The 284,583-nt window shown below is 50.7% G+C and overlaps 6 protein-coding genes and 1 long non-coding RNA gene across 13 annotated transcripts; 1 reads left to right on the top strand and 6 right to left on the bottom strand.

Moving 5' to 3' along the window:
• Positions 1-51,268: 51,268 nt before the first annotated feature.
• Positions 51,269-87,638, bottom strand: KCNC4 (potassium voltage-gated channel subfamily C member 4). Of its 4 annotated transcripts, none has more exons than XM_033092655.1 (4): positions 85,746-87,638; positions 74,542-75,478; positions 72,344-72,550; positions 51,269-51,787 (listed from the first exon to the last, which is right to left on the bottom strand). In XM_033092655.1, the coding sequence occupies exons 1-4, from the start codon at positions 86,418-86,420 to the stop codon at positions 51,603-51,605; spliced, it is 2,004 nt and encodes a 667-aa protein (XP_032948546.1). In that variant the 5' UTR covers positions 86,421-87,638; the 3' UTR covers positions 51,269-51,602. The 4 variants fall into 4 exon arrangements, with proteins under 4 accessions (XP_032948546.1, XP_032948549.1, XP_032948548.1 ...); XM_033092658.1 differs by lacking the exon at positions 51,269-51,787 and adding an exon at positions 65,306-66,501; XM_033092657.1 differs by lacking the exon at positions 51,269-51,787 and adding an exon at positions 65,306-66,439.
• A 9,448-nt stretch (positions 87,639-97,086) lies between these two features.
• SLC6A17 (solute carrier family 6 member 17) lies at positions 97,087-143,054 on the bottom strand. 2 transcript variants are annotated; one of them, XM_033092843.1, is made up of 13 exons: positions 142,635-143,054; positions 134,950-135,081; positions 128,017-128,387; positions 124,958-125,115; positions 123,142-123,268; positions 122,217-122,398; positions 120,416-120,526; positions 106,150-106,391; positions 105,697-105,889; positions 103,749-103,941; positions 103,033-103,192; positions 101,273-101,435; positions 97,087-100,779 (listed from the first exon to the last, which is right to left on the bottom strand). In XM_033092843.1, exons 3-13 carry the CDS (start codon positions 128,300-128,302, stop codon positions 100,411-100,413), a joined length of 2,184 nt encoding a protein of 727 aa, XP_032948734.1. In that variant the 5' UTR covers positions 128,303-128,387; positions 134,950-135,081; positions 142,635-143,054; the 3' UTR covers positions 97,087-100,410. The 2 variants fall into 2 exon arrangements, with proteins under 2 accessions (XP_032948734.1, XP_032948733.1); XM_033092842.1 differs by lacking the exon at positions 134,950-135,081.
• An 8,204-nt stretch (positions 143,055-151,258) lies between these two features.
• On the bottom strand, positions 151,259-155,385 carry LOC117014717 (uncharacterized). Its single transcript, XR_004421592.1, has 4 exons — positions 155,350-155,385; positions 154,007-154,122; positions 152,869-152,978; positions 151,259-151,618 (listed from the first exon to the last, which is right to left on the bottom strand). It is a non-coding gene; the product is annotated as an uncharacterized LOC117014717 (long non-coding RNA).
• A 14,302-nt stretch (positions 155,386-169,687) lies between these two features.
• Positions 169,688-170,194, bottom strand: UBL4B (ubiquitin like 4B). The gene is given in 1 exon segment (XM_033093388.1): positions 169,688-170,194. A coding segment is annotated over 1 exon segment (507 nt).
• A 38,482-nt stretch (positions 170,195-208,676) lies between these two features.
• On the top strand, positions 208,677-219,184 carry ALX3 (ALX homeobox 3). The gene is given in 8 exon segments (XM_033093232.1): positions 208,677-208,956; positions 214,081-214,397; positions 217,566-217,598; positions 217,601-217,657; positions 217,659-217,697; positions 218,095-218,112; positions 218,114-218,188; positions 218,190-219,184. Coding segments are annotated over 8 exon segments (1,032 nt in total). The 5' UTR covers positions 208,677-208,679; the 3' UTR covers positions 218,406-219,184.
• Positions 219,185-224,751: 5,567 nt separating this feature from the next.
• STRIP1 (striatin interacting protein 1) lies at positions 224,752-242,013 on the bottom strand. The gene is given in 23 exon segments (XM_033093609.1): positions 224,752-225,701; positions 226,764-226,890; positions 226,892-226,929; positions 226,932-226,968; positions 227,592-227,696; positions 228,213-228,279; positions 228,977-229,077; positions 229,283-229,409; positions 230,658-230,755; positions 230,986-231,060; positions 231,503-231,574; positions 232,671-232,734; positions 232,859-232,924; positions 234,000-234,217; positions 234,533-234,715; positions 235,639-235,766; positions 235,876-235,982; positions 236,912-236,980; positions 237,766-237,886; positions 237,983-238,117; positions 238,491-238,565; positions 239,278-239,347; positions 241,792-242,013. Coding segments are annotated over 23 exon segments (2,511 nt in total). The 5' UTR covers positions 241,972-242,013; the 3' UTR covers positions 224,752-225,453.
• Positions 242,014-247,567: 5,554 nt separating this feature from the next.
• Positions 247,568-284,369, bottom strand: AHCYL1 (adenosylhomocysteinase like 1). Of its 3 annotated transcripts, none has more exons than XM_033092331.1 (17): positions 283,892-284,369; positions 261,590-261,701; positions 259,197-259,340; positions 257,968-258,068; positions 257,457-257,559; positions 256,191-256,285; positions 255,499-255,605; positions 254,575-254,691; positions 254,251-254,314; positions 253,374-253,462; positions 252,946-253,016; positions 252,479-252,573; positions 252,295-252,393; positions 251,832-251,900; positions 251,618-251,696; positions 250,155-250,275; positions 247,568-249,623 (listed from the first exon to the last, which is right to left on the bottom strand). In XM_033092331.1, exons 1-17 carry the CDS (start codon positions 284,009-284,011, stop codon positions 249,617-249,619), a joined length of 1,593 nt encoding a protein of 530 aa, XP_032948222.1. In that variant the 5' UTR covers positions 284,012-284,369; the 3' UTR covers positions 247,568-249,616. The 3 variants fall into 3 exon arrangements, with proteins under 3 accessions (XP_032948222.1, XP_032948223.1, XP_032948224.1); XM_033092332.1 differs by having other exon boundaries at positions 261,590-261,698; positions 283,892-284,093; XM_033092333.1 differs by lacking the exon at positions 283,892-284,369 and adding an exon at positions 263,817-263,962.
• Between the last annotated feature and the right edge of the window lie 214 nt (positions 284,370-284,583).

Below are 284,583 nucleotides of genomic sequence, written 5' to 3'. Positions count from 1 at the left end.
TACAAGGTTGCCGGTTCGACTCCCACAAGGGATGGTGGGCTGCGCCCCCTGCAACTAGCAACGGCAACTGGACCTGGAGCTGAGCTGCGCCCTCCACAACTAAGACTGAAAGGACAACAACTTGACTTGGAAGAAAGTCCTGGAACTACACACTGTTCCTCAATAAAATCCTGTTCCTCTTCCCCAATAAAATCTTTAAAAAAAGAAAAGCAAATTCCTGGGCTCCATCTGTGTGTATTAGTCAGGGTCCTCCAGAGAAATAGAACCAATAAGATACAGATACAGATAAACAGATATAACTATAGCTATATTTATGTAGTTATATATGCATATCTAGCTATATGTTTACAGCTAATGACCCCTGTTCCCCTTACCATGGCTACCTAACAAATGACCCGCTTGCTTAGCAGCTTGAAACAATCGTGCATCAGGAATTTGAGAACAGCTCCACTGGACAATTCAAGCTTGAGGCATCTCGTGTTGTTGCAGTCAGGTGTTGGCTGGGGCTTCAGGCATCTCATTTGGGCTGGTTATTCAACATGGGTCACTCATATGGTTGGCAGTTGACAATGGCTGTCATCTGTTACACACAGCCTCTCCAGGTGTGTCATCTGAGGGTCATCAGACGTCTACATAGCATCTGGCTTCATCCCAAGAGAAGCAGGCAGAAGATGCCTTTTCCGACCTTGCCTCCACTGGCCTCTATTAGTCGAAGCAGTCACAAGCCTGCCCAGACTCAAGGTGGGATGGGTGTGGAGGGATTAGATTCCACTTCTGATGGGGACAGTGCCCAGGTCACAATGTAAAAGAGCATATGGGATGGGAGATACTGTCGTGGCCATCTTTGGAAGATAGAGTCTGACATAGCTCCCAAATCGACCTCTTCCATCCTGATCTCTTATCTACTCTCCTGTTTTAGATACACAGCTGCCCACAAGGATATCTCCACTTGGAAGTCTTGTTGTCAATTCAAACTCAAGTCTAAAACAAAATTTACCACAACACTTTATTCCAATAATCTTATTATTTTGGTAATGTGATAACAAAAAAAAAAAAATCACACACACTAAATGTTTTATCTTTGAATTTTCCTTCTCTGAAAATAATCTACCAAGTCCTGTTTTTTCTTCCTTCTTCTTATTGGCTCTTGGATTCTCATCATCCCCTCCCATCACGCTGGTCCGACTTTTCTCACCTCTTGGCCCCCCAGCTGGTCTTCTCTCTTCCATCCTCTCCCTTGCTCCTACCCATTTTATATGCCCCAGCCTGGTAGTCTTTTCCAAATCCCACATCCCACTTTCCTACTAAGATTCTGGAGTGGTGCCCTAAGGAAGTTCATTTATCTAACTTTCTGGTAATAGGTTCCCTGGAAACTGAACTCTGAGACAGAGGTGGTTAGCATGCAGGGTGTTTCTTTGGAAGTAAAGAAACTTTGAGATTGACACCTGTGGAAGGGAAGGAAAGGGAAGGAACTAGGATGGGGAAGAAGAAAAAGTGGAGCTGAACTAGAATAGCCTCGGGCCACCCAACGGGAGCCCTGGAGTTAAAATGAACCACTAATAGTGGCTTTCAGCGTTGTGCCTATTTCTGTATTGTTTGGTCATTAGATTGCAACCGGCCCACAAGATATTTCCATTTGGAGGTCTTGCTGTCAATTCAAACTCAAGTCTAGAACAGAATTTTCTGCCACGAAAAGGATCATGACCTTGGGCAAAGCGGCTCTCTGCACTAGAGGAACCCCCTGAAGTGGCTGACAGCTGCTGGCGTCCACTCCCAGCACTCGCAGGAGCTGGGCCAGGTCCTTCACGGAAGGTGCCCATGGCAGCCTATCCCAGAGGCCCCACATTCACCAGTCCCCTTGCCTGTGCAATCACACCACCCACGGCACACCTCCTCGGTGCTCCCAGGGTCAACTTCAAGTCCCTCTTTCATTTGACCTTCAGCAAACCCCATTCCACATTGTCCTTCATTTGACTTACCGTCTGATCATCTCGTATACTTTCTTTTGCCTCACTTTAGCCCTCTTAAAGGCAAGGAATGGAGGCATGGCTTTTCTGCAGCAAGTTCAGCACAGGGATGGGCCCATCGACGTATCTATAGTCAGAGCTCAAGAGGTGCTTGGTGATCGGTTGTCAGAGCCTCTGGGTAAGGCAGAGACTGCTCAGAGAGTACTGGTCTCAATTTCTGTTAACATAGCGGAATGAATGGTTTAGAAAACCACCACCTCATCGTCTTTCTGAGGGAGAAGGAAGAGGAAACCCCTGCCACTGTTCAGAGCTTGCTGGGCCAGGTCTGCAGTGGGAGCAGAGCCTGGGAACCAGCACCGCTCTGACCTGACTGATGGCCGGAGGTCCTGCTCCCATCCCTTTATTCCCACCCACAAAACAGAACCCGAGGTCCTTCTTGACCTCACTGGGTGTTATGCACATTTAACTAATTAGTGGCTATAAAGTGTTGCTCAAACGCCAAGTGTAATTATGGTGAGCAATTTTTTTGCCCAGAGAGACAGCGTCCCAGCCACTGCCAAAGGAGGGACATAAGTGATAGTGCGTTCTCTTGGAATCTGAGGGAACAGGAGTGGTTTTCCTGCCCTCAGGGGAACAGAAACCTGGATATGCACTAGCTCTCTGACACCCAGGGCACACCTGGGCAGGAATCCCTGACGGATCCCCTTGCTGTTTGTAAATTCTTTACTGCTTTGGGGAGAGGGAAAGGCATTCCCAAAGTACACTGGCAGAAGCCCCTGCTGAGGCAGGCTTGGTGTGACTGCTGTCACCGGGTGGACAGGTCAGATTGCTGAACGACTCACCCAGGAGGTAAGAACTGGGTCTCTGTGCGAAAACGATAAAGGGCAGATTTAGTGTCAAAAAGGCGGCAAGACCATTCTTTTGATTATAGCTCTCAGAAAGTGGAAAAGGCTGCTCTGATAGATAGTGAGTGTCCTGTCATTGCAGGCATTCAAGCAGAGAGCTGAGAGCACTCACTGGGGATGTGATAGAGGAGACTATAATGAGGTAGGAGGGGAGAAACTGGTTGACCCAGGCCTGGGAAATTCTAGATCTTTCTAGGAAGGCTGCATGCCTTGGGGGGAGGGGAGGCACACAGGAAAGGAAAAAAGGGTTGGCAAAGGGGAGGCTGGAAGCAGCGGGGCTTAGCGGGGCCAAAGTCACTCTTTTGCCAAGGGCAGTCCCTGTCTTTTCAGTGGCTTTAGGCCCCAGAGCCTGTAACTGTACACAATCTACTCACTCATTCAGTTCATTCAGCAAACATTTACAGGCCTGAGAGGCAATTCCCCATGGTGGACCCTGTGTGGGATTGCCTGCGCTTTTGAGCCTCCTGCTCAGTGACCGGCAGAGAGCAGCAGAGACAAGCAGATGCCGAACTGCGCAGCCCGCTGGCTCAGCTTCCCCACTGGGGAAACTGGGTCACTCGGTCCTGCCAAGCGGTAAACATTCTGTGGGGGGTAGGCACGCTGGGCTTCCCAGCAAGGGCTGTGCGGCCCCAGATGCCACCTGACAGGGTCACTGGAGCCCTCAGGCCTCTGGACTGGCTGAAGTAGCCCCTGTTTGCAGAAGGAAGGATGAGATTTGATAACATGGGACGGCTCAGGGCTGCGGGGAGAGAAGGCTGGAAGGACATTATCCTAGCAAAGGGTTTCAAGAAGCTGGACACACCCACAGGCCACATATCAGAGGACGGGGCGGGGGGCAGGTCTGCCAAGGCTGGGTTGCATGGGGAGGGCTGCTCCTGAGAGAACCTAGGACCTCCCTAAGGAGTGTGAGGTTCTCTTTAGGGCTGGGTTGAAACCTCCCCTGGCGGTGGGGGAAGGGGAAGGGCAGGATATGTCAGTGAATGCGAGACCTGCTAGCTTAGTGGTTAGGAGACACCTAGGTTTAGAGTCCGATTTGCTTTCGTGTCCTGGTTTAGCCTGTGTGAGTCATTTTCAGACCTGTTTCCTTTTCCATAAACTGGTAGCTCGACTATAGAGATTAAATGGAAGGATGGTGGGAGTGTGAGAGTATTATTCTTTCCCCTCACCACCCCACCATCTGCAGGGGAGAACAATAGAAGCAGAGGCCTTTTGAGCCCTGCAGTGAGGAGGCGAAGTCCACGGTGCTATTAGTCTGGGCAGGGTGAACTCATCCTGCCAGGATGCCGTCCTGGGTGGGGTCCCTGGGGCTGCGTCTCCCCGCACCCCTCTCCACTGCACAGCACCCTGGTACCTTCAAGCCTGGTCATTGCAGGTCCTTGAGGGTCAAGAAATCCGGTACATGAACAGACCTGGAATGAGAGTGGACCTTGAGGATGGAATGGGGAAGGTACCACCCCTAAAACTCCAATTCCTCCCGTGGACTCTGTGATGGTTAGAAGGACCACTTGAACCCAAAGTCAAGACGCATTTATGCATTATTCCAGACTGTGTGTTTCCGCCACTCATCTGAGACCTTGAAGGCTGCTGCCCCTTCCTGGTCTAGTGGTGGGCATGGATGCTTCTGTATGAGGGCTCAGCTTAGTACTGGATGCTCGTGGGTTATTCATGAGGAAGGAACCTTGGAGAACTAATTTGAGCCCCCAGTTTTACTGATTTAAAAGAAAAATAAATCCCATATATTATATAACTGAGCTTCAGAGAACAGTGGGATCAGGGAAAGGCAAGTTCCTGCCCTTTTCAATTGTTTCTAGATTTTCCTCTGTGACTATTGAAGAAAGGATCCCTATAGTGGCTGTATCCCTATAGTGAGCTGCCCAAACCTTGGAGTCTCCCCCTCCCCTTGGGGATTTCCCTTTGCCCACATCCTCCCTGCTTTCCCTCTGGACTCCACTTACATTGCTCAACCTCGGGCATGAGACAAACTGAGTTTTTCCAGCCCAGCTTGGCCTCTGGGGCTGTAAGAAGCAGCCAGTGCTTCTGAGGTTGAGGGGGATTCGGCGGCATAATGTGATAGAGCCAATTGCTTTAGTTGGAACCTTACCACTGCGGCTTGCTAGCTGTGAGACCTTGGACAAGCTACTTCATATCTCTGAGCCTCAAGTTCCACATCTATACAATGGGGGCAATGATAGTATTTTCCTGAGAAATACTATTCTTCCCAGTCCCTCTTAATCTGAAATTAAAAGCAAGAATAAACTAAACAGCCTGCTTCTTCCCTAAGAAAGCCAAATAGCAGGACCCAGAAGGAAAGGGGTGGAAGACAGACCTTGAAATCTTCCTGTCCAGGCACTGGGAGCTTTTGGGTGACAAAAATTGCCCAGGGCTAGAGAACAGGGCTGCAGCCCAGCACATCTCTTGCCCCAGCTTGCAGTGACCGGATCCAGGTGGCTGGTTCTTTTCAGCCCTTAGTATCCTCCTCTGGACAATGGGGGACGTTGAACTTGGTGATCTGAAAGGTCCCTGCAGCCCTGCAACCCCTGAGATTCTCAGCCACAGAGCCGGGCCCTTGTTCTCTGGGATGCAGCCCAGGACTCCTGCAGCCACAGCAGCTAAAGAGGCAGCACTTGGCTGGGCTCTGGCCTGCAGCCCAGAGGAGGTCATTCAGCCCCAGGGAAGCCCCTGGTTTGCTGGTTTGGATGCTGTGAAGAGCCAGGCAACAGGAACTTTGGCCTATTGGCATCTGGTTCCAGTCAAAGCTTTCCAGGGAAAGACAAGGAGGAGCAGCAGGGCTGGCAGAAGCTGGGGACCAGTGGTGGAGGTGGGGGGATGAACTCTCACTCTGTGGCCTTGCTTTGAAACCCACAACGTCAGCCACCGGGGAAAAATGAGGGCCTGGAAAGAGACAATGGTCAGAGCGGGGAAGTTTGCCGTCTGAAGTGCCTGGGAAAGGGATGGAGTCCATGTGAGGGGGAGTGTTGGCAGGAGGAGGCTCTGCGAGGGCAGAAAGCAGGGCCCAAGCAGGTGCCCATCACTGACTCAGTCAGTCAATAAGCAGTGATTCAGCGTGTCCTCTGTGTGTGGCCCTGGGTGGCAGCCGCAAGAGTGTCATCAGAGGGGTCAGACAGGCCGGGCTTGGGGGACTTTATGATCCATGAAAAATGAATGTGGTGTGGACCAGTGGGGCAGGGCAGGGCAGTGGGGGTGCTCTCAGGAGATGACCACAGCTGGCTGCCCTCCTCTGTCAGGAGGTAGGTCAGTTTTCCTCCTCTGGGCTCTGAGCCATCCGGAACACCCACCTCATTCTTTCAACAATGATCGGGCATGCCTGACCTTGTGAAGGGTGCCCCATGGGTGACTCCTTGGCTCTAGGGACCATTCTCTGGAGTGACGGGAGGTCAGTGTGATTACGATCATCCTTGTGTGCAGACAAGCAAATCGAGGACCAGACAGAAGTGCCTCACCCGGTTGCCCAGCTTTCGAGGCTGGGAGCTGGGATTTGAATCCATGTCCACCCATCTTCAAATCCTGTGTCCGTTCCAATAAGATGCCAACCCCCACTGTCCTTCGTTTGCCTTATAGCAAGGATAAACAACAGCCCTCAACCCCCACCCTGCGCAGACTGGGAAGATTTTGCAGGAAACGTAGACATTTCCCGGGAAAATTGGCTGCTCTGCTTGCCTAGCCTCACTGTAATCAGGAAAACAGCTCAGTGTTTGCAGGGTCACCAGGAGAATGCCCGGTGGCCCTCTCCTTCCACAGATAATACAGCTGGGGACTCAATGTCCTCCAATGTCCCCCTGAATCTTGATGCTTCCACTCCCACTCGGTGACTCCACTCCAGGACTTCTTGGTGACTCATGCAGAGGAAAAAGCATGGCCTTGCAGAGCCAGGCAGAGCCCACTGGAGTCCTGGTGGAGGCCTCTCAGTGACCAGATGACCTTGAGCAAATTTCAAAACGCTCTGAGCCTGGGTTCCCTCATCTGTTCAGCCAGTGACAACCAACTGTGCCAGACAAAACTTACAGCTTGGTTCTGAGAATTGAATGAGTTAACCCGTGTGAAGCCACCTAACTGTAAGAAGATATTCGATAAATACTATTCTTCCTGGGGTGGGGTGGGGGGAACTTTGTGACAAGAAGGAAGTTTATGGGAATGATAATCAGAGAGCCTTAAAAACGTGCCAAGTACTATGCTCAACCCTTTGCTGGTACTGTATTATCTCAAGCCTCCCAACACTCCTAGGAGGCAGGTAGCAGGTGTCTCCCCATTTTGAAGATAAAGAAACTGAAGCTCCAAGATGTTAGGTTACTTGCCCAAGGTCAAAGGGGTCGAGAATCTGACCCAGAGCCCAAGAGCTAAACATCTAATCCGCTTTGCAACAATTCCCACTTTCCTGCAGTGTCTGGAGGGTCCTTCCCTGAAATATGTCCTCATTCCATCTTTAGATTTGTGTTTAGATAAGCAAGACCCTCCTGAAGGGGGCTTCACGTCCCCTGTGTTAATCGTTACTCCTTCTTCTAAGGGTTCAGAACACTGTGGTTATGTTTATCCCTTACACTTGCCATGTATTTATATATTTACACATTTGTCTTGACACTAGGTAGACTCTTTTCAAGGGCACAGACAGAATCTTGTTTTATTTCTCTTTGTTTTCTCTCCAAGTAAGTATTTCCCATACTGCTTTGCATGACCTAGGCTTTTGATAAATGTTGACTTCGGTGTGTGTGTTAGGCAGTGAATCGAGAGCGTGACAGACCTGGGTCAGAAGCCCTGCTCCCACTGACTGTGGGACCCTGGGCGAGTTACTCAACCTCTCTGGGCCTCCCTCAGTTTCCTCACCTCCAAAATGGGATGATAGTATCTACCCCCATGGGGTGTTGTGAGGATGAAATGAAGAAATGCAGGCAAAGCCTTTACACAATGCCTGGCACATGTGACACACTCAATAACACCTGAGTGGGAGAGACTGGACAAGGTGGACGGTGGTGACAAGGAATGAAAGAGGTAACCCCAGGAGACGTGCAGAAACCAGGACGCTGCTAAAGGCCAAGCTCGCCTCCTTCTTAGGGCCCCGTGGAGTAGAGATAGATAAAAACGAAGGAGATATTTTAAGGAAAGTTCAATAAAATGGAGGAGCCAGCAAAATGAGTGTCAGGCTGCTGGGACAAGAGGGGAAAGGAATTGGTTAGAAGTGAGAGAAGCCTGGAGCAGTGTCTCAGAGACTCTGTCTGGGAAGAAAGGAGGGGCCTGGAGAAGAGAGACATGCCCACCCAACCAAAGGAAGACAAAGGCTGGGAGTTGGGAAGTGGGGGTGTCTGGGAGGATGACATTACAAACTAAGGTGGCTGTGGAAGGAGCAGTTTCTGTCTGGATCCAAAAGGAGGATCTGAAAGCCAAAAAGAATGAATAATCCAGGCATCGGGCTCAAGGCGGGAGGCAGCTGTTCATTTATGGCTTGATGAACACTTGACTAAGCTGAAGAGCTAGTTTAAGTGACTCCTTTAACGCAGTTTGGACGGAGACGTCTCTAGCGGGAGCACGTGCCCCACAGAAGACCCCACCCAGGAGAGCACAGAGCAGCGGCAGTGAAAGGACCCCAGACCCATGGACACAGTCTGTGGAGACTGCCGCCCGCTCTTAGCCCTTGTGTGAGCAGCAAAGTGTTGACACAACACGAGGAAGGCCCTCTGATAGCAGCACGTTGGGCCTCTTTGTCAAATCAAGTGGGAGCTTCCTGTCCTTCAAATCTAATCTCTGCAACGTAAATCGAAATTTGCTGACATGGGGGCTTGTACCTGCAAAAGGTTAGGGAAAGGAGGAAGTTAGGGGCCTCTTTTCATAATCTAGAAACAGGGGACTGCTCTCAACTATAGTCTTTTCTCTCTCCTCTGACCCTCACTTGCCCATCTCTCCACAGCAAGGGAGGAAGAAGCTTGCCAAGCGGCGGGAGTCGAGTCATTAACCAGCCTGCAGGGGCAGAAATGGTCTTTCTGGCTGTAAGACCCGAGCGAGATTGTCCAAAGCAATTTGCAGACTAATTTGCAAGGTGACATGGGCAGGGAAGTATCAGGGGAAGGAAAGGTTGCTTCAACCACAGAGCTCCGAGGCAGACATCTCTGCCTGTTAACCAGTACCCAGTGCCAGGAGCCTGGGGCAGCACTTCCAGCCAGACGTGAAGAAACCCTGTGGACAGATGTGTGCGTGTGTGAGTCTCCCTCACACTGCAATGCAGGCCCAGGTTGGTGGGGGTGGGGTTCTGCTTTCCTCAGTGATTCAGGGACCCAGGTGGCCCTGCTTTTGCCATCTTCAACACTTCCCTGCATTCCAACATCCAGCTGATGGGGAGAAAACATGGAGACTGTCTCTGGGACGTCTTTATGGTCAGGCCTGGAAGTGGCGCACATCACCTCTCAGGCCATTGGCCGGAGCTCATTCCCAAGGACATAACTTAACCGCAAGGAGGCTGGGAAAGGAAGCGTAGCTGTGCACCCGGGAAGGAGATGGAATGGATTTGGTCATCTATCAGCAACATCTGCCGCAAACACACAGGACATTTGGTGATTGAAGCTTGGAAAGAGGCACCTGATAAAGAAACAGATTGCAGAGACATGGAGGGCGTGGAACAACATCCCACCTGGGGTAGCCTTAATAGGTGCTCCCTTCCTTCCCTGAGGACCAGGGGACCCTTCGGGGAAGACGTTTGGTGGGAGTCAGGGAAGCTTTGACTTGAAGTGCTAGAAGAACTGGGAAGCTGTTGGCCCAGGGAAGGGGTGCTTTGGAGGCCTAGAGAATGCTCTGAAGGCAGGCCCAGGGCGAGCTCTGGGTTCAGATGGAGCAGGGACCATAGGTCCAGCCCAAGTCACCAGGGTAGGAAAGACGGCCAGGCAGGGCCCAGGACACACACTCCACACGGCAATAACCGTGTGTCATTCACCTGTGCCAGGGAGCCAGGCCCTAGGAAGGGGAGGCAACCTGGAGGTCAGCTGGCAAGAAGGGTATCACTGATCAGGAAAGTCAGGCCAGAATGGGGGAGCAGGGAGCCCCGGGCATCTGAGAAGGAGGAGCGCAGAACGGAGAGAAAGGGCACTCCAGGAGAACAGGGAAATGGAGCCGAAGAACCCGCTTTTGGATGAGGTGTAAGAGGTGTGGCTCTTGATTTTAATGTCGATATTATTACTTTTGAATGCAGAGCTGTCCAAACAAACTTTCTGCAATGGTGAAAATATCCTCTGTCTGCTCTGTCCAATATGATATCCACTAGCCGCCTGTGGCTATGGAGCCCTCGAAGTGTGGCTAGTGTGACTGAGGAAGTAAATATTAAATTGTATTGAATTTTAATTAATTTAAATCTAAGCAGGCACATGTGGCTAGCAGCTATAAGACAGCACAGATATAGTTTCTGTGGAAGTTTCTACGGAAGCAGAGGGTGGGTTGTCAGTAACTTTAGCTGAATCTCCTCCTTCTTGCCCGGCTGCTATTCCTGGGCCCTCAGCAACACCCCAGCTTTGCCCTATAGCGGAGCCCTGGGTGGACTGCGGGTCTAGTTCTCCCCTCGGGTTTGGGCAGATTTGGGCCTCCGACATTCTCATTTGCTTTCATCCCTGTGGGTCTCTGAGACTGACCAGCAGGCAGTGGGGAAGAGAGATTAGTCAGAGTGCCAGGCAGCCAGGAAGCATTCCCGAATCTTCCCAGTGTTAGTTCTGCAGCTCCAGAAGGGCCATGGATCCTGCATTCTCTGCCCTTAGTTTCAAGGCCTTGGGCTTCAGTCACGGCTCCTCTGTCAGTAGAATGTTTGAGACATGGAGGTCTGGTCGATACACTTTGCAAGGTGCTCAGGGGAAGTGTCACAGTTTGAGGACGGGAAATGTAATGGCATCTGCTACTCCCCTGCTCCGTGCCCAGACTGTCTAAATGGTAAATGCTTTGATTCCCCGCTATTTCCCCACCCCACCCCAGTCACTTCCCCAACCATGCCCTGCCCCTCAGCTGCATTTTTTTTTTAAAGATTTTATTGGGGAAGGGGAACAGGACTTTATTGGGGAACAGTGTGTACTTCCAGGACTTTTTTTCCAAGTCAAGTTGTTGTCCTTTCAGTCTTAGTTGTGGAGGGCGCAGCTCAGCTCCAGGTCCAGTTGCTGTTGCTAGTTGTAGGGGGCGCAGCCCAGCATGCCTTGCGGGACTCGAGGAATTGAACTGGCAACCTTGTGGTTGAGAGCTCACTGGGCCATGTGGGAATCGAACCGGAAGCCTTGGGAGTTAGGAGCATGGAGCTCTAACCGCCTGAGCCACCGGGCTGGCCCCCCCAGCTGCATTTTGAATCATCAGCACTTTGTTCCTTTCTAGCACATCCCTCTTCTGGGTCCCAGGCCAATGGAAACAGCTCTGCTTCGAAGGCCATTATCATTGTCTGCCATCCTCTCATCACTGCAAAATACTGAAGGAGGACATTACAATAGACATGACTATGTGTCCCTGAGGGACCTCCACGCCCAGGGCTGCCCTGCCAGTGCTCAGAGCAACACCTGAGAGCCTGGAGTCCACTCTACCCTCAAGAATGGCCCTTGCTCACCTCTGGGCCCAGGCACCAAGCTGGGAGGGCAGGACCTACCTCAATTCTTTTCCCTCCTCTCTCAACACCATTCTTTGTCCTCTCTTCTTCTGCTCCATTCCCCTCCACTCTGGGGAGAACTTGTTTTTATCCTCTCTATTGGCTACAAGGTTGGAAGGTGGTGAGAAGGCATTTACAGGATAGAATGGAGCGCAGTGTGACTTCAGGGCCTGTGGAGCCCACGTGGGATCTGGTCTACTCCCTGCCCCCATGCCCAGGGTCAGCTTTTCCTCAAGCCCAAGCTTTTCTCCAGCCTTGGAGGCTGCCCCACTCCCCACAAACCTGAACTGAAGCCATCCTCCAACCTACCTGAGCCCCTGCCTCTCGTCTGACTAGGCCTCTCAGGTCTTCTTAGAATGGGCACCAGAAAGCTCTTTCTAAAGAGCAAAGCTAAGGCACCCTGCCCTGTGTGACATCTTCCAAGGGACTCTCGGTGGCTCCTCAATAAAGGCTGGACTCCTTATCATGACATAGAAGATATATCGGAACCCGTTCCTCTCCTCCAGCCCCACACTCTAACCCGGCCAGATGCTTACCTTCTTTTTCCCTCCAGTTCACACATGAAGCATGATTTGTGGAAGGCAGTCCTCTGGGGATAGGCAGAATTATCCCTAGTTCCCTGTGAGCTAGCTCTAAGTCCACTCATTTCTCTTCTGCTCAAGAAATGGCCTCCCTCGCCATCGCTCTGCAGATCTGCTCAGGCACACCCCCTCTGCAAGAGATTCCTGGTCTCCCTAACACCAGACAGCTGGCCGTGGTCTTTCTCGGTTCTGTCAAAGCACTTATGTGTGGTTTCGTCCTTTTAATTCCCTTATCTATCCCAGCACCTACCCCTAGCACCCAGCACCCAGTGGGCTCATTCATATCAGCTGGTTGGAAGGAATGAAGCACCCTGACCACCAGCCCACAGGGCTTTCTCCCAGGTTGCAGGTCCTGGCTCAGAACTGACAGGCGAAAGAATGAACGCAGACCCCAGCGTTGCTGTCATTTATCAAGTGCTCTCCACGCTTTGTCTGGTACTGAAAGCTGCCATTTCCCGTGTATGGCCTCTACCGGCAGCCCTCTTCTCTCTGAAGAATGGAGACTCCGTTGTGGCTGGAATAGTCCCTTTCACAGAGCAGATGCTCCATAAATATTTATTGGATGATTAACTCCCAGTGCTCAGTTCTCAGGATGATGCTGAGCTCAGATTCAGTTTTGTTGTTGTTGCTTTATTCTTTGTTGTTTTCTGGTCTACAGGGAAGTGCAAATGACGGTCTTAGGGACAACAGATGTAAGCGGCTTCTCTCTGCCCACTGTCCCCCTTATGGATCTAGGGTTGGAGATTTCAAAGCGGGGGCCAGCAAGCTCTCCCCGCTCTCTGGACTGCTCTCTTGGGACCAGCTTCCCACAGCCTCCCCCGTCTTTGGGAGCAGCCAAGACATCTTATTCATGGATGCTCCTTCTGTGCGGGGCTTTGACGGTGGCGGCTCCTCCGCCATGCTGCCACTCGCTCAGCCAGGGCCCTGCCAAGTTTCCTCCTCCACACCTGATGGTGCACCTGGCTGGCTTCTCAGCTCACTTGGGAGTGCTTTCTTTGGTTCCAAGTCAGGTTGCCTTTCCTCTTCTTCTTTGAAGGGATGTCCATGGTGCCTAGGCCACCACCAATTTACCACGCGACTCCTTTTCTCTCCCCGGGCCTCCTTCCCGGGTGTATGTCCTAGAGCACTGCCAGGCCCTCCTCACTCTCTTTTTTTAGCACCAAACCACTTTTGGCCTCCTTGAAGTCTCAATGGCGTGCTTTATCTCCCTCACGCTGGCTTTGGATTCCTTGAGAGCAGGTCGGGAACTAAGTACAGCTTTGCAGCCGCCCACGTTCTCCGTCTTCTCCCACAGGACCTTGCCCATGGTAAGCTTTAATGCCTCTTTATTGGTTCCTCAGAAGTGCAGGCTCACTAAGGGGTTTGTGAAACTTGGGATTTCTTCCACTAGGACAGTGTTTCCCAAGGTGTGTTCTGCGAGCTGCTGGGTATTAATAGGTGTTATAGAATAAGGAAATCTGTGATCAACTGAAACACACTTCTTAGAGCTCTTGATATGTTAATGTACATTGTGATTTTCCAAGAAAAAAAGATGTGGGAGCCTAAGACACACAACCACCCATGGATGATGGCCCACAGACAGAGGACCCTAGGACAGGTACTCAGGAGGACAAGGGATGGGAGGCAACTGGTTCAGGCAGAGACTAGGGTTAGGTCAGCAAGTAAAGCCAACCTCACAGAGGTACAGCCTGGATCACAGGGCTCACACAGCTAACACCAGATGGAGGTCCTGTTAGGCGAGGGGAACATGAATCTCCTCATTCTCAGGGTCTTACCTCCCCCAAATCCCAGTGGGTGGTGGTCTGTCATCAACAGTTTAACCTTCAAAGGTGTGTCCAGACCTTCAATCAAACCACCATATATACCTGGACCCAACCGCCAGATTCAGACACGGAATGTCTCACTGAGCAGTAGATGCAGGAATCTTCTAAGCCAGGACTTAAAAGCAAAACAGGGGACTTCCCATGATGCCTGAGATTGGCCACAGCCAAACAAATTTAGCCAAGAAACCAGCCGCCCCCTTTTTTAAAAACACCTCATAGGGTTGATATACCTAAGAATCCACCCCGGTAAAAGTGTCTCAGAGGCACTCATCTGTCTTCACCATCAGGAGGGAAGCACTAAAAGGTCATCACTGGTTTTCGTGGTCCTCTAGTTTGTAAAGCACCTCTGGGCATCTATGCCATTCTGTGAATGAATCTCTGACCCTTCCCCTGGACAGTGAGACTAACAAGGCCATCATCGCCATTGTATGGATGACAGAAGGCAGAGAGGATAATGGGATGGAGGGTCCTGGGACATGCATTTAGGATTCTGCTCTGTCGGTCACTATTTGTGGGCTAGCTATCTCCGAAATGGAAATATCTATCTCACAAGGTCACTGACAGGATGAAATGGACGTGTGTTAGAGTTCTGTGTGAAACCCATCACTTCAATATGCATTTATTGGGGCCACCCCGTGTGGCTCTCCATAAAGAACAGCTTCTGGTCAATGGGATCGTGTTGGGTGCCATGCACAGTTCTCAGCACTTTCTGGAGGCTGTTTCACATAATCCTCACAATAGCCTTGTGGGCTTGGTGGGTATCATCCCCACTGAATAAATGAGGAAACTGAGGGTCAGAGATTTGCGGAGAATTGCCCAAGTTTGGATACCTAAAGTGACATTGGAAAACTTGAACTCAGAGCCAAATCCAAAGCCCACATTTCATGCTCTTCCTCGTTAGGAGTTAAGATACTAGTTCAAAAAAAATAAAAAAAAAATTAGGCTTATCTTACATGCAAAAACAAACAAAAAATACTAGTTCTATACTAGGCTCTATATTGTGCTATAGAATCAAGATGAACAGCATTCATGTTAATCTTTAAAATTAAAAGCAGTAAGTTAGTGTTAAAAGCAGTGCGTCCAAAGCTTAGTTCCAGGAGTGGCTGGCATAGCAAGTCTCTTTCTTCTCTGTCTCCCTTTTTCCCCTCTCTGGAAAACAGGAGAAATCACCGCTATTTCCCAAGACTATTTGCAAGAAGGGATTGACCTAGAATATGCGAAAGCAGCAACAACAGTGTCTGGCTCTTGGCAGACACTCAGTAAGTTTTAGCTGAATGAGATTCTTTGTAGCTTATAATCTAGCAATGACACACACGAACATGCTGTAGATATACTGATTGTTAACACCGAACATAGTACCAGTGAAGACATCAGTGCTCATTTTTATATTTGAGTTTTAATCATCAGATACTAAGACATGAGGGCAGAGCGGGAGCAGAAGAAGTGCCCTAGGGGTTAAGAACAACCACATAACACTTACCAGCTTTGGGTTCTTGGGAAAGTGACTCAGCTTTTCTATGTCTGTTGCCTTGTCTCTAAAATTACAGGGTGGTGTGAGCATTACAAGAGCGAATATATGCAAAGCACTTAGAACCCTGACTGGGGCAGGGTAAGAGCTGTATCAGCACCCCCGCCCCCACCAGCTGGAACTCTAATACATTTCATGGTCAGGTTTGGATAACTTTCATGCTTTGGTTTTTTGTTTGTTTGTTTGTTTGTTTTGGTGTGGACATGTTTTATCATTCCTACTAGACCTAAGAATTTGAGGGCAGGATGCTGTCTGATTCAGCATGCATGGGGCTCACACAAAAGTAAGCTCTCAATAAACTGCTTGTGGAATCAGCGAAGAAACCAGTGGTCTAGAACACAGCCTCGGGGTCCATTTCTGAGGGGCACCTAGGGTGCTTCCTCCTCCCATGTAACTCTACGGCTGGGCCCCTCACCATGCTGATACACCTGGGTTTCTCTGCTTCTCTCCTCCTGTCCTGTCTTCAGAGGTCCCAGGAAGAGCACCTGTGCTCTGAAGGCCCTGGCTCTAGGGGTCCAGCTGCCCCTTCCCACAACCCTTTGGCCAGTCAGCCGGCACCTGAGAGCACAGACCTGCCTGACAGGCCGGCAGATTAAGTGCTCCAAAGCACCTGTATGTGTGATGTAAGAAAGTGAAAGTGCCCTCCGCCCCATTGTCTGAAAGTCCACTGCTGCTCTCCAGGCACCCTCTGGGACACACCTCCGAGAGGATGAGCACACCAAGTCGTTAGCTCCAAGGCCTTCTGCAGCTCAGGGTCAGAACAGCGCTCAAGGCCCCAAGGGACTAGGAGGAGGAGCAGGTAGAGGAGTAAAGAAAGGACATTTCAGGAGCCTGAGAAGTGGGACTGTTCTCTTTCCTCTACAGGACCTTGGTCACCAGGATCTGGTTCACAGGGTATGGGAGGGGCGGGGGTGAGACGTCCCAGAGGTCCTCAGTATCCAAACGTCCAGGGGAAATGACCAAAGATGGCAGACTATGCTGTTTGCACATGTGTTCTGGGCTCGGTCCTCACTCTGGACTTCCCCTTTTCTTCCCAACCCTCCCCACTGCTGTTCAACACACGGGCCATCCTTCCTGGAGGCCACCTGGCATGGGTGCCCAAGCCTAGGCTTTGGGAACAATCAGACCTGATTTCAAATGAGGACGCTGCCAATTACTGTCCATGGGATGCTGGCCAATTCCCCTAATCTCTCCCGCCCTCAGCTTCCAATATTACTAATGTTACTATTCCACATGACGATTTCAAATATGATTGACATCAATGAGAGCTAATTCCATTAAGTCCCCAGTGGTGCCTAGCACATAGTAAGTGCTCAGCAAATTATTACTGGGGGGTGTAGTCCCAGGTCTGGTCATATGGTACCATCCCCCTTTCCCTGTTTCTGTCCAACTGAAAGCCAGCCAGAGTCCTAACGAGGCATCAGGCAACCTGGGGGTGGGGATGGGAACACAGGACAGCCCTTCCTGTTGTCTGGGTGACCTGGTGGAGGAGGGCCAGGGAGGGTTACAGGAGGAAGTGTCCCTCCCTTCACTTCCTACTCACCCTTCCCAATAAAGACCTTGGGGTCGGAGTTGAGGGATTGATTCCTTGATTAGGTAAAGAAACACTGCAAGACTGATATTAGTATCAATAATGATAGCAAACTTTTGAGGGCCAACTCTGGTTGCCACAACCCTAAGAGAAAGGAGTTTTTATTATCCCCATTTTATAGATGAAACTGAGGTTCAGAGAGATCCAAAAACTTGTTCAAGGTCACGTAGTTAACAAGTGGGGATAGGGGACCTGAAGTAGTCTGACTCCAGGGCCCACCTTGCTAGATGCCTTAACTTAAATAATTTCTAATCCTCACAAACACCTCATGAGCTGGATATTCCCTTTTTACTATTAAGAAAACGAATTTAGAGAGAATAAGTGACTTGCCCAAGGTCATGCAGCTGGTACCTGTGGGGCCAGTGTCCAAATCCAAAGCCTGTGTGTTTTCTCCATTCCACTCTACCCCAGTGCCTCTGACTCAGCAGAGCTTTGCAGGGGAACTCTGGAGGGGAAGGGAAACTGACCTTGATAAGCACCTAGTATGTGCTTGTTACTTTCACATAAGGCACCTCATTTAATCCTCACATGCACTCCGTTAGAGGGTATAATTGGCCCCAAGAAGAAAACTAGGCTCAGGGAAGTGAAGTGACTTACCCAAGATCACACAGCAGTAAAGTCAGAATTTATATTCGCTGCTGGCTCCCCAGGACTTGCTTTTTCTACTGGGCCGTGCCATCTACATACAACACTCCTCCTGCTGGCTTTGTGGGTTTGCTCTGCTGCCAACCCAAGACCCATGTTCCACCTGCTCTGTGCTTCAGGAGAGTGACCTGTAGGGAGGGTATCACAGGACTCCTTCGCCCTCTGCCTTCCAGTTTGGGTTGGGGTCAGCAGATCAGAAGCCATCAGAAAGAGGTCGGGGTATTTGTTCCATCACTCTTTCCCTGCCTTGATTTGATTCTATGACTGTCGCTCCTTCTGGGTGTCCCCTTGCATGGCTCCAGCTTTTCCTGTCCTGAGAATACCCTTAATGGCTTCCTGCTGGTGCTTGTCTCTAGCTGCCTCTACATTCCTTGCTGATCCCCTTAACCTCGTCACCCCTGGCAAAGTGTTGGTTCCTTCGTTCACTTACCTTCATAATCTGAGCTGAGTGTCTTTCTGTTTCCTGCTGGGGCCGGAGCAAGCCTCCTAACGTCCATTCAAAAGGAAGGCCAATGGCTTCCTTGCTGGTCAGACCGGTGTGGGGCTTCCCCAAACTAATTAGTGATGAGCAGGATAGTGGCCAGAGACTGGAGGCTGGCTCCTGGTGATGTCTTTGCCTCTGTCCAGCTGGAACGTCAGACTCAGGGCAGCTCAGCCTCTCCACTTCCGCACTGTTGATATGTGGGGATCCAGCAAAGGTTCTCTCTGCCCTCCCCCCCCTGCCCCCAGCTCTGACACCCAGAGAGGGCAAAGGATTTGCTGACCCTGCACAGCAAGGCAATGAAGTGAGGACTGGCACTCCTGGATCTTAAATCAGCTGCTGGTGTTCTGCTTTACTCTGCAATGCTTCTCTTCACAGCTCGGTAACTATTTCATCAGTGGTGACTCAAAATGATCGCCCCCCCCATGCCATCCCAGACAGCTTATAAGCCAGAAACTGTCACCGCTCGTTGACACATCCTGCCACTTTGCCTGCCAGTCCCCATCCTCTCACCCACCTCTGGCTTTTCTCACAGGAGAGAGCCGGTGGAAAGCCACCACTCCCAGATATTATTGGGGAGAAGCTCGGGGTGAAAGGAAGAAAGCTGATATTCAGGTAGAAGTGGGCAAGCGAGCCACCTCGCCCCACCTGTGCAAGTACCAAGAGGAGAGGCATGCGGCACCCTGGGTGATCGGCTGGCTTCTGGGAGAGAAATACCTCTCTTGATTGAATACATCATCCATTCTGGAAAACACGGTGCCTGGGCTACGAAAGTTAAACAGCCTCTACTCCCAACCCACCCTTCCTGCTTGGTGGATTTGAAGAAAAAGCTGGGGGGAGGGGGAGGAAGAAGTGGGGCCCGGGAAGTGTTGGGGGAGGGAGCGGGGCTGGAGGTAGAGCAGGCTATACCCCTGACAGTCTTGGGGTGGGGGTGGGGGGGTGGGGGACTGTGCAGGGGCTAAAGCGTTGGGCACAGAGTCAGAACCGGCTCAGCCAGGCACCTTGCATGGAAAACATACAGCTTTGGCATTGCCTCTCCACTTTTCCCTCCAAACCGATGTTCTTTCTTGTTCACACCTTAGGAGGCCATGTCCTGAGGAGGTGGACAGGAGCCCCCAGCCGCTCAGCTAGGAAGCTCCTGGGAAGGAATGATAGGAAACAGCCTGGACCAGGGCCAGAGAGGAGCCAGAGAGGAGATGGGTACAGCCTGGGGGAGAAGCTGCGGGTACAGCCTGGGGGAGAAGCTGCGGGCAGAGGGCAAATGGGGTGAGGCAAATAGGGGGTACTGAGCTTCAGGTGTAAGAGGAGGAGGGACTGCTCCTCCATTTCCCTTTGGGCTTTTGCTATTTAATTGAGTAATTCCTGGCCCCAGGGCAACTCAGAGAGTTTCTCTCGCTGGCGTTAGAGATGTCACTTACTTGCCTTAAGACTCTGCTTAAGGTTTTTCCTTCTGAATTTGCTCAAATGGCCCAGCTTTACCCTGACTGCCATGTTAGTGTGTTTTGTTTTCTCTGCCACCTAATGTCCCTGAGGTCCCCAGAAGTACACACCTTTCTGAAAGCCCCCCAGGCAGGCCTCTCTCTGAAATTCTGGGCCAGGCCTGGGAAGACTGGTTCCATAGGCTATGATTTGGGCATCTTGTCCCCCACACCCCATCCACATGCCCCACTTCCTGTAACATAGAGCCTCTCTGGCAGTGTCTGATATGCCACCCAATTCCTACCTAGTAGTAATTTCTTGCAAGAATGGATAGGCTCCTCTTTAGAGCTTGGATTCAAAATGCAGACTCGAGGTAGAGTAAATTGTCTTGCTGGTTTAGGAATTTATCAGGTAGCTTTCATCCTCTAAGAGAGACTGAGCTAAGAGAGACCTGGAACGGCTCTGCCTCTGAAATCTTCGTTTCAAACCTGCCACTCTCTGGCTACAAATCTCCTGTCCTTTCGGCTTTTCCCTAAACCTGTCATTCTTCCGCAAGACCTTCAGCCCTAAGCGCCTCTGAATCTCTTATTCCCTCCTGACCTTACTTCTTTCCTGACTAGGTGTCACTACTTGTTGACCATTTGAGCCAAGTTTTACCAGCCTCCTGTGGTCTGGCTGTCTTGTACAAAGTATGTACAAAGTACCATAAGTAGAGGGGCTTAAAACAACGGGAAATTTATTGTCTCACAGTTCTGGAGGCCAGAAATCCAAAATTAAGGTGTTGGCAGCCCCGCTCGCTCTCTCTCTGAAGGCTCCAGGGGGAAATCCTTCCGTAACTCTCCCGCTCCTGGCGTCTCCTGGCATTCCTTGGCTTGTGGAAGCATAACTCCAGTCTCTGCCTCCATCCTCACACGGCCTTCTTCCCTAGGTGTCCTTTCTTATAACGACACCAGTCATTGGATGTAGGGTCCACCCTAATTCAGTATGTCTCATCTCAGTTTTTACCTAATTACATCCGCAAAGGCCCTATTTCCAAACTAGGTCACGTGCTGAGGTTCTAGGTGGACATGCATTTTGGGAAGACACTCTTCAACCCACTTCAGACTGCTTTTTTCCCTCCACTGCAGCTGCCTTCCAAGTCCCCAAGCTTGGCGCGTGACCACAGTCAGCCTCTCCTTTATGACCTTGGGACTGCTGAGCACAGTTTGTAGCTCCTCCCACTCTGGGAGGAGCTGTTCTCTCGAGGCTCCTTCACCAAAAGAGGTCCTCCCACAACCTCCGCTCTCCTTTCCCTTAGGAAGCCGGCTTCATCAAGGTCAGTGGGCAGGAACTCCCTCGACTCCCAACCCTAGGGCCCTGCAGGAGTACCCCTCTTTTCACCTTTCCCACCTTCCTTCCATCCCATCTAAGGCCCAGGTGTCCTCCTCTTCTTGCAGCCTTGTGCAGACCCTCACTACACACCTGGTCTACCGTAAATTATCCTGACGGTGTTTTTCTGCTTCCTCATTCATCCCACTCTTGTCTCTCCTCTCATACCACTCTGCTGCTTGAAAGCCATTCATTCATTCATTCATTCATTCATTCACATATTTATCAAGTGCCTACTATGTGCCAGGCATCATGCTAGCTCCTGCCTCGCACTCTGTCCTCATTTTTCATGTCCAGTGAGATCATTGTCTTTTCAGAGCTTACAGTGGGGAGTTCTCTCTGGCTGTGCTATAGGATAAGGTGCACATTTTTTAATTTTGTGAGTAACCCTCTTAATGACCAGCCCGAACCTGCTTTTGACCTCCGTCTCCCGCATCCTACTTCTCGAGCCAAGCCAAGCTGGACTCTTACACTTCTGTGCCACGATGCTTTTCCTCTGATTGAAATGCCTCTGCCTCCTGTCTGCCTGGAAATCTCCTAGTCCTCTTCAAAGATTCAGTTCTAATATTACTAGCTCCTAGGAGCATTTCTTTACAATCCTGCCCTGGGCCCCTCTTTTTTGCCACAGAAATCGTTTATTGCCCGAATCACACGGCCTTGTGATGATTTGTTTACACGGCTATCTTTCTTTTCCCTTGAAGTCAAGGACAATATTTTATTCATTTTTATATCATCTGTATCTGGAATATATAGGTGTTTAATAAATGTTTAAGTTTTTAATAAAAGAGGTAGTGGAAGACTCAGTCCAGCTGAGAGCTGAAACTGCCTGGAAGAGTTGAAACCCCCTCGCCCTCCCCGACCTTACTTCACCCCTGCACTTACCTCACTGTGCGTTCTCCTGGGCTACCCACTGCCAAGGAGAGTCAAATGACTTAATGGAGGTGTTAAGGGTTGAATTGTGTCCCCACCTCCAAATTCATATATTGAAGTCCTAACTCAGTACCTCAGAAATATGATCTTCTTTGGAACTAGGGTGGTGGCAGAGGTAATTAGGTAAGAGGAAGTCACACTGGAGCAGGGTGCACCCCTACTTCAATATGACGGGTGTATTAACAAAAAGGAGAAATTTGGACACAGACACACACAGGGAGAACGCCTCGCGAAGATGAAGGCTGAGATCAGGGTGATGCTTCCGCACGCCATGGAACACCAAAGATTGCCATCAAACCACCAGAAGCTCGGGGAGAGGCACGGAACAGATTCTCCCTCACAGCTTCAGAAAGAACCAACCCTGCTGAAGCCTCCTCTCAGACTTGTAGCCTCCAGAACTGTGAGACAACACATTTCTGTTGTTTAAGCCACTGGGTTTATGGCATTTTATTACGACAGCCCCAGGAAACTAACAGAGGAGAGAAAAGTGCTCAGAAAAGACAATAGCTTTCGCTTCCACAGCAAAGCCCTTCGTTGTTCAGACCCATGTGCCATTTGACCCCCAGATAAACCAGTGAGGTGGGGTCCTCAGTACTTATTACTCACCCCAATTCTAATGTTTAAAATTAAATTCATAGGCTTATAAAAAAAATCAATTCCCATGAAATAGCTATCAAAAATATTTTAAAATTTTGTGATATAATAATATATATGCTTCATTTCTGTTATATTAAATAGCATGATCAAACTTCAGATCTTATAACTATTGTAATTTTGAAGTAGTGGTGAAATACATGCTATTTCATGATATCTAGAAAAACTATTGGTGACAAAGGCAGAAAGTATTGCTAATACTTCTGTGACTTGATGCGTATATCCATAGTTAAGAAAGTGCTAAATTTTGGTTAGTGAAAATGAAGATATATTTTCCCCCCCATTCAAGTTCATGGATCCAGGTTAAGAGCCTCTGCCTTAGCTCTGTGCTTCTCAAACTTCCCTGTGCATATGCATCACCTGGGGATCTTGTTAAAAATGAAGATTCTGAGTCAGTAGGTCTGGGGTAGGCCTGAGGTTCTGCATTCTTTACAATCTCCCATGATGCTCGGCTCCCATGATGGTCCCTAGGACAGGGAGACATTCTGGGTAGTGAGGTGACAGACAATGGTTACCACTCAGAACCATTCTCGGGGATCTGAGAGCAGGAGCATCAGTTGCTCTGAGCCTGGGGGTGAGGTTAGGGCCTCAGAGCTGAGTGAACTACCACTTCTCGGTAGTCCTACGGTGACAAGGCTGTCCCAGCATATCTCCTAAGCAGAATGCAGACGACATTGCCTGGCAAAGCTTCAGGGAATCTGCAATCTGTTTAATACTCTAGCTGGTAGGACGGAGGCTTTAACCTGTGGGATCTGACGTTATCTCCAGGTAGATGGTGTAAGAATTTAATTAAATTGTAGAACACCCAGCTGGAGTCAGAGAATTGCTTGGCGGTGTGGGGAAAAATCCCACACATCGGAATTGGTGTCAGGATCATAAGGACCCACTCCACTCAGATACCTGATTGGGATACAACACTTCACAGTCTTTCTTGATTCTCACACCCTGTGAAATCATCATCAATATCACCATCTTGTCCAGAGAAAACCATGGCTTGTGGAGGTTTAGTGACTTGCCCAAAGTAACACAGCTAGCAAGTGGCTGAGCTAAGCCTCACACAGAGACCTAAATGCACCTTGAAACAGCATAAAAATCCTGAGATCAGGTGGCCTGAATTATAGTTCATTAAAAGGACTCTATGTACCTACAGGAAGATATTCCCAAAACCTGAATCTTAAGTCACTTTCAAGAAAGTAAACAGATAATAATTAACCCAAAAAAAGTGGATACATTTAGCCATTTATAGAAAAGATCTACTCTAAGCGATGCTTTGTAAATGTGTAATGAAGAGATTGGGAAATACCCAAACCCAAAAAAGGTGACCAGGACTAAAAATGTAGCTAAAGAGACTTGCAGCCCAATCAATAGTTCTTGAACTGACTGAAGAAAGGGTATGTTAACTGAAGGTCTGCGGTCTGCCTGGAGCCCAGAAAGGGGGCAGTCAAAGGAGAAAACCCGTCAGTGTGTCTCCAGCTCCCACAAGAGATACCCTGGCTCTGGAGACAGAGACTCTGCTGTGGGCCTGGCGTAATTCATCCCAATTTTCTCCTGCTTGACAACATGTCCCTTTGCTCTGTACTCACTAAGCAACCTTCTGACTGTTACTTTCCTTGGTTAGTTGGATACCAGAAAGGGGACACCTGGTAGGAATTGTCACCTCGTTTTACATCTGCCTTGCTTTTCTCAGTCTCTTAAGAGTTTAATGATTGTGAGTCGATCCCTCCTGAGTTCGGTCCCCAGGGTTTCTTTTCCTGGCTTCAGGTTCACCAGGGTCGGATGAATTTAGTGATTGTAAGTCAACGCCTCTTGAGCTTGAACAACTCTGAGCATGCCTAGAAATGCAATGTCTGGACCTGCAAAGCAGAGCAAGGGCCATCACCTGCTCCCCAGCAACCCTGCAAAGTTGCCTGCCTCTGCCTTGGGAGATCCCCCCACCCCCAACATGTACACAGGACCTCTGTAATGAGACACCCCGTCCTTCAGCCTCTGGCAACATATTTGCAGAGTTGAGTGAGGTTTACAGGTCACTTCAGTGATGCCCTGCTAGGTATGCCCCACCCGTGAGAGCACAGCGCCCCCTCCTCAGAACAAAGAGCTAAAGATGCAATAAAATAAGCCCAAATAACACAGGCTTAGTGGAAGACAACAGTGTCACAGGCACTCATGTACCTGAAGGTAAAGGGAAAACAAACAAAGAAAGGCTCTCATCTTTTTCCCCATGCATGGCCAGACATGCGTGCGCCCTGGTCCCCTCCCTAGGAAGACAAGGGGGCAGTGAGGCACTAGGTAGAGTTAGAGTTTGGGGGAGGCAGGAGGCTTTGTAAATACTACAGGCTGTCTGTCCCTGAGGGAGAAGTACATGGGCAGGCAGGGTCCTCCAGCTCCTCAAGGGATGACAGACATTTCACTTTTATCTCTTTCTCCCCTTTGGGATTCGGGGAGTGATTGAGATAATTTACCAGTTAATGTGGGCAGATGGCTTAATTAAGCAACATCGAAAGGCATTCTCAGCGGGCTCTGAGTGTGTGACTGACTCACGGGGTGGGACCCTGGGAGTTACCTGCCAGATGTGTCCTCGCTCTCTGCTGGTCTCCTGCTTGGTCCCCAGGCACCAGGGTACAATGTGCCCACAGGGTGACCTGCTTGGGAATTTAGGATCCTGACTTCAGAAGAAGGTTCCTCCTGCAGGTTCTGCCAGAGCAGCCTGGGCTGGTCCCTGCTCACGCTTTGAGAAAGGCCTCTGGTTTTGTGGGCAGTCTCTAGGTCTAGGGACAGCAGCTGCAGAAGGAGCTGGAATTGCTGGACCCTCGCGGAGGCTGGCTGGGTTCTGGGTGCTCAGTCACCCTGGCATGGAAGCCAAGTCCTGCCCTCAGGGAGTTTGTTGTCTGTGTGGATGCCAAACTCCTGGGCCTTTCCAGGCAAGGCCTGAGAGATTCTGTTCTGAATTTTACAGATGAACACACTAAGGCCTAGACAGGGGAAGCAGCTGGCTCACTCTGAGCAGCAGAAGAGGTGTGAGAACCAGCTTCCCAGCTCCTGTGCTGTGAGCGTGCGTGCGTGCGTGTGTGCGTGTGTGTGTGTGTGTGTGCATGCACTCATATGGGGGTGCGGAACAGAAAGAATGGCTCCACTCATTCCTCCTTCCTCCTCTGGGTCCTCCTTCCTGTCTTCCTCAAGGGACAGGGTTCTTGTCTGAAGGCCAAGCCCTTTCCTCCCTCTATGGCTCTGTCTGAAGGGAGCGGTGGGCGCACCCCAGCGGGCAGTGAGCTTCCAGTATCTACCCGCTCCAAGCCCAGAGCTTTACAGCCTTCGGGAACAGGCCCCAGTGGGCAGCCTGGCATCATTTCCTGGGTGAATTCTACTTCCACAGCTCATTAACCTATCCTGTCTGCAGTTGGCAAGTCTGGGGGGAAGACCCAACAACAAAACACCCTCCTTTCAATCCCCCTCACACCCACCCTCCGAACACCTTTAAATGATTGTTTGGCCCAGAGCCTGGGAAGTGAGGCTGGTTTCCACACCTCAAGGCAACGTTTCCTGGCTCATTAACTTCATGCTTTCCCCGCCAGAAGCCCCTTCATCACTCCTCCAGAGAGTGATGGGTAGGGATGCGTAGGGCCCTGTCTGTGCGCTGCAGCTGTTTGCTTCAAGGAGGGCTCCAGGAGAGGCTAAGCTGGGTGAAGATCACCAGGCAGCTCTGGGCAGGAAACATGGCACAGTCCCTCAGGGGCCTGGGCGGGCCAGGAGTGTCCCCTGGGGAAGAGGGCAGAGGAGCAGAGGGTGGATGGAGGATCCCTAAACCAGAAATGATGGATAGAATTGCTACATAAAATATAGGACAGCCAATTCAATTTGAATTTCAGATAAACAACACATAATTTCTTAGTGTAAGTATGTCCCAAACACGGCATGGGACATACTTATACTAAAATATTATTTCTTGTGATTTGAATTTCAGAGCTAAACGGGCATCCTGTATTTTTCATTGCTAACTCTGGCAGCCCTAATGGTGGGGGTTACAAGCCAGAGATGGGAAGGGCAGTGGACTAGAGAATGGTAGATCGTAGGTAGGGGATGACGGGACAGTAACTAGGGGCTCTTGGACCTCTAAGTTACCCCCCAACCCCCACCCCCGGGGGTTTCCAAGAGTTGGGTTCTGAGAACTGATTTCCTACCTAGGCTAATACCCTGGGGCTTTTTTTCTGCCTTCCTTAAGGTCTCATGCCCTCAGCTACAACTCTGTCACTTCTTTCTCAAACTTGGCAGACAAAGGGACCTCTGTCTCCTCTCACCCTGTAGCCACCAAGCACCGACACCCAGACCTGTTCTCTTTGAAGGGTTTGTCCATACCAGCTCTGGAAGCACACTGGCCTGGGTGGAATCTGAGCTGAGTCACCCACCAGCTGAGCATCTGGGCATGTAATTAACTACTCTGAGCCTTGGTGTCTGAGAAATGGGGGTAAAAGGAGCCGAGCTGTTGTGATCACCTAGTGGGTTAATGTTTATATGGCTGTTAGAACATAGCACTCAATAAACGATAGCTTCAAATGCCTAAAGTCCTCTCACCACCACAGGGTACCAGGAAAGGGATAATAAAAAACAATAAATGTGGGGAAGTTACACAAGTACCAGATTCTTTCAAAGCTCTCACTCAGTCATTATCCCTCTTCTCAAAACAATGGAAAGCATCCTTCCTGCAGTCCCTTATGTACCTTGGAAGTAGAGCTCACTAAATCACCTTTCCTCAGTCCTTCCCCAGCACAGCTCCACCAGCATTAGCCCAGAAGACGCGCTCTGGATCAGAGCCCATTCAGCCCCTGGAGCCCACCAGGCAGTGTGCATCGTAGGGAAACTACAAACTGGGAGACTCTTTGTTCACTCAACCAACTTGTATTGAGTTTTCCTCGTGTAACTGGGAATAGACCAGTGAATGAAACAAACCTTGTCCTTGCCCTCATGAAACCTATAATCTAGTTGAGGGTCTCACCTCCTGGCCTCTCCCAACCACTGCCATCTTCATTTGAATGGTTTAGAGACTGGGGTGGCAAATGGGTTAAAAGTAGAATTCCATCTCTGATCGATTGGAGGTGGCTAGGCTCTTTAGCCATGCTCTAGGGGGCAAAGATTTGTAGTTTATTAGTGATGTCTGCCACGGGTGCAGGAGGGAGAGGTAGTACCACAGGTTCCACTGATATGCACAGTGAACATTTCCTTGTATTCCAGATCCTGGGATAAAAGTTCACAGCTTGCCTGCCGCTCACCTCGTCGGGACTGTGAATCCAAGTCTCCAGGGGGAAGTGAAGAGCTTGAGTCCTCAGCTCAGAGGAAGGTGAGGCTTAGAGCTGGCAGACGTAAGTCCCAAAGGAGGAAAGAAATGGACAGTGAAGTAAGATCACAGCCCTGGGCGCCTGACAGGTAGAAACAGAGTTCACCAGCTAATGAGAGAAATCTGGCAGTGAGAAAAATCCAGTGACGACCTCGCCAAATGATGGAGTTATGCCATCATGGTCTCTGTCCCCACCCCCATCAAGCTTCTCTAACTGCAAATGCCTTCCTGGATGACAAATGTTCAGCTGATGTTGGGGATGACACATAGGTGGCAGCAGATGGCCCTGGATCTTGGCTTGGAAGGTGAGCCCCAGGAGGTAGAGACAAAAGTAGGGTTCCCTCCTGGTACCTGAGACAAGCACCTTGGGCCTTGCCATCAAAACTCAGGAGGTCCCAATAATACATGCTCATGTGGGGTTTTAATACTCATGCAAAAGGGTAGACATTCTTATAGATTGCAGGGAACTTAGAGATCATGAATTCCCGGCTGTCTCAGTCTAGGCACCATCGACATTTTAAGCCACATAATTTTTTTTTTACAAGAGGCTGTCCTGTGCATTGTAGGGTATTTAGCAACATCCATAGATACCAGTGGCACTGCACACGCCCCCATATTGTTACAACCAAAAATATCTCCAGATGCTGCCACATGTCCCCTGGGGAGCAAAGCAGCTTGGTTGAAAAACACTGACTCAAATCATCTCAATTTATGGGTAAAGAAATGGAGGTGCAGAGACGGGTCCTGCCCAAGGTAATTTTGGTTTGTTCTTTGGGGACTCTTTCTGGAGAATTCTTCTGTGACACCCTCCACACAAAGGAAGGGTCTTGTACATATGCACCTAATGTGATCGTATAACTTACAGTACAACTATGTAACAACTTTTAGAGTTAGCGTACATTTAATCAGAGGAGGGCCCTGTTCCTGTACCTTCTCCTTGTGGGGGTGGGGAGGGGGGTGGCTGGGCAGCTTGAGTTGGGGCCTTTCGCAATATTGCTTCCCATTCAGACCTTCCTGGAATCGGTTTAGAACAAAATGTACCAGGTTTTAGAGATGGGAACACTGTCACTCTCAGCTCCCAAAGCAGTCTTGCTGACTTGGATATCAGACTTTACAGGTCTTGGTACGGAAGGGAAACGAAAAACCTTGATTTCATCCGGAAGGGAAGATCTCCAAGGTGTTAGCAGAGGAGCTAGTTCAGGGGAGAGTAAGGTGACTGAGAAGAAATGGGCTGTCCATTTCACTAAGAAATTTTCTTTTCTTTTTCCGAAAGAACATCCCACTGTTAATTTGTGAGAGCCCAGAGTTGCCCATGGCCTTAAAAGTGGCACAGCGAATAAATAACATTACATTTCTATTACCTTCCTGTTGCTCCTGCTAGGTTATTTTACATTTCCAGCTAAAAAACAAGCAATTTTAAAGGCATTTTGCTGGTCCTGAACATTTTTAATGATGTGTTCTTTCTTGACGTCATTTATAATACCACCCCTATCAAGTGAGTATAAGCCCCTGTGATGGCTGAGATAGTGAAAAGGAGAATGCTAAATTTAGATTTTGCCAGGGTGTGAGGTGGCAGGTAACGCTGAAAGCAGAGGCTTCAGAAGAAAAGGACGGTTTACAGGTCCTTTTCAATTCATCTAAACTTGAGTCTCCAACTTATTAAAAATGTGTGAGCTCTACTAATAAATACACGACACACGTCTCAGCATTGTTGAGAACTTATTAGGAGAACTGCCTGTTACCAACTCACTTTTGTAAGCTTTCCCCCTGCAGTTCTCTGTTTGTCGATCTTTAGTTTGTTTTTGGCTTGGTGACAAGATGCCCTATTTCTGTACGAGATATTAAGCTGTTGGAGCTGTTAGGACACTTGTTTCTATGCTGTGTTGAATACAAAATGTCCTGCTCTCTCTGCCTAAAGATGATGCTTTTGCATTTAGATGCACTAGAGGCCTAACTCATACCAACAACCTCCTAAGAGACTGATGGTGAATCAGAATTCTCTTGAGAAATGTCACTCCAAACAGCCTAGAATCAAGAGTTGCTTGGATGGTATTGAGGCAGAATGTGGGGACACAAGTTTGGTTTATGCTTTTAATGGTCAATATATTGTACCACAGGAAGGAAACTGGTACCTACATCTCTGCACCAGAAGAATTTCTACCAAGGAGTCCAGGTACCCATGGGGGCTGCTCAGGGCTCCCTCACTTTCTGACAAAGATAGAGACGCTGATGTTCATTGGTCTTGTTCAGCACCCGCATTTCTACTAACTCATCCTTCATGTGTACAGATCACAAAGCACGCATTCAGTTCTTAATATCATTTTAGAGTATTCAGGTCCTCTCTACTACTGGTTAGACTCTCACTCAGGTCTGGGTGATGCCCTCAAAAAACTTAGAGCATTCAGTGAACTTGAGGACAACTGGCTTTGTTCCTGGCTGTACTCCCACAAGAGAGCCTTTATCTCTAAGTCCCAAGGCGCCTCTCTACAGACATCTCTCACTCACACCCTGAGGGCATGTACTTCGCGTCCTTTCCTCAACATGGATCTGAGTGGTTTTACCCACATTCCTCACCACTCTCTTTCGTGACCCAGGAGCACATATTTCCAAGATTTTCTGGTCATCAGGGCCAGGGTGGCCATCAGTGGACTTCAGGAAGAAATACAGTTCAAACCCACAGCCCAGACCCTCTAATCAATTATTCTCCAGTCACTTCCTGAGAGCCACGTTCAGCATGAGTCTCAATCGGGGGGAAGAGAGACGATAACCCAGAGTCCCTGTTCTTTCTGGACTCTTCATCGTGCAGAAGAAACCAATACAGAGATAAATAACTCATAAAAGGCAGACTATAAGAAAAGCTGAGTCGCACTACCAGCCATCCAAGTGCTCACGTGTTTGTCTCTCTCACTACACTGTGAGAGAAACTGAGTCTTATTTCTGTTTCCTCAGCACCAAACCCAGGGTCAGGCCACATTTGTGAACAATAAATGTTTATGGAATGAATGAAGGAACCAGTTGAAGAAACAGGGTGCTTTCTCTCTAGGGACCAAGCCAAGTCAATGAAAGTCACTTTCTCACTCTAACTCGATGCTCTCTTTCAGCTCCCGAGCTCATTTTCTCCAGGAAACTTCCTAGGCAGTTACAGAAATGGAGCTTTCCTCCTTCCTCTCTTCACTCAGCTTCTTAATGATCTTTCATTCTGCCAAGGTAATTGTCATGGGAACTGTGGAGACTAAGGCAGACACCACCACCAACTCCAGAGAGATTTGGGAGTGATCATTTTTATAATACATGAAATCAGATTATGTGGAGATAAAGGCCTTTTAGGATGGATTTACTGGATGCAAAGGACAGAAAGCACTCATGCAAGCCAAAATAAAAGAGATAATTATGGTAAAGTTACAATGCAGCTCGTGGAAATAAAGTGCAACCCATTCTCTTGGAAATTGGATCTGGGAAATCTGAACTAGTAGGGCTCAAAGCAGGTACTCTCTTTGATTCTCTTTCTCTGGGATCTCCAGGGTGTCTCATCTATTTACACGTGTGTGCCATTTTCCTCTCTTCAGTTTACTCAAGAAGCTTCTGTGCCTCCTGATAACTGGTGTGTGGCGATGTCCCCAACTCTCCATAACTTTTGGATTCTGATTGAGTTCTGTCTTTGTAGCATTTATTTAAAATTCTCTCAGGGTGAATCTGATTGGTTACTGACCAGCCTATAGATTGGTCAACACTCAGACAGGATCTAATTAGCTGTAGCTTGGGGTGTCACAGGAACACATATGGCAGCTTGGGCCTGTCCTTTCAGTAGGGTTTCAGTAGACTAAGATAGATCTGAGAGAGAGAGAGACAAAGAGAGAGATATCCAGGTACCCCAGAACAAAATTATTATGTTATGTGTGTTCTGAGGTCGTCAAAGGTCCGCAACTTTAGGAAAAAGTGTGGCAGGAAGAGGGGATCTGTCCTGGTCATTGTGTTGGTAAGTTAGAGAAATGTAGGGTAATTATGGATAATTGTGTGGTGTAAGTGCCAGGTCACTGTTAGCCTTTTATGTGTAAGCACAGCCTTCTTCCCCACCACCAGCTGCCTCCCTGAGTCACTGTAGTCAGCAAAAAGGAAGGTTCGCCGAGCATGTGGTGGGGATAGTCTCCCCTCCCACTCCATAGCCTACCCCCTTCTGCTGTACCCTAAACTAGAAACAGCCCCACGTGGCTGTGTGCTTCAGGGCAGAACGGGGCCTAAATGTTCCCAGGAGCAGCTAGCCCACTTTTTGTTGGAATGGTTTTTTAAAGAAGGATAAAGGAGTCCGTTTGCACCACACTTTCAGGTTTAAAGCCTTGTAGCCAGAGGCTACACCAGTGTGAGTATGCTAGATAGGAATGAACCGGTCCAAACAGATCTGGGCTCAAATGAGTCTGGCTTCAAATTTTTAGCTTTTTGCTCTTTAAGAGAAGTTTTTTGTTTGTTTGTTTTTTAATTTATTGGGGTGACAATTGTTAGTAAAATTACATAGATTTCAGGTGTACAATTCTGCATTACATCATCTATAAATCCCATTGTGTGTTCACCACCCGGAGTCAGTTCTTCTTCCATCACCATATATTTGATCCCCCTTACCCTCATCTACCACCTCCCTCCCCCCTTACCCTCTGGTAACCACTAAACTATTGTCTGTGTCTATGAGTTCTTATTTCTCGTTTGTTTGTCTTGTTCTTTTGTTGTTTTTGTTTTATATACCACATATCAGTGAAATCATATGGTTCTCTGCTTTTTCTGTCTGACTTATTTTGCTTAGCATTATACTCTCAAGATCCATCCATGTTGTCACAAAAGTTCCTATATCATCTTTTCTTACCGCCGAATAATATTCCATTGTGTATATATACCACATCTTCTTTATCCATTCATCTATCAAAGGATATTTTGGTTGTTTCCATGTCTTGGACACCGTAAACAAAGCTGCAATAAACACTGTAGCACACGTATCTTTATGTGTAGATGTTTTCAGATTTTTTGGGTACATACCCAGGAGAGGGATTGCTGGGTCATATGGTAATACTATGCGTAATTTTTTGAGGAACCTCCACACTGCCTTCCATAACAGCTGCACCAGTCTGCATTCCCACCAACAGTGTATGAGGGTTTCTTTTTCTACACAGCCTCTCCAACACTCGTTACTGTTTGTCTTGTTGATGATAGCCATTCTGACTGGGGTGAAAGAGAAGTTTTTTAAACCAGATTTTTCTGGTGAGCTGCCAGGATTCTGGATTCAAAATGGCTCTCAACAGAGTCCAGAGGCCTGGGTTCCAGTTTTATCTCTCCTCCTTTTTCTGTGACTATTGGCAAGCCCCTGGCCCACCCTAGGCCTGAGATTTCTCACCTGTAGGAAGAGGAAATTTGGAGCAGATGACTCTCTGGCTCTTTTCTTCTTGACCATCTCTTAACCAGCCATTACCCAGACCACACTTCGGCACTCAGCCGTCCTCACCTCAGCAGGAACACGCCCTGAACTCACGGCCACCCCACCTCTCAAGGTTTAACCTCTCTCTTCTCTTTGCTCAATGTCTCCAGTGCCTGGGTGGTGTCTGGCCCTTGCCAGGCTGCACAAGGGGAACAGAATGTCCTTGACTCTGGAGAGTCATTCATTGTTTTGCTCTTCTGCCTATTTTTACCCTCTTCCAGGATTCTAGTCCTCAGCATTCTTCCACATGCCCCCAAGCCCTCCTGAAAAGATCCTTCAGGAGAGTTCCAATCAGTTCCCCAGAGTCTAAGTCTACTAAATGCACCTCAAGAGACTCCTCTGTTATCCCAGGATGTGTAACTCTGAACTGAGGCTACCGTAGAGCCAGTCTGCAGGGAATGCAGAGGAACTCTGGCCACCAGGCCAGGCCAGGCATCCTGTGTCAGGCCCTCAGCCCTGACTGGCTGCTGCCCTCTGAGGCTGTGCGGCTGGGTTAAAGGACCCAGGCCTGCTGCTCTAACAGGCAATCCTCCCCGCCTTGCCACCTTGTGTCCCCTGTCACATAGTGCTTCTGCCTGTCTTCTTCATCCCGAGTCCCCCACGGGCCGAGGCCATGTCTGTTGGCGTTCACTTGTTCACCCTCTGGTTTTTGGTCACGTTTTTGGTCACCTTCTCCAGTGAGGCACTCATCTCCCTAAAGAAGAGCAGTAGTCACACTGCGGGGACAGCTCACAGGCCTCGCGACGAATGTGGATCGTCAGATTCCGCAGGCGCTGGGCCGCCTCTCTCTCAGTCCACCGAGGCATCAGTATATCCTCCCCCAGCTCCTTGGCTTTGCTTTGAACTTTCCAGGCAGAAGTAATAGTTTCCTCTTAATCCTGTACTCCTTACGTCTCTCTAATAGATTCTTCCCTCGGGGCTCCATTGGCCATAACCTGGAGGGGAAGGCCCTGTCTGCTCTCAGTATATTCCCAAAGGAATGAGGCAAATGCAGCAGGCAGCACCCTGAGAGGAAGGGATCAGAAAGGAGGCTCTGAGGGTGACATGACTTCAAGAAGGAGTGAGGACAGAGGTAGGCCAGGTACTGCGCATGGCTGGAAGGGAGTTGGTCGAATCACAGTGTTTTTCTAGGTGAGAATGATGGAACATCAATAGCTCTCTCTAGGGGAGGTCGGATGGCTCAGTTGGTTGGAGCGCAAGCTCCGAACAACAGGGTTGCAGGTTCGATTTCCACATGGGCCAGTGAGCTGCGCCCTCCACAACTAGGTTGATGACAACAAGCTGCCGCTGAGCTGCCAGAGGGGCGGCCGGATGGCTTGGTTGGTTAGAGCGCGAGCTCTCAACAACATGGTTGGTGGTTCAATTCCCACATGGAATCGTGGGCTGCAGCCCCTGCAACTAAAGATTGAAAATGGCGACTGGACTTGGAGCTGAGCTGTGCCCTCCACAACTAGATTGAAGGACAACAACTTGGAACTGCTGGGCCCTGCAGAAACACACTGTTCCCCAATATCCCTAATAAAAGAAATCTTAAAAAAAAAAAAAAAAAAAAAAAGCTCTCTCTAGAAACTGCCAAGCAACCTGGAAAGTATTCATTCATTCATTCATTCACTTATAAAGTGATGAAGATTTACTGAGCTCCTCCCCTTGATGTATTCTATGTAAATTATAGAAATAAATAAATTCCATTTCTTGCCACTTGCGGGAAAGAAACACAGAAATAGTTCATTCTAGTACCCTGTAGCACATCTGTAAAGTGGAAGGAGGGTGGGTTGAGGAAACTGACAACACCTAATACTGGGGAGGACGTGGAGCAACTGGACCTCCCACACTTTGCTGGAAGAAATGCAAAATAATACAGACCCTTTGGAAAACAGTTGAGCAGCTTCTTAAAAGTGAAATATATACTTACCTTACATCTCAGAAATCCCATTCCTAGGTATTTATCCAAGAGAAACGAAAACATATGTCCACAGAAAAACTTCTACATGAATGGTTTATAGCGGCTTTATTCATATTTGCCTAAAACTGGAAGCAACCCAAACATCCTTTAGCTGGTGACTGGATAAACTGTGATACATTCGTACTTGGGAACACTACCCAGCATGAAAAAGGAATGGATTACAGCCACATGCAACAACATAGACGAATCTCAAAAAGATGGGGCTGAGTGCAAGAAGCCAGGCTCCAGATTCCATCTATGTGACATTCGGGAAAAGGCAAAGCTGGACGGGAAAAATAAAATCCACCCAGACTGGTGGTTGCGAAAGGCTGGTTGACTACAAAGAGAGAACCTTTGAGAGAACCTTTGGGGGTGATGGAGCTGTTCTGGATCTTGATTGTGGTAGTGGTTCTATGACCGTATATGTTTGTCAAAAATCATAGAACTATACACTAAAAAGGGTGTATTTTACTTTGTGTAAATTATACCTCCATAAAACTGACTGGGGAAAAAAACATATGGTTTAGATACTATGTTACAGGAAGGCCTAGGGGGCATTTGCTTCCTTATAAGGTGGCGCTGTCCTGGGGGTGAGGTACACGGGAAGTGCCGCAAGGAGGATTGAAAATGGTGACTGAATGGAGATGGCCACGTCCTGCTAGCAGGAAGAGAATCAGACAGTGGCTAAGGGCATGCCTCCTCCTCTGACAGGCTGAAATGAAGTTTCACTGTTCAGGGAAGGAAACAGGAGCCAGATTCTAAATGCATTTAGGAGTGTGTTTATGTGGGGGCGTTGGGGGAGTGGTGGTATCTGAAATGTACAGATTCAGGAAGGAAGTGGAAGCAGTGGGGAAATAAGGACGGGCCTTGTGATCGGCTGAACCGACATGTGTGAGCACAGCTCTGAGCCAGAAATGTACTTATGTGCCTTAAAGCTTACCAGTTTGCTTCAAAGAAAACCCCAAGACAGCAACTGCAATATAAATAGCAAACAAGCAAACACGACGTTCTTCTGCATTGGAATGGAGCAAAGATGCTGGCCGAGAAGCAGCCTGAAGGCCTAACGGGGTCCGGCAGCAGCTCTACACACCGCGGGCTCCTCCCTGTAGCCCCCTCAGCTCCCAGAAAGCCAGCGCCCCTCTCCCCAGCAAAACCCACCCTGCACAGGCTCTTGAGCCCACTGCAGCCAAATGAGTGAGGAAGAGCAATCCTCCCCAAGGGCACGGACCAAAGGGGCTCACGGGCTGCTCGCTAGAGGGAAGCTACAGAACCCTCTGGGGCTGCTACAGTTTGTTTTGCTGCAGGCCCCTTGACAGATGATGTTTGCTCAGCCTGCCCAGCGGGCCAAGGAGACAGAGTGGGGTGCCCCAAGAGAACTAACTCAGAGATGGTAAGGGGGCCTCAAAAAAAGCAAACACCTCCGCGACAATGGTGCATCAAGGCCTGGGGTCCTCAGGCACCTAGGGACCCCCTGATTTCAGGGATTGCCTGGTATTGAGGTCCTTGGGGTTACAAATGCTAAGAACTTCAGGGGAAGAAAGGGGTCCCATCACCAGGAATGAAGTTTAGCAAAGGGGCCAATCAGGGCCAGGAATAGCAACAACAGCTGTGGCTGTCGTAGCCAAGAGCAGAGACAGGGGCTAGACTGCTTGGGTTCAAATCCCAGCCCTGCCACTTATGGGTTCTGTGGCCCTGGACAAATGGTTTAACTTGAGTCTCCATTTCCTCATTTGCAAAATGGGGGTACTCATAGCTCCCACCTCTCAGGGTTGGTGGGGAGATAAAGGAGTTGTCCCATGTAGAGTACTTAGAGTGAGCCTGGCTGAGAGCAAGGACTCAGGAAGGGTTACCAGCGATGAGTGATTGTGCTTCTGGAGGAGTTGCAAGGATTTCCAAGCCCGTTCCAGGGCTGGACGTATTTGTGGGACCTGGTTCGCTTTGCACTGCGGCCCCTTCCTCCTCACTCAGTCCTCCCGTGTGCAGTTTCCGCCCTGCGGACACGAACCTTTCAAGGTCTGTTCAGTTCAGTTCAGCCTTACCCCTGCAGCCACGTGAGAATCTGGACGGCCCAAACCTGACGGGCCACTTAACTTACTTTCTTGCTCATTATTTCTCCCCCTATTCCACAGGGCTGTTGGGGGGACTAAATGAATTGTACTGAAGCGTGACTGCCTGTGTCTAATAGGTGCTCCTTCTGTCCTCATGCAGAGCTCGGAAACCAGCCCCATGCTGTCCCTAGCTAATACCCCTGCACCACCAACCTAGTGTCTCTGTGTTTTTAGGAGGAGACGGTCTATCCACCTCTCAGGACCTCTTTCTTGGCTCTGAGTTCTTCTTGGGGGCCCAGAATAGGCTCCCTGGTGCTAAATGGACATGTCTATTTGAGCTATCTCCCCAAACCAGTGAGGATTAACACCTTGACATAAGTATTTGTAATCCGAGGAACTGAAGCAGCCAGGAGAACAGTGTGCGTTGACCATGCCCAGTGCTGCCCGGGAGAGGGGCCTGCATGAACCTGTTGGGCAGCCCTCCCTAAAAACCCCTTTGGCTTCTGGCTACACCTTCGGGCAGCCTATGTCTCTATGACTAGGAATTGACCTTCAGGTGGGGATGGCTTTCCTTTTTTCTTTTTTCTTTTTTTGCTGCTGCTGCTGGAGACCTAGGAAGACTGAGAATTCTCCTGTTCACTCATCAGCCATGTGCAAACCTATTTTCCAAGTCTTCCAGCCTAGCAAAAGCCTAAACACTATAAAGGAGAGATTTTTCTGGGGATTTTCAGTGTGAGAGTCAAAAAAAGTTCTAGTATAGCATCAATACATTATGTTTTGATATAGCAATTGTTTTTGTACTATTTTTTTCTCTCTTCCTTCTTTTATGTTGAGTCCCTTTTAGAATTCCAACCTCACTCAGTTGTACTAAGGGTAACACGAGAGATTTTTTCCCAACTCACTCTCTCAGGGAAAATGAAGGAGCTTTGTACTCAAAGGGGAGACAAAGCCCAGAAGTAATGTGATGCTTGTGAAGTGGCCCCCCACAAATGAAGACACCTTCCCCCATCTCCTCCTTACTTAAAGCTTGGAAGGGTTTGGTTTTGTTTTAGGACGGGAAACTGTTGCCTTACAGACCTTAATTTGTTTCCCAAAGTAGTCTCCCCACTGAAAGAGCTGTTTTTTATTCTATGTGTCAATTTTCACTTTTGAACTATGAGTCCTCTACATGAAATGTCCCCCTCTGACTGGGCTCCTTTACTGGGCCACTTTGAACCCCAGAAATAGCATGATGGCCCTGGAGTGGTCCACATATTTCTGGGCGTCTGTCTGTGCGCTCCTACTTACCCTTGGTTATCCTTTCTGGACCAAGGGTGCCAAAGTAAATACCAGTCATTCTATCTCCAGCAGCAGGAATCTTAGATGGCCGAGGAAATGTCAGCCATAGAAAATAAACAGCCCTAATATTAGCCCAGACGTGTGGACATGTTCCCCCAGCAGGTGTGGAAAAAGCTTAAATTCTTATGTATTTTTAAAGCATGCCTCATGCACCCAAACCTCCCAGGATGTCTAATATACTAAATGTATTTTGGCTCAGAACAGCAGTTGTTACCGTTAACTCTTACCCCAGGGACAAACCAGCACCCAGCCCTCATTCCCTGGACTCAGGTAGCCAGCTCTCCCCAGGACAGGCTGAGCAGCCCCACCTCGCCTGACCCCACATGTTCCTTCTGCCACCAGGTAGGCAACGATTCTAGGGTCAAAGCCCATGGTCAGTCCGTCCACCATAGAAAAATGTGCACATGACAGATGCAAACAAGTCACCACACAGACCCCAGATGTCACATTGCCACAAGTGAGCATTTACTGTGTACAGCAGTTATACTGTCCAGTAAGTCACGGGGTCTGAGTACAGCGTGTTCTGCTATTCAGGGGGCTCTATTCTCGGCGCTGGGGCCATGTGGGGGCCCACACAGTCTGTTACTTACAGGTCTGACAGTCTAGTTGGAGACACAGGACATCACCATGATAAGTGCTGCGAGTGCCTAGTTGTGCAGCTTTGTGCCGTAGGAAAGCTCTCAGAGGAGGGCCAGCCCGGAGAGAACCGGCGAGGCCACAGCCTCAGAGGTGCCAGGAAGAAACGGGATCTGAGCAGGGCCTGGGTGCAAACCTAGATCTCAGATAAGTAGGGAGGAGGAAGGCTCTCGTAGAAGAATTGAGGTGCGACCAGGTTGATAGAGACCAGGTCAGGCAAAAGCACAGCCGTACTGCATGCCTAGAAGGTAGAGTTTATCCTGTGGCCCTGAGGGAACCACAGCAGGATAAACATGTCTCAAAGTGTAGGCTACGGGACAGGGAAGTCCCTGCTGGCCTGAACTTGTTATTCCTAATAACAAATGTGGCACCTGCAGAGCAATGATAGGATTGGGTCAAGGTGGGTGAAGGGTGAGGGAGGCAGCAGAGAGGAGAGGCAGCGCGAGGAGAATAAGAAAGTCACCTCGCTTCCTGTTGGGGCAGGAGACCCTCCCACGGGATCCCACAACCAACAGTATAAGGCAGTATACAGTAAGCATCTCATATGCTGAGACACCCAAAGGCTGTTCTTTTAAGCAAAAAGAAACACTTTTATAATTATTCATTCTATATCATGTAATTATTATATGTGAATAATTTTAATAAAATGGAGTAAGAAACCTATGGCGATGTCTCATCTAAAAGATTTTAAAACAAGTTAGAAAATTCTGTGTCTAATTTTTTTTAAGTACAGATGTGAGAGATTTAAAGGTATGATAAGCTGAGCTTTGGGCAAAATTATGTAATAATGGAAACATCCAAACATCTGTTTTCAAGTGCTCTTTCTTTAGTACGAGTATATTTTTTAAGAGACAATAAAGCATTTATCCGGAAGGGGCAGATCAAGAGTACTTATTTAAAAAATCTGACATCACAGAGAAGGACAAATGGAACATTTGTCTTTATAAGAATATCATGTGATTTATCTTTCCGTTTGGTAACCCTTCTAAGTACTTGCCGTGAGAAAACTGGGGAACTCTATGTGACATGAGAGGTTTTCTTGGTCACTCCATATTCCATTACAAAGTGGTATAAAGACTCTATTATACTTTAAAGACCTTATTTTTTATAAAATTAACAACATCAATGACAATATTAATGTTTCGTGCACATCTGGCTTTAACTTCTTTGCTGATGGGTGAATGAGTAGCAAGTGGTTCTAGCTGTATAACCTCACCGCAGTTTCTTCCTCTTTTTATTCCAGTCAATAGTTTTCTACAAACGCATATTTTTAAGGAAGCCATTTACTCTTCTCCCACACATCTTTCCTTTAGTGGTTCAAAAATAGTTCTTTCTCCTGTATTTCTAGTATTTAGACAAACTCTAGCAACTCCCATTAACTAAGGTGCTAGAAATCTCTATATTTTTAATCAAATATAAAGCAAACTTCCTCTAAAGTATTCTTTGCCTTAATATTCATTTCTTAAAATTTTCAACAATGTTTTTTTTTTGTTTTTAATTAAAGTTTATTGGGGTGACAATTGTTAGTAAAGTTACATAGGTTTCAGGTGTACAATTCTGTAATACATCATCTATATATCACATTGTGTGTTCACCACCCAGAGTCAGTTCTCTTTCCATAGATTTGATCCCCTTTACCCTCATCTACCACCCTTACCCTGAGGGAACCACTAAACTATTATCTGTGTCTATGAGTTTTTGTTTCTTCGTTTGTTTGTCAACAATGTTTTCTATACATCTTTCAATAATGTCTCCTGAAAAAAGATTGCATTTTTGTTGTCATATTGTTTTTCATGTATGATTTCAGCCATTTTTCATGGTAGAAAGAGCAAGTGTTTCCCTAGCGACAGGAAGCTTTTTCCATTTTCCAATTACTAAGAGACACCAAAAGATTCTTGTATACGTTTATCACTGTATTTAATGAAATTTTGTTAAATACTAGGATAAATATTGAAATAATTTTAGGCATCAATAAAATAAGTGAGAAAATTTACATTCATGGTCTGGATGCGTAATTTTTAAATATCTGACTAATCGGGAAGCTTTCTGCTGTCACTAGCTAATATACTGAGACAAAAACTCTCAGGTCAGCAACCTTCATTGACAATAATAAATGTCAACTATACGTTAGGGAATTTCCTTGAAAGTGTTAAATTTTTTGTCAACTTCTTCTCAGATCCAATTAGATTGTCATTGCTTTTGCATAATATGGCTAATAAAACGCTTATCCAGAAGGAGCCAGTTCATTCCAGACATTTTCTTATTGTTTCTTATGTTTGAATTATTGATACTATCTCTAATCCAGATGTCTCCACGGGAATCTTTTAAAGCTATTTGCTCATTTTGTGAAGATTATATAGATACAGTGTTGGCACTCAAAAGATGTTGGGTGAATTGAGAAAAAACCTGACATGATAATCATGACTTCCTCCTTACAAAGCCTCGAAATCTTACAGATCTCAAAGGCCTGAGATCTGCCACCTACGGGGCTGTGAGCAGGCAGTGGTCTTATGCCCTCAATGGTTTGACATGGAGAGGGAGAAGATTCTATTCCTGGGTTTGGGAGGATCAAGTTCTTAGTTCCCAGAGATTCCTCAACCAAGAAGCATTTTCCTGTATGCTGTATTCTCCCATGGGAGGAGTACCAGCAGTGCATGGGACGTAATTCTTCACTTTCCCCAAGAGTGATCGATACAGATGAGCAAACAAGGAAGGACTCAGCTTGGTCTGAGATGCATGCCCAGGCCTGCTGGGAGTTCTGCTGGGAGAATTCAGCCAAGGCTTCTTTCCCTGATAAATGGGGTGGTCTGATCTGAGCTGTCCCGGTTCCAACCGCAGAGGAAGCAAGCCTGGCGACAGAACCAGGACAGATTCCATGTTGGATGGCAAGGCTTCCATCACACAAGAAGGCACAACTCTTTGGTAATCTTTGGGCATTGGTTAGGATTGCATTTGGCTTCCTGTAACAGAAACCCATGCTAGGTTACCCAAATCGGGCTTTTATTTTTGTCATGTAACAAGAAGTCAGGGAGTAGTATTGCAGGGATGTTGCCAAGAAAGTCATGGAGGACCTCAGATCCTTCTAGATTCCTGCTTGGCCACCTAGCATGAGGCTTTCCCTTCCAGGATCATGAAATGGCTGCTTCACTCCCAGGCATCTCCTTCTTACTCCAGGCAGGAAGAAGGGGATGGATGAGGCCAAAATGCTGTCTTCTCCTCTTGGGCCTTTGCCTGTATGTAGGAATGGACAGATGCTTATCTCTATTTTATTGTCCAGCCCTGTGGACATCTGCAAGTGAGCCTAAGAGAGAAGACATTTCAACTGAGCACATGACGGTTCCCAAATAAAATTGGTATTCATTTAGTAAAGATTAAGGGGGGAATGAATTCTGGGATACTAGGGGTGTCTGAGCTCATCTCATGAATGAACCACCTATGCTTCAATCCATAAGGAATGGACTGACCCTTGCTTTTTCATGACTCCCTCTCAAAAACACGTTCATCGTGCCTTGGACAACATACTACTTAAAAATATTGTCAAGAAGCACCACATGGGGAGAAAGTCTTGGAGGGAGTGGGTTCTCTGTGTGCCTAGTCATGCCCTGCGCTGGCCCACGATTCATTCCTGAAATATTTCCATGGGGGGGTGGCAGAAGTCAGGATGCCTGGGCCCTGGCTTTGGTTCACTGTGGAGCTCGTCCATGTCCTTGACCTACCTTACAGGCCCTTGAGGAGGACAGCTCCAATTCATAAACAAGCAAAGCCATCTGTGAGAGGCTGTGCAAAGGCTCAGCCTCCCTGGCAGACCCACGGAATCCACCTCTGCTGTTCAGCTTGACTTCAGGCGGGCGCTCCCACCCGGCGTTGGCTTTCAGCCAACATGGAGGAGTGGAGGAGACTGTGTGTGGGAGGCACTCCCAGACAACATGAGCTTGGAGGCTGGAGGCTGGTGGCGGGGGAGGCTTGAGGCTGGGGAACTGGCTTGGCATGAAGCTGTGATTTTCTCCAGCTCCTTGGTAGATTTGCCACTGCTGCTCCAAGCCTCTTCCAAAGATGACATCTACACAGTCTCTAGATTTCATTCAAAATGAATTCAATTAATATTCATTTTCTTCAAATACTGTTTTAAGAACGTTGTGCACTGTCCTCATGAAAGTGTCATAACATAGGTGACTCTAGGCAGGGCTAATAATCACCTACGTGGATGATTAGTAGGATGGATGGGTAGTTTGGGTTTTTGTTTTTTCTCATTGTCAGGTAAATAAACACACACTGCAGAAAGGTTAGAAAATACAGAAAAGTTTTAAGAAGCAGGAAATAAAAATCTTTCATAAATCTTAGGACTAATACAGTGCTAGCAAAGTGCCTAAGCAGAAATTGTTAGTTGCTCCCAAAATCATTCTCCCATTCTTTATTCCTACCATAGCCCCAATTTTATTTAGGGTTGCAATGTGCCCAGGTAAAAGATGATATTTCTTAATCTCCCTTGCAACAAGTACCCATGGGTTACAAGTGGAACTTAGATGGGCTTTCAGAAAGACTCCTAATGAGAAAGTGGGTGAGGCAGGGCAGACATTTCTCTTCCTTGTTTTCCTACCCGGGATGTGGATATGATGGCTAAAACTCCAGCAGCCATCTTGGGTGTTTTAGGACTGAACCTGTGTGCTACAGACAGCGATGCAGAAAGCTAAAAGGAACCTGCATCCCTGATGACTTTGTCAAGTTGTCATACAGTCCTGGGATACCTGTGTCTGGACTTCTCTTATGAGAGAGAACAAAGCCCTAGTTTGTTTAAGTCCCTGTGGTCATGTCTCTGTTATGTAACAACAACTAAAAGTAATTCTTAGCTGAATCAGTGCCTGACACAGAATAGTGTCCAGTAAAAGTTTGGGGCAGCACGTTTCTCTGGAAAGAGCTTTGGGTGACAAGAAGAAGAGCGGGCAAAAGAATCATGGCCCTGCTCTACTACGAGCTCCCTGAGTGACCAGATTTGGGGCTCCCCTAGGCCTGTTTATTTTCTGTGAATCGTGAGGGTCAGGCTAGATGCTAAGACCGCTTTGGGTCCTTATCCCGCTGAATCTATGGACGGGACAGAGCTGAGTACTCTTCTCGTTCCATATCTTACTAGCTTTGTAACTGTAGGTGGGTCACTGAGCCTCTTGGAGCCTCAGATTTTTCATCTCAGTTGCCTAGCATATCGGGCACACAGGAAATGTTTGTTGAATGAATGAGGAGAGTGGGAACCACGCCACCTGTCTTGGCTGCTCCTTGGATAGAAAGGATAAAAGCAGATAACCCTACACAGTGGCATCCAGAAGAATGAGTTACTGTAATTCAATGGCTGCAGGAGTAGAATGACCCATTCCCCACCGCCCCCCAGCCCCACGCAAAGCTTATGTTCTAGGCATGTGCCGGGACTGGCCTCTACTAGAAAATGGGCCTGACACCTTCCTTGCCAAGCAGCTTCCAGACTGCTTCTGGGATGGCCAAAGTACTTGGGCAAAGGAAAAGGGAGAGTCCAGTCCTATGGCAGGTATGAGGGAGACACAGAATCAGTCCCTCTTTGAACGAAGTTCCGGAGACAGCGTCTTCCGTCTCCTGGCTGACACTTTCTGAGGCTGCCAGGGACTTCTGCCATCATTTGCCTTCAGGAGAGGAAGCTGTGGCCATCCAAGGAACTTCTAAATTCCCATTGGCCCAGAGCGCTACCTGGGCCGCTGTTTCCCTACAGGAAGTTCGGTTGCCCTGGCACTCAATCTCCATGGCAACCCTTGCTTCTGAGACACCGAATGGAAACTGCTGGTGTGGGGAGGCCAATAGCAGAATACTGATTTGCCCTGGTGTCTGTAACAACGACTGCATCTCAATACCTTTCTAGATACCCAAAGAGCTAAAAATACACCCAGCTCTGTCTGGGGCTCTTCAGCCAGGCTAAGCATCTTTAAGTGCCTCTGGCTGACTCTGACCTGCTAATATTAGTTATCTTTGGGCACTTGGAATGGGGTGCTGCATGTCAAATTGCAGAGCACAGGTGTTGTGGTGGGGGATATGTTGGAGGAGAGAAGGTGAAGAAGTGGGGAGGATCTCTTGAGAGGAAACTCAGGGGGTCTGGAGGGACAGCCAGCAGTGAGAGCATTGAACCCCAAATCCCTGCAAGGCACCAGCGAGCGTGCTGGTCGAACTCACATGATCCGGGCTTTTGTTCATTTACTCATTCAACAAACATACATTGAGTCCTACTCTGTTCCAGACTCTGTGTCAGCAGTGGGATTGCTGACGTACATGAGAGCGCATGTATGTTCCTTGCTCTCACCAGACTGTACAGAATGTTTGAAATCAGGTTTATCCCTGAAAGCACAGACATACTACATGTATGCCTGGATGTCTTTGCTATACAGTGAGCTTCCCAACTTGAAGGGTGTTTTACTAATAACCGTGGCAGTGTAGGTGGTGAGCTGCCATGGAAATGGGCTGGAATGGGCTGGAACTGAATGGAGGTGCTGTTGCCGCTGTGGCCTCCGCTACTCCAAGGAAGCAGCCCTCTCAGGGGGCCTCCCAGAGGCTCCGGCCAGCTCTGCAAAGAGCGTGCTCAGGCTGTGAGGGACTGTGTTCAGGACAGAAGAGGTGACCACTCCACCGACACCTGCTCAGGGTCCTCAGTGTAAAGTGACAGGTTGAATTAATTCCTAGGCTCCTTGGCAGGATCGACAGACAGTCCTCCCCGCACCCCCTCTCCTTCCCGTAATCCCTGCACATGTCATTCAATTAAGTCTGCGTTTCCCAGAGCAGGAAGCTGTGCAGAGTTTAGAACAAGCAGCCTGTGCCAGGGCTGCTCTCAAAAAGCAGGTGTCACACATTCAGCCCCAGTCCCAGTTCCAACCCCAGTCTGGTCCACAGGCAGATGAGCCCAAGGTGGAGGGATGGAAAGTGACCACGACTCTTTGGGACTCTTCTAGGGTACACAGCCTGTGCCATGCAGGCACACGAGGATCCCACAGATGATGCATCAGGTCACATGAAGCTGCCACCATGACCCTGACTGCACTCCTGCGCCTCAGACGGTCAGATCCTGTGGCTGACTAGTTGGCTTGGAGCAGAGAAAGGGGTCTGGGCTCCTGGGTGGACCCCAAATCCTTTGGGCTATCTGGCTGAGATGAGAATGGTTCCATGCAACCTAATCCTCCTTTCTGGCAAAGCGGCTGTAGACATGCCCGATGGGGGTATCCGATGCCTAATGGAAGCAGCTCTGCCTCTGGTTCCTTCCTGCAACTCTGTGGGCAAAGCAATAGAGCCTCCTTCTGCCCTGATTGTTTCCTGTTTCCACAGAGGCAGGAGCAGGTCTCTGATGGTTTGCCTTTCCCTTCCTGCTGGAGGGAGGATCCTGTTGGTAACTGATCACCGGTCCCTGTTAGTGGCTCCCTCCATGGCCATGGGGTGGGACAGGGACCTGTAGGCCCCTAACTGGCATAAACCCTTTGGGGGGGGCTTTGGGGGGTTCCTCTCTTGGACCAGGACCTCACCTTGCCAGGTGGTGGACTCATAAAAGTCTTCACCTGACATGCTTCTTATCACCCCCACCCTCCGACTCCAGCTGCCCTCAGAACCAGTCTGACGACACCTTCAACAGAGCCCAGGAAGCCCCCTTCTCATGGCTCTGTGGCAGAAGAAACAGAGGAGAAAATCAGCTGATCAGGGACATCGGTCTGTGAAGCAGTCCAGGCAGAGGAAAGAGCCTTACACGCGGATCAGCATGTCGGAGATGCAGTCGTCCTGTCCCACTAACCAGCTAGTACCTTAGCTATGGCTAGCCCTCGGAGCCTGCACACCCCCTCGCCAGGTCCTCAGGAAGATTCATCAAGATCAGGGACAATGAAACGATTTGAACAGTAACCTACAAATACGTGGAATTTAATCAACACCTACTCTGTGGCTGGCACTGTGCTAGGTGATGTGGCAGATACAAAAGTGGTGGCCTCTACCTCAGGAAGCTTCCATAGGTCATCTAGAGTCGACATTCAGGGCGGTAAGCAATGTGACATCTCAGATGCTTGGTGGTGATTGTTTAGGGAAGGCAAGAGAGGGCAGGAACAAGGCCTCCACCATGAAACGAGCTGAGGACACACAACAGACCATAATTAAGTGCTCCGCTGTTTAGTATATGCAAGAGGAGATGGGAAGGAGAGAAAGGGCACAAAGTGTCTGCAAGGCTCTTTGGAGTAAGCGCATTTTAAACTGAATTGTAATGATGGAACGTGAAGATATTCAGAGTCAGCTTCAGAGAGCTGGCTGAGAGGACGGGGATAGGAGAAAGGGGTGAGGATGAAGGAGACCTAGTGAGGAAAGGCCTGGGGCCCCGCTCTGGGTGGTGTGAGCGAACACTGTCTGCCTGAGGCAGTGGGGAGCTAAGACCACAAACATAGGTCTGGGCCCCAATTTTACATCTATCACTTAGCAGTTGTTTGCTTTGGACGGCTCCATTGGACTGTCTGAGTCTCAGTTCCCTCACCTATGAAAAGCTGACAAAATGCCTGCCTGAAATGACCTGTATGAAGATTATATTTGATCCGGGCCATGGTTCTGCAACTCACTAGCTGCCTGAGCCACGCAAAATAACTGCTATGAACCTCAGATTAGTCCTCTTGAGAGAGGGGACTACACCTCCTCCAAAGGTGGTGCAGCACGGAACGAGCTAATGTAAATGAAATATTAGCAGAGCGAATTCCCAGTGAATGTGATGACGTGCCAGACCCACGCCAGGGAGGTGGGCATTGGGAAGTTTTCTGAGCAGAGGGGAAGGGTCTGAGCTGAACCTTCCACCCTCTCCCGCTGTGACTAAGGGACAGCATGTCTGAATGCTCCGGGTATCCTGGAGGGAAAGCCCAATAGGGAGCGCAGTCTCTCTCCATCCCCCGCCCAGGCTGGAGCTAACCAGGTAAACAGTTAACTTGAGTTAACCAAGGCAGACACAGCCACGCAGGGAGGACTTTCATCCCCTAAACCCAAATGACCAGTTTAAAGGCTATAACCAAGGCAGGGAAGGAATTCGGAGAGGCTGTCCTTTGTCATCCAAGAATGCATGGTCAGCCTCGTTTCTTTGTTAGAAAGAAAAAGAAATTACTTTAGTGGATTTATTTTCTTGCAGGCACACTGAGTCACAGAATCTGGGCGTCCTCCTCTAGCCACAAAACCTCTGAGTTCCCCAGGCCGCCTCTGCCAATGCCTGGTCAGGTACAGACATGCACTCAAGCTGCCAAAGCTGCTGGGGCCTGGTCACCTGGATGAAGAGTGAAGGTGGGATACGGTGGGCTACACAGGCCCCCGATGGCCCAGACCATGCCCCCACCCCTGCTCCTTCCTGTGGCTAGTCCTCAAAGAGCTACCTGGAGCAGCCCGACAGCTCACTATTGTGGGCTTGGTCTCAAAGTCTCCCTAATTTGGGACCCCCCCAAATATACATGTGGTCAGGAGATGCAGCATGGAGTGACAAGGACCCGGGACCAAGGACAGAAACACTGGCATCGAATGTTCTTTCACTGAGTGGCCAGTGAGGGCATTAACCTTTCTGTGCCCTGTTTTCTTTGCCTGCACAATGGGGTGGTGCACTGCCCTGCTGGTCTCACGGGAGTGATGTGAGAATTACCTGAAGTAATGTCATCATTAATCATGAATGACCGAGTCACTTAAGTACCTCCTTCTCTCTTAGGCAAATAGCCTCCCTCTTTTCCCTGCAATAGCATTGACATCTCCTCTCTTTCTGTTATACATTTTCAAATTCATGGCCTGTGGAGCTTGAAGCCCTCTAAATGGACAGGCAGCCCCTCCACCTCTGGGGGTAATTGGGATGACTGGGCAAAGGGAAGAATGAATGAGTCATTTTGCTGGAGGTCTCACAAATGGTTTGCCCCTTAGGATACAGTTGCCCTCCAGACATGAAATCTCTATTAACTTAAAAAAGCCCCTCCTCTCCTTCCTTGGGCCAACCATGTGGGTATATTTCTCCAAGAGGATAATTTCCATCATTTTTCCTGGGATTTTCCAGCTCCAAAATGGTGCAGGCTTGTGCAGTAGTGCCAAATGTGGCAAATAAATTATTGTGAGCAACGCACAGCCTGGTCTTACACAAATAGTGAAGTAGAGGATACTTCTGGTTTTCTCTTTCTTGGTTCCTGTTTTCCCTACTGTCATTGATTGAATGAGTCATTCCTTGATTCCAAGGGCTACAGAGCACCAGGCACTGGTAAGTACATAAAAAGTGACAATTGTGAACTGTGCCCTGCGGAGCTTGAGGTGAGGCGGAGGTTAGTGTGTAAACCAATAGTGCAGAGTGCAGGGAGGTCTGGAAGCCCAGGGAAGCAAGGAGGAGGGACCCCCCCCAACCCCTGCCCCTGGGGCTTCAGGAAGAGATGAGGCTTAAAGTGAGTGGAGTGAGCCTCAGCTAGAGAATAAGGGAGGAGGAAGGGTCAGAGGCTGGAAAAGAGGCACTGTGCCTGGGAACTCCCTAGAAGGCAGTGTTTGATTTGAGAAGAGGAAAGCGGGAGTGATGATGACCCTTTTCTCTCAGCAACTGATTCCTGTTAAGGTGTCACCGTGTTTCCCCGAAAATAAGACCTAGCTGGACAAGCAGTTCTAATGTGTCTTTTGGAGCAAAAATTAATATAAGACTCGGTCTTATTTTACTGTAATATAAGACCGAGTCTTATATAATATAATATAATATAATATAATATAATATAATATAATATAATATAATATAATACCCTGTCTTATTTTACTATAAGACCAGGTCTTGTATAATATAATGTAAGACCAGGTCTTATGTTAATTTTTGCTCCAAAAGACGCTTTAGGCTAGGTCTTATTTTCCGGGAAACTAGGCAATTGTTCATTAAGGAAAAGTGTTAGCTGCTAAGCTTTTAAGGTGTGGCCCCTCCTTTTGAGCACTTTTCATTGCTTGCTGCCTGGGAAGGGTGTGGCTTTGGAATAAGCTGACCTGAGTTCCAAACTTGACTGCCAGTCATTACCTATAACCTTGAGCCAGTGATTTAGTTTCTGGAACCTTCACTCTCTGTAAAGTGGAGACAATAATCTCCACCCCATAGGGTTGTTGCATGGATTTAAATGAGGTGTCACATGAAAGGGCCTAACTCAGAGCCAGCACAACATAGGTGCCCAGAAATGTTGCTTTTACCTCAAAAAATTAAACATAGAGTTACTATGTGATCCAGCAATTCTTCTAGTATACACCCAGAAGAACTGAAAGTAGTATCTCAAAAGAGATATCCATTATTTCTAAAGAGACAGCCAAAAAATGGAAGCAACCCAAGTGTTCATCAACGAATGAATGAATAAACAAAATGTGGTACACACACACACACACACACACACACACACACACGTCCCCCCTTATCCACTGATTTGCTTTCCCGGGTTTCAGTTACTCGTGGTCAACCATGATCTGAGTGTATTAAATGAAAAATTCCAGAAATAAAAAACTCATATGCGTAAGTTTTTAATTTCGCTCCTCTCTGAGTAGCATGACAAAATCTCGTGCCATCCAGCCCAGGACGTGAATGGTCCCTTTGCCCAGCGTGTCTGTGCTGTGCTATATGTGCTCCCTGCCCAGTAGTCACTTAGTAGTCATCTCGGTTATCAGATAAACTATCGAGGTATCACACTGGTATCACACTGCTTGTGGTCAAGTAACCCTATGTTACTTAATAATGCCCCAATACCATTCACATAACTTTTATTACGGCATATTGTTATAATTGTTTTATTTTATTATTGTTGTTGTTAATCTCTTACTGTGCCTAATTTATACATTGACTCTACCACAGGTAAGCATGTATAAGAAAAAACATAGTATATATAGGGTTTGGTACTATTCAAGGTTTCAGGCATCCACTGGGGGTCTTGGAATATATCCCCCACAGATAAAAGGGGACTACTGTATAAACAACGGAATATTTTTCAGTCTAAAAAGGAAGGAAATTCTGACACATGTTACACTATGGATGAACTTTGAGGATATGATGCAAATACAGTCTCAAAAGGACAAATACTGCATGGTCCCTCTTATAGGAGGTACCCACGGTAGTCTAAGTCATACAGACTGGAAGCGTAAGAGAGGTTGCCGGGGCTGGGGGAGGCGGAACGGGGAGTTGTTGTTTCACAGGCACTGAGTTTCAGTTTTATAAGATAAAAAGAGTTATGAGCATAAATGGTAGTGATGGTTACACAACAATGTGACTGTGCTTAATGCGACTGAATTCTACACCTAAAAATAGTAAATTTTATGTATATTTTACCACACACACAACATGTTGCTTTTATTCTCCGTCTCCAGCAGCAGTCTCTACGAACTTCTCTTTCCTTTAAAGGAAAGTGGACAAGGGCAGGCTTGGTGTGACACTTCTAAAAGGTCACCACCCCTGAGTGTGATGCCTGATGATCCAGCCCAGACTCCCAGAGGGGAGGTTGATGAATCCATGTTTTGTCGAGGCCGCAAAGTCTGTATGTGAGAAGGAAGCTGGCTGGAAGCTGGGCAGAGGGAAGAGAGTAGATTAGCACTCACTAAGCATCCCCTGTGCGCCTGGCAAAGTGCTCAGTAGGTGCCAGGCATATAAATGACATACTCTTCCCTCAAGGAATTCACTATCAACTTCTACCCTTATCTGCCAGCTGGCCATCCCCACTGTGGAGGCAGCAAGGAGGGTCAACGGGAAGAGACATGGTTTTGCAAATGCCTGGATTCAGGACCCAGAGATTTTCCCAGAGTCCCCAGAGGACCTGGCTCTGAGGTCAGCACTGCTACTGACCTCCAGCTCAAAGCTGCTTCTTTGTCCAGACCTTGAGGAGCAGTCAGTTATCTGGTGGGTTCTTCACAGCGCTGAGGTTGGCAAGAGCCCAGACCAGGGGGCCAGCAAAGGGAGGGAAACCTATCTGAGTGCCCTGCTTCCTGCAGCACCCTGGTGGGGGCGAGCTGGGAGGACCTCCCCTTGAGCTGACTGAAGGGACTTGCTTGGCCAGCATCCCCTTGGGATCTGGGGTCCTGAAGAGAGAGTCTCGTCTTTCCTACATCCCTTCACCCCCAGGCATATAGCAGAAAGGTATCCCACTGCAAAGTGGGCCGTTTAAACATAAGCTCCAAGGCCAAGCAAGTGTTTTTCATTCATTCATTCAACAAACATTTATTGAGCCCCTCTTTTATACAGGTATGTTAACAATACAGTTTCTACTCTTCAACTAGATAGGAGATACAGATCTGTCTATGTATAATTTCCAAAATGTCAAAAGTGTGAGTCTCATGCAGACCTAAAATGAACACGTGTCAAACATGTTATCGAACTCATTAATTAACGAGGGAACCAATAAAGGATAAAGCTAGTTCCGAGAGGGTTAAGGAACTAGGATTTAAAGGAAAGGCAGATCAAAATAATTTGTTTTGAGTTAGAGACAAATCTGGTATATGTCCTACAGGGCAATAAAACTGGGGAGATCTCTCCTGTTGGGCAAAAATCACTTGAGTCTCTATCAGACAAAAACTGACAAGTGCACATGTAACTTCACAGTCCGAGCCCATCGTTAATAACAGCAAATGACACAGTCAAACAATGAAATCGTCCCCTAGAGCAGTGCTGTCCAGTAGATATATAATATGAGCTCCATGTATAATTAAAAATATTCTAGTAGCCGCATTAAACAAGTAAAAACAAACAGGTGAAGTTTATTTTAATAATATCCTTTACCCCAATGTGTCCACATTATTGTCATTTTGACACGTGGCATTCGCCACATTTCAAGTGCTCAACAGCTGTATGTTGATAGCACAGTTCTAGAGAATTAAATAATCTTCGTGTCGGTCAGTTAAACAAAGCTTCTGTATGACATTGAAGAAACATATAGGCATGCTTACCTACATTTCAGATGTTTCCTAACACATTTACATAGATCCTAGTTGGCCTAGTTGGCAGGGGTACAGGAGAGGGGAGTCCAAGCGAAGGTAAAAGGTTTGTGCAAGGCAGTCAAGTAAACACCTACTACAACAAATGCTTTTGTACAGATGTATCAAGGGTCCTGACGGCACACAATTCTGCTAGTGGGATGGGGTGGATCAGAAAAGGCTTCGCAAAGGATGGGAAAAGGAAAAGGAAGAGTGTGACCCAAAGCAGGACAATGCATAAGTTCAAAGAACACTCCTGCTTGGGTGTGGGGAGGGAGGGGCACGGACAGGCTGGTACCAGATGGCCAAGGATCTTGGGAAGCTGCCTGGAGACATCTCACCGTTATCGAAGAAGGACATAGAAGGATTTTCAGAAAAGGAGGGATGGGACCAGACTTGTCTTTAAGAAGACCTTCAAGGAGCCGTTAGCCCTATGGCTGGAAGAGTCTTCCAGTTCCCTATCCTCTGGTCACCCTGGTGGAGAATGGGGATGAAGGTTGCGTCATGGTTGGTAGCTAAAAATATTTTCTAGGCATCAAGTTACAGATGGGATGCCCAAATGCAGAGTGAAGAAACCATTGGTAAAGGATGCAAGATGGCTTCTGAGGTCAGGACAAAGTGAAGATGGCTTCTGAGATCTGAGCAAGGCTGCAAGATGACATTGATGGGTTGGTGGTTTAGTAGCTGATGCCCTGGCAGTCTTTGGGACAGGTTAGTACAGGGTAAGAGAAGTCTTGGCCTGGCATGAACTCAGCTACTGGCCAAGTGAAGCAAGAAAGGACACAGGTTTAGACCATTTGATCCCTATCATCTGGATAGAGATACCCTCTTTCCCCGAAAATAAGACCTAGCCGGACCATCAGCTCTAATGCATCTTTTGGAGCAAAAATTAATATAGGACCGGATCTTATAGTAAAATAAGATCGGGTCTTATACGTATTAATTTTTGCTCCAGAAGACGCATTAGAGCTGATTGTCTGGCTGGGTCTTATTTTTGGGGAAACATGGAAAGACCCTGCTGTGATTTTGCTGGACCTTTACATCTGAGAAGCTCAGAATACTTTAGGGCATTCCCGAAGATGCTGGTCCCTCACTCCTGCAAGAGGTGGGTCAAACAAGGGCAGGTAATGCTGAAACAGCACAAATACATACTCTGTTTTCCCGAAAATAAGACCGGGTCTTATATTCATTTTTGCTCCAAAAGATGCATTAGGGCTTATGTTCAGGGGGTGTCATCCTGAAAAATCATGCTAAGGCTTATTTTCCGGTTAGGTCTTATTTTCGGGGAAACACAGTAGTACAAAGAACCAAGAACTCCTGGATTTTCTGAAATGTCCTCCATGGTCCCCCACCTCGTCACTGTCAGAGAGGAGGAAACTGACTTGCTTTACTTCTAGGTAGTTCTACCTGAAGAGCACAGAACAAGCTACTTTAGGCCGAGAGGAAGGGGAGAGGCATTGTGGAAGGCCGAGAGGAAGGAGAGGTTTCAGGATGGCTCTTCAATCAAGCGTCTCTCTTGGTGATGTGTGCACGCATGTGCAATGGGGGCAGGGACCAAAGGGGTCTCAGATCAGCTTCCTTTTGGCTGATATGTTTCTAAGCTGCCAGTTATTGAAGGCAGACAATTCTAAGGTCCTGTTTCTACTTGGGGTTATATAATCACCATGTGCAGGATTAACGGTCCATTTGAAACAGGAAAACTCTGATCTAATCTCCTTGGAGATAAGAGTTCCCCTTGATTCTTGCCATGAACCAATCACCAGCTGGGGCTTCGTGTGAACATCTTCTGATAAAAACTGAAGCCCAGAGCAGCAGAGGAACTGAGCTGGCACTTGAGGAACGGCCGGCCAGCCCCCAGCCTCATGTTTACAAATGAGCTCTACAAAATGTCAGATACTTGGTTAAAGCCAAAATCCAGTCTGATATCTAGCTGTGTCCCAGATATCAGATATGGGTACAGTCGCCTCTCTGCCACAGTTGAGACCTTCTGCTTATTCAGATCTTCCTCTTCCATCCTCCACCAGCTCTCACCCAGCCCCTTCTGGAATGGCTGTGGAGTGGCTTGTGCTCTTTCTGTCCCCATTTTAGGTTTCCTCAAAGGTCCTCTACGTACCTAGTGGAGCCTATCTATCAAATTTGGAAAGGGTCTTAAAGTTCCTCCAGGAAAGAAGGGAAATAGGAAAGAAAGAAGAAAATGAAGCTTTATGAAATGTCCGTTACTGAGCTAAGTGGGGCACACTTAGCTTATGAGAAGCTGCTAAGATGGGCAGTATTATCCCCAATTTTATAAATGAAGAACTGCAGTTCAGCCAAGACAAACACGTTGCCAAAAACTGCACAGCCAGTGGGGGATGCAGGCTAGTGTTCCAGCCCCCTGGTTTCCCTCCACATTCCTTCCCAAGTTAGAGCTGACCTGAACTCTAGCGAGTCCCATGATGGAACAAAAAAGCCCATAGTGGGGAGGACTCTTTGGGCTAAAAAGCAGCTGCCAGGGGCCACAGGGCTCCAGCTATCTTCACAGCCAATGATAGCCCAACCTCGAACGTCTAGACGATAGTTATTCCTATTGGAGTGGGGGTGGCGGTGGGCACAAAATCTTCTGAGAATCTGAGGAAAGCTCTGACTCCTGTCTCTAGAAAATGTACATTCACCCGCGCATACATACAATTTTGGCTGGGCCCTGAGAGTCGCAAATTCTCTTTGCAACCCAGGAGTCTCCGTGGGGCCTACGTGGGGAAAGAGAAAGTGTTTGGCAGAGCGGAGGAAGATACAGTGCTATGCTGCCGGAGGTGAGGGAGCACAAAGGTGGTGCCCCTGGTTGTCAGGGGAGGAGGCCAGCTGTGGCAGAGCCTCAGGGGGCCTGGGTGAAGTTTGCTGGTATCAAGTGAGGTTATCAAAAAGCATGGTAGAGCTCTGGCGGGGGGAGGGCTGAGAAAAGCAAGACCCCCCCGCCCCCTGCCATGCCAGTCCTGAGCCTTCCCAGAACTGGGTTTTGTTCTAATAAGGGAAGTGGTATTCCATCACACAGCTCAGATTCCTAAATCTCCATTTGGAAAGTGGATTAAAATCTCTTCTCCTGAAGTCAGCAGCATCCACAGTTAGAATAAAAACCCTGCGTGGTCTTGGTTTCAAAGTAACCCAAACCTTCCACCTGCCAAGAATGGGGTGGCATCAGGCTAATCCAGCCACCAAGCCAGCCTGTTAAAAATAATGATTACATAAAGAAAACATCCTCAGATACAGAACCCCAACTAATCTGGGCTGGGCTGAAATGAATGCCTCCTGTTCTGACCTACCTCTGAGGTGAAATGATCTATTCCTTCCTTGAGTTGCTCCCCCAGTTCTGTTCATTCATGGGCTTGCTCTGCAGACACCCAAACAGAGCGTTTTGGGTTCGCCCAGCTTTTCTATTTCCAGCCTGTTCGGTTCATTTTAGGATGCACAGTGGGGATTGGTCCCTCCTCCTTGCCCCTCCTTCCCTCTCGTCTTCCCATTCCCGCTTTTTCTCTCACTGCTCCTGCCTGTTTTCCCCTCCTACTCGTCTATTTTCCACTGTTCCTTTCTCCCTCATCCTCCCTCCTCCTCTCCACCTCCCCTCCTCTTCTTTCTCCTACTCTTCTGAGATCCCCACGCTCTCTCCCCTCTGGTGCTTTCTCTTACCTGTCTCCTTGGCAGTCATACCCAGTGGCTCACACGTGTGTGTGTGTGTGTGTGTGTGTGTGGAAAAGACTTGGGGGCAGCTACTGATCCCTGGGATTGGGGGAGAGAGGAGGGAAAGTGGGGCAGGGGTGCGCCCACACACAGGTGGTAGCCTCGGGAGCAGGCAGCTCCGCAGGCTTCCCTCTGTTCCAAGTGGACGCCAATGCCAGGCTCAAGCCATTAACACCAGGAAAGAAAGACCCAGCTTGTCAGAGCCAGGGGAGCTGTGGGGGGTGAGGGCTTGTGGTTGGAAGCACTGATGGCGGGGGAAGGGGAGGTAGACTTGGCTGGCACACACTGGCAGGGCGGTAGAAGGAGAGGTCCAGCAGCTCAGGGATTGTTCTGGATAAATTCTGAGACCCAGACACAGGCAGGGATGACAGGTGTGAGCGACCGAAATCAGTGGTGAGCAGTTAACTCATTCATTTTCTACTCATTCATTCCTTCCTTCATTCATTCGTTCATCGTTGAGTTTCTGAGCACTGAGCAGGAGCTAAAGAAAAAGTGTTAATAAGTGAAGCTTCATTAAATGAGTAAACAAGTAACAGGCTGTCACTGTGATAAGTACTACAATGCAAGGTGCTCTGGCAGCATAAAGGAAGAGTCCAGGAAGGCTTCTCAGAGGACATGGCAGTTAAGTGGGCCTTGGGCAATGAATAAGGGTTTGCTACGCGGAAGATTCAATACTGGAATGTAGGAGGGGAACACAAAGGAGAGAGGATCTTCTGTCTAGGGGTAACTCGTATTGCATATCACTTCTGATTTCTCTTTTGTGCTCTATATTCTTTTTTGTTAATCAGACCCAAACCAAAATTACTTGTAGACCCCTGCCTGTGAGGGATAGAGTGGGAGATAGAAGAGTGGCTTCTAGTTTGACTCATACAAGGAGGCCCCTGCTTTTTTCCTCCTCAGAACAAAAACGTTATCTACCCTGCTTGGAGCTCTCTGGTGCTAGGACTTCCTGTCACACAGAACAAAACTCGCATTCCGTAAGTTGAGAGAAGGTCTCGTAATCCCATGTCTTGGAAAATAAAATCTACAACCTACATGGGCCCTAATTTATACTAGAGTGCAGAGGACTGACACTAGATACTTCCCTCTGCATGGATTAGAAAACGGAGAGGTTGAAGAGGACAGAGGGACTCTGAAAATGTGTATGTGTGTTTAAGGGACAATAAGGAGATGGTAGTTAGTGAGAGCCCCTGGCAAGGGGAGAGAAAAACCCAAGAAGAGAGATGAAGAGTAGTAGAGACCAATTTTCTAGCCCTGTCCAGGGATGTCCAGCTTGTCACAGTCCAGCACACTGAGGCCCAGAGGGAGAGGGGTCCCACTGGAGCCTTCTTACCTACCCCCCTACCCACACCATTCCAGCCTCAGGGCCCCTGGGAGCTGGTTGCTACCTCTAGTGGGGTCCTGAGAGAACTGAGGTGTCTAATCGATTTGCCAGGAGTACAAACAGAGTTGGCCCTCAGGGGAGGAGGCAGTCCTGCAGCAGGAGACTGGATGCAGCTGAGGGATTGGGAAGGGGCTGGTTCTGATTCCTATCACTTGGTCATGTGGCCGCCTGGTCCGTAGAGAGGATGACACAGGCTGGCCACCAGGCTGACCAGCTAGTGGCCTAGGAAGTGTTAAGGATCGCGGGGCAGCTTCTCCAAGCTGGTAGTGGTGGCAGTGGCACAACTCTGCTCTCCATAGCAACTTGGGAGCCACCACCCCAGGGAGGGCCACCATGGCTACGGCTAGTCCTGAAGCAGCTTCTCTGGGCCTCCCGGGCTTACCTTGGTCTTCCCAAGGGGCAGCTGGCCCAGTCTGGGCAGTATGGATAGGCTGGGGCCAAAGGCTGAGGCTATGGAGGAAAATGTGTTTTTGTTTGTTTCCCTTTGTTTGTTTGCTCTGAACATTTGATCACTGATATTGAATTTGAAGTAATTGTCCTTGGACCTGGGGCCTAAATAAGAGGAATTCGGCGGACATGCTAAGGGGGAGTCTCTAAGGACACTAGGAATAGAGTTGTACTATGGGTTCAAGAATCCCAGCTCTGGTCCCAGCGGGGGTCCCCTCAGAGGCAATCACACTCCAGTGGCCCCAGGGTCTGTACTCTGAGAGGTCAGGATGCCACTGGAGGAGTCCCACAGTCCCACCCACAGGCCTGGGCCGCCTCAGAAGGCTCTGAGTTCAGGAAAGACTGTGGGGGTGAGTGGGGGGTCTGTCTTGAGGGCCATGCTGAGCTATGCAAGTCCTGGCTCCAGGTTTTCCTTTCCTCTTTTCCATGCCCCATGCTTCTCTCCTTCCCTGTATCTCTTCCTCACCCCCTTCATTTTCCCTCCCTCTCCCTCATCTCTTCCTTTTCTATCACTTTCTTCATGTCCTCAAACATTTCCCTGAACACCTACTATGCTTGGAGCCGCTGGGCCCTGAGGGGAGTGAGGATGAATCAGGGCCGCTGGAGATCTCACCATGGGGGAGGGAGGAATCTTATAAGTACCCAAACCACCAAGTACCAGGCAGAACGGCCAAGTTCCAAAGGAAGAGAAAGCTACGGGAACTCCTCTCTCTCATTATTCTGCTTTTCTTAGACAGGAAATGCATAATGTGAAGGGAAGAGCTTTCCCATTGTTCCCCAAGGAGTCCCAGGAATGTCCTAGAAGTGAGGTAGAAGAAGCCAGCTGGAGCCAGAGCTTGAGAGGGAGAAGGGAGGCTGGAGTTCAGCAGGGCCGTCTCTGCCCATTCATTTCATTCATTCATAAAAGATTGATGGAGCCCCTAGCACTATGCGAGGCCAGGTCCTTACAGGGAGGCAGGCAATAAACAAACATGCCGTTACAAGGGGGGTAAGTACCATGAAGAAAATGAGCCAGTGGCAGTGACGACAAAAAAGGGGTGCAGGGGGACCCTCACCAAGGAATTGATATTTAAAGCCAGAAGCCCTGAAGGGTGAGAAGTCAGGGGGAGTCAGGGGGAGATGGGGTTCAGTGGTCCGCATGAGGGAACGGCACACGCAAACCACTGAAGGTGAGAGTATGCAAGAGAAAGGCTCAGGCAGCTGAGGGAGGGGCGGGAGGGAGTGCTCTGCAGGGACCAGAAGGGGCCTGATGTAGCAGGCCTTGAGGGCCCCCCTTTACTTTGAAGGAGTTTGGGTTTTATTCCAAACGCAGGGAATCTGGCCAACGAGGGTTTCAGCAGGAGTAACTGGATATGGCTTCTGTTCTAAGAAGTGCTCTCTCCGGCTGGCTGCGAGGTGGGTACTGGGTGGTAGAAGGGCACCTGGGACCCAGCAAGGTCAGGTGAGAGTCAGTGGAGCCCAACTGTGGTACAGGAGTGAGGACTGGGAGGCGGAGAGCATGCGAAATACCTTTCAGAGCTAGGAATGACAGAGCTTGATTATGTGTTGGAATGTGGGTGGGAGATACACGTCCTTTTTATCCACTGGTCTTTTGGCCTATTTCTCCCATTAGAATGTAAGCTCCATGAGGGCAGAGATCCTGTTGGTCCTGGTGCACTACTGGTTCCCCAGGACACACTGCAGTCAGTTAATAAAGATTTAATACATGGTGAGTAAGTAAATTAAGGAATGAAAAGGCAGGGTTCATGATGATGCCCGTTTCTGGCTCCTCCGCCTTGGGGGGCATGAGCACACAGAGAGGGGAGGACCAGGGGGCAGAGGAGTGAAATCAAAGCCCAGCGTCAGGGAAGCAGTGGAGGTGCCCCGAGGGGCCGAGCAGTAGGTGTGAGTGGATGTGGAGAGCGGGAAGGGGAAGGGGGCAGCCATTTGGGTCGTCATCCGCTCAGCATGGAGAGCAGGGCCTGGACTAGACAAGAGGCTCAGTATGTGTTTGTTGATGAATGAATGAAATTGAGAGGAAAGTTTGGGGCTGGAACTATAAACGTGGCTGTCACCAGTGCCTGGAAGGTGTTTAAGGCAATGGAAGTGGATGAGGTCACTTAGGAAAGAGAAAGGAAGGCCCCCCCGCCCCCCCCCAACCACCTCCTTCGCCTCCCCAGGCCTCACCAGGCGTTGCTGATTTAGGAAGCAGGGTCCCTAACTCAGCCAAAAGCAGTTCCCGGGGACTCTTATGGAATAGCCCTACCCTGTTTCCCCAAAAATAAGACCTAGCTTGACAATCAGCTCTAATGCGTCTTTTGGAACAAAAATTAATATAAGACTCGGTATTTTATATTATATTACATTATATTATTATTATGTTATATTATATAAGATCTGGTCTTATAGTAAAATAAGACCGGGTCTTATATTAAGTTTTGCTCCAAAAGACCCATTAGATCTGATTGTCCAGCTAGGTCTTATTTTCGGAAAACACGGTAGAAGCAGGCAAATATGGCAGAGGGCCGGGGGCTGGCCCCATACCTCTGTGGGGAAAAAAGGAGAGGCTTCCAGCACCAACAGCAGAGGCTCCTGACTCCTCTGACCTGGAGCCACAGCCCTCCTCCTGGTTCCCTCCCCTAAGACCTTGATGCTGTAGTCAGGCCCACTAAGGTTGCCCAGGAGAGAGCAGGTCCTGGAGTCCCCAGCAGCCCTTGCTAGCCTCTGGAGCAACATTTGCTGTCCAGGGCACGGGTGTGGTTACCAGAGGCCCAGGTGACAGGGCCAGCTCACGTACTACCTGCCGTGTGGGTAGCAGAGTACACACACAAGGGCCTGGAGCTGGGAAAGGAAGGCAGTTGCTCACTGAGATAATGCTGGCAGGCCCCGGAAGGCTGCAGGGGAGGATGCTGGGTACGTGTTGTCAAGCCAGGCCCAGGGTATCCACCAGGTCACTCTGGACTAGATGCACCACCAATGCCAGCCTCTACTCTGGAGTACATCCAGGATTGGCCGGGAAGAGTCTTAGCAAGGGAATTCCACCTAGAGTTAAGGACTCAGGAAAATCATGCTGGGAAATACCTTACCGGAATCCTGTTCAGAAGTCCTGGGTTCTGGGCCTGCCTCCACCGTTAACTAGCGGGGCAAACCCATGCGAGTCAGAACATCTTAGAATTGGAAGAGGTCTTCTAACTCTACCTTCCACACTGAGCGGAAACTCTTCCCACAGACCTCGGGCACATGGTCATCCAGTGTCTCTACCCACAGCGCAGCCTGTTCCTACTTGGCAGTTTTGTTAAAAAGCATCTCTTTTTTCAAAGGCCTGACAGGACCCAAAACCAGATGTCAACAGTGTTACCTCCTGGGAGGAGAGTGGGATTGAGGGAGAATGATGGGAGCTGCCCTATTAATTGGGTATGAGATGATTTCAACACCGTGTGTTAAATTTGTGAGGGCAAGGAAAACAACAGAAAGTAAGGTTCTTTAACCCAATCTGCCTTCCTAACATTTCCACCTGTTGGGCCCAGGTTTGCTCTCTGGGACCAGAGAATAATCTAAACCCACTTCCCTCAGACGCCTTTCAAATACCTGAAGGTGGGTATTTCCACTGAGTCTTGTCCAGGCTGAGCGGCTCCTCCTGTAACTTGGTTTCCAGACCAGTCCCCACTGTTACCCTCTTCAGAGTGGAAGACAATAAAACTCAGGATTGAAGAAGGAAGAAACCAATCTCTCCGTGAACTGGGTGCTACCTCCTGCTACCATGTTTCTCCGAAAATAAGACCTAGCCAGACAATCAGCTCTAATGCATCTTTTGGAGCAAAAATTAATATAAGACCTGGTTTTATTTTACTATAAGACCAGGCCTAATATAATATAATATAATATAATATAATATAATATAATATAATATAATATAATATAATCAATATAATCAATATATTATATTATATAATGTAATATATAATATAATACCAGGTCTTATATTAATTTTTGTTCCAAAAGACGCATTAGAGCTGATTATCCGTCTAGGTCTTATTTTCGGGGAAACCGGGTAATTAATTAATGAAGCCTGAGAAGACATCCTTCTCCCTTTTATGGGGGGGGGTCATGATCAGATCACGTACTTCCTCAAGCCTTGGTTTCCTTATCTATAAAAAAGGAAAACTATACTTTTGCTATGAGAATCAATCGAGATTAAGGAAATAAAAACATTGTGACTTAGAAGTCCCGTTCTGGTTAGATAGCCGCTAAGTGTTGGGCCCATAGCGCCAGACAGCTTGGGTCCCATCCCAGCTTTGCCACTTATTGGCTGTGTGACCTTGGAACAGTGACCTGACATTGTTGCCCTGCAGTTTTCTCTCCTGGGAAACGAGGATGACGACACCACCAATCTTGGAATGTGTTTTTAGGAGCATTAGAGGTATTCCCCCAGCACTCAATACATGTTAGCTGTTTTGGTATTGTCACTCTGCCGAGTCTTACACCAGGAGAGGAGGGCGTTACGGAAATGAGGTGAATTCACAACACATATTTGAAAAGTGAAGCCATCACACCAAAGTGGTCATGTTTTGGGGGTGAATTGCTTCAAAGTCCCCCCCACCCCCCAATATTTGTGAGCAATGATGACGTGGTAAGTGGTGCTCAGAACTCCACAGGTCCCGCCTCACTGAAATCTCCCAGCAGCTCCAGGAGGCTGACGGCACCGTCACTCCCGTTTTACACAGGAGGAAACAGGTCACAGAGCTTCAGTAACTTGCCCAAGGTCACACAAGTGGAAGTGACGGAGCCAGGACTCGAGCCTGAGTCTTACTCCTGAAGTCAGTCTCGATCACCAGTGTCCTGCTCTTCTAACCAGCTCTTAGCTTGGGCTCCCCTCCAGCTTGGGGACCAGAGGAAGCCAGAGCCTGACCCTCCTGGACAGCACTGCCTGCAGTTTCTGGAAGGTGGGAGGAGGGACTCTCTCCTGCTCCTTACTGAACTCTCTGCCCTGTTGCACATCGGCCCTCTCCCTTCCAGGGGTGTGCGTGTATCAGCAGGACCCCAGCTGCATCTCCTTGGGCCCCCTCAGGACCCCCTGGCATTTGGTATCCCCGGCTGCTTGATGGGTTTTCGGCCCCTCATCATGAAACGGCTCCATACTGATCTACAAACAAACCAACAACAACAACAACCCCACAGCCGTTTTGGATGTGGGCCCTGATGCGTAATATCATTACGGAGCCAGCAGTGCATCCCATCCCATTATCGCCCGGCCAAGCTTCTCTGAGGCGAGCCTGGCTGCAAATGGCTTTCTCCCGTCTGGGGGACCGCAGCCCTGACTGCAGCCCTGACGATTTGTCCTCCTGCCGGAGGGGAGATTTTTATCTTTAATTGACAACTGGCTGCCTGCCATCATCCTACCTCTGTGGACCCAGGCTCCAAGCCCAATTTTCCCTTACGCTTCAGGAACAGGCTTCTCCTTGCATCTTCTCCCCTCGGCCCTGCTGTCCTCACCCCCTGCTCCCTAGGGTGCGCTTCTCCTCTTAGTGTGGCTGGACATGGAGACCTCAGAAATTTGTGGGGGGAAAGCCTGAGAGCTATTGGAAAAGGGTGAGGCCGGAACTAACACTTATGGTGCACCTGCTGTATGTTATAGGTCACTGCCAGGTCTTTACACTTCCTGTCTCTGAAATAGGGGCCACCTTTATCCCCATTCTACAGACAGGGAGACTGAGGTTCCGTGAGTTGTGCCAAATGACCCAGCTAGTAAGTGGCAGGTCAAGACTTCAAACGGAGGCCCCTATGACTCTATTATGCCTGGGGTAAGACAAGAGTGAAGAGAGCAAACATGCGCCCAGACCTGGCTACGTAATTCACAGGGCCCAGTGCAAAATGAAAACTCAGGGCCCCTTCTTCAATAATTATTAGTCCTTTCAAGACGGTGACAGCTGAGCATTAAGTCAAGCGTGGGGCCCTTTTGAGCAATTGCCCAGGCTCCGTGCCCGTGAATCCAGCCCTGCGTGTGCCCCTCTGTGAGTGTGTGTGTGTTGGGGGCGGGGGGGAAGCAACGACAGTGAGGGACCACACCTGACCATCACTTCCCACTAACCCATCCTCTCTGGGCCCTGGAGGCATTCATTCCCCAGCCCGAAGTGGTCCCAGTTGTGCCACCAGTCCCTGTTGGTCTCAGTTCGTCAGCCATCCAGTCATCGAAATGACTTGGGCATCCCCAGGGCCCTGGCCCACATAGAAATGGTGCGATTTCAGGAGGAGGGGAGGCCCCCCGCACAAACAAATAGGAATACAGGGAACTTCCTTAAAACAAACCACAGTCTTTTCTTCCATGTGATGGCCAGGGGGTCCGATAGCAGCACTGGACATCAGAACCTGCCTGGGAGTCAGGGGTCCCAGGTTAGTCCTCTTTATGGGACCTTCGGCAAATCTTTTCTTCTGAGCATTGGTGTCTAGCTCGAAGTGTGAGAGTTGGGCTGCACGGATGATTCCTGGTGGGGGCAGGGCTATGATAGGAGGATGTTGCATTTCTCAGGTGTTGGGATGGAAGCCCAGGGAAGTCCCCACAGACACAGAGCCAGAAAGGAGAGGCGGAAGCCATCACTCACACAGCAGGAGCAGCGGGATGCTCCAGACGTCTTTATTGGGGGTCGAGCACAGCATGACAGTCGAAGGCATGCAGACAGGGCAACAAGGCCCCAGCCTGGGCTTGCCTCAGACACACACAAGGGGACAGCTTTACAAAAGGACTGACCAACATCAGGGAGGGGCAGGGCAGGTCGGAAGTGGGGAGGGAGGGCCGAGGGAGGGGCAGAGGCCAAGGTCAAAGGGATCACCTGGCCTCTGCTATTGCACACATCCTCTGGCCACCAGCCAGGAAGTACAGTATTGCAACTGGTCTCCGCTCGCCCGAGGCTTCCCCTTCTCAGACCCCTGAGCCAGATGGGCAGACAGACCCCTTCCCTGCCTGTCTGCCCGCAGCATCTTTGAAAACAAACAGACGAAGGAGACAGAAAAAACAAAACAAAAGACAAACACCCCCTCAGTAAAGGACACAGGTAAGGTGTGGGGAGGAGTGGAAGAAGCTGCAGAGAAGCCCCTGGAAGTCCCCCCACAACTAGGGCGTGGGGTAGGAGGTAGAACCCCAATCTGGGGTGGGGTGGAGCTAGTGAAGCAATGACCCTGGGGGGCAACCTGGCCTTCCACAGGCCGCTGGGCCACAGGAGTAACACCCCCAACAGGGAGAGTCTGGCCTGGGACCACCCAGTTCGGCAGTTCCCAAGTGCACTTTTCCTGGGACTTTTCACACACATGTTCAGCAGAAACAAGGAATTAGCAAAGGGAAGGGAATGCGGACTTGGGGGAGGGGCAAGGGCTTGGGGAGACATAGCCTAACAAAGAAGACAGACCACCAATAGCACGTGCACTACACACAAGAGTATAGTATGTATGAATATAGATACTATATGTGCATATATATCTCTTCAATTTACAACAGAACAAAACATCAGACCCAGATGGCTCCGGGCCCCGAGGGTCACACAGGAGGTTTTCCATCAGTCTTGTGCACACAAGGATAGCTGAGTCTTTCCCAGTGATTCTTGCCTGGGTTCCAGAGTTTCCCTAAGCCTCTGGATTTCTGTCTGTCTGCCTGTCTCTCTCACGTTGGTGCCGCTTTAAGAGAGAGTGAGGACTTCAGCCTGGGCATAGTTGGACGAGAGGGCGTCTTGGCAGGTCTCTGTGTTTAAAGAGCACAGGTGTGAGACACTGGGACGCACGCTTTCGGCTCAACATTGCCTTCTGGCGGGGTAAGGAGTTCAGCAAAAGAAAGGGAGAAAAAAAGAATGAGATGTTAGAAGGAAGACAGCTGCCAACCCACAGGTGGTGGGCTAGAGAGTAGGCCAGGAGCAGAGGTGGAAGGCGTGGGGACCCAGGGCTAAGAAGCCAGGAGGAGCACGGGTGGGTCAGGGTATGGGGTGAGCCCCTTCCCTATCCCTCTGCTGACCCAGCTCTGGGACAAGGAGACTCACAAGGTGATGTTACAGCTCATCTGCCTATTTGCTCAGGTAACGAGCTGCAGGAACCACTAGTCCTCAATCTTCAAAGCTCCAGTTGCAGAGAGGGTTCTGCAGCCTGGCATGGAGGCAGTGGTTGACCTGGTTGGCCTGTAACACTCAGGCTGTCACCCAAGCTGCTGCCTGTCCAGGTTGGGCTCCCCCCAGCATAGCTCCACCTGCCACCACCAGCTGGGGCTCTTCCCCTGTTGCAGAGGGCTGAAGATGGCTGCTGAGTGCACTTCCATGGTGTCCCCAGGCCCCCTTCCTCAATCTGGCAGGAACAGAGTCCCAGGGGCTGCCGGGTGAATGCTGAAGGTGAAGGTCAGGGAGGACGAATGTGCCTATCTCAGGAGAGAAGGCTAGAAAATATCATCATATTGAAAAACCCAACCCATCCATGAGGGCTCCTGGGAATCCCACCTCAGCCTGGGATGCCAAGGGCCTGGGAAGGGAACTTCCCCTACCTTCCCAGTGCAGGCACAGGTTGGGCAGGCAGGGAGTCAGACATTTTGGAGGGTGATACTCTCTGGCCCGGGCAGAAGAGGCCCTCCTCTCTCAGGAAGCTCTGTGAAAGTGCAGCACCAGCCCTCAGGCTGGTATGCAGCCTCCCCTCCAACTCTCCTGCAGCCCAGGTTCTAGGCTGAAGAGGCACCTTCTCCTCTGGTTCCAGCTCACAGCCACTCTTCTCAGAAGCCCTGGGGGGCTGAGAAGTGGCCTCTGGGGTTGTCAGTGGCCCTGCTACCAACTGGAAGGTAAGGTTAATAACTCCTACTGGGCTGCTTTATTGCTCTGCCAGGAGAGGCTGGGCCCCAGCTAGAGAGAAAAGGCTTCCAGAAGCCAAAGTAACGGATATAGGTCCAAGTCAAGATCCAAGGGAAAGCAAACTGTGCTCTCAGATGGGATCGGGTAGCCTTCCCCGAGGAGGGAGGCCCAAGGCCTGGTGAGCCTGAAGCCCGTTCAGGCAGCCTCCTCCCTAGGCAGACCTCGGTGTATGGTGGGTCTTTGTAAGCTCCAGGACTTGCTCTGCCCTTTCTTAGGGCACTGGGAAGGCCCAGGTCCTGAGAGGTAGCAGGGCAGGCAGCCTACTCAGCTCTCCCATTAGCTAGGTCCTGTAGCAGCCAGAGAGCCGGGAGGGAGGGACATGTGGCAGCCCTTCTCCCAAGGCCCTAGGGGCTCCAGCCTGATACTCCTGCATCAGGTCGCCTAGGGACATCTGTGCCCACCACAGGGGTGCCCATCCCTGTGGGAGAGAAGAGAGGGAAGGAGGCGGTGGGTGCCGTGGAAACTTGGGCTCCTGACAACTTGAGGGCTGCCACAGAAATAACCGCCTCAGTTCCATGAACCAGAAAGACAAGTCAGAGGAGAAAATAGCTGTGGTGCCCGTGCTAAACTGGACACCTAGCTCATCGGGTCCCAGTCAGAGCCAGGACTCTGGTGCCAGGAAGCCCTGCCGAGGCAGAACTGAATCTGTCCTCACGAAGGAGCAGCTGGGCTCACACTTGGTCGTGAGGGAGAGGGTGCTTGGCGTCTCCATCCTGCTCCACAGGCCATTCCTGTTCCTGTCCCTTAAAGCCCCTTCTGAAGGGAGGTCACATGGACACCCCTGTATCTTCTCGATTCTTAGGGGAATACTTCATTCTGAGAGAAAGTGGGACGCAGGCCCTAGAGACCACAGGAGGGCTGGGCTATCCCAGCACCCACCTGGAACAGACCTTTCTGGAAGGGACTACCTTCCAGAAAGAAAGCCCTGAAATGGGGATTCTCTCAGCACCCCTGCAGTGATCTGACCTTGCTGCCCAGTTCCCTTTCTGGGGTGGCCCCCTGATTTCTCGGTCTCCTCCCGAATGCTGTCTTGTGTACCTCTCTTTGCCCACCCTGGAAGGAGCAGACATGGCCCTTACTTAGTCATTCCCTCTACAAAATTGCATAATCTGACTCTAAAAATTGCTAGGCGCACGGCTCTGCTGTCAGGTCTCATTCCCATCAGGTGAAACAGGAAATGACTTGGCTGAGGCGTCCCCAGGTCCCAGGACTGAGAAGGGCCTGGAGTGCCTCGTGCTGTGCACTGCTGGGGGAGGGGCCACTTGTGGCTTGGCCCTCCCTGAGAGTGGCAGGGTGCCTGTGCAAGAGTCGGTGAGGGCAGGATGGCTCTGTCCCCACACTTCCCCTCAGCTGCCCCTGCCCAGAGGGCACCCCTACTCACACAATGACTCACAAACCTGTTGTGCTCCCAGGCTCGTTAGGTAAATGAATACACTTAATTATAGAAATTAGATGAGTCTCCGGCTCTGGCAGCAATACAGAGCGCAGAGGCTGGGTGGGAGCGGCAGGTGACTCAGAGGCTGGGCTGCGAGTGTGAGAGAGCCGGAGAGGGAAGAAAAACTGGAGAGGGAAGCAGAACTGTCGTGGAAGCAGAGGAAGCAGCGTGGCGAGAGGTGCTGAGGCTCGGGGCGCAGATGGGCTGCTGGGCTCAGCTGCAGGGTGTCACCCTAGAGAGGACATCCCTGCACCCAGGAAGACAATCCTGGGGCTCAGACTTTATGGAACCCCCCACTTGCGCCCCAGGCCAGAGCTGGAGAACATCAGGCCTCTTCTCGCAGGGCGGCACAGCTCCCCTGAGGAGACAAGCCCCCTGGACACCAGCAGAGATGCCCCACAGGACAGCCTTATTTTCCTTGCTGGTCTGGGTGTGGGATGGACAGACAGACAGACAGACATTCGGTTGCAGGCTGTTTGGTCACTGGTTGAAGGCCACGAGAAATGGAAATGCATTTGCTGTGACTAAGAAGGGACCTTGAGGGGGAGGCAGGGCCCAGAGGGTCGTGAGAATGCCAGCACCTTCGGCTCAGGACGGGGGAGCCCTGAGAGTCATCTCCCCCTGCTCTCAGGCCCCAGACCTGAGCATTTTGGAGAGCTGGGTGCTGCGGAGAGGTCCAGGGGCCTGAATTCGCCTGCATCCTGCCCGGCTCCCTCAGACTCCGGGAGGAATGAGGGCTGGCGAGCATGAGTGTGCCTGGTCCTGCGTGTGCGTGCTTGTGTGCCCAGAGGCAAGAGAACCGAGGGTTCAGCTACGGGGCTGAGTGTCTGGGGGGTGGGCTGGTGAGGGGGTGGAAAGGGGGGGAGAGCAGGAGTTTTCTCGGAGGGTAGGGCGAGCTGTACCGCGATGCCAGTGGAGAGAGCCCCAGACTGATTCCAGCAGCTCCGGCTATGTTGTTTAGACTCCGGGACTTTGCACAGCCTTGGTGAAGAAAAGGCACAGGGGTCAGAGGGGCTTGCTGCTCGCCTGAGTGGTTCCATGGCATCCATGCTCCCGGGAACCCTGTAGAACAGGCGGCCCTGGGCTGGGTAGAGGGGTCAGGCCCACCTGGGAAAGGCTCCATGGTCTCTGGGTCACCTGGGGTCCTGAGGATGGACTCCAGGGCCCCACAGCCAGCTGACTTTTGTGCTTTCCCTAACCCCAGGCAAGTTCTCCCCCAACTCCCTGCAGCCTCCTTTCTTGGCCCTAAGAAGCCCCAATTAACACTTGCCACCTTCTTCCCAAGGAGTTCTCTGATGCCTGAGCAGCTACAGCCTAACGATGGGGTCCAGCCAGTGGCTGGAGGAAACCTGGGCCCACTCACTCGTGGTCCTAAATGCAGCCCAAGTGGAGAGAAGTGTAGCACGGTCTGGCACGGGAAAAAGTTGCCGAGTGCACACTGGGAGTTTGGCGACGCTAACTGTCATGCTAGCTGAGCAGAGCCTGTTTCCCGGCAACCCACCTGTTCCCTCTCGAAGGTCACTCTAATTGGCTGAGCTACATGCTTGTTGCCAAGAAGCAGTGTGGAGGCATCTTGAAAATAGAGCAGCCGGACCCCACAGGCACCCAGAGAGATACAGTGGTGGGACGCAGGCCCCATGCACACACACGTGCGACCCCGTCCCCAGTGGTCACCTGCTCCCCGTATGCCATGCTTCCTCCTCTGATGAGCTCCCTCACAGCTTCTTCCACTGAGCCCCTCACCATGCTGGGAAGAAAGCAGGGCTGGGGTCCCCTCCGCCTCACATTCTGGGCCGTCCACTTAGCCTGCTCCAGCCAGAGCAGGCCTCTGGGTCAGACTAGGACACAGTGGGAGCCACTGCATGTTTGGGGTGGGGAGCAGAAGAGGTAGATACTTCCCAAGCCGGAGGACAGGGACATGCAGAGGCCACGAGTGAACCAGAGGGACAGGAAAGGGTGTAGCGGTCTGAGCCCATCCATCCGCAGCCCGCTAGCTGGGGCCTCTGGGCCATCACCTTCCAGCTGCCAGATCATACATAGCTCCTGCTTCTGTCACCAAACAGGACAGATGCCCAGCAAAGCTGACACACACTTCCTGGGGTCTGATTAGAGTCAGGGCGCCCTGGGGATCCCATGGAAACAGTGGTGCTGAGCGGGCCAGGGAGAGGGCCTGGGTAGGTGGCTCTGGAGGCTGCATGGGCTGGGGAGGCCAGAAGCTACCTTTGTGGGGACAGAGGTACCACAGGCTATTCCTGCAGTAGCCATTGCCCTTGACTCACTCAACCCAGTCTTGGTCTGGGGTTTGGGAACAGTGGGAAGTAGAACAGGGTACTGGGCTGAAAAAGGGCTGGTGAAGAAGTGGCCTTAGAACCAAGGCAGAGCTTTGTTTGGGGAGTAGTCAGGATTAATCGTGGGACTAGGCAAGGTGTTTAGGGAGGTTAGGTCACAGGACAGGGAAAGAAAGACAAAACGCGATCAGGAACTGGGCAAAGGAGCATGTGGTCTGGAGGTCCCTGGTTCCCAGCCATCCTTGATCATTCCTGCCTCCCTTTCAGGCCAGGAAGCCTCACTCCACCGCCCACTTCTGCCCGGGCATGCGTGGGCTTGGGGCCTGCTGCTGCTGGGACTGCAGCCTTCCCTGACAGAAGGCAATGGGTTACACCCTCCAAATCCTTCAGAACACACCTCAGCAGGGACTCGCTCTCCCTGCCCACCCACCCCCTGGTCACCCTCTGGCTCTACTCAAGTCACATCCCAGGGTTTGGCAGAGCTGGGTCAGCCCCTCCTGGACTCTAGGACCACCAGGAGGATGCAGGAGGTGGTCCCGTGCCAGGTTCTCTGCAGACTTCACACCAGCACCCCATTTTTATCCTGACTCCTCAATGTTTTGGCATCTCCTGGGGCTACTTACTTGGAGAAGCCTCAGCTGTGTTTAAGGGAGGCTGAGGGAAAGGCAGGCAGTGGCCCTGGGGAGCCAGGCCTGAAGGTCAGGAGAAACCAGGGGACGAGAAGGTGACACAATGGAAGGGAGGGGCAGGGTCCCTGGTCCTGTGTCCCCTCACCCTCAGCACTTATCTTCCCTGTGGCACCTGGGTGGTGGGGGTGCGGTGGGGGGATTTCCGTGTACCCTTTCGGGATGTTTGCAGGTCTTTTAAAAAACATCCAAGGACTGGGAGATCAGGGTACCCATCCTAAAAGGGGGGGCACATCCAAGGCAGAGGAGATGGTGGCCACGGCCTCAGGGGAGGTGACCTCAAGCTTTGTGGGGGATAGTGGGGCGACTCAGCTCCGTGGGGGCTCCCCACCTGCCCAGCCTGGGGAGCCATACCTTTCCGGATACTACCGTCAGCGCAGGCATAGTCCCCAGTGCTGAGCAGGAAGCAGGCAGCTGCCTTCTTGTTTCTGTCTCGAGTGCCTGAGCGTCGCAGGGCCCTGCGCTCCTCAGGGTTCGGGGTGGAGGCCAGGGGCTGGGTCAGGGCAGCTCCCTCCTCCTCATCTGAGAGCACCGCGTTGGCATCGCCATTCTGCTTGGAATCTAAAGAGGGCAGACAGAAGGGAGGCTGCGTGAGGGCTGGCCGGGCCCTCCTCACAAGGAGGCCTGGGGTCTCTCAGATCCCAGACCTACCGTGTCACTTCTCCGAGGAGGGGGAGTGTCGCCTGAGCCAGGGAGGTCTGGGCCTGGAGGCAGGATGCTGGCTTCCCTCTCCAGGCCTTGGCCTAGTCTTTCCTGGGAGATGGGGCCACAAATGCCCTGAAGCAGGGACTCCCCAAGTCTGCTGCAGGCTGCCCTGTGAGATCAGCCTCAGGAAGGCGGCCGACTCTGCTTCTTCCTTGGGTCGAGCCCAGGCTGACACTCGATGAGTCCACTGCCTCAGAGAATGCCTGGCTTATTTGGGTGAGGGGTGGCACTGCTAGGGTTACACCAGGAGAGTGGCTTCCACGGCTGTCTGAATGGACCACCTGAAGGCAGTTATTCACGTTCACCAGGCATCCAAGCTGGAGTCAAGCACCCAAAGTATTTAGAGCCCTCTGCTCCTGGAGCTCACCTGTGTCTGAGAGGGGCCTGGGGGAAGAAGCTCCCACTGCTGTGGGCTGTCGGTCCCAAGCCCTTGCTCCAGCAGAGAGCACCCCAGGTGAAGCTGGGCCCTTGGAAGTGGGGGGTGGGGAGCTCACTTGGTCTGAAGGCAGTGGCCTTGGCATTGGCCAGTAATGCCCTTACCGTAGGCAAGCAGTGAGAGTTGGCCACGCAGGCTAAGGCATGGCTTACAGGGCCATAGGTTAAGTGTGCACTGAGAAGCCAGCCTAGGGACCCACACATTTGATGTTAGGTTTCCCTCTGAGCCCTGAATGGTCCTCGGGGTGCAGCTGAAATTCCCTGGGGCACTAGCTGGGAGATTTATATCTAGGGATTGGGGAAGCGAGTACCACTTCGGTAGGGCAGAGGAGGGGAGCCTGCTGGGCACTGTTTTGTCAAGGTCTTTGGCAGACCCAGGCCCCTGAACGACCCCAGGCAATGACTAGCTCCAGCATGTGTGATGGGCACCCACCAACAGGACACAGATGAATGTCTCAAGTCAGGTACCTCCCCTGGAGGACAAGTCCCATTTTGCCCCAGAGCCTAGCCAGGAGCTGCTACCTTAGTGTCCTGGCTACCCCCAGCTTCCCAATGTTCTGGCACCCAACAGCACCCCGATACTAGGAATCCTATACTTCCCTCAGGAGCCCATCCCATACCCAATAGTTAGGTTCCCACCTAAATCCACATTCCCGAGGGTTAAGCTAACTTCCTTTCCCGTCTCCTGGCTCAGGTGTGGGCAAGCTTTCCTGGGGTGGTCTTTCCCATCCTTGAAGAACAAGGTTCCGACCCTCAGGCCCTCCCTTCCAGGACACAGACAAGAGTTGCTGCCACCCCTCCGTTTCCCAGCACTGTCTGGGCCACCGCCTCTTGGTTCCCTTCCATTCCGTATTAAACCCCGAGCCCAGGCCTCAAACTAGAGTGCCGAACAGAAGGCAGCCTCCCGCTGCCGTGATGTTATCACATTTATTAGGCCAAGAGACAACAGACTAGAACGTTTGGAAAGTAATGATTCATGTGTTGATGCACCTTGGAAGAACAGCTGCCCTGTTCTGCATCTAATGACAGTGCCTGATATTTGTAAAGTGGTTTTAACTTGTCACAGGACTTTCATATCAAATGTTTGGGCCTCATCAAAGTCTGGGGCGTAGAATATTAATATCACTCCAATTTACAGGTGAGGACTCTATGCCGACAGAGGGTAAGTGACTGGCCTCGGGACACACAGCAGAGTAGCCCGGATGGGATTAGAAACCCAGGCTTCTAATCTACAGCCCCATGTCCTGCCACTCGTAGCCTAAGTTCGGGGGGATGCTCGCTCCACAGGCCCTGCCCTTCAGGAAGCTATCAGACAACCAAAAGAATACTTTGTCCCCATAAAGGCCCCCGTTTCACTTAGGGCCGTCCAGAGCAGTAAAGCATAACCCCCAGTGCCCAACCGCCAGCCTCACCTGCCCGTTTCCTCTCCACCATGGCCTCTTCCTGGGCAGCGGGGCTGGTATCACTGTAGGTGCTGTCCCGGGGGGATGTCTCCTCGGACTTGCAGTAAATGGGCGACTCGAGCTGGGGCGGCCGAGGCACGTGCTTCTTTCGTTTCCTGGGCAGCTTCTGCTTGGCCATGGCCAGGGAGTAGTACATGCCGAAGTTGTTGACGATGACAGGCACGGGCATGGCGATGGTGAGCACGCCGGCCAGCGCACACAGCGCCCCCACCAGCATGCCTGACCACGTCTTGGGGTACATGTCCCCGTAGCCCAGCGTCGTCATGGTGACCACGGCCCACCAGAAGCCGATGGGGATGTTCTTGAAGTCTGTGTGGTCGTTGCCCCGCGGGTCGGAGGGCCTGGCGCCAATGCGCTCGGCGTAGTAGATCATGGTGGCAAAGATGAGCACGCCCAGGGCCAGGAAGATGATGAGCAGCAGGAACTCGTTGGTGCTGGCGCGCAGGGTGTGGCCCAGCACGCGCAGCCCCACGAAGTGGCGCGTGAGCTTGAAGATACGCAGGATACGCACGAAGCGGACCACCCGCAGGAAGCCCAGCACGTCGCGGGCCGCCTTGGACGACAGGCCACTCAGCCCGACCTCCAGGTAGAAGGGCAGGATGGCCACGAAGTCGATGATGTTGAGCAGGTTCTTGACGAAGTCCAGCGTGTCTGGGCAGCACACGATGCGCACCAGGAACTCCAGTGTGAACCACAGCACACAGACGCCCTCGATGTAGGTGAGGATGGGCTCCGTCTCCACCTCGCGCCGGAAGCGCACACTGGTGGTGTTCCCCACTCGGTGGATCTCCGTCACGTTGCGATCGATGTTGAAGGCCTCGTGCGTCTCCAGGCAGAAGGTGGTGATGGACACCAGGATGAAGAAGAGAGAGGCGAAGGCTACCACCTGTGGGTGGGGTGGACAGTGGGGGCAGCCATCAGACAGGGAGGGGTGGGCCCAGCGGGGACAGGGACCTCTGCTTGCAGAGGGTGGGGACCTGAGGCAGTCCATTGGTGACAGGTACAATTAAAGTACCCAGTCAGCGGCTGCAATTCCCTCCTCACAGGGTCTTTATCCATCTCCTTAGGTGCTCTAAGGCAATACTTCCCAATCTTCCTCACGGTGCACAGAAGTCAGAGGCTGCAACTTAGCAATGGCTGTCCAGCCCTGCTTCCTGCCTCGCTCTGCCCATCTCTAACCCAGTCGTGCTTTAAGCCTTCTCAAACTGTCATGGGTGTATAAATCATTGGGGAATCTTGTTAAAATGCCATTGTGATTCAGGAGGTCGATGGCAGGACCTGGGATTCTGCATTTTGAACAAGCTCTCAGGTCAGCTGCTTGCTTGTCCACAGACCAAGCTTGGAGTAACTACACTTGAAGGGAGTGTTCCTCAAAGTGAGGTCCTGGACTAGCAAACTAGTTAGAAATGGAGATTCTTGGGCCCCACCTCAACCTACTGAATGAGAAATACTGAGGGAGGGCCCAGCAATCCGTTTTAATAAACTTTCCAGGTAATTCTGACGCACATTAAATTTTGAGGTCCATTGCATTAAGGGATATGCCCCAAGGCAGGGGGTTGGAGGGAATGGCCCTGGACCTCTTACTGCCAGCTGAGCCTATTAAGCTCCAGCTAGGAACCCCCTCCTCAAGCCCCAAGTCCCAGCCCCTCTTTCTGGCCTCTCACTTTAGGATGTCCCAGCCAACCGCCCAGACAGTGAAAAGTGCCTGAAGGAAGACAACATGCTCCATGGCAGGAAACAGGGTGGTCTGCCCAGAATAACCACCCCTCCCTTCCCCAAGAGCTGACATTTCCTGGGACACTGAGCTCTAAAGGAAAATAAACTGTACCCATTCGGATCAGAATGTGGCAGCGGCTGGTCCAGACAGCTGCTGAGATCCCGGCTAGAATGATGACAGCGGCACACGGCAGAGGGATGGCTGGGTTTAAGTGTCCAATCATTATGAATGGAAATGAAACGCATGTGCAATTACACCAATTATGGCTATTTCATCTGTTATTCATGTGCTGCCATTCACCACTGTCAAGGTACCCATTGCTGTGGTCCACACCCCATGCTGCTGCCCCTTGCTTGGTGGGTGGGGGCGGGCTTCCTCCCTGAGCAGAGGGCTGAGTCTAAATAGATGGGTGAGGGCCCATGGCCCTACGACCACTTGGCAATCCCCGTGCCCGCCCCATCCAGATTGCCACCTGGCTGTGGTATTGACTAACGATGCCTCCCAGAGACGCTTTCCTGCCTGGGAGTCTGCACTGGGAGGGGGAGGGGTACACCTTGTTCTCAGTACTGCAAAACACCAAGGGGCGTCTGGGAAAATGAAGCAAGCAGCAGCAGCTCCAGGGCTTCCAGAGCAGGAGCGAGTCTGAGGAGGGAACTTTGGGAAGGAACGTTCATCGGCTGCCTGTTCTGTACCTGCCACAACTGGGCACTCTGCATGTGTCATCACCTTCAGTCTTCCCAGTGACCCTGGGACGTATGCCCCATCATCCCATTTTAGGAAGGAAGAGCTGAGCATCAGAGAGCTTATATACTTGCCTAGGGTCACACAGCCTAGCAGGGGTGGAAACACTTGAACTCAGCACGGCTTAACTTCAGAGGCTGTACCTTCTCTTCACACCTCCCGGGCAGGGACGATTCACAGGCCCAGGAAAGCCTTCTCTGAATTATCAGTACTGCTCCCAGCCAGCTCCCTGATGACTGCTATTTCACCCCATGGCTTAGGACAGACACCCATCTGTCCTAATAAGGACCTAAGTAAGACTTATCTTATTTACCCTTAAACATAGACAGGTTGATCAGATAGAACACAGAAGGGGGTAGCAGACCAGACACACTTTCCCCACCTGACAACTTTGCCTGGAGCTTCTCCTGCCTGCTTCTCCCCCGTGAAGGTAAATTTCAAGTTCCTTTTCTGGCCTCATTTTTCGTCCCCTGAGAAATGGGCTGTCATGGCAATACAGGCTGCGATGGGCATTAGGCAAATGGCTCCAGCCTATGGTTTCTCCTTGGCAATCCAGAGATGAGCTGGTAGAGGTACCTATCCAGTGACTGCGGTGATGCTGGGAACCCAGAGTCCTGGTGCAGCCCCCCATCCCCCCAAAGCAGAGGGGGTTGGGGTAAGGGCTGGGGACAGCATGTCCTAGCTTTGCCAGTTAGCATGGGAAGCAGGAGCTTGCTCTCTCCAAGGAAAGGTTAGCCAGGAGAGTTGGCCCACCTGGGAACTGAGAGTGAAGTTAATTAGTGACTTGGAAAAACAAGTTCAGAAAGAGCTGCCAAGGGGCTAAGCAGAGGGCACAGAAAGGGGGAAGGGAAGGGAGGACCGTGTGGTCTGGGCCACTCGCACCCGCAGGGCTGAGGAGCCTGCCTTGGTGCCTTCATCACCTGCCACCCCACGGGTCCTTCTGCCACAGACCTAGTGGGTACAAAGCATCGCTCCTTCATTAGAGAGCAACCCCTAGAATTCCTGCAGTGTTCACTCACTTTTGCTTTTTTCTTTTAAAGAAAGAACCGTCCCAGTCTCATATATTTACTTCTGCCCCTCACCTCTACCCTCTCAGAAGAGGAGGGCGGGTGAAGGGTAGCCACATGCGCCCATTTCTCAGGGGCACAAGAGGACAAAAGACTAGCTCAGGATCAAACTGAGGCCAGGTCTCCTGACTCCCAGCTCAGAGCTTTTTTTTCCACTTGGCCCTCCAACCAAACGAGTGGGGACAACCCACTCCTCCTTGATGAAACCCTGGTGGGGCCTCAGTTTCCTGTGACCTCTCCAGGGCTGGCAGCAGCAGCCAGGCAAGCCCCAAGAAGCCCTCACTCCTGGAGGAGACAGGCAGACCTGAGGCCGAACTGTGATAGAGGCAGGGACCTGGCCTCTGGCATGTTGCCCCAGGTGGCTGCCGAGGTTACAGGTCCCCTTCAGAGCCCAAATTATTCCTTTCTCTTCTAAGTTATTCTCCAAATGGAATTATTTTGTAAGTGGTGGTCCTGCTTGCAACGAGGGCCTTTCACCAGGCCTTCCCCTCTGGCGGCAGGAACATTGCTTCCTTTCTTACACTGTCTTACACTGACTGGGAGGGGTTCCCAGGACAAAAGAGGGTCCAGGCAAGAGGCGGCAGCTGCAGCAGCACTACCCTGGTAGAAGTCAAGGCCTTGCATGCTGGAGCCTCCTGTTGAGCCCGCCCGGGCCGTCCTGCACAGCTGGCCATGCATCTCAGAGCCTCCTTACCATTTGGCCCCCACCAAACAGGATGTTGGCCTCAGGAGAGCCAAGATGGAGGGCAAAGGACAGCTAAGGAGCCCTGGGGTCAGATTGCCTGGGTTCGTCATCCTGGCCCTGCCACTCAACAGGTAAATGGTGCATTTTGTGTTTCCTCTCATAAAGTGGGGAGAGTCCTAGCACCCACCTAGTAGTGTTACTGTGGGATTCAATGAGCTTCCCCATGGCAAGTGCCTGGCACACAGTAAGTGCTCAATAAATGGTGACAGAGCTGAGGTTGGGGGTGGGGACCTCCAGGACCCTGCGTGTAACTTCTGATGGCAAGTTGGATCTGGTCACAAAATCCTTGCATTTTAGAAGTGAAAGGGACTCAAAAGGTCACACCATTCAATTCACTTTCTGCTGTTTTACAAATGAAGAAACTGAGGCCCGGGGCAGAGGTGACTTGCCCGGGTTCCCACAGCCAAGGCCATCAGTTCTTTCCATTGCCTGAAGACACAGGGCATGAATTCTGGAAGTCCAAACCACCCATGCAGAAAACTGCCCGTGTAGACTGGTTGGGCCAGCAGCAGCTCCTCTCCTGCCAGCTGGGAGGGTGCAGGAGGGCCTCACCACCCTGGATAGGGGGTGCCTAGCCTCTGTACTGCTCCTTCGAGCTTCCAGCTCCCCTTGGGCCTCTCACTGACTAGCTGAGAGCTGAACACAGACCCAGGTGTTTCAGCTGGTGGGCTAGCCCTGAGACCAGCCTCCTTTACCGAGCTCATCCTAGGACTGTCCTAGTGGAAACGTAAAGTCACACCATTCTGGGTGCAAGTCGGGTTCCGCTACTGACTGACTGAGAGACCTCAGGCAAGTTTCTTAACCTCTCTGAGCCTTAGGATCTTTGTTCATAAAATGGAAAGTTGAGCACCTACTCAGTGCCAGACACAGTTCTGGGTGCTGGGGAACAGTAGGAGATAAAACAAACATCCCCTGCCCCTTATTTATATTCTAGTGGAGGAACTATCAACAATTTAAAAAGTAAAATATATAGAATGTCAAACAGTGTAAGTGTTAGGGAGAAAAATAAAAAGGGGAAGGCGTGTCAGCATGGGAGAGCTCTCTCAAATAGAGGGGTCAGGCAAGGTCTCAATGCCAAGGTGACATGTAAGTAGGGACTGAAGGAGTGAGTTATGTGAAAATCCAGAAGAGCTCGAAAGGCAGAGGTAACAGGTGATGCAAAGGCCCTGAGGCTACAGCATGCTGGATGTGCTGAAGGGAGGAGAGTAGTACTTACCCTATGGGGGTGTTTTGAGGATGAAATGATATTTGTAAAACTCAGCCCAGAGTCTAGTGTCTCAGGAATCTGGCACAGGCTGGGCTGAGGGGTGGTTGGGAGGTGACAGACACCAATCACTGGAAACTGAATACAACCAGCGGGGGCAGGGGAGGGGAGTCCAAGGAGGAAGGACCAAGGAGACAGATGGACAGATAAACATAAGAAGACTCATGCCCAAAAACCTATATTAAGGATGAAGTGTAGGAGAAGAGAAATTTGAGAACACAGCCAAAGATATTTGCAGAGGAAGATCTGTAGGGATGAGATGAGGAGGTGAGCCTTCCGGGAAGCAAAAGCCCGGTGCCCAGGCAGTGTTGGGGAGTGGGCAGCCCTGGGGGCTAAGAGGCAGGAAAGGAGAGGGAGTCTGCCAGGCAAGGCGCCTCGGAGCCGTCCCTGGGCTCCTGGGCGTGGGCCTGCACTGAGGCCCAGGTCCCAGCTAAGGGACCCTGCTCCTCTCTCCTAGGCTCCCCTGGGAACAGAACCTAGCCCCGCCCCTCCCATCCTGAGCCAGGACCCTCTGGTTCCAGTGTCCAGAGCCAGCCCCTACCTAATCCCACCCCCCTGCCCCCCCAAGCCAGCACCTGGGGCCTCTCAGAGCCACCGAGCTGCCTAGAGCCAGAGTCCCAGCCCCAGAAGGAATTCAGTCCAGCCCAAGATCACCGGCCAAGAACTTATCCAGCCAGATATCACCCATCTGTGTCCCATCTCTGCTCGGGCTGGCCCCTGGCCAGGAAGTTCCCCTCTTCCCTAAGTCTGCATGGTTGGCCCTACCCACATTGAAAATTTATTTATTTATAACTTGCCTCCTTCTAAAAATCACTTAAGGGAGCTAAGTCATTATCCTGCAGGCCTTACCCAGCTTACCTTCTATTTCCTCACAGAAGCTTCCTTGCGCACCGCCTCCCAAGCCCATACCACACGGAGATGAGACTTATCGCTTCCTCCTCTTACCTCCTAATGAAATTTATTTTTGAAGACTACTGTGGCGCCTCTCCTAATCTCTCTTGTTTACCACTACTATTTCTGGTTACCTGGTTCCCCCCAGCTGCCACCTACTCTACCTGCCCTGGCTGTCTTCAGGAACAGGCAGCACCTCTGACTCGTCTTTGTATTTATAAAGTCCAGGTGTTGTCTAGCATGTAGTAGGTACTCAATACATGTTTTCTGAATGACTGGAGTCAAGGTGACTGCCTGCTCCCTCTCCTGGTCCTGGGCAGCCTGTCACGGGGAGAGACGGTTAGGCCCACTTAACCGGGGCTAGAGGTGACAAAGCTGTACCCAGGAACCCTTTCAGGTACCTGGGCTCTCAGACTCTGTGGTTCTTCAGAGTGGACCACGTGTATAGCCGGGTGGGGACCCCTGCCAGGGATCGGGTAACCGATCCAGGCTAAAAAACCCCAGCAGGGAGCTGGGCAGAGGTTGTGGCAGGTAGGCTGCCCAGGAACAAGGCTGGCATGAGTGCCCTGGTGCCAAGCATCCCGGGCTGACACTGTGACACGTGGCCGAAGTGAGGGGCCTGGAGGCTCCCCATTCCCAAAGGCCAGCTGCCTGACTGTTCCTGCCTGCTCTTCCTCCACCTCTCCTAAATAGTCCAAGTGTATTTTATCCCTTCCCCCACTCTACACCCAACCCCAGAGGGTGACAAACAAAACACCTCATCATCCAGAGACAAGATGTTCAAAAGCAAATGTTGGTCTGTTAGAGCCAGAGAGGAAAACACAAACCCACCCCAGGAGGACAGAGAGGCTGCCTCAGGGCAGGCAGGATGGGAGGACGGCTTCTGTCCTCGGCCTGACACCCCTCTTGCTTCCTGAGGAGGCGGAGGGGCTGCTCTGGGGCGTGCTGGGGGGCTGGGAAAGGCAGGACACCGAGCGCCGGGCTTGGCTTTCTGGCTCTCCCCCGCCCAGGGCGTGCAGGACCAGAGAGTCCCGCCCTCATGCTAAAGCCTATGATGCCCACCGACCAGGCAATTTCTGGGCTGAGAAGCCAGGGACCTTCGGAAGGGGTGAGAGAACTGAGCTCTGCATTTCCTGCTTAGAAAACCTTGGTTTCATTCCTCTGTGGGGACCAGGGGACATGAAGTCTTCTTTCTTTTTGTCCTATGAAAAGTCTGACAGTGAGCAAAAAGAGAGAGCAAGCTCAGATGTGAGCAATTCTGGGGAGTGAGACAGGAGCTGCAATTGGAAGGGAGAAGGAAGGGAAGGGACAGGAAGAGGGCAGAGGCGCCCCCCCCTTAGAGGCTTTTTTCTAAGTCAAAAGCCTTCTCCAGGCAGCAGCCACAGGAGGCGGCTGAGGCAGTGGTACGAGTACAGGCATGGATTCACGACCTGGCTTTGGGTCCCAGCTCTCCCATGAACGTGGTCTCCCAGTGTGACCTTGAGCAAGCCCCTCCAGGCCTTGGTTTCCTACTCTATAAACTGAGGTTAATAATCCTTACCTCTCAGAGGCCAGATGAGATATTAGAAGAAAGCAGAGGTGACAACACCTGACACATAACAGATGCTTACTCCATGTGAAAACCCAGCTCCAGCTGCCTTCTGGGGGCAATGGGAATCCTGGGTGTCACATCCTTTCCTTAGAAGGGAAATGTCAGGGGAAAACTCTATTCAGCTACTGACTTAGCCAGAGGAGGACCATCATCCTTATGAGGGCTGATAACTGAGCCAAAGCCAGCCCAGCACCTGGGACCTCTGCAGAAGGGTGGAGGTGAGAAGGGGGAGTGTCCTGGGGTCTCATTTACCAGACCTCCTCTCTGCCCTCAGAAAAGGAAGAGGGCCTGATTCTAGATCTCTGGATGCTGCCAAAACCACCACTGGTCCCCGTAGTCTGGGAAGCCACCCTGGCTATTGCTGAGCCCTCACCTTACCTGGGACTGAGGACAGTGGGCAGGTGGGGCAGGACCAGCTCCCAGGTCAGGCCACAGAAATGGACCCACAGCACCACCACCCAGGGGCCTGGCCACAATTAAGGGAACAGGGGTGAGCACCCCCTACCTGAACTAAAAGGCTCCCGGGCCAGGCTGGTAGCTAGGCAACAGGCTCCCACAGTCAGCTCAGTTCACTTTCCGTTTGTATCTGGTCTGCTCTTGTCATAACACACTACTCGAACCAGATGCTGTGTGAGGAGACACCTGGGGCAGACTGCTGCTCCTGCGCCCTCTGTCAGGGACTCAAACCCACAGCACTGCAGGTCCCCTCAGGGCAGGTATGCACACAGCCAGGGGACAGAGTGGGGAGCATCAGCCCCAGAACCCCTGCACCTCAGACCCTCAGGCCTGGAGGGGAACGACAGTAAGTTTTGCGTCTGATGCCACTGTCTACTCCTGGGTTTTCTGTCATCCACAGGAGGTACCAACACTCAGAACACCTCCCAGGCTAGACTCAGAAAGGAGACACCTCACCACCCAGAAAAAAAAAAAAAAACAGCCTCCTTTAGTGGAAGGAACATATTATAAAGGGAGGAGCAGGGGCTTGGGAGTCGGGGAGCCCTGGCTTTGATTCACAGCCCACCACTATCTGGCTGTGTGATCGCAGGCAAGTTGTTTACCCTTCCACGGCCTCAATCCATTAAATAGGGATAATACCTTGGCTGCAAATTTATTGGGAGGATTAGAGATTAATGCAAAGTACCTGATGGAGCGCTCAATAAATAGCAGTTGTTATTAATTTTTAAAAATCATGTATTTTCATTTGTGTCCCAGGAACAACTGAAGCTTGCCTAGCAGGACGCAAGTCCTCTTTGGCATGACTGCTACCAAAGCCCATACCGCTGGGCACAGCAGTCTCAATAACCAGAAGGCTGGAAACTAGGGGTGGTTTGCTGGCTCTGCTATTAGTTCAGTGTCTCTGACAAGACTCTTAACGTCTCTGGTTTCTGCATCGTTTCAATGGGAAGGATCCACCTGCCCGACCCCAAACTTCTGACCTCAACTGGAATGCCCTGACTGATGTGACTCCGACCTAAAACGGCAAAGAATCTTGGGCTCCTGGAGGACTTCAAGGGGCCGACCAGGCTCTGAGCTTACTCAGAGCCCCCTACCTGGGCTACTCTTCAGCGAGTTGAGATGAAAATAAAGTCACTGATGGTACAGCACCTTGGAATCCAAGAGGGAAGAACCTGAGAAGGTGATATGTGCCCCCAGGGATCCCAGAATGCTCAGAAATAGGGCGTAGCTCCCCTAATCACCTCATCTCATTCCTGCCTCCCTGGCTTGTCCTCTGTCCCCATCTCTATCGAGCTAAATCTCACTCCTCCTCCCTGCCCTGGTCTAGCAGTTAATACCAGCCTGGCCCCTTCCTGCAGCCCTGTTTCCCAATCTCCTACCCTCTCCTGGGGGCAGGAGGGAGTGGAACTTTTCCTTCCATGACCAGGTTGAGGCCCAACACAGGAGGTGCTGCGCAAAGAGGCTAGGCTCTGAGACTCATTACTACCACAACTTGGGATGCCAGAGGTGAAAGGATCAGCTTCCACAGCAGGAGGAAGTCCCCAGACCCAATACCTGATGTTGCTCCTTCCTGTCTCCCAGACAAACCCCAGCCACGCTTCAGGCTGCCAGCTATGAGATCAGACACCAGCCCCTCGAGTTCTCTTTTTTGAAAGAATCTAAAGCCATCCTTCAGGGGTTTTTCTAGCTGCCCAAGTATGTCTCCCCCACCATGCCTCCCTTCCAACTAAGGGGGTTCAGGGGAACTGAATTGACTTGGGGAGGGAGTAGGGGGAGGCACTAGATCTTGCCTAAATCAACCTAAGCCACCCACCCACTCCATATACCCATTTCAAACAGTACCCTGAACCAGGGCTTTCTGGGAAGCCACACTGTGCTGCAGCAGGAAGAAAAGAAGCGGCAACAAATCTGGGCTCATCACCAGGCAGCCACACTGGCTGTGGGCGCCTGCTGGGCCCAGACATTAGGCCCTTCCTGTCTAACTCTCCCCTCACCCAAGCTGACGCCAGGACATCCCAGGTGTCCAGGAAGCCTTAGGGTCATGGCATGGTTCACGATCTTGACTTATCCCTTTGAAAAAGGCCTCTCCCAAACCTGGACGACAGGCCTGTATTCTGGTCCCAGCTCTGCCTGTTATGAGAAGAGGCCAAAGCCAGTGTCCCCTTCTCTAAAACTCCTAGTTCCTAGCACATTAAACTACTGGCAGGATTTAAATGAGATGGCCCATATGGAAGTAGCTAAGGCAAAGGCCTGTCAGAGTACGTGCTTAACACACTCATTTTCTTCCCCTAAACCTTGCCTGACCCCTAATTTCAGCTCTCTAGGACTCTGGCCCTGTGGAGGACTGGGGGTGGGATAAATGAAGACAGGTGGCCTGTGCAGAAAGAAAGAGGTGGAAGAGCTCAGCTAAGGGCACCCCACTCCCTGGGAGGGGATGCAGCAAAGTAAGCAACTGGGATTAGGTCTGAATAGTAAATCAAGTGAGTGCAATCTCCAGATGAGGCCTGCAGGGGAGAGGGTGAGGGGTGTGATTCCCCTGGGGGCCCATGAAAGGCAGGGGGAATTAGGAGGGAATTGGTGGAAAGGTAAGTCTGTCTGGCCTGGCTCCTCCCTGCCCCGACCCACTACCTCCATGCAACCCCTTGCAGACCCTAAAGGAGACCCAGGGTCCTGCCACTCACCCTGGCCGCTCTGGAGGAGTAGGGATCCTCGAAGAGCGCCCACATGCGAGGTTGCCAGCCGCGGCACCCCCCGGACCCCGCGCCAGGGCCCGCGCCTCCCTCGTGGGGCCCCAGGCGCTGCAGGGCCAGCTCCCGCTCATCGTCGCCGGCCTCGTCGCCCGGCCCTACGCCACCGCCACCTCCGTCCGGGCTCTCAAAGATATCCAGCGCCTCCTCGGCATCGCGGTGCTGCCGGTAGGTCATCCAGCAGCAGGGCTCCACGTCGGTCTCGTCGATGCCCCAGAAGGTGAGCTCCTCCTCGAAGAGTGGCCCGCACACGTCGGCGGGGCAGTGCAGCTTGCCTGTGCGGTAGTAGTTGAGAACGTATGCAAAGACGCCCGGGTGCCGGTCGAAGAAGAACTCACAGCCCCCGCCGCTGCTGCCGCTGCTGCCCGCACCGCCGCCATCCGACTCTGGCCGGCCCCCGCCGTCGGGATCGGCCAGCCAGGCGAGGCGGGTGCCGGGTAGCGTGCGCAGGGTGCTGCGGTAGGTCTCATGTCGCGTGCCGCCCACGTTGATGATGATCTTCTCCGACGCCTCGCCCTTGGCCATCTCCTCCTTCAGACATGTTTTGGACGGAGGCTTGTTCCCAGACTTGCGCCCGCGGTAGGAGGAGACACACACCGAGCTGATCATAAGAAGCGCTGCGGGGCTTCGGCTTGGGGCGGCCGCTGCCCTCCAAACACCCTTCCCAAGGAGTTAGCGTCAGACCGGGGAGGGGGAGGAGACGGCGAGGAGGCAGGAGGCGGCGGCGGCCCCCTCTGCGGCGTGGCTCTGTCCCTGCCTCCCCTGCCTCCCCCCCCGGGGCGCGGAGCAGGAGTTGGGTTTCTCCGGTGCACAGGTGGTTGGGGTTTGGGCAGGCAGCGCCGCGGAGGGAGGCAGGAGGGGGAAAGGAGAGCCGAGGACCCCTGCGAGGGGCCGGGGAAGGCAGGGCTAGCACTCACACGCGCCCCTGCTAGTACTGGACACTCAGACGCTCCGGCCCGGGACACGCCCCCCCCCAAAAAAAGACCAGGGAGCGCACAGTCCAGGAGCACTGCGAGGGGCCGGGGCGCGAGGGCGTTCACACTCACACCGGCCACCCTCCGGCTCCCTGACCGCGCGGAGCCCCGGGAGCAGCCGGCTTCCCCGCGGCGGCGGCGGCGGCAGCGCAGCAGCAACAAGTCCTCCGAGCGGCTGCCGGGCCGACGCTCTCACGGCAGCCGGAGCTCCGCTGGCCCAGGCTCCGTGCGGTCAACACGAGGCGGCGGTGGCGGCATGTGGCCTCTTCCCCCCATTCATAAATCCAGCGCAGGGCACGGATGGCGGGCGGGGCTGAGCGGAGCGCGGCGATCTGGCGGGCGGGCGCTGCGCAGGGCGAGGCGGCGGCAGGAAAACAAGCGTGCCCGCAGGAGGGAGCTCCGGTCTTGCGTCCGCGGCTTGGTAGCGGCTGGGAGCGGCGCTAGGCTGGGCGCAGCACGGCGGGGGCCGCGCTGGGGCAGGGGGGCCTCAGACGGGGCGTCCTGCTCTGCGCCGAGCCCGGGGCTGGGGGGGCGACGCCGCTCGCGGGAGCGGGGCTCTGGGCATCGGCGAAGGAGTCTCCCGGGCGGTGGCTCGGCGGCCAAGGACACCTGCAGGCTTCCCGGGCTGCTCCGAGCTAGAGCCTCAGCGTAGCGCCCCGCCGCCGGGCTCCTGCGATCTGGCGGCGCCGGGAACCACGCCATCCACGCGTCTGGCCATCTCCGGGCGGGGCGCCGGCCTTGGCTCGCGGCAGCGGGCGGGCGAAAGGTGGCCAAAGGGAGGGGCACCTAGGCGCCTGTGGACTGGTGCCCCGGGGGCGCACCGTCTCCCTCCGGCGATGCTAGCGGACGCCACAGTCCGGTGGCGCCTTTTCCTCCCGGCCCCACCTCGCCCGGGCGCGCCCTCAGCGGGGCGGGATGGGCGTGGCGTGGCACCAGGCCGACCCGGCTCGCTGCCCACCCTGCTGGCTGCAGGGCCCGGGCGGCGGATCTCAGCCTTCCTCCGCCGAGCGGAGCCCAGCCGAGGCGCGTAACCCCCTCGCCGCCAGCGCCCAGCCTAGCGCGCCGCCCCTGCGCGCCTCCACCAAAGCCCCCACTGCCAGCTCCCCGCCTCCGCCAAGCCCGCAGCTCCTCCCACTGCAGCCCGGGTGACTCTAAAGCGCTCTCGACCCCTGACCTCTAACCTCCGCTCACCCCTTCTGGCTGCTCCAGTCGCCCCTCCCAGCCAAGCTGGTCGCTTTGTTGCGGTTTCGTTGCGGTTTCATTGCGGCTGACCGGAGGCGGGGGAAGGAAGTGAGTTGAGAGAAGGTGTCGCGAAGAGGTTGCCCACTCCTGCACCAGACACCGTGTTGAGGCCTCCTCACCACCCCGCTCCCGTCCTGTGCCTTGGAGGCCCAACCAGGCCCAAAATGCTTCAGTCACCGAAGTCTCTACGGAAGAATGGGGGAGCTGGCAGTCTTCTGGTCTGGGTGGCAGGAAACTGGAGTTCTGGCTGTTCTGGGTATGGGGTGGGTGGCCCTGAGAGATCAAGTTAAGCCAAGACTCATCGTTGCCCCTGGGGGTGCATAGGAAGTGCCCATGTACTTGCCTTTTAACCTCCTCGTTCTACTGTTGTTTCACCCATTGCAAGTTGACTTTGCCTTTTTTTATGTCTAATCTCCCTGTTTCTGACCCTGAGCTCTCCCAGGCCCCACTGTTAGCTCCCACAGGGCCTGCCTCTGAGAACTTGTTTGCTAAGTGATTGAGAAGCTGCTATGTCCAAAACATTAGGGGCCAATCGACTTGACTGGCCTCATCCCAAGAGCAATTTCTAGTCATTTGTTTTTATTTATTTTTAAGTCCAGAACCTCTTCTACATCTTTAAGTTAATCCTCATTTTTTTTTTTTTTTTACAGCTTCAGGCAGCCTCCACGTCCATTTGGATGATGTAAGGAGGATCTTAAGGCAGAAATAGAGGATACTTGACACACCGGCCGAGGGCACCTGCGTACTGTCCAATTTCTGGATCAGGCAGTACCTGGCTATGTTGGGAAAAACAAGACAAGGGCCTGGGGTGCTCAGAGGAAAGGTTAAAAGCCCAGTGAAAATTCAAGGGATTATTATAAGCTAAAGTCTCATCAATAATGAAGCCGGAAAACCAAAATGACGAGGATCTTTGATGATCTGTACTAATAAGCAGAGGAGATGGGTACCATCCTGGACTGTGGTCAGAAACATACATTTACTGGCACCCCTTTCGTGTGCAGTCCCCCCCACCCCTTGGACCTGATGTCTGCATTCGGGAGTTTAATGGGCTTTGAGTTTGCTTCAGCATAAAAGAGAAGACCCGGGACTGACCAGAAGGTGGAGTGAGAAAGAATCACAGCAAGGATATTAAAGAATTGACTGGAATGAATTAGCTTTAAAATCCCATCTGGTTGTGTGTCCTTGGGGTCTTTATCTCACTTTCCGTTCTTCAGGCTGGCTGAGCTCAGTCATTCCAAGAAAGGGAGAGGTTGATGGCAGTGGGGTGGGAGAGATGAAAAAAGCCATCCCCGCATCTCACACCTGAGTCATTTGTTCATTCAATAGGTATTTTTTGAGTGCCTACTGTATGCCAGATGCTATTCCAGGCACTGGGAATCAATGAATAAAATAGAACCCCACCTCCCCTCCTTGCCCTAGTAAATCTCTGCCCTCTTGGTGCTTCCATTCTGCAGTTTGTGAGTGGTGACAGGCATGTGGGGAGATGGATGGAGAGAGAGAGCTGCCAGGGGAGCTCTCCAGAGGCCTGGAGGGGAGGTCAGAGAGTTGGAAGGGTGGGGCGAAGAACACAGGAACAGCCTAGGAAAGCCGAGGGCCCAGCCTGGGAGAGGTAGTGTGGTAAAAATGCCCTGGGTGCGAGGGCCCCTGACTCAGTGCACTCACCAGCCCCTGGAGAGGGAAGCTCAGTCTGAGGCCTGGGGCCTCCAGAGGCCACATCACTTGCTGAAGGTTTTATTCTAGAGCTCTGGGCTAACCAATTACCTGGGCCTTTCTGGCATTGTCTGGGGGTTCAGTGTGCTGCGGTTGGCATCACAGAGCTTGTCTCCATCAGTTCTGTGTGTATGAGGTCATGCTATTTCCCCAAAGCACAGAGCCCAGGAAGGACAGGAGAGCCCCTGCCCACCCTGCAGTGTGACAGCCTACTGTGGATGAGTGGGTGCTGCCCCCTGGTGGTGCTAGGAGACCCTGCTCCAGACATCACCTCAGCCCTGGGCTATGGTAATGAGGAGAAATAGGGGCAGATAGGCCTGAGATGACAAATGATTCTGTTTATTCCAGGACCTCAGGTATCTCTCCCAGCCTAACTCTCCCATCTGGGGTCTGCCTGCTCCCTCCTTTTTCTATTCCTCCAAGAGCTTGGTAACTGGCAGGCTTAAGCAAAACTATGAAGCAGTTGCAGTTGGAAATTCCTAATTCCCCAAGTTTCTTTCCTCGCATAATCACCTTTTATCCACATTTGTCCTCTGGGTGCCAGTGGTGTCTTCTGGCTGTCAGGAAAGAACTCCTGTCTGGGAGCCAATTCATGCTAAAGTATCAGCCACAGTGGGTTTCTCTCACCAGGAATAAAAGTATGACAAAAAAAAAAAAAAAAGGAAAAGAGGGCAATGTTTGATCCCAGAGTGACACTGATGGGGGCGCTTTCAAGTGCCTGTAACCTTTCCAGGGCCCCTCAAATAAGGCCCTTGCTCTGTGAAAACTGAGGCTGACCCTGGTGGTGGGAAGCTTGAGAGCCTGTCATCAAAGCCATTTACCTTCCCCTTTCCCTATAGGGGCTTGGAGTGGGGCTGTCATTTGGGGGTGAAGGAGCCATCCAACCTCCTCTACATCTCCCTTCTTTGGAATCTGCTTGCTTTGAGGGGCTCCAGGCCTAGGCGCAGGTCCCACGGCTGCCAAGGCAAGGTCCTGTCTGTTGGTACCCATGCCTCCCTCTTTTGCCAGCCATTCCACCTCCAGCCAGGGACTGGCCTCTTCTTCCTCAGGTCAAGGTCAAGGAGCCAGCATCTGTTTCCTGCCTGCCCTGCTCACCAGCCGGTTAATTGAATTCCTGTATCAGTCACCATCCCCGGGCAGGCAGGGAGGAGGGTGACAGGGCTTTTCCCCTCAGGGAGGGAGAAGAAAAGGAAGGGCCAGAGGAGGCTGGAAGCCTGAGTTCATTTAACCCTGACTCTCACCCCCAGCCTCAGGCAACCTGCAGAGAAGGGCAGACTCCCAATCAAATGCTAAGAGGGATCTGACCAGCCCAAGCGGCCCTGTGGAGGTCAGCTAGAACACCTCAGCACAAGGGCTGAAGGCAGGGTTGGCTTGCTGTGAAAATTCTAGTAAGGTATATTTGGAGCTCTGGGGAACTCCAAAGATGGACTTTGATGGTCCAGCTCTTGAAAGGACCAGAAGGATGCAGGCCACAAACTCAGGCCTGGCCTGGACTCAGAGCCTTATAAACCACGGACTTGGAGTCAGAGGGCTGGAAGGGACTGAGTGCCAGGTCGCAGGCACTTTCTCCTTGAGAGATTTCAGGCCCAAGGAGCAGCAGTGAGTTCTGGGAGACTGCGCTAGGCCTGGGATTGGGCCAAAGGCAGAGAATGACATAGGTGTCCCTGTGGTTTCTGCATGTTATACAGTGTTCATGGAAATCACCGACCAGAGCCAGTTAAGTGACACCCCCCACCGCTCCCCCAAGCCCTCTTTGCTCAAGGCTGCTGGGGTACAGATCCAGCCTGGGTCCAGAGAGCATATGCATGTACACGCATGTACATTAGCTTAGAGCCCAGCTGGCAAGACTCCTTGGCACTCAGCATTTCTCCATCTAGAAAAGTATGGATTCCTCCTACCTGAGCTAAATTCCAGCAAAACTTGTTCATTTCATTAAAATAGCTAACTAGTCCTGATGGGCCCAGTCCCCTCCGGCAGTCCCCTCCTGGGGAAAGAGGAAGCAGTTGTCTGGAGAGGCAGATTACACTCTGGCTCTTCTTGGATGCTGCTGAAGCCCAGCGCCCCTTCCCGCTTGGATCAGCCCTGGGAATAACAGAGGCCCAGCACTCAGCCACCGTGGACCCAGCAAGGCACAGGGTAGATCTGCAGTGAGTCTTCCTGCTCCACAGCTGGCACTGCAGCTGGCATGGAGTAACCCTAATGATGTAGGATATTTTCTTTGTGCCGGGATCGTGTCTAATGAAACCAAAGAATTGGAAGCACGGACCACGGAGAGGCGAGGAGTTGTAAAAGAGGATAGTTTATTAAAAGTAAAGTGTCGCAGCTCTCGGCAAGGGAGGGAGTCGGACCGGGTTGCCCAGTGACTGAGGCAGAAGTTCTTACTTTTATACCTTCCCTTGCCTGCTTGGGGAAGGGGGTTGGCGTCTTCTAATGGAATTGTCTGTCAGGCTTGTCTTGTTTGCCCACCCTAAAGGGATTAACGGGAACCCATCCCTGTGTATCAGATCTGCTCCTTTGTCCGGCCTAAGGGATTTGAGATAATTTATTAACCTCGAGGCCATTCTCATATCTTTGTCCTGGAGTGAAGGAGACATTCCAGAACCTGGAGTTTCAGGATATGGCTTTTGCTTATTTCACCAGGGATCTTTCCTATCTGCCTAACAACATGTTAACTAACCTGTCTCACTAACAATAGCTTGTTTGTTATGGAGGGATAGATCTAATTTTCTCCCCACTTCCCAGCTTTCTTCCCCCATAAGTCAAAGTAAGTAAAGGACTCAGCAGCAGTCAGTATACCTGAGACCGGAGGCCATGACAGTGGCAGGACGTTCCAAGTCAGGTCGTGACTGCCTCTACAAGGCAGGGACCACTGCCTGATCCTTCTCTGTATATTCCCAGTGCTTAGCACAATCCTGGGCACTCAAAACACTCAGTTCATGCTTGGAATTAATGAGGCAGTGGAATGAAGGAGAGAGAGCGTGGGAGCTGTATTGGAGGGTGTACTGGATTGGGAGCCAAGAAACACAGGCTTTGGCCCTGGTTTTCCCCCCTGCTTGGCTGTGGGAATTCTGGGTAGATCTCTTCCCCCTTCCGTGCCTCAGTTTCCCCAAATATTCTACAAGGAGGTTGAGCCCAGTTGTGGTTACTATTGCTGTGAAACAAGTTACCCCCATAATTTAGTGGTGTAAACCCAACAAGCATTTTATTTGGCTCATGATTTTATGGGTCAGGAAGTTAGGAAGGACTGAGTTGGACAGTTTGTGCTTAGGGTCCCCTGTGCGGCTGTAGTCAGATGTCAGCTGGGGCTGCAGACCTCTGAAGCTCAGCGGGGCTGAACCTTCACCGTGGCACGTTCACTGTGGGGTGCTCACATGGCTGGCAGTTGATGCTGGCTGAGGCTGGGAGTTCAGCTGCAACTGTCATCCGAAGCACCGGCCAACACGGCTTCTCTAGCATGGGCTGTCTCAGGGCACCTGGACTTCTTACATGGCAGCTGGGTTCCCCCAGAAGCAGTACCCCTAGAATGCCTCAGAAGTCACACGGCATCACTCCCACCATTACTCTGTTGGTCAAAGGAGGCATCTGCTCACCCAGATTCAAGGGGAGGATATTGACTCCACTCCCTTGAAGTGTTGAAGAATCTGGGGCCTTTTTTCTTAAACCACCACGTCTTTGTGGTCTGTAGAATCCTCCACCCCTGGCCCAAGCCCCTTTGGCTCGAGCTGGTTGAGTCCTATGTAGCTGGTTTTAGCTGTTTGTTGGCGGGAGCAGGACGGCCTGCAGGATCAGTGTGACCCCCACGCTCTGATACTCCTTTTCCTGGAAACGGTGTCTTCTCTCACCCCCTTCCTTGGCTTCACTGAGTTTTAGACTGAAAATCTCCTTTCTGAATAGCTCTAGGAGAAGTCTCATTGCGTGGGTGATGGGGCCCCCAGAATAAAGCAGGACCCGTGGACTTACTCCAGTTTCAAAAGGAAGCTAATATTTTATTTTTTTTTTAAGATTTTATTGGGGAAGGGGAACAGGACTTTATTAGGGAACAGCGTGTACTTCCAGGACTTTTTTCCAAGTCAAGTTGTTGTCCTTTCAGTCTTATTTGTGGAGGGCGCAGCTCAGCTCCAGGTCTACTTGCCGTTGTTAGTTGCAGGGGGCACAGCCCACCATCCCTTGCAGGACTTGAACCAGCAACCTTATGGTTGAGAGGACGCGCTCCAACCAACTGAGCCATCCGGGAGCTCAGTGGCAGCTCAACTCAAGGTGCCGTGTTCAATTTTAGTTGCAGGGGGCGCTGCCCACCATCCCTTGCAGGAGTCAAGGAGTTGAACCTGGAGTGAAGGAGACATTCCAGAACCAGCAACCTTGTGGTTGAGAGCCCACTGGCCCATGTGGGAATCGAAGTGGCAGCCTTCGGAGTTAGGAGCGTGGAGCTCTAACTGCCTGAGCCACAGGGCCGGCCCAAGAGGAAGCCAATATTTAACGAGCACCTATTATATTCCATATGGAAAGAATTCTATACTGTATTCTACTAGGCAAGTTAATTTTTCCTCATACCACCTCTGCAAGAAAGAAATTTTATTGTCATCCTCCTTTTACATTAGATAATGGAGGTTCAGAGGGTTAGGATTAAGTGACTTTCCCAAGGTCATGCAGCTGGACAGAGCTATGACTCAAACCTACTTCCTGCCACCTGCCCTGGGCAAACAGGAAGCAGAAGTTGCGGCCTGTCCTGTCTTCCCGCATGTCCTCTTCCTCCCTGTCTGCTCCCTCCACCTGGGGCCTAAACGCAGCCACTCACCTCCCCGTCAGAACATACCTGTTCTGTGCTCCAGTTCTACGTCTCTAAGCTGATGTGCCTTCGGGAGGAGGTTCTCTCACAGTGGCCAATGACGGAAGATCCGTAGCACCTTGGAATAGACCCATTACATGGACAGCCACACATTCTTTGGCCCTGTTCCCTTCAACAAGCGGGGTCTCCATGCCGTCCCATTACCCCTGGGCAGATGCTGTAACCCATAGAATATGACAGAAGTGACACTCTGTCATTTCTCAGCCTAGGCCTTAAGAAATGACAGCTTCTGCCTCCTGTCCCTTGAAACGGTCTCTCTGGGCACCCTGAGCCATTAGGTAAGAAGTCTGATCACCCAGAGATGAACTATGCTAGAGAGGCCAGTTGTAGCCACTCCTCTGGTGACAGTTTGAGCGCAGCCTTCCAGCCATTCTCACGGAGGTACCAGCCATTTGAATGACTGTGAGTGAGGCTGCCTTAGGCCCTCCAGACCAGCTCGTCTGCCAGTTGAATACCACTGAGGGACCTTAGTTGCCACCACAAGAGTCACTCAGACAAGCCCTGCTTGAATTCCTCACTTAAAAAACCATGAGATATAATAAAATGGTTCTTTTAAGCCATTAAGATTTGGAGTAACTTGATACACAGCAATATGCATTACCTCATTCAATCCATTCATTACACCTATTTTACAGACTAGGAAATTTAAGCTCAGAGGGATTAAATAACTTGCCCTAGGACTCTCAGGAAGCAGGAGACCTAGCTAGCATTTAAACTTGAACTTGGGAAGTCTGACTCAATTCCCCCTCAAACCCAAGCCCTTGTTATACAGCTTTTTAGTGGGTCCTGCAGGAGGGTTGACACTTCAACCAAAAACGTTACTTTCAAACAAAGGGTTAAATGAATTTTCAAAGACTTTCCAGCACCAACACATTTCCCCAGTTTGAGAGAGATATGAGGAGATTTGGAGTTGGGGGATGGTGGTAGGTGGTGGTCCCTTCCCCAAACTCAGGAAAGTGGGGGCTGATTTACTTATCTTTGTGTGTCTGTGGCTGCACAGAGCCTGTCATGGTGGATGATTAATGTTTGTTCAACGAATAAACTAACCCAGAAAAGAAGGAGTAAGTGATGGAGTTGGAGAGGAGGGTGAATGGACTAAGACCTGGAGAGAAGGGTTTTCCTGCCATCTAGTGGCTCTTCTTGGAACAACACTTTCTTCTCTGGCAGGAGAAGGAAATAAACGTTTCCTGGGGGGGACCTTGGCTGTTTCTGTCGGAGATCAGGCAGCATCGTTCCAGATTAGAGTGGCAGTGGCTGTGGGGCCTTCCACAGGAGCCACACTTCTCGCCTCTTCCAATATCTGTGCTCCTTGAGGGTGAGGCAAGAAGCACTTCCTCTACCACCAGCTCCTTCCGCTCTTCACAGAGCCAAGCATTCAGCAGGTGCTTAATAGTTGAGATTGAAATTTGACAAACTAGGTAATGACAAATTCCACATTTCGTCTTTACCATCTACTGAAGTGTGCAAAAGGGAAGGCTGCCTTGACGAAAGCTTCCACCCCCAGAACTTAGAACAGGGCTTGCTCCCCGTGAAGCCTCAGGTCCCCTGCCATACCCCAGCTCCCTGTCAGGCCTTCCCAGCCCCAGCCCTCCCTGAGGTGGGCCTCCACGCACCCCACTCTTGCAGACCTAATAGGTATAGCTCTTCCTGGCACCAAAGCAGGACAGGAATTTCCCCCTCAAGGGCCCGTAAGTGGACACCAAAAATACTCCTCCCGTCAGACAGAGCCTCATTTTCCTCCCTTGGAAACACCTGGACAACAAAGTACAGCTGACCCTTGAACAACTCAGGAAGTAGCGGCACCAACACCTGCCCCCCCCCGCAGTCAAAAACCCATGTATACGCAGGTCCTTTATATAAAATAGCATAGAACTGTGCACACAAGCTGGCCCTCCCAACCTCCGATAGAAAATGCTGTCTTCAATTCGTGGTGGGTTGAATGCGAATTGCATCCAGAGATGCAAAACCCAAGGATATGGAGGGCCGACTGTATATTTATGGGCAAAAATCCACGTATAAGTGGAGCCGTGCAGTTCAAACCCGCTGTTCAAGGGTCAACTGTATCATCCTCAGAGAGCTGTCGCAAAGACCACAGGAGATTGGATGTGTGGAGCACTTGGAACCCAATAAGGCCTGCTACACGTGTGCGCATTGTTAAACACCCAGGACAATTCCTAGGAAAATAAATACATGTCCCTGCTCATCCTCCCCAAACTCCTCTGCCAGCAGCCGGCCACCCCCAAACGCCCACAGCAGTCCTCTCCACCCATCCCATCCAAGCTTGTACCCCAACCCTTCCCCCCTTCCTTCTTCCTGGTCCCTGGGCAAGTCAGACAGGCAAGAGGGGTGTGGTAAGAACAGACACTTTATTGTACACCATGGGGGGAGTAGAGAGGAAGGAGGGCTCCAGGGTGACAATGCCTCATCCCCTCCCCTGGGCTGAGTGGTCTTGACCTACCCAAGACCCTGGCCAGCCATGGGGCACATGGACTTGAATTGTTCTGGGCTCGCGCCAGAACCTAAAGTGATGCTTGCTGTGTGTGCTCGGGTCTGTACAAAGCAGTGCGAGGGATGACAAGGGACCCTGGGCCCTCCTCCTCGGCCCCCGCGAAGGGGCAGTAGGGCCCGTTTCAGGGCCTGGTGGACACTCAGGGAGTCAGTCAGGTGTATTCCAACCCGTTCAAGTCTCTTCTCTTTTCCACCACGAGACACTCTGGGGGACCGTGGGGGACGGGTTGCAGCTGTGAGGATGGGCAGAAGGGCAACCCCTGCCGGTATGTAACACTGCAGGCCTGCTTGGGGCCTGTGGCAGGCTGACTCAGGAGGGCTTCTCCTGACAATAGGAAAGCAACAGTCTCACAGATTTATTGCTGGAGGGCAAAGCCAACTTCACTGGCATCAACTTGTGTGCCCCACCTATCTATCCACCCCCTCGGGCTTCATGTGGCCTAAGCGGAGACGGCTCCCTGAGCAAGAAGCTGGTGATTGGGCTGGGGGGCAGGGGCCGGGGGGCTCGTGCAGGCATGCCCCTGCCCCGCCCTGGAGTCCTGTGGGCACTGCATGGACAGCACCAAAGCCAGTGGTGGGAGGACCCTGTGCAGGGACAAGGGGCCACCTCCTCTTCCTCCAGGGAATCAGGGAAGCTCGCTCCATCTTACCTGGTCAGATCCCCACCTGCTCTTCAGCCCCCTGGCCTCACCCCACTTCCAGCTACCAAGCTCCCCTGTGGAGCGAGCAGAGGTGTGTGTCAGAAATACAGAGGGGCAGCTGTTCCCTTCTGAACACTTCAGGACTGTCTCAAGGACAAACGCAGGAGAGAGGCGCTTCTTGGGGTCTCACCATCTTAAGAAACCCGTACTTTCCTCAGGACAGAGAGGGTGTGACTAGTGGGCACAGCAAGAAGCTGGCTGGAAAATAAATTGGGGTGGGGAGCTTTTCCTCTCCGAGGCCCCTCCTTCCCTGTCGCTGGCAAACCCAGTGATGGGAGGTCAGTGAGCCACCAGCAAGAAAAGCCTGCCTTTTCCCCACAACAGGGGGCTTCCCGCAGGACCCTGCCCGGAGGCCTGGCCTGACAGAGCTGAGAGGAGGAGGGGGAGGCTGACGGGGGCGGAGGGGCAGCGAGATGAACACTGGGCAACACAAATCGGCACCCTACACACTCACCTCCACGTATGTACACACGCCACACACACACACACACACACACACAAGCTCTGAGCCCCATGACTAACACAGCAGACACAGCCAGGCCGGGGACCGGCCTACAGCAAAAGGCAAGGCGTACTCCCCAGCCCACGGGGACCGAGCAGACGGCACCGCTCAGCCCCACTGCAGGCTGTCGGGCTGGGGCCTGGCCCAGCCACAAGCTACAAAATTAAAAATATATCAAATATACAATGAAAATAGATCTGTACAGCACTGAGGATGAAAATAGTCCACCAGCCACGGTATAATATTGGGTTTGTCATTTAACAGCATTTACACCCACATGTACAGATTGAATATACAATAGAAATAGAATATATAGAAGAGTATATATAGTAGAGCCCCTCTCCTGGGACCTTGCTCTTCCTGTTGCTAAATCGGCTGGGACTAGGCATGGGTCCAAGGTAGGAGGTCTTGTCAGGTGAGGGGGCCTAAGGCGGGATATTGTGCTCAAAAGCTCATGTTTTTTGGGAGACGTGGGTCTCCCTCTCCCCTCATACTTACGAAGGGCAAGTAGGGCTGAGAGGGCGAGAAATGGGAGGTGTGAAGGAGGGGTGAGTCAGGGAGATGGAGGGGTGGGGGGTCGCTCCCCAGGCAAGGAGGTGGGGACCAAGGGACTAAGGGGGGAAGGAGGGAGCCCTGGGCCTAGTCTTTCCTGTCCAGTGCTGAAACGGTCAGTCACGGGAGTGGCTCGGGGTCCTCCGTGAAGGTGCATAGGCCTAGCAATGTGGCCTGGTCCCGCCCAGCCAACCACAGCTCTCAAAGACGGCGGTTTGATTTACCAGCCTTCCTTCCTTCCTTCCTTCCTTCCTTCCCTCCTTCCCTCCTTCCCTCCTTCCCTCCTTCCCTCCTTCCTTCCTTCCTTCCTTCCTTCCTTCCTTCCTTCCTTCCTTCCTTCCTTCCTTCCTTCCTTCCCTCCCTCCCTCCTTTCTGCCATCCATCCATCCATCCTTCCATCGGCACATCCGTTCCTCACACATTTGCTCGTCAGTCAGGTTCTAGGCCTCCCAGCCTGCATCCGATGCCATCCTGCCACCTCCAGCACCCACAGCACTGGCTGTGGCCTCCCTGCCATGGGCCAGGCCGCTTGGGAAAGGGTTCCAAGGTGTCCGTACATAATGTGCACACCAGGTAGCTGTGCTTACACAACAGGGTGAGTGGCAGCCGAAAGGGGTAGTGAAATGATAATCTTTTCCCAGGTGTGAGGCTTCTTGTATGTGAGCCCCTGAACTCCAGGGACCCCAATTCCAGGGGAGAAGCTGCCACTAATGAGAAAGTTGAGCCCCAGGTGAGAGAAGACGGGGTGTGCTTCGCAGTTGTGCTCCAAACCATCCAATTGTGCTGTGGACCACCAAGTGTGCTCTGGAAAACTCTCACGGAAAAGACAGATGCCACCACTCTGGGCTCCAGGATGGAGGGGGGACAGGGTGACAGCTAAGCTCTAACGGAGGTGGGAAGGGTTTGGGCCCAGTCATGGCCCTCCCAGGCAGAATGCAGGAGCACACCCCACCCACCCAGGCAGGGCCAAGGACAGTGGGGACCCCACCTAGAGGTGGGGGCAAGGGAGCCCTCTCACCCTTGCTGCCAGGGCACCATCTGCCTCACACAACAAAACTCCACCCCAAGTCTGAGCCCTGAGTTCTGGCACCTCTGCCCCATTCAGGCAGCCTCTGGGACACCCCACCCCACCCTGGTGCCTCTCACGACCACCTCCACCACCACCACCACCATCGGGCAGCACAGAAGGACTCTGAGACCTAAAGAACTGCCAGCGGCAGGTTACAGGGAGACAGGGAGGGTGGAATGACCCCTAAGGTGGCCACTGCGAGTCTCCTCTGTGCTGTGAATCAGAACTTCTGGATTATACCAGTTATTTGGCTGCAATTTGGTGAGAGGACCTCAGAGGGTAGAGGGGTTGGTGGCCTGGACTGGGGGACAGAGCTTGTCCCAGTCCCCACGCCGGGGTAGGGAGCAGAAGTTGGCTGGGACTGGAGTGAGGGATGAGGCAGGGCAGACACCCCCTCTTCTTGGACAGAGGGCCTGGCCTGGGAGGAGAGGCCAGGCTGGAACAGGGGAGCTGGCTGGGTGTCATGGGGAGAGGCGGGCAGGCTGGGAGCAGTGGTCACAGCTCTGACTCAGGGGTGCTGGCCAGGAGGTAGCCGCTCCCATAGCGTCCATTGGGGTTGTTGCTGGGCTCCAGGGGTGACGTGCCGCCGGGCCCCAAGTAGGAGCGGTGAGTGGGCATGGGGGAGGGTGCCTCGCTGGGCACCTTGCTGAGGATGAAGCGGGTCTCGTCGTTCTCCTCCAGGTTGGAGATGTCCTTCATCATGCGGCCCTTCTTATAGGACACGGAGAGAGTGTTGGAGCCATCAGAGAGCAGGTGGAAGTGCCGCAGGATGAACACCACGGGGATGGGCAGGGTTGCCACGACGATGAGGGTGACCAGGAGGGCCATGGCCCAGTTAGGGAAATACAGGTAGCGCTCAGCAGCCTAGGGGCGGGCGGACAGGGGTGAGGGCTGCTGCCTGACACCGCCGCAGCCTCACCCTCTCAGGACCTCCAGGACCACAGCTTCCTGCCCTCTCCCCATCCCACCCGCTGTCCTCGTACCAGCAACGATGGGGTCAGCAGGGGTTGCTACTTGAGTTAGCTGGTCACCCTGGTGAAGGGCCTGAGCCTCCCCCTGTCCCAGTTTCTACACTTGTGAAAAGGATGGGTGACTCCATTCCACACAGAGGGAGAGAAAACGGGCGAGGAAGATTGGACAAGTGCCTTGGCCTTTCTGATCCTCAGTTTCCCCACTTGTGTGATAGGGATAATGTCACCTCTCCAGAATGTTGTGAAGGTTACAGACCAGGTGTGCAATGCCCCTGGCAGGGCCTGGCATATAGTAGTTACCCTGTAAAGGTTTGTATCTATCACCAGTTGCATCACAGGCCTGAGAAGGTGCCTACATCACTGGGGTTCTGGGCCCCACCCCTCACCTCCTCTTTGATCCAGGCGCTGTAGCCGGGGGGCGTGACCCCCAGCTGTATGATACTGGCCGTGGTGAGCACAGCCATGCACAGCGGAGAGACAAACTTCCACATGTAGAAATAGAAGCGGTAGGGCCGGAAGCCCAGCATCTCCGTCAGCTCCTGCATGAACCTGCCAAGCACAGCAGAGGGCCCAGGAGTTGGCACCTTCACTGCGTCTGTGCATTTCCCCACCTCCTCCAGGAAGCCTTCATCGACCAGTCCTTCCCTCCCAGCTCTTCCATTTTTCACATTCAGTGCTCCCAGTGTATTATTCTGTGGCCCAGCTGGCCTCTGGGAAGACTCTGCTGTCTTCCTCTAACCTCCCCTGACGCACCACCCAGGCATATGATCCAGCCCACAGGCCAGGCACCAGCCCCTCACACTGGCCTGGCTCTAGACTCCCCCTGCTGGAAAAGAGGTAGAAGTGCACTTCCCCAGTGTCCTAAGGCAGAAAGCTTCCTTGACTTGGAGTTTCTACCACCTGCTCTGTGGGTGGAATTCCTGAATGGGGGGGCGGATTTGGGTGTGGGGGGGTTGGTGGTGGTGGCTGGCAGGCTGCATACATGAATGGCGTTTTAAAAAAATCATCTTTACCTCAATAACACCTAACTGAAATCTTGCACTTCTTTCTATTATAAATGCAAGCAAACCATTAACTTAGGACTCTGCCAGCAACTCATTAAATCTCAGATATTTTCCGATCACATTATAACTGAAAATACCTACAAACATCATTTATGCTCATCACTACTTTGAAATTACTGTTGTTATTAGACCCACAGCTAGCTCTTGTACCTTAATGCAGTAAAAAGAAAGTACACAGATCTTACTAAATCACAGCTTTGAAACATTATTTTGCTGATTTTCAATATAATTAGTTGCCTGTATAATCCTATATATTTTAGCATAAGCGCTTAAAGATCATATTCTGAGAAGGACCACAGGGGTTTCGCCCGTCTGCAGGGGAAAGTCAGCGTGTTCCGACCCTGGCTCACAGGGGTGCCCCTCTTATCACCCCAGCCCTCCTGCACCCTCCCAGGAAGGAGATGGTTGTATCAGGGCCTGTGCAAGAGTCCAATTCTAAGTCCAATTCTAAGACTCAGACAACATGCGAGGGGCAGGCTGAGGAGCTTATTGGAACCCCTGGCCTTGCTGAGGGAGTGGGAGGGACCCAGTCCTGGGGCTCCCTGGGGATACAGATCGGTTCTTAAATGAGGAATGAGGCCAGGGCCTGACAGTGAGCACAGATTGGGCCGAGGCTCAGGCCCTGAGACCCAACCCTTTCTTATTGCTGAATTCTCTTACCCACTCATCCCCAAACTTAGGGCCCAAACCACCCCTCGTCTCACACCCCGAGGTATAACAGGTCACCTTTTAGCTGTCGACCAGGCTGCTAAAGTCCACAAATGCTTTGACACCCACTAGGTGCTTAACAAGCTCCACAAAACATTGAGGAGTTGGTACCCAGGAAAGGTGCTCAGGGCAGTTTAGGATGACATCAGGATTCGTGTCCTCAGCCTGGCTCCGCCTCTCACCACCCAAGTGGTACTGAGCAGTGATGCTTCTCTCTGAGACTCAATTTCTCTAAATGCACTTTCAGTCCCGTCACTGACTCTGTGACCTCCTGCCGCACTCACAAGCAGCCCTGGGATCGTAGCACTTTCTGGGGAGTCAAGATGGGGCAGACCCATCCTCCTGTCCCCACCTTACCCCCATAGCCTCCTTACTTCTTGGTTCCATAGATCCAGGCCACAGCGATATTCTCAAGGATAACGATGACAGTGAGTGGCAGGGTGGCCGAGTAGTCATCAAACATGGTGACAAAGTAGTTTCCGGAGCGCTGGACGAACAACATCCCCACGAAGAATGCAAAGACACAGCAGCCCACTACAGAGAGCCGGGAGGCCAGTGTGGGAGCAAAGGTACAGGTGGGTGGGGCCCGGGGGTCTGGGGGGCACCCAGGCCTTTCCCATCCCACCCCTCCCCCCAGCTGGCCTGCAGCCCACCCTCCAGCAGGCCCAGCCCTACACAGGGGAAGGGGTCCAGATTTGGAGGTTCTGAGCTCCCAGGCTACTAAACAGGGAGCATCCCAGGGCTGGGAATGACAGGGATGGAACAGGACCGGCGTGGAGGGAGGCCAGCCCTGCCCAAGACAGCTCAGCAGGCGCTCAGGAGAGGGGCACGTGAACAAAGAAAGGCCTGTCTCTCGGCTCAGATTTGGCACAGGTTCCCAACCAGTCTTCTCCTCCTGGTTAGTGAGTGCTTTTCTCGGGTGGCAGAGCCAGGCTCCCGCTGTGTCCCCGGTGGGGGAAGCGGAGGGGAGGTGTCTGGGTATGGGGTCAGGAATGACTTGGTCAGAACCCAGTCTAAAGGCAGAGCCACCACCCACCCATTGTCCCTGAGTGCAGCCCCCAGACCCGTGGTGGCTGCCAGGACCCGTTACCTGTGAACATCTCCTTGGGCACCTTAAAGGTGTCGATGATGGGCGTGGTGATGCCCGCCATGGTCCCGATCATACTGCCCAGGCCCAGGTTGATGAGCATCAGGAAGAACATGACGGACCAGAACGGGGAGGCAGGGAAGTGCGTCATGGCCTCAGTGAAAGCGATGAAGGCCAGGCCTGTGCCTTGCACGGACTGTGGATGGGGGCGAGGGGCAAGGGCTCCGTGAGGGCCCACGCCCAGCCTGGGAGCCCCTGCTTCCGCCTCTCTGCCCAGAGAGCTTGAGGAATGACCCCTTTCACAGGGATGCCCTGCCCCCACCTAAATCCTGCTGTTTTGGGGCAGGGGGTCTCCCACTCCAGGGAATAAAACACCAATTCAGGAGTTGTTCAGCTGTGGGGCCTGGAAACTGCAAGTTGTACAAGGACCTGCGGTGATTCAGATGAAGACGCTCACTTTTAGAAATGTGCCCAGCTCAGGACTCCTCCTCCGGGAAGTCTTCCGTGGTTGTTGCCAGCTGTGAACTCCAGACCTTAATGCAGTGGTCTCAGCCACTCCTCCCCCATGGGGTCACACTGGAGCCTTTAAAAACACTAACGCCTGGACTGACCCTAGGGGCAACACTTTGATTGGTCTGGGGTGGGGGGTGAGCTGGGTATCAGGGTTTTATAAAGCCCTTAGGTGGCCCTGGTAGGCAGCCGAGGTAGAGAACCACTGCTGTAATGCGTGGGTGCCTGCTTTGGGGGCAACTGACCACACACTGCCATCACTTCTACGTTGTCCTATACTGTCCACTGACTGGGAGGGAACACCTCCCCAAGTAGGTGAGTGTGTAATCCCTGCCATTTGGACGTTATCGAGGTTGTATCATTAAAAAACTGCTACAGTCTTCGTTTTATTCAGAGGGCCAGGCCACACCTGTGAAAACGGGGCAGGGTCTCATGGAAGGGGGAGGTGGGGAGGTCCTTCTTACTGCCAGTCACCTGGGGAAGAAACCAGGGTAGGATTCCCCGGACAGGGTCCTTTTGCTCTTGAACACTTGGGAAGAGGGCAGAGGGTACAGGACACAGCTCCCTCAGCGTTAGAATGGAGCCAGGAGAAGGAAGCTGACTTTTAATGCGGAGCTCAGACACTGTTCAGGGAGTGTCACCTTCCCTGGCCCCACGGAGAAGGACAGGGTTAGCCCGGGCTGATGGGAGCCTTGGCACCAGCTGGGTCCTAGGACCCTGTGGGCATGTCTCTCTCCTGTTCCTCCTTCTAACAGAACAGTCACTTTGAAAGGTCCCAGCTGTGCAAATGAGGATAGAAGCAAGGGGTCAGAAGTTGGGCCTGGACATTAATGAGGGGACTGAGGGACAATGTGGCAATGAGAGTTGGAATGGGGACAGCTGGGGGAGAGACAGAAGCATCAAGGGGTGACTCAGAGCATGGGGACTTAAACCCCGGCTCCCCTCCTTACCGGCTGTGAGGCCCTGCCCAAGCTGCCAACGTACAGGCTACTCACCTGCAAAATCCATGTTCAACTCACAGTGCTCTCATGCAGGCCAAGGGGACAGACAGCAAGGGGCGGACACTAACGCAAACACTTATGTTCTGGGTGCCACGTACAAGGCACTGTTAGTGCCTGACATGGGGCCGTGACGGGTGCTCAGGAAACCCATTCAATCAACGTACAAGTCGTCCCGTACACTCCCTGGGGTTTCTGTGACGTGTGTCAGCCTCTTGCCCTCACCGAGACTCAGCCTACCTCAGGGCAGAGGTTTGAACTGTCACCTTTCCTCTCTCCCTTTCTAGACACATAGGAGGTCCTCGCTTATCAGGTAAACGAGGGAGTCCCTGGCAGCTTTCTGGGGCCTACACGCAAGCTCCAGCCACTCATGGCTTGTCTGTGGGTCCACACTCCCGTGTGTGCCTTCCGGACCATCCCGACAAAAACAGCCTGCCCCGCACCTTGTTTAGCTCGTCCTCCAGCAGGCAGGGATCAAGGCCCAGGGCTGAGAAATGGTCCTCCTTCACGGTCATGATGACCTTGTACATCTCCGTGTAGTCCTTGGTGGTCAGGTGGGAGAAGTTGACGTGGGGAGGGATGAGGTCCCGGCTCAGGACGTTGCTGTGGAGGTACCCCAAGATTTTCTCGGCATTCCTGCAGCAGAAAAGGGAGAGGACCAGGTAAACAGGCAGGGGTGGGCATGATCCTGGGGGCACCTACCAAGCACCCAGGCAGGACCCCCCAGCCATCAACAGAGACATCTCTGAGCCTGTCCTTGTGGTCCAGGGCTGGGGACAAAGAGCTCCTCTGTCTCGCTCCCTCAGCCCAGGGAGACAGGGGCTGTCCATCCATGGCTCGTCTGTCCCTTGGTCGGGTGGGTCGGGAGGGGAAAGGACAGAAGAGGTGCCACCTACTCGACCACACACTTCTCATTCATAATGTTGGCCTTGAAGCCCAGCACGGCGAACACTACGAGCGTGGCCAGCACCGAGGTAAAGAAGTTGATGAAGGACACCAGGGCAGCGTCGAAGTGGCAGTTGTTGTCCTGCTTGTTGTAGCTGGAGAAGGCGATGACGCCCCCAAAGCCCAGCCCCAGGGCGAAGAAGACCTGCGTGGCTGCCTCCCGCCACACCTGTGGGTCCAGCATCTTGTCCAGCTAGCGGGGGTGGCAGGGGAAGAAAAGAGACACACAGTAACGGTTTTATTCAAGCACAATGGAGTTTCCACGACACCTGCTTCCCTCAGCCTCAACCGAGTTCAGAGGCAGCACGATATAGTGGGGACAGGCTGTGGCTGTGGGACCTTGGGCATTTCCCCTAACCACTCCGAGCCTCAGTTTCCCCAAGTATAAAACACAGATAAAAAGAGTATCAACTTCAGAAGATCATCGTAAAGCTAAGGTAAGATAAAATACACATACAGGCTTACATAGTACATTCTCAGTTCATTTTAACTGGTATCATTGCTTATCGTGGGGCTATCCTTCTAAGGAATACCTCCAGAGCCACCAGGTACGACGTGTAGCGTACAACTCTAGGGTGTACCATTCACTTAGCCTACAGTGTGAATGGTGCCTCCTAGAGTTGTCCAGTGTACAGCCTACACAACAGTACAAGAGAATTGAGAGCACCAGTGTCTCCCTAAGACCCCCTCCATCTCAAACCATAAAAACAGACACCAGCGGCAGAGCTGCTCTTCTCCGGGCCTGCCCGTTCTCACCTTCTCGAGAATGTACTGTCCTTTTTAAATAAACCTGCTGCTTGCTTGGCTTTAAAAAAAAAAACAAGGACACCAGCACCCAGCATCTCCCTCAGGCCTACCCAATCTTCTTTTTCTAAAAAAAAAAAAAAAAAAAAAAAAAAGAGGGGGGCCCAATATTCATTCATACACATCTATGTATGCTCCCGGTCACAGAGAAACCCTCCCCACCCACCCAACTTGGAGCACAGAAGCCAGACCTTTCCTGGAGAGGGAACCCCTGCCTGACCCCACCCCCAGCTGCCCTCAGACCTGACAGGATCCTGAACCACAACAGCACCTAGAGGGGATGGGGCAATTTCCAAAGCGCTGTCACCTCTGTTCTCCTTTTACTGTTTGGTTCTCAAGACATGGACCATGGCTTGGATACAGCATAGGGCTTTAGAGTCAGACAGACCCAGGTCTAAACCTGACTCCCATCTCGAATTAGCTGAGAAGGTTTAGGCAAGTGATAATGCCTGCTACCCTCAGTTTTCTCATCTGAAAAATGGGAATAATCATAGTCTCCCTCCCAGAATGCCTGTGAGGATCAAATGTACAGCCACCAGTCATGCCTGGCACATAGTAGCATTTAATTCTGACAAAATGTCTCTGATCTAGTCAGGATAGATGTGTGTTTTTTTGGTGGGGTTTAGGGATTATTATTCATATTTGAAATGAGTAAACTGAGGCGAAAGGTGAAATTTCTTGCTCAAAGTAGCTAGCTGGGACAGAGGAGTTACTAAAATACAGACCATCTGACACTAGATCATGGAGCCCCCCTAGTACCATCTCGAGACTCAGTTGTCCTGTAAAGCAGGAGACAAAATCACCTGCTGGGGTGAGGTATGCTGGGAGGAGAGGTCAGAGCGTTCAGACAGGTAAAAGTGGTTTAAAATGGTCACAGTGGAACATGGGAGAGTGGGACTACCAGAGAAATGGGGCAGGTCTTCTTCATTACAAAAATAATACAGGCCCATTTCCTTATCTAACTGCCCTGGGGCCAGACTGGTTTTGGAAATCAGGCTTTTGTTTCTAATTTTATTGTGGAAAGGTAATACGGTGGTGCATATGCCACATAATTACATAACACCACGCCAGTGGGGTCTGGGACAACCTGTAATCAAACACATTTGTATTTTTGCCGCAAAATATGAATAGTCACACCAAGTGAATCAATAAAGACTATAAATAGCCTCACATCTGTTCAGGTCATTTTGCCACAAAATGAGTTCTGGGAGAAAGAAAAAAGCACATTTTTGTTTTTCCAGGCTATTTGTATTCGGGCATTGTGGATAAGAAAATAGGGGCCTGCCTATACATGCTCCTAATAGAAATTTAAAGATTATAAAGAAAAGAACAAAATACAGTAGTCCCCCCCATCCACGGCTTCGCGTTCCAGAATTTCACTTACCAAGGTCTGAAAATATTAAATGGAAAATTCCAGAAATAAACCATTCATAAGTTTTAAATTACGTGCCATTCTGAACAGTAGGATGAAATCTCACGTCGTCCTGCTCAGTCCCACCTGGGATGTAAATCATCCCAGCGTATCCACGCTCTATACACTCCCTGCCGGTTAGTCACTTAGTAGCCATCTCAGTTATCAGATCGACTGACAGGGTATCACCGTGTTTGTGCTCAAGTGACCCTTTATTTTACTTAATAATGGCCCCAAGGTGCACGAGTCTTGATGCTGGCAATTCAGACATGCCAAAAAGTAGCTAAGTGTTTAAGTTCCCTTAAGTGCTTCCTTTAAGGGAAAAGGTATGTATGTATAGGGAAAAATCCTAGAATATATAGGGTTCAGTACTGTCTGTGGTTTCAGGCATCCCCTGGGGTGTCTTGAAATGCATCCACCGGAGATAAGGGGGACCACTGTAATCACAGTCCCACTGCTAAAGGACTTCTACACCTCCCCTCTCCTAGGTGGGTTTGTTTTTCCTTAAGATCCTCCTAGAAGGTTCTGGAAATGGATGGATGCATTACTGATGCCCGGAAGGCATATTATCATTCACTGGTGTTCACAGATGTCAATCATGACAGTTCTACCAATCTGGAACCTAGGCACTTCCCTCAGGCTAGAAACCTGGACCTTGGGGGAGGGCTCTGAGTAGTTCGGTAAGTTCCAAAGAAGCAGAAGATTTTATAAGGGAGAGCAAGTTGAATTGGACATAGCTCTGGTCATGTCATTTGCATGTTGAAAAATCTTTGTTGGTTCCCCACTGTCTGCTGGAAAATCTTTTCCCACTCTATTTTCTGAACACTCTAACTGCAGTGAACTTACTACTCTTCAAAAGTACCCTGGTCTCCTCTCTCTGGCCTTTGCCCAGGCTATTCCCTCTGCCTGGAATTTCCGTCCTCCTACTCACTTTCTGGTGAACTCCTATTTATACCTCAAAACCCAGCACAAATATCACCTTCTCTTTGAAGCTTGTCCTGGCTGCCTCTGGCAGAGCTAGTCATGGTCCTGGGCTCGCACAGCTCTTGTCAATACCTGAATTACAGGTGTATGTGTCTGTCTTCCTCTCACCACTTTGTGCTTCCTGAAAAACCCACTTGCTGTTCATCTTTGTATGAGCCATGCCTGGCACATGGAAGAGAAGGAAAGAGGGGGTGTCAAGAGAAAAACAGACAGGCAGGCACAGTCTGACCTGTGTGCTCAAAGGGAGCTGAGTCAGGCACCTTCAGTACTGAATGTCTGTTGTTCCCTGAACTTAAAGGGGCTCTTTCAAGACTTCTGAGGTGATGACACACAATTTCAACAAAGTCCCGATCATAGTGTCAACAGAGAATGAACCCATGGCCACACCTTAGGGAGCTCAGTGTCCTTTCCAGACATCAGGATGTGACTGCAAGAGGGGAGGTGGGAGATGGCCTTTCCCACTGAAACAGAGCAATGGCCTCCTGCCATTTCCTTGGCATAGTGGCTGAGTCACTTCCTCGTGCAGGGAACAAGGTGTGTCATAGCATTTGATTCAGCGGCATGGAGATGCTTTTTGAATCCACAAGCAGCTGCTGAGTGCTCAGCTTGAGCTGGTACATGACAGGAGCACACACGCTTGTTCCTTAGCACTGCCGGTCACCTGCCCGTGCAAGAACCAGAAGGGACCACGAGACACCAGATGGCACTGGAGCACCCAGTTCTCAAAGCCTAAGAGCACTGTCACCTTCACAAGAGACCAAAATAATAATAGCTCTGCTTGCCGGGGGCAGGCCCACATGGTCCCCTGACAACGCCGTGAGGGAGCTACCATGGGTCACCCCATCTTACAACTGAGGAAACTGAGGCCCCCAGAGGCCAAGGAACTTGCCCTCTGACTGCTGAGTGAAGAGCTGGGGTCTGGATCCGATCACCTGGCTCCAGAGCCCACCCTCTGCTAACAAGGCCGGGCTGCCCTCGTCATCCTCTCGGAAGCTGTACTCTACCTGTAGGAGTCAAGAAGTTCTACCACTAACTCCACACCTGGGCCTTTAGGACTTGCAGGGACCCCACGTCTCTCCTCGAAGGGTTAACACACATCGCTGACCCTGTGGCCAGTCTGGCTCACTGGTCAGGACTGCTTGCTTGTCGAGGCCCAGAGGCGGCAGAGTGAGAGGCCGATGCCCAACGCTACCGCACAGCTCAGGTCGTGCCAGGCCCACCCCGGGAGACGGTGTGGCCCTCGCTGTGACTGCTCTTAGGTGACACAGTCATGCTTTAAAACTCAAAAGGCACAAAAGGGGCCACAGTAAGGTCTCCTTTTCCTCACCCCTGTCTCCCAGACACCCAGCTCCCCTTCCGTAGGTAGAACCATGACATCAGTGTCTTACGTACCCTTCAGGTGATATTTAATGGAATATATGTACAGAGGGTGGCAACAAAAATGTATACACATTGTTTTTTTCAGATAAGATGGAGTCTTTTATTAGAACTTCTCACCCGTAGGAATTACCTCTGACATCTTTTTTTGTTGTTGATTTTCTTTTTTAATTTATTGGGGTGACAATTGTTAGTAAAATTACATAGATTTCAGGTGTACAATTCTGTATCACATCATCTATAAATTACATTATGTGTTCACCACCCAGAGTCAGTTCTCCTTCCATCACCATATATTGGATCCCCCTTATGTATACACATTTTGAGAAAGGAAAAAAAACTATTAAAATTACGCTGATGGTAACCACTTGGAGCACCTCTTGTAATTGCAGAAGTCACACGTGACTTGTAACATCTTTTGTTATCGGTATATATTCAGTATTACAATTTTAATGTAGTTTTTTCCTTTCTTCAAATGTGTATACTTTTTTTGGCACCCTCTGTGTGTGTGTGTGTGTATATATATATATATATATATATACACACACATATATACACACACACACACACACACATATATCACATGCATGTATCTGTGTACATACCTGTGTGTGTGTGTGTGTGTGTGTATGTGTGTGTGTGTGTGTGTATTCCTCCCCTTTCTTCTCCTACTGTCCACACCGGAGATGTCTACAGAGCTCTCCACCCTCCAGGGGCCACCACCTTCCTGGGGCCACTGCCCTGGACCCCAGGCTCAACACTCAGTGTGCTGAGCTGGGAACCCAGAGTTCAGGGCTCCTGGCAAGCTGCTCCCTCTGCCCACTCAGCTTTGTACCCATGGTCTGCCTACGGGACCACCAGGCCTGGCCCTTCTGTCCAAGGATCCCATTTACCTCGGCTGCTGCAAAATGTCCACGACTCCCGGGTTGTCCTGCTTCATCTGGACTTCATCCCAGGATGGCTGGCCCTGTCCCCTGCTCTGACTCAAGCCTCGGCTCCTCCATAGCTGCCCACGTCCTGCCACCTAGCCCCTGGAACTCAGTCTGGCATCAGCAAAATCCCCCCTCCCCCGCATCTCCACACTTTTCTCTGGAAGGCCCCTCACCGTCTTGCTCTGAGTCCAGGGTTCTCCCGCCTGGCTGCATGTTAGAATCACCTGGAGAGCTTGGAAGAGCCTGACACCACCTGGACACCATACCCTGTGATCAGATGTGCTTGATTCTGATTAGTCGAGGGTGGGCCTGAGCACTGGCACTTTTTCCTTGTTGCCTTGTTGCTACAGCTTCCAGGTAAGCCTGCTATGCAGGGAAGGGCTGAGCAAAGCCTGGCTCCGCCCTGAACCCAATACTTCCCCTGCAGCCCTCTCAGGCGGCTTTGGGGAAGGCTGTCTTCTCACAACCCTTGGGACATTTGGGCCTGCAGGTGGACAGGGTGCTGCCTGCTCCTCCAGGTCCCCATCCCCCATTCCGCTGTGCGCTGCCTCTCTATCCAGTACAATTGCTGCCGTAATTCTGGGTGACTCAGTCTCTACATCACTGTCCCTTTCAACGATCTGCCTCTGGGTCCCTTTACCTCCTCCTTCCACTGACCTTGTCCTTCCCCCGATCCTACGGTCACGCCATGACCTGTGTCCAACTGGAACCTCAACATTAAAGATCCCACATTCCCAAGCACCCCATCTTTCCAGCTCACTCCCTCCAGTATCTCGACTCCAAAACTGCTCCAGCCCTACCTCCATTTCTCTGCCCCTCACCCTCTCTGTATCCTCACTTCCCTTCCTAACCAGGTTAGTCAAGGGCCCATCATTTGGTCACTTACATTCTCAACTCCCCTGCCATCTCTCCACTGTCATCACTTGATAAACTCCTAGCCCTGGTGATAGCCAACCCTCCACCTACTGGTGGCCTGTCCCCAAGCAGCGAACACAGCTGGAGAAATCATATCTGGGGCCCCTGGACAGGTGGGACCTTGGACAAGTTATTTAACCTCTGTTTCAGTTTCCCCATGTGCAAAACGGCAGTCAGAGTAATGCCTGAGTCTAAAGTCGGTATGAGTTCAAACGAGTTAATATAGGCAACCGTGCCTGTGTGTACCCGTGCCTGGCACACAGGAAGCACCACTCACTGCCAAACACAGGATCGTTGTAAGTACCATGCTGGCTGACTTCACTCCTTACCCCAAACCTCCAGCGTGCCCTGAGAGCGGCACGCATTGCCTTGTACAATTACTTCACACTCACGCCTCCTTTAGACCTCCAACCCCTCCTCCATCGGATGACCTTGCTTCTTACTTCACAGAGAAAAATGACACAATCAGAAGAGAACTGCAATGAGAAGGTCCTCACTACAGCTTCTCAGCTGCCAGCTTCTGTGCCCACAGGCTGGCCGGTCCCTCCTGCTCTTTTGGGGACAGTGTGTGCTCCTGGCTAAGATCAACTCCTCCACCTGAGCACTGGGTTCCAGCTCTCCCACCACATCCATTTCCCCTTCTCTACTGGATTTTTTCCAAGTGTACAATTAAACGGTTTTTAGCATATCACAGAGTTGTGCAGCTGCGATATCATGATCTACAAGATATCTGCTCTTTACCCAGTTCCTGGCTCACTGCTCCTAAAACCCGTGGCATCTCCTGTGCTGAGAGTGATAAAGGTGTCTTTTGTTATGTGAATGTGGTGACTTTTGGAATCACCTAAGGATGTGGGCTGGTGGTCAGGAGAACTAACTACTGATTAGCCGGTTGGAACTTTCAGTCCCACCCCCTTGACTTCTGAGAGGGGTAGAGGGGCCAGTGACCAATGATTTAATCAATCATAACTGTGTAACGAAACCTCCATAAAACCCCAAGAGGACGGGTCCTGAGAGCTTCCAGGTTGGTGAACACGTGGAGATGCTGGGAGAACGGCACGCCTGGAGGGCATGGAAGCTCTGCTCCCTTTCTCCATACGTGCCCTAGGCATCCCTTCCAGCTAGTTGTCTCTGAGTTATATCCATTTATAATGAACTGGTGATCTAGTAAGTAAAACATCTCTGAGTTCTGTGAGCCATTCTGGCAAATTAATCAAACCCATGGAAGGGGTTGTGGGAACCTCTGATTTACAGCCAGTTGGTCAGAAGCACAGGTAACAACAACACCCTGGACCTGTGACTGGCATCTGGTGGCGGAGGGGGCAGTCTTGTAGGCATGAATCCTTAGCCTATGGAATGTGATGCTATCTCTGGGTAGATCGTGTCAGAATAGAGTTGAAGGAAGTTGAATTCTCGGACACCCAGCTGGTGTTCCCAGACCTGCTTGTTGGAGATGTGAAGAGCCCCCCCCTTCACCCCCCCGTCCCCGCCATGTTGAAAACTGAATCTCTGAACACAATTTAGCAGTCACTACCACAATTGATTTGAGAACATTTTCACCACCTGGAAAAGAAAGGCCGTAGCCATTAACAGGTCACTGCCCCTGTCACCCCTAACCTCCCCACAAACCCGGCCCTCACCAACCTCATCTGCTTCTTCTCTACAGATTTGCCTCTTCTGGACACGTCATGTAAATGGACTCGGACACTACGTGGTCTTTTGTGACTGGCTTCTTTCACTCAGCTTAACGTCCTCATGTTGTAGCGTGCATCAGTATTTCATTCCTTTTTGTGGCTTGATAATAATTCCATTGTATGGATGGACTTACCCTTTATTTTTCCATTCATCAGTTGATGGACATTTGAGTCGCTTCTACTTTTCGGTTATTGCAAAGAATTCTGCTATGAACACTTGTGTACAAGTTTTTGTGTAGACATATGTTTCTAGTTCTCTTGGATATGTGCCCAGGAGTGAAATTGCTGGGTCATATGCTAACTCCGACTAACCTTTTGAGGAACTGCCAGATTGTTTTTCCAAAGCAGCTGTACCATTTTACATTCCCACCAGAAGTGTATATGATGGATTATTTTTATCATCATATAAAATTCTGAAATAACACCTTTGATCCCACGGCCCTATCCAGTTAACACCCCATTTCTCATTTCTCTGCTCCCCTTTGCAGCAAAACTCCTGAAAGTAAGTATTCTCTATTACTTGTCTCCAATTTCTCACCTCCCATTTTCCCTTGATCCCATTACTATTAGACTTTGTCCCCAGCACTCCACCAAAACAGCTCTTGTCAAGGTCACCAGTGACCCCTCTGTTGCCAAGTGCATTGGCCATTTCTCAGTCCTCATTGCCTTACCTCTCGGCAGCTTTGAACATGGCTGACTACTCCCTCCTTCTTAAAGCACTTTCTCCATTTTGCCTCTGAAATGACCATCTCCTTCCTTCCTCGTCCTCCTCTTTCTCCTCTTTCTCCTTCTCCCTTACTAGCCATCTCTTCCCCAACCTCTAAACGCTGGGTCCCCAAGTGCTCAGTGCTCAGACCTCTTCTTTGTCTACATTCACGCTCCAGATGGCTGTAACCAGTATACGACTTTAAAGTCTTTGACTCCCAAATTTATACTTCCACTCAACCTCCAGACTCATCTATCCAACCACCTACTCAACATCTCAGATACCTTTTAGACATTTGAGACCTGCCATGTCTAAAACAGTACTTTTTTCCCCCTTAAATTATAATATTTTAAAGATTTTTTTCCTTTTTTCTTTTTTTTTATTATTAGTTTCAGGTGTACAAATCAATGTAATAGTTAGACATTTATACCCCTCACAAAATGATAACCTCCCTCCCCCAATCTACTACCCCTCTGATATTGCTTACAGCCGTTACATTTCCACTGTCTCTATTCCTTATGCTTAAAACAGTACTCTTGGGCCAGCCCGGTGGCTCAGGCAGTTGGAGCTCCATGCTCCTAACTCTGAAGGCTGCCAGTTCGATTCCCACATGGGCCAGTGGGCTCTCAACCACAAGGTTGCCAGTTCAACTCCCACAAGGGATGGTGGGCTGCGCCCCCTGCAACTAGCAACGGCAACTGGACCTGGAGCTGAGCTGTGCCCTCCACAACTACGATTGAAAGAACAACAACTTGACTTGGAAAAAAGCCTGGAAGTACACACTGTTCCCCAATAAAGTCCTGTTCCCCTTCCCCAATAAAATCTTTAAAAAACAAAAAAAAGAAACAGTACTCTTGGTGTTCCCCACCAAACCTGCCTGCTCCTCCCACCGTCTTCCCCCAGCTCCATAAATGTCAAATCCTTCCTTTGAGGTGCTCAGGCAAAAGGCCTGAGAATCATCCTTGATCCTTCTCTTTCTCTCACATCTCATATCCAACGAACAGCAAATCCTGTTGACTTTACTTCCTCAAAGTATCTCCCACATGACCACTCCTTAGCACCGCTATTGCCAGCACCTGGCCTCCAACCACAGTCACCTTTCACCTAGAATGAATACTAGCACCTGGATGGAGCCTTCTAGCAGGTTTCCCTGTTCCGCCTTTGGCCCCTAAAATTTTCTATGGCAGCCAGAGTGATCCTTCGAAGATTAAGTCCGATCCTATTGCTCCTCTACTCAGAACTCTCCACTGGCTCCCATTTCACCCCGAGTAAACAGCAAAGTCCTCACCTGGCCTGCGAGACCCTCATGATCTGGCTCCCCCCAGACCCCTTGCCCTACCTCTCTCCCCTCCCGTTCCAGCCACACTAGCTTCCTGGCATGCGCCAGACACATTCAATCTCAAGGCCTTTTCAGTTATTGTTCCTTCTGTTTGGAATGGAATATGCTACTTCCAAATATCCACGTGACCTGCTCCCTCACCTCCTTCAGGTCTTCACTCCGGGTCTGTCACTTTCTCAGAAAGGCCTTCCTTGAGTATGCAATCTAAAGCAACCCCTCTCCCCACTGCCCCTAACCCTTCTTTCTCTGCTTTTTCTCCTGAGCAACACCATCCAATATCTCACACTGTCTGTCTCCCACCCCTACAACACAAGGTCCACGAGGACGTGAAAGCTTATCTCCTTTGTTCACTGCTGTATCCCAGGACCTACAACAGTGCCTAGAACATAACAAGCATTCAATGAACTTTCTTTGAATGAAGAAATAAATGAATAATGGTCATTTGGGTTGTTGTCAATCTTTTGCTACTAAAACAAAATGCTGTAAACCAATGTTGTGCACAGATCATTTGCTTGTGGGTGAGTCCATCTATAGGATAAATACCTACAAGTGGAATTGCTGAGCCAAAGGATGTGAACAGTTGTAATTTTGTTAGATATTCCACCATAATCTACATTAATCCACCACTTCATGTTGAGCGAATCACATAATTAATTGCGTGGTACCCTATAGTGACTTGGTTTTTACCTGGATGGAAAGAAAGTAATCAGGAGAGAAGTGGCCTAGAAGTTCATTAGCCATTAACTTGAGTTAGTGTCCCATCAAAGGTGTTAGTGGGTCATCATGGTAGCCTGGCCACACTGCTTTTGTCACACTCAGTAACTGTGTAAAGGGATAGACTGAAAGCCCATGTCCTACAGCTGGGGTTATTCCTGATATTGGAAGACTTTATGGAGGGAGCATCTTCTAGGTCACTCAGCATATCCATGGAGACTATGCTTCCTTCAGGTGGATTCTGAAATGTCCTGGCCAAAAATCTTGGGTTCTGCCATGTCTGCCAAATGTCATGACCCGTTATTTACATTTCGGTCAGTATGGAGCAGTGCACAGCCTGGGCAGCTGCGTGCAATGACCCTGGCACGCGATAGCACCATTCTAGGGCAAGAATTTGAAATGGTTCCAGGTTTCCTCAGACCTCACCGGTCCTGTGCTGGAACAGTCACAGCTCTGCAGCAGTAGTCTGCCATGTATGGACTGTCAGACGATTGTCTCTGGGAGTAGGTCTCTTTTTGCAGATGACTTGGAGGGATTTGTATGTAGGAACCCTCATTCCAGCCATCGCTATGGGCCTTACCTGCTTCAAACAAGCAGCAGCACAGGCTGTGAAGGGGATTCTTGATGAAGGAGTTTGGCCTGTGAGGCTCTCAGGCCTCTCCTTCCTTGCTCAACACATCCCTTCAAGGGCAAGGGCAGGAGCTGCCCCACAGAACTGCTCAGTGGACAAGGCCTCAAGATGGGCCCCACAGACTCTATCCAGACTGAAAGTTAGGAGCTAGTGTGGACCATGGGCCACACATGCTGGTTCTTAGTGACCTGGCTCCGCTAGGGTCTTCTGGATTTATTTCTTTAAGCTTCACCTCATGAAGACTCTGGCCTCTGCTAATGCTAAAGTGGAATCACAGGAACGTCCTGTGAACATCCAGGAAAAGTTTTGGAAAGGAGCATCCCTCGTTATTCAAAGCGCACATCAACCATTTTGCGTCCATCTGAGTGGCAAAAATGGAAGTCTAACAAATGTGGAGCAACTGGGACTCTCATGCACAACTGGTAGGAGTGTTAATAAATGCAACAACTTTAGAGAGCAATTTGGCCAACGTCTAGTAAAACTGAAGATATGCACAGCCTTTCAGACAGCAATACCATTCCTAAATATATAGACCCTAGAAATATAGAAAGCTGTGTGCTTGAAGATCTGGATAATAATGTTTATTGTAGCATTATTAGTAGTGGTGAAAACTGGACGTAACTTAAATGATCATGAACTAGAGAATGGAGAAATCCATTTTCATTTAGTGCTGCAGTGGAATACTACACAGCAGCAAAAAATGCATGCACTACAGCTACATATATCATTATAGATACATTTCAAAACAGTGTTGAGCGAAAATAAAAGCTAGTCACCAAAGGTTGCATATACATACTCTGAGCCTTTCACGTAAGGTTTAAAAGTAGGCACAAATGCTGTAAGCGTATGTTGGTTATAAACCCACCTATCTGTATTACAAATTTTTAAAAACTATACCTTAGCAGGATCAATCCCCAATTCAAGATAGTGGTTATCTTTGGGGAGGAAGGGAATGAGGTCAGGGTGGGCTATACAGGCACTATTATGGCATCTGTAATATTTTATTTCTTAAGAATGTTTGTTATATTACTACACGTGTATGTTTATATCACTGAGATAGTTCATAAGTGAAAAGACGATTAAAAGAGTGTCCGAATCAAAAGGGGACCAGCGTTGTACGTGCTGGGGCTGGCAGCCAATCTGACAAATGGGTTCTACCTGCTCCTAGAGTTACACACCAAGCTTTCTACCACCACCCGGGGGCCCATCTGGAGACCTGCACGTATCTCCACATTTATGAACATCTCCGGGGCATATCATTTCTTCATAAAGTTCAGTAACGTGTGAACACGTTAGACTGAGCATGAGTCTAGAAACACAGGTGAAGTCATTCATAAAAAGTCGGCTCTCTCCTCATGGCCGTTTTCCCCCAAAGAAACCAGGTTTTCCTTTTTTTCCTTCCTTGGCAGACACCACATGTTGACAACAACCCTATGCCAGCCACGTGGCTCGGGAGTCACGCTCACGCCTCCGGAGATGCACTAAGTGTTTCATAAAGTGGACCTCCGTGGTTGTTACCATAGAAACTTCAGGTGTTATTTCCCAGAATGCCAAGGGCCAGTTTATGCTGTCTGGGGAACATGGAGTGGTGTGTGTCCTGTACGTTGCCAACCCCCGCCCCTGCCCCAACACCAGTTGCTCTTCACAGTTGTACGGCACGGTAGTTGGGAGGGAAATGGGGATTTGCAACCCCACTAGATCTGGATTTTTCTCCTTGTGTCATCTGTATGAACTTTCTGTATAAGTGTGTGTGTGTGAGCAATGTGTGCTATGGCACTATTGGGAGGCAATGTCGAGGGTCCTCCCGCTGGCGGGGTTCTGACCCATGCCTGGGGACTGGAATCTCAGCAGGCCCCTGCTGGTTGCTGGTTGGTCAGCGGGCATTAGGAGGTGGACTTCCCAGCCTGCTCAGCTGGGTTACTAATTACATTGCGTGGGTACATTACATTACATTGCATTTAAAATGCTCTTACTCCTCGGTGGACTGGCTCCTACCAGCTGTGCCCAGTGGTCTGAAGGGGAATAGGGAGGCAAGGCGACATGGCGGGCAGAGACCACTGTGAGGAAACCCGAGTGACCATCTGCAGGGTGCCTGTGCCTGCTGCAGCCCAGTGAAACGGGCACGGCGGTCAAGCTCGTTCCCATCACTGGGCTACTAGGAGGATGAAATGACAGGAGATCTGGGGGATTCGGTGAGGGTGACGTGACTATCCACTTGGTCTATTATTTTCTTTAATACAATAGTAACATTGGTCCCCTGATTTGAGTACAAGCTGGGATTCCCCGGGGAGCTTCCCTTAGGCATCTTCTCTGCTCCTGCTGTCACAGGTCCACCCAATGAAACCCCACCACTCCCATACCCCATACCCCAGCCAAATCTGATGTCCCATCATTCCCTCAAGCATACCCAGTGCTTTTCCACTCTGGTTCATGTGGTTCCTTTGACTGCAATGTCCTCCTGCCGTTCACTGAAATCCCATCTGCTCTCCAGGGCTCGAGTCACATGTCACCTCCTCCCTGAAGCTTCTTCCGATTTCACCCAAATTGATGTGCTGTACCTCTCTTTGGAACCCCAAGGGCAGGGCCCAGGCCCCGCCCCCAGTCCATCCTTCCAGGACCTGACACGATGCCTGACGTAGCAGGTCCTCCCTGAGTGCTACATGGCAGGAAGCTGACCGGGCCCAGTGGGGCTGCGGTGCCCCCAGACCCTTACCTTGGGCGTGAACATGTGCAGGATGCCATCGACGGCTCCTCGAAGCAGCAGCCCCCGGACCAGGAAGCAGGCCAGCACCACGTAGGGGAAGAGGGAGCTGAAATACATCACCTGCAGAGAGGAAAGGACCCACCATGGCGGAGAGCCCCTCGTGCAGCTGGTACCCCCCTCCCTGCTCACAGCTGGGGCACATGAGCCTCTTCTGATGGCTACAGAAAGCAGAGCCTTGGGACCCCGGGGCACAGGGCCAACCCCACCGCATGTCTGGCCTTGAGCCAAGGCAGAAACAGGAGCACAGAAAAGCTGGAGTCAGCATGGCCATGCTTGGGGCTGGTTTTCTCCTTTCAAGGGCTGGTGGGGCTGGGTCTGAGGCCTCCCCACCCCCAAGGGCAGCCAAGGGGGTGAGCAACCCTTTGTTCTCCCCTCCTCATTTTTTCATGTCTCCTGCCTACTTTTTTGTTCCTGATTCCAATGGATCGCCTGAGGATCTGCCCTGTCCTTAGAGCTCGTTTGACAGAAGGCATCCAGGAAATTATAGATATGGCTCCCAAGCAAAAACATCAGAAGAAGGTCCTGCCTGTCGTGATTATAAATCGTGTGCTATTTTCTAGCATGTGTTTCTTGCACATGTCCATATCCCCATGTGCCTGGCACAGAGCCTCATGCAAAGAAGATGTTCATACAGTGTTTGTTGCACTGAAACATATCAGGAAGGCTGCTTCGGCAGGATGCTGTAAAGGTTAGCATATCTGTAGCTAGACCACCTGAGTTCTGATCCTGGCTCTACCAGGTGGTGGCTCTACCACTACCAACCACATGACCTTGGGCTATTTACTTAGCCTCAGTGTGCCTCCATCTCCTCATCTACAAAAATGGGTACAAGAACTCCTAACTCATAAGGTTGTTGTGGACCAAATGCATTCATGTATGTGGCAGCCCCTGATAACTGCCACAAACTGTCAGCTACAAGTTTGGCCTTGGAGAGGGAAGAGGTGGCGGCTGAGACCATGCTACTTTTACAAGGCTTAGCTTCTTTGCTCATCAAATCTGGTAAAGCGCCTACAGCCTCAGACAAATAGCCACAGCTCTAGTTCCAGCTCTGGGACAGACTGGCTGTGTGATCTCAGGCAAGATGCTTTCCTGTCTCTGGGCCTCCGTTTTCTCATTTGTAGAATGAGTGGATTGGGCTACAGGATCTCTAGCGTCCTTTCCAGCCCTAGCATACTGGGCTGTGCATACTGACATGTGATGAAGAATAAAGGGCCCTTATTCGAAGGGGATTTGAACTGCGGGGAGAAGGTGTGTGGGGCTCAGCTGGTCTGCAGCTGTAGAGGCCAGTGTGGAGCTGCCCTCTGACGCCCCCTTCACTCCTAGCACCCACCTGCTCACAGAGCCTGTTAGCTGTACACACAGTGAGCTGCTGGTTTTCACCAAAATTGTGGAGCGGGGCTTTTGCTTGGGATACTGGGGCTGGGATCTAGACGAATGTCCCTGAGTTAATACTGCTCCTAGTTTTCCTTCTCTGTAGTTTGCAGAGTGGGCCTGAGTTATCTGAGCACAGAGGGAGCTTGGGGTCAAAGCCCTGATTTTCTGCAAGCCCAGTCCTGGTGGGCTGTCCACCAGGAACAGAACTACAAGTGACACCCCCATCTCCTCCTCGGGGGCCTGTGTCCTCATCCTGAGCCATCCAGAGGCTGAGATCACCCACAGAACCCTGCATGGGGCAACCCAGAATTCTCAGCCCCCTGCACCCCATCCTTTTCTCAGACCATGCAGCTCTGAGTGGCCCCTCCAGACTCACCTTCCCTGAGGACTGGATTCCCTTGACAACAGCCATGCCCACAATAGTCCAGGCCACTAGGAGGCACAGGGTCATCTTCCAGTTGAGACCTCCACTCTCTGAGATAGAGTTGGAGATGTCCAGGGCCTCTCGGTACCAGAAGTAGGTAGTGGCTGAGCTCTTTTCACACTCTGCCTCCACCACTGCAACAGCCGCAAAAGCCACACAGGACCTTAGTGACGAGGTTGTGGGCCCACTTCCTCTGCTGCACCCCCACTCAGAGTAGCAGTGGGTGAGGGGATCACTGAGTGAGGGCAGCAGGGAGGGGCTGTCCCCGTTCTGGGTGAGTCACGATCTGGCAGAATGCAAGGACTCCTGGGCTTCCGACTGGAGCTGGACCTCAGGACACAATGATCTGGCTAAAGTCCCTCTCATGCCACCGCTGCCCACGTCCCTCCATGGAAGGCACAAAGGGTTACGTAGAACTGGCCTCTAGTCCCTTGGGAAGGTCCTGAGCTGAGAACTGGTTAAATCAGTGGTGTGACCATAAGAAAGTTGCTTCTGGGCCTCAGTGTACCCATCTGTGAGGTGGGATAAATCATCCAGCCCTTTACAGAGATGGCACACAAATTAAGGCTGTTTCCAGAGAGAACGGTATTAGATTAACATGGCGTAGTCGATAACAACTAAAGAAAAGTCACAATTTCCAGAGTTTTACCTACACTCACTAGTTCATTCCATACCCATAAGAACTCTGTGAGATCGGCTGGTGAGAGCTCGTACGGGGAAATGAGGGTCAGCAAGGGTAGGCATCTCATTCAGGTGCCACAGCAAGCTGATGAAATCCCAAATGTGTGCCTAACCTTCTTAGACTCATTTGACTCCTTCCTGGGACAGGGCTGGCAGGGGTTCCCAGCTGGTCATATTCAAGGGATCCCATACTTGCCTGCCACGGTCCCATTCCTGATGACAGGACATTCACTCCAGGGCAGTGGGTACTGGAAGGACTTGAAGAAGTAGAAAATGCTCCACCCAATGATCACATTGTAATAGAGCCCAACGAAGAGGCAGACCTGGAGCAGGGCATAGCGTGGGGTCACCTAGGCTGCAGGGAACCCCGCCCACCCACCCCCAGCCACGCCCACACAGCCTCACGTAGCCGAGGAGGACGCCCCCTCCTAATCCTCCATCCATCTGGCATTCCGAGAATCCACAGAGGAATGTTTCAGATATTAAGGTTCTCTCCTTTCAGCAATAAACTCTTAAAATGTGCATCCTTTCCACTTTGAAATTCTTCTACTATGCTTAAAGTACTTCCCCATCATTTCCTGATGGCTCAGGATCCCAATTCCAGAGCTATCCCTGGAGCAATGGAGACTGGTACAGCTTCTCGGCCTCTCTAGTTAACTGCCACAGACCCGCTACCCTTTTTGAGGGTTTCTAGATGTTTATTGGTTTCCTATGCCCACCCTTCTCACAGGACACTACTCTCCCTTGGGTAATGTCAGCAACCTGCCTCTAGAAAGATGTCAGTGCTCATTTCTTGTCTCTAGAAAGATGTCACTTCTCATTTCTCGGAAGCATGGTAACTAACCTCGGTAGAATTGTATTTAAAATAGGAGTGCATGGGTTCTGACTGAGGATCAAGGCGTTTCTTTGAAAACAGTGCTTTCACGTGCAGGAATCTGCTGCGTCCACCCAGGATACTGACAGGTCCCTGCGGTCTCCAGGCTATACTATGCATCAGTGACACGACTAGTCATGTGACAGCTGAGGGCCCCTCACTTCATCCATCTCACTGGAGCCCTGGTGTGCAGGAGCAGACACTCCTAACAGCACACATTACAGGGGATACAGAGGGAGAGAGAGAGACACCCACTTCCTTTCCTTGGGTGTTTTCCACCCAAGGGGGAGATCTCACTCACTCTCATGGCCAGCCCCAGCACAGTGCGCTGTATTCGGCTGTGTCCACCTGTGCAGAGGTGATGCCGGCATGAGAGGGGGAGCTGCATAGACCCTCTCCCAGTCTCTGCCTGAGGCAGGTTTGGCTGGCCCTGTGGCCAGGCCTAACAGAATCCTCAGGCCCTTCCAGAAGCAGATTCCAGTTTCTATCCCAGGTGAGAACGTGAGCATCTGCAGGCTTTGACCTACAGGGAGGCTCGGTGTCCTCACCTAGAGCGCTAAGCCAGGCCCCCGTGGATTAGCCTAGAGTTCTCACGGAGCTCGCCATAGAGGCCAGTGGGGTCTCCCTGTCTCGCCCTGTTCCAAAGCTTCACCCCTCCTGGGTCGGCTCTGGTCTGAGTCCTCCAACTCAGCAAAATGGCACACAGCAAAATGGCAAGGAGACCCCGTGTCCCAGAGCTGCCTTTTCCTGTACCACCCACTCACCCAATTAACCAAAGAAAGAGGAAGAAGGGTCCTCCTCGCAGGAAGCGAATGGGCTGGTAAACAGAGAGGGTATCCAGGGTGGTCTCCATGTCCCCAGAGAACTCTAGCTGAGATGTCTCAGGCACCCCCTTGTGAATATGCGCCAGGCTTTCCTCCTTAGTAACAATCCCAAATATTACATCCTGCTTCAGGCAGTGGAGCCAACTCTCAGTGTAGGAAATGCGCGGTTCTGAGACACCAGCTGGAAGCAATTCTCCCATTGAGGGTCTCCCTCCCTGCACTTTTCCCGGCCCAGGACTCTGGTCTATAAACCCTGCATCCGAGAACGGCCTCCCTCCATCCCGGTGGGTGCCCACTGCCATCCCCCGACTCACTATGCAGCTGGAGAAGCCGATGCCCCCCAGGCGGGGACACACGTAGTGCCACACGCCGATGCTGCCGCGGCGAATCCTCTGCCCCACGGCCAGCTCCAGGAAGAAGAGCGGGATCCCGATGATGAGCAGCAGCACCAAGTAGGGCACCAGGTAGGCCCCTGGGGAGGCGGGAGGGATGTCAGAGGGCCCTGCCACACGGGCAGCGAGGGGCCCGGCAGTCAGGTCCCACCATCCCACCCACATTGCTGATCATCGCAAACTGTCACTGGTCCTGGTAGTCCTCCAGGAATGCGCTGCTCATACGGGGGACCGACTGGCCACCGAGACCCTCCTTCTCCCCCTTGACTCCCCTGACCTGAGAGGCTAAGGCCCAGATGTACAGCAACACCTCCTGCTTAGAAGTCTAGGCCCAGAAACAGGCAGACAGCCACACTCGCCTTGGGACGTGCTCTGTGGACACCTGTTCACAACCCCTCCCACCCACAGAGCAGAAGCCCAGATGGACGGGGCCCCCCAGAGGCACAGACCCCGAGCACAGCCGTCCCTGTGCCTGAGCCAGATGCTGACGCAGCAGATTGGGCAGCTCCAAGGAAGTGGAGCTTAGAAGCTCTCCAGGGAAAGGGGTCTGACAGGCATGGCCATTAATCCACAGCTAATTGGGAGGAACAGGAGAGAAATTAGCAGTTCAGAAGAGTGTAGCTCGGAGGACCATAAAGGATAGAATGGATCTCGCTAAAGATTCCGGATGATAAATTAAACTCGCTGTCCTGGGCCTCACTGCAGACACCATCTCGTTTCCAAGTGACAGGGCGTTTAGCAGGAGAATTAGAACCATGTCTGGACACAGACGAGTGATCCCTGCTGAGAGCTGTGCCAACGACCTAGTCCTGTCAGCAATGCTGTTGGCACAGCCCTGACTGTCCAGCAAACGGTGTCAGACCAGCCCCAGTCACCCGTGCCCTGATGGTCACCCAGCACCCTCAGACCAAGTCTCAAAAGCTGGGGGTCTCCACAAGACCCCCAGCCACACTGCTCTGCCCCCCATAACATGACATCCTAGATGCTCCCCAACTTGTGCCCAATCTGCCAGCGAACCCAAGGGATCAGCATTTGCTGAGAACAAGACATGGCACTTGGCAATTCCTCAGGCACGTGGAGTGGGGGCATCTCAGGGCAGCAGAAGGCCCACATGCTCTCCAGGGAGAGCTAGCAGGACCCGAAGATTCACACGAGCAACGTCAACACGTATGTCCACACACGTCACACGTCTCACACACACTCACGTCGCACAGAACCAGCTGAGCCCATATGTGCTGAGAGCGGGGTCTGGGTCCAATGCAGCTAATTAGGAAAGGCTTCCAAGGGAGACCACCCTCCGAGGCTTACACAACAGCATCTCGTTCACTAAACACACACTTGCACAGTCACATGAACACGTAAATTAAACACGTCACCAACAAGCAGCTCCATCCTGGTGCTAGAAAGAGGGAGGGCCTGAAGGAGTCCCGGTTCTGTCTTTTAACCTAGCTGTCTCTCGGTCTCGGGCTCGGGGAAATAGAAGAGAAATGATCTGCAGGAGAGCAAAGGGACACAGCCACACTGGTTTTGTATTTCGCCCGTGTGTCCTTGCTGGGGCAAGACATGCAGGGAGATGGGTTTAAGGGTGTCAAAGAAGTCGACTGGCATCTTCTGTGGATGCTTCTCTCCTCTAACCAAAGAACCAGGGAAAACATCCAGGTAAGTGCTGTCCAAAGAAGGGTCCCCCAACAAAGACCAGCCACCCGCCGTCTGCCACCCGCCACCGTCACTCAGGCCCGTCTGCCTCAGCTAGACCCCAGGACGCTGACTTGAAGCGGGTTTGTGCACCACACTGAAGCGTGCCTAACCACAATGCTGGGGCCTGCGAGCAGGGTGGGCAGCTCTCCTGGTTAATCAGAGGTACTTGATATTCTTTAGAAGTGCACCCTCTTCCACCTTGGAAAATATAGCTTAGGGACACACCTGGGTTTCCTTTGATGTTCCAGTGGCTTCCAGGAGCCTTAGGTCATCAGTCTAAACAGTGGGGAGCACTGCTCAGGGCCTTGGGAAATGTAGCAGACGATGGCTATAGGGATTGGATTCCAGGACCTCTGCGGTCTCCTGGGTCACTAACACTTTATGTTTCCGTGTACAGTCTGGGTCTCATTTCTGGCCAACCCTGAGGTTATTCCTGGGATTTGAAAGACCACCATGGTCTCCATCTATTGAGATGCATACTGAGTACAGGTAGAGACCCAGACTCTGGTGAGTAGAAGGGATTTGATACCAGGGCAAGAATCCACTAGAGGGATTCAAACTCAGCGGGTGGCCTACGGGCCCCTCCTACCTAGGAAGCAGTAGGTGTGGTGATAGCACGCTCAGGCCCTGGGGCCAAGCTATCCAGGTTTCAATCCTGACTTTATTACTAGCTGTGTGACCTTGAGCAAGTTATCTAACCTCTCTGTGCCTCAGTTTTGCAGTCTCTAAAATGAGGGTGATAATAACTCCTTCCTCAGAGAGGGTTGTTGTGGGGATTTGATGGTTGAACCATATGAAATTGGTGCTTTGGTTGTTCTAAGATGCTCAAATATCAACCGTATCATGAATTTCAGCCTAATATCCAGTAAGTGTTTAGAACAGTGCCTGGCACCTAGTGAGCGTGTAAAAACAATCGCCAGTTTTTACTCTTTACAATGTGTCAGATACAGTGCTGAGTATTCTACATGTAAAACTCTTTTCATCCTGCCAAGTATCCTGAGGGGCAGGAAGTACTATTATTTCCATTTTACAGATGAGGAAGAGAGAGAGGCACAGAGAGAGGAAGAAACTTGCACAGAGAGCTGACTAGCTGGGCTGGGACTTGAACCCAGGCCATCTAGGTTCTTGACAGCTCTTAGCGATTCCTGGGGGAGTCTTACTCTGCAATCCTGACCTCCAACCGACAAGGGTTCCGATTCTGCCTAGGGAAGGGGTGTTCCTTGTCACCTCGCAGCCCAGCCCGTTTGCAGAGCACCCCCAGGGCCAGCGGGCCTGCCTCTTACCGCCTCCATTTTTCTGGCACAGGTAGGGGAACCTCCAGATGTTGCCGAGGCCCACGGAGAAGCCGATCTGGGCCAGGATGTACTGCAGCTTGCTGTTCCAGGCTGGCCGGTCCTCTGCGTCCAGCTCCTCCTCCGCGGCCCCTGGCTTACCGCCGGCCCCACCGGCCACATTCAGGACGCTCTGCTTGTAGTCCACAGGCTCCTCCAGGGCCAGCAGGTCAGCCACCGACTCCGTGACATGCTCGCTGCTGTGCTCACGCTGGGTCACCTTGCTGTTCTTTGGCATTGGTGCCACTGAGGCCACAGGGCCCTGCTCCCAGCACACAGAGAAGGTGGGACGTGGCGGTCCTCAGCGCCTTCTCATCCGGGACCTGTGAAGCCAGGTGAGCAGGAGACGATTAGCTGGCAATACCAGTGAGGTGGGAAACTCGGGTAGACACAACCAAATCCACGCCCATCACTCACGTGGAGCTGGTGAGGGGCCTGGAATATGGCGCTGGCCTTCCTCCCCATCAGGGGTGCCCCCAAGGAGCCTAAAGTCTGCAGACTCAGTTTCCCCAGGCCTTACCTGATTACCTGAGCGCCATTAGAAGAGTAAACCTAATGGGGCAGAAGAGGCCACACCAGACATTAAACCCAAATCAAGGGTCATCCACAACAAGTGCTCCCTTTCCTGCCTGCACATCCAAGAGTGTTCAAGACCCCGTGGAGATCTCACAGCCTTTCCCTCCCAGGGTGGTGCAGGTGGGACCAGGTCCAAGCCCTCTTGTGCTCTATTGAGCTCAAACCACCTGGTGGGACCCAGGGAAGCCAGCATCTGCCTTCTCCAGGGTCTTTCTATTCAAAAGGTAATTCATGGACCAGCAGCATCACAGGGACTGGTTAGAAATGCAGAATCTCAGGCCCACTCCAGACCGACGGAATCTTTCTCTGTATTTTTAGATGATCCCCAGATGATATTAACATTGGAGGGGGGAAAAGGCTATCGCTCTCACTGTGGGGCTGCTGGACACGAGGCCTCTGGCGCCTTCATTCCCCAGGCAGGAGCGCTGACCAGGCTCCACTAAGGATTCTGGCACCAGAGCCCTGGAGGAGTTCACTTGGTGCCAACAAATCCTGGGTCATTGCTCACCACTGACATTATCTGAGAGCCAGCGCAGCCAAGAGCCAGTTCTCCATCCTTCAGCGACAGTTTTACAGCAGATAATGTCTCCACAACACAGGCGGGGGAGGCAACACGCTCCCCCCTGCTCCTGCTATTCCTCATCCATCTTTCATGCCTCCCCTTAAAGAAGTCAAGCACCAAGGAAGTGAGTCCTTTGAAGGATCCCAGCATTCGGCTATATTTCAAAGCATCTCCTCCTTAAGAGGAGGTCAGAGGATTTAAAATCAAACACATGTACCCCCCGTCCTGCACTTGCTCTGCATCTTTCTAGGGATGTAGATTACCTGGCTCTGGAATTACGTCACTAAAGGAGGACCTGCTTCTGGAAGCCACGCTCCGGTCTGTTCTCTCCTCGGATGTGCCACCTGCATGGCATGGGCAAGGTCACTGCACAGCAGAAGCGTGCATGGCTGCCCTCCCTGCTGGGCTTGAGCCAGACCTCCTGGCTGACTCCAGCAAAAACCTGACCTCTGAGGGTACGTGGCCAGCCAGCTCCTGCTAACAAAGCTGGGAGGCCTGGCGGATAGGGACAACTGTCCATGCTGGCCTGTGGGATTAGCCAGCCCTCCCCAGGCCAGGCCTCGAACCGCATTCGTGGGTGACACTTCCCTCCACTCCTCATCCCAGGGCGACAGGAAGTCTTTAGCGACTGTTCCACCCCAGGAACAGTCAGGGTCTTGGGCTCTGGAGTGACTGGGCAGAGCCGGCCTGCCTAGAAGACTTCAGAATTTCCTAGAAGAAATGCAGCTCTCAGTTGGCACCTCACTTCACAGGGGGTCACCTGAACATTCCATTCTGTCCTAGAGGTGCCCCAAGGTGGCACTATGTGTCTGTGGACCCTTCAGTCCTCGGCCTCCCCCGGGAGCTGCTGCCCTGCCCATGCTACACAAGCAAAAGCTGCCCCTAGTGGTTGTGGCCTTGCCTGGACTGCCAGGATGAGCAGCCCCTCCTCACCCCGTCAGCAGGTCCCTGTCCCCAGGGCTCTCACATGGAGAAAACCCAAGGCACAGGTGATGGCTGCTTGTCTAGCTACCCCACCTCCCCTGCAGCATACATTGAGAATTTTTATTAAAACTAGAGCCAGGAAGAAGGGTCGGTTGGTCCCGCTGAAGACAGCAATCAGCAGGGTGCCTCAGCTCAGAGCCTTTCTCTAAGTCCTCTGCCTGCAGCAGGATTTGATCAGAACAATCTGCAATGCATGAAATATGATTTACTGCTCATCCTGCCACAACTGGAGCAAACCAAAGGGGATTCCGCAAGTCGGCAGAATGTATCTTGATGCTGACCCATTGGCGAACACAATTCCCCATAAATAGCCTCTGCGCAGCAGCTCTGATCACCAACATGAGAAAGGGCTGGGGGCAGGGGGAGCGTCATTTTAAACTAGGAAGACTCAAGGACAAAATTAGCACATTCTGGTAAAGCCAGAGGATACCACAACAGCATCGCGGAAACCACAGGCATCAGCTCAGTATGAGCTTCTTCCTTCTTCCCAAGATGTCCCTGACGAACATAAGCATCCCGCACTGCAGGCTGGGGCCCAGGGGACTGCTGTGCCATCAGCTTTGCAGGATGCAAAGTGCTGGTGCAAATGTGCAAGCTGAGGGCTTGGGTGGGGCTGCAGTCGTGACTGGAACCTTCCATGCTCAGTGAATATGTTCAGGTGACAACACCTGAATCGACATTTAGAAATACTAAAGCCCAAGGGACCCTAGCTAGCAACATTCTCGTTTTACATATGAGGAAATTGAGGCCCAGAGAGAGGCAGTGAATTGCCCAAAGCCACTGGGTCAGACTCTGCTGCGGGATGGGCACAGGAAGAAGACAGTTGGTGGTGGTGGAGAGCAGGGGCTTTGAAGTCAGACAGGCCTGGTTTTGGGAGCTCCCATTTCATTCATTCATTCATTCATTCATTCACTTAGTCACTCACTTGACATACATTTCCCGAGTGTCTCTGTTCAAATGTCCCTTCCTCAGGAATACCATCAAATAGCAACCCTCCAACTTGCAATCCCACACCCCACCCCATGTTATTTCTCTTTATAGCATGTATCACCACTGGCCCTTCTATATGTCTATTTCTTTCTTTAGTACCTGGCCTTTCCACTAGAAATATCAACTCCACAAGGGGAGACACTTGGCTTATTTTGTTTGCTGCTATATCCCTCGCGCTGAGAACAGAGAGAAGACAGTGCATGGCTCACATCACACAGCTGTCAGCTGTCACCACCCAGGTCTCCTCATTTCTGTGCTCACTCCATGCTTTTAAAGGGGAGGTGGCAGCAGTGACTTGGAACAAACCTCCCTTCCTGCACCTCCCTCCCCAATTCCCTGAAGCCTGGAGTTTCTATACTGGTGAAAGGTCAGCTTTCAAACCAGGATGTGGAAATGTGATGTGTACCCAGCCAATGACCCCAAAGCATTGCCTGGGACAAGCACCAGGACGAGAGAAGCACCCAGGAGGGGCGATTTCTCTCTGGCCCTACCTTCACAGGCCGAGGAGACAGCCATGATTCAGGCATCAGGAGGCCAGTGAGCTGCTGGTCCTGACCCACCACCAACCGTGCAAACTGGCACCAATGCCCTGACCTCTCTGAGCCTCAGTTTCCCTGTGTGTAAAATGGGTTGGTCTGAATAATCTCGGAGGCTCCTTTCAGCTCTGCATATATCCAGGGAGTGCCCCCACATGGGTGCGAGCAAGGAGTGACGTGCTCCAGGCACTAGACTTGCAGGTTCTTCAGCCTGTCACACCACCACCTTCGTGAGAGCTCACTGGAGCATTGTGCGGATGCTTTGACAGCAGCCCAGCTGTACTCAGAGTACCCACTGGTAGTTGCTGAGTGGGTTGTATAGTTGCTTTCACGAGCAGCTCGTGAGATGATAAAGTTTCATGGCATTCTGACAGGAATGCCTCAATTACTTAAAGCACAGAGCAGAGGGGCTGGAGTGCCAGGAAAGACTCCCTGACGTCTGTCACTTTGCAACCGGGTGCAGCTTACAGCGCAGAATAGCACACGTGAGAGAAGCAGGACAGAGACAAACTGTGCATCTTTTTAAAAGGAGAAGAAAATAGCCCTACTAGGAAGCAGACAGGTAGAAATACCTCCTGCCTGATGGCTGAGGATGCCACCACCTCTTTTCAAGCACAGCAGTCAGCGGGTACCTCAAGGAGGTGGGGATGGCTATTCACTTGAGACCAGGGCCACGCCAGAGCCCCTCCACCCCACAGCAGCCAGAGGCCCTTCTGGAATGCTAAGCCGGCCCTCTGAGCATCTGCCTCCTGGGGTTGGAGTATCACTCACTCAGGAAGGTTGTACCAGGTCACTCAAAGGAATCACTGATTTTCCAAGTCAGACTCCTAGAGGAGTTGAATGAGAAGCCACCATCTTCGGGAAAGCAGGCAGCCAAGGTAACTACAGACCCCCCAGTGCCTCACTTCTACGAGGCCCATGGGGTGTGCCTCACTTTGCTACCCGTAGGTCTCGAGGCTCTGGAAAGAGTGCTACACATTCTTAAATGCAAACCTCGACGTCGTCAGAGAAGCTACCCAGGTCATACAGCCAAGGTTCAATTCTAGACTAATCTGTGGTGAGAAGGAAGCAAGGTTGGGGTCCCTTTTTCTCAGAGACCTGAACAGCTTCCTGATTCCACATGACACGGGGTGGTGGCCCAAGCAGTTCTCCTAATTATCTCAGAGCCTCTGGGCTTCCACGGAGCCCAAAACAGGTCAAACTGTTATCAGAGACACAAATTATCTTCTAAATTATTTTTCATTGTTTTATTGAAACCTCTGGCAGTCACCTGGGGCAAACTGCTCTTGACAGGCCCTGGCCTGGATTTGGTGGCGGATCTCCTCGGGTTTTCTCGCCCAGGAGCCCAGCCCCGTTCTTGATCTCTCCCTCCTTCATGGTCCGTCCAAAAGTCATAAAGTCCTATCAGTGTGTTCAGGTCTGTCCTCTTTCTCACCGTCATGCTCGAGTTCGGACCCTCTCTGGGTTAGATGCCCCCAGCAGGTTCCCAACTCATTGCTTCTTCTAGGCCTTCAGAGGCAGCTTCTTGCAATACCACATTGCCCCACTCCCACTGGCTGTGACATCTGCATCTCCTCCACTGGGCCTCCCTGCCTTTCCCAGCCCACCCGCCACCCCCCTGCATGAGTCCCTCTCCATCCTCTGCCCACTGAAGCTTCCAGTCTTCGAAGGTGCAGTCAAGGTCCACTATCTTGCCTCCATGACACCTTCCACGATTGTCTAAGTGCGAATTACCGTCCGTTTCTTTCCCCTTCTCTGTCCGCTCCTTGTAACATGTACTATTTTACACTTCTACCATACGGCTTTCTAGTATAGGTACTTGTTTACATGCATGATTCCTTTTCTCAGTGCCAGCGCCTGGCACACACAGGACAAAACGTGAGACTTACAGATGTTTCCGGGTCGATGCCTTCCCACCCGCCAAGAACAACCTGCTTCCCATGTTGAAGTCCTAACCACTGCCTTCGCCTTTGAAACAAAGAGGCAGGCCTAAAAAGCTAATCGATCTGACTAGAGAGATGTTTAAATCTACTAGAAGTCTGCATGCCCAGCTGGGGGACTCTAATGGAGTACAGCCCTGCAGCACATGTGGGGAAGACCCCAGGACTTAGAAGCCAGCTTTGTGTTCCTTATTCATCTGTGAAATAGGGAACAGTGCCTACCTACCAACTGCATCTGCTTACCACATGGAAAGGAGGAGAAAGGACGAAAAGCTTATTGAGAAGACAAATAAACAGAACGGTCACCTCTGACTCCATTTCACAGATTTGCCAGGTTTGGGTCGTGGTCTCCCACCCAGATCTCCGTTGACACCATCTTTGCCATGTGCTCAGTAAATGTGACATGAATCAACTGAATGAATGAATCGATGAACTCATGCATTTTGAGCTCCCCCAAATTTTCTAGAGTCTAATTTCCCAGCTTCAAATTTTTCCCATTTTCTGCCACGATGTTCTGATCCCAAGAACATCTGATCCCCAAGGATGCCCCAAGCAGCAGTTTACAGCTAAGGTATTGCTCGGCCATTGTTCATTGACTTTTTGCCTCTTACAAGGAGCCACTGTTCATGCCTCACTTTCTCCACTTTGTAGACAGGATCCGTCTAAGACATAAACACCGGATGGGCACAGCCTTGGCACAGAGTGTTCCCGGGGGCTGGTGGGACCTTTCCAAACAACTCCGGCAAAGGAGCCAGTAGAATCTTCTGCAGCCTGTCTCACCTTCCTGTTGCATTTTCCAAGTGTGTTCTCTGCAGTCGGTATTTTGTTTTCATAGCCAAGGAAGAAGGGAAGTAAGAAAAGGGGCAGATGGTCCCGAGAGGGAGGAACTGGCACTGGGAAATGCGGGTAGGACCAGGGCAAACCATTTTACCATTTCACATGGGGGGGAATGTGTGGCATGGGGTACGTAGCAAGAGCAGCACCAGGCCATCCCATGGACACATTAACCTTGCACTAGAATTTAGGTGAGGAGGGAACTTCTGAAGGCAGAGTGGGTGTGGTAATAATAACGACGACAGTAAGAGCACACAGGCGATAGTCTTGAGGGTGGACTCCATCAGAGCAGAGCCGCTCTGTGGAGCAGCCATTACCTCCTTTCACCCCACTAATAACTGTATGCGATTGGGATCACCATTATACCCATTTTACAGATGAAGAAGTAGAGGCTTAGAGGGATTAACTGCCTATCTTTCATTGAACTTAAGGCGTGTTAATGCTGGTACTCTCTTGAACTTACCTGAAAGGGTCAGTGGAAGGTTTTTCACCCAATGAAGTCGCCACTGCCTCCTGACCACCAGCCACTTTAAGACGTCGTTAACAGTCACATCTTAAAATCGGAACAGGATGTGCAATGTGCGAAAATATGTATCTTGGGATGGATGAAATAAGGCACACAGTCAAAGAGTGGAGGCCCTGGGTCCCCACCAACCATCTGACACGAGGACCTGCCTCTCCACCACGACACGGTCACAGGAAAGCCATAGGCTTTGGATCCAGGGAAACCTGGAGCTGAGTCCTGGGGCCACTCACTGCCTAAGAGTCTGTGAGAAAGCACCCAGCCTCTCTTGGTTTCAGCTTCTGAACCTGAAAAGATGGGGATGAGCCTCCGACCTCCTGGGGCTGTCGTGAGGATAAAATGAGATGACACGGGGGGCACAGCACAAGCCTGTGAGAACATGGGAGAAATGGGCTCACCCAGCAACAGGGGCGCCTCCACCCCCGTCCCACAACGTCCCAGAACTGATGTGAAAAGTGCACGTGCGACTTGAGGGTGTGGATGGGGGCTGGCAGGGGGGGCAGGTGCTTGGTTACAACTGATTTCCCTCCTCCCTCTTGGGCTGGAGGAGAACGGAGCCCAGAGAATCCTGTGAACTAGAGATACTGCTGAAATGTGGGATTTTAAAAGTTCTCTTTGGGGGAGGGGGGATTTTAAAAATTCTGTATTTTCCCCTCCCTCTTGCCATCCTTCCTCTCCTTTACTTCCATCAACAAATATTTACTGAACACTAACTATGGACCAGGCCCTGTTCTCGTACAGCAGTGAACAGAGCAAACGGAGTCCGTGCCCTGTAGGACTTCTAGTGCAAAGGGACAGATAAAAATCAGACAAATATATAATTCATAGTGTATAAATAGGCACATACTATATTTATAATGTAGATAAATAAATCAAATAAATAAATTATAAAGAGTAGGAGGGAGGGATGTAGTAAGGGATATAAAGAGTAGTGAGGCAGGGATGTTACAATATATAGGGAGATTAGGACAGCACTCTGAATAAGACCTACTAGGGTGAGAGAATGAGCCATGTTGATATCCTGGGAAAGCACTCAGGGCAGAGTGAACAGGAAGTGCAAAGGCCCTGAGGCAGGCCCAGCATGCTTGGTGAGTATCAGAACCAGAAAAGAGGGCACCATGCCCAGAGCATCCTGAGCAAGGGAAGAGTGGCAGGTACTGAGACAGCAGGATAGCTAGAACCCCAAGCAGGCAGGACTCGTAGGCCATGGAAAGGACTTTTGCTTTCCTGTCAAGGTTAACAGGAAGTTCTTGGCAGTTTTCGAGCGGGGGAGTGATATGACCCAACTGTTTTAAAAGGGATGACAAGTGAAGAAACAGGGAGTGAAGGTAAGAGATGATGGTAACCTGGGCCGGACAGGTAGATGAGGTTTAGGTTTTAAACAAGAGGGAAACAGAAGACACCAGGGTGCTGAAGGACACACAAGGGCCCAGACGGGTAGGAGATCCGTGAGACTGTCTCAGTTTGGAAAATGAATTGTTTTTAAAACTCAGTTGTGAAAATGAAAAGTCCAGGAGCAACAAGTGAAGGCCTCACTCCCTTTTTGCCTCATCATGGGAGGCCCATGGTGGTGACAGATGGGTCCTCACAGTATCTGCCTAAATCCTCTGACCTGGATTTTCTTAAAGCCTCTCTTCTCTCTTGTCTCAGAGAAGGAAGAGGGAACCAAGGGTGTCCAATTACCTGAGCCACCCACAAGACTGCTAAAGAGCACTTGAAGGAATAGTGATCAGAAACCCTTAATTAAAGTCCCAACATGATGTCTCTTTCCTGAGAATCAGAAATATTTGTGTCTCTTTCCTCATCAGCCTCAGTACAGCTTTGTGGAGGGCTGGGAAGAAAAAAGCACTCCTGTCAGGAACAGGTTGCAGGGAGCAAGCCTTTTTGAAGACCTACTATGCTTACATATATTATTCACACCCCCAATAACTTGGGATGAAATGTAATTGTCATTTTACAAACAAAGAAGCCGAGGCTAAGGGAAGATAACTACCAGGTACAAGATTACCCCGCCATGAAGGGGAAGAATGGGGATTCGAACCATGGTCTCCCAAACTCTGCAGCCCATGTTCTCTCCAATATACTAGTGCTTTCCAATCTTTCGCATTGGCTCCACCACCCTAGGCGACTCCAGGCTACTCCAAGGGGTGGAGGCATCATCATTTGTGGTCCACATGCTGCCCATCTGTGACACTGGTTAGGACGTTTTCCAACGTGCTATGCTGCATTGCAAAGTGGTGCACCTGAGTCTCATTCACCAAGTGAACACGAGGGTGAATCCATCTACCATCATTTCTCCCTAAGGTCAGGAGCCTCCTCACTTGGCCAGGTTCTTTCCCAAAGCCAACAATATAAAGCAATTTGGGGAACTGGTCAAGGAGATTCCTTCCATCTGTTCAAAAGGAGTCCCCAAATTCCCCGCAGGCAGGTTGTCTCAGCGATGTGCCAGGACCGTGGACAGTGCCCACCAGGCCATTCTGGGAGCCAGGGCGGGGGTTGCCCAGCGCAGGAGCTTGGCTCTCCTTCCTTTAGAACGCCCCCACCCCCCAAACACAAGGCCCATGTCCTCGCTGCCCATGTACTCACCTGGCAGCACCTGATGAAGTCACGCCACCAGGTGACTGTTCACACCTCTTGAAAGGTAGCTCTTATTGAAGAGCACTCCCCACCTGGCGTGGGATTTAAAACCACAGGAACCCAGGGGTCTAATAAGTAAAGAGAAAATGCAACCAGCAGGAATTTGGGGTGTGGGCCAATGAATTCTATTTGCAACCGAAAGATTCGGTGGCAAATTAGTGGTGCACAGAATCCAGCAGAAATTCTAATTAAACCCGTAATTTGAAATGATGGAGTACAGCAAGAGGCAACTTGTTATCTTCAAATGAGCCAGGAGTAGGTTCAGGAAGGCAGAGTGGCAGCTCAGTGGGACAAATGTAGCTGATGACATGCGTCCAGGGCCAGTTATTTCCTCGGGCCCTACCCTTGCCCCCCTCTCACTCGGCAAAAAGCCACAGAGCACACAGGGCCTTAAGCCTCACCCCCCAAGTTGGGGACTCGGGCTGCCCAAGGCTCACCCGACCCATATTTATTCTCTAACGAAATATACCTGGTTCTGAACCTGGGAATAACGTAACGCAGTAACCCATCTTGCACCTGAGCTTATTATGTTTTCACATGGAAGTTTTCTGTACACAGTGAATATCTAATTATATACATATTAGATACCTGGATTTATCCATAGATGAACCATGTTTTAATTTTTAACATTATTCATGGCAGGGAGTGGGTGTGGGGGAATTATCAAAGGACTGCCATTTGTCTCCACTAAATGGCTACCTATGGAGCAACGGTTTCTGGGACGACCTCTTTGTATCCTCGGGGGGTCAGGGGCGTACTAATGCGTCCATGCCCATTATCCACCCTCACTTACAGGAACTTCCCACCAAGGTCAGGATGGTTTGGAGGTGCCAGGCAGGCGAGGACAGTAAGGACCTGTTCCTCCATGGTGGTGATTGCTCAGTGAGAATAGAGATGGAGAAGCAAGAGGAAGCAGGTGCCAAGTTTCCCAGAATAGCCAAGGACGCAAGTGGCAGAGCCCCAAAGGTGAGGAGAGTGGCTCTCCAGGGGATAAGACCAGGCAGCAAGCAGTGTCCCTCTCAGCAGCCCATGCCAGCAGCTGCTGTAAATAATCCCGGAGTGTTAGCAGTTTTGCTCTGGGGTCGCATCAGAAACTGCTGGAAAGTCCCTGGCACATCCTCTCCAGCAGAGAAACCTGACATACGAGAGCTCCCACCAGCGACTGGCCATCCTGATTGTGCAGATGCAAAAATCCTCAGGGCAACATCCAGTCTGCTGCTCTGAGTTCTCCCACTGCTCCCAGCCCCAACCCCTGACTTGGACAAACTGGAAGGGAATGAGGTCAGCAGAGACAGAGGTCAGGAAGAGAAAGGCAGGCAGGACCATAAAGCACCAAGATGGAGCCTGGGATCTTCTTCTGGATTCCAACCTACCTGGAACAGTGAACTACATTCCCCACACTGGAAGTGTAGGTATGTCCATTCCCTATCACTGTCCCATTGCGGGAGCCTCAGTTCCCCCTTTTTCAGGGCACTAGCTTAAAGAACTGGACCCACATGTTTAGACAACTTCATTTGAGTAAATGCCTACGTGCTCAGCAAGCGTTATAAAAAAAACTTATGATAGAGACATAACGCACAGTGGTGAAGAGAAGGAAGTTTGCAATCTGACAGACCTGAGTTCAAATTCTCAGGTTACCACTCCCTACTTCGGTGACCTTGAGCAAATTATTTAACCTCTCTGAACCTCAAGTTCCACATCTGTGAACTTCAGAGAGTAGTATCTGTCTCCTGGGATTATAGTGAAAATTAAAGAGACGGTGTATGAATAAAGCACTTGGCACAGTGCAGAAGCCTCAGTAAAAAGCTGGATGTTAGCACTATATGCCAAGCATGGCGTGAGCTGCTAGAATCCAGAACTATACCCACCCCTCCTACAAGCTCACAAAGTAGGCATTTCCCCACAGATAACTGTCCCACTTGAGTTCAGGAGCTTGTATTTACACAGGTTTACCCGTGGTTCTGTGCTTCTCAGCTTTGGGAGCTTGGGACACCAGTAAAGGGAAGCTAGCGTCAAAGGTCTCTGCGGGGGCTGAGTGACAGTTTTAGCTTTTTCCCCCCATCCCAGGGCTCCTAATGCGTGTCTGTGAGGCTTCTTGAAGCCCAGCCTGGGAGCGAGTGATAACTCAGACCGGGTTCTAGGATGAAAGCCCCAGTGCATCTTTCCTTTAAACTATTCTGCTGCTTATCTTAGCAGCTTTAAAGGGATTAAGGATGGATTGCCCTGCTGCAGCAAACCTGAACAGGAGAGGAGTCTGAGGGAAGGGAAGATGCACAGACAGAAAGGGCCTGCTTCTCAGGAATGCTCTCATCTCTGTCTCTAGCATCCTTGGAATTTGCCAGATCCAACAGAAAGGGAATGCTTTCAGGGTGCATGTGCCACATACACACACATGTACACATTTCCAGGAGCAGATTGGAGTCCCCTGGGTCAGCATGGCTTTTCTTCCTGCACCGTCTTCTTCCACTCTTGAGGCACCCACATCTTAGTTCAGCACCAAGTCTAGATACACAGCAGAGGAGGAAGCAAGGAGCCCACGACCTTCAGGGAAGGCAGGGAACACCTGTCTTCTCCTGGAAAGGCCAGCCTCACCTCTCCTGGAGAGTTGTCTTGCAGCTTCCAACTCCATTATGGATAGTACAGATGGGGAGGGCAATAGCAAGACGTGATCAAAGGGCAGGGACCCCTGAAGTCCACCCAGCAAGTGCTGTAACTTGGGACCAGGCCACAGTCATGAACAAGCCTAAGGAGTCAAGGTCTGTGCTGGAGTCTTGCTCTGGAGCTATCCCAGATAGCCAGGGGCACTCAGCAGAGCCAGCAGCAGCAAGCCCTGCCCCCACCCTTTACCTTCAGCCCTGCTCTTCCTCGGGCTTCCCCATTCAGGGTCTCCTGTGGGGAACTGAGGGTTGGAAGCAGGTCAGTTTGAAGCTGAGGTATGGGTCCTTCTCAACCACATGTGAAGCCCTGCCACTTTCTTTGGTCTCCACAGTCCCTCTCACACCAAGGTGCAAGGACAGGGAGAGAAAGAACCATTTCTGGATAAGGCCCATAAAGAAAGAGTTGGGAACTCACATGTAATACGCATTTGGTATGTGTCTACACTGGGCTCAAAATAAGCCTGCGGCAAAGGCACCATAGGCATCCCTGTTTCTCAACTGAGGCAATCAAGGCTCCAGAGGTAAAGTGACTTGCCCAAGGTCACCCCACACTGGCTCACGGCAGAGTATTAGGCCATTCTGACCACAATCACAGAGCCTCACCGGCAGACTCTCCTCCAATCCCTCCCCGCAACCTGGCCCTGCTCACCTTCCTGGGGGGTCAGAGCTCTAGGACCCTTGCCCAGGAGACAGGCAGCCTGAGCTCCGCTTAGCTCACTCTGAGGACTTGCCCACTTCTGGTCAGTGGCCCCCAAACACCGGGAGCAACAGCTATTCCCACTCACAAGTCCGGGTACCAAACCTCATTCAACTCACAAGCAGCTGACACAACTCGGTGTGTGACTCCAGCCAAACAAACGCACTCCAGTCAGAGCTGGTGGGCACCATTTGCCTCCCGCACTGACTCATCCTCCAGGCGGAGCTGTAGGGATTCGCTGAAACTCACCACCTACTTAGCCACAGATGCTCCATTCGAGAAAAAGCCAGCAGAGGAGCTGGAGCCTCCAATTTCCCCATAGATGGGCCACAGCCAAGGACAATCAGATGTGACCTCAAAGCCCTTCCTGCCCAGATGATGGGTCCACCTCACAGACCACAGGATAATGGAAGCACAGCATAAGACACAAGAAGCCCCCCCACTGTTAACCTCGACACCCTGTGACCTTGTTCTCCAGACATCAATCAGGATGTCCAGCATGGCCTAACAGGATCTAACTAAAGTTTTGGTTTATTTATTTATTGATTGATTGATTGATTGATTGATTGATTGAGCCATTACTGGATCTTAGTTTCTGGAAGTTCCTGTTAACAAGGGCCCTACCCTCAAAAGAATCTCCCAACCCAACCCCACCTGCCTGCCTTCACAGCTTAATTGCCCCCAAAGGTAGCTCTGGTTAGAAATTCCATCATCCAAAGCGCCCATTAAAAAATTTCTCAAAGAAGGAAAGACGGATGACATCAAATTCTTTTTAAAAAGACAAACTCTTCTTGACAGCAACTGAGTCCTGTACAGTGAGTGGCCTCAGGATTTCTGAACACTCGGAGCCCTGACAGGGCTGTGGGCTTTAAAAGGAAACACCGGGCTTCCTTCCACGGCGGCTGCGCCCCTGGAGTCCTGCAAGCATCGCCTGAGAGCACCGTGTGCACAGGTATGAACGTGGCAGAGGCCTGTCTCTCGAGACGGCGCCCCCTCTAGACCTGCACCCCACGAACGAACGTCACCCGTCTCCGACATGCGCTTCCCTGGAGGGTGCATGGGCTCCCCGTTAACTCCGAATTCAGCGAGGACCAGACCCAGGGCTGGGAATTAAATATTCATCTCGGGCGTGAGCACTCTGCTTCTCCTGCCAATGTTACTGTCAAGGTCACAGGCCTGAAGCCTAGGGGCTGGGGCTGAGGTCTCCAGCAGCGCAGGAGCCCACCGGCGGGAACTTCGCCCTGGGCGCGCAGCTCCAGGCGGCGAGACCAGCCGGGCCTCCTCTCCGGTTGTCCTCGGGCGCTGGCCTCTACAGCTCTGCCCCATTACCTCCGGAGTTCTTGGGCCCATCTGAGCCCCGGAAGCTGGAGCCGGTGTCCAACACGTGAGCACCACGCTAGGCACCCCCGATGCGCCGGAGGAGCCAACCCCCCCACCTCCGGGCTCCGTCGCCAGGCAACGGAGGCTGGAGAGGCAAGAGGAGCCCCAGCTCTTGCAGGGCCGGGCGGATACCCAGGCAGCGCCGCCTCGCACCCCGGTTCTTAGGCCTTCCTGGCTGGGGCGGGGCCGGAACAGCTAAAGTTGCGGTGGCTGACCTGATAAAGCCAGGCGGGGCGCGACCGGCGGCGACTCACCTGTCCCGAGTGTACCGTCGCGCGGACCCGGCCGGAGCACTCCTGCTGAACAGCTGCGGTCCCCGGCGGGTCGCGGGCGCACAGCCCCTCCCACTGGCAGCCCGGTCTGGCGACGACGGGCACCGGCCGGGGCTGGGAGGGGACCGGAGCCGCGCGCCCGTGCACGAGACTCTGCTCGCTCCTCGCTCCCACCCTCGCCGCGGGTCGCGGCTCAGCTCTCGCCCGCGGTGCGCTCAGCCCTCTGGGGAGCTGCCCGGGGACCCAGGCCCCGCGGCGGAGGGAGCGCGTGGGGCTGAGGGAGCCGGAGCCGAGTGCCGCCCTCCCTGCTCCCTGGTCCCTCCGGCTCTGCGGAGCGGAACGGAGCTGGGCGGAGCGCAACGCGCACTGTTCCCTCGCTTTCCGAAAGGCCACCCTGGCGGCGGGGCGCCGTGACGCAGGCTTGACTCACGCGCGGGCTAGCGTCAATGCGAGGCTCTGGGGCTGCGAGTGAGGCTATGATTGCCGACGCAGGCGGAGAGGGTGGGCAGGGAAAGGGAGAGGGGCTGCCCCGGGAGCAGCCTCTTGAATCCTATGGCCAAGCGATCCAGACCCTGGAGAGGCGTCACCAGGGCTTCCGCCTCAGAGAGTAATGGGGTCCCCGTGACCACGGCCCTCGTGAGCCCCGGGCCATGTTTTTTCATCTTTTCAGGCCCATCTCTTTCGGCCCCCCTTCATGAATGCGGTCCCACCCAAAGTGGTTGTTTCCCCTACCCTAGCCACTTGCACCTCCATGCTTTTGTCCCCTCTGTTCTCCTCTCTTGGAATTCTTTTGCCGCTCCACCATCCTTCCATCCTACCTTCCTGCAAGACCATTCCCTGTGCAGTTCATCTCTTCAGTACATCACTCATCTATTGAGGTCCTACTGTATGCATGGGCTGCAGGGACTGAGAATATCCCAGAGATGGTAGTACGGAACCTCTGGCAGAGGTTTACCCAGAGTGGGGTTTACCCAGATAGCCACACGACAAGGCAGAAGGACGGAAGACCCTGTGGCCAGGCAAGTGGAGGACAGTGAAGGGAGAGGGAAATTCTGCCTGGGCTCTAGGCAAACCTTATGGAAGAGGTGAGACAGGATCCTGGCCCCAAAGGGTGAACAGGACTTTAACAGACAGAAGGGAAGAAGGATGATCTGTCTGAAGGGGACAGCATGACAAGGGCAAAGACACAAGAGAAGAGAAAGGCGTGCAGGTGGAATGATTACCTGAGCGGCAGCAGGGGTAGGGTGATAGGAGATGAAGGTAGGGAGGTAGGAACCATGCTCCAGGGCCTTGCAAGGCAGTTTGGGGAGTCTGGGATGAATTACCTCTGCTATGGAAGACATTAAAGGGACCTTGGCATTAGTGACTGGAGTTTGGGAGGGACAGGAGGTGGAGGCTGTCCCCATAGTCCTGCTGAAAGGCAATAGGACGATTGTCATGAACGCTGAAGGCTCTGAGAGTTTGCCCTTGCACTCTAACAAGTTAGCCTGCCAGAGTTTCATGGCTGCTGGCAGAAGACATGAGATTCCTGGACCGGAGACAAAGGACTTTATTATTCGTGGCACAGCAGGCAGCATGAACTTCACAGTGAAATCAGTTTCCCTTGACCCCCAAGTCCCATGGGAGGAATGTGGGACCGGGCCCAGGTGTTACTGCACATGCTGAGGAACTGCAAGCTTAGGAAACCCCAATGTTTTCTAATGGGCTGCAAGCAAAACTGCCCAACCTTTGCCCCAGATGTCGTTATACTTATTATCCTTTTTATACTGGACTGCAAATAAACCTGTCCTCCCCAGGAGAGACACTCCCTCCATCTTCCAAAGTTGGTTGCTATGCAAATGTCCTCAAAAAGAGAGCCCCTTCTTTTAGAAGCACAAATACGATCGCATCCTTCTCAAGCTTGCAGAGTTTTGCCCCCGTCTTTAACAGGCCCTTTAAAGGCCCGCCTCATCTCAGCCTCGTTTCACACTCCTCTCCCCATGGCCTTCCCTGCAGCCCACTACCTGCACTGACCTTCTCTCAGCTCTCCTACTCGCCCACTCCTTCCTGACTCAGCCTTCAGCCCATTTGCCCTCTACTCCGGAAAGCTGCCGCACCCCCCTCCTCTTCCCGGGCTCCCTGCACACTCACCCAGAGTTCACCTCGGACCCTACTGCTTCGTGCCTCTCCTGACCACGGAGAAGAACTCAGTCAGCCTCCCAGGTACACATTTCTTCTCCTTTGTAGCCCTGGTCATGATCGTAACTAAGTACGTAACAGGTGACTGGCTGCTGAATAATGGTCACCTTGGCGGATGTGTAAGTTCCACCGGACAAGGACCACGCCCATCTTCAATACAGAATGGACGCTCCATAAAGATTTACTGAAAGAATAGATGAAGTGTGGTTACAACTATGGGTATAAAGCCAAGGAAAGAGGGCTGGAGACATACAGACTTGGGGTCATAAATATTAATATAAAGGGGGTGGTGAAGCAGAGGGAAAGATGGCCCTCCGGGGCGGCACCCAGAAGATGGGCAAGAGGACAGAAGCTTGAGGGAAGGGGGCAGTGATTACTTCTAAGGCGTCGGAGGAGCAAGAAGGGTCAGGAAAGGAGACAGACAGGAGGAGTTAAGAGGTGAGAGGACAATGCATACCACAAAAGAAACTGAAAAGTTCAAGAAGGAACTGGCCGTCCTCAGTGCCCAAATCTGCAGCCACCTTAAAGGGGATGAAACCTGGAAGGTGTCCTTGATGACAGCGCACGTGGAGAAGTGGGCATGCAGCCATAGTGGAGGCCCTGAGACGGAAACGGGAAGAGAGGCTTCCACGACAAAGTCTTCCTGAACCGTGCAGCTCTCAGTGACCGTCTCTCCTCTGAACAGCCAGAAAACTGATTCTTCCTTTTACCAGGCCTATAGAACTATATTTAAATTGTGCAACATGATATTATGCGGTAAGTACTATTAGTCTCCTCATCATACCAATGGGGGAACTAAGGCTTAGCTTGGTTGCCTTCCGCCTGCTCCCCAAGTCTGCCTTCCTGAAAAGAAAGGCCCTGAAGTAATGCTCCTAGTTTTTCTCTTTCCCCAAAAGGAACCTCAGGACCACTACCCCCGGCTGCGTTGAGGAGTGAGATGTACGAGGAAGTGTTGGCTGTGGCTTTTCTCGGGACACAGGGAAACCACCCAAGTTGCCGTTCACCAGTTGTGTTTGTGTTTCTGAGTATCTTAAACGCACAGATGCTAAGATATGGCTTTTCCTTTGTTCTCCATGGCACAATTATTAGTTTTTCCTGTGTGGATGTCTTTAAAAATGGCCCCCAAATTATTTGACCATGCGCTCTTCAAGAAGGGCAGGCTATGTCCCCTCCCTTTGACTCTGTGACTGCTTGAACAGGAGGAGTGATGCGTGCCTATTTCTGAACGCAGGCCATCAGAAAATGGTGGTTTTCAATCTCTCTCTTGGGGTGCTTGCTCTTAGAACCTAACTACAATTCTGTGAGGAAGCCCAAGCTGCCCACGGAGAGGCCCACATGGACAGGAACTGAGGCCCCCAGCCCCGAGCCCTGGCTGAGCGCCTGACCTACCGCCAGCCCCACGTTGCCAGCCATGAGAGTGAGTCCTCTTGGAAGCAGATTCCAAGCCCCGGCCAACCTCCCCAGCTGACGCTGCACGGAGCCGAGACGAACTGCTTAGCTGAGTCCTTCCCAAATGCCTGACCCACAGAAACCAGGAGAGAGAGAGAAAAAAAAATAATTGTTGTTTGAAGCCACTAAGCTGTAGGGTGATTTGCTACACAGCAATAAATAACCGGAACGGCCCTGAAATTACCGAATAATGACGGAGGTAGCAGGAGGGTTGGTGAGCGCATGCTTCTCTCACACCTTTGAGAATGCCCTCACCCCTGACGCAGGAGCCGTAAACGGCTCTCTTCCCACAGCCATCATAGGGTCCCCATCCTCCCGGATGAATTGTGTTAGTTCAGCAAAGAGGGTGGGCAAACTCATCCAATTAGGGTGCAGAATCTAAACACAGCTGACAGGATAAATGTCTAATCGCTATGCTGTTTTGTACCCCGGAAACTAATAATAAAAAAGAAAGAAATTGCATTTATCCTATAAAAAAATAAACAAGTAAAGCTCAGCTGACAAGAAAGTATCCACACGCCTCTGTTACTGGATAAGTGTATCTTCAGAAGACACGCTCCGCTGATTGCGGCTCTTTGCCAGAGATGGTTATCCCGTTGTGGCCTCTGAGGAGAAAGCCAGTCCCCGTGGGCCTGTGGAATTTTACCTGAAGGAAGAGGCTGATGCTGGTGTAAGTCCCTGAGGGAATGGAAATGGAAGGGAAAACGTGAGCTCCAAGTTTCTCCGGGGCTGGCCCGTCTCCATGGCACCTCTGGTTCCTTATCTCCCTTTCCTAGCCCCTGACGGCCATCCCTACTAAATTGGTATTTGCTTTTCCAGTGAGGCTCCACGTGGCTACCAATCCACTGGCATCAGCAGAAGACATGGAGCATATGTGCGGTGTTGACTTAGGAAATGAGTGAGAAAAGGAGGTCTCAGCTCTGAGAAACAGGGGTGAGGGAGCAGGGCCATGCAGTAGTTAAAAACTTGGGCCCCTGCAGTCACGGTGCCAGGGTTCCTAGTCTCATCCCGTTAGCAGTAGCTTGGGACCTCTCAGGGCCTCAGTGTCCTTGCCTGTTAAATGGGGTTAACAATACAAATAGGGTTAACTCATAGAGTGTTGAGCATTAAATGAGATTTTTTCCAAGTATAACAGATTTTATATTTTTTATAGTTTCCAAGTATAACAATATGAAAAGATTTTTGCATTTATGACAGCCAATCGGGGACATAGTAAACTCTTGCTGCTATAATGATGATGGTGATGGTGCCATAGTTAGAAGCTGCGCCAGGAGCTTAGGGGGTGAGGGGTGCTTCAGGCTAGAACTCTTTGTCCTGGGGTCTTGGGTAGTATGAACAGAACTTTGAGCCCAAGGAGGAAGCTCTGCCTTGCAAACCACACTGTCTAGAAAGTCACCTGTCCAGACTTGAGCCATATGTTAAGAAGGGAGCCGTGAGAACTTGAACGAACGGGGAAGGGACTTCCCAGGGCAGAGTCAGGACACGGGGGGCAGCTGCCCCTTCAACCCAGCTCATCTGGTGCCAGCCTTGGGGGATGGCAGCCCTTCCTACAGCTCCGAGCCTCCTGGTCCTGTCTACAGGCAGCAGTCGGGTTTTCAAATCCAAGTAAATCATATTTGGGGGAAACTAGTGTGTGCCATGCACTACACTGAGCTCAGTCAGCTTATGGCTGAGTTCAGAGTCAGGGTTTCTAAATCAACCAAGGACAGTTTGGAAGGTGTTAAAGAGCTAAACAACATTCCTCTGTATAGGCCAGAGCCTAACAAAAGCCCCAAAGCAGTCCCAGGGGTGAGAAGACAATGATGACCTTCATGAAGATACAAGAGAAAGCAAATGAAAACGGGGCTTTGTGAGCACCTGGAGCTGGTGTTCAGTTCGATTTCAGCTCTGAGTATTATGTTGCTTAGAACAAGGAATAGGATTCTCTCTGTCTCTCTATCTCACTCTCTCTTTCTCAATATATATTTAAAGATGCAAGTAAGAATCTTTGTAGAAATAGCACAGTTGAGTTCATTACCTTTTACATTTCTGTTTTTTCCCAAAATCCATCATGCTCGGTTTCATCAGAGTTTACATGAAAAATTACTGGAGTTTTAGTTTATTTTAAGCTATGAAAATGAAGCAACAATGTGAAATGGCTGCTGAAACAGCTAACTTAGGTTGGAGCTGCATTTATGGAATTATAATTTTCAGGTGAAGGGATGGCTATCACAAGTCCATTTAGCTTCCTCCCTGGAGTTAGAGGAGCACTGTAAAGAAATAGAGAGCAAGCGGGCACAAGCTCCTGAAGGAATTCGCAATGTCGCCAACCTCACAGGCCTGGATCCAATTGGGTCATTTCGGGGATGAGCAGGAGATAAAGCCAGAAGGCGCGTTGGATTCTCTAAAGTGGAAGCCTGACATGTCGGGATGGAAAGCCTCAACTTATGTTGGAAGGTAATAGGGAGCCATTGAAAGTTTTAGAGCATGATTATGACCTCCTATGTAGGCTTCAATGGGAGGTAACAATCCAGAACCCTTCAGAAGCATCTCTATTTCCTGAGAGGAGACCCCAATTTCTATTCCCAGGTTTCACCTCACAGCAGCTTCAAGAGAGTCCTGACCTTAATTCCCTCGCCAGTAAAATAGATGTGTCACTTTAGGGTCTGAGAGAACCCAGTGGTGAACAAGGTTGGGGGAGAGGGGAGACTTGAGGAGGAATTTGAGGAGAGAGGAAGCAAGGGGTCAGAGACCCTGGACGACCAGAGAGAGGTCTCCAAATTCTTTCTGGCACTGGTCACCTCACCTTCCTCGTTGTGACTCAAGCGACCTCTGAACTACTTGGTTCTTCACCTCCCCCAGCAACAGGAGGCTGGCAACTGAGGTAACAGACAGGAGGAGCGGACTGCTCTTCACAGGAACAAGGAGCGCCACACAAATGCAGACCACACCCCGTCTTCTGCTCATTGGCTCTCAGTGGTCTAGAAAGCTGCCCTGGAGAATTTGACTCCATAGAGTCTTTATTGAGCGGGGTAGGGTGCCCCAACTAAACACACCTCTGCATGCACACCCAGAAGACAAATCAAAAGGAGTGATTCCAAAGGACCCTTCCCTTCACAAAAGGACTGACCTCATCCTCTTTTTCTGAGACAGCGTAATGTACAGAGTCAGATAAACTCAGGTTCTGATCCAGCACTACCTTGCCTGGTGACCTTCAACGAATCCCTTCATACCTCTGACCTTCAGACTCTTTATCTGGGAAATGGAAAGTGTAATCTGTTCTCTAACCTCCTGGGGTTATCGTAAGGATTAAATAAGATAAGACCCTGTATAGACTCGAAGCTGTATTACCACTGTCACTATGACCAGTAGCTCATAAAATGTGCCAAGCAGCTCACACTTATTAACTCATTGAATTATGAAATAGCCACCTCTCCTGGGGTTTTTTTCAATGTAATGTGCACTCTCCTTTTAAAGACTGAAAACTTCATTTGAAAAATAATTCACAACTAAAAATACTGAAGAGAATATAATTCGGTAACATGATTGGATGCAAAATTAACATACAAAATATCATAACCTTCCGATATACAATAACCCGTGAGAAGATATAAGAAATGCTTCAGTTACAATAGCACAAACAAAACAAGAAAAATACTTAGGAATAAACATTAAAAGATGTATAGAAAGTCTACATAAAGAAAGCATCTGAATGCTACTGAGAGATCCCAAAAGAGGTCTGACCATGAGAAAAGACATGTTCTTAGATTGGAAGAGAAAACATAGTAAACATGTTAAATCTCTCTAAATTAATCTATAGTTTTAAAATGACTCAACGAAAATAGCAAACAGGTGTTAGCTGGTTTTTTTTTCTTTCTTTCTTTTTAACCAGACAATCTGATTCTAAGGTTCTATGGAAAAAGAAACAAGAAGAGTCAGGGAAATTAGGAGGGGGAGTAATGTGTGTGGTGTGGGGAATTAGCCCACGAGGAGTAAAGCATATTATAAAGCTACAATTTTAAATCAATATGGGCCTACTTATGAGAAATACATCAGGCAGAACACAAAGTCCAGAAGTGAACCCAGATCCAGTCATTTAGGAAATGATGATGATTATATTTCAAGTGAATGGAGGGGGAGACAGATTTTTAAATAAATGGTATTGGTTTGGCCATTCGAAAAGAAGTAAATTTAAATACTTTCCTTATACCAATATTGTATATATATATATCAATATTGTATATATATCAAGATTAATACATGTACAAAAATAAGCCACAGCGATGCATCAAAAGCAGTATTTAGAGGGATATTTATAGCCTTAAGTCGATGTATTAGAAAAGAAGAAAGATTGAAAATCAATGAACCAAGCAACCATCTCAAGAACTTTGGAAAATAGACCCAAAATAAACAGAAGGAAGGATACGATAAAGACAATGTAGAAACTAATGAAATAGCAGACAAACATACAATAGAGAAGATCATTAAAGTCAGAAGTTTGTCCTTTGAGAAGTCTAATTTTTTTAAATGAAACCATAAAAGTACTTTAAAAATGTGGGGAAAATCATTATAATTTTGGATGGAGAAGACCTAAGCATGATATAATCACAGGCACTCCCTTTAACCTTCTGTTTTGTTCTCCAAATCACTTCTCACCATCTTGCACTCAATTCACTTTCCCGTTTATCTGCTTGTTGTCTGCTCCCCAATTAGACTAATGCTATATGCTCAACAGCTAGAAAGTCCTGCCACATGGTAGGTGTTTAGATAGAGATATCTGTTCAGTGACTGCTTAAAGAGTGGGGGAGGTATTTCTTTAATATACAAAGAGTTCCTAAAAATCAGTAAGAAAAAGAGAGAAGGATATGAATAGAAAGTTCATAGAAAACAAAATACAAGTAGTTCTTACACATATAAAAAGATACTCAATTTCATTCGTAATGCAGAAATGCAAATTGAAAACTGAGATACAATTTTTTACCTATTGGGTTGGCAAATACACTAAAAAAAAAGATCAATAACACTCGTGCTGTTAATGGGAGAAGAATTAAATTGTACAGTCTCTGTGGAAGATAATTAAACCATATTTATCAAAATTACAAAGGCACATACCCACGGCCCATTGACCATAGTTATCAAAAGCACAGACTCATTTTGCACATGTGTTTGTTTAAAGACATTCTTCAAAGATATTCCGTAGCAGTGTTTGTAATTTTAAAAAATGGAAACAATTTAGATGTCTATCAACAAGAAACTGTTTAAATAATTTATGGTACCTCCATGCACTGAAATTCTTTGCAGTCATCGAAATGAACAAGTATGCTCTCTTTTTCCTGGTTTGGAAACATCTCCACAATGTACTGTTAAATGAAAAAAACATGCAGAATGGTGTGGAGAGGGTGTGACCATTTGTGTATTGTAGAGGCATAAAATATTTCTGGAACGATACATAAGAAACTAATACTAGTGCTTGCCTCTAGAGCAAGGAACTACGGGGTTGGGGGCAGGTATGGAAAAAAAGATTTACTTTTCATCATATACCTTTTGAATTTTATACCTGTACCGTCTATATTCAATATCTATATCTGCTTCTATCTGCACATGAGATCTCTAGAAAGGGAGTGCCTAAAACTCCACAGTGACTTTTCTGCAGAGTGGACTGGGGCTGGAGGACCCTGGAAAGGGAACCTTAGAATTGGACTTACTTTAGTTTTACTCTTTCATTTTTTTGACGATGTGCAATTCTTACCCATCCATTAAAATAGCAAAACGCATTTCTCCTTGCTCCTCTGGACTGCCCCTTTCCCTCTCTCTCTCCTGGGTCCCCACCTCCCCTCCTAACCCTCCATTCAGACACACTCTGCTTGGACGGTGGAATCAGACAGATGCAGATTCTTATTCTGACTCCGAGCTCCTCTCCTCATTTGTAAAAGGGGGATAACAGCAGTATCTGTATTACTGGGTGCGGTGAGGCTTAAATGAGATAACATATATCCAGTGAGTGCTCAATAAATGACAGCTCCTGTTAGCATTCGCTTGCTTTTCTGGAACGTGGCTATAACACCCATGGAGGGCTGCGTGGCTGAACCCTTCCAAGTCTTGTGCTGGATTGTATACTTCCTCCCTGTAGCAGCTACCTCCAAACTTCAAAGGAAGAAAGAAGTGGCAACCGCTTTGAGTAATCAGAGTATCTCCTACTATCTACTGAGAGCCGCAAGAACGTTCCTTTTGTTGGTACTCAGGGGAGTGGTGAAGGAGGGTGTCCCCCATTGCCCACAAGCCCAGCATTCTGGGACCCCCAAATTCCCAGAGTGAAGGAAGCCTGTTCAATGTAAAGAGAAGGGGGGGTCTGCTCTTGTAGGAGCCATAGCAACCGGGTATGGGGTGGGGAAGGGAATGTGCCAGGTCATAAGAGGAAGGGAGGGGGCTGTGTGCCCCGATTGCAGGATACGGGAGGGAGAATCAGATGTAAAACCTGCCTTGCCCCAGGGCCAGCATGGAGCTTTCCATACCAGAGTCAAATATAGACCCATTTCCATAAAAGCACCAGCCTGCTACTATAAATACCTCAGCCAGTTTTCCAGGGTTCTCATGTGACTTTGATGCCTACCTTCTTGTCTGCGGGGATCCGTCACCATGGTGACCAGACCACATGACCAGCCACTCTTCATTCACCGCAAGTTGCAGCATCCTGGTTTGGGGGTGGGGTGGTGAAGGGGGCTGGAGGGAGGGACGAGGAGAGGGAGAATGAGGATGAACAATGAATAAAGAAAAATTGCCCAGTCTTGGGAGGAGACTGCAGAATTCTAGCTTCACTGCAAGGATGCTCTGACAGAATTATTGATTCTCCAAGCTGCCTGTCAGGTTAGGGACATTTTTAGTTGAGAAGCTTTAGACATCCCTGATTCTGAGTCAGAGAAGCAAAAGTTCAGAGCTGGAAGACACTTCCCCTGCACCTCTAAGCCACTACCTTTGTCAGAGGAAGAAAATCAGATGCAGAAAAGTGACTTGTCCAAGGTCACATGGCAAGTCATTTGCAACACTAGGGACAGAACGGTGGCACGTGACATCAGCAGGCTCCTCTTCACATATTTCAGCCTCAGCTCTGGCCTGTGGCTGCAAGGGCCGTAGAGATGTGTGACTGGTGAGTGGGACTCGGGTACCTTTGCTCCCAGGTTATCCCACCTGGTTGGAGTCATGGGGCCTCCAAGAAGGTGAAAACAGCTCATTTAGTCTGTGCCAGGACTGGCCTTGGCCCCTGACCCCTGGCCGATAAATGAGGAGAGAGGGGCTAATAAATCATGAGAAGTCCGGCAGTGTCTGAGCAAAGGCAGATGTAATCCTTGGAAATCTTTTTTGATCAAAATGTCCCAGATCTGCCCCCATCCAGCTGAATCCTTCAAACATCACCCAGTCCTTCGCCCTTTCTTGCTTGGTGCTGAGGATGAGATGAAAAGGCAGGAAAAGACCCGTCCTTCCCTCACAGAGCTGCCCTGCTTAGGTATATATGGATAAGCAAATAGAAGAGAATCCAGTTAAAGTTCTGCTCCAGAGATGTTTCAGCCTAAGGTGGGCTACAGAAGTCAGGGAAGGCTTCCAGGAGGAGGTGCAGAGGAGGGCCCAAGGAATATTCTCAGGGATATCAGGTTGTGGCACAGGACCAGGTATGTGGGCAGGAGGACAGTGCTCTGACTGAAGTGGGCGGAGGGGGCAACGCTGGCCAAGCCTTAGGATAGGACGCTGCCTACCGGAGAGCTGATTCACATGGTTCAGTCACGTGGGTTCAAGCAGCCAGTGGTGAAGAGTCCCGGAGGAGATGGATTCAGAGAAGACAAAGAAACTCTTGCCTTGAAATATTATATTCCTGAAAGAGACAGAGAACAAACACAGATATCAGCAGTGGGCTGTGTCGTCACCCAGCCTTGGGACAGATGTCCTGCAGGCTCCACAGAGGTTGAAACCCACCGTACTGGAGGCTGGTAGCAGCTGGAGTGGCCCAGGGCTCCGTCTTCCTTATGCATCACCTACGCGTCTCCATGGAGCTGTGGACACAGCGCCCCACCTGCCCCTGCCCCACCAACTGCAGACTGGCCATAATAGCCATCCTCAACCTCAAAGGTGAGACCAGTTAGTCTGATGAGGGAGGTCTGTGCAGGCCCGTGAGCAGCCGCACTTCGTCTGGGTTTCACCACCAGCTGAGCACCCACGCTGTGTGTTTACCAAGACCGCCAGCTACTGGACTCCAGAGACGGTGCCCAATGTGTTTCTATACGCCCCTCCCCCGGCTCACAGCAGGGGCACGAGGTGGAAGCACAAATTCACTCATTGCTAGTTGGTGTTAGCTCGGCGGTGCAGACAGAGCACAGCTTTGGAGACAGACCCGATTCTGTCCCTCCCTCATGTGACCTTGGGGAGCTTATTGAGACCTCAGGTGCTTATCTGTACAAGGGGATAATGTTACCTACATTTGTGAAAATGAGAGGCAATGATTACCAAGTGTCTGGCACACAGTTAAATGGCAGTGGTCTTTGGGGGTACATGAATGGGTACATTTCCTTGTGGGTCCCCAGCCTCCATGTCATTTGCTCCAGAATTCCCTGAGTCGTCCCACCTGGGACCTTCCTGTGCACCATCCCGCCCGCCTAGAAGCTTCTCCCACTTGGCTCCACTCCTCAGAAGCCTTTCTGTCCTTCAAAGCCCCATTTCAACGCCACTCCCTCCTGCCCACAGGATGCCCCGGGGCAGCTCGGTGAGTACTTATTATTGGCCCTGGTGCTGTCCTTCACACAGCACAGCCTGCTGTTAGTGGCAATGCCGACAAGAACAATCATTGTGCAACACCATTTACGGCGCTAAGCACCTAACATACATGAGACAGAGAGGGTGAGTGACTTGTCTGTGGTCACACAGCTAAAATGTGGCATGGGTGGGATAAACACAAGTCCCCCCGGTCCCATGGCTTCTGCATCCTCACTGTCAATTATACTCTCACTTGACCATCTTCACTCTCTCCAACAATATTAGAAGCCAGTGTGGTGTGGCAGAAAAAATACAGATCCGTGAGTCAGCTAGAAATGGGTTTAAAGCTCACCGTTGCCACCGACAAGTTGGGTGGCTGTAAGTCCTGTCCTCTGCAAAGCTGTTTCCTCACAGCTATGAGCGGTTCAGTGACACGATGGGCCGATCTTACAACAACCGACATCACCGCTCAGACATCCTGTCTTCCCCAGGAGGCGGGACTGTAAGAAAAGCATTTGCTAGGACTGGACGCCGACCTGCACCAGCACCATTCTAAGGGCTCCTGGGCATTTTTCATTGTCTTCCCGACAACCAACGCTACGAAGTAGACACTTCTTACTATCCTCATTGTCCAAAACGAAAGCTTACAGAAGTTAAGAAACTTGTCCAGGGTGACATAACCAAGCAACAGCACTGGGATTTGACCCAGATCCACCCAACCATGAGTCATGTGGCCTCTCTACAAGGCAGGTGATGAACGATTCCTCATCCACATCTGCTATAAGATAGTTCAAGCAGGAATCACCAATTCTGTTTTACAGACGGAGAAGCAAAAGCCTGAGGGTATTAAGTGACTTGCCCAAGGTCACAAGCCAGCTGGTGGCAGAGTCAGTTCTAGAGCTCAGGGCTGGTAAACCCAGTGCTCCACTTTCCCCCTCGCTCCCTGCAGCCTGTGGCTGAGATTCTTGAGAGGGAGACTGCGGGACTCTGGGACCATGGCCAGGAAGCTGGCCTCCGGCCTCATCCTGGGCCCAGGAAGCCTCCAACCATGGAGGAATTTGCTTTGAAGACAAAGGATGACTGACTCCTGGCAAGGAGACTCATTCTTCTTTCTGCTCCAGACAAATGGGAAGGTGCTGCAGATTCCATAATAAATCTTTTTGCTAAAGATGATGCATCATTCTGGGCTGGTTATGTGCACAGTCTTTGGACAGGATACAAGTCAATTAGTGGAACCAAGTTCCCAGCACTGAACAGAGATATTTTCATCGAGTGGTTGTAATGGAGCCAAAAAGCCTCCCGGGGATCCAGCTGGGAACTGGGTCCACTTGAAGTTTGATGTGGGGGTGACTGTTCTTCACAGTGGTGAGAACTGCCCGGGAGCCCAGCAGGGAAGGTGACCCCGACTCCTATCATGATGGCCTTCACGCTGTGTTTGTCCCTGAGGTCACCACAAGCTGTGGGCCAGCCAGGATTATTCTGCTTATTTTAGAATCCCCAGCCTAACGTGTCCTCACTCTTAGCTGCCTCGATTTGGGGAAAGGAATTGCTCTTCCAGGCCAAACCCCAAGAACAGAGCTGGAAACAGGGCCTTGCTTCCCCAGCCCTGAGGCTCAGAAACACTTTCCTTTTACCCTGAGGAGCTCCTTATGTGAGCCCCGAACACTTCCAGGTCATCCTTCTGCCCCCCCAAAGCCTCTCAGCCATCAGAGCTTGCGGAGGCTGGCCCCTGGGAACTGCTCTGCGCTAGCAGACCGGCCTTCCCGTATCCCCCAAACCCTAAATGAAGTACAGGCTCGTCCTCCGAGGTCAGGAATTTTAAACCTAAAACGTTTGCTGCTCCAAGAGGGTCTTCTGGCCTGAGTGCAGCATTCAGTGTTTCAGAACCAAGGTTTAAGGTACTAGCAAGAACACTGGCCTGGGAGACACAGGCTTCACTTACTGCTGTGTGGCTTTGGGTAGGTCTTTAACCTCTCTGGGCCCCAATTTCCTCATGTAAAAATGTGACCAATGATTCTTTTTAGCTCCAAAATGCTAAGATCCATCCTATGGGTTTTTAAGAAGGCAGTTGGAGGCAGCTGGAGCATAAGATGAGGGGCTGGAGGTGATAAGAAATAGGGAGGGGAGAGATTAAACAGAGAGAGCAGGAGTCTGAATCACAGAAGTTGAATGTCATGTTAAAAAGCTTAGGTTTTCTTTTAAAGCTAATGGAGAACAAGGGGAAAATTTTAAGCATGGGAATGGAGTTGCCAGATTTAGCAAATAAAAAAGACCAGACATGTAGCTAAATTTGAACGGGGCATCCTGTATTTTATCTGGCAACCCTGCATGGGAGTGATAGAGAAAGGCTTTTGGCCACTGAGTGGGGAATGTATTGGAGGGGACAAAACAGGAAGCAAAAAGACCGGTTAGGAGGTTATTTTTATATCCCAGGCAATAGTTACAAAAGTTAATATTTGTTGAATACTTGTTTTTTGTCAGGCACTGTGCTAAGCATTTTGTGTATATAAATTCATGTAATTCTCATACATAACAAGGAGTGATATCTAAGCATTTTGTGTATATAAATTCGTGTAATTCTCACATAACAAGGAGTGATATCTAGTATCATTCCCGTTTTACAGGTGAGAAGACTGCAGCACAGAGAGGTTAAATAACTTGTTGAGGTCACACAGCTAGTTAGTGGCAGAACTGGGATTGGAGTCCCAAGATCACATGTCTAAACACTGCAACATACCCCTGGGGGCAATGAGAGCCGGGGCCAGGAAGTGGGAACTCGATGACAGTTAGAAGCTGTTTAGAAGCCCTTGGGCGGGATGTTGGGACACTGTAACTAGTAAAGAAGTGAGAAGGGAGGCTCAGGAGTCACATTGTGTTCAATTCACATGTTCAGATCACTTGATACTTTTCAAAGCAGGAAGAAGGGCTCATAAGAAAAAGAAGCCTGGCCAACTGACTACAGGCTACCCACTGCCTCAGAGGGTGGGGAAGGGCGCAAGGCTCATAACACCAGCATGGGCCAGGGAGCTGTGTCCTACACAACTAGACTGAGGAACAACGGCTTGAACCAGAGGTGGGGGGGGGGGGGGTGCGGGGAGGGGGAAGAAAGGGGGAAAGAAAAAAAAAGAAAGAAAAAGAACCAACACTTCTTCAGCTTCTACCAAACACCAGGCAGGTGTACAGCGACTCTGGAGGCATTGAGGAGGCCCAATCAGCAGCGTGGTAGTTGCTGGATGTGAGATAAGGGCGAGAGACGGGTGACGGCGGACTCGAGGGGTTCTGGTTTGGGAAGGCAGAGGGCGGTGTTAACCAGAGAGCCTTTGGGATCATGAACAGCATGGGTGTCTGGGCCCCAAGTGTGGGGGGTTGGAGAGAGAAGATACATCCTCTCCCAGCTCAACTTCTCAGATACAAGACAAAGAGGAAACAGAGGCCCAGCTCTAGAGGTTAAGTGACTGCTGGAGTCACACAGATGGTAGGTGTTAGGGCAGAAGCTGGAACTGAAGTCTCTTGACTGTATCTGGGGTGAGTGGCACAGACAACCCCCTTGTCTAAGTTCAAAGACGGGCTCAAGATGGAGACACCCCCAAACACAAGTCCTGGTCAGTATTTTGGGGCCACTGTTTGATGAAGTTTCAGGTGTTCCTACGCACTCAGCTCTGAGAGCAGATCTAGCCTCTTCCACTCTGAAAACAAAAGCTGAGGGCAGAGCTGGGCTGAATCTTAGGTACTGCGAGCCAAGAGCAGTCTCCCTGCAACAGTTTTTCTCCATCTGTGAACAATATCCACAGCAGAGTCATTTTGAGGATTAAAGGAGGTAAATAAATGGGAAAGCAACGCACAAATGTTAATTTGTGGTTGGGCTATTGTTTCGTTCTTCTGCCTCTGCCACTATTCCCTCACACCTTCCATCCTCCCCCATCTTCTGCTCTCCCGCTCTGTCCTCACATTTCCTTATCTTCCTTCCTTCTTTTTAGACGGTGGGACAGGGCCCAGTCTATGGAGCGTCTGCAAAGAAGCAGCCTAGAGACAGCATGCTGCCTCCCGTCTCAGCTAGCCTAGCTCACTCCTCCCTCTCCTTGCCAGCCCCCCCACCCACCCTCATACTCACGAATCACAAAGGACAGCCCACCACCTCAGGACCAGCTGGCCACCCCTTCCTGCTTCTACATCCAGGGGCCTCCTAAGGAGCCCCACCCACTGTTGCCCAGGGAGCTGCCAGAGGTGGCAGTAGGAACAAGCAGAGGCTCAGGGGTTGGGGAGGCTCTGGCTCTGATGGCCTGGAAATGTACAAAGCCTGTCCCTAGGGACCCAGCGAGAGACTGACGTCAAACCGAGGCTGAAAATATAATCTGGAAAGTCATGCGGCACTGAGACAAATGAGCCACTCTCCCTGCTAGGAACATGGAGTGTGAGGAAGAGACATAAACTCCAGCTCTTTAGAGTCTCCAGACAGCAGGGTTAGCCACTGCGAGGCGCTAGAATGCCTGCTGAGCGGTCTCGGGATCCCCAACACCCCATTAAGGGCACCTGCAACACCCTCTCTCCCCCCACACACACTCCTAAGAGCAACCAGTGCCCTGAGAACAGAGAGGCACCAAGGGAGCAGTAGGGGATGGCCCAGCACCCCTCCCCTCCCCAGGGTGTAGGGACAAGACCTCTCAAACCACACCCAGAGGGCCCAGCCAGCTGGGACCAATGACCCCGTATGGGGGCCGAGGTCCCAGCTGGCACTAAGCTCTGCAGCCCTTGCCGTCCTGGGGAGCTTGCCTTACTGTTATGGGGAGTAGGCTCTTCTCAGCGTGGTGTCCAGGGTCTTGGCATCTCGAGCAAAGAATTGAACGAGACACCGAAATACAGTGGTGAAAGAGTAGTTTATTAGAAGAGATAGTACACTCCAAAGAAATAGGACCGGACCTGAGCAACAGAGAATGGCTCAAGGGCCATTATTAGAAGAGAAAGTACATTCCAAAGGGTTTGGAGCTTTGGAGCGGGCCCCGAGCAAAGACAAGGCTCAAGAGAGGCTCAAAGGGCTTGGACTGGCGAGGACGTGGAGTTTTTATCCTTTTTTCTCTAGAATGGGCGGTTCCTTTCCCAGCTCGGGATCACTTGATTGACAAGAGGCAATTACCTCATCTTTTTAAACTTCGCATTTTCCTTCCCAGAATTCAGTCTGTTATAATGATATTAATGAACTTGCGGGCATATGTATATTATAATGACGGTATAATGAGGCCCAGGTGAAATGAAGGTCGTTGTGACCTTACTGCGCAGGTGCAAACGACTGGTCTAATCTAGTTGGGTATTTTGTACCCATTTGTAATTATCTACAGAGGTAGATGATTACAATGAAAAGGGGGAAATTTTGGGTGGAAAGGGGAGGTCTTTTGGGCAGCATTCTGTGGATTATGCAGGAATGCAGAGACCTGATGCCTATCTCTAACTGCCTGCCTTGTTTTCCCCTTGAGAGATGTGATCCCCATAAAATCTCGATGGGAAGTTGAGGGACAGGAGGTCTTTTCTTCTGTATCTGCTTCCTGTTGGACAGGGGCATAGAGCTGTCCCTATCTATTGGGGGGATTCATGGAACTTTCCCCCTATCTGATCTCAGATGAGAAGAAGGAGTCTCGAGATCTGCCTAGAAGACAGCGTTGGCTTCTTTGGTTGCTACTGGCAACCTTGCTGGGGCATCCTCCACATCCCCAAGGCCCCTGCATGAGGAAAAAGAGATTTTAATTAATCCATGCAACGAGTCATTCGGGTGTTGTTCATTGTCCAGGAGTTAGGCCCGGAACGGGTGGGTAGGAGAGAACACTAGGCTTCAAAGATTACAATGAACAAGTATGAATCACAAGTTTTCGGGTCATTATCTAAAGCAGGCGTAGGAGATTTCTATGATTCAGGTTAAAAACAATCTATTATTTACGATTAAGAAACTAACGGAGTTAAAACACTAAAGAAAGAAGACTTAGAATTTCTGTAGTGAGAAGGCCTTTCATTTGGCCTGTATCATTACCATCTCATTTTCTCTCCTCTCCCCAAGTACTTATTGGTGTCCCCTTTAATACAGGAGAAACTGAAGTCCAGAGCTGTTGGGTGGCCTGGTGCCTACTCCACACGCAGTCCCTTTCAGGGAGGGCCCTGGAAACCTCTGGAGCATATGGTGCTCAGAGACCAGACCGCCTGCCACTCTCAGACATCCAAGTAGCCCCCTCAGACTGGTGTGAAAGGAGCAGAGGAGCCCCAGGCTGAGGGCTAACCATGGAAATGGGGCTTTCTTTTTTTTCCTAAAGATTTTATTGGGGAGGGGGAACAGGACTTTATTGGGGAACAGTGTGTACTTCCAGGACTTTTTTTCCAAGTCAAGTTGTCCTTTCAATCTTAGTTGTGGAGGGTGCTGTTTCAGTTTCAAGTTGTTGTCCTTCCAGTCTTAGTTGTGTCGGGCGCAGCTCAGCTCCAGGTCCAGTTGCCATTGCTAGTTGCAGGGGACACAGCCCACCATCCCTTGCGGGAGTTGAACCGGCAACCTTATGGTTGAGAGCCGGCGCTCCAACCAACTGAGCCATCCTGGAGGCAGCTCAGCTCAAGGTGCCGTGTTCAATTTTAGTTGCAGGGGGTGCTGCCCACCATCCCTTGCGGAACTCGAGGTGTTGAACTGGCAACCTTGTGGTTGAGAGCCCCCTGGCCCATGTGGGAATCGAACCGGCAGCCTTCGGAGTTAGAAGCACGGAGCTCCAACCGCCTGAGCTACCGGCCGGCCCCCCAGATGCTCTTTTTAACCCCCAGCTCCGAAGCTGTCAACCCTCCGAATTCCCCCACCTCACTCCCCACCCCCAGCACCAAATTGCTCTCTCCTCTGAGCTTCTCCACAGAGGTTTCTCCTTACACGGCACCTTAGGGTGTCACGGACACGTCTGCCTCCTGCAGGGCTCCTCCCAGGCAGAGAGGAGACTTGCTCATCTCCGCAACCATCAGGGTTCAGCTCAGCCCAGCCAAATGGGGGTTTGACTCACGTTCATGGAACATAACCAAACAAGGTTCCCTGGGGACTGCCACCAGGCTTCTGGCTGGTCCCCTGAGAGTGCTCTACTCTTCCTGCAGGCCCGGAGCACCTACCTCTGCTGCAGCTTCTGGTGGCTGCGAGCCTGGGTATTGCTCAGGACGACCGGGTCTGGCCAGGAAAGCTGACTCCAACTGGAAGCTTTCTGAAGGTCCAGCATGAGCCAGTGTATGCTCAAGAGAGGGCCCCTGGACTCAGAGCTCCATGAGGGTGGGGGGAGACTCCGACTGCTCACTATTAGGTCCCCAGCCCAGCCCAGCACTGGTGCCTGGCACAGGGGAGAGGCACCTGACACACAGGCACTAAATAGTTACAAAGGCAGCTAGGAGACAGGAAGTGCAGCTGGGGGCTGGGTCAGACAGGACTTGGTCTGCCATTTATGGGCTGCGTGATCAGTCACTTGAGTTCTCTGAGTCTCTAAGAGGGGGGTAACCATGCCTGTCTCACCCACTGTTTAAATGTGATGGGACCTGTGTTTACTGCTGAGCCAGAAAATGGCAGGAGTTCCACAAACACTGGGAAGTGCAGACAGAGGCAGCGCTCACCCTCCCAGGCATCCCTGACTCTGGGGCCACTTCAGGGGCTCCCAGGGGGCCCCTCCCATCGAATGCACCTCCCCACTAGTTCACACGATGCCTCCTCCTGCACTGTGTTCCAGCAGGAGCCCCCTCTGTCAGACAGTAGATTACATGGGTTTAGTCCAAGGAATTGGCTTACGTGAGTGTGGGGGTGCCGGCTGAGCAGGGCCGAGGTCCATGGGGCAGGCAGGCAGGAAGGAAAAATCATGGGCAAGCTGAAAACCACAGGCAGGAGCTGAAGCTGCTGGTCACAGGCCTGAGTCCCTGCAAGGAAAGCCTAAGCCTTCTCTTCCCAAGCTTCCAACTGATTGAGTCAGGCACACCCAGTGTCATCTTCATACCTTCACGTCATCTGCTTAGGAACTTGAATCACGTGTGCAAAATCCCTTTACCTCAGCACCTAGATTAGGGTTTGATTGGGTAATGGGGAGAAGGGGGGGGGGCGGGGGATGTATGCTACAAAACGGCTGCTGCCTCCCTTCTCAGGAGAAACTATCACTTGCAGCCCCACCCCCACTCCCCACGCCCCGTCCAGAGTTCCCTCCCCCTTTTTGTTTCCTGCTGAAAAAAGTGGGTCGATGTTCCACAGAATTTCTCACAGGCCAACCACCTTCCAGCTTGTCGGAAAGTTAAAGTTTTCATTTCCAAGACTCTCAGCTAAGGGTTCATCACCCTGGCTTCTCCCAAGCAGATGCACCCACATGCGACGTGTGGGCGGCGCTGAGCCAGGTAAGAGTTGGCTCTTTGGGGTGGTGCTGGAGGCACTGGAGTACCTGTGGGGGGGCCCTGGGCTCCCATCCCTGGGACCCCAGGAGCCAAGCCACAGGCGGGTGGCAGTCTGCGTGTTGCTCTAATTCTGCAGCCGAGGGATCCTCGTCAACCACCCCCTCCCTGCAGTAGGTCCCTTTGGGAGCGCATCCTGTTGACTGCAACAGGGACCAGTGGACAAGTGGGGGAATAAGAGTAAGTCTTCATCCTACCTAGCACTTTCGAGTTTACAAAACACTTTTACATATTCGTGTTTATTGGGTGGTAGTTAAGAGCTTCACTGCTCCACAAGGAGGGCATTCTTCTCCCCATTGAACAGGTGAGCCCACTGAGGGTCAGAGAGACCAAGGGACCAACCCACAGTCTCACAGTTAGGGAGTGTCTCCAGGCTCCATCCCAAGTCTTCAGGTTCCAGCTCGAACACCGTTCTTTCTCACCGTCTTGCCTTCCTGTCCGAAAGGGCTGCCATAGTCACAGCACAGACGAGGGAAGAGCTGGGCTAAGATGGCTCCAGGAAACGAGGCAGCACAGAGAGCTGTAGAGTCTGGAGAAAAGACTCCTCACTTCAATTAAGGCGAAAATGCATTCTCCTCAAATGTCTTTGCCCAGGATGCCAGTTACGGGGCTGCTCACACAGAGTCATGGAGTCTGAGCGCCCGATGCTGCTGTCCCTGCAGCCAGGCTGTGCTGGAGGGAGGGGGCAGCAGTGGTTCAGGAAAGACAGCCATCCCGCGAGAACCCTCTCGTGGCCTCAACACTGTCACAGGACACATAGGGACAAAACCCCTCCAGTCTGTGTTCTAGTGTGTGTGTGTGTGTGTGTGTATGTGTGTGTGTGTGTAGAAGGCGGGTTGCACTTGGAGTTGGTCAGGGAAATAAAGTACAAGGGGGCGGGTAGAGCCTGAGAGGACCAAGGCTTTCTTTCCTCAATGTGCCATCATTCAAGTTTAAGCAGCATTGGTGTCCTGAGGTTGTCTGCATGAGATGAGCGACCTGTGGGCGGCTCCGAGGGCCTTCCCTGCCCTCCCTGATGGACAGCAGCTTTGATCCTGGGGTCTCTGGCTCATAAATAATGTCCCAGGCACGGGTGCCCTGGGACTTCTCCAAGGGCGGCTGGCTGACAAGGCCAATTCGGCCGGGCCTCGGCAGGCAGACCTGGCCCCACTGCAGCGCTGTGATGGGTTTATGGCCAGCGGGCAGACAGTAGTTACCTCAGATTTATCACCCTTCCACAAGGGCAGAGGGAGCCGCTAAAGGCTGCCAGGGAGCCCTTAAATCACTGTGATGGGAAATGCTGTTGGAGGGAGCGGAGGGCAGGTAGGTAGGAGCCATCCTGGGGGCTGGGGCTTCCTGTGGACTCCTCAGGTTACAGTCTTGTCCAGAGGGGGATTTACAGCCCTGGAACCCAGTGGAGCCAAGGAGCCCCCTGGGGAGGAGCCAGGAGGGACTGCAGGAGCTGAGCCAAAAGAATGAGGGTTCCTGGGGCCAGCCCAGCTGGTGAGAGGAAGTGCAGAGCCATGAGAGGAAGTACGGGGACCCAGCACCCAACGTGCTGGCCTCTGTGGCTGTGAGGCGCTTTGTCTTCGGCCAACACTGCAGATGTGCCCGCGAGGACAGTCCCACCTCCCTGGCAGGATGTCCATCTGTGAGCAAGGCTGATTGCGGCAACCTTGTGTGGGCAGATGTCTGGGCCATTTCTCTGGGGTGTGTCTGTTTTAAGGTTTATATCAGCAGAAGAGTGCACGCGTGCAACGAAGCCATTTCCCCTTATACCCGAGCCCTGGGCTGGGCAGATGCATTTATAGGTCAGTATTGCACATGTAGGCAGGTGGGTTCTGGGTCCCTGCCCACACCTGCCCACTGTGTGAGCCTGAGTAAATACAAGAGAAAGAAGACACAAGGAGGACGAGGAGAAGAGCTGGTGGTGGTTAATAGAAGGGTGACTACTTACGAAAGGAATGGGAAGGAAGAGAAGGTGAGCAGGGATAGGTGGAAGGAGACATAAGGAACAGTGAGAGAAACAGCTAAAAGCAAGCACCCAGATGTCCACAAAATGCAGCCAACTCGGCCCCAATGTGGTCAGAGAGAACAGGAGAGACAGGGTAGAGAGGAGATTCAGGAAGAAAAGCAGAAAGGATGGGAGAAGAGGAAGGTGACTCAAGAAGGGACGGGTGGGACAAGGCAGCCAGCAGAAAGCACCATCTGCTCCAGAGGGCACTGGGCCCGGGCTTTGCCGCGCATCTTGCCTCAGCCACCTCTATGAGCGACAGCTGGCTTGGCGCAGGACACTACCCCAGGGCAGCCTGCCTCCCTGCCATGGGCTGGCAGCCACCCAAGCCCAGCACAGAGCACAGGGTGTATAACGCAGGCGGGGGCAGGTGATCAGGAAGGCCAGCATGCCACCTTGGAGAGTTCATACAGAGAAGGAGTCTCTGTGCTTAGACAGACATGGGCTGACTGCAGGTTCAGGCAACCCTTGCAAAGCCAACCACCACCCAGGACACAAATGTGCACACCATGTGATCCTCTCCATGTCCCTATGTGTCCTATGAACACCCCTGTCCTGACGACATGAGGCATCACTTGGACATAGCAAAGTCGGCCAGGCCAGCTCTTCCTGCAGCGCTCACAGTTCCTGGGCTTGGCTCTGTGGTCTTCCTTTCTGTCCTCCAATTTGCTGCACGGGATCTTCTGGCCGAGCCACCTGGGCAGCCTGAACCCTCAAAGTCAAGGTCTGGATCCACACACTGCAAGTGGCGCAGAGCCTACATCTCCCTCTGCAAACCTGGTCTGTCACTGTAGCCCCACCCGACAGGTATGAGGTGTCTATTTGTTTGTGGGTGCACTCCTCGGGTGTGTCTGCATGTCCATGTGTCTCTGGATGTCATGAGGCACCCAGCAAAGTCAAAAGCGGGGTGTGCTGAGCAGGGACAGTTCTCCAGGTGTGACATGTGGAGCCCTGGGTGTCAGGAAATGTCCCTCAGGTGCCCCTCAACTGCCCTCCTTTGTCATCCTTCACCAGTTCAAATGCCACCTCCTCCTTGAAGGTTTCCTGAGACTCAGCTAGAGAGACCATTTCCCATTTGTGCTCCCACAACTGCTGGGCTGAGCCTAGCACTTTAGTTGGCTTACTACCAGTGATTTGATTAATACATACAGGACATATGACACAGTCAACACCTGCTGTGGGGGGGTGAGAGGGGCCTTTTTGATATCCCCTCTCTCTGAATGTGGGCAGGACGTGTGACTCTAACAGATTCGGGCATGTAGGATCTCTGGAGTCCCTGAAACATTGTAAGCTGCCTCATTCTTGAATATATGCAAGAATTTTCATCCTGGCAGACTATTCCCGGCCCCATCATTTGGGACTCTGGGCAAAAGCGACGTGCCTACCTACCAACACAGTACATCTCAAGTTTAGACTGTGGCTGGCCCTGAGGGGTTTCCTCGGCCCCTCCACTGCACCATGCAGTCAGGGACAGCAGGGGGCGCACTTCCCTCTAAACCGCCTTCTCAGAGAGACACGCTCCTTGTCTACCAACCTAAGTCCCTAGCACAAAACGTGGCACATAGTAGGACTATTATCGATGTTTATTGATCGAAAATAAAGGATTGATAAAATAGCACACAAACCAGGGAGCGGTGCCTGTTTCCCTCAGAAAGACTGTTTTGCCAGGAACCAGGGGACCAAGGGTATTGGCCTGCAGGTGATACAGGGCGGAGCTAAGAGGAGCAGCCAGGTTTCTCTGTGGATGGGAACACACAGCTGGAAACCTGGATGTGGTGAGTGTCCGGGGACGCCTCCTACTTGAGCAAAGTTATTACCTGTCGGGAGCTGTGTGTCCTTTCCTGGTAGGACAGAGGTGCTGTGGGGAAAGTGGCAATGCCACCGGCTGCAGTTTAAAAAGAGTGCTTTTCCCATTCCCACCTCAAGTGGGACAGCAGAGAAGGGAGTCTTCAGCTGGTTTGCTGGCACAGGTTTAAATTCACCTTTGAAATAAGGTGAAACCAGGTACAAGGAAGGATCTCCACGGCAGGCAGCCCAAGAGCTGGGGTTCTCCACGCAGAATAGGATTCTAACCCATCCTCACAGCCTGAGGCGCAGCCCTGCCCCCAGCCTCCCAAAGCACTCCCACCTGCAAGTTCATCCAGTAGGGGACAAAGCCTGTCACCCCACAGCAGGCAATGCACCATTGAGGAAAACTATCCCTAGGACAGGTGACAAATAAGTCCTCGTCAAGTTCCCAGTGCTAGTGTGTTCTCTCCTGTGCCCAGCTTTTCGGACAGGGATGGGAGCAGGGGGCCCTTGGAAGGGTCCGTGGTGGGAGGCACGCATGAGCACAGAAGGGCAGAACAACTTTCCTTCCTCCCAGTTTGGGCCTGGAGTCCTCTTCCCCTGCAGTGCTGGTGACAAAAGCCGTGGAGGTGGCTGCTCTCAGCGGTCCTGACACTCCCACTAACTAGAGAGAAAATAAAAGCTCCCCTATCCTTCATGCCAGCTTCTCTTGGCAAAAGAAATAAAACGGCCCACTTATTTTTATCGCTCACAGATTTCCTGGGAAATGGGCTATTAGTTCCCCTAATGTAAAGATAATAGGCTCATCCCCCTTGCAAATGGCACAGCCCCAGCACCAACGGCTCACAGAACCAGCAGGGGCTGCTCCTGTGAAGGACCAAGGGCCTGGGAGCAGGAGCAGCAGGACTAGGACCCTTTGGGAACCAGGGGGCAGGCTGGGGCACCCCACCCCCAATCTGCAGGTGCTGCCCCCTGACTTTCCTCTCCTCTCGGCTGGTGGGGGCAGGGGCTGAGGCAGCGGTAAGAGATGGTCATTAGCTAAATGAGGGTGTCTCCTTCTCCGGGTGGGGGGACCACTGCTGCTAAGCAGGCTCACAGAGCCAGAGATGGTCTCCAGGGTCTCTCCCTGCCTCTGCCACTGACCCCACCCCTGGAAGACATTACTCAATTGTACAGTGTTCACATCTAACCCTCCCAAACGCCTAGGGGTAAGGAGACACGATTATAAGGCGCCCCAATTAACAGGTGAAAAACATGAGGCTCAGACAGGTGAATCAAGGTCATGCAGCAAGACAATGGCTGAGGTAGGACTGGAATCAGAAACCGCGTCCCGCAGGCCAAGGACGGAATGTTTTTAGGGAACCAGGCCCTGCTTGTTCCTTTTATGACATTCTCTCTGTGTCCAGGGACCTCATAGGGGACCAGGCTCTCAGTGAGCTCCCTGTTCCCCTCGTATACAGGGTGAGGGCCTCCTCGGCCCTTGGCGAGGCACACACACCAGGAACAGAGAAAGGGCCTGGCAATCCTGTCTGCAGGGACTGGCCCTCCATGCTAAGCTCGGGGCCCTGTGAGGTGGTGGCTGGTGGCTGGGCATTTAGTCACACAGGCCATACGCCAGTTTTATGTTGCTGCTTTACTTGTGGTATTGATGTCCTGTCTCTCTATCGAGGCTGCACACTCCGGGAGGGCAAGGATCCTGACTGGCACCATTTTTGCCCCAGGGAGCCTGGGCATCCTGGGCAGGCAATGGGGACCCTGCGACACCTGTGAATTGATGGAGCATGGTTCTGTTCGCAGTGGCCATGGTGAGCGTGTCACTATGTAAACTGCCCTTTCTGCCTGAGCTTCAGTTTCCTGCTTTCCTGGTCTGTGTGCGTCTCCCTGTGACCTCCAGGCCTGGCGCGCAGTAGGTGGTCTCCTCCCATTCCTACCTCTGCTGTCTGTGTCCCTTAAGTTGTGTGAGGCACGAGCAGGCAAACGGCAAGGAAAGCCTCACCCAGAAGGCTGGGGACAGCTGACTATATCCCCTTCTCTTGGCTGTTCGGGGTCTGGAGGTAGGCGCCCTGGCCTGAGGCTGGAGGAAAGTGAACTCACGTTATCTTTGTTTCAAAGAAGAAAGAGGGTCTGTCTAGAACCATAGAGGTTGGCTAACAGCCCAGGGGGTTGCCAGGCATGTCTGGCAAACTGCCTGACCCAGGAGATGGTGCCCAGCCTACGGGGCGGGGGGCAGCCTTTGACAACCCTTTTGGGCTGCCCACGGGGGGATCAGAACCCCTTCTAGGGGATGATGGTGGGGTGGAATCATTCCGTGTTTCAGAGGGGAAACCACAGGCCCAAGAGATGACAGAGGGGTCCAAAGTCCCTCCAGCTTCTTTGAAGATGCAAAAAGGAGGCAGGACGCATCTACAGCAGCTACTGGGGAGTCACCAGGGAACATTAAGGACGAGGCTGGGCAAAGTTGGGCGTGCAAATAACTAGGGTGGCCGGTTTACCGATCAGCTTTCTCCTCCTCGTCTGGGGGCTCCGAGCCCACAGCCTCAGGCTCCCTCTCCTCTGCGGGCTCCACGACTGGCTCCTCCATTAGGAGGTCCCGTGCCAGCTGTTCCAGGTGTTCCAGGCTTATCCGCCGCAGGCGCTCCTCGTGCTCCTGCCTCAGCAGCCGAAGCACTGCCTTGGCATCCTGGGGCCCAAAGTGTTTGGCGAGGACCCGGGCCAGCTGGTGCCACAGGGGCTGGGGCTGGGGCTGGAGGACCTCCTCGGGTGCCGTCTTCTCCAGGGGCTGCATGATGACATTGATGGAGGCGTTCGGTCCGATGCGGTAGTCTGAGAGACACTTGTCATCAGCCGGAAGCTGGCCACGGAAAAGCAGGGGCTGCTGTTTCGCAGCCACCTACAGTGGCTTCAACACCAGCCTCTTCAGCATGGCCACGCTCTCCTGCCCAGACACACTCAGGCTGCGTCTCTGGCCCGGGAGCAGCTTGACCGTGAGGAACATGGGGGCTGAGAGCGGGTTCAGGAGGGATCCATGCTCTGGCGGCTACGCTGAGGGTTAAGGGGCCTGAAGAAGACGGCTTCTTCCTATCAGTGGAAGGTGGTGGCCCCAGGAGGCCGAGGGCCTAGCCCAGGAGGGCAGCCATTGGCTGTGCCCAGTGATGTCACAATGCTGCAGGCGGGCTCTGACCTTGGGGAAGTCAGAGGGACATTTGGGGCACAGAGCATCCTTCCTCCTTGGGACGACGGAGGAGGGTAGAAGAGGAGAAAAGAGGGGTCAGGAAAGAAAACAGAGGCTGGGGAGAAGGATGGGGAGATGGAGCGTGGGAGGGCCCAAGAGAACAGGGGGGCAGAAGGAACCACGTCCGTGTCGATTTACTCAGCAGCTCTGCCAGGACCCGTCCCTGCGGCCATGGCATCACAGCGGATACTTTCCGTCCTCGTGAAGCTTTCCACCTAGCGAGCCGGCTCACATTTATCGAGTGTCTTCCTTCTTCACGCACGTACACATTCTCTCGGATTCAGTGTCCTAGAAGCAATCCCTGAGACAGAGATTCCAGTGCACGGGTTTTGTTGTGTTTATTGGGAGGTGACCCCAGAAGGCACCAGTCAGGGGTGAGGAAGTGAGACAAGAAAGGGAGGGCAGCCCAACTGTACTGATGAGCAGGGGGCCTTTGAAGGCAGCGGGAGACTTCATTCCTGCTGCGCATTCTGGGCGGCTGCAGGGAGGCACGGAAGCCAGGTCTGTGGGCACCGCGTCCTGCCTTTGGTTAGTGGGGTACAGACTCCTTGGCCCCTGTGGTCCATCCATGTACAGAGCAGGCTCCTGTGACCAAAGGAAACCCTTGTGCAGAAGTTTGCAGAAGCGAGCAGTAAGAGGCCGTCAGGCTTTAAGGACCATGCGCGCTGAGGGGACAGGGCTGGGCCATCAACAGCGTCTGCCTCTCCACCTTGCCTGACTTAGTTCTCGCAGCCTCAGAGGCAGATACTGTTCTTGTCTCTGCAAGGGGGCTCAGCTTCATCGCCCAGCACGCAGGCGCTACTTCCCCATTCCCATGTCCTGCCTCCTGACACCCCTGCGCTGTGCCCTGTGTGTGCCAGGCACTAAGCAGGCACCCAGGGGTCCACGGTGGACAAGGAAAGGAGCACTTATGGGGACTCCACTGTGTCGGCAACTTCTATGCACAGGCAGGTGTTGGTTCAACTTGTTGACGATCTCTCTTCATCAGGGTTGGCACATGTAACCTTTGAGGAAGGTATTGTCTCACTTGAAACTGAGTGAGCGTGGAGGAGACCTGGCTGATGTCCCACAGCTGGTGGGGTGATTTTGTCAGGGATCCTCTCACCTCTCCCCAGCCGGCTGTGCTCTGCTGCGGTGCCTCTCCTCTTCTCTCCCTCCACCCCTTCCTCCCTCTCCCTCCAGCCTGGACTACACTTGAATGATACTGTTGCCGACATCCCTGGACTTTCCAGACATTGCCAGTCCACGGCACTTGGCCCTGAGCCCTCACCGGGGGTCGCTCCAACCTCCACCCCTCTCTTCTGGCCCTGGCAGCCTTGACAGGGGGAGAAAACACCCACGGACACCACAAACTTAGCTGGCCGTCCCCTCTCCCAGCCCCAGGCCCTCACTCTGGGCAGGTGATCCAAATCCAGTCCAGAGAGAAACGGAGCTCACATTTCAGGAATTCCCTAACATCTTGTCCCTTTTCTCACCTACCAGTGTGCCGCCCAATCCAGCTGCGCTTTCCCCACCTTCCTGCTCCTCTCCTCTCCTCTCCTCTCCTCTCCCCTACCGAACGAGCCCTCTTGTTATTTCCATTCTCCAAAATGCACAGACCCCCTACCTATGGCTCAGAACTCATGGTTCGCCTTCTCCTTCCGGTCCCACTTCCTCATGTCCACTCCTGCCGCAGCCAAAGGGGGCTTCCTAAACCAAATCGAGGTCAAGCCACTCCTTTGAGTAACATCGTCCACTTGAATCCTCTGCTTTTGGAATCCTCACCAGCTCCTCAGCCTGGCCTCCAAGGGCATCGTGGCCTGGTCCTGCTTCCCTCCCCAGCCTTCCTTGCACTGTCCACTCCAGCCACACCCACCTTCCATTTCCTCTACTTGCTTGTCCCATTTGAACTCTTCCACTCATCCTTCCAAATGCTCGTGAAAGATCACCTCCTCCATGAAGACTTCCCTGCTTTCCCCAGTCCTAGGTGGAGGTACTCCCACCTCCATAACCTGTGCCAACATAATTCCCCTTGAACATCCCCATGTGGGTGCACCCAGCACACAGCTGTTGTCTCCCTCACTGACTCTCAGAGGCAGAAAGTGGGTCTCATCCTTCTTTGTATCCTCCCACATGTAGAACCTGGTACATACAAGGCCTCAAAGGCATGTCTGTTGAGTGAAGAAGATAAAATTTAGACGTGCTGAGCCGTGCAGGTGGGTGCAGGCTGTGGAAAGACATATAAACCTGCCTGCAGCCTCTCCCTCACCAACCCCCTTCTCCCTGAGAGACATGAAAATCCGAAACTACATTAAAAATGAATCAAAATGATTCCAGTCTTTACCAAAGGATCTTCTATAGTATTCTTTAAATAACCAACTCCCTTGGTGCCTTTGAAATAAGATAGAATTTGCGGACGTCCATACAGTGTGTAGGGGCCCCGTAGACTCCATGACGGCGTTGGTGCAGAGGGAGGGTGGAGGTTTGAGTTGTCTTCGGCAGGAGAGGAAAAGGAGGTGAAATGAGGAGCAGAATCTGCCATCTCTCCCAGGCTATGGGACTTCTGGGGACGGGGGCAGGAGTTCTGAGCATGGAGGAAGATGGGAACCAGCCACCTGCCTGCAGTCTCTCCTCCTCGGACTGGTCTGAGCAGGATGCTGGCAGCCATTGGGAAGACATGCTGGGCCTGGGCTTCTAGAAGCACATGAGAGCCACAGCTCAGGTTTGGCTCTCCAAGGCCAGTGGCTGCTTGTAGGCAGCTTCCCCTGTGATAGGGGCTTTGAGGGCCAGAGCTGCTGGGTCACACTTTCCAAATCAGGTTTCCTGGCCTAGAGAGTCCCGGTGTCCTCATGGACCATGAGGACAGATGCTTTGGAATTAGGGGTGTCCCAGGAAGCTGAGAGAGATGGTCACCACATGACCCCTGCTTCTGTGCCTGGAGCTCACATTGCCCTCCCCAAGGGGAACAGTGGGGGCACCTTGCTGGGCCCTCAAATCATATTTGGAGCTTGGAAATGTCATAATTTTCCCTATGTTATTATTGCTTGCCTTAATTATAGAATTAGCATGAGAAAATGTGATTGTATAGTCAGCCTGTGCAATCAGACAATGATTGCCATAATGAGAGAGACGGTTAGCAGGAAAGAGTGAGCTCTGTGACTTGAGGGGAAGGACTGGATGTGTGCCGAGGGAACGCCGGATGGTAGCGGGCTCAGACCCCTCTCTAAAACAACTGCAAATGCAATCGTGTCATGGAAACAAGCACAGTGTCTGGGTGGAGGGGGACGAGGGGTGAGATGGGAGGCTGCTTTGGGGCAGGTCTGTGAACCCTCAGCTGCCTGCAGCTCTGGGCAGTGCTGCTGGGGCCTGACTAGACATGGGCACACTGCGGCTGTGACCTCCGTAGGATCCAAGCCAGGTGTGCAGCTGCCAGCCTGGGGCCTGCCTTGAGCAAGCTTGTTCGTTGAGTCTCATTTGCCTCCTCTGTCTCATGGGAGTGGGGTCACTGCTGAACCTCCATTGCAGGGCTGCTGTGAGGGCCAAAAGAAGCAGACCATGCCCCCAGGACCTAGCGGAGTGTCTGACCCATAAAGACACTCACTGTGTATTTATACAAACTTGTAAATGTGAGCTCTGTTATCGCAACTGTCAGGGGAGACCCATGGCATCCAGAAACATGCCCAAAGTGTGATTCCCCTGGTTCGGGGTGAGCTCCACTTGCACAGGTAAGCAGGCAAAGCAGCCATCTGCAGACCTGGCAGCCAAGGGGCTGAGAAATGCTTTCTGACAGCGGGGTTCCAGGCTGCGGGGAGTCTGCGCTACTCCTGGAGTGCATGAAAGGCTCCTCAGAAAGATCCATTAGATCTCTGCCCACCTCACACCCTGGGCAAGTTTTCAAGTTATGGCACTTTAATAACACCAGGTTGGCCTTCCAGGGTTGGTCTGGGGAGAAATCAAGGGACACTGGCAGAGCAACTGATGGAGACAAAGAGAGCAGAAGACAGACAGAGTGACAAACAGCAAGAGGGGAGGGGAATGGAGCACAGGAAGGCTGAGCACAGGAGAAACTTAGAAAGGGGAGGAGTACAGAGGGAGAAAAGAGAAGAGGAGAGGAGAGAAGGCAGAGGAGGACCACAGGAGGCAGAGGGAGAAGTTATAAACAGACACTGGGCCAGGAAAGGAAAGATGGGGGAAGAAGGAGCAGGAAGGAATCATTCCTGAAAAACAAAAGGCACAATATCTCTGTAGGCCCCCCTGCTGAGAACAGTGCCCTGCTTCCCCTCTCTGATAGTCTGGATATGCTTCCCGGGAGAACTCTGGCGGAGACAGTGGAGTCCAGGAAGCTGGTCATTGACAGGGCGGGTAAGAGCCTGAACGTGTGGTTCCGGCACCCCTGCCGCCTCCACCCCACGCCAACCCCACCATTCACCAGCATTTCCTGGGCGTCCATGACACGTGGGCACTCTGTAAGACCCTGGAGGAGAGACCACTGACTAGCCAGCAAGGGCTGCCCTCAGGCCCACCACCATGCTGCCTGAGACCCCCATTCAGACTGTGCTGCCTCCTGTAGCTGCCCCTTTAAGGAGGGTCTCTCTGGGCTGCTGGGTGCCGTCCGGCCTAGTCCAGGACAGGACAGGCAGCTCCTTGGGCGGCCTCTACCCCGGCTGCCCTCCAGAGTGCCTGGCACACAGTAGGTGCTATGTGGATAAATGAGGCCCATTACCCACCCCTCATCCACTGGCTGGCCCTGGCTGTCTCAACAGCTGTACCAAAGTGGCTCTGTGGCTGTTCCAGGTGGGGCCCCAAAGCCCCCTCACCCCCACGCAGGTCTGAGGGAGCTGAGGCTGAGGAGGTTGGGCCTGAGCCTGGAACAGAAGGGCAGCAGATGGCACAGGGCCACCGGAGTCATCCCAGCCTGCGCTCGCTGAGTGTGGGTGGCCCGGCATCTCTCCAGACCTTGGGCCCTGCATCCAACAACCTAAGTCCCGCTCTGCTTTGCCCGGAGAAGTCGGACCCTCACTGGGGGTAGCTCAGAAGCCTGGCCCAGAGTCCATGGGAGACTCAGACTCCCAACCTTCTGGAAAACCTCTTGGGGCTGCAGCGTGCTATGACCACTAGATGTCACTGGTGACCTCCCAGGCCGGCTCCAGCTGCTGACACCACCAAGCGTCAGGGTGCTCCCTCCCTCTAGGGGCCTGGGCACACAGAACTGGATGGGTCCAGAGGCTCATTCAGAGCCCAGCCCCTCCTCTGCAGACCGCCAGTACCCCCTGCATGCCCTTATAGGTCATGCTCCGGGCAGCCATACTCTGGGCACAGACATCAGTGCCCCCCCTGAGCTGGGTGCTGTGCCAGGTGCTGAGGTCGGAAGACAAGATAGTAAGACACGTCCCTGTGGGGGCGACACAGATAGGTAAAGCCATCATTTTCACCTATGCATAAACCTGACCATGGAGGGGAAGGAACTCCTGATCCAACAGGAGGCGGGGCCTGGTCAGAGAAACTTCACCAAGGAGGGAGATTGAGTCTGATAGAGGAGCTGCTGCACTGAAGAAGGCGAGTAGGGCATCCTGGCTGAGGGCCCAGCGTGCTCAAGTCCACCCGGAAGAGCGTGGGACTTGGTGCAGCAGGAGTGTGGTGAGACAGGAGGGGGGTGAGACAGGGCAGGACAAAACAGGCAGGGGCCAGTCACCTTCAGAGAAGTGTTCTCTACTGGGGACAAAGCTTCTCAGTTAAGCACATCACACCCTAAATCCCTGAGATGCACACAGGAGTCCCGAAAGAGCAGCCCAGAGCTACGGCTCGCTTCCTCTTCTGCACACACACGCACACACAGACAGACACACACACACAGACACGCACACATGCACACGCGCACTCTGCCAACCTACGCAGGGACCAGTGAAGGAGCTTTCTTTCCTGCATTGTCTCTGAGCTCTACCAGGGCTGTGGAAATGCCAGGACTCCACCCAGTGCTACACTGCCAAGGGTGAGTTCCCTTCTCCCTCAGTCCTTCTCTGGAGGGCCCTGGAGGAGACGCTGCCCACGGTGTCGCTGCTGGCTCATCTCAGTGAGGGGTGCTTCAGCCATGATCCACATGGGGCAGCCCCCGGGCCCATTTGCATCCTGCGCTGTGTGATTCCAGCTGATGAAAAACAGTCTGCTTCAGCCTGTAGCCATGGTACAGTGACGTTCTCTTAAACATATTAAATGTACTCTGCACGTCAGGGTCATGGTATTATAAACCCTCGGGGACTGGGACTCGGCAAGATGACTCCTCAGAGAAGGGACCGTCTGCGTATACTGGGAACCACACACACGTCCGTGCTTGCGATCCACAAATATCTGTTACACACTAAGTATGTGCCAGGTGTTTGCACTAGACTGTGGGGGAGTAATCTGCTCTGCAAATTGTGCAAGAATAAGAGGTCATGCTCAGGCTGGACTTGGACGTGCAGGCGGGGCGGTGAGGGGGGAGAAGCACTTTTCTTCAGTCCTAGAAAAAGGGAGAGGCGTGTGAAGCTCTGGGGAGAAACTGAGGCAGAACCAGCATTGGCATCTCGTTAGTGTCCCTTGGGGTTGGACGGAGTGACTAACTTCGAAGAGCCTTGTTCCAGGCCAGCTGAAGAAAGTGCTCCAGGAGTCGTGGCAGCACCCACTCCGACAGAGTCAGAGGCTGGGGAGAGATCTTTGGGCCAACCAGGAAACTGCCTTCCTCACTTGGGGCCCGGGAACGGGAGAGCTGAGGGGAGACGGACGTCCCAGGCCAGGAGGAGCGTTCTGGGGAAGATTCTGGTTCATTACGACTGGTGCTCTGTGACCACCCTGCGTCCTCTGGTTCCTGAACACTATTTTCCCCTTGGTTTCCTTATAAAGTGTTTCCTGAAAAATCTATACTCGTCTCTGTTGCAACAATAAGAAAAAAAAATGTTTTATTCACATCTAGGCCAGATTACGTGTGGAAGCAAAGGGGCTGCTGGGTCAGGCAGAATGGTGGCAGCTATAGAGATCCAGCTGAGGGCTAGGGGGTTCCTGGAGGGACCTGGCATTGGTGGGGACCTCCCTGGGAACAGCTGTGATGAAGGCTCCCCTCGCTCCAGGGGTGACTGTTCCTTTGAAGATCAGAGTCATCAATCAGAGCGGCAGGAACCCTCCACTATGCAGCAAAGATCAAACATGATGCATGAAAAGTGAGAACAGAGGAGGTACCCCCGGAGCCCGGCCCTGAATACCTCCTGCTCTTGCTGGTCGTACAAGCTCACAGCCAGGTATGGATGGAGAAGCCTCTGGCCACTCTAAAGATGCTGCCACACTGATTCCACAGGACCAAAGGGGCTCCTTGTGGCTCCTGGAGAGATGCCAAAGCTGGTCCATCATAGGGCAGGCAGCGTGTGCCATCCTTTCCGCCTGGCAATTGACCTAAGGCTACTAAGGCCAGTCCTCAGATGAGACCAAGCTGGGTTCTTTGCTAGACAGGAACCAACGACCCAAAAATGGGGTCTGGTGGGACTCCTGTGGGTTGGCAGATAGGCCCTTCTCTCCAAGCTGTTTCAGGGGGCACAAAGTGGTTGGTGCTGGAATCCCCTGAGCTGTCCCAAACCACAGTGTACCCTCTCAGGCTCCCACATATACCTGACCCCCCCCCCCCAGCCCCCTGCAAGGACAAGGCTAGGGAGACGGGTGAAAGAAGATCTGCGTGCAGAAGGATTTCGGATAACATTAGGGAGAAATTTCTGATATGAGGCTGGGAGGCTGCTTCCTGTAAAAGTTAGTAATAAAAAGAACAAGCCCTGTTTAAGAGAACCAATTACCCAGAAGCAGGGGGATGGGCAAGATGACCTTGACCAGCAAATGACCTTGACAAGACTTTGTGGTAAACTCAGGCAGGGATGCCTGGACAGAAAGACCTCTGCACTTTTGTCCACCAGGCCTCACACTAACGCAACAGGGAAAGGCCAACTGAGGTGTAATTATAATGTTTTGCCTGACAAAGGAGGTGGGCAGATGATCCTGCCTTAGCCCAGCCTGGGGACCCTGGGTTGTAGAGTCATGGATTGTTAGAGGGGAAAGAAGGCTGAAAGAGCAAATTCTGCCACCCTCATGAAGAAACTGGGACCCAAAGAGGTAACTTGCTCATTTTAGCCCTATTTTGGAGGGGTTTCCATGCCCATGAACCCCTGGGGAGAATGCCTTCCAGAAGAGAAGCTGGCACCACGCCTAAGGAAGTAAGACAGGACGACTGGAGAGCTGGGTTTGGGGAGTAGTCCCCCAGGCCCCAGATGAAGAGCGTATCACTGGTTCCCATTGGAGGGGAGTAGTAAGTCACTCCATAAAAGTTTATTTTTATACATGTCTGATCTATTTCACATCCGCTCTGATATTTTGACACATATACAGGAAATGTAACTCTCCCTCATATGGCAGTGTTTGGTTGGCCAGACCTGGGGAAACTCAATAGGGTCACAGAGGAGCAGAGGGGAGTTGCAGCATCAGGAAAGAATGCCAGAGGCCTGAGGCCGCGGTGGGCACCTGAGGTCAGCCGGCCAGGGATGGGGGTCATGGCAAGGTCAACGCAGAAACGCCCCGGCCTGGGACCTGGCCGCAGGACCCCACGCCTGGGAGCCTGAGTGTGCTCTGTCTGCTGCTCCCCAGAAGGGAAGGACTGAGGATGAAGCACATGCAGGAGAGAACAAGCAGAGTGAGCAGCCCCGGGAGGGACGGTTAGAAAGACAAAGACAAGTCAGGAGGATGTGTGTGGACCACCTGGCATAAGGCCTGGCTCCTGGGGTGGCCAGCGATCTCGGTTCTTTCCGTCATTCCGTTCTAGTCAACAGGCGCCGAGCTCCGTCTAGAGGAAGAGAGAACCCATGGGGTCCTTAAATGAGGCTGACAGACTCTGTGGAGGGTATAAGACCAGGACAGTCGTGGAAGAATAGGGAGGGGACTCTTTCTCCTCCACATGGGTCAGGGAAGGTCCTTCTCAGCTCTCCCAGAGAGAAAAGTAAACTCACTCATAACACACTAATTTTGTGGGGCTTTTTTTTAAATGTTTATATTCATGGGGATCCCATTCGTACAGGTGCCCCAGGGAGACAGGTTCATGGAGGGGCCTCCCTAACACGTGAACTCGAGAATGGGGGCTGATGCCTCGCTCTCCTCCCATGATCCCTTGGTGCTGGCATCAGACACAGGGTGTGGGCAACATGGGCCGTGGAACATTCTCTCCAAATGACGCCTTTATGACAGTCTAGTCTTATACCCTTAAAAACCACACAGGTAGCCTGACCTCTGCCTCCTGAGAGCTCTGCCTCTGTCTCCAGGGAACTCCTTCCCCCTGGCTATGGGCACTGCTGGCCTGGAACATGTCACTGCCTTGGTCACCACTGCCCCAGGGAGTGGGTTCAGGATCTCAAAGGACCAAGGAAGAGCCTCACAGTCCTGGCTTGGTCAGTGGAGTGTGACAGCCACGAAGTTGCTCAGTGCCCCCTTCCTCCCTTCTCCTCTGGAACCCCCTGGCTCCCCTGGGGAAGGGTGAGTAGGTGGAGGCTGTACTTGGCCTCACCTCACCCCATCTCCCCACCCACCTCCTGTAAATCCTGGCGACACAACAGGAAGGCCCTTTAACTAGCACATAAAAGTGCTTTGGGCTTTCAAAGGCCCACTCTGCATTTACAGGAGCCTGAGACTTTTATGGGCCACTTCCAGTCCCCTGCCTCTGACCTACTGATGCAGCTTGGTTTCTAGCTGTGGTGTGGGGAATTGTCCCAACCCAGGCCCAGGGACCACTGGGCAGGGAAGAAGGAGGAGATACCCCTAAGCCTGGGAAGTGAGGCTGCCTCTGAAGGCCAGGCAGGCCACCCACCCACCCTCTACAGGCCAGATCGTCTGCTGCAATCCCTCAATTGGCCCCCTGTCCTTCAGAGAGGGCACAGAATAAGGTCTCACTAAGTTATTTGCAGGTGACTGATTTGCAACCACTGTAACTGCAGATCAGTCTTGGAAGGGGCCCCGCAAACACCTCTGAAGGGTAGTGAGGGTCTTGTCCTAAGAGACAGTCCCCCCATTCTGGGGGTGGCCAGGCAGGGGAGCTGTCCAGGCTAGGATTGAAACAATGGATCTTTACGATCTCGTTGAGTCCAAAAGACCGTTGAAACTAGAGACTTCTGAGTACTTGCAGGAAAGAATTTTTAAGCATCTCTCCGATGTAGAACTAGAACTTCCCCTGGCCAGCAGCCTCACAGAAAGGCCTATGATCCTAGCTGCTCTGGGGTCCTCTCTGGCTCTAAGTGGGGGGCGGGCAGCTTCCCAGCCTAGGAACTTCCAGAAGCCCAGTGGAGGGGAAGGAGCCACCAGAATCTCTGCCTGCTCCTGCCTTCTGCCCAGAGACCTCAGCTAGCAAGAAATCCTAGCCCTCCAGGCTCCCAAGGCAGACACCAAGAGCCCTCCCAGCGGCCTGCTAGCTGTCCCCTCGCTCTGGGCCTTTTCCACTCTTCTCCACAGCCGCTTCCTTCTTGACTCTCTTCTCTCCAGCTCTTTCTTTGTTTTTCTTGTTTGTTTCTGGTGGGTTTTCCTCTCCCTCCTTATTCTTTCCTTTTCATATTCTTTTTTTTTTTTTTAAGATTTTATTGGGGAAGGGGAACAGGACTTTATTGGGGAACAGTGTGCACCTCCAGCACTTTTTTCCAAGTCAAGTTGTCCTTTCAATCTTAGTTGTGGAGGGCGCCGCTCAGCTCCAGGTCCAGTTGCTGTTGCTAGTTGCAGGGGGCGCAGCCCACCATCCCTTGTGGGACTCAAGGAATAGCACTGGCAACCTTGTGGCTGAGAGTACGAGCTCCAACCAACTGAGCCATCCGGGAGGCAGCTCAGCTCAAGGTGCCATGTTCAATTTTAGTTGCAGGGGGCGCAGCCCACCATCCCTTGCGGGACTCGAGGAGTTGAACTGGCACCCTTGTGGTTGAGAGCCCACTGGCCCATGTGGGAATCGAACCGGCAGCCTTCGGAGTTAGGAGCATGGAGCTCTGACCGCCTGAGCCACCGGGCCAGCCCCTCCTTTTCATATTCTTTACTAGTCTCATTCCTGTTCTCATTCTCCTAACCATTCCATTTTGTTTTTAGCTTTTCTTCCTCCTCTTTCCTGTTCGGTCTTTTTATTTGATCTAACCATCTTCTTCCATCTTTCTTGGAACAGATTGTCACTTGAGATCTTATTTAACAGTGAAATCACATAGTATTTAAGATTCATAAACACATGCCACACAGTATTAGGCACTTTCATGTTTATTATTACATTTAAACCTCACTGCCATTCTCTGAGGCTGTTTCCTCCCATTTTACAGGTATAAAACTGAGGCTCAGAGAACAGGCATGATTTGCTTAGAACCACCCAGCTAATAGATGACGGATGTAAGATTACCTCCACCTGCCTTCAATAATAAGAAGAAGAATCAAGACTTCCAGTAGTAGCAGTCCACAGTATAGGGTCAGAATACAATATAGTATATACCAAATAGATAAAATATTTAGTACAGTATATAGTACAGTGCCAGATACATACATATTTGCAACAACTTTATGAGGTAGGTAATTCTACTGCCCCCATTTCACAGATGATGAAACTGAGGTGCAAAGAGATTAGAGAGCTTGCCCACAGTCACGCAACTAGTATGTGGCAGAGCAAGATTCAACCCAGGCATTTGGCCTCCAAACTGCACCGTCTCTGGATGCTCCCTCTCCTCCATGCTCTACAACGGGTGGTCCCTCCATCAGGAAACTCAGCCACTGGTTCAGACAGTAACAGAGTCCTCAGGGGCCTGTGAGTCTTGCCTGTGAGAGGAGAAGGCAGCCACATGCATGTCTGGGTCTGTGTCCTGAGGAACTGCAAGGCCAAGTGTTGAGGAGGGAAGTCACAGGAAGAGGTCAGCTGAGACAAGAGGATCCTGTCTTGTTTCCAGACTAGAGAAAATAAAGGCCTCTATTCCGTGGAGCGTCTGGCCCCCGGTTGGGAAGGCCCTGGAGAACCAGCCCTTCCTCCTGACCTGCCCTGGGAGCAGCAGCTGAATCTTACTCAGGGAGGGGCCCCTCCACTATCGCCAGGCAGCACCCCGCTTGGGATCGGCCTCCCTAGCCTCTGGGGGCTTCTCGGTCTGTACCTGGGCTGGCTCTCCCCCGGCACAGCCAGGAATGTGCTTCTGTCATCCTATCCTCCCCCCCGACCCCAGCCCAGCACAGAATTGGATTAAGAACAAAAATATGAGCTGTGTTTGTTTTAATCAGCTTCAAGACATGGGGGCTTTTCAAGGGAAGGAGAGCAGGCCGGAGCTGGCCCCAGGGCAGGCGGGCTAGGCGGCACTGCCATCCAAGGGTCAGGAGCACGCTGAGCAGAGAGGGCATCTGTAGGTCAGATCCTGGGGCAGATAAGGGCTGAGAGGGAGAAGACCCAGGGGCTGAGAGCTGGGAGCCAGGGGGGCAGCAGGGAGGGAAAGACACAGGTTTTCCCGGAGAGCGCCCACCATCCCCATCCTGGAGGGAGGCAGGAGGGGAGGGGAGGGAAGGCTGAGGGTGCCCTGGAGGCTTGAAAAGCCAGCAGGAAGTCAGTTTTTCCAGAGGAGGGGCTTTCTCCTGGTCTTGGAATTGAAGGATGATGGGAAGGGGGTGAGGGAGGATCAGTGGTGGTGCCCACCACCCAACCCCAGGAAGAGCCCTGACGAGGGCTGCCATAGAGCCCAGGCAAAGATGTCTGCCCTTGAGCTGCATGTCCAGAGGGCACAGGTGCTAACATTAAGTTAAAGACGCGAAACCCAGTGAAACATGGGAAGCGTCCGGGTCTGGATAAGGGAACAAAACCCTGATGGAGCAAGAGGCTGGGAGAAAAATGCCATCCCTGGGCAGATTTCAGCTTTGGTGAAGACCTACTGGTTGTGCGGTGCGGACAGAGGGCTCTGAAGTGGGAGCCAGACACCTGGGTCCTCTGAGATCCTGGAACGCTTAACAACTTCTTAGAAAGAAGCCCCTCTGTCCATACAACTGTATACTTGCTATATGAGTGGCTACATGCACATCAGCCCTGCCTGCCACGGAAAGGGGCCCAGAGACATTCAGGAGCTGGTCCAAGGTCACACAGCCAATGAGAGAAGAGGCTGGTACGATTATCTAAGGCTCTGGTTCTCTGGCCAGTGAGGCAACTCTTGGGAGTTGAACAGCCTTGGCTAGTTCTCAAGTCGAAGCATTTTGATAAAAACAATGAGGGCAGGAGGGCAGAGCTCCCAGAGGCCTTTCCCACAGCCCTCCTGCCCACCCCTCCCATCAGGCACTAGGAGAAGGGCTTGGATTGGCTCTGGCCACACGCCAACACTTTGGGCCACCCTTGGGCAGAGGGGACTGTGAGGGGGTAGCTGGAGGTCTGGGCCAGTCCCCACGTCCCCTGGGGTCAGAGCAGGGGCTCCCTGGTATGCAGCTGGGTCTTCTAATTCATGTCCACAGACGGGTGTTCGTTCATGATGATGCTTTTACCCGTCTGAGGTGAAGGAGAAAATTCAGTAATGAATTCTTTGTATGGTTATGTTTAGTCAGCTTTGAAATTTGAAATATCATCTCTTTTCTGATGTAAAATGCTCTTTCTTGCTACAAAACATGATGAAAGTAGGCCTTCTAGGAAGTCTTTTCTTGGCCAAGTTAAAATTGTCAAACCTACGTCCATTCCTTCTGTTAAAATCAGTTTTTAATTGGTCCATCAAATCCACAAGGTTGGAAACAACTGTGTGTTGCTGTTGTTTTTGTTTTGGAGACATTCGTACCTGGCCTGGGGCACAGTTCAGAGTTCTGATGTTACAAATGCTTCATAAATGAGGCTTACAGGGCCCGGGATGGGGAGGTGTGGGGTCTAGAACCTGAAATGGCTGGAGGCCTAAGCAAAGCGCTGAAGTTGCAGTGTCAGTTTCCTCTTTTGCAAAGAGGAGGAGACAGGACCATCAGGCAACCTCTAAGATGAGCCCCAGTGGCAACATTCCCCGGCTCAAGGAAGGGCACCTCCGAGCTCTGGAAAGCAGCGCCGAGGCCAGTCGCAAGCTCCGAGCAGGCGGCTGTACCCCAGGCAGAAGACTTAGGGAGACGAAGGGGACACCTGTGTTTGGCCGGCCCACATGAGAGAAGTCCTGGTAACAACAACAAGCTCTGCCGACCGAGAAAGAAGAGCTTCACTGGACATGAGCCGGGACTTAGGCCCAAACCAAATGAGTGGCCGCTTGCCCGTTAGCTTAAGCCCCTTGATGCGTTTCTGTCCTGCCGGGTGTCAGGCGGGGTCTCTAGTCCTGCTCCCCACATAAGAACACAGGACATGGTGAGGCCAAAAAGGAACACCCACAGAGCCATAGGTAGGGGAGTCACACCACTATTTTCTCGCTGGCGGCTGGGTTGGAGACACAGGAAGCTGGAGCAACACTGTCCACAATCCGCCATCCTAACTGCAGTCCATGCTTGCCAGCCACCATCTTCTTGCTAGCCCCCATTTGGTGCTAGCGTAGCCACGGCAGTTATATTAGTGGCCAATGGCTCACTGGTTACAGCTGACGGCCAACTAGCCACAGCTGATGGCCATCCAATCACAGCTGATGGCCATTTACTACCCGAGCCAGCACCTTTCCACGTGAGGCCGAGAGCCTGGAAACGGCACTCCTGGCTCTGTCCCCACAGTCTCCCAGCCACTCCAAGCTGGAATCAGTCTCAGAGCCTCTCTTTCACCATGAGTCATGCCACCCCTCTAGGTCAAGCTGATCCAATCTAATGCAGCAAAACTTGGCTTAGCCTCTGCTTCGTGCCAAGGGTGGGGACATGCACGCGTGATCCAGGAAAACAGTATATACAGTAGTGCTGAGTCATTTAAGTTTAGAATATGTGTATGCATGTGTATCTACTGTATCCAAGCCTATTGCGAGACAATTAGACTGAATAAAATATGACCAGTCTCTGTCCTCAAGGACTAGTCCTTGGAAAACAGCCCTACTGACCTGAGGGGGCGAGAGAGACCCAGGTCTCTCCCAGGGAGCATTCTGGTTACCATTCTGGTTATCCCGTGTCCCACACAGAACCAGCAACAAGGTAAAACCAGCGGCAGAAGGCGTGGCCTGTAGGCCATTGATGGGGCCTGGGATGAAGACACCTCTCTGAATGCGGGAGCCAGATTAGAATGGGGAGGGAGGGGCCGTGGCCATTCTGCCTCTTCCTGAAGCAGGGCCCTCACACCACTGGGGAAGGGAGCAGGACACTGTCATCCCAGGCACTGTCTCCAGGGTGTGGGTGACTTTTCCAGCCTTGGTCTGGTTGATCTTTTTGCAGCCTTTCCTAGAAGCAAGAATGGGGTATCTTTGCTAGGGTCCCTGGATGCAGGGGGTCTGGGCTCAACTGCCTCCATTAAATGTGGAAGGGACAGGGGAGCCGTGGCGGGGGTAGCCCTCCCACCCCCTCGGGCGGCCCAGCTCTGCACAGTCTCAGCCCCATTCCCCAGACACCGAGGGACACCCGCTGCTGACACCATGGCATTGGGTTTCCCCTGGGCTGGCTCAGGCTACTGTCACCAGGCCTGCCAGGAAATTGCTGCTGACACTCAGGGAAGGGCCGGGGGAGTGGGGAGGCCGGGACCATGAGGCCGGTGAGTTCTGAGCAGGCTGGAGCAGGGCAGACAGCTGTGGGTCTGAGGGCAATTCTGGCCCAGCAGGGTGGGGCCCTGACTCTCCATCTTGGTCCTGCGTCTCCTGGGCTTCCCCAGGCCAGGGAATCTTGGAACTTGTGGCCAGCCTGGCTTTGAGGGGTAAGACAGAGGGGAAGGGGCAGCACTGTCCGAGGGTCACAGGACCCCCCTCCAATCCCCACCCCCAAGGTTATACAAATTGGCACCTTAGCATCCATCCAGGGAGAAACTGCACCACTCCCCCGCCGCCCCAGACGAAAGCCCTCAGTCCTGGCCTGTGGCATCTGCCATAGCTTTGATCCTAGATTACCCGCCCTCCAACCCCATGCAGGAGGAAGAGGAAGGCCAGCGAGGGAAGCAGGCTCAGTGGAAGTGCGAGAAGAGGCCAGGCCTGCTGGGGAGAAACTACAGGACAGCCAAGCCTGGCCACAGGGTAAAGGTGATGATAGAGATGGGGCCGGGGGGCAGGTGGTGAGCATCTGTGTGAGTATGGGGTGGGGGTAGTGAGAGTCAGCCGGGGCCCCAGAAGGCGATGGACAGGTCATGGTGCCAGGCTGGCAGCCTGGGCCATTGACCTCAGCTGCCAGCACCTTGGAGCCTCCCTCTCAGGCAAAGAAAGGCCTCTCTCCTCAAGGACGGAAATGGATAGTCTGCGAGGCAGACCCTCCATCCATCTACTCATCAGCAGGTGTTTTAAATACCTCCATAGGCCACACACTGCAACAAACATGCAGAACCGTCCCCAAAAGGCCCACTTCTCCCTCAGTCTGGGAGACTCAGGAAGGCACTTCAGAGCAGGGTGAGATGGGGCGAGGGACAATGTCTAACTTGCTAGTCCCCAAATTGGGTATTAACAGACTGAAATTAGAATTTAACGTTCTTACTTTTCATTTAGCCAAGTAAGGGTATTAAAGAACTGACAAAAGAAAGGTTGTTTTTTTAAAAAAACATTTTTTCTTTTTAGATAAGGAGGATAACAGATAGTCCTTCTCAATATCAATGCAGATAGAGGTTAAACGTGGGATTACTTCGGGGAACACGGAAAGGGACACCGGGAGGCCTGGGGCACACTGGTCAAGTACTAGTTCCAGATCTGGGAGGTGGTCACACAGGTGTGATATACACAGAAACGTGTTGGGCTGTACACTTGGGATCAGTGCACTTTGCTCATGTCAGTTACACCTCAGTGAAAAATGTCAGTCGTGGCAGATGTGACGTGAATCTCATGGAATCTCATGGACTCGGGGACCACGCTTCATAAGTTCAAATTCCAGCTCTGCCTCTTGGTATTTATGTGACTTTGACCAAATTACTTAACCTCTTTAGTGCCTCCGTTTCCTCATCTCTAAAATAAGAATAATAACTGGACTGACCTCAAAGAGTTTTTGTGAGGAGTACGTGAGTTAATACATGCAGAACCCCTCAAACAGCGTCTGGCGTGTAGTAATTACTCAGTAAGTAGTATTCATTGTTATTAATATATTCCAAGGAAGAAGAGTTACCAACTTTGTCCTGAAATATAAAAAGGGATTAAACAACTTCAAATAAAGAAAATAAAACACAAAATGACATTTTATAGTATAAATTATGTTATGTGATATTGCTTTCTTACACAAACTTATTATTTAGAGGCTCTATATTTGATCACTCATTCATTATTCAACAAGTATTTATTGATGCTGCTAGCTTCCAAGACTGTTCCAGGCCATGGGAACAAAGCAGTGAATTAGACAAAGTCCATGTTCTCATGTAGGAGACAGTACATAAATAAAGCAATACAATGTATATAACACAGTGTCAACAGAGAACAACAAGCAGGATAAACACCCAAAAATCTACACCTAGCCATACCGCATTCAAACTTCAGAAAATCAAGACATAGCACATCTTGAAAGAAGGCGGGTGGGGGGGGTGGGGGAGGGGCGGGGGGGGTGGGGGAGGGGCGGGCGGAAACGCTTTCCCTACAAGGCAACAAGGGTGAGCATTACATCAGACTTCTCTTCAGAAACCAAGTCAGCAAGACGAAAATGGAACGAAACATTTAAAGTATCGAAAGGAAAAACAACAACCTAGAATTGTGTATCTAGTGAGACTGTCCTCCAAAAGTGAAAGAGCAATAAAGACGTTCGCAAATAACCCCCGTTAAAGAGTTAGAGAATGGTGGGGAAAGGTGCTAACTCAGGAAGGTCAGCAGACCTTGCTAAGAAGGTGCCATTTCAGTGGAGATCGGAATAAAGGAAAGCGGGGAGGCAGAGCTATGTGAGGATCAGGAAGAGAGAGCTCCAGGCAGAGGGAACAGCAGGGAGAAAGGCCCTGAGGTGGGAGGGAGTGTCGGAGCAACAGAAAGAAGCCAGCATGGCTGGAGCACAGTAAGCTGAGACGGAGGGTGTGAAGGGGAGAAGGGAAAGGCACAGGGCACGGCCCCTGAGTCCATGAGCTTCACATGACTTCTGCCACGATTGACTTTTTTCACTGAGGTGTAACTTACATGAGCAAAGTGCACTGGTCGTGGAAGGAGTTTGGATTTTGTTCTGGGTGCCATGAGAAGCCCCTGGAGGAATCTGAGCTGAGGGGTGACACAATCAGATTTATAGCTTCACAATACTCTGGTGTACAGAGTCTACAGAGAATAAGGAGGAGCAGGGAGACAAACATGGTCCGGGCAAGAGATGGTGGGGGCAAAAGGGGTGGGGGAGTCACTGGATTCTGGATGCTTTGGGGAGGCGGAGCCAATCAGATGATAGACGGGTTGGATCTTCAGTATGAAGATAAGAAAGGAGCCGAGTGGGCTTTTTGGCCTGAGTAACTGGGGAGCACCAGTGCCTTTAGCTGCGATGGGGGACCTGGGAGAGAAGCAGGTTTGGGGAGGATCAAGAGTTCCGCTTTGTTTGGACATGCTAAGTTTGAGATGCCTATTAGGTCTGTATGTGGAGAGGAACGATGGACCACTGGACAGACACGTCTGGAACTCAGGGATGTGGGCAGGGCTGAAAATATCCTTTGAGAATCCTCAGGAAGCAGGAAGTGTCACTCAAACACCCTGCTTGCTCCCATGTTTGGGTTCTTCTCATAACCGCTATGGAAAATTCCCTGTAGCTCTGCTAAGGAAAGTGGAAACAGTCTTTCTAGGGTTGTCTCATTAAGGTTGGAAAATTTGGGGCAACACCAGAGAAGGCGAGACTGGCTTCCGCATGTCTCCAGCAACTCCATCTGTCCTCTCCCTGTGGGCTGAAGAATATCGCTTGTGGGGGGGCATGTCTGACGGCAGAGAGCCCCAGGAAGGAATGGTCAGGAATTAGCTAATGGTCAGGATAGTTTAGGCCAGTGGCCAGGGAACAGTTCCTCCCAGGGAGAACCATTCAGTGCTCCTTGGCGGACCTGGAGACAGTCTTTGGTGGCGCCCCGAAGAGAGAGAAAATCATTCCTCTCCAATTCTCTTTCGTATCTGATTACAAAGTGCCCTTTAAATAATAGGTGCAACTGGTCACTAAAAATACGGCCAATGGGGCTTTAACACGCTCTAACACTTGCTAGCCTTCCTGTTTAAGGCAAGAAAGCAAACCTTAGACTCCAAGGGTTCTACAGGCAGCAACTCTGGCTACAATGTAATCAGGTTGCTATGCTTTCATTTTATTTATTTTTACGGCTACCCTGTTTATGACAAGTGCTACTAGTGTTCCATTTATGGTAAGGATGTAAAATTTTCTCTTAAAAGATATTCCTGTGTGGGTTTGGGGGTGGGGGAGTGTACTGAGTTAATTTAAAGAAAAATGTTACAAGTACAAATGACACTCAGATGTGGCCCAAATCATGAAGGTGCTACTCACATGACTAAAATCTGGCGGGGGTGTGTGTGGGGGGAAACATGGCTATAAAAGATACAGAGATGAAATCAGAACCCTGAGCCTCATATTCATACACAAAGCTCATAATCACCCAAACCACCCCAAGATCAAGGGCGGGAACGTTTTCCTTTCCCTTCACAGGCCCTGCAGGCGGTGGGGGAATAACTCTCCCTCTTCCGTGCTGCTTTTGGGATTGGCCGTGATTGGATTTCACTAAAGGGAAAAATTCTCTGAACATACAATTTCACCACCTCAAGGCTACAACATTGATTCTGTTACCAACGATATCCTCCCCAAACGCTGCCTTCTGAAGCAACAAAGATTACAATGTGCCCTTTAAATGACATCTACATCCGATCACACTTCTAATTCATGAAGATGGACGTTCTGGACAACAATGTCCCCAAATGGTGCACTTGTCAAATATGAGGAGTGGATCTGGACAGGACACTGGAATTTGAGCAGCACCTGGTCTAAGCCAGACCTCAGGTGGTCCACACAGCACTGCCTGGCCGAGTCAGATGACAGTGGCTGTATCCGGTCCACAGACCCAGGCAGAGAACAGAGCTCAGGAGGAAGGAGGACAGAAGGTATTCTATTCAGACGCCAGTCCTGCTGACCCCGGGACTCCTGTAGAAGCCATCACACCCTTCCCTGGAGACCTTTTGGCCCAAAACTGTTATCCCAAATGTAGGAAGTGTGGGTCCTGGGTTCTCAGAAGCTCCAGCTGCAGCCAGGCTGAGAGGCACAGCTGTCTTGCCTGCGGCTGTGTCTCTTGTGAAGGAGAAACATCCGGCAAATTCCATCAAGAATGTCAGTCAAAACGCAGGGGAGGGTTCAGTCAGCTCAGCCATCCTGTGCAGCCATTCCTGTGTCCTGGGAGCAGGCACGCGGCCCTCTGCAACCCGGCCACGGAGACGCCCATCTCCCAAGAGCTGTGGCCTTTGCAGCCACCTCGGCCCCACAGAACAATCCCACTTAAAGCCTTGGGCTGGTGGCCTGTAGCCTAGGGGAGGCGCAGGGATGGGCAGGATGTGACCCAGGATATGGGGACCTGCAGGCTCCTTTGAGAGATATGCAGAGGTGAAAGGGCAAACCTGTTTCTAGTCTCCTTATCGAGAATGACCGAGTGAAAGGGAAGTGGGCAGCCATGGAGGTCAGGCTGGGGGGTCATGACGGGGCCAGGGCTAGGCCCAGGGGACCAGAGAGGAGACCCTGCTGGGCAGGAGAAAGAGAAAGGGGGGAGGATGAAGGGAGAGCCAGGCAGGAACCAGCTGCTCGGCCCTTTCCCAAACAGAGCAGTAGCTAGGGTGACCAACCATCAGGTTTGCCTGGGGCTGAAGGGTTTTCTGGGAGACAGAACTTTCAGGTTTAAACCCAGGGTCGTGAGTCACCCCTAAGAGCAGCCCTGGCTAGGGGACTGTCAGACTGCTCCCCCATGGTCCCAGGCTCACCCCACCACCTTGTTTGTACACCTCCTTACTTCTCTCTACCCCGCCTTGACTCATCCAACAAATGGTAATGAAATGCGTACTCTGTGCTAGGCCTGCTGCCATGCACTGGGGGCTCAGCAGTGAAATGACAGACATGCTGTCATGCAGGGTCTCCGGTCCCGCTCCCCGCACCAGAACGCAGGATATGGTGAGGCCAAAAAGGAGCACCAACGGAGCCACAGATAGGGGAGTCATACCACTATAGTCTCACTGGCGGCTAGGTTGGAGATACAGGAAGCAGGAGCCACAAGATCTGCAATCCGAGTGGCTAGTGGCTAATGGCTCACTGGTTACAGCTGATGGCCAACCAGTCACAGCTGATGGGCATCTACTACCCGAGCCAGCACTTTTCCACATGAGGCCAAGAGCCTGGAAACTGCTCTCTGGAACTCTGTCCCCACACATGCCCCTTGCCATCCAGAGCAGGTAGATTCTGCATCCTTCAAAGCCCAGCGGGAGTCCTCCGCCACCTGCCCAGTCTGCCCACTGCGTGCTACCTCCAGGCATGTTTCTGGAAAACTCTTTTTTATCTATCACACCAAACTCCCAGGGTGGGGTCTGTGTCTAGTTCCTGGCTCTACCTCCCACTGAAGTGGGCACAGGCCCTGAGCGGGACAGGTGCTTCATATTCACCTTTGGATGGAGAGCGGGGTAGATGGAGGGTGGCCCGTCACCCTCGCCAGTCCACAGCACACACACGGACTCACATCTAGGCTTTGAATGGCATTATCCCTGAGGCAGCATAGTTGGACACCCAGTCTTCTCCCAGGGAGTGGGACGGGGAGACAAGGCTGGCTGTGGGCAGACCCCAGCCTAGGAGGAGGGAAGGCGGTCCCTGAGATGAGGGGGGAAAGGAACTGGTTTGTTCTCCTCTAGCCGAGAGGTCTCAGCTTCTGGCTCCAGAAGGCTGTTTCCCTGAGGAAATAGTCAATGTACCCCACAATAGTCAATGTACCCCACATATGGCTGGGGGAATCATGGAGAGGCCAAGTCTAGGCTCCCGTGGCCTTGGTTCTTGCAGCTGGAGAAGCCAGTGAGGACCGTGAGCGACAGCCAGGCAGCTGGGACACAGGGGCGATTGCTGCAGGGAGAGGGAGGGTTGCTGAAATAGGCTGGGGTTCCAGTACCACCCCACCAGACTCAGCTGCCTACTTAAGGGATAGGGAACTGTATCGCTGAAGTCCCCATGGGACTGTAAGCTTCTTGCAGCAGGGTCTCTATGCACTCATCCTCATTTACCAGGCAGGGCAGTACTTAGAGTGGGCTTGCGCACTCTTCCATGGACAAATCCAAAATCAAGCCTGGCCCTCCAAGAGCCAAGCCCTATGTTTCTGTCCTGCCCCCTAATGGCATTTTGTCATATTGCAACTCACGGGATACAACAAAAAGCAAGGTGTGGGATTTCTGTGGCTGAGCTCAGCCCACCGTACTCCCCCTTCTTTGGGACCTGGTCTTGGGGTATTATTAAGATAGGGTCCCCCCATGCTCTGGGAATAGCTGGAACCCAGCCACTTCCAACCAGCTGGGGGTTGGGGGGTGGGAGAGCAGGATGTGGGAAGATGACGCCAAAAAAATGGCAACCTGGGACCTAACCTAACCAGGAGCCTCAAGCATAGAAAGCACACAATCGACCTTGGGATCCGTCCTGCGGGGGACCCTGCTCACTGTGCCATGCGTCACACGGGGTGTCCTTTGGGTCTCAGCTCCCGCTCCCCACATAAGAACGCAGGATATGGTGAGGCCAAAAAGGAACACCCACGGAGCCATAAGTAGGGGAGTCATATCACTATAGTCTCACTGGCGGCTGGGTTGGAGACACAGGAGGCAGGAGCCACAGAATCCACACTGCACACTCCGCTGTGCTAACTGCAATCCACTCCTGCTCGCTCAGCCACCACCTTCTTGCGAGCCCCCATGTTCTGCTAGCGTAGCCACGGCAGTTATATTAGTGGCCAAGGGCTCACTGGTTACAGCTGACGGCCAACTAGCCAGGGCTGATGGCCATCCCATCACAGTTGATGGCCATTTACTACTCAAGTGAGCACCTTTCCACATGAGGCCGAGAGCCTGGAAATGGCACTCCTGGCTCTGTCCCCACAGGATCTTTTAAAATCAAAACTCTTGTCCAGAGTTGGATTATGGCTTAATCATAGTCTTTAATGCACAAGCACCTATGAACCGGGGATTTTCTTTCTTTTTAAGCAGCAGAGCCCCTTTCCTTTTCTTTCAGAGGACATGTCACAAGGAACCCCAGTACATAAAGTGTGGAACCGCTCTGACTGCAGTAGAGGTGGGGACTGGCTTGGCTGCCCCTTTCACTGCCCCAGCAGCCCCGTAAGTTACCCCTTAGAATTCTGTACAACATGACCTGTACCTACAGTGCCCAGGAGAGTGAGAATCTCTCCTCCATTTCTGTGTCCCAGTGCCCAGCGCGTGCCCAGTTCAGAATTCCGCTTCAGCAAATGTTGGGTGAGATGAATTGAATACGAGAAAATTGCTCCATCAACTACCCTGGTCAGAATTGGGGAGGAGACACCAAACACTGCCTCCAAAAGTCTCTCCCATCAGCCTATCACAATACCTACCATTCCCCATGAGCTCGCAGTCTAACCCTGGGGTCCTCCAGGACCCCCAGAACACTGCCTCCTCCCTGAAGCTTTCCCAGATGTCCCCAGCCAGAGTCATCTTGCTGCCTTTGAACGCGGGAGCCACTTTATGACACCTCTCTCCACCAATTCTCACACTCTCTCAGCCTGCAGCCCAAGCTATTTGCATACTTGTCTCATTTCCCCAACAATGCAGACGTTGCATTCCTCAAGGGTGGGACATGTTTGATTGACATTTGCATCCATCTCAGTGCCTTCACTGTAATAGTCAATACATTTGTTTGAGAAAGAAGGAAACTCTCCCCCGTCCTTAAGAAAGGACACTGTGTCTCCAGAAGGGCTTGTTAAAATTCTCCAGGAGAAGCACCTGGAATTAATTTGACCTACTAAGACCTTAGCCTGGAGTGGTTTATCAAGTCCACAAACTGTCACCAAGCAGAGAGCATGGAAGGGGATCCAGGAAAGGGATGTTTTGGTGGAAAAGAGACATCTAGGGCCCCACTCATTCCAGAGCTGTAAGTAGAGGAAGGTCCCTGGCCCTGAGAAGGAACCAGAAAGGGCCAAAGAAAAGCTGAAGGTAGGGGCGGCAAGAGGAGAGGAAAGCTGGAGGAGGGTCCTGGGTCCCACAGCATTCAGTCTGCCTCCCCACGCCTGTCTCCAGAGCCTGGCAGGCTGGGACAGAGGCGACGAGTTCCCTTTTTCTCCCCCAGAACATCTGGGGCTGCATCAGGCAGAACGATCCGGTAAAGAAAATTGTTATGGAAATCTGTAACCGTGAGACGTTATCAAAGGCGTCTTTAAAGTCCCTTCTCAACCCCCAGCCTGGTGGAGGGAATTGGAAATTGGAAAACTGGGAGACGATTACAGGACCATCAAAGTGGCCGAAATTCAATCCAATCTGCAGGTTTAAGGACGGCTAGCAGACCCCTGCCCCGGCCCAGAAGGCTGCCAACCCACTGTTTAATAAACCAAATCAACGGCATCACCAGATCCGGGTCTGGAGCAAACAAACGGAGCCCACAAAGGCTTCCCTGGATTTCCCTTGCGTTGGGGAAATCTGAGAAGCCAGGCCCTGGGGAGGCGCGAGCACTGGGAAGGCTCCCAGCTTCCAGGGCTTCTATCTTCTCCTCCCCACCCCACCCCACCCCCAGTCTGGGCTCTTGCTCTTTGTCTCTTCATCCCTCTTGAGGTCCTTCTACTATGTCTTCCTGTGTGTCCTCTTTCTCCTTCTATCTGTTTCTCTTCTTCTTCCACCTCTCTTCATATACTTCTTTTTCTCTTTCCTTTTTCTCTCTACTGTTTCCCTCTCATAATCTGTCTTTTTGTGACATCTCAGTCCTTTTTCTGTGTGTATAATTTCCATCCCTTTTTTGACTTTCACAGCACAGTATCTGTCTCTTTTACATGTTGTCCCCTTCCTCTTTCTTTCCTTCTTCCCTTCCTTCCTTCCTTCCTTCCTTCCTTCCTTCCTTCCTTCCTTCCTTCTTTCTTTCTTTCTTTCTTTCTTTCTTTCTTTCTTTCACACCAACAACCTCTTTTCCTTGGCCTCTCTTTAATTTTTCTGCCCTTTTTTCTGCTTGTGAATTTCCTGTAATTTCAGACTGTATGAGGTGAAATCCTCCTTGGCTGGTTTATTTACCAATGTGAGTCTTGGGTATTACCCTCAGGTGTCCAAACACGAATGGCCCTCCATGCATGCCTATCCAGGGACCCTCTCCCCACGTCTGTCACCAAGGAACTGTCCATCGCGGCAACATAACTGTGCCAGCACACACAGGCATTCAAAACAGACATGTGGTTTCACCTATGAGCAAGCTCCGCAGACGTGGAAATTTATGTCCCGGGGGTGGAAGGCTACAGCACATAAAACTGATACACGCAGAGAACGTCCAAAATTTACAATTCTTTTTTATGTGGGGTGAGAGAAAGAGACTATAATTTTGCTAGTAATAAAGTTCTCCATATTCATTCTCAAGATGTTAAGGGTTTATCGTCATTCACATTTCTCCTGGTCGTAACCTTAAAGGCTGTTAGATTGCAATTCGCACGTCTCACTGGAAACCTCAGGGAATTTCATTCTGACCTGCAAAATTTGTCAGGGACCACGAGAAAAAAGCTCCCTTTGGAGTCATTCGCCTTAGACGAATCGGGAACGGAAAAACACACGTATGTTTATCGAAGAATGGAATTGAGAAAGTGCCGAAGAAAACGGAAGCAGACGCCCGCCAGCGCCGCAGGAGCCGGGGACGGCGCGGGGGCCGGCGCGACGCGGACAGCCGACCGGGTGCGGCGATCCGCTGCCGGCCGCTCACGGTGGCCCGCGGCCTGACAACAGCGGTCGCGAGGTGCAGCGGCGGGGTCGGGGCAGCTGCTACTCGCCAGCCTGTCCCGCCGCCCTGCGAGCCTCTGTCCGTCGCGGGCCCCGCGCGCCGCGCTCCCAGCTCCCGCGCCTCGTCGGCTGCCGCCTCCCGCTCGGCGCACAACCTGGGAGCTGCTGACGGTTCCCGGGCCCAAGTCCACCCGCACCGCGCCCGTCCCGCTCGCGCGCGGCCGGGCCGGGCTCCGACGCCAGCCAGAGAGAAGAACGCGCCGGGCGGCCGCCGACTCAACTCTCAGGGCTCCCGGAGCCCCAAGGCCCCCCGAGATCCCCGGAGAAACCGAGCGCCTGTTCCCTTTGATCTGATTTTATGGAGATTTAATATTGACATTAAACGTTGAATGCTTTTATCTATGTCAGTCTCTCTCTTTTTCGCATTTCGAGAAGGGAGACTCCCGTGCCAGCGCGGCGAACGATCTCCGCGGGCTGGCGAGGGCGCGCGGGCGACACGCGGCCACCGGGAGCTGCCAGCCCCGGGCACGAGGGTGCAGGGGGCGACACTGGGCGCAGCTCCTACCCACGTCCACACACACATCCCCTCTCCCCCACATGTCATTCCTTCCCGCTCTCTCCGAAAAGCCGGCGCGGGAAGCCCGTGCGAGGTTGAGGCGCGGCGGAGAAACGCGGGCTCGGGGAGGCGCAGGACGCAGCGCCGAGAGGAGCTTGGAGCCGCCGCGGCGCCCGGTCCTCCCACCGGGGCCCCCATACCCATGTCGAGAGACTCAGTTACGTACTTAATACATAAACCTTCCAGGACAGGAGGCAAATTCTCAGGACAAACTCAAATCAGCGGACTTTGGATTCATAAAGAGGGGCTTCCCTAAAATCCCACACGGCTTTGGTGGCGCGGGGAAAAGGAGGTTCGGGAACAGAGGGTGTCTCTTTCTGGGATGACATTGTCCTGGGGGGGACCCAGAGAGACTCTCTGTTCTGGATACATCAGATAGCAATCAACCATTTTTGGACTGAATCACTGTTAAAACGGCCAGAGCCCAGCAGCCCCGCCTCGGGAGACCCAGTGGAAACAGAAAGCTGTCTCTCCCTCCCTTCCCTTTCTCTTTCTCTTTTGTCTCCATCATCCACCGCCAATCTCTTGATCTGAGATTTCCAAACCTGGTTTTGCAACACTCCGGGGAAACTTCAATTGTTTCTAGGGCTTTGTGAAATGCTCAAAATGAAATAAACTTTAAATTAACTTTAATTATTTAACTGCAGGTTATGGACTCCTGATCCAGCAGGAGAAGCTGAGGTGGATGTTCTCGAATCAAACACACCATTCCGGGGTATCACAGCTCCCTGAAGGTGAAGAATGCCAGCTTCAGAAATTTCAGGGCTCCCAGGAAAAGAAAACCCAGCTCCCAGGAGGGCAGGGGCTTGTTTTATGATGGTTTGGGGGCAGGGAAGACTCTCTCTGACAAGAGGGGCCAGGGGCTGTGCGCTGCCCTGGGCTTCCTGTCCATCTAGGCCTTTGGTGTGGATTTCTCCCTTCCTCCCCACTCTACTCCCATTTAAAAATCCCTCAGTAAGGTCCAGTTTACTCTGGTCCCTTCCCTCTGTGCCAGGAAATTCAGACCAACAGAATTTGTGGATGAATTTCTTAGGAATATGATGTAAACCTGCTATCTATTATGGTTTTACTCTTTCAGAAGAGTTACTCACCCCAAAGTCTTGGAGGGCCTCTCACTCCTCCTCACACCACTGACCTTCTCCTGAGTTCATGGATGGGAGCCCCAAGAGGTGACCAGATGGCCGTGATAGAGGACAACTTGCTCTCACCGCATCTGACGAGAGCCCACATGTTTCCCTTACAGAGAACAAATCTGCCCCATTAAAGCGTTACTCCGTAGAGGAAAACACTGATGCAATATTGAAAACATGCTGGGCGCACTGTGAGAGCAGAAGGAGAGGCAGGTCTTCTCAGGAAGGCAGCGTGAAGGCCAGTGGGCGAAACTAATCCTGCCACGTCCACCCTCACTTGGCCTGGCAAATGGAGGGAGGGATTACTGACCAACAGTGCACTGACCGAGCTGATGGGGCTGGTGGGGTAGTTACAGAGAGAGAGTATCTGGAGCTAGACAGGGAAGAAGGTGCTGGTAACTTGCCTGCAGCTGGGGGAACGTGGCCTGACTGCCTGGGCGTGGGGCCCAAACTGGAAAGTCCACTTTCCAGAGACTGAACTTTATAGCAAATACCTCCATTGTTTGGGCCGCTGTGACACTGCTGATCTAAATAGCTTATTAACAAATGGAAACTATATAAACACGTAACAAGTGCCTCTAAGAAAAAAATTTATTAAAATCCCCCCATGCTATTTGCAAACTAAATAGCTGAGACCATATGGGTGAGGAGGAAAGTGGCTGTGTCCTAATTAGCTGTATGCTCTTGGCAAAAGTTCCGTCTCTGGGCCTCTGTTCCCTCATTTCAAAATGAAGATGACAGCCTGGGTCATCAAAGTGGTTCTCAAAGTTTAGCCTGCATCAGTATCACCCGGAAAAAAAATCGTTAAAACAAAGATTGCTGGGCCCCCCCCACAACAGTTTCTGGCTTCGTAGGTCTGAGGTTGGACCAATAGTTTGCCTTTCTCACAAGTTCCCTGAAGCTCCTCTGCTGGTCTGAGGACCACACTTCGAGAACCTTTGGACTAGATGATGTTTACGGTGCCATCCAGAGCTAACCTTCTGTTCTGTCTCCAGGCCCCTGTATTTCTCCCACACCAAATATGAGAAGGGCTGATGTTTTTACACTCCAGTTTGTACCCGCTGTCATCAGTATAGAATAAATCTTTCAGCTGGCCAACATGGGCTGGTCACCCTGCCCACGGAGGGATTTCTGACCTCTCAGTGCACATTTTCCAGTTTGAATTAACCCCAGCTGGCTGACGGCAGGGCCCGCATCTCCAACAGTGGCTAATGCTGGTTTTCCTCTGTACCAAGCAGGGCTGGGCCTAATCCCAGCTAAATCCCAAGCAGGCCTGTTGTGTAAAGGGTTGCCTTCAGAGCGGTTGGCAGGAGCCCAGGGTACATCTCCGGGCCCCTCGATGTGGCCTAGTGTCTGCCAAACACTTGTCCTAATACACACACATGGACACGCACACACTTCGCCACACACGGAACCCCTGGTCGTCAGGAAAACTCGTTTTACTTTGATGTACCTCTCGCCACACATTTGTTTCAGCCCCTCTCTTGGAGCCATGGCCTTATTTATCTTCTTGGCATGGGTTCTTAGAATACTTCCATTCAGGCAGCAGCAAAATCACTCAGCTCCACCGTTTTACGAAGTTTATCAAACAGCAAAATATCCGGTCTCTTTGTCCAATGGATCTGGCGTGAATGTGCCTACAGAACTGCTTTTCCCCAGACATCCTGGGATCTGTGTGTAGTTACACATAACCTCCCCTGTGCGGACCCCGCCAAATCCAGGGCTTGCCTACTTAGGCTGTAAGGGCCCCTCAAAGCAGACACAGGGCTTTGAGGCTTCCAAGTAGGGAAACCCAGCCACACGTACTCCACACATGCACACACTATGTTCACACCCCACCAACAGAGCCTCAGACTCCCACAGCAGACTAACAACCCTCTACACCCTCACCCCCGTCCTCCAGCTGCTATAGCATCCTTATCCCCAAAGCAGGAGCTGCTTCTAAAATCATCACTGTCATTTCAGTGCCAAAGGTTGGTACCTGGTGTAGAGAGAGTCACCTCCCTTGCAGCTGAGGGCTTGGGCCCTCCCCATCCATTTAAAGGGACCAAGTGTTTCATAATCTCCGCAGGTGGACACAAGACAGCCACAGGCTTGGTCTTCTCCACTGCTCCCCTGGACCCCAGCCCAAGCATCCTGCATGCTTACTTCCCAGGAATCATGCCAACCCCAGGGCTGGGCTGTTTACCTTTAACCCCACCTGAGGCCCCTCAGCCAGGGCTAGGGGTTGGCCCACACTCTGACGGGCCAGAGAGCCAGCGGCCAGGCCCACTCTCACTCAGCACCTGCTGTGCCCAGTGCTGTCACCGGGATGGCACCAGCACAGGATTCCAGAGCCTGGCCAATCTACTTGGAGCTCTCCTCCCTGTTCCAAAGCCTAGAGAATAGCCTGGGGCTTCGCAGACGCCCTGACTTTGCAGCTGACGATGTATACTGAGTGAAGGACTCCTTTCTGGATGGAAATCGGCCTCAGAGGTTCAAAATGTCCCCTGAAAACCTATCTCCTGTCCTTTCTCTGCAGCCCCCTTCTCTGGGCCGCTGATTATCCAAACAGCCCCACCCAGTTCAGACCTTAATCACCTTGTGCCTGGACCACTCTCACACACAGACTGTGTCCCCTTTTCCTATGTCCCCTGGATACCTTGGACAAGTTACTTACTTTCTCGCTGTGTGCCCTGTAAAGTGGAGATAAGGAGTCTAGAACTAAATAAGATAATGTGCTCAAAGGGCCTGCCTCATAGTAAGTGCTCAATAAATGTTAGCTATCACCATTACTATTTTACTCTGCTCAAGCGATGAACATTATCTTCTGAAAGCACAGCTCTCATTTTCCCGCTAAATAGTGGTAGCAACAACAATACTAAGAAAGCTGAAATTGATCAAACACTTCTTAGGGACCAGGCCCTGTTCCGAGTGCTTCTCGACACTCTCCAGTGGCTTCCCATTGCCTAAAAGAAGGTAGGCTCCGTCTTCTGCACCTGCCACATTCTGGTCCTGCCCAGCCTATCTTTTGTCATGTCTGCTGCTCCTTCACAAAAACCTCTGCTGGAGGCAGATAAGGTCCCTGTGCCTGGACACGTCCTGTCCACGTAACCCAGGCTCAGCCACCTCCCTCCTCTCCATCTGCACACATTTTGATGGCCTTTCGTATTTTCTTGGGCTACAGTTGGGAGATCTCCAAGAATTCTCTGTGATGGAAGGTGACCCCTTGCCGTGGTCCACAGGGCTGTGGAGTTAGGAGTCCAGGGATTGGTGCTGATGTGCTCATGACAGCCCAGCAGTTTTCTTGTCCACCTGGAAGTGACCTTAGAGAACACCAGCCCTTCTTGCACCTGCATGTTCTTCATCAAGGATAACCTGTCTCATACTTAGCAAACGTCTTACTGGGTCATTGTTCGTGTGTCCAAATCTTGTCTCCCCACAGGGAAAAAGTCTAGTAAGGAGGATCCACCCAGGCTTTGGAGTGGGGGTGCATTTCTAGCCTCCCCCCTCATTCTGTCCCGCACAGCTCTGCCCCACCAACTGCTCAGATCCACTGAATGGCTGGAGACAGAACACTGCCCTTGTCTGTCTGAGAAGACAGGCAGCATTGCAGCATGGCACGCTGGAGATGGTGCCAGCTTATGAGGCCCCCTGCGGGGGGTGGGGTCCCTCTTGGTTCTATGATAGGAAGTATGTGACACTGTAGACAACTTAATTTCTCTGCGTTCTGTATTCTCATCTGTAAAGTAGATATTACATAGCTACCTCCGGAGCATGTTACATGAAATGTAAAAATGCAGAGTGCCTAGTTCAGACCTAACTCACAATCGGCTCCCAACACTGTCTTCCTTGCCTGTCATTCAGCTCAAGGTCCAAGGTCAGGGTGCCCTTTGCTAAGCTAACAGCAAAGCAGAAAGGGAATTCTAACACCCTTCTCAGAGCAAAGACGAGTCTGCCTCCTTCCTTCACCCACATGCACGAAGAGGAGCCTACCTGAAGCCCTGAGATCAGCTCACTGGCTGAGGGAACCCCCTAGGAGTTTGCCTGCTGTGACAACTGAACACTCAGGGTACAAAATAAAAAAAAAACCCAGGGCACACCTTGTCCCTGTTCTGAGACCTTCTCAGTCTTCCTCAGACAGGCAGTGTGGTTCTCACTGCCCTGTGGGCTTTGCCACTTGCCTGCCAGACACCACGTCACGCCCCTTCAGGTCCTCCTAACCCATCAACATGGCCACTCATTTGGGTCCAACATTTGGCATTCAAACCTTCCCTTTGTCATCAGACAACGTGGGTTGGAATCCCGGCAAGATTCAGCAGTGGTGGCACCCAGCGTATGGTAGCGGCCTCCACGAGGGCCCCTGAGGAGCCACACTGTGCAATTCTCTCCTACACGAAATCAGGACCGGTCTGCGTGGCCAGGAGAATATGGCAGAAGGAACGGTGTGTGAATTGCAGCTTCCACCTCGGTCTCCTGGATCCATCGCTGTGGGGGGAACCAGCTGCCAGGCTGTGAGGACACACAAGCAGCCTTGTGGAGAGACCCGTACGTGGAGGAAATGAGGGCTGCCGTCAACAGCCAGCACCAACCTGCCAACTACGTGAGCAAGCCACCTTGGGAGCCATTCCTACAGCCCATGTCGAGGCTTCAGAATACTGTAGTCCCATCAAGATCTGATTTGGGGTCATGAGACACCCCAAGATAGACCACTCAGCCGTGCTACTCCCGAATCCCTGAGCCACAGTCACTGATTTAGTTTGGAGCCACTAGGTTTTGGGATGCTTTGCTACGCTGCATTAGATAGCTAACACACAGACAGGTCTGTGTCTTCATTGGTGAAATCGGAATATTGATATCAACTTGATAACCCTGGAAGGATGAAATGAGATGGTGTGGCCTGCACATTGTAGGTGCTCTGTAACTGGTGGGTGTAATTCTATTATTACCCGTCCTACACCTGGCCTTCGCTGGAGACTCCAGAGGAGGCTGGGCAGAGCCCCTTCTACCCTCTTCACTTGTTTTTCTCCAAGTCCCTTGTAAAGTGCAGGCCCGGTCCTGAATCTCTCCCTCCGACATGGGAGCAGACACTGGACTAGCGTGGATGTGTCTGTGACATGGCGGGGAGCTCCTTCCAGGATTCGGGGGTAGGTCCCACTCTCACTGCTCAGGGTGTTCAGTGGTGTGTGTTTGTATTTCCTCTGAAGGGCCCCAAATGTGATCATTACATACTTGTTAGCCCTGTAAAATAATAAATCTGGAATCTGCACTCTGGAACCAATGGATTTCCTGTTGAAATGAGTTCAAGGGGTACCCTGGCCAGCATTTCCCACTAAGAGCCAAAGCTCTGCTGCAAAAGGCCGCATAGATTACCCACCCAGCCCGGCTCACAAGCTCCTCTGCCCTCTCCATACTCAGCTCCCAGCTAACAGATGTGCTTTTGTTGTTGTTGTTATTTTCATGTTTTCTTAATATCTGCCCGCTGGGTGTGGGTTCTGGGTTTCCTCTTAGAGTAGGGGGACTTCTGGGGCCTGGGGCTTCCTCCTCTCTATCTACCACTAGTGAATCCAGTGCTGGGCTTGGCAGATGCTGTGGACCAGTGTCTGTGGAGCCATCCTGCCCTCCCACTGGAGTTTCTCTTGATTCCTAGGGACTTCTCCAGTGTTGTCTCTCTTCCTCCCAGCTCGACCCCAACTCTTCCCGCCCAGGCTCCAGCAACACTCAACTAATCCCCATTCCCTAAACCTAGCTTCCTGTCTCTCATCTCTGGGCTGTTCTTTCTGGAATGTCCTCTCTCTCTGCCTCCCCCATACACCTTCCCCTGGTTAACCCCCGCTCAGCTTTCAGGATTCAACTGGGAAGCATTCCATGAACAGCTGCCCCCAGTCCAAGGCTGGGACAGGTGCCCGCCTCACAGCCCCCACCCCCCACGTCACCCCTTGCTCTCCTACTAGTCTGAAAAAGCCCTGAGAGTACGTGGTCTGCGTCTCTGACTCTATCTTCACTGTGCAGCCCCACTGGCTGGCACATGGTAGGCATTCAATAAATGCTGGATGAATAAATGAATGCATACGATTAATTGATCAAAGTGTTAAGAAATCTAAACCTGCCCCTTTCTGTTTTATACCAAACATGAGTTCATCAAACGCTCCCCCATAAAATGACTTCTCTTGCTCCATGCTGGCACTTGCCACAGAACCATTTACCTTCGCACAAAGGCAGTGAGGCAGATATCAAGGCAACCCCGCCCTCAGGACACTGCCACATCCCAGACACAGCTCCAGCTCTCCACCCCTGCCCCCATTCTAGGGAGATGGGCAGAGAGAATGAGCAGGGAAACAGAGGTTCAGGGTGGAGTCAGGCTCAAGATATGTCTGTATAAACACTGTCTCATTCATTCCGCTAAAGCTGAACTACAGAATCATTTTTCCAGGGGAGAAACTGAGGTGCAGACAGAGTAAGTGGCTCTCCCAATGAAACAGCAAAGCAGCAAAAGGAAAAAATAGTTCCCTAACTTCCCAGAAATTTCACCCCAAATCACTGACTTCAGGCTGAATTGTTAGAACCACAGCCAAGGATTCTGGGTATTTACAGCACACAGCTCCCCCCACCCTTCTTTCTTTCTGTAAAATATCTTGGGTGAAGAGGAAGCACCGGATCTGAACGTTTATTTACCATTCCTGAGCCTGACCTTCTAGGAAGAATGTCTCTAATGAGAAACAATCTACTTGGGCTCCCAAACCCAGAATTTTCATAGGGATCAATTGAAGGATTTCAAAGTCTAAACAGGACAAGAGTAATATCGACTGTCTTGCCTTCAAAGGCCACAAAAAAAGGAACGAGTTTTTACTGACTGGAAGGAAGTTTTTATATGCCAAGCAAGGGCCAGAGCTGAGTTCCATCTCTCCCATTGTTCCGATCCCTTTTGAATCTCCCCTGGGAGGAAAAGGAGCGCCTTCACCTCTGTGTGGTGCATGCAGGCCGAGGGAAGTCGAAAATGAAAGGAAAGCAGTGGTTGGGACTGAAATTTCTCTCATTCAAGAACTGACCTCACAGTTGAGGCTAGAAGCCAGGCTCTGCACTCAAGAACAAATTCCATTCTCATTCACATCCAAAGGGTGATTTTTTTCATTATGGAGCTGACATTGCCCTTTCAGCGAAGTGCCAGCAAATGCCTATCACATAGTAGGTCTTCCTATTCCATGAATAAATTAAACAATTAGCCCGTGTAAAATAGCTGCATAGGAACAGCCAATCAGTATCATTTCCATTTTAAAGGTAATTTTTCTCAGCAGGTGGAGAGATATTTTTCCTCAAGTTTTTCCAGGATAAGTCCTAGAAATTTCTGGTTCATCCTGTCAGCTCATCTTGCTTACCCTATGGACAAGACATCAGTGACAAACGTTGCTGTAATTCAACTGGTTATTAAACAGTGTGAACGGTGAACTTACAAATTCTCTTAAAACCCTGCTTCACATCTGGCTGTGTCAGTGGGTCGTAAAACCTCTCAGGTGTTAGACACTCTGTTTCATTTAGTCTCAGCTTAGCAGAAACCACTCTGCACCTACTGCCGGATCACCACAGCTGAGTACTGGGAGTCTCCATGAATTGCCACTTGGGGATCAGGAAAGCAGCAGTGAGGCTTTGTCTCAAAGCAACTCTGTCCCTGATCACTCTGGCCTCAACTTCTTATCTTTCAGGAAGATGTCCCAACCTACCTTGGGAAAAGGAGGGTGTGCCTTGAATGTTTTCAGCTTTGCTATGTTAGCCAAGAAGCACTGAGAGAGTCGATGTTGGGTGGGAGACCATGGATCTAAGCATAAGTTCTGGTTCTGCCACTAAACGGCTGTGTCCACTCGGGACAACTAGCTCTCTTTTGTGACCTCAGTGTCTCTCTGTAAAAGGTTGTTGTGATATTTAAATAAGCCAGTGTACATAGACTATATGAGATAGTGCCTGGCACACTATAAGTACTATGTAAGTGTTAGCCGTTGTTTTTACCTGTAAAATGAGGTTCTCCAGAACCTCTCAGCTCTCCTAAGAAGGAAAACTTAGTAATTCTCAGATTGCCATCTTTGCGTTTTCTATGCACCTGCCCCATCAAACTCTCTCCAGACCACATACAGATCAAGATGAGTTCGCACTAGTAGTTTAAAAGGGGGAGCAGCAAAGGCTCCTCTACGCACCCTGTTGTTTATGGTCCTGGGAGAAAATCCTCCCAGGGGCAACTCCATCTACCCATCCAAGTGGAAGGTAATCTAAGGTGTCTGTTGCCTCAGTTCAATCAGCAGCACCATCTCAGCATGGAAATGGTCTGTTCAGAGAGTGGGACAATGGCAGGAGGCACTTTTGGGTTAGGGAAGGGGTGTGGTCCCCAGGTCTCTGCTCAACGCCAGCCTCTGGCCCACTAAGTCTGGGATCAGAAGCCTTCCACCAATTCAGTGATGCAGCCCAGAAATCCAGGCTGCTGTCTCTGCATATCAGCACATAACAACAATTTCTTAAATTAACACAGTTCACCCATCAAAACGTAAGCGCTTCTCAAAAATCCCTTGTCCATGTGTGTTGCCCATTTTTATGATGAGCAAACAGAGGCTCAGAAAGGTTATCACCTGAGGCCAAAAAACCAAAACAAAGCAAAACACTTGGCATTTAAGCCAGCCAGCCTTGTTTCAACTGTTGGTGGGGACATTTTTCCTTTGTCATACTTGCATCTTCCACAGTAAGCTGCTTGATTCCTTTGCTGAATAGAAGAGATGTCTTGAATTGACACTTCAAAGGAATGCAATACCCACCGCCCTATCCCAGTAACTATTGAAAAACCTTATGAATGGGCAAAAGTAATCAACACAAGTTGGTGATCCAGAGCTGGGATCCACTGGATCCTGAAGAATGGATTCCCCAGTGAGGCCAAAGAAAAAACAATTCTGAGCTGAGCCTCCCTCTTGGCTGGAAATACCAGCCCCAGGTGCTCCCATCTCACTGCCTCAGTCTGCAGTCTATGATTAGGGGCCCTAATGGCCTAATGCCTCCAATGTGGTGTTTAAACCAATAAGGCTTCAGAGAAGTTATGGTATGTTTAATAATGGCTTAATGACTACTTGTGAGATGCAAGGCTTCTGGTTCCTGTTTGGCCTTGATTTATAGCCCAACTCTGGCTGAGGACAGCCAAGAAACCCCCTCTAAGCCCCCAGCGGAAGAGGGAGGTGTTCACACCAGGCCTCTTGGATTCCTTTAAAAATTGAGAATTCAAATGAAATACAAATGATGTTTGACTCCCCACCCCTCTGTGGTCTCTTGAGGCATTGGAAATAATAATAATAATAATAATAATAATAAAACAGTATGACCCAGACTTAGGTACTCCTCAGCACACTGAAGTGAGCAGGGTCCTAGGGCCCTGGGGTATACTTCTTCCCATATCTTAGGTAGAGTGGGGGATGCTTCTCTTTTCAGAAATTCTAAGCTGCTGTGCTAGTCCTATGCTTCCTTTGGCTTGGAGAGACCCAAATCTTAGAAGACATGACTCTAGCCTCACCTCCCTGCAAAATGGCAGGTCTAGGGCAGCAGAGCCCTGAGGTCTGAGCTGCAGGCAACCTGTCTCCAGTGGGTCTCCAGGTACTTCCAGGTCATTTGCCCACTGCAAGGCATTCACTCCATGCCTGCCGTTCAAATGCAAAACCCTCTACATATTTCTCCACCTGCTCCAAAGGTAGCCTCTGCTGGACTCTCTTCAGTCCCGAGCTGCCCCTGCTAGTCTCACTGTCTGCTCTAGCCCTGTCTCTGCTTCTGAAACCCACCAGGAATATACAGACAGACTCTGGGGATTGACTCCGTCCAACCTCCACAATTAGATGAGGACACCTACGGCTGCTTCAAGGTCCCACAGCCAAGTAACGAGAGCGCGCAGGCGCCAGCTCCCCAGCCTCCATTCCCAGATCGGAGCTGTTTCTACACGACACTCCCAACGACTCCTTTCCCGGTGAGAAACAAATCTCCACGGGAGGTGTTTTTGCTGGAGGCAACGGTTTCCCAGCTCCCAGCAAAGACTTAAGTGAGGTCCCAGCCCATACCTGCCCCAGCCTCTATCCCAAGCTGATGCCAGGAGACCAGGCCTACAAGTTGGTTTTTGTTGTTGTTGTTTTTGCGGGGGTGGGAGTGGGGGGTGGGGGAGGCGTAGGGGGAAGACTCTATGCCCGCCGAACTGCCTCACCCTTCTAGGGGTGAGAACCTCTAGACTGGATATCAGGAGCAAGGCTGTTGCTCTGAGCAAGGGACTCACCAGAATGGGCAGACAAAAGGTTCTTCTCCCCCTTTCCTCCAACTGCCTCAGATACGCGGGCTGGGGTGAATCAGGGGGCTCCCGGGCTCCGAGGGGTTAACCCGCGCGGGGCCGCACGTGACGTGGATGGTTCCAGCATTAAGTCAGAGGCGCTGGCCCCTCTCCTGTCCCCCGCCCCCCGCGGCGCACGCCGCTCCCGGGGGCTCTGCGCCCCCGCGCCCAGGTCCCTCCCCCTTGGCGGGCGCTCACAGGCCGCGCGGGCAGCGCGAGCCCCGGAGCCCCGGCGGCCTGTGCGCCCCGAGCCGGCATGGACACCGAGCGCTGCGCGCCTTTCGGCGTGGGGCCCGGGCCCGGCCCCTATGCGCCCGCGGGGGATGAGCCTCCGGGTGCCCAGGGGACCACCGTCGCCGCGCCTCACCTGCACCCCGCGCCGCCCCGCGGCCCGCGGCTGACCCGCTTTCCGGCCTGCGGGCCCCTGGAGCCCTACCTCCCAGAGCCAGCCAAACCGCCGGCCAAGTACCTGCAGGACCTCGGGCCAGGCCCGGCGCTCAACGGCGGCCACTTCTACGAGGGCCCCGCGGAAGGTAACGCGCGGCGCGGATCGTAGCGCGCAGCCCGACCTGCTCCCCTTCCCTTCCCGGTCCGCCCCGGCCTCCCCGTTTCCCTCTCCCGCTCTCTTATTTCTCAACTTCATGACCCTCTCGCCTCGCGCGGGTCCAGGTTGGTCAAAAGCCGGCGCGGTGCGGGAGGCAAAGCCATGCGCGCCTTTGGCGGCTAGAATGGAAGGCGGGAGGTAGAGAGAGGGTGGAGCGGCGACGGCCCAGGGCCCAGTCGGATCCGAAGGCGGCCGGAGCAGGGAAGGAGAGCTCATGTTTGGCGGGAGTGGCGCTAGAACTGACACCGACCCAGAAGCCCGGAACGGGCCCGGGGCCCAGTCGCCACACTAAGCCCTTGGCCTCAAGGCCCGGAGAAAAGCGCGGCTTTTTTGTGTCTGGCGCCGCTTTCGGACCCCGAGCCTGGGACCGGACCCAGAATGTCCCAGCCGGGCTCCTCCGAGGGCTGCGGCCTGGCCTCAGCCGGCGTCTCTTCCCCAGGCCCAGCTTCCGCGGGGAAAGTGCTGCCTTCGAGTTAGGCGCTCCGCGGAATGGCCACAACTGGCCCCGCAGTGCCGGGGCCATGCTCAGTACGGAATAACTGTGCTTTTATTTCTCAGACTAACCTGGCCTCCCCGTCGTTATGCACGGCGATGGCCACTCCTCTAGCAGTCGCGGCTTCGTCGCACTGGATCGTCACCGCTGGGCCGTCGGGAGCAACCCCGGCGGGCCTAACCCCTGGGCGTCTCGGGCTCCGGGGCCGGTGCTCCGTGCGCTAAAGCCAGTTGTACCGCGCCACCTCCTGAGATCGCGCCTGAACGCCAGAGCCTGGCTGGCGTGTCCACAACCCTTCGAGTGCCCGCTGCATGGGCGAACCTGTAGGAGTCTCGGCGCCCGAGCCTGTCCCAGCTGTGCTGCCACATCCCGCAGCTTAGGCCCAGAGCTGGATCCTTCGGAATCCGCCCAACCCTCCTCTGCCCCGCTGACTCCTCCACCGAGTGGCCAAGCAGCTCCGGCCTTTGCTCAGCCAGAGGTGGGAATGTGTAGGGGAGGGCAGGAGGTGTGTGTGGGTCAGCGGAGGAAATGAGTGAGGCCGCGGAGCTTCGTGTCTGTGCCCTTTGAAAGAGGCTCTCCTGATAAAAACCACAGTTGAGACTTAATGAGAAGCAGTTGGCCTGGCTCCTCTGATCCCAGCCAGAGGCGGCGGTCGCGCAGCGCCGACAGCACCGCTGGGGACAGGTACCCGGCCTGCCTGGGCGCGCGGCGTCGGTCGGGACCCACCCTGCAGGCCCTCGTCCCTGCTGGGCGCGCCGGATCCCGCAAGGACGGCGGGGCGCCAGGACCGGTCCGGCGCCGAGCAAACTGCGAGGAGCACTGGGGCATAACCAGCAGGGGAGGAACCCAGTGACGGTGAGGGGTCCACAACGAAATTCGCGGAAAGAAAACTAAAGAGTAAACAACAATCAATAAGAGGGAAAAGGAAATTGAACAAAGCAACGGATGAGAGAGGCGAAAACGAGAGGTAGAGGCAGTCGGCAAGCTGAGCAAGAACGGAAAGGAAAAACTGAAGAACGAAAAAACAAAACAAAAAACAAAAGCAACCGGAGATCGAACGAAGCGGGTAACTGGAGAAGGAGGGAAAGGACGAAGAGAGTAGGAGCAGACAAACGAAAGAAAAAAGGGACAGCTTAAAAGACCAGAATGAGCACAAGTGGGAGAAGAAAACGAACGATTCAAGTTGAGCGGGGGACAGGCCAAACGAAAAGGAGGCTCAGCGATTGCGAACGGAGCCTGGGAAGAGCCCCGGCCGCCGCTCGCCTCCAGGGTGCATGGACTGGAACTCTGCAGAAGGGCGGGCGCGCGGCCTGCGTCCCTGCGGCACAGCCGGAGGTTGGGGAGGAATGGCCCTGGGGCTCGGGCGGCACGCTCTACGTGGTGGGACGTGGCGGGCAGAGGGGGAACCCGCCTTATTTACCGGCTTTAAAAATAACCGGCTCCGAGCGTTTCCAGTTCAGACCAGTGCGCGCGCAGCTGCGCCCCATCTGCGGCGCGATCTTGGCCGCGGCAGGGCAGTTGCAAGCCCCAGAGTCTGTCGCACCGCTCTCCTCTCCCGCCCTTGGAGAGCGCCCAGCCCTGCTCTGGACCCCGCCGAGTCCAGGCGGTGCCAGCCACCCTCGTGCCCTCTGCCTGTGCCTGCTCAGAGGCCCAGAGAGGTGCCGGGTCAGTCCTTCCTGCTCTGCAGGGGGCTGCGCAATGTGTCCCCTCGTTTGGCTCCCTGACCTTGTAACGCGCCTGCCGCGGTGGAGGCCCGGAGCCGGTAACCGTAAGCGCCGCGCTTCCGGGGCAGACCGCGGACCTTGAGGTCCAGCTCATCCCCCTTCCCTTCTCCACTCCCGAGGCCTCTAGGTCAAGGCTGGGAAACTGTAGGGAGAGCACCGGGCCCCGCTAGGGTCCTACACCCGGTGTTTATGTCCACGCCGGCTTTGGGTCTTCAGCCAGAGGGGCGGAAGACCAGGCCTCAGAAAGCTCTGCGGGTCGCTTGGGAAACGGCGCGGGCGCGGAGCAAGGCTGCCTCGAAAGCTCAAAGCCGGGTGGTTGGCCCTGCGGCCTCAATGGACGCCTTCGGTGGGGGCAGTGGGGCTCCCGGTAGGTGGCCCAAGCAGTGCCGCTCCACTCCCGAGCAGCCGCAGGCGGGGCTCCGAGGCAGCCCCCGGGATGGGGGAATGCGACGAGCGAGAGCTCAATCAGGAACAGAGCTCCGTCGCTGCCCCCGAGGTCCTAGTCCTGACTCCTGTCTCTCAGGCACACGGACTGCTGTGGGGGTACTGCGCGGTGTGCAGGCCGTGGACACCCCGGTGCCGGGCCCCAGACCCTTAGTCTCCCACATGAGCACTCTCCCCTAGCCGCCCTGTGTGGGCACCAGCTGCAAGTGACTCTTATACACTCACTGCCTGTACACACCTTAACCGTGCTGCCCAGCCTTACAACGCATCCTGTCTCCTACAAGCTTCAATTCAAACTGCTCTGCCTTTCCTTGATGGCTGCCCTCTGTGCCTCCCACCTCCATCTCTTTTATGAGCATCTGTCCTCTGGGGCTGCTTGGTGTTCTATGAGGTGGGCCCTTGTTCTTCAAAGAGGGGCAGTGCCAGCCTCTCCCTGGAATCCTCCAGGTAGATGGGGAAGGTTTCAGGGCAATGTCAGTGAGGAGAGAGAAGTTCTCTGGTCTCCTGAGAGGGCTGTAGAATGGGCAGGCATGGGGGCCAGTTGAGGCCAGTAGTCTTGGCCCTTTGGGGGTAGCTGTTCTGAGAAGTCCCACGGCACATTCATCCCTGACTCTGGCAGCTGCATGGCTTACGGTCAGGAAGGCAAGTCCTAGGGTCACAGATCTGGTCACTTCCTCTGGGCAGATCCTATTGGGACAGACACTGAGGGCAAAAGAGGCAGAAGAGCAAGCCCCAGAGTTTTGGGGAGCCCTCTGCTGTGATTCCACTGCTCTCCTGGCCCCCATCCCTGAGCTACTCACCCTTTTCGCCCAGACACCAAGACACCTCCCTCTCAGGCCTGCTATGTATGGTGTGTGCCCTTTCAGTCTCCCTGGTCACTTTCAGTTATTTGGTTCAACTTCCGTGAGTCCTCCTTCCTAAGTTCCTACCAAATGGAATTACCCCTAGAACAAACAATAACAAAACATGTTGGGCAAGAATGGAAGCCAGGGGCCGGAGCATTTTCTCCCTTGTGTTCCACCTGAGCTGTGAAGGAAACCTGGTGCTTGGGTTGTCTGCTCTGCACAGCCAAGGGCAGTCCTGACCTGACTTTCCCAGGCCTCCAGGACACAATGTGGAGCTTATTTCACCGTCTGGGTGGTCCTGGGAGGTCCCTGACCACCTTCCAGCTGAGGGGCACCTTGCCCAACTTGTCCTCCACATTCAGACAGGAACTCATCAGACCCAGAACTCCAGAAGCCCATCTCTTCGGTCCCATCCTCCTCTGACTACAGCTGTGATCCTGACACCAAGTGCGGGGAAGAAATTGCCTCTTGGTGCCAGCTTGCTGGGCCTCCTGGGGGCCAGGCCCCCACTGGGGATGGGCCCAGGGCCAGGGAAGGGGCTGTGTAAGTCAGTGGGGCGTCTTTGTGGCGTCGCTGCTGCCATCCCTGCAGACTGTTGAGGGGAGATTTCAAGGCAGCGCTGCTGGGGGTCCTTGCCAGAGGGAGAGGGCGGGGCAATTAGGGTGACCTATTTTCACCATGCCCTGGTCCCGGCAGGGCTCCAACAAGCTTCCTGAGTGAGGGTTAGCACATTAGAACGGGGCTGCTGGGAACTGTTCCCAGTCTGCAGTCAGGTCCCCTGTGCTTGTCAGAAACTCCTGGGGAGGAAGGGGGCAGATTCCTAGGAGAATGATGGGTTGGGGGCTGTGTCCTTTTTCCTCATGAGTCACCGGACTCTCCTTCTCTGAGCATAGCCTGTATCCTGCCTTTCCATAGCTGGAGCTTAAGTCCTTGGCCAAACATCACAATTTTGGGAGGAATAAGACAATCCCTCTGGAAGCTTCTTGCCCTTTATACCCCGGGGCTGGGAGATTTGACATAGCCCTGAGACTTGGGCTCCAGAGAATGAGGCACAGCCGGACCGGCCACAGGTTGTCTGAGCGTCCCTGGCAGCGGCTACGTGGTGGGTACAAGGACATGGGGACCAAGGCCTGCAGAGTCAGACAAGGAGGCACTTCCTGGCAGGGGCGGGGACATGTCACCGCACCATCCTCACCCCCTCCTACCGCCCACCCCTGCGCTAGGCCCTGCCATGGCGCCAATCCTGGCACCTCCACACACTGTGGGATGCATCACCACAGTGCGCTTCCCCGAAATGAACCCCCTCCGGCCCCAGAGATCCGCCCAGACCACAGACAACATGGTTCCCCTGGGCCCCCTCCCCAGCTGGAGGCTCAGCAGGCAGGCCTCCTAATGCCAGGCTCCCATGGCGGGTGGCTGCTGGGAGGAAGGAAAGAAAAAGGAAGGGCAAGGCGGGGACTGAGGCGTCAATATTTCTCCCCTCCCTCCATTCCACCCACAAAACCCCTGGTTGGGTTTCCATCCTCCTTTTTGTGTTTCCATTGCAGCTGAGGAGAAGGCCTCCAAAGCTGCCAGCTTCCCCCCGCTGCCCTTGGACTGCCGAGGGGGCCCCAGAGACGGGCCCTCTAACTTACAAGGCTCCCCAGGCCCTTGCCTGGCCAGCCTACGTGTCCCTCTGTCCCCGGGACTCCCTGATTCCATGGAGTTGGCCAAGAACAAGAGCAAGAAGCGCCGTAACCGCACGACCTTCAGCACATTCCAGCTGGAGGAGCTGGAGAAAGTCTTCCAGAAAACCCACTACCCTGATGTCTATGCCCGGGAGCAGCTGGCTCTGCGCACGGACCTAACCGAGGCCCGGGTACAGGTGAGGGCACCCCAGGTGCAGGGCTCTCTGGCTGCCTTGACCACCCAGACTTCTGGCCAGGCCATGGAAGGGCTGGGAGAGGTGGACACGAGCGCCACACAGAGCTGCCTTTCCCAGGTGCCTGTCCCCAGTTTGCTGCTCCTGAGCTCGCCCTCCATGCCCAGCGCCGCTGTGGCCATAGGCTTGCAGCCTAACCTGAGGCTTGTGCATAGGTCGGGGGTGACGCGCTCTGGGAGTCACAAGACCTGTGTGGGAGTTTGAGCTCTGCCACTTAGTGGCTGTCCAGGTGACTTGGGGCACGCCATTGAATCTCTCAGTGTTGGTTTCCCAACGTGGGAAGAGAGAATGGTAGTGCTACCTACTTAGGACGAAGCTTTCAGGAGCACAGAGGGGGCAGTGAAATTCTGAACACATATCAGGGTTGCTCCCCAGGTGGCTGCCCAGAATGGGGGTCCCCACTGGGTGGGGAAGGGTTCTCAGGCTCAGTGATACTCAAAGCCACCCCGAACCAGCAACCTTCATGTTCTGCCAACTCCCAGACCCTGGCAGGAGAGCCTGATCAGGAGCCCCTCCCCCCCCAGCAATTTCTCCCCAGCGGAAATTAGACATCAGGCTTCTGGATGGGGCTGTGACCAGCTTCATGAAGGGTGGAGCCCACCCTGTGGGGATGCAGGTGGGGGATGGAGGGGTGCTGGGAACAGGAGAGAGAGAGAAGGGAAGGGAAGTGCATGTCGGAGGAATGTTAGAAGTGAGAATGAACTTGAAGAAGGCAAGCAGGGGGTGAGGTGGGAAGGAAGGAGGCTGGCCCAAGAGGAAGGCGGTCACTGTTGCCTGTTAGGAACTGTCTTGGCACACAACCGAGCAGGAGGCCCTGGGAGAGGGGTTGGTGTGCGCTTCTCCCCGGAAAGGTGAGGAGGTGACCTCTGGGTTGAGAAGACTTGGCAGGCAGGGGCAGAGTGTAGGATTTCTCTAGAGACCATGTAAAGGCACTGGGGCAGGGCCAGCTCTGGCAGAATATGGGGACCGGCAGGCCAGTCTGTAAAGAGGCTGGCTGTCATCCAGTAGAGAAGGAACTGCTGCTGGATTCCACAAAGGACCTGAGGGGCCTGGGCTGTTTCCCCTTCTCTGCTGGGTCCTCCTGCTTCCATGTTTCACCCAGATGACACCCAAAACAGACTTCTAGGACTGTCCCCCTGGACTCCCCAGGGCCTGAGGCCATCAGGGTGAGATGGCCAGCATCACAACAACCCCAGATTATATACACCACGGAAGTCCCAGACAGCAAGTCTCTAGGGGCCTCAGCAAGCCTGTGGGCTGGGGTTTGACTAGCTACTTCTATGGAGCCGTTCAGGGAAACAGACCACACTTCCCTACTCCTCTCCTAGGCCTTTTTTCCTTTCTTTTTCTAAATTTTATTGGGGAATATTGGGGAACAGTGTGTTTCTCCAGGGCCCATCAGCTCCAAGTCGTTGTCCTTCAATCTAGTTGTGGAGGGCGCAGCTCAGCTCCAAGTCCAGTCACTGTTTTCAATCTTTAGTTGCAGGAGGCGCAGCCCACCATCCCATGTGGGAATTGAACCGGCAACCTTGCTGTTGAGAGCTCGCGCTCTAACCAACTGAGCCATCCGGCCGCCCCTCTCTTGGGCCTTTTCAACCCTGGAATTGTGCAAGGGTAGCCACAGGGCCTCCAGACCTAGTCCAGAAGCTTCTCCAATGATTGAGCACCTAGAGTAGGGATATTTTCTCTGACCGGAGCATGACACCCACCCAAAGGCCCTACCCCATGGAGAGGAACAAGGCCACACATGGGACAATGCAGAGAGGAGGTCCAGAGTGCAGGCCTGCAGTGGGGACTCTAAGGGTATGGATGGTGACAGGGAATTCCCTGTCATCAGCTTCACTGGCTCCAGGGCCTTCACTGCCTGCAGGGACAGGAAAGTGGAGGAGGGAAGGTCAGGCAGCCTGCAGGTGGGGCGGCCCTTCCCTGGGCTCGCCCCAAGGCTATGGTGGGATCTCTGCAACCTGAGGCAGAGGGTGGGGGTTGCACCCAGCTTCTTACCTCAGGGCCTAACCTGTCTGCGTGAGTAGGAAGGACCATGGGAGAATGGGAGGGGCTGGGGAGGGTTTACTTTTACACACCCACACACAGCGCCTTCTGTTGTGGCTCCCAGCTAGATCCCTGGAAAGCAGGGCGACAGTTTAGCTTGGTTTGGTTTTGATATTGCCAATGTCTAGCCTAGAGCCTGACATGTAAATATTTATTAAATGATAGAAATGCAAATGCATATACCAGTTCATATAATTGTAACAGTCCTGGGGCATACACCCAATGACTATACATCACGGATACATACACAGATGTGCACAGCACACAATATGCCACCCCCAGCTGCCAGGAGCTCACAGATGAATGAGAGAGAGACTCCCAAACATGGTGGTGGTAACAGGATGTGGTAAGTACAGGGGAGATTCTGCGTTATCCTGGAACCCAGTAGAGGGTGCCCAGCTCAGATCTATGGGGGTAAGGAGACAGGGACGGGGGACGGGCAACTCAGGCAGGGAAAACCTGGCAAAGGCAGGAAGGAGCAAAGTAGCAGTGTTTCAAAGGTAAGGAAGAATGAAGCGCTGAAAGCTGTGGAGAGGGCCAGGGCCCAGGACGAAGGGGCCTGGTTAAAAAGCTGGGCTCTGAGCTGAGGTCTTCAGGAAGCCACTGAGAGTTCACTAAGTGTCACTAAGCAGGACAAGGACCTGAACAGAAATATCTTTAAGGTTCTTCAGATGCCATGAGGTGGGTGATTGGAAAAGGAGGTGAAGTGGGGCTGGACACCCAACATATGTGACTGGGACACTTAGGAAGTGTCCAGGGCCTCCATGACACTGACCAGACACAGCCAGGCTGGAGAACGAGAGTGACTTCCCACCGGGGTGAGAGGCAGGACGTGGGGTTAATAAGCCTGCTCCAACCCGCGCCTCTCCGAGGCTCCATCCCAGGCTACTTGGGCCCTGAGAATGGTGGAATTACAAGCTTCTGCAGCTCCAGACTCAAGATTCTCCAGCCTGGAGCCAGCTCCCCACCTCGGATGACCCAAACCACAACTGTCCCCAGCAGGCTCCACTCCTCAGGGCCACTGTGTCGGGCTCCTCACCCTCTCCCCTCTGCCCCCTCCAGGTCTGGTTCCAGAACCGCAGAGCCAAGTGGCGGAGAAGCGGGAGCGTTATGGGAAGATCCAGGAGGGGCGGAACCCCTTCACGTCTGCCTATGGACATCTCTGTGCTGCCCCGAACGGACAGCCATCCCCAGGTGAGACCCCACCCCGCCTTGAGTCTGGGCCTGACTCAACAGTCAACGAGAGTGTGAGCTCTGGCCCCAGGAAACCTGGAGCAGCGTTGGGTCCTGTGTGACTGGGCAAATCACTTCTTTCTCTGCTCACCAGGACTCTTACCCGTCTCCTCAGTGATGTAGGCAAAGCAGCTGGCACAAAGGAATCACCAAGGAAAATCTCATTATGAGAAGCAGTGGCAGAGGCCTCCTGAGATGCCACCGCCAGTGTTAGGGTTCAGGGGAGCAAATTCTAGACCTGGGCCCAAATGGCGCTTTCTCGGAAAGTGTCTACAGCCCTTAGAGCAAAGAGAGAGCCCTAGGTAAGGAGACAGCCCCTGGGGTTACTGACTTCTGGGCCTGCTTTCTCTCTTTTCAGCTGCAGAACTCCCTGTGGCCCCAGTCCAGGGTCTGGGCGTCCCACTGGCCCTTGCCTCGTGTATCCAGAGGGCATCCCCTCCCCATGCATGTCTCCCGTATTCTCACTCACATGTGAACGTGGCTGGCTTCATGGGGGTGCCAGCCTCCCCTGGAGCCCACCCAGGCATCTACTCCATCCACAGCTTTTCCCCTGCTCTGGGGGGCCACGGCTTTGAGCCCTCTCCAGATGGCGACTATAAGTCTCCAAGCCTCGTCTCGCTCAGGGTGAAGCCCAAGGAGCCACCCAGCCTGCTGAACTGGACCACGTGATCAGATTTGTGGACACGCAGACTAAGTTGCCACCCCTTTTCCCGTTCCCAGCTGTTCCTACCCCACGCCGGCCTGGATACCAGAGAGGACACACCTCTGCCTCCAAGCCCCAAATGGTTTCCTGAGGCCGGGCAGAGCAGCTGGGACTCTCAGCTTCCTGCTGATTCTTTTCTCTTAGAATAAGGCAGGGCTGCCCAGTAGAAAGGGGCTTCGAAGCTGGTAGGACATCCTACCACACACTGGGTTCCCTCACCCAAATGCTGGCTGGAGGGAGGAAGATACTGCCTTGCTTCCTTCAGACTTCGTCCAATTCACTGTCATCCTTCCAGCTGAAACAGATTAGTTGGCTCCTCATTCAGGAAACCCAGGAAAATGGGAGGAGAAGGACACAGAGAGGAGCAACTTGTGACTTCGGGGAAACCAGTTTCATATGACCATGTAGGGTGGCCTCACTTCCCCATCCCACCACCAGGGGGCGTGCACCCAGCGTCTGGTGCAGACCAGGACCTGGAAGATGGAGTTCAGTGTCAAAGGTGCCCAGATCGCCCTGCTCCAGCCATCCCTTACTTCTCCCCTGTGTCCCCTCCCCCAACATGCTATGGAGTCCTCTCCCCCCTCAAACGGGGCAGAAATTTCACCAGCAGCCACCAGATATGGGGTTCTCTTTCATGGGATCAGGCCAGAGCCATGCCACGGAAACCGCAGGCTCCCTTGGTCTACTCATTGGACGTTGGTAAGAATAAAATAGATTTCCACAGACTCGGAGCCCCTGAGATCCTGACCTCCACTTTTGTAAAGATGCTTTTGTAAAAAAAAAAAAAAAAAAAGTGTGCTGCCCAGCATAATAATAAAGGTGGCAGTACTTTTTAGACCTGGTGATTGCGTATCCTCAGGGTTTGGCCCTTGTTTGCTCTGAGGCTGGTCTGTGAGCAGGGTCCAGGCTGGGCCAGGCCCTCCGGAGGGGCCTTCAGGGAGCCTGCAGCAGAGCCCTCAAGGTTGATGCATGCCATGCCTGGACCTGTCACCTGCCCAAGGTCTCTGTGGCTTTGGCTAGTGCAGGAGGCAGGACAGAGAGCCCAGCTCTAGGGTTGCTGGGCTCATTTAGAAGGGTAAATTGGGGGTAGGCAGGGGAGTGAGAAAGCTGAGATAATCTTGTGGCTGAATTGACAGTGGAAGGGAGGTGGAATGGCAGACTAGGGAGCCCACTGAGGACTTTGAGCTCTCCTGGGCCGGACCCCAGAGCCGTGGGGGTAGGGCAGCTCCCAGACACCCCAGGAGCCTGTCTGAGCTGCCAGACGAAAGCCAGGACTCTTTCTTGTGGTTTCAGAGTATTACCCATTCTATCCTTCATCCCCACTTTCTGCCTTATCTCCCAGCCTGGAAGGCAGGAAAAAAGTCCTGCCCGCCCACCCTCCCAGTAAATAGCAGCACATTGCTCAGAGGGTTCAGCCTCAGCTAGCAGCCCAGCCACCCCGACCCTGCGCCTCCGCTTCCAGGCTCAGAGAAAGCCAAGGACATACAGACACCAGTGCGGGGCTTGTCCACAAAGGGAGCAACTCCCCATCAGATCACATCTTCCCACCAAGAGAGTCGCTGTGACGAGGCTCCGACGTCCCCCCAGAGGAAACCAGTGTCCTCTTCATTCAGGGCCAGGCTTCCGGCGACTTCTGTCTTCTCAGTCCTGACGCTGGCTCTGAGGTCCAGGCGAGCCCTGTCCGGCAGGAAGGGAAGAGTCCAAGTGGGAGGCAGGGGCAGCCCCACTACCTCTTATGAACAGAACCACCTCCACCAGCTGGTCCATATGAACCAGGGCACCAACCCACTTTTCTGAGCCCAGGGCTGAGACCACTGCACTGGAGGTTTCTTCACATAGGAGATGTCAGCAAAATTTTGGACTTTCTGTCCCACAGTCAGAGAGATGCAGAGAGATAGAGTGAGTGAGAGAGACAGAGAGACAGAGAGAGAGAGAGAGTAGTTTGTTTCACAAATACTGATTGAGCATCCACTCTGTACCAGGCATTGTGCTGGTGCCAGAGATAGAGCAATTGTCAAGAAAAACATGACTCCCTCTGTCTCACAGCTTAGGAAAAGAGGGAGGGAGGGAAGAGGAAAAGGATCTGGGAAAGCAAAGGAAGCAGAAGTAGGGAAAAAACAGACAACAGAAGAAAATAGAGTCCGAGATCCCTGCAGCCAGAATAGGAGAGGCTGGCAGAGGCCAGGAGGGGGCCCCCGTGGGGGAGGGGGGCCTGGCGGGGAGGGCACAGGGAGGCCGGAGACCAGCTACTGGCTCCCTTCCAGGGGCATCTGCCCACAGCTCATATTTTTCTGTCCAGTGACAGCTAAATGAAGGGAAAGCTAACTTTACAACCGTCCGCTTCACACATAATGAATATGAATGGCCATCCCGGAGCCTGTTCCCCGGGATTATCTGTGAGCTGACGGGTTCTCCCACCGACTGGGCCATCCCAGCCTGCCTAGCCCCTGGCTGGGACACGGGCCGCCCTTCCACCTGCTTCCCATTAGCCATCTTCCCAACCCCCCCCACCACACACACACCCCCTAGGCGGCTCACCGCTGAGTCTCCAGAAGCCCCTGCCCCAGCCTCACTCCAGAGGCCACCTCCATCCTCAGCCTAGGCTCTGTGTTGTCCCGAGGCCAGGCTGGGGCTCTGGTCACTCCTTCTGGAAAAGGAAAGGGGCAGCGGCACCCCCTGGAATCCCACCTTGAAGAAACTTGCTAAGTTCAGTCTCCCTTCGCTAAGGCTCGTCTCTGCCCCACCGAGGCCCACAGAGAAGCCCCCAAATCTTGGCCGTGGCAGCGGGGTACAGACACTAAGCCCAGAGTGGAGGGCCCCAGCCCGGAGGTTTTCCAGTCCCGGCTTCTAGCCTCAGTCTGGCCCGGGAAATGCTTTTCATTAGAGGCGTTCAGTCTTCCTTCCCACCTCCCCCAGTCATTTACACATCAAGCTGAATTACAGCTCTGAGTGCAGACCCTCTGCAGCCCAGACAGGATCCGTGTTCAGCATCTCCAGATCACCAGGAACCGGGCACTTCCTGTATCAGGCAGAGGTGTCCGTACCTCACCCCTGCCCCAGCCTCTACCCTAGTCTCATCCTGCCCATTTTCACCAGGGGGACAATGAGCACAAAGCATCTGCTCTAGGAGCCCTTGTTCCGGAGGCTGGGGCCCCCGCCTTTCCCACTCCTCAGCTGCAGACTCCCCTCACCCAGTCTCTTCTCCAGTAGGAGGGCACTGGCTAGGACCAGGGGACCTGTGTGGCCCTACAGATGTCTGTCTCCGTACCTACCTAGCACATTACTGCTCTTATTTGCTTTTATGGCCATCTCTCTATCAACTGCAAGCTCGTCAAGTAAAGTGAGAGTGTGGTGTCCTCTTCACCTGGACACTGGGGCACCTAGAATGGGACCTGGCCCATCACAGGCATTCAAGGTATGATGGCAGGGGGTTAGATGACTGGCGGACTCTTTTGAGAGGCTGCTGTATTCAGAGCAGTGAGCTAAGGATGAGTGATACAAGAAGGCCCGAGACATCTTTCTGGTTCTTAAAGGGGGTCTCTGTTTCCCAGGGGACACAGGAAATGGATGCAAATTCACAGAAGGTTAGAGTTGGAAGGGCCATTAGCAATACTAAGAATAGCTGCCATTTATTTATTAGTTGTGTTGTTTCTTGTCAGCCAGGTATGTAGGTCCATTATCCATTATCTTAATTCAGGCCTCATAGCCACCTTGCTGTTATTAAACCATTTTTACAGAGGAAGTCAACTGAAACTTAGAGCTTGATGAGCTCAAGGTGTCTCGGTGAGTAATGTCACAGCCTGGATTGAACGTCAGGGCTGTTCACTCCCAGAGGGACTTGTTTTATAGCCAGGAGCCTGAGGCTAACTGTGCCAAGTGCCAAATGAATGGCACAGCTACTGATTCTCTGAGTAGTCAGCACTTCATAGCAGACAGACGGGAAGCCAACCTCCCAGAGATAAACCTAGCTGGTATGGCAGAGGCAGCCACACACAAGTCCTCTGGGACCTGGGAGAGAAAGACATTCAGGCTCTAGCAGAAAAGGAAGAAAAGGTTACAGCAACAGCTCCGCAGTGACCTGGAGCGGGGCACCTGAGGCCAGACCAATGCCAAGCTTGGATGGCCTAAAGCAACTAACATCGGCCAAGAATCTTCCCGCCAGGGACCACGCTTGAGCAAATAATAAGTCCTGACTAAGGTGAATAAATGAGCCCAGGAATGCTCTGGTGGTGCGTGCTGGGGAATAACAATGATTAATAGGAAAGGGTGTGTGGGGGGGTAGAACACACACACACATTGTGAACAGAGACCTGGGTTTGCATCCGGGCTCTGGCTTTCGTTATTCTGCGACCTTGGGAAAGTTCTTTACCCTTTCTGTGCCAGTTTCTCATCTGCAAAATAGGCATTGCAATAATACTACCTTTTAGGTTATTATAAACACTAAGCCATCATACATCAAGTGCGTAGAGCAGTGGCTGGCACACAGTAAACACTCAACAGTTGTACAATGCTGGCTGGCTACTGCGTAGAAAATGAGTTTTCAGGAAGCAGCAGTATTGGCTCTGCGGCCTAGTTGGCACCCAGTAAGTGGTAACTTTTTTTTTTTTTAACTTTTATTAGTTTTAAGTGTGTTTTTCCAGGACCCATCAGCTCCAAGTCAAGTAGTTGTTTCAATCTAGTTGCGCAGGGCGGGTAACTCTTTTGATTAACAAGGGACAGTCCCCATCCTCAGTAATAACAGCGACAGGGTAATCCATCCCTCAGTGGACGGAAGGACCTCTGGGCCCTGAGCCTGGCTAGCAATAATCAACTTTTGTGTAACTCAACCATTTACAAAAGGCCTTCACGTACCCTGTCCATCTTATGACCCAGATGAGATATAAAGCCACAGAGACTGGGTGGCCACTTGCTCCAAAGGGTATTTTGGTAGAAAGACCTGGGTTCAGGTGGCCAATATGCCACAAGCACACTCTATGATAAGGCTTGTCCCTCCCAACTGGCCCGTGGGCCTACAGACATGGGGATCCCCTGGCCAGGCTCTGCGGCCCTTGCAGCTTTAATATTCTGTGTTCTTTTTTACACACATTTATGTATAGTTACAGACCTTGGCAAAGTAAGAGGAAAAATGGCACCTCTGGTTAAGGGAATCATCAGAGATTGGGGAAATCAAAAAAGGGGAATGAGAACAAGCCTCAGGCAGGCAGGTTCAGTGGCCAGCCTGCCTGGTGGAGTAAGAATGTAAAAATCCATCTTATGCAAACTGAAACCTCAAGATACGCGACATACTTCCTAGAGGTCCTGGCAAGAAACAGCAGAAAATCCATCATGCACACAAGAACTGGATCAGATTTCCTGTCCTGTACACGTTCCTCTGGGGCAAACACCAGTCAGTTGCAGGGACTTCCCATCTCAGAGGCTGTGTGACTTGCTGAAGTGCACTGCTGGCTCCCACCCCTGCTGCTCCTCGCCACGCTGTCACGTCCAGGCCTGTCCCAGAAGCCCAGCTCAGGGCCTGGACCGGGACTAAGCAGGGCCCAGGCCAGGCAGACTCTGAACAGAACCCACACGGGGGAGATTGCCCCAGAATATGCTTCCTTTCTAAGACTCTTGGAGACGTAAAACCCATACACGTGGCCTACAGTAGGACAAGGAACTTCAAGAGGTTCTGAAAAGGAAACACTTCTTTTACCAAGCATCAGAATGCTGAGCTGCTCAGAAGCAGAGCCTCAAGGTTGAGTGAGGAGGAGGCAGACGTACCAGGGACCTGGAGGCCAGGTGTGGGCGCCTGGCCTCACAGTCACACCTACCACAAGCTTCCTTGCTTCTCCCCCAGGCCTGGGGGCTCCTGGGCCCTGACACTCTTTTCCACCCTGAAGCTAACTCCTGATGGTTTGCTGCCCTAGCCTCTGGGCAAGGAAGTTTCTTCTCAGTCCCAACCCCCTGCCCCCGCGAGGGCCCAGAGTCGCAGGCCCCTCTTTGACCTCGCCCCTCCCTCCCTCCCCAGCACTGGTTTGGCTGAGGCCAGCCCAGGAGTATGATCCAGCGACCACCGGGGTCCTACTGCAGGTACATCAAACCCGTGGTGCAGGACGACGTGTCACTCCAGCAACCCAGAGCCCTGGAGCTGGGCTGGAGCAACCTCAGCTTGATGCGAGGAGAGAATATTTTGGCTAGTGCCTACTCCCCCGCCCCGTCCCCCCTCAGATGGGAAAGGTGGGCCACCTAGCAATGCTGGCAAGAAAACCCTCGTGCCTGACCGGGAGGAGATATTCAGAGGCCACATTTCCTGTAGACAAGACAATGGGGATTGGTTTTTTGCTTCTTTTTAATGTAAACAGAATACACAAACACGTTAAAAACCCCCAACATGACACAAGAGAATCCACACAGATTTATATATATATATTTACAGACCCTTGCAAACCAAGAGGGAAAATGGCACCCCTGGTTAAGGAAGCTTCTCTTCCCACCCCGACCCTGTCCAAAACCAAAGTGCTGAGGCAGTTGCAGGGAGCCTCTGCAACTCTTCTGGATGATACTTAGCTGGAAGCTGGAATGACATCAGAAATCCCCAAAGCAAAACCATGATTCTGAATTTCTGGCCCTGGCCCTAATCCTAACCCCTCCCCCTTGGCAAGCTGACCTGCAAGGATTTGCATGTCTCAAGTAGAGTCAGTGTGACCCTTGAAATTCAGATGCAATGGGTTCCCAGCCCATCCCAGCGTTTCCCAGCCTTGGGCTGAATGAGAAATGAGCTGCAACCACCATATCCAGAGAGGAGGGCGGAGAGGAGTGAAGGACGAGAGGATCCCAAGCAGAGAGATGACTGCTCCTGAGCAGGATGCTGGGATCAACGAGCGGCCAAAGCTTGACTCAGAGCTGGCTGGGGAGTGCACAGTGGGGCTGTGCTGCCACCTGGAGGGCGATGGGAGCACTGCAGCGACGAGCCAGGACAGGTCCTGCGGCCCCTGGAGATCACCCCTTCCTTCCTCTTCAGTCCCCTGCCCAGGAGCCTCACTGAAGCAGCTCTTCCCAGGAAATGGGCTTGGAGAAGACCTCCCTTTCCAACCAGAGGTCGTAGTTCATCTGAAAGTCCTCCGGGAGGTCCACCCGCTGGCCCAGGACACTCTGCAGGCAGTTGTCCACAGGCAGGAAGTCGGGGTTGCTGTGGGTGCGGTCGTAGCGCCGGGCATTGAAGCGTTCGATGTTGGCTCGGAGGGCACACTCCTCTGCCTGGAAGTCCCAAGGCCGGGCATCAAGATCTGGGACAAAGCAGGAACATGCGGTTAGGAGCCAAGCCCTGTGGCGGCGCCCCCTGGGGTCACTGCAGCTCAGGGCCAGGCCCACACAGGCTTGGAATGCTGATTGCTAACCGGGGCAGGAAACCTCTAAGCCCCAACCTCAGGAAGACTGACAGGGCTTCTCTGTGAGATACAAAAAGAAAGTCAGGTAAAAGGAGAAGAGCCAGATCTATGGAGAAAGAGGTTACCCTCCAGCCTATGTGGGCCCGGCGAGGGGTACAGGTACAGCGCTTCCCTGAAAGACCAGAGGAGGAACCTGGAGATCCCCTCCTCAGCTCGTTCTCTCAATTCCCGGACCAGGGACAAATTCGCAGGGCCCTGGGAGTGCAGACGCAGTCACTTGGCTGTGGTGCAATGGGCTCAGGGAAGGCCGAGAACCCACTCTGCCCGGGGAAGCCGAGGCCTGCTCAGAGGGGGAAGGAAACATGCAGATCCAGAACAGTCAGGGGGATGGGGAAGCACCCTGCTGGGAGAAGGAACAGAAGTGGGGCCAGCCCGGCCAATGCACAGGGACTGAGCGCTCTGGGGGCCCACGAGCCCTGGGTGTGCGGGGCCTGGGCTCAAGAGCAGCTGGATCACACTGCAGAGGACACGTCTTGGCTCTGATTCCGAGGGAATCAGAATCTCATGAAGGGTTTTTACTCAGTGGGGAACCACCACCAGATCTGCATTTCGATGATCACGGGGTGGGGGGGGGGGGCAGAGTCTGAGGCACTGATGGAGGGGAAGAAACTGGAGGCAGGGAAGCCAACAGGAGCTGTGAGGATTTCAGCGGCCTGAACCCAGGCCGTTGCAGGAGGGAGAGAAAAGATGAGAGTCTTGTGACGATTTCTGGAAAAGGACCTGACTCTGAGGCAGGGACAGAGGGATCGGGGCTGAGCAGGCGCCAAGTCCTCCCCAGAGCGGCCATCCCGCCGCTCAGAGGGCAGCTCAGGGCAGCGGGGAGCGGCCCCGCCCCCGCCCCGCCCCGTGCCGGCCTCACGGCCCCGCCCCCCGCCCCGCCCCGCCCCGTGCCGGCCTCACCGTTGCCGTACGCCCAGTCGTCGTTCAGCCGATGCCGCACCTTCTGGTAGATCGCAGACATGGTCTTCATGTTGCTCTTCCGCCACTGCCGCCCCAGGTACTTGGTCTGCACCTTGAGCAGCTTCAAGCACGTAGAGCTGCATCATGGCCTGTTTCACCTTCAGGCCCGCTTCAGGATGGGGGCCGACTTGAACACCACCAGCATCTGGGAGGGGGCACCACACAGGCCACGGGCAGGGCGGGAGTAAGTGCCCACCACCACCCGGCGGCTCACCCCTTCTGGGTAAACCACCGTCAGTTTTCCCCAGACTCAGGGGTTTCCTAGGCCGTGGGACTGACCCCACTGCTACAACCGAGAGTCCCAGACAAACCAGGATCGTTAGTCACCCCAATTATGGATCATTCTGGAATAGGAAGAAAGCTATGAATTGCTTCACCAGAAATACTGCTATGTGCGTGTACCTACGATTTCGGAGGGTTCACGGACCTCTGCACCCCAAAGGCATCCACAGACTCAGGGTTACAGGACACTCCCAGAACCCTGGTTATGGTACCAGTGGAGATTGAGAATAGAGAGAAATTCCTTTCGTAAGTGTGGATTTGTTTCAGGGCATAACTAAGCCTCTTCTAGTGTCCAGTTCAACTCGTCAAGGAACCAGGAATCAGCCCTTAATATGCAAGATGTGGCTACAGGAAAGTTAGGAGAGAAGGATGTAGCCGCAGCAGCAAGCCCACCTGGAGACCCCTGCCCCAGGTACGGAGGTGGTACAGGGCGTGGCACTCTTCTCTGAGCCCCCCGTCCCATGCCTGTTTACCGCACTCACTCACCATTGTTCTTGAATGCTTCCATTTGGTCAGCTTGTTCAAGATCCGAAGGAGATTGATACAAGAAAAGAGGTTCCTCCAGCAAAACTGGTTACTGTCACCTGCTTCCTGCAGGGCAAACCCAGGAACCATCACGATCCTCACAGCGGCAGGGAGCTCAGCAGTCCCAAGGCACTCACATGTAGGGTCTCAGAACTGCGGGTCTCTCTCTTCATGCCTGGACCAGGAACCCTCTCCTCTCCTCTGCCTCAGGGGACCTCTAACCCAGAAGTGGGCAGGGGCAAGGGGGTCTCCCTAGAATTTTCCTGCAGGATATTGGAGGCCGTGGCCTCAGCCCCCATAACCTCAGGCCCCACAGAGCTCCAATGTGGGGAGAAACAGCTCGACCAGGGGAGCCCTGGGTCAGCGAACACTATGCTCCCAGAAAACTCATCCCTACAACCATATCTTTACATGCTGCAAGGCCGTCCCCCGGCCCTTCTATGCAGTTAGAGCGCTTTGAAAGCCAGGCACGCAACAGTGACCTCACCTGTGAACACACCCCTCCCCATATGGGGGGCGGCAGGCTCTCTACCACCGACCCTCACGCCAAAGGGACAGCTGGGGAAGAGCCCCGCCACTCACCAGACTCTCGGCAGTCAGTTCTGGCAGTTCATGCACCACACAGTGAGGGAAATCCAAGACAGAGATGCTGCAGGGACAAGAGAAGCCGGCCACCCACCATGAGCAAAGGCAGGGTCTGGCACAGCAGCTGTGACGAGGCTGGCTCCTGGCTTGCCTCTCTTACTTGTCTGCACCACCCTGGTTTCCCCATTGCTCAGCTGAGGAAATACCTGCTCCAAAACATCCACAGACTCAGGGTTAAGGTCCCTCTGACCAGGGGGACTTGTAGTTTTGTAAGGGGTGGAGACCCTTGTTTTCCCCACAGCAGTGAAATCTGGGGCTGGGCGTTGGTTTCTGAAGGCAAACAATTTATATCAAGCCCCTCCTGGAGACAATGCCACGCTGTGTCATACCACACTGATACGCAGGCACTATGACATACAGCTGGCACCAGGAGAGAGGGGTAGGGGCTTAGGAGTCAGCAGACAGGGCTTGACAGTGCACATGGCCGGTCTCCTCAGGAAAAACAAAAAGAAAAGCACAGGAGGACACTGAAGGCAGGACAGCACTGGAGCCCAGGATGAGACACATGTCACTAGACTAGACAGATTCGACACACTGGCGGGCGTTCTGTACAGGCAGGGACTGTGTCTCAATCATCTCGGCGTCCAGATGCCTGGCAGAGTTCTGGCTCGCAGCTGCCGAAGGTGCTCAGTGGGAGAGGCCAGCTAGGAGCCCTGCCACCTGGCCACACCCACCCCTTCCTGATCTCCAGTCCTTTTCACCTGTTCTTGGCAGTGATGTAGGACATGATGTTTTGATTGAAGAACTTTAGGATCAAAGGGATGCAGTTGGCAAACACGAGGTGCTGGGCCATGTATTCAAACTGAAACCAACAGGGAAAAATAAGCACGCCCCTTGGGACCTTACCCTCTTTCCTCCATTGCTACAAGGCCTTGGGGTTGGAAGTCTTGGAACATTCACGCGGAGCTCGGGGGGCTGACGGCCAAGGCCTCTGCTCTTCAGGGTGGGAGGGACAGCACTGCCTCCGGCCCTGGCCCAGGGGACACAAAGGAAGGCCCTGCAGGTACCTGGTAGACGTGGTTCAACTTAAAGTGCTTGAGCAGCAGCAGCAGGACAGCAGAGATGGCCTTAACAATGACCTCTTTGTGGCGGTTCACATCCACCCCCAGCTTCATGCTCTGCAACACGGTGGTGCTGGAAACACAATTACCTGGGTGAGCCAGCAGGTGCTCAGATTCCCGATTCTTCTCTGAGCAAAGGCTCCACCTCAGCAGATGCCCACAGGTGTCTGAGGCCAGGCCCAGGGCTCCTCCACCCACCTCCTGAGCAATCTGCTCAGCACAATTATTTCTCCCTGGTGATGCCCCAGACACATTTTTAGCCTATTTCCCTGCTTTGCCTCCAATAATTAACTTCTCCTCTTCCAGGTGTCCCCGAAGCTTCTGCCACCATATGAATGTGTGAGCCTCAGAGCGTGTGCTGTAGAATACCAGTACTGAGATGGCTCAGGTTATGGGGGAAGAGGGTTTCAGAGTCAGGTAAGTTTAGGAAGCACTGAATTAAATCTTCTTTTTAAATTTATTTTTCAATTACAGTTGACATACAACATTACATTACTTTCAGGTGTACAACATAGTGATTAGACATTTAAATCAGTTTCTTAATTCAGGACTTCTCATTTTAAATCTTTAAAACAGGAGATATAATATTTGACTCTGGAACCCTGTATTCAAGGACCATCATGCTGGCCCAGTGTTCCGTGACACCACCCACGGTATTAGCCACGCTAATACCTGGTCCTCCCTCACCAGGCCCAGCCACCGGGAGCTGGGCTCAGAGCTGGGCGGTTTGGCAGGCAGGTGGGAGATCAGGTCAAGGCCAGCTCCCTCTCACAGCAGAACAGATCTCGGTCTGTATTCTCACATCAAATAGATGAGCTCAGTGTCCCAGGGAGGAAGAATCTCTAAGGGTTTCACCATCACCCTGAGACATTCACAAATACCCTCTCCATGCCAGTTCACTGGAGAACAGGGAAGAACCCACGCCCAGCTCACATTCAGCTGCTGGCCGGCAAATTGTCCAGAAGCTGAACCTACGCGTCCTGGATGTCCCAATCACACAGCTTTCGAGGGAGGGTTTTGGGGAATGTCGAACACAGCCCGATTCACTTCACAGAAGGCGAAATGACGTTCCGCAATTCACTCAGTGGCAGAGTGTACACTAGAATCCAGGCCAACTGGACTAAGCCATCTCTCCAACCAGTGAAACTAAATATTTAATCCAGTAATTCTGAGCCAGGAATACTCTCAACTTAACCTACAGAGAATGTGAGCCAAAAAAGAAACCAACCTAGCCAATGGTGGGACCGAAAGGAAAGCACTTCCCTTTCCCCCTCTATTCTGCTGCCTGACCTGCTCCGTTCACAGGAATGATGATACTCACGGCATCTCCTCAGGCAAGACGTCTGCTAGGATGTTGATCGAGTCTGTTTTGGCTTTTGAGGTGGGAGCTGCGGCCAGCAGGATCTTTAGCAGCGCGATCTGGTGGGGAGGAGACATTCAGCCAGCATGGATGAGTGCCCAGGCGCGGGACTAAGCCCTGAGAGGTGGTCCTTCCGGAGGGGCTCCGGCGGCAGGAGGGGCTGGAGGACACTGGCAGGGCATGCTCTCACGGCCAGGGGGTGGGGAGGGCGTGCCCGTGGCAGGGACCCATGCTGGCCACCGAAGGGATCCCAGACCCCGAGCCCTCTTGAGGAGGGCTGAGCACGCACCATGTACTGAGGCAGGCTGGGGAGCAGGCCCTGGTAGAGGGTTTCTGCGGGGACTTGCTCGACTTCCTCTTCTCCCTTTGAACACAGTGGTACAGATCCAAATCCAGTCCCAACCAGTCTCCGGAGCCAGCTTGCTAGCTGGCTGGGGAGAATCTGGAGCTAAATGGCGATAATGATAGCAGACTGAATGGTGACTAATGCAACCTGACAGGCATTAGTAACTCGGTTAATTCTTACAACTATGAAGAAGGTACCATTATTATTCCCATTTTACAGGTGAGGAAACTAAAGCACAAAGAGATCCGGTAATTTGCCTAAGTTGTCACCTACGAAGTGGTGGAGTCAGGATTCACAGGCAGGTGATTGGCTCAGAGTCTGTGCTCTTAACCCCTGCACCAGACATATGCCACCCCTGTAGTGGGAGCAAGACTGGGAGCTTTTGGAGGGCAGGGCCTGGGGCAGCATAGCGCCTGGGAACAGCTGGGGACCCTGTGGGCTGAAGAAGCCTCCAACTCACCCCCGAGAGAGGAGAGCGGAGATACTCCTCCTCCATCTGCGCCTGGACCTCTGCAATCGACGTGTACTTGTGCTGGGGACAGAGAAGGGAAAGAAGGCACTGGGGGAAACCGCTCATTCTCTAGACAAACGCTCCACACGCTGGCAAAGACCCCATGGAATTTTCTTCAAACACACTCTCTCAAAGAGGGCTAAGTCACTGCAAAGATCCCTAACTAAAATCCCAACCCCCAGATATTTTTCTACGTGGGCACAAGTCTCTTAAAACCAACATAAAAGCACACGATAGATTAGGAAAAAGCCAATTAAGGGAGAGAAAGGGGCTTTCAGGTAGCTACAGCAACAGGAAACGGAACTAAGTACCCAAGTACTCAGAATCAAGTACTCAGGACTCAAAAGCAAGCAGCACGGGGCCCACTTAGTACTACAAACTTCAAAACTGTATTTCCAAAACATAAACATATATGCTCCAGATGCACTGGTAGGGGAGCCACCTCTTCCCCACTCTTGATGTGTCCTCCCATGTGGAAGGACATACACGTGCCAAACACTGCTGGTCTCTCTCTGGCCCTTCCCACACACTCCTCCCCTCACCAACTGGTGAGTGAGTGTGGGAGGAGGAACAGCACTTCCTTCGCCCGCCCTTTCTCTTTTCGCTTAAAAAAAAAAAAGAGAAAAGCCTGTGCTCTCTTCTGCTCCTCGACCAGGCATAGCAAGGTTCCAGCACTGCCTGGGTCTGGGTGGGTGAGTCTAATTCTGAAGAAAGGGATTAGGACACCTGTTGTTCCTGTGTTCTCATGCCTCATCTCCATCACTCTCATCAGCAATAAAGCTGGTGTTTCAATCTCCACCTAACAACTCCTCTATCTCAATTGCCTTAGACCTTGAGCAAGGAAAAGGGGAGACTGTTTCATGGGCCCCTTAAAAACTCCAACAACTGTCAGGTAACATAACCTTCAATAAACCACCAGTAAATCACAATAAAAGCTCAGCTAAAATAAGGAAAACTTATGAAGAACTGGTTTAAAGGTACTGCCATAGCCCACCCGTTCCTCCACCCCAGGTTCCTTCAGGCAGACGACAGTCTGAAACGGCCTCTGCCAACGGGTTGGTCTCACTTTCCTCACTTGGGACCAAACTAGGCCAAAAGCTCACCCAAAGCCACCTACCTGTTTCAGAGTCTTGATGCTTTCGTGGATTGGCCTGGGCAGCCCCACCACTGTGTTCGTGTCACTGGAGAATAAAGAAGGCCCTGTGTTAAGCCTAGCCATTAATTCACCTGGGTCCCCAAACACCGAAGTCCAGGAGAGTGAATTTCTTGTTACCTTTCTTCAAAAGGAACTCAGATCACACTCACCTGCCTAGAGTATAACCTATGAATTTGCTACGGCTGGACTCGAGGAACATCTCAATGTCTTTCTCTCTGCCAAAGAAAGAAAGCAAAGTTTTTATTAAACGTTACTGCAAGTGTCATGGTTAATAAAATACAGAACATCCAGAAACTGTGAAGCCAGAAGGAAAAGTCTCTCAAAATTGTTTTTCTTTTTTGAAAAAAAAAAAAAAAGAACTGAAATCTTCAGACTATTTTAATGTCCTTCATAAAGTTGTTGGATCAAAACCCTGAAAAGATATCATGTGTAACTAATTTACTTATAAAATTAAGGTGATACAACAAACTTAAAAACATATTTAGTCAGATATTAATAAGTCAACAGAACTTCTCAAATATTAAAAATTTTTACAACAATTAGAGTTATAAGCTACTGATTTTTTTCATGAGTCACATTTTCCTGTCTGAAACGATTAGCATATGTTTAGCATATGCAACCTGACAGGCATTAGTAACTCGGTTAATTCGTACCACAACTATGAAGAAGGTACCATTATTATTCCCATTTTACAGGTGAGGAAATTTTTTGATGTTGTATTTTTTGACGACCTCTTTTGTATTCTCATCATGGATCACTAAAAACTGGGGCTTTATCTGGATCAAGAAAATGACTCTCGTAGTCTTTCACATGTTCATCTATTTCTTAAGTTGGTGCCTTTTCAAACAGCTCCCACTCACAAGTACCTTCCCAACCAGTGACTCAGGCACATGTATCTCAAAAATCTTAACTATGAGTCTAAAAGAACTCTTCCCTAATCTGTAACTTTTCTGTTAAAAACCATGTACAACACTAGGGTGGGTGGGGACAGCATCACTTCCATGTCCTTGCTTTCATTTTTCCCATCCCCCTTTGCTACCATCATGTCTAACAAGAGGTAACTCCTATTACCGATTCAAGAGCCACAGAAGGGTCTCTTTGTGCAAGGTCAGTAAGGCCGGGCCCGCGACCCCCGGGTGAGCACAGCGTACTGAGGGCGCCTTATCCCAGAGCCAAGGTCGGCTTGCCCCGCAGAGGACCTCATGTGGTGCTTCAGGCCAGGGGCCAGGCCTGTGGGTGTGAAGGCTCTGGTTTCAGAAGCCAAGAGTGCTCCAAAGGTCTGACACTCACCTGACTTTGGGAGCCCATGGGAGACCCTTTGGGCAGGTAAGCCTGTCGATCTGGGGGTGCTGTAGTGGGGGAGGCATCACCTCATCCCGCTCAAGGGGGAAGGTCTCTCCCTCCAGACTGTTGTCGTCATCGTTCTCCTCTTCCTCTTCCCGAGAGTCATCGGCTTTGTAGGGGTCCCGCTCATTGAAGGCGTCCAGGTTGTCCTGCTTTATCAGAGCCTGACACAGAGGGAGGGGCGAGCAGACAAAAGAGCCAACTGATGGACCAGGAGAGGGCAGGGAAGCTAGAGAGGCTGGAACGCGGAAAGGAGGTAGGTAGAGAGCCAATCACGTCAAGGTGGGGCCCAAATGACAAATCGTTTCTTGCCGTAGGCCCTCAAAAGTGCCACCCCTGAGTAGTCACGATAAGCCAGGCCCTGGAGACCTGCCTTCTGACTCGCTAATTAGAGACAATTCCCATTTGTGCGGGGACCAGGCCGCTGCACGTATGTGCCCTGAGAACCCTCAGGTCACAGGGACCTCTGCCTCCCTAACCTTGTGCTCCCGTCGGCCCCTTTTCTGCTGCTGCTCGATCAGGTCCGAGGCAGACGCTGGCGGAGAGGCAGCCCTCATGTTGCGGATCACTTTGATACTGTCCTCGGGCAGAGGGGGGAGACCCAGGATGGCGCGCTTCTCGGCCTTCATGCTCTGCAGGTCCTCAAAGCCTCCCAGCGTGCACTGCGTCACACACAGGGTGCAGAGCCAGGGTCAGACGTCACAAGCAGGTCCCTGATCACGGTGTCAGGCTTAAGAGCACCCATGACACTGCGACCCACGTCTTTACAGACACCCACACAACTTCTGAACAAGGGACTAAATCCACCCACAGGAGAGCTCCGTGACATCAGGAAGGGAGAGGAGAAAACAGTCCGGCGGAGCCTGCTGCACGGATACATCAAGCTCTCTCTGTACAGCAGACTCTTCAGCAAACTACGGCAGGCTGAAGAGCCTAACCCTTCAAGATCCTAGAAAAGTCAGAGACTCATATGCTTCAAAAGCTGTACCCGCCAGTCTGTCCAAGTCCAGCTGACCCTGGAACAGTGTGAGGAGTGGAGCGCCGACACCCTGCGCAGTTGCAAATCCATATGTAACTTAAATCAGCCCTCCTCACGTATGGATTCAAAACCACAGACTGAAAATACAGCTGACCCTTGAGCAACAATGGTTTGAACTGCGCGAGGCCACTTACATTTTTAAAATCTGCATATAAATGGACCTGTGCAGTTCAAACCCGTGTTATTCAATGGTCAACTATATATTGTTAGATGTTCAAATAAAAAATAAAAAAGAAGCTTCCGCTAAACAGCCCGCTAGAAGCCAAAACCCCAGCAGTGTTTAGCCATTTCAGGCCACTTTGTCTCACTGTTTCTGAGCAATTCAGCTTTCCTCTCTGGCTTCAGTGGGACTTCGTGAGGAACCAAGAGGAAGTGTGGCCCAGATAAAATGCGGTGACCACTCCAAGGAGGTCCTAAGCCACTGAGCCCTGGCTCCACAGAGCTGGCTTATGAAAGAAGCGTGGGGAAGCCCCAGGGAGAACAGGAGTCCGAGCTTCCCGCTGCCCTGCCCCCAGCCCCTGAGGCCCGCTTTAAGGAAGTGCTCACCAATACTGTCTTCCAAAGCAGCAAGAGCACCTTCTTCATGGGGAAGTGAGGGGCATGGCCGCTGCAAAACTTGGTCACCATCCCAAACAGCATGATGGCAAACGGCTCATTGTTGTACAGCGGGGATCCTGGAGGCGACACACAGACATCAGGACCACAGGCAGGAACAGGACCTTCCCGAAGCCCGCCAGCTGCAGCTCCCAGAGGGGCCTGGACGCAGGATCCCCAGGGTCCTACCCAGCTCGGCCCTGAAGGTCTGTCGCATCCTCCTCCACTCGACTTTGTCACCCTCACACTCCTGGTGAACGGTCTCCACAATCAGGTACATGATGTTGACCAGGACCCTGAGGACGACAGCAGAGCGGGACGGGCTCAAGGGAGCACTGGTGGCTTCCTGCCTTCGCAGCCACCATGAGAAAAGCCTGTGCACAAAGGCCGGCTGACGGGGGAGGGATGCAACACTGAGCAAGCGCAGAGCGCCTCTTGGCGCTTCCTCCTCTGCCCCATGTGGCTAAGGGTGGCACCAGATCTGATTCGGTTTGTATCTCTAGTGTCTAACAAAGTGCTTACTCAAAGCAGGTGCTTAATAAATGGTTGCTGAATGAATGAATATGAACAAGAATGGCTGGGCCAATTTACTGCCCCAAGCTTCCTGGAATGAAACACACAGAGGTGGGAGTGAGCTGGGGAAGTGGGGGTCGGGTCCACCGAGGCAGAGCAGGGTGGAAGTGAGAACAAGAAGGTGTTTACCACGGTGGAGTGGAAATTGGGGGCGAGCAGGGTGACGCCCAGGGACTCTAACTACAGGGGGGAACACCACTAACACCCAGTCTGAAAACCTCCAAATGTACAAAAAGAGACATTCTCATCCTCACAGAAATGGGAAGGTGATCTTGTTGCTGAGCAATTGCTATTACTTCCTGCGCAGCCACGAAGCATCAGCAAGTTGTCTGGACTAACCCTCCATAGTTGGGGGTAAGCTGTGCACGAGAAGGTGGGAGCCCAAGGAGCCACACTGTGTGTTTCATCCAAATACAAAACGCTACACTGCCAAGTTCTCCGCAGCGTGTGGACAGGAGGCCACACTTCACGGTGGCTCTATTCTGGGTGGCTTCACCCTGGATGTCTTCTGACAGTCCCAACCCAGAGTCCCCACAGGGAGAGCCCTCAACGAGGCCAACGAATCCCACACGGAGCCCACCCGCCCCCCCACCCTCCCTACGCGATCTTACTCTCTGGCCAACACTCAGGCAGCCCACGCTTGCGGCCTCACCTCAGATCTGTGCTGTCAGCCAGGGAGATGGCCGGCTTCCTCACCGCACTGCTGCAGGCGGCACTGTTGCTGCAGGAGAGACTGGAGAGTCAGTGCCTTCCCCCAGGATGGAAGAGAAGTGGTTCCCCTCACAAGTGCTACCCAAGGGGGAATGAAACGCTACATGTGCTTAGACTGCACAAGAGGCCACAGGACCCAGTGGGTAAGGACGCAGTCCCCGGACCAGACTGCGAAGGTCTGAATCCTGGCTCTAATACTTACTAGCTATGTGCCCTGGGGGTAAGTACTTAACTTCTTTGTGCCTCAATTTCCCCATCTGCAAAATGGGGATGATAACAGTACTTGTGTCATTGACATGAATTAGTACATGTAATGTACTCAGAACAATGCCTGGGACATACACGCTCTCAGTGAGTGTTCTCAGCTCTTTTTATTGATGGTTTATCCCTAGATGGGCAGCAGCTGACCTGTCCACTGAATAAAGGACTAGTGGTGACAGAGGCTAGAGCAGGCTTTGGCTGAGTCTGACGTGTCAGACTGCTGCCTGGCCTCTGCTGAGGGGAACTGCAGTGCAAGCATAGTGCAGTCTGCAGGTTCAAAAGAGAGTTCAAAGGAGAGGCCTCCTTCTGAAGGGGGCCACAGGCCTGGGCAAGACCTGCACCGTCTGGTGAAATCTCTGGTGTTAGTGAGCGGCATGGACCCCTCATTAGTCATCAAGGTTTGGGTAAGCAACTCCCGTTATTCAAGCTGGCTGGTCAGAACGGAGCCTGGGACCAGGTAGTTCTCTAAGCTCTGTCCCCCTACCCCGCGCCCCCTGCCTCCCCTCCCTTCTCAAGCCCCTCAGAAGAACTCACTCTATTTCCATGTTCAGAAGCTCCACCAAAGCATTGAACGTGCCCACCTCCAGGAGCAGGAAGACATTGTAGCGCATCCAGGACTGCACCTCCGCCTCCGAGCTACACTCCCCAAAGGTGCCTGCAAGACAGGGCACGCTCACTGAGCCCCTCCTGCATCTGACTGGACTACGTCACTGAAGGATGTGCCAGGGGGCCACGGGGGTCCATTCAGTACCTTGGGCAACGTAGAGAATCGCCCGGGCCACCTTGAGTCGCTTCTCCCTGGCCGTGACTTCTAAGCCGTCCAGCAGCCTCATGGCATGGGTGCGGTGCTGGTTGGTGTCCAGTTCAGTCCACTTCTTGTCTGTCACTGCAGGGAAAGCGACCACTTAGTTACACGTGAGCCCAGAAAACTCCTCACAATGGAACGAACACCACGTTAAGGGATACGGTCACACACTGCTGCTCTATGAATTTGAAGTTTCAGACTGAAACATTGCTGTTTGGTGCGATTTTAATCACATAAAGTTTCTTTTTCCCCCCAATACTCACACTCTGAAACGCCACCACCAGAGGACTTGCAAGCCCACCCTAAATGTCACATCTGGCCTGGGATAATCCTGGCTCAGCAGGATTCGTAGGCTACTCCAGGATGACTCAGGTCATTCAGATGACTAAGAGAAACCCTGCAACGCTCGTGATGTGGGGTGAAAGAAACCAAGAAGTGGAAAGAATCATCTCACCATGGATCCGGAAGTCTTCCTCAAAGCATTTTCTGTTCAGCAGGAATTCTGGCCCTTCCGTGTAGCTGTAAAGCTCTGTCAAGAACAAAGTCTATCAGTTCCCAGTCCATATTCCACAGCAGGTTTCACATGTAGCAGAGAAAGTAAAGCGCTTGCCTCTAGGCTGAACTCTGTCCCTGAGCCACAGTCACTCCTGGACTGTTTTCTAATTACTAAGGGGGCCTGAGTGCTGATGGACACGACGGAGAGAATGCTGACTCCCCGTGGAGCTGCTATCCAGAACGCCAGTTACGCATAAGTCCAGGCACTTCCAGCCTATGCACGTTGATCCCACCATGCCACGCCAGAGGCTGACTGCCGCCGTGAACATGTGTCTCTCAAGTGACTGCTACCTCCGGAAGAAGACCTGCGCTATGGAATCTAGAGTAGCAGCTCAGGCTAACCTGTCACCTATGAGCATTGGTGGCAGTGACGGATGTGCACACATGCTGGCATTCCTCACGACCCATGGCTCTAGGACACAGCAGTGTCAGGGAGCACCACTGTCTACACTGGGTCGGCCGCAGGCAGCTGAGCTGAGCACATGAGATGCTTCATCCAAGTAAAGGACAAGCCAAAATGATGAGATACACAGGCTGGAATCCAGTAATTAACAGGTTTTATTAGATCATTACGAGAACTAATGAGGGGGGAAAATATGAAATCCAAAATGACATTCACTCTTAATTTTACTAAAGACCAGTAAGGAAAACAGCAGCCCCGACAACATGAAGGTCTGTGCCTTTACCCGAGAGCTCTGCAGTCCACTTGTCGGTGTCAGCATACTCAAAGTCGAGGTCTGGTGACTCAGAATAGCCCTGTTGGGAACAGGAGAGAGTGACGCCGAACATCACTGTGTTTCCCAAAGGAAGAAACACGTGTTTCTACAGGTACTGTTATTGCTAACACCACTGCCTCATTTTTTCTGATGTTTCAGCGCAATATTTTGTCTTCTGGTTCAGGTCTCTCAGAACACCTTGCACTTTTCCATCCGAGCACTTATCGTAACTTGCAATTATATACGGGCATGTGTATTTGTTAAGTGTCTGCCTCTGTGAAACTGCAAGTTCCTTGAGAGCGGGAACTTTGTCCATTTTGCTCACCAATGATTTCACAATGCCCAGCACACTACTTGGCATGAATCAGTGAATTAATGGTCTATACTCAAATAAACATTTGTTGGATGAATGAACACAAAGCTTCTATGTATTCTGTGCAGTGAATGAGCATTCCACATGCTGCTAAGATTCCGGAAGCCTTACTTCTTTCTGGCTAGTGAGCTGGCAACAGCTCAGGACAGAATGAGCTGACACCCTCAGCCTTCCTGCCCTTCTCTCAAATTTCAGTGAGAATGGACAGACAGAGAAGGCCGCAGCTGAACAGAATGGCTTCTTTCCCACCCACAGGAGAGACTGTGACACAGAGAATCTTTTTACTGCTGGGGATAGGTGATCATTGAGAACACACCATCTTGGAAGCCTTGTTCTGATAAGAGAGAAGAAGTGAAGGAATATGTGAAGGCCTCAGGCTTAATTACAATCTGCTTGAGAAGACAAACATCACCCACAAAATGAAATAACATACCCACAGACACTGAATGACATGAAGAACTCTACTCCTTACTCAGAGGCAACAGAGTGCATACTTTCACAAGGTACTGAGCTTCAGTTTCTTCATTTATGGACTTGGGGATGACAAAAAAATCTATCTTGAAGGTTTTTAAGGACCAGTCGAAATTATGCAGCACAGTGTGGACTCTTATCAAGTGTCAGCCTCCCTGTCCTCCAGGCATTGCTGAGGATCCCAGCCCAATGATTTCAGCTATGACTCCAGAAAGAGCTGAGCACAGCATCAGTATCTCTAAGAAAACGAATTTAGACGGGTCTCTCAGCTTAAATGTCCTCACTGACTGACCTTCCATGTGTTGAGTCTACATAGAAACGAAAGGGTAGAAAGAGAAGTTCAAATGTATCAGAGGTTATTTATTTGACCATTCATGACTACTTCGGAAAATGTAAAACTCTTTTTAAACTATAACTCCTCTCATGATGGAGGCAGGTCCCCCCCTGCCCCTTTCATAATCTTCCACACTTGAAAAATTATTAAGTCGTCATTCCTGATGTCCCATCGTCCCACCATACAAGGGCTCCTAACAGGTCGGTTTCATTGCTTTTTCAAATAATTCACTTCCAGCTCAAAGTAGGTCCACTTTGGACTTGCCAAGTTTTGACGTGTTCTACCAAAGGTTTGCACTTGCCAACAAAAAACGAGAGCTTGAGAGGAACTGATTTCTCATGTCTAAAGACAGTATTATCACGCTGGCATGACCTGGTACATTACGCCCGGACAGTGAGGAATTCCCTCTCATTAAGTGCCTGACTGACCGGCCTGGGAGTTGTTTCGAGTAAAGGAGATCTTACAGTAAGTGCTCTGGGAACCTGCTGATTAAGATGCCCTAAAACGCTGCGACGATGTGTCTTCATTCATGAATTCTACAATTGGAAAGCAGTGGGAGGAATTCTTTAACTCGGGGTGAGGTGCCTAGTCAGCTCCAGACTTCGGTGTCTCTGGAACAGCCCACTAGTAAGAGCGGAGGAAATGCTGAGCTCTAACTCACGCTTAAAATGTGTATTTCTGATCTTGAACCGTTCAGCATCGGGCGCGCTTGGGTCCACCAACCACCACCAGGCACTGTCCGATCTGCACTGGCTCCGGTCAGACTGAACAGGGAACGTTCCCCCCTCCTACTCTCACAACCTCTAGCGCCGTAGTACCATTAGTGATAATTAGCTCCGACCAGCTACCAAGTACCTCCCAAACAATGGTCACTCTCTTCCCTGCCCACACACGCGGCCACCGCGCGCTGCGGAGCCCACAGGACCAGAGGCCGGAGACCAGCAGGGATCAGGGGTCGGCCGCCAGGCCACCTGGAGCGCAAGCGGACCACGGACACTTTACATCCCAACTGGCGCCGCGAGGCCGCGTCCACAGCTCCCGCCCCGGAGGAACAAACCAGCCGTCAGTCACTGGCTCCCGGAGGTTCTCCCGGGCGGCGGAGCTCGGGTCTGAGTCTCCGGCATCTCACCCCGGGCCCCGGGGGTAGCAGCCTACTCCTCGCTCCTTTCGTTGTAAAATGACAACTCCCCGGCCAGGCCCTGTTGAACCCTCTGGGAAACCCATCCTGGACCCGAGAGCGGCCCCGGGCCGGGGACCCTGCCGCCGCCACCGCCCGGTACTAGCCTCGCCCCCCGAAGCTCCTGACCTCCGAGTCTTTGCGCTGGTTGCGGTTGAACTCCCGCGCTTTGCCCCCGGGCAAGAGGCCCCCGCCGGCCCGCGGTGTCCCGGGTGGAGGCTGCGCGGTTGCTGGCGGCGGAGGTGGCGGCGGCTGGGGCTGCTTGTTGTTCATGATCAGCGGGCCGGGGACACCGGCTGCCGGCTCCATCTTGGCTGCTCCACACCCCCGGCTCAATTCGCGGACAGTAGCCGTAATGCAACTCTCGCGTAATTTCTTCCAGGAACGCTCCCTGGTCGCCATATTAAGTGTGGCGGCAAGTGCTGGAAGCCATCTTGACTGCCCAACACCTCGCGAGATTCCCTCTGCTTGAAATCTTATCTTTCTCAGTCTTTTTAGTTTCTACTCCTTTTCAGTTCCAACTTAGATGTCGTTTTATCTGTGAATCCTCTCTTAGCTCCTTCAGTCATTTTAGTTGCCCCCCTCCTTCCTTTAATATTTCTTTGCACTTGCCACTTTTACACTCCTGTTCAAATTTTGGGATATAGTGAACAAAATGGACACGTTCCCTGTCTTCACAGAATTCATGTTTACATGGGGAAGATATGCTAAACAAATTAATCGATAAAACAGTTACAGCTGTGACATTCGTTCATCATTCACTCAACAAACACTTAAGGAATGTCTCTTACGCTCCAGGCAGTGCGATAGAATGAGGAAGAAATCAAGTTCCTGCACTAATGGTGCATTACATACTGCCTAGTGGGAGCGAGAAACAGTGAGCACACAGATATAATAGAGAGATAAGTGCCGAGAAGAAACAAAAAGAAGTGTAAGGGAGTAGAAGGTGGCAGTGGTGATGGGGGTGGGGGGGTCCTGGCTGTGTTTGATAGGCTGCCCAGGGAGGGTAGGCCTGAGAGTCAGATTTTGAGTGAGTTCGGAAAGAAATGAGAGCCATGCAGAGTTCCATGGAGGCCACGAGGGCACAGGGAGCAGCTCACTGCAGAGACCGTGAGGTGAGTGTGGCAGGAACTGAATGAGCTAGGGGAAGAACTATAGGAGATGAAAGCCAGATAACGGTGGGGTCAGATAAATGCTGGGCCTAGAAGGGCATGGAAAGGAGTTTGCATTTTATTCTAAGTGAAATGGAAAACCACTGGAGGTGTTAACCAGGGAGCTGTTATCGTCTGATGTTTAAAAGACCAATCTAGCTGCTTTTGGAGAAGGGATTGAAGAGTTGCAAGAGTGGATGAAAGTAGGCAGTCTAGACTATATAGACAGAAACGATGATGGTTTGCACCAGGGTGGAGCACTGGGTTGATATATTTCCATATAGTGTGGGTAGATTTAAAAGGATTTGCTGAAAGGCTGGACTCCTATCAGAATAGAGGAATAAAGGATGAGTCCTAAATTTTTGGCTTGAGCAACTGGGTGGGTGGTTGTATTGCTTATATAAATAGGGATATCTGTGAGAAAGAAAAATAGGTTTATGGGGAAGATCAAGATTTCTATTTTGGACATGTCAAGTTTGAGACACCCATTAGGCATCTTAGTGGTGATGTGTAATAATTACCTGTTACTACACTGTGAAATCTGTAAAGGCATTTTATCCATCTTTGTCTCCCAAGAACTACATCTTGGCTGCTCCGCACCCCCAGCTCAATTCTCGGAGTCTCTGTGATGCAATTTTCGCATGATTTCTGCCAGGGTTCCTCTTAAGCAGGTGCTTTAGAAGTCTTTGTTATAAAATAATGGTAAGTCCAAAGCGACCATGTTGCTACTTCCTGTGTATCTTCCTGTCCGTTGCCCGTTCCTTCTTGTATCCCGTAACACACTTTGTAATCAGCTTTCCAGCCAAGCTGGGCTGGACCAAGCTGATAGGAAAAACTAAGGAATTTGCAGGAAAAGGACTACTATTGAGAGGCTTCTTAGATAAAATCAGCAAATCCCATACAACCCATACACAACTGACAGCTACCGTGTTTCCCTGAAAATAAGACCTAGCCACAAAAAAGTTTTAATTAAAAAATCAATTGAACATAATTTGTTTCTGAAAAAAATGGTAGGGGTTGCAGCATCTTCATCCTCATATTATTTAGTGGTATCTTCATGATTCACTTAATTTTGAGGAGAATTAGAAGAGCGAAGACCTTGTTGACTAGACATTAGCAAATCCACCACACAGATAGGAACAGCCACAAGTGCTGGTTTGCTCCCCGTTGTACGTATGTCTGACAGTTCCCTTATCTTACTATTAGGCTTGAGAAAACTCTTAACTCAAAAAAATTTACACAAACCCGTCCTGTTGACAAACTTCCATGAAAGCCAGCACCAAGAGGGCATCTGGAGAAGGCTGTGCTCAGCTGACCTTCAGTAGGGCAGCATGCTAGTATTTATCCAGTTCCAGCTCCTTATTATATTTCCCCTGACTAGAAAACACCTCTAGGTGAGCCTTCGGGAGTAACATGCCCAGAAAGAAACACAAAGGCAAGAGAATCATTGAAGAGAATGGACCTTTTGTTTGGTGTTCATACACTGAAATAGTGCAATCAGTAATGAATGTGTGTGTGTGAGACTTTTGTGATTTAAAAACAACCAAATCCAGAGCACAAGGGCCCAACTGCTCATCAGTGTATCTTGGGGCCCCCAGAGTGGGTAAATAGACCCAGTTTGGCTCTGGCTTCGGGAAGCAGAGCTCGGTGCACCAGGAGGCAGCAGCTATCTTAGGTTGTCAGGGCTTTCACTCAGGGAGCATTAGGGAAGTCATGGCATCTGTAGTATGGGTCTTTTTTTCCCCTCTTCTGCCTCGCTTTCCCCAACTCCGGTTCAAGCCGTTGTTTCTCAGTCTAGTTGTGTAGGACACAGCTCCCTGGTCCATGCTGGTATTATGAGCCTTGCGCTCCCCCTGGCTGAGGCAGTCGGTTAGCAGCTGGCCACCGGCCACTCACAAGCAGCCCAGCTCTGGAGCTGTTGTTCACAATCTTAGCTGTAGAGGGCGCAGCTCACTGGCCCATGTGGGAAGCGAACCCAAGACCTAAGTGTTAGGAGCAAGGTGCTCCAACCACCTGAGCCACCAGGCTGGCCCTGTAGTATGGGTCTTCATGTCCATGCCGAGTTTCTTCTGGCAAAGAATCTTTACTGAGAAATGAGAACCATGGGTAAACTGCCTGAAAGTACCCTTGGAGAGCCTCAGAGTGACTTAGAAGGGCCACAGGGAGCCAGAAAGACTGGGTTCAAATCCTAGCTCAACCTATCAATTGCACTGGAGAGAGTTTAACAACTCTGGAGAGATAAAGTTAACTTCCCATGGTCCTGAGTTTTGTTTCATTAGGTCTGGGACCGGATCCAGGAATCTGTATTTTTAACCAACCCCCCATGTGACTCGATACTAGAACCCTGGTTTGGGGCTGTTTCCTAGAAGCGATATTGCCCATGTCAAGCATGGACCCTGAAGCCAGACTGTCTGGGTTAATTACAGCTTCTCCAACTTAGGAGTTGTACACCCTTGGGCAAGTTACCTCACCCCACTGTCAATCTTCCCATCTGTAAAGTGGCGGTAATCGTAGTACTATCTCATGGGATTATTGTGAAGATTAAGTATGCTAATTGCAAAAGCATTTAGAATGGAGCCAGAACAGAAACATAACAAACATTATATAAGTATTACTCGTATTATTCCAGAGTTGTAAGCCTTTATCCACGACTCCAAAATTTTTTTTAAAATTCTAAAAATCAGAAAACTTTTCCTGAAGTTTGGCACAAATTAATTTGGCAGCAAAACCTGATGGGAGGCCATTAATAGTCATTATTTATCCCTTACTCTGTGAATACTAATAAACTTAATTGAAGAAATATTAACACCTTTGCTGCCCCGCCCCGGGAATAGGTATTACATAATATACTGTATAGTCGTGTATTTTCCTAAAAATCTGAAATATTCTCAATTTCATAACACAGAGGGGACAGAAAAGGGATTGTGGACTTGTATTTATTATCCTTTGTTGGCCAGGGACCCTGTGTGACAACCACACAGAGAAAACTCGCCATCTGGTGGCTACAGTGGAGAACCACGCTACTGGAAGGCAGGATGGGGGAGAAGGGCCCCTATGATCAGACAATTCCTCTTGGGTCCACAATCCAGAACAATTTCTTTTAGAGGACATTTAAAAATGTCTTCAAGAGCTGCTGTGTGGGCAGGGAAGAGATTTCTTCACTTAAAAAGAAAATGAATATTCAATTTATTAAAGCAACAAATTAAAAACTACTTAAGTTTTTTAAAGTTCAGCTTATAGATCTTATGTGTTTATAAAGCTAGTAAATGTTAATCACTCTTAAGGAGTCTTCGAATATCCAATTTATAAGCTTCAGCTCCTTTAAACATTTCCAAACGCATTTAATATATTTGATTTCCTCTTTGGAGTACTTTCTAAACCAAACGGAAACAAAATAAAAAACAAAATGTTATTAAAAGTTCCGACAGTGTATAGTTTCCAACACTACATACATATATGTGCATATACTGGGGGTGCCAAAAAAATGTATACACATTTTGAAAGATGTTATCTACGCTCAAGCAGTAATTCGTTATAATCAGAAGTGTCTGGACGCTGATGGTAACCACTTTGAGCACCTCTTGTAATTGCAGAAGTCAAACATGACTTGTATTCATTTTTGTTATCAGTATATATTGAGTATTACAATTTTAATAGTTTTTTCCTTTCTTAAAATGTGTATACATTTTTTTGGCCCCCTAGGTATGTGTGTGTGTGTATATATGCACACGCATATAACATATATATAATTGACTGCAACGTAAAATTGATTACTAAGTCTATATTTATTATTCAATTACACATTCTAAATTGGAATCGCAAATTACTTTCCCAAATAATTTTCAAGTTGCTTTATCAGTTTGCAAAGATTTCCTAACCCCAGAGTGACTCTTGGCCAGGATGCAGGTGGATTTAGCATCTGCTACCTACGAGAATTCTTTTTGTTCGATATTCTTTACTTTCTAACACTTCCATTCTCTCAGAGACTCCTTCTTCCCTAATAGAATGCAAACCAAATGTCCTCCACACATCCTTCCCTTTATACCTCATACAACCTTTATGCCCGAGTCAGCAATCCATTTCTGTAAAGGGCCAGAGACTAAATATTTTGGACTTTGTGGGTCATTTGGTTGCAACTCCTTAACTCTGCAACTGTGGCATAAAAGTAGCCATAGACATTATATGATGAGTGAGGCAGTGTTTAAAACTTCATTTATGGACACTGGAATGTGGATTTGGATTTATGTGCATGGATAAAGCCTCACAGTTAAAAACACTCATTTTACCAGTCCGCATAGAAACCATCAACATTGTTTAGGGCCAATGTAATAAAATTGAAAAGGTATTACTTGCGAACAGTATTACTGATACACTGCCACATCAGAAGACACGGAGACAATATCAGAGATGGGAGAGCTTCAGCCCCCTCCTTTTCATAGTGGGAGGGGGCTGAAGCTTACATACTTTGGAGACATTAAGGAAAAGAATTAGGTACAGGGTCTTAGAAGAGGACTATGCAAGTGAGGAGCCCGGAAGCTCAAGAAGGTCTGCTTCTTGAAGGACGTTAAGAGTGGAAGTGCCTTGGCATAGAGCAGGCATACAGAACTTAATCTATTACTGAAAAACTGACTCTAGCCTATTCCTCTACATATTAAAATAGATACTGCTGGCTGAACTATGATTTGTCCCACTGTAGAAAACACATTCTAATGTAGTTTCGCTTCAATCAAGAATGACACAGACTTCCAATAAGGTCTTATTTTAATTGACTTTAATGATTATTGCTCATCTGCAAGGATTAATATTGCATTCATTAAAAATCATTCAATACAAAATAAACTTGTTCCTCCCAAGTTGCTCTCCACATGCTCCCTCTGCCGCCAGGCATTTTTCCACAGTGTCCTTCGTTACATGGCTTGACAGAGACGGAGCCCCTACCTATTATTCCTATGGACACAGTAATAGATATGGGAGCAGGGGGCAGGCCAGAGGGCAGCAGAACCTAGGTCCCTTTCCTCTAGCGTAGCTGACATGATGGATACCACTGTTGGCCAGGTTACCTTCCCTAAAGGATGTGGTGTCCTGATTGGCTGGTTACGTGCCCTGGGAAAAAGGGCTGGAACCTTGTAGCATCTACAGAGAAGCAAGCATGGTCACACTGGCAAGGAGGGGGAAGGGGCTGGGTGGGGAGAAACAGGAAAGGGGAGAGAGTTTTGGCAAGACCATTGTTCCCTGCTAGGAAGTTGCAGGGTGAAAGCTTTCCTTTTTTATATTTCTGTTTTAATGTCTGTCTCTCTAACCAATGGCAATAGAGAAACGAAAATGTCTAGTACCTAGCACTAACGCCTGACCCAATTGCGAAGAATCAGAGCTAGAACAAGTTGAGGATTTAGAATCCTGGATAGTTACGTACTTAAAGCTCACGAGCAGCAAGCTCATGTGACCATGCAGAAATGCTGGTAAGCAGGGTGCATGGCAGGGGAATACAGCCCTCTGATCTTTGAGGGAACCTAACTGGGAAATTCTTTCAGAACATGAGCCAGGACACACTGGTCACTTTCTCTCTCACAAACTGCCCTTTAAGATCTTAGTTCAGAAACTTTTTGTGACATGTGTCAATCAGAAGTTTTTTTCCGCTTCTGGAAACTAATGTTATATGGGGCCTAAAGTCCCAGCAAGTTATATGGAGTTAGATTTCCCTCACCATGGCCCAAATGTATCCTTTCTCTTCCCGTCCACATCTGCCTTCCTTTAAATATTTCAGGTTGCAGAAGCATAGCTGACCAGAAATTTGCCCTTGAAGGATAAATCCTAAAGCTAGAGCTCAGTGCTTTATACTGAGTAATGGCTCAAGAAATTCGCCTTCAGCATAGCGATATGGGGCAGAGCTGAGAGAATTTGCTGTTATGGCCCCAGTTCATCGAAGCTATAAACTGTGGGCTAGAAACAGAGGGATTTACCAGAGTTTGAGACCAGCATTTCTCTAGACTCAACTCTGCACGTTTAGCTCCAAAGGTTCAAAAGAGAAACTGATATTAGCCACTCAACTTCTCAGTGTTAACACTAAACATTTTTCTTTTTTTTTCTTTTTCTTTTTCTTTTTTTTTTTGTGTAACAGAAATAAATGCTACAGGACAAAATTCAACTTAACAGAGTGCAGTCTGGTTAAAAACCTAAAAAATGAGGTCTGGTGGGAGTGGAGGAAGGGCTGTACTAAATCCAAGTGGGCCTACTGGATCTTAACAAGCAACACTCACTAATACACATCTCTGAACCAGACATGCCACCTTTACACAGGAAACAGGGCTTGGAACATCTAGGGCAAATGAACATGCACTGCCTACATCTAACCTACCTGGCTGGTAGGTACCATCTCTGCTCCTCTGAAGAAGCCAAAGAGCACTGATTTTAGCAGCTAAGAAATGGGCTCTTTTAAGGCAATTTAGACATTGCAGATTGTTCCACATCGAAGGTACCTTAGAATTTCCTGTTAATATGGTACCCAATTAAGACTAAAGTCTCCAGAAATGGTAAAGAAAGAATCACCTTTCTGGGCTGGGAAAGAATCCTTCTTTAGTGACTAGGGTGAGGAAACTTGAATCTCAGTTTCATCTAAAGAGCCATGAAGTAAGTTCCTGTGTGGTCTGCAGAACTTGGATAACAAGATTGAAAAACAAAACAAGAATGAAATTATAGAAAAAAATCAGGACGAAAGGAAGAAGAAGAAAATAAAAGTTATCTTAAAAAATGTTTCTTTTCGAGTTGTGTGGTTCATGTGGACTGGTCCTTGGTAATATGGTCCATTAGTATCTGTAAAGAAAGAGATGGATTGGATTGCTTAGCACTGTGTCTTTCATGTGAGAGTTCCAAGAGAAGAATCAGAAACAGACAGTCCCCCGGTTCCCTCCCCAGGCCAGGCTGGGGATCCCTGCAGTCACTCCCCAGGGGTCATTCTTCCCTAGGTTTCCACAGGGCTTCTGACAATGCCACTTCTGGTTTCATCTCCTGCCCCTGGATAATATGAGTCAGTGATTTTCAACTGTGGCTGTACATTAGAATAATCTGGGGAGCTTTTACAAAATAAGCCTGGGCCTCATCCCAGACCAACTGTATCAGAATCTATGAGGGTAAGGCCCAAGCTCCAAGATTTTAGAAAAGTCGTACTTCTTTACATCTGCTACTAGATACACAATTTCTCTGCCTACTCTATTATTAGTTTGGAGCAAAGTTCTTGAACTCTTCCAAATCAGGTATACCATTAGCTTTCCTTAAGAAAACTGGCCAGTCAGCTTGGTTTAATATTGGGGAAAAGAGCTTTTCACTTGCTTTCCCCCAAGTTACCTGTAATAATTGGGTTTGAATGGCCCATTTTTGTTGAGTCCCAGATATTTTGCTTGGTCATCTGTCAGCTCTGTCAGGTGGGCATCAAATGATGGCAGGTGCAAGCTGGCAACGTACTCATCTAAAAAGAACAAAGTGGCAGGGAAGCAGACTCCATTTCAGCTGTGCCTCTCCGGGCATAACCTCCCCCTATTTTCAACTGAAGCTTTTTGAGAGAGAGCACAAGGGATGGAATAACTTTGAAAGAATCTACAACTTGAAAATCGGCTTAATTAAAAAAGCCCTCAACACTGCCTTTCGAAGCAGGGTATTGCTCCCAGCACATCCAGAATGCATTTAGAAAGCCATTTATCATGGGGGCAAAAATGGGGTGTGCTTGTACTTCCCCATCCTTCTCTAGCAAAGCTTTCAGTTTCACCTCAATGGCCAAACTGCCATGTACTACTCTCACCTTCCTGCAGCAACTTCCTTAACTGGATTATAGTCACATTATGAACCAAAGTGGATACCAGAATGCTCAAAAGAGCCTGTGTCATTAACATTTAGAATAAGATCCATAAAGGCCTCAAACCTTAGGATCAGGGATTTCTAAGTTAGCTGGCACAAATTTATTACTTTTCCATAGATAAGCTTCTTGGGCTTTACCTTTATGAAAATGAAATTTTTTTTTTAATTTAAATTTTTTAAGTGTGTTTTTCCAGGACCCATCAGCTCCAAGTCAAGTAGTTGTTTCAATCTAGTTGTGGAGGGCGCAGCTCACACTGGCCCATGTGGGGATCGAACCGGCAACCTTGTCAAGGGCACCACGCTCTAACCAGCTGAGCTAAGTGGCTGCCCCATGAACATGAATTCTTTAAAAAACACAAAACAAAACAATCTGAGGTAAGCTGTTGGAGGGAATGAGAACAAGAACTGTTTTAGCTTTAAGAGGACAGGGGTTTGGGCTGACCAATTATAGATGGGCGGTAGGCACCACTACTCAGAAAGATAATGAACTAGAGATGATGTATTAAGTCTCATGAACAAGCACAGCTGTCCCCTGGAAGGACAAGAGGCTGTATGCATATCTACACAGAGGATGGACAATAAAGCCCGTATTTGTTTCTCTTTTTCTCCTTTTGGTCCCCGGCTGTACTCAGTGGTAGTGGGTAGTTTACTGAACTTCTGAAGGTTGCACAGAATAAGAACATCTACCCTAATCCATCGTGCTAATAAATAAGCTCTTTACTCAGTAGCTGTAATTCTTACTACAATTCTGCAATGTGTGTGGTGTCAGTCTCACTTTACTGATAAAGAAACTGAGGCTCATGGAGATTAGAATTTGTCCTGAGGTCCAAAAACCACTAAGTGTTAGAACAGGGGTTAGAACTCTGACTCTAAACCCAGTCCGTTTCACGATACTCATTTTACCAAACCATGCGGCAGTCTGGGATCAATACAGGCTTCTATTGTTTTTCACTCACCCATTTTCTTAGGAAGCAAGTATACATCTTGTTTGTATCGTCCCTCAGGTGCATTATAGAGTTCTATCAGTGCCAAAGCCTAAGTTGGGGAAAGAGGGTCAGAAAACACAAAAAACACTTTTTAGGGACAGAGCAGGGCACACTGTCATTGGAACTGATCCAGGCCCCGCTCCACGAATCTCAGTGCAGGATGAACAGACACGTTGTCACGTACCTGAGTGGTCGCTGTGATGGATAGAACAAAGGTGGGAACTGTAGAGCAGCTCAGATTGAGCAGACGACCCTGGAAGGTAAAAGAGAGCCCTGGCATGAGCTGGGCTATCCCTCTGTCTCAGAGTCCAATGTCACACCAGGCAAGCAAATGCAGGAAAACTTTATACCCGTCTGGACTCAGCTGGTAGAGGAAGAATCACAGTTCCAGATGAGGACTCTGGCTTTTCTCTTATTTTCTACAAGTCTACCCAAGTCTGATAAGCCGAAGACTCAGTTGTGATCAGGAAATGGTATGCTATTTAGTAAAAAGTAGGTATTTTTTGAGTGATTCTATTTTGGGGACCAGACCATTCGAGAAAGATATCTCTAGGAAGTATAGGCCCAATATTTGTTCCCAGCCTCCCCCCCGCCACCCCTCACTCCATTGCTTGTGCTGCAGGGCCGAAGCCCTTCTATGTGCATACCTCTGCCAGGAGGACGACACGTTTGCCATCTGGCCAGATGACATGGTCCACCTGAGAACGGACTCGCTCCCACGTTAGCTCCGGAGTGCGGAGGCTGGTCTGCAAGAAAGACAGCACAGATGGCTGTGGCCATCACGGAAGGAAGAGGAACAAGGCCTAGCAATAAATGAATGAGAAGCCTCACCACATCGATTTCCGTGTTGGAGTGGCCCATATTGCATACAATACAACTGTTTTTCATGCGGTCCAAATGCTCCCGCGTCACTACATTCTTATTTCCTACAAGTAAAGGAGAGTAAAGGCTGAAGAAAGAGATGCCAAGGAACAAAGATATCGACACGCTCTCTCTCCTGGGAGAGAGGTTTGCGGCCATTATACAGCATGTATACTTTGTGTGAAAAGAAGTGTGCATTGCATAACAGCTCTTTGGGCTCAGTTATTTGGTTTTAAGATTAAGCAGTATAGAAAGCCGTCAGGGAAAAAGGCCCTTTGTTCTGGAAAACATGTAAGGTTCTGACAGCTCGCTCTAGTTCTGAGAGTCTGACAGTAAGCACAGGTCTCACTTAGTTTCTGTGAATGTCAGTCACTGTGAAGGCGTAGGTCCCGAGTGAGCACGCCTCCATGCACGCACACCGACGCACTGATACCTACCTGTGCAAGTTATCACCACATCAACTTGCCGGATGACTTCATTTAGCTTTACCACCCTGAACCCATCCATGCTGGAAGAAAAGGAAGGACACCATGAGCAAAGCAAGGAGGCAGGGGAACGAAAGCTGGTCACAAAAATGAGACAACTAAATTCCCTTCTCAAGTCAGATCCAGTGCTACCTCTCAGGGATGGTAAGTGACAAGCTGTGCTAAACTATATACATGGGCCTCTTGAGACTCCCCGAGGCTCCATCCAGGTAGAGAAGATGCCAGGAAGGTCTAGGAGTGCCCTGGGATTCCAATGGAGGGAACAGAGCAATCCTAGCTTTCTCCTTCTCTGAGAGACTTCTGCAAAGAATGGTTACTATAATCAATCATGAACTCTCAGAAACATAAAGTACCTGGAATGAATCAAATACTGTTCTTACCAGGCCTGCAGAGCACAGATAGGGTCGATTTCTGTGATGTAGACAATTGCTCCGAGGGCCTTGAGAGCAGCACAGCAGCCCTTTCCCACCTGTAGAGCATAAGGAGGAAGTCAGGTGGTCAGGTCCATTAAGGCACGGGTAGTGGGGCTCTTTGGGGCACGGGAATTAAACTCCCTGAAACCACCGATCACCTAGCGAGCCCCAGCAGGGATGCTCCAGCCCAAGCAGAACCAGATCCCAATGCTGTGACCCTTAGTCAGAGAAGTGATTTAACAGACATTCCATGTTTCACAGCAAGGGCTGGGGCTTGGGAGAGTAAAAGGGATCAAAGGAATCAAAAGTGCTACCATCAGGGAAGAGAGGCCAAGGAAGAGCAATTATAACCCCTAGTTTCTTATTCCAGAAAAACCTGGTAATAACTTTCATTTGAGATGCATCTAACTCAAGGACAGCCTAGCAGCTCAGGAACTTCTGTGGCTCATCATTGATGATAATCAAATCTCCTTCAGCTCTTGTCATTTAGAGACCATCAACAATATGCCACTCCAGACTTCAGTCCACTGCACGTCACTTGTGGGGCTAAAATGCCACACACTCACTTGAATTACATCTCATAAAAGGTTATTTTGCTATAAACGGGGGGAAATGATGCCAACATTCCAGTCCACAAGACAGAGTGGTGAAATCTGAAAACCTAACTCATTCTGTATGTCTGTGTTCATAAATCTGAATAGATGACTTCTGCTATGATTTCAAGATACATTATCTAAAAGCATATTTGAACCATGCATCAGTGACTTCACTGACAGCACAAATCTCCACTCAACATTTCTGACTTAGTCTATGAAAGGGCAGACACCGAGACCCAGCTATTTACCTCACCATAGCCACACACCACCACTTGTTTCCCACCAAACATCACATCTGTGGTCCTCTTCAGGCTGTGGAAACAAACAAGGGCTCAACTCAAACAATATTAGCTCAAACACAGTCCCTCCGCACAAAATCAAAAGTGTGGGACCAGGCTCCATGAGAACTCCAATTGGAAGCTGGCTGGGCTCAGGATGAAATGGACCCCTCTAACTCACTTTTAAAGCCAAAGGAAGACCAGGGGACAAGACTGGAGTGATACACATGAACACTGCCACCCAACTCAAATCTACCACCTATTAAGCTTGAGTATCTGTACATTTCAACCTACCCATCCAAAATTGATTCTCGGCAGCAGTACAAGTTATCAAACTTCTGTTTGGTAACAGAATCATTGACGTTCATGGCTGGAACACAGAGCTTCCCAGCTTTGGAGAGCTGATATAGCCTAAAAGAAGAAGAAGCCACAAAAACAAACGAAAAAAAAAGTTAGCTGGCAACACATAATAGGGTGCAAAACTGCCTAACTCTCTTCAAGCCCCACGCCACCCTCCTCAGTCTTATTGCCCAAGGACAGTAGTAAACAATACGATTTTGTCATCTCTCACTTCATTTTCTCCACCACCCTTTTATTTTGGAGGGAAAAACAAAACAAAACCCTTTCAATTGAAGAAATTTACCTCTCTTCCATAATAGGGGATATATTTCCTTAGACCAGCATTTTCTCAATCTTTAAAAAAAACCCATGCCTACTTCTGATAAACAAAGATTATCAATGATTCTGATATAGTTCCTTTTGTGTGTGTGTGAGAGCATGTACGATGTGCCCCCAATTGAGAAACACTTTTTCAGGTATCTTTTAGGTATTCTGACAAGCCAAGAATATTTTGCCCAGTTTCACTTTTTGTAGTATGTATAATGTGTAGTTTTACAATAGAATTTTTTCCCATTTCAAATATAAAATTATAATGCAATACTGAATACAGTTTTTCAAGATATAGTCACTCCCTGCCTCCCTACCCTGATCGAGGATCACAGTGGCATAAGTGGGAGAGAAAAATGTGTGAGCTAGAACCTGAAATAACTTCCTTTTAGGGTCTCATTGATTTTTCAAAAGTAAAAACACAAAAGTTTTATCTAATGAAGACACTCCCATTTAGTTACTACGAGTCAGAAACACAGCCCTAAAGCCTGAGAGACCGGAAAAATCTGCTGAGGCAAAGACACAAGGGGCGGCTACTCCAGAATCTGTTACCTGTGAACACCAGTCACGCTCTCTTCCACAATGCCTCGGATCTTCTTAAACACGTTTGGATACTTCTTATAAACCCAGTGGGTTAAGTCTCCCCCATCATCCAGGATCTACAGAACAGCCAGAAGACTTCTATGGGCATTCAGGCTGCTAGAGCTGGGGGGTACTTTGAACCCACTTTTTGTACTAGTAAGAGAGCCCTGTATGTTTTGGAAGAGCACTCCTCAGAGCTCATGAGAGCACGTTTGGACACAGTCTAATCGGAAACAGTCAAATTTGTTGGTGTAAAATGGTTAAAAGGATTCCTAAGTTTGTTCTAGGCTCTAGTGAAGAGTATCAGGCTAATACACACTTCTTTTTAGTCTAGAGTCTTGAAACATACAGCCCCTTTGAATGTAATAGGAGAGCTGGGGCAGGAAGAAAGAAACCAGAATCCTACTCCATAGAGGTACCGCATCATTTCCTTCGATTTTATTCTGCTGTGTTCGAGCCACACGTGTTCAGTTAGTCTTACCCTGCCCCCACCTGTCCATTCAGTACTCAGACCCATTCTGAACAGGTATCAAGCTAAACACTTTGGCAACAAAGTAAGTGCATAAAACCAAACATCCAAAACATATTCAGGGAGCCATGCTTTGAGGGAAAAAAGGAAACAAATCTATTGTCAAAAGTGTAGGGTGAATACGCATCATTACCATGTTGGCTTGCCAGCCGTCCATGTTCACACAGCGGTCAATACACCACCAGAAGTCATCTTCCGACTCGCCCTTCCAAGCAAACACCGCAACTCCTGGGGAGAAGAAACACATCAGCCGACTCCTCCTTTCGGGGGTGTCTCAGACCAGCCACTATCACTTTCTGAAATCCATGTGAAGAGTAAAATTCTACAGAAACTAAGTTGGAAAGGATGTGTGCCCTTAGGAAGGGCAAAAAGTCAAAATAGCACCTTTAGTTCAGAAATTGGTTAAGAATTTAAGGGATTTTTGTTTCCAGAAGTATTTTGGAACCTTAGAATGTTATTCTCTTTGGCCAGTTTTATACTTGGAACTCCTTCCTAAGAAGAAAAAATGCAGTGGAAATCAAAACAAAGTTGTTCACTGGAACATTATTTATATTAGCAAAAATTCTGAAACAAGCTAAATGTTCAACATGAGGAAAACAGTGAAGTAAAATCACATGTCCATGTGACTGAGTACGACAAATGACCAATCAAAGTTTTCAGTGACGTGGAAAACTCCTTCTGATAATGTTATATTTAGGTTATAAACCTGTACGCATACTGCGATTTATTCCATCTCTGTAAAAAGTGAATAGAAAAAAAATCGTCAAATGTTACTCTACGTAGCAGGGTTGTTTTCCTTTCGAACCTCCTACATTTTCTGCAATAAACACCAGAAAAGAGTACAAGAAAAACAAAAATGTTACAGTTGCTTTCTGTGGTTCCCGGGAAGAGGGGGGATCCGGAAACAAACTTCACGGTGATTTTCTTTTGAACATTTTAACAATAAAAATCATTTCATGTTTAACTGAACTCACAAGTGGTCCATATATTTTCAAAGCAATAATGAATACCAAATTATCTAATGAACTATCAACACAGAAGGCACTTCTTGTGTTCTCTCAAAAGTGATCAGACTTGGTGAAAGGAGACCAGCTGAGCTCATACTTATGTACTTACATAGCTCATCTAGTTTAATATTCTTCCTTCATTTCACATTAGAATTGGGCATTTCCCCATGTAATTAGATTCTTTTCAAAGATCACTGTTAACAACTATATAATATTCCATCATGAACATGGATCATTATCCATTTTCTTCCTATTGATATTTTTATTGTCCTCCAAATTTTATAGGCCCTAGACAGACACGACACTGTAAAGACAATTGTGATACATAAAGATTATGTTTGGATAATTGTTTTGAGGCAAAGTTGGCTGGAAATAAATAAAGTCGAACTTACCAGCCTCTGCCAGTGCGGCAGCCACTTCATTCTGAGTGGAGTAGATGTTGCAAGCAGACCAGCGGCACTGAGCCCCCAGCGCACAGAGAGTCTCAATCAACACCTGTGTCGACGAACAGGAAGACAGGGTGAGAAAGGAGGCCCAGACAGGAGTGGTACATAAGAGAATGATCCCCAGCAACCGCACAGCAACAGGGGCTACACTGGGAAGTAATCAGAGGGTGTAATCCAGCTGGGTAGCACATTGGTATCTAACGTTACCCAAAAGATATGTTCCTAAAAGTCTTAGTAACACTTTTATTATAACAATCGGATTTTTGTAAGGTTTGTTAAAAGTAGGTTACACCTATATGAACAAAATAGAAAACTCCATTATTGGGTAACAGGGAGGTCCCACATAATAGTTATTTAGCATTTGGAGATAAGATAGATAGGGAAGAAAAAGCAAGTTAAAAAAAAGTTTTTTTCCACCTCATCAGAAGGCCTTTTCTTTTTCTCTCAACAAACTCACCGCTGTCTGGGCTGTGATGTGTGTACAGCCCACTATCTTAGCACCAGCCAAGGGCTTCTCCCCCTGAGCACGTTTCCTGAGTGAAATCAGAGCAGACATGTCTGTGAAAGAACAGAGGATTTGAGCTAGGTCTGCACTAGCAATATCATCCATTCTTGCCCCAGCAACAGCTAGGGCTGGTCTGGATCTGTTGAGATATTGTGAAATAAGTTAGAAAAACTCTGAGCACATATCTGTGATAACTGGCAACTTCAACAGCAAAACAGCAGCAAAGGGTTTTCACCCCATCACTTAGAATTTCTCTCTTCCTCGGTTTCAGCCTTTATGTGCAGAGGACTGAGTAGAGAATGAAGTAAATCTCATAACTGATCAAATGGAGGGTGAGTCTCACCATTCATTTGGGAGGAGAGGGAAGTTGTTATGACACTGGCTAATGGACTCCTATATATAACCCTCACAGCAGGAAGAAAGCTCTACCCTCAGCAGAAGCCACTGCTTCTGTTTTTCTATGCTGTCTAACCCTATTCTGTCCGTCTTTTTGGTTTTCATACTCCCTCCCAGTGCAGGACATGCTTTCAATGGCAAAGCAACAAGAGTAAAGAGACCTTACTGGGTGTGGGGTGGAGAAACCAAGATTTAACTGATTGTTAGTCACTTTTACTCTTGCTCCAGCAGAGGGTGCTCAGGACCAAAGACCAAATGAGACCCTAGGTCACCACATCTGGAGCTAAAACCCTCCCACATCTGCTGCTTCTGCGAAATCTGGGTTTCGGAGACTGGCAGCTGTGGTGGGATCCCGCAGAACTAACCACCATGTAGCACTGATCCAGGACTGGCTGACTGTGCAAGATCTCGGAATATGGTATCACGGGGGTGGGGGGAACAGAAAGTACTCTCATTACCACATGCTGAGAACAGGAAACAAGGAAGAACAAGAACAAAAACCCGAAGGCTCAAGCTCCAGACAGAGAGATCTGTTTGTACAAAGGACCAGGATACTGGATTTTCCCAGGAGACTTTCTTTCTTTCTTCCTTTTTAAAATTTTATTGATTTATTTTTATTAAAATTTATTGGGGTGACAATGGTTAGTAAAATTATATAGGTTTCAAGTGTACACTTCTGTGATACATCATCTAAGCCAGGAGACTTTAAAACCTTAAGTTGTCTGCGGATCCTGGTGAGCAGCAAGTGGGTTGCTTCTGGTACTCTACCCACTCCCTTTCTTTACCTTGCTCTGCAATCTCAATCTCCCGGCGTCCGAATTCTGCCTGCTTGATGTTCTTCACGCAGAAAGTGCTGCTGCCCTTGGAGTTGGTTTGCTGCTTCTCTCGGGGGGAAACCTCATCATCAGAACTATCTGTGTAGGATGCGGCTAGAGCCAGGAAAGAAAGAGACAAGGACAGAAAAGCCTCAATGGTCCCTACTCCACTGAGCGCGGTCCCCAAGGGACTCTCATTTAAGTGAAGCCAACACTTAACTGGAGTCACCTTTTACATCACTCAGTTCCTCTCCAGGGTTTATTTACTAAATGGTATGAATGAAACTGTTGGGGATCCTTTAGGGTTGTGGCCCTTTTACCCACTCTGACGACACTTAGCCATTAGTGCCTATGATAAGGGGTATTGAGCCCAATCTGCCACAGCTCTAAGGAATCTCAGGTAACAGGGGTACTTGGTCCCATCCTGAATTGGAACCAGACATGGCAAAAATGGAGTAATTTAAGGTACATAAGGAATGCTATTTCTATAGATTACTGGTTTCAAACTTAAGCATTGAAAACATCTAACAGAATCTGTGGAACGTTTGTTAAAACACGGTTGGATAGGCCCCATCACCAGAAATCCCATTCATTAGGTCTCAGGTGGGACCCAAGAATTAGCACTTCTACCGCGTTCCCAAGGTTGTTATGCTGCTGTTCAGAGGACCACACTTTGAGAACCACTCATATGGACGAAAGTGGTAACAGAGTCTTACACGGGATTTTATACCAGGTTGTGTTCAAGGGATGTAGAGATGGAAAGAAAGGACACACGAGGTGAGCTACTCTGCTTCCACTGAGAGCCCTCAGATCACTCAAGAGGTTTGACTTTGAAAAGCAGCTTCACACAAAAGCTACATGTGTCCTTTCAGACAGATTTGCAGGAGGATATACGGCAATCACTCCTTACCTCTCAAACCATTCTTGACTCTCGGGATCGAATATTTCCCTGATCACTGTGCATCAGGTCTCTTGCGCTGACTTCTACATGTGGCTTAGCTAACAAATACTTCTGTCTAGATAACAAAAACACTGCTAAAGGTATCTACCTCCTAGGACAATTAGACTATATTACTGAGCTTTTAAAAATGCTCAGTTCCCCATAACACATGGCCATCAAGATCTTTGAAGACCTTGTTAAAGCTTTCTTCGCTCATTCCACCTTTCTTCCTCTTACAACTCAATCTTTCACAAGTAATTCTTTCTTAGCTATGATTAGCCTGTCATCCACCACCTTTGTGTCTGTCACTCCAAGACACCTTGTCATTTGATAGCCATTATGTTTGGAACCTTTTCTTGAACACAGGCTCACAGTCAATCTGTATGTTCATTTATTTCAGAACGTAGCCCTGCAGACCACCATTTGCTCTTGTCTGCCTATCTTACATATATTGGGTTATCAATGGCACAGGGCAGAGAATAAGTTTTTAAAAATGTGTTGACTTGTTTGTTTCTTTGTATTCCTTGTACTGCCAAGTGCATATGTTAACAATATAATGCAAACAGTATTCTTGCAAAAGACAATAAATGGCTTTTGGTACAAGTCTCTTTGACACTAACAGCAATCTCTGACCTTGGGCGAGCCTCTTAATGTTTTAACAATGTTTCCTCAGTTGGGATTAGACGCCCTGTGGCTCTTTCAGTGTTGGGCTCCTCCAGTACTCAAGTTCTAAGATTCCATATGCTTTCCCGTGTTAATTTTGTAGTACCCCCTCTAAAGCTAAGAGGGGCACAATTCAAACCAGAAAAGAGACTTCTCATACAGTTAAGACAGAGAAGAACTAAAAAGAAACAGCTGGAGCCACATGACAGTAGTTTGACTCTTTCCTACTCCAGAGGTTAACAGGGGAGTACATGTCAACATAAACAGCAACCTAGTAAATGAAAGGAGCCAAATGCTAATTTTTATTGTCACAATTCAAGCAGTCTTGGAGAAAAGAATGAAAAAGATAGGTAGTAGGGTATATCTTATATAAAGGAATTAGAAATTACGCTTCCAAAGTACATACAACTCTTTTTTAAGGCCAGTTCTGTCAGCCAAAATACCATTGATTTTTTTTCCTTCTGTGACATGGGCAGATAAACGTGGGAATGGGAACCAGCCCAGAACTATCAACCAGGCACTGGCCACAGACCACACACAGAGACAGCCGGAAAAGAAAGCCTCAAGATGACAAAAGCTTCCCGAGCTACAAGGCTGGCTGAGAACATTCCCACTGCCCAGCCACTAATTATCAGCTTTCAGCACAAAGATGGGCAGTCTTGACAGGAGGTATTTTCAGATTCTAGATAAGTGAGCCCTGGGGAGAGAACCAGCTTAAGACTCTGAGTCAGGGAAGAGGGGACATGCAGCCCACACTCACCTGAACTGTAGCTGTCGGTGGAGGACTGAGAAATGGAACGAGACAAAGATCTTCGGCCAGTCTTGGTGGGGAATCGGGAGAACTCCTGCATGTCATCAGCAAACTGGATCTGCTATAAGAGGAAGACAAAAAATTGAAAACTAACAAGGATTCTATAAAATGTTCCATTTTTTAAGGCCATACATTGTCTTCACTAAAAGTTATCATGTGGTTCCTACTAAGCCAGCAACTCCCCCACCAGAAATGAGGGTGGGTGGAATCTAGTTTCTGACTCCTTCCCCAATGCCAATTACTGTCTCTGCCCAATTGTTACAGCAGAATTTTGTGGGGGTATGGGGTGCTTAAGACCCAATTCTTTTTTTTTTTTTAAGATTTTATTGGGGAAGGGGAACAGGACTTTATTAGTGAACAGTGTGTACTTCTAGGACTTTCTTCCAAGTCAAGTTGCTGTTCTTTCAATCTTAGTTGTGGAGGGTGCCATTCAGCTTCAAGTTGTTGTCCTTTCAGTCTTAGTTGTGGAGGGCGCAGCTCAGCTCTAGGTCCAGTTGCCATTGCTAGTTGCAGGGGGCATAGCCCACCATCCCTTGCGGGAGTCGAACCGGCAACCTTGTGGTCGAGAAGACGCGCTCTAACCAACTGAGCCATCTGGGAGCTCAGTGGCTGCTCAGCTCAAGGTGCCGTGTTCAATTTTAGTTGCAGGGGCGCTGCCCACCATCCCTTGCGGGACTCAAGGAATTGAACTGGCAACCTTGTGGTTGAGAGCCCACTGGGCCATGTGGGAATCGAACCGGCAGCCTTCGGAGTTAGGAGCATGGAGCTCTAACAGCCTGAGCCACCGGGCCGGCCCAAGACCCAATTCTTTTTCCATCTGTCCAATTTCACAAATTTTCCTTCCCACAGTCCATAAAGTTTTCTTTCCTCTTATAACTTTGACACATTAAACTCTTTACCCTTCCTCCCAACTCAATCAAAAAACAGGCATAACTTCATAGTGCTTCTGCTTTTTTTCTTTTTTTCAGAATATTCTCTTGCAGCACTTTCTCATCCTGAAGTTAGCAACGGTCATCTTTTTTTTGAAAGAAGTATGAAGCGATGCCTTGAAACGGTGACGAGCACGGGGGTGGCAATCGTCAGAGTCCAACCATGTACTTCATAAAGCCAATGCAGTATCCCCAGAAACATCTATATCCAGTGAGATACCAGTACATGCTAATGGAGGAGAAACTAAAAACACACACCCCATAGTAAATTCCAACTAATCTGAAGGAAGGAGAAAATAATGACTTGGTAAACTCTGCTTTAAAAACTTTCTTAAATGAAATAAACCCAAAACTAGGTAACTGTTTGAAAGATACTTGGAAAACTGGCTTTAATAAATAGCAAATAACTTATAATTAATATTATTTATAGACAAACTAATGGATGTTTCTAAAGGGTATGAAAATACTTTCTTCTATAAATGGTTTAAACTTTCCTCCTGAATTCCTATTTAAACCCCGATAAACTCTTTCAACTTCAGCCTCCTGAAAATCAGAATGGGTTGGGAATCTGAATTGAGATTTTTCTCACAATCTGACTAAACCTGAAAAGGTTCCCATGGAGAACGCATTAAGCTAAGTCTTCATCAAGTATCTCTGGAAATGAAGCTGTTACAGACGAGAATCTCTCCACAATCTAGCCACTTTGAAGCTAGGTATACTCTGTTTTCCCCGAAAATAAGACCTAGCCAGACCATCAGCTCTAATGCGTCTTTTGGAGCAAAAATTAATATAAGACCCGGTACTATGTTATATTATATTATACCCAGTCTTCTAGTAAAATAAGACCCGGTCTTACACTAAAATAAGACCATGTCTTATATTAATGTTTGCTCCTCAAGACGCCATTAGAGCTGATGGGCTGGCTAGGTCTTATTTTCGGGGAAACACGGTGGTACACTGCCCGTTAGTTACAGTGTTCCCCTCCCTGTCACATGTACCCTCCAGCTAGGGTAGCATCGGCGGGCAGCGTATGAATCAGGCTTAGATGTGCGGCCTGGGCACAGGCAGCCCCTCTGGACGAATCGGTTAGTGAATTCGCAGGACTCCACAGGTAAGGAAGCAGTAGTCAAGGGAGCACAGATTTGTTTCCACACAGGATGCAAGCAGAGACTAGCCATGCCATAAATACCACGGCTGGACAGCAGGCCCGGGAGAAAAACCTGAGTGTACTTCCACTTAAAACCCACCTGGCTCAACATCCGACTGCGCAAGGTTTTTTCCTTTGGACTACGCTGTGAAATGAGGAGGCGGAGGCAGAGTCCACGGGCTGTTTATGAAGTGTAAGGAGATCCTGACGGCATGGAAGGGAAGGAGCTACGTACCTGGGCCTCGAGCCCAGGCCTTCGCACATAGAAAGCGTTCAATAATTAGCTATGATTAAGTGAAACTTCCAAATTTCACTTTTTTTTCTGTAAAATCAATCAAATTTCAAAAACAAGTAAAGGCTCAAGCTAAACAACATATACCGCACCAAAATTTGATTAACAAGTATCTTGTACATCTGAAGCAGCCTTTCAGGTTAGGTGCTAAAACTTTAAACAGCTTAAATGTCAAACACACATCTTTAAAAAAAAAAACACCAAAAAACAAAAACCCCCAAACCACTCACTGAAGTGGTTACAGACCAGCACTGCGCTTCTGCACAGGATTTCTCAGCCCATCTTCACACGACTTCTGCAGCCAGCAAAGCTAGTTGTACTGAAGAGACTACAATCCAGGACCAAGGTAATGACTTTCAACCCCCTATGCACTTATTCCGGGGGCAGAAGAAACACACAGCCGAGAGACCTTTTAACCCTCCAGAGGCAGCCCGCGGCCCGCCAGCCTCCTAGCTTCTCACAGGGCGGCCCACTCGGAAGCTGCTCTCTTTCCATGGCTGTTCTGACTCCCTCCCTGCTTCATCCTTTTTCAAAAGGTTCTGGGTACATTGCCAGACACCACCTACCTGGGGGTGGGGGAGGGAACTGCAATAACATTTGCATTTTTTTTAAACAAAAAATAAAGAGATGGCTGTGGCAAGATAGAAATGTGCTTCTTCAGCACCCTGAGGACGGCATTAACAGGCATAATCCCACCTTGTACTAATAAAGCTCATCAGCTGCCTAAAGCTTAGCAAAATCTTTCCCATCTAAAAATATTACCCTGTGTCGCAAGCAGCTTACGAATCACTGCAGTGTCCCAGCTCTCAAATAATGAATACTGTCCATACTTGAAGTGGGCAGGAGTGAACTTCAGCCAGGACATGGGTGGCTGGGTGGCTGTCTATTCTTGTAGCTCTTTGATACTTTCACTGATTATAAATAAGGTGGTCCAGTGACACAAACATGCACGATAACCTTGTCTTCTCTCCCACCCCCAAAACTACATGCTGAAGAGAACTTGCCTCCCAGATCCGGCTGTGGAACGCAACTGCTCAGCCAGCTTCCTCCTGGCCTGCTGGCTCCCCAGCCAGGCGCTCTATCTTCCTGTTGGCCAAGTACCTCCTGGAGTCTTGTTCACCTTCACATTGTAACTAAAAACACTGTTGCCAAAAGCAATTTTTGGGCATCACTAGTTTTCTCTCTAGTGAAACCAGATCTCAATTTAACAGCCTTCTAACTGGGTTGGTCTCACTGCATTTAAGCCAAATATGGTTAGGTAAAAAACAAAATCCAAAGACTGCAAAGTTGTTCTGTTTCCATTACTTCCCATTATCATGATTTCTTCCAATCATTATTAAGTCTTAATTGGTGTCCTGTAGTGTTTCTTCAAACCCAGATCTGCAAGGAACGCTAGGTCTGAAGATGATATAGGGTGGGGGAGAGGGAGAGGGAAATGGAGATAGGTAGTGAAAAGTCCAATAGTATCTGAAAATCAAAAAGTCCTGTTAAAAAACTATTTTGTGTTCGGATACTCATCACCCCGGTAACAGCCTTACCCGCAGCAAGCACACTAGTATTCCCTTCTTGAATACCACATTTCAGAAAGGCAAGGCAGAGTGAACCCAGTCTCCAAATAGCACATCCAAACACAGAAGTCTATTTGCTGTGCCTTAAAACCTCAAATATCAGGCCAATTTAACATGCTAGATCACCTCCTCAAATGGCTTAGTGGGTACAAGAGTTGACTCTCTTCCATGTGATACTGAGAACGGTCAAGAAAAGCTCTACAGAAGAAACAGTTTGGGGTACGGTAATCTACCACCTAGTGGTTAAGTCTGGTGTCAGAGCGAGCTGAAAAAACTGCTGTACAGAACGTACCAAGAAAAAGGGATCATGGGGAAGCCAAAATAGCCGTAAGCCTGCAGAGAAGAAGCCCTGTTGTATGCCACTCGTTCAGTTGATCCTAATGGATGCCTTTGTACCATCAGAAGCTGAGAAGCTGACTTCCACACATGGTCTGCCTACTTAGGTGTTAGTCACCAGTTCTGCCTTCTAGCTCCTGACTCACAGAGAATTAGAGGCCGCCAGACTTCCACGAAGACACTACGGCCTAGTGATGGTGGTCAGGATAATCTTCAAGGAAGAGTATATTCTTTTAGTCAACACATTTGGTAGGCACCAATGCACCCAGTGCCTGCCATTCCAGGACAGATTTACGGAAGAAAAGATGGCCCCTCCCAATCTGTACACATGTTCTGACACACAGTGTAATAACCAAATGGTTTTGTCACTGAATTTCACTGCTTCTTTAGGAACATGCTAGATACAAGCCTTATCTAGATGGTTTTTAATTCAGGCCTCCAAAAATCAGAGGTCAGGCTAGGAGTCTTATTAAACCTGTTACTTCACACGCCTATCTAACAACTTTTAATTTCCTTAGAAGGGTTTCCTCCTAAGGGTGAAGAACTCGACTCAAAGGTAAACAGCAATCACCAGGAAAACAAATCATTAAAAAAGCGCACTGAGCAATGAGTAGAGCGTGCTGTCTGTCTCACTGCTGAGGATTATCTGAAAGGGCCAGGATCCCCTTCTATTGACTTTCTGAGACATTCCCGAATTTATGTAATCTCAGCAGGTCCTTCTTCCTGATCTCAAGTCTTTAAGCTCTCAGTTTCTGAGCTTCTCAACAGTGATAGGATCTCTCTCTCTCTCTCTCTCTCTCTCTCTCTCTCTCTCTCTCTCTCTCTCTCTCTGCTAGAATCCAATTCCAGTCAAAAGAAACACTCCTTTCAAAATGGGATTCAACTTGATCTTTCATCAATGTTGGTGGGAGGAAGGGAGAGGCAACACCAGGGCCCACCCACACTGCTGAGTCACGTAAATGGAGAGGAAGGAACATAAAGCTTGGAAAACTCTGCCAAAGAGCGGTTCTACCCTTATCAGCTACTCTCTCTCTTTTCACACCAGGCAACACACTTGATTAGCTTCTATTATCTCCTAAAGTGATCTAGTAAAAATGAGTGATCTGGGCCTCCAACTGCCAACTAGAGGTAAAATTAAGAGGTTAAAAAATGGCTACAAGTAGGACAGGAAAGAGTTTCCTAATCTTTTGAAAACCACAATTTACAACAGAACATAACACACATCTTGACTATGTTTCGATGCCTACGTGGCTATCTCCCGGTCCATACTTTCCTCATCCTCATCCACTGCCAGTATTACATGAAAACATGCCAGTCATTCTTCTTTGCTCCTGACATTGAATTATCATCAACTCTATGTCAAAATTTTTTGGGGGGTACAGGTGACTGAAGGCACCTAGGTTCCTGAAACATACCCATGACATCAGGGATACACCAAAGGTCTCCCCATCTCACCACCCCCACCCCACTGTTGCACTTTCTATTTATTTTTCCAAGTTTATTATGATCACTTTCAACATACAAAAATTTTAAAAGAAGGGTGTAATGAACAGCTGTAAATCCTGCACCTAGACTGAAACTTTCCATTTTCTATATTAGGTTTCTTTCTCTGTATATGTACATATGTACACATGCATACTTTCAAATGGTCCTGAATGAAAAAAACAGGTTGCAAACACAAAGATTCACCAATTCTTCAGAATGCATCTTCTAAGAACAAGGATATCCTCCTACACAACCATGCTAATATTATCATAACTAAGAATATTAACAATAGAAAAATAATATTAATAATTATTATCAAACATCCAGTCTGCATTCAAACTTCTCCAATTATCTCAAGAATATCTTTCATAGTTGTAGACCCAACAGCCTTCTTCCAACCCAGGATGGAATCAAGGTTCACTAAATGCATTTGGTTGTTAGGTCTTTAGTGTTTCTGTTAATCTAGAAGAGTCCTCCTGCTTTCCCCCAAGCCCCCACCCCACCTGCTGTGATACTGACTTTTCTTGAAGAGCCCCGGCCAGCTGCCTTATACAATCTCCCACATCCTGAATTTTGCATTTTGTTACCTTCCTGTTAACTGGAGGTTCAATTTTGAGGTTTGATTAGAAAGGTGAAAATTTTGGCAAGAATATTGCAGATGATGTTGTATACGTCACTTTACATCGTATCAGGTGGCACATAACATCAGGTTGTTCGACTATCAGTGACAATAAACCGAACCCTTGGTTAAAGTGAGACCATCAGTGTCTGAAAGGTATATTTTCTCCTTTGCAAGTAAAGGGTAATTTGTGGGGTGATACCTGTCAGCCTGTGAATATCCTGTTCCCTGGTGACTTTACCATCTGTTCATAATCCTTGCCTGAACCAGTTATACTGGGGAGGGCGGTGGTTTAGAGAGCCATGATTCTTTGTTTTCTATCATTCCTTCTATATATGTTAGTTGGCATGCTTTGGTAAAGGAAAGCTTTTCTTCTCCCTCTCTCTTTCACTATTTTTTTTTTAACTTGTCATTCATATTTTTATTTATTCAATATGCTACACTCAATTACACAATGAGTGCACAGAATGTTCCAATTGTCCCAAATTGGGCTTGCGGGAGCCTCCTTCAAGCTGACTCTTCTGTCCTTTTGACGTGACCCCATTTGAGCACTTCCTTCCTTTCTGACATAGGAAGACATACCAGGCTCACCTTCCCCTTGTTCTTCCTCTGCTTCAGACCAGGAATCAACCGTTTCTCCATGGAGCCCTGACTTCTTTCAGTGGAGAATGGTATTTAGAAACTAGTATCTAGGTATAAGGTGTGCTAATTGCTATTAGAGGCGTCAGTGCTTCCAGGTTCTTTCAGTGGAGACAAAAAGAAATCTTTGTTTTACTCATGAGTTCATATTGATATTTCCATTTCAAATTTAACATGACTTTTTTTTTAACTTTTAATTTCCTATTTGTATCTCTTTTCTCTTCTGTTAACAATCCTGGTCCCTAATAGCAATAATATATTTACTTGCTTTATTCTATAATACATACAAAATCATTTTTATTATGTAAGAATAAGATTATTAACAATAATATACCGAGTGAAGCGTCGAGATTTCATTGAAGTTCTTTTTGTCCTTCGAATATATTTCACAAAGGCTGTATAGTCGAAGTACAGTTTTTTGAGTGACTATTATCAATTGATATGTAGTTCATTTGTTTATAAGCAATTTTAAGGTTTCCTTTTCTCTTGTTTAATTTTATTTTTTGATATATAAAACATCTCCCAAGTTAAAAGGTATATTCAGAGAAGTCTCACTTCCTTTCCTATTCACCCAATTCTGCCCCCCCCATTTTCATTGGTTTCTGGTTTATGTTTATTTTTGGAGGTAGAAAAAAGCAAATATGTATTTATATTTTTATTTTCCCCTCTTTCTTCCTCAAAAGGTAGCATGCTAAAACATTCTGCACCTTGTTTTTTTTTCACTTGGAAATCACTTTGTATTGGTTCACAGAGTATAAGAATCAATAATTTTTGAATGTTGGGAAAGACAGAGCCAGGTTACTATTGTTCACCTTATATGTTTGTAATAAAAGTCATTAGCCATAATTCACAGTCCTTTTTAAAGCCAATCTTGACTTTAAATGTAGCTCAGCTCATAAAAAGTTAACTGGAAAACTTTACTGCAAGGTGTGCTGGCGTGTTCTTTAAGATGAAAACTTGGCAACTACTTATCAATAGGTAAATCTGTATTTTTCAAGTTAATTTTTATGAAAAGAAAAGTTAACACCAAAAGCAAGCGATCAGTGGACAGCTTTAGAAGATGGAGGAATCTCTCTGGCATTTTGAAAGGTGGCCACACAGACAGAGTAAATGCCTTATGTCTTAGCCTACCAAGAAGGAACAAGATTGGAGACATATATATAAGAACAATTCTTCTTTCCTTGATCTGGAAGTCTAGCTTAAGTGAAGCTGAAAGCCAATTACATCTTACAAAGTCAAACCCTCTTCTATGTTGCTTCAGTGATTCCCACCTGTAAGTCAGCTCAGCATTTGGGAAGGCCATCTCTAACTAGAGGTGAAAGACACACAAGCACTTGCCAAATAGTATTAATATATGACAGAAGAACTATTAATATAAGCAGGGCCCAAAAAGTGGCTGCCGAGTCTATGCTGGCCAACTTTCTGAACCCTAGACTAACACCCCAAAAGGCGAATGAGATGGAAACCAGGTCAGGTTTCTAGTCACCATCCACCGCCTCCCATGAAGTATAGGCTCAAGGGAGGAAAAAGCCATCAAAACTCAACATTAAATAAAACAATCTGACTTGAAAGACTTAATGTTAAATAGTAGCTATGTAGTAACAGTATCATGAGTGGAAAGGACCTTTCAGGTTCCATTCTGTAGTGAGAATGGATAATTTGAAGTACAAAGGACAAGGTGAAATCACTTTAAAGATCAGCTGCAGCTGGCTTTAGTCTCACAGCTCTTAAAAACAAAACAAAATATTACGCCTCTAGGAGGCGACTAGAGACACAACACATGGATAAGAGTCTATCAAAGATAATCAGGCACGTCAAAAACATAATTGTACTTTTCATTCTAGAGAGGCAATATTTCCCTTCTTGACTTTCTAACTTGAGATGTATATGTTCAATTTTAGATAAAATTCTCAATATAAAATCACAACCTTAGCTCATAAGAAACAAGCTGGTTGCAAGGAGTAGTTGGCTGCAAATTCTCTGGGGGCTATTTGAAAAGAAGGGCTACCTATTGCTCCAGAATGAATAGAGTACAACCCCCCCACCACCACCCTGGTTTCTCAAAACACAAAGTTTCTTGACCTATGACTTTCTGAACAGCCATTTTTTAATGAGCGAAGAGGAGAGATGAACAAGGATAAAAAGCTCCTGCTTTAGGTCGTGTGACAAACCAAAAGTCACAATCAAATTTTGTACAGGAGAAGTTACTCAGCAAATCTTATCAATAAATAACGCTGCTAGAGTATCACTGATCTATATATTGTTCAAACCTTTTGCTTAAATCTTGGCACACAAATACCAAGTAAAATCACCAGTAAATCAGGACTTTTACTTGAAGCTGATTAGAAGTGTGAAATCTACACTTACTAGTATTGTGAAAACCAAGGCCGGAATGCCTAGGTTTCTATGACCTTCTAGTTTAAGCAGTCGGCCTCAACATTTGTGGCTTGCAACCATGATTTCCTTATAGTAGAGGATTTACTGCTGCTTTGACTTGAAAAGGGTGGAGAAGAGAAGAGCGGAGCCCAAACACGCATCCTGGCATGAACTCCCACTGTCTTTGGGGGATTGGAGAGAACGTATGGGCAGTCGAATCCTGACCATTTCACTTGGACGACAGAAATGACCCAGAATTTCCTATTGGCATCAAAAGCAATTTAGCAATTCTACCTGGATTTATTTATACAGGAGGTTTTCAATTTGGTATGGTTAAAACTGGCCAGTGATTTTTTTTCTTTTGGTCATCTGAGAAAGTTGCTATTTTCATAAGAAATGACCACACGTTAAAACATGCAACAGAGAATGTATTTTAAATGTGCTTTTAAAAGCGGTTTATTCAGCCTCCGCACAATGGTAATGGGGGAGCTTTTCTTTCACACTATCAGAGAATATGCCCTTAAATTGAGAACATTCCCCTAGGTTCCTTTCTCATCTGTGGTCTGCCACTCAACCAGTACGCTCCACGTCACCTTGCATCTTATGTCTGAAAGACCTAGCAACGTTGGAGTTTCCCAATACATAATATTAAATTTGGGGACCCCAAGTAAAAATTTTTTTAAAAGACACATTTTGTCATTGATGATTTCCCACGTTCTGGTACCACTTCTCTGACTCTACTATGACTAAAAATAGTATTGGTAAGGTTACTAATTTGATTGAAGTATTCTGGGGTTAAGTAGTATGATATGTGATTACTGAATCTTTGTTTTACATCCATGGTAGACATCTATTTAAAGTACTCATTTAATGAATGAAGAAAAAAACTCTGGTTATATGTTTTTTAAGAATAGACTTTTTAAAAAACAAGCTGAACAGAACCTCAAAAGAAATCTAAACAGACCCAGGAAGAGAGGTCTGAAATTCCTTTGATCCTTTTTGAAGGGCTTCTTTAAAACTAGAAAATAAAAATAATTGGTAGTGTTGTTATTGTCCCTTAGATTGGGTAGCTTTGGCTTTAATGCATCATTGAACAACGAGATGTCCTTGGTATTAGTAGCAGATTGGAAAGTTTCACAGCAAAATAGTCTGTCCATATGCTGGAGAACAGTTACACACGGAACCATCTAGAGCCTCCCGGCTCCTCCGGGGAGGACTGTAGGCTCCGCTCGCTAGTGGGCTCTGAGCTGATACAAGTTTGGCCTGGAAGGCCTTGAGCACAGTACGTATTGAGCAATCCATCAGTGCGGGTCCGGGAAGCTCCCCTTACCGCAGGCAGAGACACGAGCACATGCCTGAAAAGACCCCCCTAAAGAGGTGTTGGCCCGTGGTTATACTAAAGCCCAGATTTCAGGGAGGTAAAGGCAGAACTGGCCTAGGACTCTGCGTGTTCGTTGTGCTCCAACCTCTAAATCTGGTCGTGATTTTTCTACATAATTCTTTCTCCCCGCGTCCCAAACAAAATTTCATCCACGTTTCTGTAGCACGTGTTACTCATTGTACTCACCCTGAGGCAGGGTTTGGCCATTCATTCAAGTCAAACAGCAACTTTTCCAGGAACAGAGACATACTGACACTGCATGTATATCAAGCAAAGCCTTACCTGCCCTCCCGTTTTAATTCTGAGTTCTGTTCGATAATAAAGCAGAAGTGACAGACCCCTTCAGGACCAAAAGTAAATCTCTTTGTGTCAGGGTGTCCAGTTCCCTCAGTTTGGCGTAAGGAGGGAGGTGCTGCCCTGGTGACCTGAGTTACCAGCTCAGCCAACTGTCCTTCTGAGCTGTGCCTCCCTTTTTTTCCTGTCACCGTTCTCCAATCTTTGCTCTTTGGCTATTTCCTCAGCCCGCAATCAACTCCTTTCGTGATTTCCTCGGTTTTGAAGCCAGAATTTCACTAAAATGCCCTCTCGTGATCTTTATAATTTTACTATCACCGTTAGTCCAGAAATTCATAATGTCAATTATCATGTCAAGGAAATCCTCAACTTCTGATGAGATTTTTAATCCATTGAGTCCAAAAAGCTCAGCCCATCAGAAACTAGAGGTGGGACTGGGGACAGAGAGTCAAAATCATTAGCATTTCTAAGGGAACACGGAGTCAAGAAATGCTTTTAGCTCAGTGGAGGCCTAGCCATCCCTCATACTTACTTTTCCTAGAGACACCCTCAAGTTCTTTGCAAATTGCTCTGGCTGTACACAGGAAGAAAGTATAACCAGTCCGGTTAGGAGATAATAGTCACAAACACCCAACTCATGGCCGGGCTTTCCCCAAATCACATTTGCAGTTCTAGGCAAGCATTCTAGGTTTTCAGCCTGGAGTCCATGGATGGGCTTCGGGCTGCCAACTCCACGATGTGCAAATTGCTATACATACGTACATATTTCTGGAACGTGACCACAGCTCTGACAGAGCTCCAAGTCCCACCTGATTAAGAACAACTACACTAAACTTACATAACTCAAATAATAACGTCGTAGGAGTATAAGCTCCATGGGATACGGACCTCTGTCTTGTTCACTGATGTAGCCTAAACACCGAGCACCGGTCCTGGGAGACGGGAGGTGCTCAACCCTGAGCTGACAGGCCCGCATGATTTCTGGCCGTGGCTTACTCAGAATACCCTGGAAAAGAAGAGGAAGCACAGGCTACTTTCAGGACCTGAGCACTGGGAATCTTCACATGGGCACATTATTCCTCACGGCCAAAGTCATCCAAGCCAGGCGGCAGCTCATTGCCATCCCAGTGTAGACTGCGTAACAGTTTTGGCAAGCCTTGCTAGATCACCTAAACGCGTGGTTCTAAACCTGGGATCTTTCAAGTTCGAGCTATTTCAAAATGCACACACCATCCCATTTTCCACCTGCCCCTTCTCCTCAACCCCTCCCCATTTTGATGAAGTAGGTCTGGGTTAGGGCCCCAGTAATGAATATTTTGAAAAAGCTGCTTCGGTGACTGATACTGTCCGTTCCTTCCCACTCCATGAGAAGTACTCATCTGACATAATCTGAGCAGGATCTGAAAAAGCGAACACAAGCATAATGGGTTTACCAGGCTCTTGATAAAGCAACGCAAGGAATGCAGGGAACAAATGGGTTAGCCACGGCTCGTTTGGAGATGAAACAAGTAAGGCAAAGGAAGCAGAAAATTTGCCTCTAGTTCCAACTCCATCTGTCAGGTACCGGCAATCATCAGATGGATCCACAAGGATTTCGGAGAACATGACAGAAGAGCTCGTCTGAGAAAGAGACTGTATTTTCACAAGGGCTTGATCCCAATTCAGGGAAAACTGGCACGGTGCTCTCATTCCACACGTGCCCAGCTCTCAGCTAATCCCCTCCCTGTGGAGTCAGCAAAGAAGGTGCCCAATTCCGACCCTCTACTCCCCCATAGGAGGGGCTCCTTCCCCAGAATGCAAGCGTTGAAATAAATCTCACCAACTCCACTCCCAATTACAAACGCAGTCGAGAAGTGAGGGGCCTCCCGACAAGGGCGCTCTCCTAACCTTTCTGATTTGTAAATGGCCTTTACCCCACCTCACTAAAAGCCAAGCCTCTGCCAACCTCAATTCATTCTCAATTGGCAAATAAGAACAGAAACCACCCCCAGAGTAATGTTTCCCTCTGGGAAATCCTGGGGAAGGGGTGCAATAGGGTCAGTCCTCCTAACGCGCATTTTCCTTGGACTCACAATAGTTTGTTACGTTTAGAACACCATGTTCCCAACCAGATCCGTCTCTTTTCTGTTATAAACCTGAAGTAAACAGATTCTACAGCAGCTACCCGTCTGTTACCAAGGCCACTGTATTGATCGGTATAATTAACATTCGCAATTCATCTACTCCAGCCTGACAAGCCAGCTGGGCCGCTCTCCCTAAGAACTGAACATTGGGAATCTTCACGTCTTGTTTGCTAAGGAGTCTGCTGCTCGGAAGCTGGGCACTAAAAACTCAAGCAATGAGTAAGGAGTTAGAGACCACCTGGCCACCCACAGGAAGCTGAATTAGTTACCAGAAGGACTGAACACCTCTGCCATGTAAAGCTGCAAAATTCTGAAGGTCTCCCTCCCCCTGTATCCTGCCTCGGTCACGTACCTTGCCGCGGTCACGTACTTTAGGGAGGCGTCACACATAAAACCCTCAGTGCCAACTAGAGCCTGAGTTCCTGGTTGGGACAAGCCCTGGCCCAATTCCCAGAAGACGACCTCTAAAGAACGTGTATTTCAAAGACAAGGGCGTATATACAAAGCTTTTGAACTTGGAGCTCAGCCTTCGGTTTCAAAGGGGCAGCTGGGGCTGCAGAACGAGAAGCAGCAGCAATTTGCTGCGCAGAGCTGTCGGTTGCTACTTCCAGGACTCCAACACACGTTCTAAAAGGAAAGCATTCGGCTTCCCACTGGCCCCTAATCTCAAACACACTGAGAGGAAGCCTCTGTTCCTTAAATCAAGCACACGTGTAAACCAGAACACCAGTTTCAACTTTGGGTAGTGTCCTTAATGCTGAGGGTTTATAATGTAGTGGGAAATTCAAGTTCCCTTTCCCACGATATCTAAGGATATCCCTGAGCTGCTAGCCCCTTGCCCTGTGGTTCCCATGCTACCGGGCCACGTATGCTCAAGTCTCCGCCCTCCCCTGTTCTTTCTGGCAGTACAAAGGGATCTACTAAGATGCTGAACTTCCCGTCAGTCTCTCACCTGAAGTACTCCACTAACCCCACGTGGGAGGGGTGTAAGTTAGAAAAACACCCCGTGAAGGGGAAAGTGAGCCAAAGCCATCACGCATGTCCCACTCATGTTCCCCTGGGGATCGTCATCCCACAATGTTTTTACTCAATAAACAATTACTGACAGTCTTATGTGCCAGGTACTACACACTGTACGTACGTGTGAGATACGGTCTCTGCGCTCAGTACGTTTGGGCTAGAGAAATCAAATGAAGAATAAGACTGAGATAACAAGTCAGCCCTGAATACAGTCTGAGAAGTACTACACTAAAATCAGACCGATACGAGACACACGGGAGCAAATTACTTTGTTTAGTTTTGGTACCCAGTCTCCCTACTCTACGTGAGCTCCCTATTCTAAACACTCTATGGGATATTTAGTTAAAATCAGCTCTGGAGCTTTAGGGGCACCCACCGTTCAGATGGAGGGCACTGGAGATAGTAGAAAACCACCCAAAGTTGCTGGTTCCAGTGTGCGCAAGTTCCTGAGTCGAACCCTCAAGGCGCTAATAATGAGTCTCTTGGGAAAGCTGAACAGCATCCCAAAGAGGGGGTGACAAGAACGCCAACAACCTCAGCTTTTTTCTAAAGATAAACTACATCTAGACACTTAATCTCAGCAGTTTCTGGATCCGTAAAAGGAATGAGATATTATGTCTAGAGGCCTGCCCTTCCAAATCAGGGTTTTAAACCCAGGATCCACGGATGACTTTCAGGGAGTGCCATGCTATCTTCTGAAAGTGTATGCAAGTGTTTGCGCTCCTGAACTTTCCTGAGGAAAGACCCACGATTTTCTAAGATTCTGAAAGGGATCTGTGACTCAAAAGATTAAGAACCATTGTTCTAGAGTCTCTAATCCAATGAATATCTCAGGAGCAATCCCTCCAACTGGCAAAAGAGACACCTACTTAAGTTCTCTCCTTCCCCAGAGCTCTGTATCCTTGCTGACCTATCTTCTGAAATTACAGAGACAGGTTGTACGCTTTGAAAATTCAAGGTGAAGAGCTCTTTTCTTCACCTCCTAAATAAAGCTGTCGTGACAGCCCAAATCGGTTTTCCTTACAGCCTTTGAGGAAGCAGATGGGGTGGAGGAGGTCAAAGAGGGCAAAGCAGCACCTCTGTCCTACTAACTGTCCTGACAGGTCCTCTTTTTTTATTTCAGGATCCAGAGATCATAATGGCAACAGGTCACAGCCAAAAAACTTTTGACTTGTGGTCGCCAGCCCTGGGGGAAAGGGATACAGTAATTCCCATTACACCCATGAAAATCTGTGCCCCAAAGATTCACCTCAATACAACTAACTAAAGTACTAGGAGAGTTGGAGTCATTTTTGAAAAACAGGACTCCCCGAAATCCTGACATTACTCAAAGCTCAGTGATATGAGCAGCTTCATTCAGGCCAAAATGACTGAAACTCGGTCACACTCATCTCCTCCAGGCTTTCAACCCCTTCATTCTGCCCCTCACCAATTCACCACCCAGCGCACTGTGCCCACGGCGACCGGCACATGAGCATTTTCCTTGGCACCCTGAGCACAGAGGCTCAGTGGGATTCCAGTGATGCCATTGTACACACAGTTTTAGAAGAGAAAACTCCATCAACAACAGGGCTTGCTCTGGCGGGGCTTCTTCAGACTGTCAAGAACTGAGCCTGAGGCAGGTCCAAGCTGAACAGCCTAGAACAGTGAGCAGTCGCCAAGCCCTCCTCTTTCTAGCACACAACCGAGTACAGGGTGACCATTTTAAAACAAGTGAACTGGTTTGGACTGGTAAGGAACATTTTAAGCCAATTAAGCCCTACAGGTTGAATACAGAGGCACATTAGCTGAAGCACAGGGACTTTCGCGGCAGGAAAGCAGGAGCAAAAAATAAAATGTATACACATGACTTGTATTCACCTTTTGTTATCAGTATATATTGAGTATTACAATTTTAATAGTTTTTTCATTTCTTAAAATGTGTGTAATTTTTTCTTTCACCTTCTGTATGTGGAATCTAAGATACAAAAGAAACAGACAAAACAGAAACAGACTCATAGACACAAAGAATGAATTGATGGTTACCAAAAGAGAGAGAGGTGGGGAGATGGGCAAAAAGGTGAACGGGATTAAGAGGTACAAATTCCCAGTTATAAAATAAATAAGTCACGGGAATGTCACGTACAGCACAGGGAAACCAGTCAATAACGTAATAATACCTTTGTACAGTGACAGACAGTTACTACACTTATCGTGGTGGTCACTTCATAAGGTGTGTAAATGTCTAATCACTATGTTGTACGTCTGAAACTAATATAATGTTGTATGTCAACTAGTGTTTAATTTTAAAAAATGCAAGAGAGGAGGAGTACGCTCAGACAGTCCTAGGTTCGTGGCTCTGTCCGAGTCCTTTCCAATCTCTCCCCCAGCACTGCAAACACTAGCTTTTACAGGTAGTTCATTCAGCTCTTTTACTTGGTGTCCTGTTTGGGCAGTAAATGATTAAGCCCCATTGTATATTGCTAAGCCTACCAGTCATTACATATACGGAGATCAAGGCACCAGAATCCTTTAGAAAAACTGAACAGAGGTAGGAATAAAAATGAAACCAGTCTGAGCGTCGACAAACGCCTGGGTGTTCCACTCTAACTCTGTAATTGCTGTGAGCAAAGGCCACACATTTCTGCAGCAGAAAATCAGTTATACATAATTAGGAGCAGGCTGTTCAGAGCAGAGAGAAATTGTGCCTGGGGGAGGGAGTTTCAGTACACAGGGATGTGATCTGAAGGTGACTATATAAAAAGATAAAGTCACAGCTCAGAGGAGGTTTTGGAATGGTTTCATGGTATTCACGGATTCTAGTTTGGGAAGACTCCCAAACAACTGCAGATTGAAGAAACGAACTCCTGGACTCAGCCAGACTAGTGTCTGATAAACACCCCCTTTCTGTGGGTGCATGTGTGGTATGGAGGACAGGGTGCTGGAGTGGTCAGATAGAGCGTATCCCATTTCCATCACAAGCTCCACGTTCTCCCGTTGTCTATGTGCCTCCTAGAAATCAGCAACTACTGTAGTGTTCAATAGGTGTAAGCTCTACATAAAATAACACCTGTCAGGTAAAAGTTTTTTCCTGTTAAAATGACGTTCCAATAGAAACATCTTTGTTTTGGCTCTTTAAGAATATTTCAAATACACCAGGCTCAGCAGGCTATATGGTCACCCTAGTTATAAAGGAGTAAATACACTAAGCAGTATTTACCAGATGTTAACCTTCTCAACAGTCCTGTAGTACAATTACCATTCCTCGTTTTACAGATAAGAAAATGGAAGCTCAAAGTCCATGCCCTGGACCACTGTGATATGCAGTCTTCAAAAACTTACAAGTAGCTGGGGGAAAAAAGATACCCTACAAAGAAATAATTAGAAAGACTTTTATTTAGTGATAATTAAGACCAGGAGGCAACGGAAAAATACCTTCAAACTATTAATAAAAATAACTGTCAACCTACAAGTATGTACCCAGCAAACCTATCTTCCAAAAATGAGAGCGAAATAAATTCACTTACAGATAGCAGAAAGGAAGGAAGAAGAGAGGGCGGGAGTCAAAGAGAGAAAGAGAGAGAGAAGAGAAGAGAAGAGAAAAGAAAGAAAAATAGAGGCTTAGATAGGTTAAGCCACTCATCCAGTCATACAGCTATTAAATGGTAGAGACAAAGTAAACCTGACTCCAAAAATCAAATGCTTGACTTACATTGTACTACTCACAGTTTTAGGAACAAAAAGGAAAAGTTAAAGAGGTTTCAGGTAACAGCCAAGCAACAGTGGGATGGCAGAAAACTACCTGAATGAAACAAAAGGAAACACGGAAACAGAAGAGAAAAGGTGACCACAATTCCACGTGAAGTTTTAACTGCTCACCATACACAAGGCACTGAGAGTGTTGACGAGAGCCTGAAGGACAACCTGTGCTAAGACTTTGTCTTTAACTCCGGATTCTCAGATTTCAGGTTGGAAAAACCTCTGGTGAATGCAAATATATTGTTCTTCATACAGGATGGGGATGCTTCTGACCCACCTCAATATGATGTGTTCTAAATTACAAAATTTTAATACTCAATATTCCCAAACTTGAGAAACAGATAGGTATAAATGGTTCTACTTTACTGGCCAGTTCCTTTAAATAAGAGCCCTAAGAGAGCATTTCGGTACTTGTTCATAGACCATAACTACTTGAGGTGGCAGAGTAAACTTATGAGGAATCACAGGCAACTAAAGGTCCATATTCTATGTATCAAAATACATTAAAAACTTTACAAGAATGTTATACTGGGTAACTCATACTAAATCCACATGATACTCTCCTGATAAAACAAACGGCACACATTTACAATACTGCCAGAAAGGGATCTAGGCAATGAACAGATTGCTCTGTTACAAGTTAAACCTCTAAAGGAACTTAGAACAAAGTAATAATGGAAACTAGTATCAAACTAAACAGAATCAAGTAAGAAAAAGAGAAGTAATCAGTATCTGTGGAGAAATCTAAACAAGATAGGATCTTCTTACATGTCTGACTCTTGTTCAAAGACTGACGCTAAAACAGAAGCCACTCTAGAGACTCAAGAGATACTACTAATGATGTGGAGAAGACAGGAAATGTCAACCTATCAAATCTCTTCTCAGTGACTCTAAGAAGTACGGGTATAAATTCTGCACCAAGAATAAGCTACATAACCCTTAAGAGGAGGACCCTGGGTTCCACCCAACAGGCTAACATTTACACAGTACTCACTGGGGCTCTACCTAGTATGCTTCCTAAGTCTCAGCCAACCCCTTTGATGAATTAGTGCAATATATGCTTTATTCAAATAAAGAATATCCTATGATCAAAAGTAATTTCTTTTGCGTTCTTTCTCTTCTTCAGCCTCCTGTGCTGCTGGTACAGGTCTGCATAAATCCTAGGTCAAATGCCTAATGCATCACTCCAGAGAGCCTCCTCTCCTGCCCCCACCAAATGTTCAGAAGTACAGAGAACAGCAAATGACCTGACAGGCCTGCCAGAGAAAGATGTCTACCGTAGGAAGTTTTATCAACAAGATGAAGATTTGGGTTTACCCTATGGAAAAAAAATCAACTTGACATAATCTCAATTTCCCAAGGCCCAAGGTGGCTATCACCTCTGCAATACGAAGTAGCAGAAAAGGTATGTCTTCATCCACCTTATTCACTGGATCTGGCACCGTCCGACTTCTGGCTCTTCCCCAAGGTCAAAATGACCATGAAAGGTAAACATTCTGAAGCGATTCAGGACATCGAGGCAGCCATGACAGCGCAACTAGAGACACTCATGAAAGAGGACTTCCAGAACTGCTTCCGAAAATGGCAAGAACAATTGGATACGTGTGTTTGAAGTGGGGGAGAATATTCTGAGAGGGATTGATGGGACTATGGCTTTCATTGTAATAATTTTTTTAAAATTTAGACATTCACTGTATTTTTTGATTACACCACATAGCACTGTGGCAGACAGAATACAAAACCGAGTAAATTATGATTATAATTGAAGAATCTCAGTATTTGACGGACATCCATTCTTCCCCAAAGAAAACAAAATTTCACCAGTTACACTGGAAACTGATCTGAGGACTGTCAAAGTCACCCTGAAGTAACCTATACCCTCTGACTGGCACCAGAAATGTCCTCAATTCCCAAGGGGCCTCAGGGCTTCGTATGCTCCAGGAATTAATTGGTCTAGAGAGCCATACCAGAATCCTCACAGGTGAAGGACAGCACCATTTGAAGAGGCCTTTTTCTCACATGCCAAGCTACATTTTTTCTCTTACTTTCCTCATGCTTTCTCACAGTATTAACGCATGGCACAGGTACAAAAGTGACTTAGGTCAACATATCCGATTCAGCCAAAGTTCTGAAAAAATGGATCGCCTAGAACTTGCTGCTATATGACCTTGATTAGTCCTCGACCAACTCATCAACTAAATAAATGCCTTTTATCATCATTGGGGAAGGGTAATTAGTCATCATAAAGCACTTTAATACAAAGTGCTGTGTAAATGCTAAACAATAAAAGCTCAGAAAGAGCAAGATTAATAAGAAACACGGGGACACATTTACCAGCAAATGGAAATTTACACGGGGTCTTCCCCAATTCCTAGCAGAGACTGCTTCTGTCAGCTAATGGAATGAATCTCTAAAATCATTAGCACTTGGCCTGACAATAATACATTAGCAATATTCCTCCTGGGAAGAAAAGAGGAAAAAGGATTATTTATTCCTGGTAGGCAGCCATACAGACGTCTTAATTGCTAGTTAGCCAGGCGGGCACTTATTTGAGTACCTACTGGATGCTAGGTACAGACAGTTAGGCACACTGCATACAATGGTGAACCAGAGTCCCTGCCTTGACGGAGTTTACAATCTACAATACAAACTTCGTCTTATTAATAGCAGCATTTCCAAAAATAAAGGTTTACTAAAATAAAGGCAAGTACGAATAAAGGTGCCTAATCCCTGAAGCAACCAAAGGAGGGACAGGCTAACGGGGAAGAGGAAGAGTTCAGGGAGTTAGGGTACCAGCGATTTCCCAGGTCTTTTCCCTAACTCATCACAGGCACTGCCCTTAAGCATTCTGCTTATAAAGGCTGTGTCTGTGTCTCCATATAATGCAGATCGCAAAGGGTTACTGCCCAACAAAGCAGTCAGCTGAACTGAGAGCACTAAAAATAAGCTTAATCAGGCTCCTTAGAATCAAGGGTTTTTCTACCACCCTTTTAAAGGCATTCTACTAGTAAGATCTCAATTTCGTGAGAAAATGGAGTTAAACCACAGAATCGTGACTTGTCTTCTCGATCCTGCATTTGATTTCTGGAGAGGTGGATTAATTTCCTTAAAAAAAGTTCTGTCTCCCATTTAGGACAGCTTAACTAGTTCAGATGAAGGAGCCTTAAGGATTGTTAACCATTCCTGCAAACCTGGCTTTGTTCCTGGCTTATACAAGCACTGTATCCATCAAACGCTGTAGGCAGGGACAGCCTTGAAACACTTTTTATCCAAGAGGGAAATATTTATCCAGGTTCTCACTGGTTTCAGAAAGGTCACCTCTCTGCGAAGGTTCTCTGGTGTACTGTTAAGTGGATGCCAGGTATGTGGAAAGTCAAGATGTGGTTGGCAGCAAATGCTCAGAAAGCACCAGGAATCCTAATTCCACCATTCTGAGAGCTCGTTAGACTGAAAGCTCCAAAGGTTGCCATTTAATCTTCCACGCACGACAAGAGAATGAGAAGGGCGTCCTTTGAGCTCAACCCACAGTACAATAGAGGAAACTTGTTCTGCCTCAATAAGTGCAGGCAAGAATGAGCAATCGCTCCATACCACCCACCCGTCCAACCCACCCTAGCTCCCTCCTCAAGGAAAGCCCAAGTGGTCTATTCACGACTCTGCGATCAACCTGTATCCATGACAGTGTCTCCCGTCACCAACCTCCACATACTAATTTTTTACGGGTGTCGAAGCAACTGGATGACTGTAGGTGAAAAATCACAGTTTTCTTTTCAATCTCATGATGCCCTCATTGCTTTCCCCTGCATAACAGAGCTAGCTCCACGCATTTTTCCCGCTTGTCTCCAGGCTAGCACGCAGTTGTTGGATAAACCGGCCACTGCTTGCAAAGATTTGCCTACAGAAGCTTTACCAGATTTACCCACTCATTTGAAAGGAGATTTTCTGTACACCCCCATCCCCTGGGGCTGGCAACAAGGGTCAACTGAGTTGGTCCGCCCCCTCCGACTCCCGTCTTCGAGGCCCTTCACCCCAGAAAAGTCACGGACAAATTTAAGGCCCAGCCCTGTCAGGTTTCAAAAAGATCCCGAAGGACTGGGGCCGAGGGACAAAGGAAAGTGAGGTCAGGGGCGGCCTCTCCAGCTCGGGATAGGCCTGGGGCCGCTCACCCGCCACCTCTACCCCATCTCAGTCGTCCCCGATCCCCTCGCCCCAAAAGTCGCGAACTAGCTGGAGCCCGGGGCTCGCTCGCGCCCCTTCCGCGAGGCCCCAGTCCGGGCCCCCGCCGCCACCCAGAACCCCCGCACCTTCTTGGGCGCCTTGGTGACGGTGGCCATGAAGGAGTACTTCTCGGCGTCCTCAATCTCCTTGGCCTGCTTCAGCTCCTCCCCGACCCCGGGCAGCGGCATCGCGTCAGGCATCGACATCCCCCGGCCGGCCGGGCCCGCGGCTGATCCGCCGCCCCCGCCTCTTTCCCTCTCGGGCGTCCGCCCACCCGCCCGCGCGGAGCACTCCGACACGCGCTCGCCCACCCTCCCGCCCGGCTCCACGCTGAGCCGCGTCCGGTGCCGAGGTGCTGGGGCCGGCGCCTCGTCCGCTCCGCCGCCCGAGACAGCCGGACAGCGCGGCGGCGACAGGAGCCCCAAAAGCAGCAACGCCGAGCTCCGACCAGCCCGCGCAGCCACCTCCGCCGCACGCACACACGCACGCAAAGTAAGGGTAGAGGGTGGTGACGCCACGTCAAGTACTGGCAGCTCCGGGGCGGGGAAATGGGCGGGGAGAAACGGCGCTGGGTCATGACGTCACCACGCAGGACTGGGCCCCTGGAGCCACCCCTCCTACTTCCCAGCTCGCGGGTGAAGCTGCCAGAGTGAGTGGGCTCCGGGGCGCCGCCAGGTGGCGCCATCAGCCCTGTGAGCGGCGCGTGGTTCCTGCAGGGATGCCGCAGAACTGGGGAGACTGGGCTGTGGGGTTCCCCGCAAGGCCTCAGAACGGCGTA

The sequence above is a fragment of the Rhinolophus ferrumequinum genome, chromosome 22, assembly GCF_004115265.2.
Source record: "Rhinolophus ferrumequinum isolate MPI-CBG mRhiFer1 chromosome 22, mRhiFer1_v1.p, whole genome shotgun sequence".
In the NCBI taxonomy this organism is placed as follows: Eukaryota; Metazoa; Chordata; class Mammalia; order Chiroptera; family Rhinolophidae; genus Rhinolophus; species Rhinolophus ferrumequinum.
The sequence above is the reverse complement of the archived record's forward strand: the minus strand, read 5'-3'. Positions and strand labels throughout refer to the sequence as shown.

Coding starts and splice junctions, on each gene's coding strand:
- KCNC4 (XM_033092655.1), bottom strand. CDS start 86,420: ATGATCAGCTCGGTGTGTGTCTCCTCCTACCGCGGGCGCAAGTCTGGG. Junction 75,479..85,745: donor ACTCCTCCAGAGCGGCCAGG/GTGAGTGGCAGG, acceptor CCCCACCCACAG/GTGGTAGCCTTCGCCTCTCT. Junction 51,788..72,343: donor TGACGGTAGTATCCGGAAAG/GTATGGCTCCCC, acceptor CCCTCTGCCCAG/CTTCCAGCCAGCTTCCTTCT.
- SLC6A17 (XM_033092843.1), bottom strand. CDS start 128,302: ATGCCAAAGAACAGCAAGGTGACCCAGCGTGAGCACAGCAGCGAGCAT. Junction 125,116..128,016: donor GTGCCAGAAAAATGGAGGCG/GTAAGAGGCAGG, acceptor CCGCCTCCCCAG/GGGCCTACCTGGTGCCCTAC. Junction 105,890..106,149: donor AATGAGAAGTGTGTGGTCGA/GTAGGTGGCACC, acceptor TTTCTGCTGCAG/GAATGCCGAGAAAATCTTGG.
- AHCYL1 (XM_033092331.1), bottom strand. CDS start 284,011: ATGTCGATGCCTGACGCGATGCCGCTGCCCGGGGTCGGGGAGGAGCTG. Junction 261,702..283,891: donor TCACCAAGGCGCCCAAGAAG/GTGCGGGGGTTC, acceptor TTCCTCTTATAG/CAGATCCAGTTTGCTGATGA. Junction 256,286..257,456: donor TGCCGCACTGGCAGAGGCTG/GTAAGTTCGACT, acceptor TCTTCTCCCCAG/GAGTTGCGGTGTTTGCTTGG.